A 276,715-nucleotide genomic window follows, 5' to 3' on the forward strand; every position below is an offset into this window, starting at 1 on the left:
ACACACATTTTGTGACTTCAGGGTAGGCTATGGAATAATGCATGTGTTATGGTTTAAAAAGCCTTGATACAGACCATCCAATGTTTCGACTCACTATTCTGCCCATATCACTGTTTCCTTTCTGGTCAGTATTACCTGTCATATCAAATTTATTTGCATAGGTCTTCACAATGAAGAAGAAAGTCCTAGACTGTAACTGCTGGGGGTGGGGGGACGACATCATATAGCTAGACAAGCATCCTTGACCAGTTGTTTTTAAACTTAGAGGCATTGTCAAAGAACTGCAATAGGAGCTCAGGGCACAGAACTTTCCTGCCACCCGCTCCCATTGGAGGCTGCCATGCCTCTAATATACCCAATATGATGTGTGGCTCTGCAGTAGTAGAGGGGGAATCAGCGGAAGATGGCAGTGGTGGGGAAACGAATGTTGATCTCAATCAACCATGCTTGATTATGCCTCTTTAATGTATGAACTTGTCTGGAGGATTGTAGCCTCAAGGGGCACTCCACAATCACCCAAAGGAAAGCGGTTTATGAGAGACTGCCATTAATGTGAAAACAACATAGAAGAGTAGAAACAAAAGCCTGGCTTTTGTGGCAATAATTAATTTGCTATACAGTCACCACAGAATAAATACAGGTGTACTTTGTCTTTAAGCATACCTTGTTCCTCACAGGTGCTTTGCCTTTCTTTCAATGCCAGAGCTGCATTTGTTGCTGGACTGTCAAACTAGTTCTCTGTTTTCTGTCTTTAAAATATGAGTAAATGTTTTCCAATTTATGCACTAATGAGAAAAAAAACTCCAGTAGGGCTAATTCTATTGTAAGCGCTACCTGTAAGAGAAGTCTCAGTGTTTAGAAAAAAGAATTAAACATTTCACGTGAATCCTAATTTTAATTTACTTTTGGAGTAAAAACAAGAATCAGATGTAGCTGTGATGCAGCAGAAGCAACTGTATACATATCAGAAGCCTGCTAAAGACACAATGCTGACTGTTTTCAGTTTCAAGGAACAGGGAGAGGTAATAAGTGGTTAGATGTTATTGTTCCCTAAGAAGCCAGTGAATACACGGATAGAATGAAACAAGCTATATATACGGCGTATTGTTGCTTGCATACTATACTGTGCTATCAGATCTGATGGCATATTTGAGGGTGGCATGCCTCTTTAGTAAGGCTTTAGTTCTAACTAGGTACAGGGCAAAGTGCATTACATGGTAATATCTTTGCAGAGATCCATGTTAATACAGCAGGAAGGGATGCTCGCGGCTTGGGCTGGGCTTGGTGTGGCATCCAGTGAGGGACCCCTAAGTTGCCACAAGCTCTGTGCTGCATGCTTGGACCCTTTTTAGAAAGTGTTTCCCAGGAGAGGCTGGCATGACTGGAGCCCTCCAAAGGTGGGAAACCCCCTGAGAAAGTGAACGGAGCCCTAAGAATGTGGGAGGATCCAGCAGAAGCTGGTGTAAGGTGGATAAATCCAGCTCCATCAGGGCAAGGTGGTGGGTTGATTTGGGTGGATTTATTTCTCATCTGCTTCTTCCTCTTCCCCAGAACTTATTCTTCCTTGCAGTGTGCTCAGCTGCTCCTCGTGTCTTCCTTGGCAATAGTCGGGGGGGGGGGGTAACCACCAGTCCCTATACAGCCTTCCTCCACCCTGCCTAACTCTGCATGCATAGGAAGGCAGCACAAAGGTGGTCTGCTCTGCCTTCTCACTGATGGTTGCAAACTGTGCCCCACCCCCTCTCCTCTATAAGGAAGGGGTGCCTGAAGAGCCTTATCACCTGTCAGAAAATACATTCATGTTTGTTCCCTGTTTTTGCTTTAAAATAATTCCCTAGAACTGACAGTCCTTTTTTTTAAGTGACACCAACAGATTTACTCCTAACTACATACAGTATGTGCGGGCTCTGACCTGGATGGCCCAAGCTACCCAATCTTGTCAGCTCTTGGAAGCTAAGTAGAGTTAGCTCTTAGTTAGTACTTGGATGGGAGATCACCAAAGAAGTCAAGGGTTGCTATGCAGAGGCAGGCAATGGCAAACCCCCTCTGATAGTGTCTTTTCTTGAAAACCCTATTGGGGCGCCATAAATCGACTGCAACTTGACAGCACTTTCAACCACCACATATGCGAGGACAGGTTCACTTGATCAAGGGTTATAATTTGCTTCTTTTGTATTCAATAGCTAAGGGCACCCAGAATATAGCAAGCTGAACCTACATTTGGGAGATGTGAAATGGAAGTTTTAGCTCAGTTATGAACTGAAGCAAGTAATCACATGTCACATCTTTAGTTCTTCATATGTAAAATGGGGACATGAACGTTCTACTTGATGTGATACACCAGCAGGGCTCTGAACACATGTAGGATTTCACGATTCCTTATGAAAAAAGCATAAAAGCAACAGAGACTTATATCTGTAGCTCAAGAACAGTCATGCCAGTCATTTAGAGATTTCCCTGGGTAAGGATTATGTGTGAATTCATGACTTCATTGAAATCACTGACCAAGCTACCAATGGCTTGAATATGAATATGAATTTTCAACCTAAGGCCAAAGTCTGATTTAGCTTCTTCTTCTTCTTTTGGTCTTCATATGGTTATTGTATTAAAGGCAAAGCAAATAGAAGTATATAATGTCAAAAAACTGTACAGAAAATGCAGAGAAATGTCTCATAAAAGCTGGCTAGCATTTAGTCAACAGGAATATCCATCAATAAGTCTAAACAGATAAAGATGGTTCATGAAAAGGAACACAAGTCATTCTAAAGTGAAAAGCGGAATGTCACATAATTAAATTAAATCACATGCAGAAATAGAATTAAATTTCCTGGACAGCCAAAAACAAATTTGTACTTTGAGACTTAATGACCAGACATTGTTTTTAGGGGTTACATTTTACTCAAGAGTTCAATTCATAGTATCTAAAAAAAAAGAGGCAAATATTAAAAGGGATTTAAACAGCCAAAATGGTTGGATCCACCAAAGGGAACTTATATGGATACCTATGGATGTGAATTGTTCCTGCTTCCCCCAGCCATGTACTGAGCCCTCTGAAAAGTTGGTGCTGGAGGTTGGAGGGCCCTGCATAGAAAAAAAGCCACATAGGCTATGAGAAGGGGGAACTGGGTGAAATAGCTCCAGGAGTGCTTCCATTGCTGCAAATGCATTGCTGGTGCAAGAAGCAAGTAGGAGCAATTTTTCACCATTAACACCTCTTCACTGCAGCCTGTGGGTCAGTTGGCTTTTTGTTCATCCATGCCCCATGACTTTCCTGCATCACCTTTTTGGAAGGGGCTGCTGTGGGAAGGGGAAGATCTCTGTTAGCAAGTGGGTTCCAGTTATTCCCCCACCCCATGCTTGTTATTTGGTCCAAAATGTATGTTTCACATTCTGCCGTGTGATCCTTCCAGAAGGAAAATATAAGGGCTTCAGAATCAGGCCTCCAGTTTCTGGCTGAAAGCTGTTCTCTAATAAAAACGGAAGAAAAACAAGTTTATGAGAATCTTTGAATCACACTCAACTATATTAGAAATCATTTTGTTGAAGCAGATTGAATTATAGATTGCTTTCTGCACTGCAAAATCACAATAATTGGAATAGATTTTGTGTTGACGAATAAAGGATGCAAACATTAGCTCATATCTTTTTACAAGAAAATGTAATAGTACTGGACATTTGGCAAAAATATGTTCGAGTTCAGTTCTCCTGCTAATTAATCTCATTGCAGGTGAGGTTTCTTTGTGTTAATGAGAACTGCATGTGCATGAAGAAGGAGGTGTCATGAAGGAAGAAGCCATAATGGAAGTTCCAAATGGTCTGGCTTGCTGCGTGTTAATTACAAAATCACATGAACAATGGGATAAAGGGAACCAATCCAAAGGAGAGGCTGAATTCAGCATGTTTCTTTTGAAACTGAGAGAGAGCTCGGGTGCATGGAAAAGATCAATCACACTTGGCTAAGGGTTTTCTGGCTTAGTACCCTTGTTTGTTAATTCATGGGGAAGTATTCACGTTGATGTTCCGAATTAAGAGATATCTGCAACTGGGATACCTACTGGTGGAAAAGCAAGTGGCAAATGACACAGCATTTGTAAAGTGATATCAGAAGCAAATATGCAATAACTGAATCTTCTAAATATAATGATATTTTAGCAATAATTAATAAAATGGTCATGTCTGTAATAAACAGATTGGAACTTTTAATGTAAAACTTTTCATGACCATTTGGCACTTTTTATTGCCACAAAAATAATTATATTGTATGACATATGATGCCTTATTTTTGTTTTGACTTTGGCAAACTTTCAATTTCTGGTCATTAAATCTTGCACAGTCATAATAGGAGTTTATCCAGACCTACATCAGTGAAGACTATGTAAATAAAAATAACTGGAGCTATGATTTAGTTCACAATACGGTGTAAAACTCTGTAGCTTATACTTTATGAGCTTTTAAACAGAAAGCAAGATAGGATGAGATGCTTTAAGAAGTTGCAAGTTGCAACGTAAGTCTGTACAAATCCTCCAGGCAGCGGACTGTGAAGGAAATGCCTGTGTTCCAGGAAACGTTGTCCACAGACTCTCAATAACTGTAGCTCTCCCCCTCCAAACCCAAATTATTTACAAATATATGCATTTTGCAGGCTCAAAGCACCTTATTCACACCCTTATAAACACATGCATTGACATTTCATCCTTTTGTGTGCAAATTCCAAAGTTCATTATAACTAAGAGGAAAAAAAGAGATTTTTAAAAAACAACAACCCATTCTACAGTCTTAAGTGAAAGGATAAAAAATTAGACATTGCAGAAGAAAAGCTCCTAACAGAGCTCTTTATTTTACTCAAGGTTCTTCTGTCATACTTTTCCTGATCCCCCTTTTTGTTACAAAAAGTAGCTTCCACTTTTAAACGAAGCAGTACTTAAACTAAACAACTCTTCATGCCATGCAAAAATAACATTTTATGTCCTTTTGAGGCTTGCCATATTTTACTTCATAGGCATCACTAATTGCAGTTATAAGAAATGAGTTTTTGTGGTTATTGCTCTCATAACTAGTCACATGCTGGTTTCCCGTGTGGGACAGTAACCAGTTTCTCCAGGATTTGTATGGATTTCTGGAGGGAACAAATGGTTTTCCATTTTGTGTCCTTCTTGGCTATTGTCTGCTTTTATTTCCCCCCCACCATGGTAAATGTCTTGAGTACAGTTGTGAGCCAAGCTTTTGGGAGACGAAGAGCTGATCAGAGGCTCTTCTGTTAAATGATTGTCATCTTTGTGTTTATCCCCAAAGCAGTTTGTCTTGATGTCCTCCGGCTTGTCATGTCTTATGCCAGGAATCTCCAAGAAGTCATCGTCTTCTCCAGTGTCTATTTCAGTGAAGCTTCTCCTCTCCTTGGAAGGGAAAGTAAAAAGCTTTTGTTTGGGAAATGGAGGGGATGATGTCCAGGAAGTTCCCTGGCCAAGAACTGGCACATCAGTGCCAAGCAAGGGTCTCTCTCCTTGAGGCGAATTTTCTTCTAAAAGAATGGTGCTGATATGCTGAGGAGTAGATTGTGCAAGGCTTGCTGCTGTTGTCACTGGCAATGGCCTTGCGGTGCTAGGTGGCGTTTGTGGGGCACCGCCTCTGCTTTCTTTAAAATTAACCTTAAGGGACCTTGATTTTAACGGATTGCTTCCTTTTAGAGAACTTTTTGGACTGTCCATAGCACTGTCAAAGTGGAAGGTACCTTGAAGCAGAGGTTGGGAGCCAGTGTTATCAGTGTTCATGGCAGTATCAATGGGGTATTCAAAAGTCATGTCCCTGGGGGCAAATATTTTATCTCCAGAGAGTGATAAAAGCTGAGAACTCTTTGCTCTTTGGTCTTCTAAATGGATAGATTCACTTGGGAGTGAGAACCGGAGCTGCAAATTAGAACCCAAGTATGGAGGGAGTGGAGACCGGTCTGTCTCAGTGAAATCAGTGGCACAGCTGGCAAAGCTGTCAATGCTAGAAATGCTTCTCATGTCAGTTATTACATGTCTGGGTCCTGATGCCAACTGTTCTCCTTGTCCAGTAACCTCTTCCATTTCTATTTCCTCCTCACAGAGTGAAGGTTTTACTGATGGATTTTGGTAACTGGCATTAAGATTAGGCTGTGATTGAGTTTTAGTAATTTCATTGTATAACATTTCAAGTTTCTGAGCACTCAAGTGTTGGGGACTGGAGGATACTGCAGTGTTGTTTAGCTTTTCATGGGAATCTTTCTGGCTCACTTCTTGGTATTTGTTCTCCAAGGACTTATTAGAACTTGTTTCAGAGATTGTCCTCCTGGCCCATTTCCACCGGCTTGGAGATAGGTGATTATCATCAGGGGTTTGCTTTGGGTTGGCTGCTTCCTCAGTCTTGCTGGAATCTACAGCTACATCTATCAGCTCCATGCTGCGAGCAAAGGCATCCTTTAGATTCATTGAGACAATGCTTCCATTTCTTTTTGCTCGCTCAAGTGCCTCTCTTCTTTTAATGGCTTTCTCCTGCCGTTTTTGTTCTTTATAAAACTCTGAGAAATTGTTTACTATGATAGGAATGGGCAGGGCTATTACTAGCACTCCAGCAATACAGCATAACCCTCCAACTATTTTACCAAGTAAAGTCTTGGGATAAATGTCACCATAACCTACTGTTGTCATAGTGATAGTGGCCCACCAAAATGATGCAGGAATACTTGTAAACTTTGTAGCATCTTCATCCTTCTCAGCAAAAAATACAAGACTGGAAAATATCATAATTCCCATTGCTAAAAATAATATCAACAAACCCAATTCATTGTAGCTTCTCCTGAGCGTAAATCCTAAAGACTGAAGGCCTGTAGAATGTCTGGCAAGTTTAAGGATCCTCAGTATCCTCATGATACGGAATATCTGAACCACACGGCGGACATTTTGGAACTGCAGCACACTTTTGTTGGATTCTGTGAGGAAAATAGTGACATAATATGGCAAAATGGCTAGCAAATCAATCACATTTAGTGGACCTTTGAAGAACTTCCACTTGTTCGGAGATGATAGGAATCGCAAAATGTATTCCATAGTAAACCAAGCTATACACACAGCTTCTACATGTGCTAGTTGAGGGTTGTCATTTAGCTGTCCAAATTCATCAGTTACTTGAAGCTCAGGTAGAGTGTTGAGTGACAATGCAATTGTGGACAGTACAATGAACAAAATGGATACAATGGCCAAAATCTGTAAAACAAAAACAAGCAAAACTGTGGTTAGCGAATCATAATAGCTACTTGAAATTCAACCATAGAAACAGCACAGTACTAGAGTTTCATATCATTATACTCAGTCTCATTAAATTGGGGCTGTACAGCCAGCACCCCAACAAGTTCATACCAGACTTTTTGAAGTACTGGTGCATGAAGCTTAACTTGGGCCCTGTAAGCGACCATGTCCTTCCCACTGTGATTCCCAAATTTTACTATGATCGATGTAAATACCCTCTATATACCAGTCTCGAACAGCAAGAACAGAGAGACATATTTAGGTGCTATTCTACATATCACTGTTAGCTATGATTCACAAAAGCTCACGATGGAATAAATGTCGTTAATCTTTAAGGTGCCACTGGACTCCTGTTTAATTATCCGATATTTAATATCTGTCTCTCTTTGGAGATTCCCTAGAACTCTATGGAAGATACCTTCCGTGAGGGCAAAGGTAGGGCTCTTCTTATGGAAGAGCACCTTTGGACCCAAACTATAGTTTTGAAGTCATTTCTGGTTATATTACAAGAAGCACAGGAATAGAAACTCAATATATTTTAGCATTTTATGCTTTAGCACTTAGTTCATTTATGTTAAAAGAAAATGGACAGCCTTAAGATAATTTGAGAAAATGCAACAGCAATGCTAAACAAGTTTACCAAAGTACAGCATTTGGAAATTTTTTTTTTCATAAAAAGGCTTTCATAGTATCTGTTTTCCATTAAAAAGACTAAAGTGAATTTGAAGTTCAATTTAGGCTCAATGAAGCAAAAAGAGGGAAAACCCATTTGTTGTTCTGAGAAATGATTCATTTAAAAGCATTTTCTTGTGGTCATGTTCTTCCAAAGATGTAGAAGTGCTAAAAAGTACAGTAACACACACATACACACACAGTGCACAAGAATAATTAAGAATTCTTTCTTGTTTTTTGAAAATCCCAGTCCCAGTACAACATAAGGGTCCCAGACAAGATGCCTCAGTTCTGATCTATAACATTACAAAGCTGCAGGTTTTTTTAAAAAACACAGATAAGTCATGATCATCCTTACAAATATGCTTCTGCTTCACTCAGTATTTTCCTTTATTCCCAGATAGGATAAGACAGGGATGGAGAAGTCAGACCTGCCTTTGACATATTTCATTCTTTGATGTAAAGTTTGCATTTGCAAATAGAAAATCTCCATCTTTTCTACCGTTAAACATACCTTCTGTGGCATTTTATACCCCCCTCCAGTTCCCTTTTCAAAATAACCTACCCTTCAGAACAGGAGCACGATCTCACGTTTTAAGAACGTTTGTTATGTTTCCCTTTTAAAATATCTGATTACCTAACCAGAGACAAAGGTGCTTCTGAGAAATAACCATGTATAGTCTGAAACAAGCCACCAACTCTACCTAAATAGGGCCCCTCATTTCAGAGTCCCTAAAATGTGATTTGAGATCCTCAAATTCAAAAAGCAGTTTGGGGATTTAGTGCATGAACTTTTCCAAGAACTCAGAACAAGGACTGACAGTAGTCTGTATTAGTCCTTCAATGCAAAATGTAACCACTACCAAATTTTAATCCAAAAAAGTTTGCCTTAAAAAAAAGAGATTTTAATTTGTAAGAAATAAAGATATTGAATACTTAAATATATATCTGCCTTCTGGATTCTGTATGTAATATCGGGGCATATTTAAGGGTCATCATTGTTTTGATGTTTTTGTACATATATTTCAGCTTGGTTTTAATTGTTTTCATTATATATTTGGTTTTAATAGTTTTTAAGGTGTGTTTTTATTATGTATATTTCTAATCTGTTAGCTGCTTTGGTGGCCCTGATGAGTGTAAATAAAATTAACAAATAAATAAATAAATATTTGTATGGAATGGTGCCCCTGAAAATACGTGCTCTTTAGCAAAGGCCTTATTGCTAGGTTGCACTCTCTTTGTTCTGGAGTTTGATGAGTCACAGGAGAACAGAATAGCACATGAGCTTTGAGGAAGATCCATGGCTTAGTGGTAGAGCAACTGCTTTGCATGCAGAAGGTCCCAGAGTTCAGTCCCTGGCATCTCCAGCTCAAAGGTTCAGGTGATGTGAAAGACATCAATATGAGCCCCCAGAGAGCTGCTGCCCATCTGAGTAGACAAGACATTGATGGACCAATGGTTTGGTTCAGTATGAGGCAGCTTCATGTGTGTTAATTAGAAAAGTTGGCCATCCATGCCCTCAGTCAAAGCACTCTCCAAACTGCTGCTAATGACAACCAGCTGCTTCAGCAAAGCCATATATATGCACACTTCACAAAGGCATTAGGCAGAAAGTGTAAGTGAGAAGGAAAACAGAATAGAATCTCATGGGAAACTGAAGTCCTTCTTATTAAACAGAGGGAAACTTCAGGACTGGGGTGAGGGAAGCACCCATTTCTTGTGTTCTGGAGTAGTTACTCTCATATCATGAAAATAACAAGTGGCAGGATTTTTCAAAGGGGAAACTTACTCTAAGATGAGGTTTGCGATTCAAATTAATGGTTACAGGAAAAAAAGTTCCAGTGTTCACCTGTCTGAGTTGGTGTGATGAGAAATTTGGAACATACAAGTCCTTACAGGTAAATGGACAGCCATTATTGAGGCAGTAGGGAAAGGAGGGGGAACTAGGCATTTGGTGACAGACAAGGAAATAGCTATGTCAGGTAGGCCAGATTCATCATATGCTCTTTTTGACAATTTTTAGAAGAATTGGAAAAGTGGGTAAAAATGTTTGCCCATTTTTAAGTTTATACTGATAGTTTTATATATAGCATGTATTCCAGGCCCTGTGCTTTTAACAAACTTATTGTGTACACGATAAATATAATTATTTTGTTACAGATTTTATAGTTTCCAGCTCAACCTTTGAGGCCCCCCATTTAATGTGAGGCTATGCTGATCCAGGAAACATTGTCCTCACTCTCAGTTGGCTTTGTAATGTGACCATGTAGCCAATAATTACTGGTTATATATGATGTCATCATGCTTGCTATGGGTTGGATTCTAAAGAGCTATAATCACAGAAAAATCATGGATGGACTTTTTGATCTCTTCCCATTCCCACTGCAGGTATCTACATCCTCACTAAAAAGCAATTTCTGAAGGTTCAGCTTTTCTGCCCTTTGTGCCGGGTGAAAAGATTTTTTCCCACTTCCTTCTTCTGGCTTCACCCCTGGACTCCATACCATTTCTGAGGGTCACCAACCTTCAGCAGCTGATTTTCAAGAGGCATTTAAAAATGGTTTTGAAGCAGCAGCTGATCAGGGAATAGGACACTGGGCACTTTCACACATGCTGAATAATGCACTTTCGATCCACTTTCAATGCACTTTAAAAATCATCTGCAAGTGGATTTTGCCATTTCACACAGTAAAATCCATCTGCAAAGTGCATTGAAAGTAGATTGAAAGCACGTTATTCAGCATGTGTGGAAGTGCCCAGTGTGCAGCAAGCAAAGTTGAGAAACATTTCAACCCCTTTGATAGCTCTGTTTTGGCCCCAAAACATTATCAGGCAAATGTTCAGCACATGCCTGCTGTAATCCAGATGTGGACATTCTTTCTATTCCTTAGTTTATGAACCCAAAGAAGCAGGGCCCCTCTACCCTCCCCCCAATGGGTATTCTGCAGTGTGATTTCAGCCGTTCATCATTCCACAAAATCTCCTTAAGTTTTTGCATTGTTTAGCCTAGCCTTCAGGTAGCAGAAATGCTCTGGTTTCCAGAGTAAAGAAACAGCAATTTGAAGAAAATGGTAGAACAGCATCAGGAACAGCAAACTCGATTAGCTAGATAAGTTCTTCAGCAGTTTCATCTCTATTATCTCCTCTTGGTTAGATGTAGAAAGGATATCATGTGATGATCTCAACCCAAGAGTTGAATGGATGGTAGACCAGTTTCTGTACATGAACCAAACAGTACTCACTACCTTGCATGTTTCAGAATGCAATCATTCACATTAACTCTTGGTTCAGGGATTATGCTGAAGCAAGTTTTCTTCTACCAGTTGGGCTTTAAACATCAGGACTGAGACACATACTACATGATGGCTATACTCCTTGTGGTAAGAGCTCATAAATATTGCACAAGGGGCCTGAGAACACGCTGTAAGGCTGCTGTTTTAGGAGATATCCATGTGGAAAGATCAACATGTATATTGTATCAATGTAAAAGGGAGAAAAAAGTCCCATAACTAGAAGGACTTGGAAGTCTCTGAGCAGACTACAGCACCATTGTTTCACCCTAACAGCCGAGGGCAGCAATGCATTGAGAGCAGCTCTGTTATTTCATAATAATGGAATTTGCCTAAAAGCAATAGCAAATAGCAAACACCACACCTATGGCTAGTACTCATTTCTGGCTAGTACTTTTTGCCATTTAAATAAAGCAACAAAATACAACTCTAGCAATTCCCTTCAATTGTTTTGTGCCAGGGGTATTATCAGCTATGCATCATTAATATTACAATGAAATATTAAATCAACCAATGTTTTTAATATTGTTGAAGAATCAGAAGCAGAAAATCAATAGCCGTGATCAACGGTAAACAAAGAAAAGTCAGAAACTAAAAGTCAGAAAAATCAAATTGAGTAACTGGGGAACTGAACTAAAGACTACTAAATACCATGGGGGAATATCCATTGATTTCAATTGGCTTTGAGATAGGATATGATGTTCAGCATCACATTGGTAATAGAAAATTAGCTAGGTATAAGTGTCACATGAATAGCTAAAAAGCATAAATCAACATAGGACAGATAAGAAATGTAAATTTTCTTTTGGATTGTTTGGAAAAAAAGTCTCAAAATCTAATCAGACTTTATCACAATTTTCATTAAATCACAGAAAATGTATCTAAGCAATTTGGAAGAAGAACTATGCCTAATGGAGGAGATGGGATTTCATCTTAATTGGTAGATTTCCTCTGGAACCTGCCTAACTTCAAAATATGAGAAAATATTAACAACTTTACAGATATTTATGTGGTCAGAATGGAATGGTTTTGCCAAGTTAAGCAAAGTTCAGTGTTGTTGTTGTTTTGCTTTATTGCTACTTTCGAAGAAGAAGAAGAGTTGGTTTTTATATGCCAACTTTCTCTACCGCTTAAGGAAGAATCAAGCCGGCTTACAATCATCTTTCCTTCTCCTCCCCACAACAGATACCCTGTGAGGTAGGTGGGGCTGAGAGAGCTCTAAGGGAACAGTGACTAGCCCAAGGTCACTCAGCTGGCTTCATGTGGAGGAGTGGGGAAACAAACCCAGTTCACCAGATTAGCCTCCGCCACTCATGCGGAGGAATGGGGAATCAAACCCGGTTCTCCAGATTAGAGTCCACAACTCCTAACCACCGCTCTTAACCACTACACCACACTGGAAACTTCTGCCTAAACGTATGCACCCCCCCAAGAATATTCATAGTATTTTATGGTGTTTTGAAAGTTGCTTACATTTAATCTACATTCTCATTCAAAATAAGAAACACAAACTGTCAGTTTGTTGAGCTGTCCACAAATGTGGTGCTGATCATGCTACCCAAGCATATGAATAATGGAATCTCCTAGTCATTGTGGGCATTTATATAATTTTTATCTCAAACCAAGCCAATTTATTTAAAAAAATAAGAAAAGAAGACTGGAAAATGTTGAGTCTCTTTGTGCTGTTAGATTGTTTAAAACATCGGAATAAGTAAAGCAGTCCTAACTAAGAGGAAGGCAGTTCATTTTTCTGTTGTTTGCTATACAGTTTGGTACCAAGATAATATAAATATAGACTTTTACATGTTCAACTTTTGCAATTAGAAGTAAATTAGCTTTAAGTGATCATTTGGTGAAATGGTAATAAACTAGAATAATTTATATTTCTTTGGTGAAATGGTAATAAGCTAGAATAATTTATATATCTTGATGGTAATCTTCTCTCACCCATTACTTTATTTGTACCCTGACCTTCTTTCAAGGAGCTCACAAATAGCTAAAAAACAGCAGCCGGTCCAAAAATTATCTAGCCACCTTCCCAGCTCAGCAGGGATTTAAATTTGGGACTTCCACATCTGGAAACAATTATTAGATTGTTACCACAATTCTTAATTGCATGAACTGGATGGAATTCTAGAGCTTGCCACTTGAAAGATCTAGTATATTGTGTAATATGGCTTAAATGTCACTGCAACATTAAATGCAACTGATCCAAACCAGCAATCTAGCCACTGCATCAACTGACTCTGGTTTGCATAAGTATTGTTAAAGAGGCCTCCGTTTTGCAGCTTGATTCCTCTTTTAATATCCATGTTCCTGTTTAGTTTAAATCATCATAAACTAGCATTAATTTCCATCACCTCTATGTATTGTTAGATTTGAAGTAACATGTTAGAATAACATTCAGATGACCATTGCTCATTATCTGTCAAGCAGATTTTCTTCTTCAGCTACGTTTTAAAGTATGGTAGCTAGAAACTTATTTTTCTGGTATACATTTTGCTAATCTTCTGCTTTCTCTGTCTGACAACACTCAGTCTGGCTTCAAATTCTCTATTCCATAGGGTCCATTCCAACTTTCAAGTGTCTGCAGCCTCAGGTCTGATGAACAATAATCCGAAACTGCAATTATTGCTGAGCTATGGTGGCAGCTTTTGACATTGATCTGGCTGTATACACAACTCTAAAAAGAAGCCCTGAGATAATTATTTACAATTTATTATATAGCACCATAAATGTCCTTGGTGTTCTGCAGAACAACATTTTAAAAACACTTATATAATAGGAAAGGTTGCAATAATTAAGGATGTTGCCAATACTGAATTTTCTTGGTTGTGTTTTAAAAATACTTCTGGCCAAGAAATGGCCAAAGACACTAACCTTTGCAATGTCACAGAAGTAAAAAAGAAAACATGAGTCTTGAAATATGAAGAACTACAAGCTTTCAATTATCTGCCTCTTATATTCACACCTAACATTAAATAAGGAACATTTTTTATCAATTTGGGCCACTTCCTTACTGTAACTGAGAGTTCTTTCAAGACCTCAGACAGTTTGAATTCTCCCTTGTATAAAAACTTCCTAGAAAATTAGCACGTTGGGGAGAAGTTGAGGCTAGAACCCTTATCCCTGACCTGCTAGTTTGCATCACAGGGCACATCTACAATGGAGGTGTGAAAACATACCCCCCACTATGGCTGCAGCAGCAAGTGGGGAAGGGGATCTCTCTTGCTGCTGCTTCCCCTGTCCTGGCTTCTTCCCCATTTCTCAAGCATGCTTGTGCAAAAGCACAGACATGATAGCATTTTTGGCAACCTCTCCCACCTCCAAGAATCTCCACTTTCTTCTTCCTTCCTATTTCCCTGCTAAGCTGTTCTTTTATATATTGGGCATCTTATGGCCTAGATTTTTTGTTTTCCATAAACATCACATTTTGCACACAGTGCTAGTACACATGAAGCTGCCTTATACTGAATCAGACCCTTGGTCCATCAAAGTCAGTATTGTCTACTCAGACCGGCAGCGGCTCTTGAGGGTCTCAGGTAGAGGTCTTTCATATCACCTACTTGCCTAGTCCCTTTTAACTGGAGATGTCGGGGAGTGAAGCTGGGACTTTCTGCATGCCAAGCAGAGGCTTTACCTCTGAGCCACATGTATAAATAAAGCATCTTGCAAATATCTGGAAAGTCATTTCTCCATTTGGATAAATGAAACAACATGTATGAGGCAATCTTGACATACTTTGTGCATACTTTACACATTACATCTACACGCTTCTCATTTTAAAGTCAAGACCTAATGTTACTCTTTTTGCAAATGATAACGTTATTGTTGTTTCAGCTGAACAAGTCTGGGCATTATAGACATGATTTAAATGCACTAGTGTTACTTTGTGTCTGTCAACAATAGGAATGTATTTTAGTAGACTAAAATAGAACTCATAGGCAGAATTCCCTAGACCTAATACCAACAAAGTTTCTACATTTTAACCAGTAGATGTCCCTGTTTTACCATCCAGGTAATCACAAGCCCGATTATGGTCTCCTTGCCATGACAAAACTGTAATAAGTGAATATATATTTAATGCATACTCAGCAAAAGTAGCATTTCCTGCTCAAACAACCAAGAGGAGCATATTCTTGTCTGTAACAGGTATCACTGCTGTTGCTGGGCAGAATATGTGAAAATGGATAAATTTCCACTTTTGCCTCCTTTAGAATTAATTATGAGAAGACTATGCCACTTGTTCCTTTTCAACAATACCATAATCTATCCTTTTTTCATGGTGCAAAAATCTTTGTCTGAGTTTTCTTCACCTCTTGACTATTCTTTACTGGCTCCCCCCTCCAAGTCAATTCAAAATGGCTCATTTTGTAGTGGATATGGTTGATTCTTCTATTACTCAGTGTAAACGTCTTCCCTCCTTCCCCTTCTTGCCCATGCCCTGTTACTTCTGTCCTTTGTACAGCATCAAAGGTGCTACTATTACTATTAATATATTTAATTAAAACATTTTATCTTTCTTAGAGTAGTGGATATGGTTTATTCTTCCTCCATTTTATCCCCACAACAACTCCACGAGGTAGATTAAATGACAGAGTATGATTTGGCCAACAGGTTACCCAGTGAACTTACATGGCTGAGCGGGGATTTGAACTCAGGTATTCTCTGCACCTAGTTTGACATTCTAACCACTACACCATATTGACGGTCTTTGAATAGTTATGCCAATGGTTAAATGAATACAGGACACTCTATATATCTATATCTCTAGTGTGGCCCCCATCTGTAGATACCTAAATTTGCGGATCAGGGTTATACTTACCCCAAACTGATAATTCTGCAAACTTTTTTTTTGCTTCCGGAGGTTTTTTACCTCTGCGATGGCTAGAAAGCCAGATGATGTGGTGCGGCTGCACCACTCCAGGCTGCCACAGATCCACCCCCCTTCAGGAATGGGCTGCCCATCCACTTCTTGGTCAGTGTTTACAACTGCAATCTTTGAGGTACATCCTAATGGAAGAAATTCATAGAATGGACTTTTCTTGTAGAGCTTCCTACACTCTCCAAAGCTATTTCTGAAGGTCCAGGAACCCTTGAAACACAACAGGATGTGGCACACGGAGGGAGGGCTGTGCAATAAGAAAGGGGGTTGGCAGAAATTTCACACCTGGTGTGCAATTGCTTGCTACAGTTGCAGAAGAGAGAAGAGGGGCTGATTTATGCTGATTTCAAGCCCCACGTGCTGCATCCTACTTTGTTTCTAATGGACAGTGTCCAGATCACGCGAAGTGATGGTATCGCTTTACTCTGCTCTGGTTAGACCTCAGCTAGAGTACTGTGTTCAGTTCTGGGCACCACAATTTAAGAAAGATGTAGACAAGCTGGAAGGTGTCCAGAGAAGGGCAACAAAGATGGTGAGGGGTCTGGAGACCAAGTCCTATGAGGAAAGGTTGAAGGAGCTGGGTATGTTTAGCCTGAAGAGGAGAAGACTGAGAGGGGACATGATAACCATGTTCAAGTACTTGAAGGGCTGTCATATAGAGGAGGATGCCGAGTTGTTGCTCAAGAAGGTAGACCAGAACCAACGGGTTGAAATTAAATCAAAAGAGTTTCTGTCTAGACATTAGGAAGAATTTTCTAACAGTTAGAGCGGTTCCTCAGTGGAACAGGCTTCCTCGGGAGGTGGTAAGCTCTCCTTCCCTGGAGGTTTTTAAGAACAGGTTAGATGGCCATCTGTCAGCAATGCTGATTCTGTGACCTTAGGCAGATAATGAGAGGGAGGGAATCGTGGCCATCTTCTGGTCACTAGGGGTGTGGAGGGGGGAGGTAGTTGAGAATTTCCTGCATTGTGCAGGGGGTTGGACTTGATGGCCCTGGTGGTCCCTTCCAACTCTATGATTCTATTCTATTCTATGATTGTCAGTTTTCAGGAAAAAATTTTCCAAGAGCACAGGGGAGTGAAAGGAAAGGGGAGAATGAACTTCCTCCATTCATGATTTGTAAGAGTCAATCCTTTGCGTCCCCCACTTAATCTCAAAAATATGTACACTTAAGAATGGAGAATTTTGTGATTTATAATTTTCTAGATCACAATTTGATACAATTCCGTAAAGCTTTAATTAACAGCATCAATTACACTGGAACTTTGAAAATAAAATTATTGGATAAAAACAAATGAACTTCCTAATGGCCATGTATAACAAAACGAGTCATCCAAATCCTTTTTGTTATTTCCTTATTGTGCTTTCAGGCAGCCTTCTCTAAAGACATGACTTCAGCATATCTTTTAGTTTTAGCTGCCAGAATCTGTCAGCTTATGAGAAAAGTTTGTAATCATTCAGACAGGGACCTTGAACTAGTATTTGTTGAATTTCTGTACCCAGAGGTTACACAAAGCTGGCTGCTTTATAATAAATGTTCTGTTGATTAAACTTTGCAGTTCATTATGTATACAGTCAGATGATGACAAAAGGATAAAACAGGAAAGCTTCTAAAAGAATCTTTTAAACATTCTTAGTCACTCTGAAGCACTGTAATTAAAATGTACTGAAGTAGAAAATATGATTAATACACAGAATGTTTAGCAATTTATTGCCTTTTTAAAGGCCAAACTAGGCCGACCCATCTGATTAAATAGGAATCTTCCCCACCTGTATATAAAGCCGGCAGTGGAAGGGTCTGATTGCAATAGCAAAAGGGGATCTCTGGCAGGAGTGCTAAATGTTCCAGCCTTTGCATGGCCTACCTTTGCACGTTCTCTTCTGCCCTGATACCAAAGTGATTAGGGACTAAGGGCAGGCAAACATTTGGCATAGTGTTGCCAACTCTGGGTTGAGAAATAACTGGAGTTTTAAGGGCGGAGCATGGGAAGGTGAGGTTTACATAAGGAAGGGACCTTGGGTAGAAAAGGTATGATGTTGTATAGTCTACCTTCCAAAGCAGCCATTTTCTCCAGGAGAAGTGGAATAAATGTTATAAATAAATAAGAAAAATAGAATTGTAGAGTTGGAAGGGACCACAAGGGACATCTAGTCAGACCCCCTGCACAATGCAGGAAATTCACAACTACCTCCCCCCACACCCCCAGTGACCCCTACTCCATGCCCAGAAAATGGCCAAGATGCCCTCCCTCTCATCATTTGCTTAAGGTCATAGAATCAGCATTGCTTACAGATGGCCATCTAGCCTCTGCTCAAAAACCTCCAGGGAAGGAGAGCTTACCACCTCCCGAGGAAGCCTGTTCCATTGAGGAACTGCTCTAACTGTTAGAAAATTCTTCCTAATGTCTAGACAGAAACTTTTTTGATTTAATTTCAACCTGTTGGTTCTGGTCTGACCTTCTTGAGCAACAGAAAACAACTCGGCACCCTCCTCTATATGACAGCCCTTCAAGTACTTGAAGATGGTTTTCATATCACCTCTCAGTCCTCTCCAGGCTAAACATACCCAATTCCTTCAACCTTTCCTCATAGGACTTGGTCTGCAGACCCCTCATCATCTTTGTTGCCCTCCTCTGGACACGTTCCAGCTTGTCTACATCCTTCTTAAATTGCGGTACTCAAAACTGAACACAATACTCTAGGTGAGGTCTAACCAGAGCAGAGTAAATCGATACCATCACTTCGCGTGATCTGGACACTATAATAAGCCATCTATTTAGTCTGGAGTCAGTTGTAGTTCCGGGAAATCTCCAGCCCCACCTGGAGGATAGCAACCCTAATTTGGCATAGGGCACGGGTCACAAAAGCGCGGCTCCCGAGCCGCATGCGGCTCTTTGAGCCCTTGAGTGCAGCTCTTTCCAGTCCCCCCCAGCTGGCCGATGGGGGTTTGAAGCGCTTCCCGCCCCTTCCACCTTCCATGAACTTCCAAGGGCCCTCCCGGGTTCCAGCCCCGCCCCTTTCCTCTCCGGTGGGTGGTCTGGTCGGGGGGCCATCTGGTGTCCATCTGGGCCTGTCTTCCCGCCGGCCGGCCTGAGAGCTACCTCCCCCTGGGGCCTCCTCTAGGCCGCCCCGCTTTGGCTCCCCTCTTCCTTGTTGTAAGGGCCGCCTGGTGCTGGAGCCGTTGGCGTCTGCGCATCGGCCCGCTGGGGCGTTGCCTTGCCCTGGGTCGCTCCTGGCCTCACCTCTCAGCCCCGGCATGCTGGCCAGGAGAATGCCTTTCCAGCCCGCCCTCCTGTCGGGGAGGGCTGTTGGGACCCCTGTTGCTCGCCCCTCCCTGCTCGCCCCGGCATCGCGGCTTGGCTCCGTCCACGCCGCGCTCCCGCTGCGCTGCGCCGCCTGTTCCCCGGGCTCGGAGGTAAGTGGGGCGCGGGGCCCTTCAGTGTCCGCCCGGGGCAGTCCTGGGTCAGGTCTTGAGGGAAGGTAGGAAGGAGCCCAGGAGGCGGCGAGGAGGAGGAGGTCTTGGATTTGCCACTCAGATGCACATTTTCCCCATCCAGATTCTCAAAACTCTGCATGGAGGTTATTGGCCATTGATGAATGGGAGGTTTTGACTTGGATTTGCTACTCAGATGCACATTTTCCCCATCCAGATTCTCAAAACTCTGCATGGAGGTTATTGGCCATTTATGAATGGGAGGTTTTGACTTGGATTTGCCACTCAGATGCACATTTTCCCCATCCAGATTCTCAAAACTCTGCATGGGGGGTTATTGGCCATTTATGAATGGGAGGTTTTGCCTTGGATTTGCCACTCAGATGCACAACTCAACAATAAGCCCCCCTGCAGAGTTTTGAGAATGCAGATGGGGAAAATGTACAGTGTTTGTCATGATTTAATTTTATGGATGCCTTCCTTACTTTTTTCCCTCCTCAGAGGCCATGTCTACCCACTGGCTTTCTTGTCGGTAGACCTGTACTCTGAGGAGGGGAAAAAGTCCCCCTCCAGAGGCCAGATCTACCAATTGGCTTCTATGGGCCTCCGGAGGCCAGGTCTACTGCCAAGAAAGCCAATGGGTAGACCTGGTCTCCCAATGGGACTCAGCCGGAAGCCAGGTCTACCAATAGGCTTTTATGGCTGTAGACCAGGCCTCCAGACGAGGACTCCGGACGGGGAGGGGGAAATGGCAGGGACTTACAATTTAATTTTTATCAATTAAAAAGATCATTATTAAGTATGATATCAAGTTTTATTCAGTGTACCTATAGTTTAATTAAGACTTAAAACTTTAATTAAAGTTTATTAAGTTAATAAACAGTGTACCTACCTATATAGTTTAAGTTTAAGAAATTTGGCTCTCAAAAGAAATCTCAATTGTTGTACTGTTGATATTTGGCTCTTTTGACTAATGAGTTTGCCGACCCCTGGACTAGATGACCCTGGTAGTTCCTTCCAACTTTATGATTCTATGATCCTATAACAGTTAGAAGGTTAACTTCCACAAAGAAAGCCAACCAGTTAGGCCTCCCTTATCCTTCCCCACAGCACCATCTTAGGCAGAGTTACATTCTTCTAAGTGCATTGAGATCTGTGGGGTGGAACTCTGCTTAGGATGGCTCTGTCACTCTAGCTTGTTGTGTATGAATTTGATTGGACCAAGAGACAAAGAACTGACATCTTTTCTCCCAGTTAGTGATGTGCTGGTAGCTATGTGCTTTTCCTTCTTGATTAGTGTTGGCGGAACTGAAAACTGAACTATGTTAGATCATTTCCGCTCAATTCAAACAGCAGCAGAAGCAAATATCTTTCTGATGTGGGTTTTTTAATGATTTGGAGACACTGGATTGGAGCCAGACTAAATCGGCAATTTTTACCACTTCCGTCTTCCCCCTGCAAACCACACTCATGCCATTCCTCAGGGTCCTTTACCTCCCCCCCCCCCAGAACAGCTCAGTGGACTGCAGTGGGAGGGAATAGGCAGGAAAATTCTGTTCTGCTCTTGAAAAAACAATTATTCTGGAACTAATCCATTGCACTTGACCCTGGGAAACATAAATTTCATATGCCTGGAGAAACCATTTCCTTTTCTGATGTTTTTCCTTTTCCTTTTAATCTGAAAAAAACTAGTGTCTGTTTTCCTAAATGTCTGTGTTAGAGACATAAGAATATTCAGGGAAAGAATATGGTATAGTTCTCTCAGGGGACTGCACAGAATTGTAAACCATAAATGGCTGAATGTTGGTGTCACAGTCTCTGACATCTTACAGCACATGAACTATGATATTGTGTTGTACATATGCAGAAATAATTCACTATAAAATTAAAACTACACATACAAACAAAAAACTAAACTGGAAATATTAAACCAGAGGCTTATGTTTCTGAAAAATGTTTCAGGGTCAGAGCTGACTGACTTGTTAGGCTTTTCCCAATTTCCTTCCCCAGCCATTTCACAAGAGATGTTCTCCACCCTCCACTCTACAAGGCTATTCAATGCTAACTAATGATGACATCATGCAATATAAGCAATAATTGTGTTTTTATGATTTAAACATGTAAACATGATACTATTGATTCATAAATGAATGTAATGAAAGTGTATTTTGCTGGAGATGAGAATGATGTTAACATTGAGTATATAGAGTGATCACAAAGCTCAAAACTGATTGTTTATAGTTTAGTAAAATAGACTGGAGGAAAGGAAGCCCATATTAGGTAATAAGAAAAAGGTTACTGAACAGTACAAAGGAAGGCTGTTGAGCAATAACATTTCTAAGAAACATTTCCAATACATGGAAATGTTTTAAGACAACTCCTTTTCAAGATGCTTGAAACAGTATAAATACAGGCACAGAAAGGCTAGATTTTCAGATCTCTCTCAGAGGGTCTCAAAGACGGTATTGGTATGTATGGCTTTGAATTTTATTCTAGATATTGTGAATTAGATACTTTGAACTAAATCAGACTTATTTGACTGTTATATTTTAAGAGTTGGATTTTAAAACTGAGTAGTATGTAAGACTTGCTTGCTTTACTGCATACATTGTAACTGAATACATTGTTACTGCATACATTGTAACAGTGTAAAGACTTTGTAACTTGCATTTTTACATACACATATTTACTAGAAGTACATCAATAAAAAGACTTGCTTTTTAAAAGTAGGTAAAGTCGTTGAGTCCTGCTTAGTAGGTGACTATCTGAATAAGACATTCTAAGAGTATAGTCACTCAAAGGCATGACCCGCTTCATTGGGGTTTAGCATTGTTATCTAATTGTCATCTTGCAATATATCTCAGTTGGACTTGCTTACGAGCTGATACTGAGATATTTGTATAGAGTTCTGGGCAATAAGAAAATCAGCACAGTGGGGAACAAGCTGAGTTGACATATGGCTCCCTGACATGCTAATTTTTATGTGGCACAATATGAAAACACAGCATCCCCCATTTGCAGGCTGAGGTGGTGCAACTCATGTTACCATCTCAGAATGTTATAGCCTTTATTTTTCGACACAGGTCAGTATCAGGAGAAATAACGAACACTCAAGGATCCTATACAATGGATTGAAGACTACTGCTTGCCAAGAGAGAAGCTATCTTAATGGAATTTTCCGGTTAGTTCCAGCTAAGTTCACTGTTCTCTGATTCTCAGTGGATGTTAGCCCCCCCCATACTGGTGGTTACTTGTCAAGGTTATCTTGTCAGGCCTGTTAATTAGCTCACATAGTTCAGCTGTGAATCTGTATGGAAGGGGGAACTCACCCTAGAACAGAGGTGTCAAACATAAGGCCAGAGGGCCTTGAAAGCTCTTATCTGGTCCACGAGCCAGCCGAGGCAGCTACCCCACCCACAATCTGGGCTGGTGAGGCATGGCCCGGCCTGACCAAGTGAAATTTATGTCATATCAGGCCCTTGTAACAATTGAGTTTGACAACCTTGCCTAGAACGTTCCATGGACACTACCCAGTGTTTGGTTGAGGAGGTCAGGAGGTTATGGGTGGTTTTTCCTAGAAGTATAGTTATAAACAAGAATCTTTACCCTTTACCTTTTCCTCCCTTACCCCTCCTTGCTGCCAAGAAGATATTTGTATTATGTGCTAGAACTCTATTTTTTAAGAATCAATTGCACAAATTGGACCTAAGTAAGTAAGGCAGTTAATCAGTTTTGTTAATTTTGTGTATTTATACTGCCACTGAACTATATGCCTTGTTTTTAATGCTTTTTCATGAATTTCTTCAATAAAGCCTTCTTTTTCTTTATGGTGTGTGTTTCTTGGGGAGTTACTGAGATCAAACCCAGGTAAAGCTTGGCTACATTACTGCACCAAGGCAGGGTCAGCCTTGACACTGCTGTAAAGTTAGATGTAAAGTCAGATATAGGCATGTGCCCTTCTAAGGGGAAATTTTCTTTTGCACTCCTACATGTTCCCCATACTTAATTAAAGGATTCTTTTCATTCAAATCCTTTACTAAAGACTGCAAGAAAACCAGGCGCAGACATTCTATTTTGAGGCAGCATCGCAGCTTCACACCCGGCCCCATAGATTTAAATAGAGATCCATTGATGCTCACCAGCAGCTGATCCTTCCAAACAACTGTGTGTCATAACCATTAAAGGACAGTGAACCACAGATCGAGAGGACTCTGAAAACCAACATGATTCACCTTACCAAAATTTAACATTCCCTCCATACATGCTACCCATGAATACTGTAACACTATTGTTCCAAGCAGCATATAATACAGTTTAAGAACTATCCCTTTTTAACCTTCTCAACCTGCTCTTTTATTTGGGGGTGGGGGGAGTGTTTCAGTTTAAGGCCCATTGAGTATTATTGCAATGTGATTGCTTTGGCCAATTGATCTTCTCCATTTCAGGCACATGATTTCATTACAAATAATTTGCCATTTACTACATGTGACAATATTTGTACACACAGGATGGCAAGAGGTTATATTAACTGATCAAGAGGTTATATTAACTGAGCCCTGCTAGATAAGATCAATGGCTCATCTAATCCAGCATCCTGCTCCCCACAGTGACCATCTGGATGCACAACAGGGGCACAAAGGCAAATCTTTTCCCTTTTATAGCTTCCTAGCAACTGGCATTCAGAGGAACACTGCCTCTGAATGTGGAGTCTCCATTTAGCCGTCATGGTTCATGGATATTGAATCTGTATCCATGAATCTGTCTGATCTATCTAGCCTAGTGGCCATCACTGCATCTTGTAGCAGGGAATTTCACAAGTTAGGTTGCTTTTGAATGGTGCTCTTTTCTCTGCATTCTACCTGCCATTTTTATTTTGATTATTTATTTAAATATATATACATCACCTTTCCTATAGGCTTAAGGCAAAACCATACATTAATTCCAAAATTAATTTATTCACTTAAACCTTCATGGTCCTGGTAAGGGAAAGAGTTTGGAAAATGCATCTCATTTTTAACTGAAGGCAAATAAGCAAATAATGCAAGTAATTTATCCAGTCCCAAAATATATAAATGAAATGAAGCATTAAAAAAATCAACAGAAGTAGTGACCCATGTTTTGAAAATAAATGGAACAGAATAAAACTAGTGATAGATTTACATAAGAGGAGAGACGATGCTTCTGCCTCATTTGAAAAGATGAATTAATTCATCAGACTTTGAGCTGCATCTATGCGAAGAAGGAAGAATGGCTCTTATGTGTTCTAATAGTGTTTCTGCCATATGTTTAACTTCATTTTCACATGTATGTCACACTAATGTCACCACTGCCATCAAAATTAATGACTAAGTGCAAAGATAAAAGTCCATTTGTAGTGGGATACCAGGATCCAGTGGAAACCTGCTTATACCTGAAAACAATTTGTAAACAGTATTCTCAACTAGGATTAGGGCTGTGCATATCGGTAAACCCAAATTAAAAATAAACCTGAAATTAGCCGTTTCTGCAATATTCGGATTTTGGGTCGACTGAATACCAAAACCTGGGAATCTGCCCAAAGCCGAATAGGCGATTCCCGAAAAGCCAAATAGATATTCAACCTTGAATCAGCTAATTGTCTTTGCTCATATGCATGGCTCTGTGCCTTCTCCCATTTTTCTATCTTTGGTTTTGTTAGGACCCCATAGTTGGGGCCCTTCAGAGGTAGGTGTTGTGTAATCGGAGCCAACTTGTTCAGACCAAAGTATCCATCACCCTTCAGTGGATTAATCTGGATAGCAGAAGGGTCATTTAAAAGATGGGGTTCACCCAGTCCTGTCTGGAAGGATATACCCTCCAACTAAAAGCACCAGCTTCAACAGCTGCTGATCCAGCTTCTGAAGAATACTCCTCTCCCGCGCAGATGAGCAATCTCCTTCAGAAGAGCCACCTTAGTTGAGACTTCGGCTGGCTCCGATATCACCCCCCCCCCATGAAAACCTGCTCTCAAACTGAAGGGCACTCTGAGTAGTGACTTCATTTCCCCGCACCATGACCATCTCTTGAAATCAGATTTTTGATTACTATAATAAAGGACTATTATTTTGGGTGCGGTGGAACACAGGCAGGATGGCGCTGCTGCACTCGTCTTGTTAGTGGCTTCCTAGAGGCACCTGGTTGGCCACTGTGTGAACAGACTGCTGGACTTGATGGGCCTTGGTCTGATACAGCAGGGCCTTTCTTATGTTCTTATGACTGTTCACAGGATGTCATTCATCAAACTTTGGTGTCCGTCGAAAGAGAGTCCCTTGCAGCTATGCTGCAAATTTGGTGATTCTACCTTGAAAAACGCCCCCCAGAGCCTTGAAAATAAATTCCATAGACTATAATGGACTCACATTTTTTCAGGAAACCCAGAAATAAAGCCGAATACCCATTTACAGGTATGGGTATTTGTCTTATTCTGGGTTTACCCCCCCCCCCAAAAAAATTGGGCCCAATAAACCTGAACCCGAAATTTACCAAAAATGTTTTGCACACCCCTTTCTGGGATACAGTTTTGTGTCTAGCAAGTGCTTCCCCCAATCAATCTGATTTGAAATCAGCTTTCTGTTGATAAGTATCTACAAAGGTTATATTGTGACTTGCTGAATTATGTGCAGTTTCCCTTCCCCACACATACAAATTGTTCAGCATCTTGTGTGCACTTTAGGTGTCTTAAGGATATTACTTTGTGATCCCGATAGCACTGCTTAAAAAAAAATCTCTTTCAGAAGGACATGCTTGCTAAAGAGAACCGGTACCTCCTGCATGCAAGCTAAGGGCAGAGGGTGAGGCCACTCAGTGGTGGAGAGGATTCCTCCATGGTTTTGATCCTTGGCTTATTCCTCAATATGATACACCTCTTGCTGCTTGACTTGTGTTTCCTGTCTCCAGCTCCTTTGGTCTTAGGGTTGCCAGCCATTGGCTGGAAACCAGTGGGAGAAAGAGGAGATACAGATGGGGGCACAAGGTCCCTCCTTGAGAATACCCGGAAGTGATGTCACATTGCTGATGTGACCTTGGCATGACACTCTAGGCTTTGGACAAACCTCCATGGTAAAAAAAAAATTCCCTGCTGGCCCTCAGTAGGCTGGTGGGCAACAGAGAAGATGACCAGTCTCCCTATTTCATCCACTGCTGATGGTCTTGCCTTTGATACTAGTAAGTACTGAAGTTTGTTATCGGGTGGCGTCCTCAAGAGAGAAAAAACACAAAAAGTCACATGCAATTACTGTGAACAAGTTCTTTAGATTTGACCTGTTTGCTAAGCTAGTCTTAGTACAGAAGTCACTACATTTTCTAAGCAAGCTACTTCTAAGTAATGAAACATATCCTTGGCTACTTTGTCCCCACTGACACGTTACCAAGTTTTATTCTGTGCTAGAAACAGAACATGGAATAGGAAGTTAAGCAGTATAGAGAACATCCTACTGCTACTACCTGTCAGTTGGCAACCCTAACCAGAAGTGACATCATCATCTGGTGTTTGGGGAAAAAACTCTATGGTAAAAATGGCTTCTACCATAAAGTTTTTACATGGTTGCAAACCTGGGTATGTCACTAAGTTTGCAATGAATAGGAATTCCCATACAATCCTGGCTCCTTGACAAGTGTCCCTGAAAGATGCACATACATGCTGGTTGTATTCAAATGTTTATATTGTTTGCTCCTAAACATGTAGTATGTGGTGGACCCTGAGACATTTTAAAATTATGTATTACCCATATTTATTAATAAGATTTGTCAGCATCCATGAAATCCTCCAATAAGGTCCATACTGAGCCTTTTGCCAGCTCTAAACAGATGCCAATTATCCAAAGTGATAGCACCAAGGGATTTTATCATTTGGTTTCTTAGCAGTAGACTTGCTGGATTAGAACACTGTCTAAAATGAATTACTGTACATTTCTAATCTTGCATTTTAGCTACTTATCACTGATGTGTAGGTTTGCCAGGTCCCTCTTTGCCACCGGTGGGAGGTTTCGGGGGGGGGGGAGCCTGAGGAGGGCAGGTTTGGGGAGGGGAGGGACTTCAATGCCATAGAGTCCAATTGTCAAAATGGCCATTTTCTCCAGGTAAACCAATCTCTATTGGCTGGAGATTGGTTGTAATAGCAGGAGACCTCCAGCTAGTACCTGGAGGTTGGCAGCCCTACTGATGTGTATAGGTTTGTTTATGTGTTCTTAAAAAAAAGCCTCAGAAAATAAGGCAATCACTGTAATATATTTTCAGACCTCTCAGTTGACTTTGAAGACAGTTTGCCTTCATTGCTAAACTGCAATTTCCCCATGATTCACAGAATGAAGGGTCTGGGTCAGATTTTATTTTTAAAAATTGAAATAGAAATTTGCAGAATGTCAATCTCTGCATTAGAGGAGAGATAAAAAAGCAGCAGATTGAGAGCCAGAGACCAATCAGAAGCGTTACAAACTATCTTCAGGAGAGAGAAAGCAAAGGAGTGTGAATAAGCAGGCAAAGATGCATAGAGGACTCACAATGTTGAGATAAAAAGAAACCTAGCTAGGGAACAAAAGGGGGCCAAAAGGTTTCCAGCAGTGTGCAGTACGAGAGCAGTAGAAAATGGGTAGAATAAAGAATAAGTAGCAGGCTTCAGTTGTAAAGCAAAGAAAACAAATCACCATGACAACTAAAGGCTGATTCTGACATTGTATTATCCACTCAGTTCCTCCCCCCTCCCATCATATGTCAGAAGCCAGATTCAAGCATCTGGAGCTGCTGTTATATTTTAAATGTACATGAGAGCATTTATTTCCAAATGCACTTAATCTACGGGTAGTGGAGACAGCAGAGTTTTAAAGGAGGGCTCCAGAGCTTTCTGATGTTGCCCTGCTAACCAGCAAGATGGAGAGATCACCTAATTCATGTGATTGAAATGCCGAAATGGAATATGTACTGTGGCACTGTTGTGGCTTTCATTTTCCATGAATTTGAAGCCACAACATATTATATTTACTCCAGAAATTCACAGAGGGGCATTAGAGCAGGGCTCCTCCACATAGCCTTCAATTGTCTTGCTTGATGTTCCTAGGGCAAGCTACAAACTGGAGGGGCTCATGATGCCAAACCTACACAATGGATCTTATTTCACTGCACAATGAAACCACTACAAATCTGCTCCATCACAATTTCCAGATACAAATGAAATCCCAGGTGTTGTAAATGAGTGTTGTTTGGTAAAAAGCACTTGGCAATTTTGAAAGGTAGGCCTCTGACATATCATTTGAGTGTGCCATGAAGAAGAAATATGTGCTAGGCTTTGTATTGTGCTGATCGATTGCTAGAGTAAATCAGCTTCCTTCAAACTGGTTGTCCTGTGATGATTTACACCAGCTCTGGATCTCTGTACAGCATGGGAAAATGTTTGGGCTTAGGCTGACATTTTCCTCCTCAGAGTTAGTATTCAGCTTCTGCTTCAGTACCTAAATGATCACTGCAAATAAGCAGCACTGCTAGCAGATAGACAGAAAGCGAGATCCCTAAATTATTTCCTATGAAATAAGCACTTTTTAGTCAGTCTTAATAAATGTATTGCGCTACAATTGCTTTGTTCCCCCCCCACCCCCAGTAGCCATCATGGCTACCTGAAATTTGGATCAAGAAAATATTAGCTAGCAGAAAAGGACTAGACTAGAAACTTCTAGATAGAATGAGAACTTTTTCATGTACTATACTAATATTTAGTGTTCCAGCAATTCTAACAACTGTTAATGTAAACTATTAGGACTGTGCTTTGTGGGGTATGTTCCTATTATGATACTTCAGGTCTTATCTTGTAAATGTGGTTTATTATAAACAGAAACGTAGAGCTGGAAGGGACCTCAAGGGTAATTCTGTCCAACTCCCTGCACAACGCAGGAATTTCACAACTACCCCCCCCCCCAACTCCCGCAGTGACCACTGGTCTATGCCCAGAGGAAGGCAAAAAATCTCCAGGATCCCTGGGCCAATCTGTCCTGGAGGAAAATTTCTTCCTGACTCCAAAGTGGAGATCAACATTTCCCTGGGCATACAGGAAAAGGCCATAAGAGCTGAGCACTGGCTCATCCCTTCCTGCCCTCCCTCTCACAATCTGCCTGAATTCATGGTGAGTCATAGAATCACCTCTGCTGTTGGATGACCACCTAGCCTCTGCTTAAAAACCTCCAAAGAAGGAGAGCCCACCACCTCCCCAGGAAGCCTGTTCCACTGAGGAACTGCTCTGTCAGGAAGTTCTTCTTAATGTTTAGCTTCAAACCGTTGGTTCTGGTCCAACCTTTTGGGACAACAGAAAACAACTCTGCTCCATCCTCTATATTACCTCTCAGTTATCTCCTCTCCAGGTTAAACATACAAGCTCCTTCAACCTTTCCTCATTGGACACGGTGTGTGTGTGTGTGTGTGTGTGTGTGTGTGTGTGAACTGCGGCAGCTGGGACGGCGCAGCTGAGAAGTCTCCTCAGAGGCTTCCCTGCCACCATGGAGGGGTGGGGGGAAAGCCTTTTTTTCCCAAAGTAAAAACAGGAAAAAAGGCTTTCCCCCTCATAGAGGAAAGCGGGCCTGTGCCACCTAAAAAGGTGGCGCAGGACCACCTACATCCCAGGAGGCGTTCCCAGGGTGAAAGAGGTTTGGAAACTGCCTAAAGGTAGCTCCGCCCCCCTGGAATGCTCCGGGAATGCCTCCTGGGATGCCAGAGCGGGGATTTGTGCTGAAAGAATGCCAATGGAAGGTCCTGCCAGTGCCCGAGCCCCACACTGCAGCATGGCATCTCGGGTCTGGCAGGGATGCCCTCCGTGGCGCCATAAGTGCCTGTTATCCTGGGATAACTGGGCACTTACACCGCTGCAGGGTCATGTCGGCTCCTAAGCCAACCCCCCCATTCAGGAATGCCCAGTTAGTCTCCAGACCCCTCACAATCTTCGTTGCCCTCTTCCTGGCAGGGGAAACACAAAGTGGCCTGAGCTCAGGTGTTCCCATTTGTTCTGCCACCCCAGGTTTTCCTCTCAGCAGGTGGGCTGAGCAACGGGGTTCTAGCGGGGGGGGGGAGTGGATCACACAATGTTTGGATCTATTGCCCCATGCCAAGTCAAATATCCACAGCTATAAATCAATCAAGCTGTGGCCTGTTTTACCCCACAAAGACATGTAGTTTCCATTGTATCGGTGCAGTTCGTAGCAACCCACTCACTGCTGGGGCTGCAAAGAATTCCTGCCCGAAGGAACAGTCAGGTATCTTAGTTCATACCTGTGCAACTGAAAAACAGTTATTAGTTAGCTGATTTCAACTTCTGCTGCTCTTGAGTTACTACTGTAGATGGAATGAAATCATCATTTTGTCACACAGCATGCTGAGCCACATTTTTTGTTTACTGCTTACTGATGTCATCCAATTTTGATTCAGAATGTTATTTCCTGGGAATAATCAGTAGCACCTGTGCTTTAGGACAGTTTGAACACATGAACACATGACGCTGCCTTATATTGAATCAGACCCTTGGTCCATCAAAGTCAGTATTGTCTACTCAGACTGGCAGCGGCTCTCCAGGGTCTCAGGCAGAGGTCTTTCACGTCACCTACTTGCCTGGTTCCTTTAACTGGAGATGCTGGGGATTGAACCTGGGACCTTCTGCATGGCATGCAGACGCTCTACCACTGAGGCACAGCCTCTCCCCACAGTTTGTGCGCAAAGCCCCAGATGAAGCAAGTTCTGCTGTTCATTTACAAAATCAAGAATCAAGACTGGATGGTCTCCTAATGGGATAACTAATGAAGGTAGCTAGCTCAATTCTAAAGTAAAGAAATACATCCTCTGATAAATTGCAGAGTACATCTTCACACTATTTATTCTTCAATGCAAAAGCTAGCTGAGGTACTCTGCTGCTGTCTTCTTTCACATGGGTAGCCATGTTTGTCTATAGCAGCAAAAATAAACAGAAGTCTTGTAGCATCAGTCTAACACTGGCTATGAAGTCCTTTTTTCATTTGTTGTGCCATACAAAAATATGCCAAACATCCATATTTGTTTCATCACTAATCATGGACTAATTGATAAATATTGTACTTAAAACTGGAAGGCAGCGCGTTCATATGGGCTGCTATGAGTCTTTGTTAAGCATTAAGTTAACTTTCCTGTTAATAAAGACTCCAAGTACTACACAAATGATAAACAGAAGTTTCTTCAATGCTACACCTGAGACAGTAGAAACATCACCCAAGTTCGGGCAAATCAAAATCAATACTCATACTTATTTATTTGATTCATTTAAACCCCACCTTTCTCCCCAATGGGGACCCAAAGCAGCTTACATCATTCTCCTCTCCACCATTTTATCATCACAACAACCTTGTGAGATAGGTTAGGCTGACAGTGGGTGACTGGCCAAAGGTCACTCAGCAAGTTTTCATAGCATGAGTGGGGATTTGAACCTGGGTCTTCCAGATACTAATCTGACAGTCTTAACCACTACACTACAATGGCTTTCTTAAACAATAGCTATCAAAACTGTTACAATTTGTATTCAGTTGTTTATTATTTGTGTTGGATAATAATAGAAATGTATGAGCACACGCACATCAACTATTTAGAAATGGTCAGACTTTATTTACATCCATATTAGTGTTTACTTGGATGGTCTAGGATCTGATGCATACTATTTCATTATATGATACCTTAATAAAGCCATAAACATTTATTTTTGTTCTAAAATGCACTAGAAGGTACATCCAATGGCTTGTCACCTAGCCCAAGGAAAGAATAAAATGCTAAGGGTGGATGCACAGCCCTGCTATGTATAGAAACCCTATTACAATTACCTTAAATGTCCTCCGTCCTCCTGTCTAGCAGCTCCCCCTCCCATGTCCATATCTGTCTTCCCTGGTAAATAACATGCTAAATTTTTCTATATATTGTAAACAGAAAGCAGAGGGAATATTTCTTGTTGCTTAGAAAAGAGTCTGATGTGCTTATAACCGCCCACAACCATTAATATTTTATGTGTTTTCTTTGTACTGTCCTTCTACCGGCCAGACTATGGTTAGTCAGAAAGAGCTTGCATTTGGAATACAGTGTTTTCCAAAAAATGACCAGGCATAATTATTGCTTTCATAAAGCACTTTAAGTCATAAATTTGTGGACTGCTAAAGGCATCAAAGGTCAGTTTGAATGGCAAAATTATTATATGTTCTGCAGCTGGTGGATTGTCATAATAACTAGCTGAGCAGCTAATTGCTTTTTAAACAATTCTTTACATACTTAACTTGTTTCCAAAATTACTTTCTTCCTTATTACTATTACTAGCAAATCCTTTTTTCATTTTTTTCTTAAAAAGCAATGGTTCATGCTTCAATAAGGTTCATTACAACAATAATTTCTGTACTCTAAATGCTGTCATTTTCTCCATAGTCTAGACATACAGAGAACAATCCTAAACAGGTCTGCTCAGAAAATGGCTGCTTTGGAAGGTGGATTTTATGGCATTATACTCTGTTGAGGTCCCTTCCCTTCCCTTCCCTTCCCTTCCCTTCCCTTCCCCTCCCCAAATCCCACCCTCCCCAGGATCTGCCCTCAGATTTCCAGGAATCTGCGAACTCAGTGCTGGCAACCCTAGGTTCCATCCACGTTTAAATACCAATCAGGATTTCAGAAGTTTGCAGTGCTGAGATTCCTCCCTTGGTTTATACTGGTGTGTACTGAAATTGTCATCTCATTCTTCACACCTGTATGACTATGTGGGATGGTGCGGTAACTTCAGTGCTGCAGAGTGAGATGACTGACAGGGCTGCTGAGAGCCCTCATGGTTCCCTGGATATAGATTCTACCACCCGTATCCAAACCAAGCACAATAAACAAACAAATCACATGATGCTACACTGTACCTCTTAAAACCAATCTCCAGAGACTATGCTATTTTTCTTTACTTCTACTTTCTTACTCAACTTGAGATTTTTGTGAGCCCGTTAGCACTAAGGCAAGTTACTGCTGGCTTGTGTATTTTCACAGGCAGAACAACTATTGCTTCTTTGACCAGGCATACTTTATTGTAACATTATTATCTTTAGGTAGCAAGTATAATTAATGAAATTCAGGCTGCAGTCCTATGCACACTTACCTGGGAGTAAGTGCCATTGAGCATGCATACCATTACCATATGTAACATTGTCTTCATCCTGCTTTTATAACTATGGTATTACACAGTGCTGACTCAGACTGGGGCTTCTACGTCAATCACATCCTGCCCTGCAGTATAATCTCCCCCTCTTTTCTGTTTTCTTGCTCCGCCTAATGTAGAATTCTCATATACTCAAAGCTTTGTTTTTAGGAATTAAATTACCACAACTTATTTACTTCAGTGGTCCAAGCTTGAAAAAGCCATCTAGTTGTTTAACAGCCTCACCATTTTGGAACTTGCAGGACTTGTGCTACTTTGCTGGGTATAGTTTGAAGCGGGCTCTCCTTTCCCTCCCTTCCACTACATACTAATCCATAAATCTATAGTGATGTCAGTTCTAAACCCCAACCTGAAATCCAACTGACAGGAGCAGAACCTATATATTTGATCAGCATCATCTAACATTCTCCAGTAGTTGTCCCGTGACAGTCAATGACACTCAAGGTATGGTTGCCAGATCCCTCTTTGCCACCAATGGGAGGTTTTTGGGGCGGAGCCTGAGGAGGGCGGGGTTTGGGGAGTGGAGGGACTTCAATGCCATAGAGTCCAATTGCCAAAGCGGCCATTTTCTCCAGGTGATCTGATCTCAATCGGCTGGAGATCAGTTGAATTAACAGGAGATCTCCTGCTACTACCTGGCAGTTGGCAATCCTAACTCAAGGCCAGAGACATACTTCCACCTATATTTAGCATAATGTTCCTAATTTTTATTTTCATATTTTAGGGGGAAAGAATGACCATCCATTCTGTCTGAAATCTTGTTACTGTGACTGGATGGAGCCCACAATGATTTATAATTGCAGTATGTCAGTTTAATCAGGCGATTAGAAGTCTAGTTATCCATTTCTCAAGGTACGAGTGCTAGATAATAGAAATAGGAAAGAACAGTGCGCACAATAAAAGATAGAAAATATAATGATGATGTAAAGTGATTAATTAATTAATTTCTTCTTCACTTCCACAATTCAGAACACAATTTTGGGCTAGTTACTGATGTACGGGAACTGATCTTTTCTACAAAGTTGTCTGAAGTTAGCAGAACACTCTTAGACATATTTACTTGGAAGACGGTCCCATTGACCATGTAAGTCAACTTTTATTTGTTTTGACACCCAAACACATGATATTTGTTTGTAATATCCACTTTAAAAAAGGTAAAGGTTTCCTGACCCATGGGGTGACATCACATCCCGACGTTTACTAGGCAGACTTTGTTTACAGGGGGTTTGTAGGGCTGTTGAAAAAAAAATCGGTAAAATTTGGATTCGGCAAAATTCGGCCCGTTTTTATTCGGGAAATGCCAAAGTCCGAACTCCCCCACTTCGGGTCCATGCAATTCGGCATGAGAACCAGAGTTCGGGGAAAAATTCGGCCGAATAAAGCCATTAAAAACACAATCGTGCCTTTTCATGGCTCCGGGGGGCATTTTTGGGGGTAGAGGTCCAAAACGTTCAGCGTAGCTTGAGGGGACCCTTCATGCAAGAACCCCCAAGTTTTGTAAAGATTGGGTCAGGGGGGGCTGAGATATGGGCCCCGAAAGGGGTCCCCCCTCCTTAATGTGCATCTCTGACAAAGGGGGTTTGCAATTAGCAGAGCTTGCCACCCACTCCCGAAGCTCCCAGCCCTGACAAACAGCTGAGCTGCGAGGAGCAAGGGCGGGGCAGGTGTGAAGAAGTTTGCAAACCATGCAAAGCAACAGGTTTGCAACCATGCAAACCATGCAAAGCAACACGTTTGCAACCGTGCAAAGCAACAGGTGACACCTGGGAGTTTGCAAACCATGGAAAGGGACAGAGGCACGCTAAAGGAGCAGGAGGGGTGGAATTTCCCCTTTTGCATTGGACTCAGGACCAGGCAAATGCATTCTTTAAGTCACAATTTGAAAACCAGTTTTGAGCAAGCATCAAAATAGACCTAACCAATCTTATGAATGAGGGAAAACCTGAGGACACACAACTGAAGCCCCCCCCCTCAAACCAGGGAGAGAGAGACTCAGGCACACACACTCCAGGCAGAACGGGCAAAAGCCCCCTTTGGCTTCCCCCCCACACCCACAGAAACTGCTCCCTCCCCACACACACACACAGACTCTGCTTTCCCCCCCACACACACACACAGGAGAAAAATTATAGAGAAAAGCCCCAAAACGGGTCTTACTGTGGATGTCTTCTGTTCCATCTTCTTCGCACCTGCCCCGCCCTTGCTACCTGCAGCTCAGCTGTTTTTCGGGGCTGGGAAATTTGGGTGTGGGCGGCAAGCTCTGCTAATTGCAAATCCCCATTATCAGAGTTGCACATTAAGGAGGGGGGACCCCTTTCGGGGCCCATATCTCAGCCCCCCAGACCCAATCTTCACAAAATGTGGGGGTTCTTTCAAGAAGGGTCCTCTGAAGCTATGCTGAAAGTTTGGGGGCTCTACCCCCAAAAATGCGCCCCCTGCAGCCACAGAATGGTGCGAATGTGTGCTGTAAATTGAATAAAAATGCATATTAAGGGGGGACCCCTTCCGGGGCCCATATTTCACCCCCCCAATCCAATCTTTACAAAATGTGGGGGTTCTTGCAAGAAGGGTCCTCTGAAGCTATGCTGAAAGTTTGGGGCGTCTACCCCCAAAAATGCGCCCCCTGCAACCACAGAATGGCTCGAATATGCACACGCAAGCCCCCAAGGGGGATCTCTCTCTCACACAAACAGATACTCTCTCTTTCTCTCCCCGCGCCGCGCAGCAGCTGGGCTCATGCACTCAATAGCGACTGATTGGCCAGAAGAAACCCAGCTTGGCCACCAATTGGCCGCGGGAGAATGCTGCTTACTAAATGACGGTTATGCTGCTGCGCTAAACCCTGAATTTGCCGAATTTATTCGCGGAACACCCCAAACTCGCTGAATTCGTCTCCCTGTTTTCCCACCTTTTTTGAGTTCAGTTCCATCTGAACTAAAAACCACCGAATCAGGGGAAATTCGGCTGTTTTTCGGTTCGGGACAAACCGAATCGACAGCCCTAGTGGTTTGCCAGTGCCTTCCCCAGTCATCTTCCCTTTACCCCCAGCAAGCTGGCTCCTCATTTTACCGACCTCGGAAGGATGGAAGGCTGAGTCAACCTTGAGCCGGCTACCTGAAACCAACTTCCATCAGGATTGAACTCAGGTCGTGAGCAGAGCTTGGACTGCAGTACAGCAGCTTACCACTCTGGGCCACGGGGCTCCTTACTCATATCCACTTACTCATTGTGAAAATATCACACTCCTATAGTATGAAGAAAGTAATCTTAAAGAGGTCTACTCAGAATCCTAGTCAAGTGTATTCATTGGGGCTTACTCCAAGGTCAGTGTTCTTAGGATAGAACTGTAAAGCCCTCTGCATATTTACTTGGGAACAAGGCTCATTTTAGTCATCTTGAAACTGATGTAAATATACTGAGCTAATTAGAATACCTTGGTACAGACCAGCTTTCTTAAAATGGGAGAACGTTTAGATACAAATAATTACTCTAGAATAAAACAGCCATTACTAGGAAGGGGCTTATTTCCTGTGTTCTAATTATGCAGCTCTACAAAGGTATGTGTGATGTTCTCTGAAAAGCTAATTATTGTAGTGAGTGAGTTTCACTTTCTGAATTACAAATGGCTTAATCCCCAGAGCAATATATGAACTGAAGTTAATGTAACAATGTTTTTTTCTGTGGGATAAATGTCTAGCATAGAATTATTAACTACTTAAGTCCTAAAAAGAGTAAAATGTCTCTTGCAGACATGTTCATAATGTTTCATACACATTTGGAAATGTGACACTTAAGTAATTTCACCTTGGAAGCTCCATCAACAGTCACTCTTTGTGGCTCAGCCACTTACAAATGCAATCATGCTGCAGGAGTATCTAAAACACATTCCTTCAAGAGGGACCCACAAAATCTGGTGGGGGGAGGGGAAACCATCCCATGGTGGTTCCTGTTCCCTCCCCTCTTGCTCTACCAAATTTCTTGGTTTTCTCCCCTTTCCCCCTCCTGAACCCTCCCCCTTCTGGTCTCTTTCCCCCTTCTCTAATTCCTAGTTTTTATTGTTTTATAGTTTTGCACAGCTTGTTAAAAATGCAGTGTCTGGGCATGTGTATGTGTCATGTTACTTTATATATACTTTATAGTTGTAATTTTTAACATTTTCCTGCAAATCTTACCCTCCCACCACAGGTTCACAGAAATAATCCAAACTCTGGGGTGCTGCCTTGTGGATTTTTGATTGCACAGGAAGGCTACTCATTTCTATTATATGTTATCAATATTATAGATGTTATAATCAGGGAGTTAATATTAATACTGCCACATTTACTCTCTTGGAAGCTGCTTCTGGGTCATTGCACAATATTTCCCATGTCAAGAAAGTACTATCACACATTAACACTCAGTGAAGTACTAATAATTGGTAACAATATTATGCATTCCAAAGCATTTTCTAAAATGTGACCATATTGGTAAATAGATTTGATATTTTAGCCATCAAATTAAGGGACATGGTTTGTATTCCATAATAGAAGCAGATTGGTAATGGTATAATTTAAATAGTTAACGGTACAAAGAGGATTAGAACTTATCTATATCTATAAAAAGGTTAGAACTAATCTACACTCTTCATATGCAATTAAAAACATGAAAATGAGACCAGGCATACTTTATAAATTAAAGAATTGTGAATAAAATGACAGGTTTATGCCCAGTGTAATGAAGCTTCAAAAGTCTTGGTAAGTCTTGAAATATTTACATATTGGGTCTTTCAAGCACAGCAATATAAATGAATTAATATGATTAATTTCAAACAAGCAAAGAACCATGGGTAGGTTGGCAATATAATTTTGATAATGGAAAATTTTGTATATAATATTGATAATGAAAAGTAGGTGGAAACAAAGGTAACTGTCCAACCATTTTCCTCCTGATGGTATTGTTCTGGCTAATGCTGTAAAAATAAATTCCTTTATTCAAGCCTTCTGATAGTATTAAACAATTAGAGGCCAGTTTGTGTAGAGGATAGTGATGGGCATGGTCCAGGGAGACCCAGGTGCATGTACACGCTTGGACTTCAGAGCTCACTCGGTGGGAGCAGGTCCATCAACATCTTTCAAACAAACTTACTTTGCAGGGTTGGTAAGGATAAAATGAAGAGAATGCCCATATATGCCTTTCTGAACTCCTCAATGTGGATACCAACGGATAATTGGATTAACTTTAACAGTCGAAATGTTACATTTTATTATTAATTATAGAATGTATAAGATGCATTTTAAAGAGTTCAAAGTCATGCGCAATGTACTTTTAGATAATTTTGTCTGTTTGATTAGATCCAGCTAGCTTTTCAGCTGGTGATAGCAGCAGCAAATGCAGCAGCAGCAGAAAAATGATGTGCAGTTGAGTCTCAGCCAATTCATGGCAAACCCAACTATGGAGTATTCAAGGAAGAAATGAGAAGAGATGGTTTGCTACTGCCTTCCTCCACATAGTAACTCTAGTCTTCTTTGGTGGTCTCCCATCCAAATACTGACTGTGGCCAACCCATCCCTGCTTAGCTCCCAGGCCGAACTGGACAGTTTGGGCTGCTATGACAAAAAAAGTCACCACTGAAAAAAACTATAATGGGGAATGTGGAACCTGGATGTACAAAAGCCGTGAAGGGCTGTAATAAGGAGTGGAATTGAGTCAGATTGAGTGAAAAGCTGGCTAGATCCAATACATTATGTTTGTTAGAAAGGGGTAGGATTCCAACCTGGAAAAGGAAACCGAAGGAATGGGATAATTAATCTACCCAAGGCATACGCTTCCTGCAGTCATGGCTGCCACAGAAAACTAAGAATTAAGCACAAACAGGAGTGAAATGATGGCTGGTCTACCAATCTTTCCATGGTTTCAAAATATTTACATTGGTATATTTGTCTAAAATATTGGCACAATCCTCTTAGTTCATGGTGTTTCACTGTGAGCTCTTGATATGTACTACCAAGTGTTTGGTAAATCATTGTAATAAGGTTCACAGTATGCTTTAGAAGGACCAGGCGGTCAAAGGTTAAAAGGCCTATATCAAGATTTATCACAGACAGGTCTGGGAGCATAGATGTGGTTAAAAATGTCATTTATATTTCTTACCAATACAGAAATCCTTCTAGATCAAAATAAATGATTCATTCTGGGCTCAAACTTACATTTTGTCACTTGGTATTTAAAGAGATTTATCCTGGCTTGACACTGCATCTCCTCTGTGCTTCACAATTTCCAGTGTAATAAATCTCTAAGTTCCTTTTAGGAAACAGATCATTAGAAAGGGCAGACAGATGGAAGTCAATGTGCAGTTTTGTAATATGTCCAGCATTACTTAAATTAGATAAATTCTGAAACCCAGCAGCCTTAAATCTCTCCTTTCTCTCATGAAATCCAGTAAGATTGGAAGAGATGCACAAATCAAATGCCAATACTGACAAAGCAGTACCCAGGGCAACACATATTGCTGAGACATGCAAAAGATGACTGAGTTACCCATAAACCTACAAAAATGAACTTTAGCATGCTTCCCAATGGTTAAAATGATTACTAAAACTCCACTGAGAAGATTCAGTGATAATATGTCATCTGAGGCCCTGACCTGGATGGCCCAGGCTAGCCTGATCTCATCAGATCTCAGAAGCTAAGCAGGGTCAGCCCTGGTTAGTATTTGGATGGGAGACCACCAAGGAAGTCCAAAGTTACTATACAGAGAAAGGCACTGGCAAACCACCTCTGATAGTCTCTTGCCATGAAAACCCCAAAAGGGGTCGCCATAAGTCGGCTGCGACTTGAAGGCACTTTACACACACACACATATCATCTGAGAGTCTTTAATGAGCTTGAATTCTGTGTCTGCGTTTAGACTTGCCATATTCCCTGGGCAGCTGGGTCTGACCTGGGAAGGAGGTCTCTCACCCGGCGATTGGTTGCCTCACCACATCCCAGATAATGATATCCTGGGCTAGGGTTCCCATCCTGCCCACTAATGACCAATAGCAGCCTCCCCCTTGCTTGGTTTCTCCTTCCCCTTGCTTTTTTTTTTTCCAGTGCTCATCCTTCCCTTTGCACGACTTTCCTTCACTCATGTCCTCCCACTTTCCACCTCCATCCAGCTTGTCTTCCCCTCCTTCCCCTGACTACTTCTTTCTTTTCTGGCTGCCCAACTGCACTTGCAAATAGACGAAGGATTCACCAGTAGCTATGGTACGTATTTAAATGTCTGGATTAAAAGAGAAAGCCACATTAGGACTTTGCACTTTTCCTGGTACTGGGCTTGTTATTCTGTAAAAAGGTAAGGTAAAGGTCCCCTGTGCAAGCACCAGGTCGTTCCTGACCCATGGGGTGATGTCACATCTTGACGTTTACTAGGCAGACTTTGTTTATGGGCTGGTTTGCCAGTGCCTTCCCCAGTCATCTTCCCTTTACCCCCAGCAAATGGGTCCTCATTTTACCAACCTCGGAAGGATGGAAGGCTGAGTCAATCTTGAGCTGGCTACCTGAAACCAACTTCCGTCGGGATCGAACTCTGGTCGTGAGTAGAGTTTAGACTGCAGTACTGCAGTTTACCACTCTGTGCCACAGGGCTCTTTGTTATTCTGTAGGCAGGTTAAAATGTTATTATCAGAGTGTTCAATCACCTGCCAGTTTGGCTCATGTTTTGTTTGCTGGTCACAATCAGGGAGCTGATCCTTCAGCTATGTCAGAATAAATTCAGAAGCATCCATTTATATGATCAGGTTGCTTTCCTACACTTCTAGACTGCTTTGTCATGACTGCTGCCCCTCTACCCCTCTGCTGCCACCTCTTCCAATTACCAAAAGGTGCCAATTACTAACAATAAAATGGAAAAGGAAACTCATTTGAGATATCTGAGCTGCAACTTAGAAGCTTGAGTTACTGCTTAGAAGCTTGTGTGTCTTTGGTTAGGGTTGCCAGCTCTGGGTTGGGAAATACCTGGAGATACCTCAGTAGAGTCTAATGCCATAGTGTCCATCCTCCAAACAAGTCATTTTCTCTAGGGGAAATGATCTTGGTTGTTTGGATATCAACTGTAATAGTGGGAGATCTCCAGGTGCCACCTGGAGGTTGGCATCCCTATCTTTGCTGTATGCCCATGATTGTGAAAATCAGTCCACGTGATTACTTCACAAACAGAAGCCATTGAGTGGGGACAGGGTGCGACTCAGTGGTACAGCATCTGCTTGGCATGCAGAAGGTCCCATGTTCAATCCCTGGCATCTCCAGTTAAAAGGATCAGGTGGTAGGTTATGGGAAAGACTTCTACCTGAGACCCTGGGGAGCTACTGATTTAGTATAAGGCAGCTTCATGTGACTGTGCATGGGTTAAAAGCAGGCAATTTTGGTCCATTTAAAGGATGCTTCTGACTGTACAGGAATAAAAAGGAAATGACCTACGAGCAATCCCATCCTTGAAAAGCAAATCACTTAATGATCCAGCCATGATCCCAAGGAATATGTTTCTCTATGGAGAAGGTTTTGTTTTTGGACTATGCAAGAAAAAAAGTGACTGCAAGTTGCAACTTGTTTGTTATAAGTGAAAGTGGTTGTATCCCCACCACTTTCCATGCACACAGGAAACCACACACAAGCTATTTCTTTTGATATAGTTTTAAAGACCAAATTCAATGAAATCTCTTGAACTATCTGTTGTACATTCTGCTGCTCCATATGCATATTGTTATTTCATTGTGCTCCTGCTTGTGCAAGTGGAACTGCGCTATGTTCATTTTCATGCATCACTGGATTCACTGGATTCAACCACTTCATTAGAGATGCTGTTTTGTCCGGTTAAATAGGAAACTGATGCTGTGTTCATTTGTTGATGTGTAACCTTTCCTCATCCTTTTAAAACAAATAACGTTTACAGAAGCAACTGTTTATTTAAGAAGAGGCTTCCCTAGTTGTATTTAAATAAATCTTTAAAATGCTCACTGTGCAAAAGTTAACGCTGAAATACCAAGCAATGTGGCTATGATCATATGCAGACTTACTTTCCTTCTCCACTAACTGCTATTTGCAATCTACTCAAGGGACTTCCAAGGCAGAAACAATTATAACCCTGATATGCTTGAGCCCTGATACTTTTCAATTAAGCCTTGAGAGGCAATAGGAGGGGCTTGGGCCAGTCATTTTATTTTTTAAAACAGAAAACTTCAAAGAAATTCCCACAACTCTCACTGAATGTACCTGTACATATACTGCTCTCTTGAACAGCTCATTCTAGAAATATACAGAAGCACCATGGAGAAATATACAGAATTACCATGGTTGTGTAATGATCTAACTTGGATTTTAACTAACTCTTAAAGTTCAATTCATTCTTATATCTTTCTGCTAATGTTATAATGAAAAAAATCCAAGAGTTATTTGGTCCCACAGAAAAAAAGAGTTCTTTATACATGAATGTAAGTATAACAGTATGTCTTATATAAAGTTTGGATTAATGTGATTTTCCTCCTTTCCTTTTTTTTTGGGGTGCAATGTTTAGAAGAAAAAAGCACTGGAGCACTGCCTATATTGCATAAATTCATTACTTTGTGATGGCATATTGTAAGTATGGTTAGAACAAACCAATTAGTTTCTACCTTCAGCATGAACACTTTATTCTCATTTGTATATCACCATCTCTTTCTTGCACATTTAATTACCTTCCTCTGTTTCTTCCCCAATGCCAAGACTGCTTTTTCAGCAGGTTTCTGCTGCATATGATTAATCTATGGACCTCATCTATTTATCTACAAAAAGGCAGTTTACATGAAGGTCAGGAAGGCCCCCACACTGGTGGTATTTCCCAACCTATAAAAACAGAATTGTTCAGGAGGGCATTTTTATAAAAGCAATAGAAGAAGAAGAGTTGTTTTTTATACCCCACATTTCTCCACCAAAAGGAGTCTCAAAACGGCTTACAATCACTTTCCCCTCACCCCACAACAGGCACCTTGTGAGGTGCATGAGGCTGAGAGTGTTCTGAGAGAACTATGACCGGCCCCAAGGTCACCCAGCAGGCTTCACGTGGAGGAGTGGGGAATCTATTCTGGTTCTCCAGACTAGAGTCTGCCGCTCATGTGGAGGAGCGGGGAATCAAACCCGGTTCTCCAGATTAGAGTCTGCCTCTCTTAACCACTACACCATGCTGGCTCTCAATAGGACTATAATATGATGCAATGGTTCAAATAAAGGGATTGGGACTATGAGCTACACTGCTGCATATGGCAAGTAATATCTGTTCGCTGCACGTATTATCAACCTGCACTTATTATCAGTGACTTAGAATGTCAGCAATGTATAGGACTCCCCGCCCACCCCCCCAGACTATATCCACTTGGCTAAGGAACTGATGTGGCACTGAACACTGGGTTGCTACTGACAAAAAGCAATCTCACACTGAATTCATACTCTTCACATAATGTGCAAGCATGTGAATGGTGTCTTAATTCCCCCCAAGTGCAACTTATATTGTGGAGTGGAAGTAGGAAAACCTATAATATGATGAATCATGGTATATATTTTCATAACTACATGCTATAGGAAGAGGGGGAACTCAGTCTGGGGTTGCCAGTTTGGGTGGCTGTCCTGTGTGCAAAGTCACATCTAATTAACCCGCATTCCAGTTGCTAGAAGAGAGATTTGAGGAACAATACATTCCTGCATAAATCTGTGACACACATTGATGTTTCGTTGGCATTGCCCTTGTGCTTGCTGCTGGAAACAAAATAGTTGCTCTATCTGTACATCTGTAAATAAAAGCATAAGATACATCCTATGTCTCTAGTTATTTTTTTATAGAAAGCTGAACTTGTAAAGGCTGACCTTCCTATTCCCGTCTGCTTGACTAAAATATTTATTGATTGATTTACAAAATGTATATCCTGACTTTCTGCCCTTACAAGGGCTACTAAGGTGGCTAGCAATTTAAAGCACACATGATAAAATACATTATAAAACCATTCAAATAAACCACTCTCCCAAACATACCTCATTAAAACAACTTTTAAAAGTAAAAAAAAAAAGTTAAAATACATATAAAAACAGTTAAAATGCATACAAAACATAAAACATTGGTTAGGAAGGAGGGATCATTGAGGGAATGCCAAATTTTGGATTCAGTGGGAGGGGCGAATCCTCCTTTGGAGGCAGTGGGTCTGTGCTGTCTCCAGCCACTGGCTCAGCCCTCCCTCTCAGGGATGGGCTGTTAGGCAACGAAAAAAGGAATGGATTAAAATATGTGGTAAGCAATGCAGATGATTTTCATTATCTTTTATAGGTTTTCTTTGAAGTGCAAGATCAAGGTAGCCACAGCCCTTTGGCTTCGTCTACATATGTCATCCGCAATAATCAAATAAGTTTTTGTAGAATTTCTTCAGAGGGATACTTGTCTCTGTTTATAAAAATCCAGGTTTTCAAAGGATATGAAAATCTGTTGCAAGCTGTTCACCACTGCTCAGCTGGTTGGTGGTGGGGAAATGGCGCCAGAATGGGTGGGGGGACAATGTCATCAGCATCCTGATGTGCCAATGTCACTCCCCATGGGCCCAAAAGTAATATCAGAGTCCTGGTGAGGATGAGGAATGGCCACAGCTGCTGGTCTGAGTCAGGGAAATGACAAGGAAATCTGCCACGTGGAAGCACCATTGCCGATGCACTTTATTGGTAGCTGCAGCAACAACAGGGAAACTGCATGAGTCTGCCCCCATGTGGAAAACAACTTTGTAAACAAATCATTGTAAAGATAATATCTCTGACAAAGGAAACCCCTCTCGCAAAGGCTGCCTTTAGCATCCTAGCACCTGAGGCAGGCACACTGTGAAATAATGTATTAAACTGGCAAGATTTTCTTGGAGCCAGTGCCATAACATTATGCAATGGATTCATTATGCATTGTCTCTATTGTTGCATGACAGATCAAAAGGATTTGAAAATAATTATGTTGCTAGAAAGTTTTTTTCCTATCTCCCCGCAACCATGATATTTTTTTACACAAAAGTAACATGGACCTAGCAACCCTGACCATCTGCCATAACTCAGAAATGTGTTGCAGGTTCCCTTATAATAAACAAAACAAAGTGCTAATCAGATGACTAAGCAGCCAGGATGTAAAATGTGGAAGAAACTAACCAACATACATTAAAGCTGGCCTTTGGACTGTCCCCAGTGGAAAGTCAGTATCTTCTCATTAGAGAATTATAATGATACTCAAAACTGATCCAAATGTCAATGTATTCAAGAAAGTAAGACTTCTCTTGGTGCTATGTGGCATAAATTGGGAAACCTGACTATATAGCATTATATGTCTCTGTACATTGATTTTGATGCATTCTCTGTAACTGCAAAACAGAGCTTGGATCGGTTCTTGTAGGTTATCCGGGCTGTGTGACCGTGGTCTTGGTATTTTCTTTCCTGACGGACCCAAAGCGGGGGAGTTCGGACTTCGGCATATCCCGAATCCAGACGGGCCAAATTTGGCCTAATCCGAACTATACCGAATTTTTTTTTCCAACAGCCCTATACCTGGATACAAATAGAAATATATGAATTCTGGTATCCTGGGTGGCTTATAAAAATTCAAACACTGAGTTGGATCCAGCCAGCTTTTTTCACTCAGTCTCATCCATTTCCATTCTTACTGCAGCCCCCATCCCACATGTCTTTTGTATATTCAAGCCCTTTAATTCCCAGTATAGTCTTTACAGATAAAGGAGACATCTCCTTCCTTTATTCATCTGCAGCAAAGCAGGTTGGATTTCAACCCACTAAAGGTTTATACAATTAATAAATCCAGAAACAACTAAAGTTGCTGCTGCTGGTTCGGCTTTTTAAATATTTTATTTGGGTTACATTTTTTTTTTTAGTTAACTTTACTTGGCTGGGGTGAGGTGGGATTTGTTTTTGTTTTTTAATCATATAAATCACCTCATGCATATTACCTCGGAGAGGTGGAACACAAATATCTGAAATAAACTATAAAATACAACCCCATGTATAGTACAACCAACCTCTAGTAAAATCAGAAATAAACACATTAACGCGCCCCCCCCCCATTAATTCTCAAATAAAACCTTAAAACATTAGTAAAACCCAAAGGAAGAATCATTCTTATTGTAATCCTTATACAGGTCCTTATGGTACTATTATGCCTGTATTACAGATATGGGACTGAGTGTCTTGCCTAAGGCCATTTTATGAGTCTGTAGCAGAGATGAGATTTGACCCAAGTTCCAGATCACAGTTGTGACTCTTTGCCACTGTGTTACAGTACATTCGCACCAAGCTGCATGTCATATGGCTGTCATGTTTCTCAGTTCAGCAACTGACCTATATCACATCACCCTGCCATTCCCTCATCCTAATTTAATTTTAAGGGCTGCAGTGTCACTCATTTTGGAGCGGTGGACTCTGATCTTGAGAACTGGGTTTGATTCCCAACTCCTCCACATGAGCGGCGAAGGCTGAATTTGTTCCCCCACCCCTACACACGAAGCCAGCTGGGTGACCTTGGGCAAGTTACAGCTCTGTTAGAGCTCTCTCAGCCCCACCTACCTCACACGGTGTCTGCTGTGGGGAAAGGAGGGGAAGGGAAGGTGATTGTAAGCTGGTTTGAGTCTCCCTTAAGTGGTAGAGAAAGTTGGCATATAAAAACCAACTCTTATTCTTCTTTCTGCTCTTACAAAAAGCATACTCTATATCTTAAGTGGCCCTGCAATTTTTCATGATGAAACAATAGTGAAAGGGTTGCTTGGTATTGCTTGTAGAGATGCTAGCAAAGCCTGAGCCTGCCTTTGCCTAGAGAGATTCATGCAAGAGCTTATTGTTCTAGGTTTATTATTCTAGCTGACCTGTTACAGCTTCCAGGTTTGATCCCCAGCCACAAAAACCAGTTCCAAAGCTAGGCTGCAGAGTACACAGAGTACATACAAAGCTGTAGTTGAATTCACACCTTGCTGGGAAAGACCTCATTGAACACAGATGGAAACATATTTCTGAGGAGGCATGCAGAAGAGGTCTAATTAAACAGTACTGCTGACTACATTACTACACATTACATTTGATTTTACAGTTTCAAGTGTTTCTGAAAACAGATGCTTAGTTCCAGACAAGCTAACAGGTTTAAATATGTCTGCAACTGATTTCTACATCAGCAAACGTTGTCTAAAAATATACCAGAAAGTCAGGATTTTTTCATCAGGATTCTCACACAGATGTCTCTCCATGTAGTTCCAAATCAAGCATTAAAATAGTACCAATTTTTTAAACTCAGAAGGTTATTATTAGAATTAAATTAATCATTTTTAAGGCTGACGGAATATTATACTAATGTAGCTGTTACAATTCCAGGAGAAATATAATCTGGCCTAGGGCATTTGCCTGAGTTAAACTGGGAAATAAATGAGTTTTATAAATGCATAGCCCCATAGCCTGAACTACCAATATTCTAATATAATAAAAAAGAGTCAGCAAATTGATGAGCCTTTACTCTAAATTCCTGGATGATCTCACCCAGCTGTTTCATGTAAACAATGAATAGCATGGGGCACCTTTCTCCACTCCATCAGAACTACTCAAACACAGTTCCTCCTACATCCAAACCACATTGGTGGTCTAAAAGCATACAATGGTCAAAAGTGCTGAAAGATTCCAGTGCAGGTCTTCCATCAGAATGAGCGAGGCAGTTTCAGGATCAAACCATGGCTAAAATAGGGATTGAAATGGATCTCTAGCTAACCAGGATCATCCAATAGTGCCTGAAGTTTAACAGCTAACATCAAATGGACTACTTTGCAGGGCATTAGCAATTGGTCAATGTTCATTACAATTATCTGTCTCCAGCGTTGGTTTGTTTAGGAATGGCCACACACAAAAATGTCCTTCAGTGTGGCCCAAGATAACTTTTTCTCACAATGAGGCATTTCCTACCACCTAGTCACAACCTATCATTTTCCCCAAGGAAGGCTAGAAATGAGCTGATAGGATCCTCCTCAAGTACTTGGCACTTTGGTTCTCAGATGGCAAAATCTGAAATGAATCCAAGCATATTCTGGGATTTATCAACACACCTACCAAATTAAAATTCCCAGGATTCTTTAGAAAAGTCATGAAAGTAATTGTAAAACCAATACAGTATATGTTTGAAGAGCAGGTACGTTCAAATGAGCTGTAGAGTAAAAAACTGAGTAAAAAGGTTATTCACACAAATGTCAGTTACTGTATTGTAAAATCAAAGAAACCTAGCAAATCTTCAAAAGAACAACACAACTGTACTGTGCAATGTATAAGTTCCAGAGTTCATTTCTGAAGGGTTTTTTCCCCCTGTTACGCTGTAATCACAAGCTTAACTTTTATTCCCTTCGACGTTCACTCAGACATCCATGATTACACCATTTGTTCTGTTTAAGCTCCTGGCTTTTGGAAATTGTGATGTTTTTGCATGTTCTATAGGCTGTCATATTCCAAGTATCAGAACTTTTGAAGTTAGGCTGTAATGCTGGAAATGTAGAGCAGACCAGTTCCAAAAAGTCGTTTCTCTTTAGCCAGAAATTGCTGAGCTATGCCATTATACTTCAGTTATAAGATGACTTCAGAGACACAACTGGAATCAGAATATATATAACTTAATTTAGTAACATTCTGACCCTAGAGTTCAACCTGAAGAAAAACAACATGTCTACAATTATAGCATGAAAAGTATCACTGTTGGGTCCTTTAAAGTTATGATGCTGTTGGAAAATCAGGAGCCAACGGATGATAAAATGTTACTATTCTATTCATCTTGTGCAAATGACAATTATGTTGCATGTTCCTCTTTCCATTCTCAGTATTCATCATGATTCTTCCTACCAGACAAAACTGGTTTGGGAAAAATACTTCTGAAGCAGGAAGGAAATTTCCTTGTCACCTTCTTTCGGCTACAGGAATCACTGTGATATCTACACAGCAACTTTACCAAGAAGCCCCTAATTTCTACACTCTCTAATGTTATACCTATACCAGGTGGTTATTTCCTGAGTCTCTCAGGGCATTCCCGGAATCATGGGATATTTTGTTGCATCGTGAATGTTCTATGAGCAGGGCAGCCAAGACATGGGATGGGGGAAGGGAATTCCCTGGGCCTTGCTTTGTCCTAGAGCCTGGGAACACATAACGAGAAAATACCATTTATTTTTGTGTTGCTCATCTCCTTTGTGACTTTGATCGCTTTCAGCCTTCCTCAGGACATGAGTAAAATGGGACTCCATACAATCAAACCACTCACCTTTTTCCACTGTTAATATTATAGTATTAGTTCCTAGGAGTTACCTGAATAAAGCATTTAAAAAATATTAATCTAAACAAAGTTCAAGGCACATGTTAGTAAGTTATTGAAGACAGCTGATGAAAAGTTGCAGTTTAGATATTGCCTGTGAAATGGTAAAGAACAGCCTGACTATTCGAAGTTAAATTAGTTATTTTTAGAACAGTGTGGTGTAGTGGTTAGAGTGTTGGACTACAGACCAAGGTCTGAATCCCCACTCTGCCATGGAATCTTGCTGGGTGACCTTGGACCAGTCCAACACTCTCAGCCTAACCTATCCCACAGAGAGCAGAGAATGATAGAAGCTGCTTTGGGTCACCACTGGGGAGAATGGCAGGGTATGAATTAAGTCAATAAAATAAAATATGATTGGGTTGGTTTGGGTCTAAGTGGTAGAAATTATAGGCAGAGAGAATGTCCTGGGGCCATTGTCTCTAATAAACCAGAGCCTATCTTTAACAGATTTTAAAAAATGCCAGCAATTTGCTTTATCCGGGGGGCAGGGGGGAATCCTTCACAGAGAAAGCCATTTGAACACGACTTAACTCTGACTCTTCCACCGTCCTTGGAACATCTGGCCTCTAAGCAGATTAATCCAGTGCTTTGCTCTCTCCTCTTTTAAACAGCTTAAAGGTTGCTGTTTAAATAGCACAGTGTGCAATATATTGTTCTGTGTTTCCAAATTTTTCAAATACTGGCATTAAACGAAGAGCCCACTCCAAGTGCTACTTTTGGAGACACCAAGGTTTTGACAGTCAACTGCTCTAGGGCAGAGCTTTCGTCTCTTGATTCGTAGATCTGAATGGCAGCTTTCTCAAAGTTGTCACATCTGATCTAGCTTACATGATTCAACTAGACATATAACTTCCACCCTTTCTACTTCCTAGAAATGTAATTTACAGCATAAGGGGAAGCCAGTTGTTAATGCCAAATGGAAGGAAGATTGGGAGGTGGAGGGAACAACAACATAAAATACCAGAAGGTACAAAAGAAAAATAGTTTCCCTGAAGATTTTCAGGAGAATGAAATTTTGCACACAAAAAGAAGTAATTTTCTATTAAATGTTTACATTTAGAGCACGTCAATGGGATATAGTCATAGCTAATTTTCTCTAAACTGTACCACCTACAGATTCAGCAGTGCATTACCAGGGTCAAGATATTACCCTAGGAGGTAAACAATGGAATTAAATTATTTACTAGTTGTGCATTAGAAATATTACAACTGTTGACCAAAGTTCAGGATATTTTCAGCTATGGATCTGGGATAGGCCAAAATGGCCTGTGATCACTGCTTTTTTTTGTTTTGTTAAAAAACACATAAAAAACCAAGGTACCAGTATTCATTGCACTGATTTCCACCAATTCCCCTATTCAGGATTTCGGAGAGCTCACACAAAAGGTGCTGGTACTCAGTACCAGTGAGTAAAGGTAAAGGTAAAGGTCCCCTGTGCAAGCACCGGGTCATTCCTGACCCATGGGGAGACGTCACATCCCGACGTTTTCTAGGCAGACTTTGTTTGTGGGGTGGTTTGCCGTTGCCTTCCCCAGTCATCTTCCCTTTACCCCCAGCAAGCTGGGTACTCATTTGACCGACCTCGGAAGGATGGAAGGCTGAGTCAACCTTGAGCCGGCTACCTGAAACCGACTTCCGTCGGGATCGAACTCAGGTCGTGAGCAGAGCTTTTGACTGCAGTACTGCAGCTTAACACTCTGCGCCACAGGGCTCCAGTGAGTACTGCCACAAAAAGCCCTGCCCATGACTATATATGAAGCTGTCTACTCAAGAGGCAGTTACTGATTCTCACTGCCAGAAGCAACTCTTCTTACCTCAAGCATGCCATTATGTGGTTTTCATAGGGCACAGGAAGGTGCAGCTACAGAGGGGCTGAACAGACCCCATGTACCCACAATGCATTCTGCATAGTTCTTTGGATATTAAAGAATGATTACATCCCATTTGTAAAAACAGAGCATGAGGCTCATCACTTTTAATGGGGTCCAATTGTCTCTTGATGACTTGGTTACGAGCCTGGGATGATTCTGGATCCAGCTTTATTGTTGGAGAAGCCAGCTGATACAGCTGCAAAAAAAAAAAGGTGTTCTACCAACTCAACCTTGTTCAGAAGATGGCCCCCACCTTGACTTGGCTGACATAGCCACGTGCATCCATCCTATGGTTACCTCAATAATTATGTCTCAATAATATGAAACTATCAGCTCATTCCTGAGCCTTGCGGTGGCCAGGGACAACATTGCCAAGATGCCACTGTGGCACCTCCAAAGAGGTTCCTCGGCTGCCACAAGGCTTCAAAAAGCCTTTTTTACATTGAGAAAAAGAAAATGGGTCTTTCCCCCCATAGAAAACAGTAATGCAGCGCCAAGTTTTACAATGTTGCTGGAGGGGGCATTCTCAGGCTGGAGGGGCTTTGGAAGTTGACTACCGTCAGCTCCGCCCCCGGAAATGCCCCGGGAATCCCCCCCACACACACCAGTGCCACATTTAGGTCCTGGTGGAGATACTGTGGTATCAGAGGGGTGGCGTGCAGCTCCGTGGTGCCCAGGCCCCAACGGAACTGCCCCCTGCCACCAGCGTAAGTGCCTCTTATTCCGTGATAAGAGACCGTTTAAGCTGGTAATGGGGTCACGCCGCCTCCAGATCACTTTCAGCCCCCCACCTCAGGAATGCACTGTAAGAAGGTTAAAATACTTTTTATTGACATGCAATTCTATGAGTTAATAATGTATGAGTGCAAATGTGTACTTACATACACAGTTTTCGTCAGTTCCCTTACCAAGACAGTAAAATTTGATCAGTCACTTAGATTTTTAGAAACTGTTCGTTTTCCTAAAATGCCCTTTATTATTTCAGCAGCAGATTATACATACAATTGATCTCCAGCCAACAGACATCGGTTCCCCTAGAGAAAATTGCTTCTTTTGATAGGGGTGCCAACCTCCAGGTACTAGCTGGAGATCTCCTGCTATTACAACTGATCTCCAGCCAACAGAGATCAGGTCACCTAGAGAAAATGGCCAGTTTGGCAATTGGGACTCAATGGCACTGAAGTCCCTCCCCAAACCCCACCCTTCTCAGGCTCCGCCCCCAAACCTCCCGCCGGTGGCTAAGAGGGACCTGGCAACCTTATCTCTGGAGGGTGGGTGGTATGACATTGTACCCTGATGAGGCCCCTCCCACTACCCTTCCCCAACCCAGAGCTGGCAACTCTATCTTAGCCAGAGGGCAACATGGGCCGCTACCATAGGCCCCCCACTTGGGGCCCCCATTGCCTATACACCCTACAGAGAGAAAAAGAAGAAGAGCTGACTCCTATCGTTTGCGTCTGGGGGTAGGGCAGCTGGCTTCTGGCTTCTGGCAGCAGCAGTGGCTTCTATTGACCTCACATAGGATGAGAGCCTCCCCTTGCTCCAACAAGCAGGGAAAGAAGTGGGGTAGCATTGATCCTTGGGCCCCATTTCCCCCCGGGGCCCCATAATCGCTGCCCCTGAGATGAATTGCTTCTTTTGTCTCACATAGGAGGGAATGCCTCTTCTAAGGATATACCTGCTATGACACACAGATGTATCATTTTAAAACAAAGGAAGTAAGTTTTTGCTTCAGAACTGTTATTTTTACTTATATGTGAACTGATGAAAATTTAACTGAATAAGTCAATACTAATACTATTAACACAGCACAAACCTATGTAGAGTTACCCCAGTCTAAGCCCATTGAAACAAACTGGTTTAGACTGGAATCATTTTACATAGGATTGTACTGTAATTTTTTAATTGGGTGATGCAGTTTGCTGTGGATGGCAGGCAATGGTAGAAAGATAGGAGTATTCCCAATAAATAGATAGTCATTATTAAAGTATTATCATGCAGCTGAGGTTGTAGCTTACAATGATATTAAGTAATTCTGCTAATTAATTTGCATGAATACACAGTTAATTTAGGGCAATCACTGTATGTTGATTAAACAGCTAAAACATATTGGGATTAACAACCGTAATGAATAAATTAACTGAAATAAGATGATGCAAAAATAAAACCTATGTTACAGGGCTGTGATTCCTGAACAAATAGGCCCACGGTAATTAAGATGAACCCTTGGCCTTTATTCTACTCAGCAAACAATGGTGTTGCCATAATATTTAAAATAAACACATATTTGGGCTCATACAGAGCTATCAGACTACAGATATTAAGAAAGAATATGCAGAATTACTGCCCCATGGGTTTAATGAAAAAATATGAAGGAATGTGACATGATAGCGAAAATCTGATGGGATCAGTTTTGTATATATAATTAATATCTGAGTTACTCTACATCGATACTAAACACCCTCTCTAGTTACTGCAGAATTAATACACTTGAAAAACATGTCAATATATTGAAATCCCATGGACAAGTGAGAAATGCAGGAACAGAAGTATGCTTTTGATTAAATTTTAAAATGAAAGGTTTTCTTCTAGTGATAAATATCACATACACCACACAAAACTCTTAATGCCAAAAAAGTCTCTGGGACAAAATACCCAGAGTAATTGTATAATACTGCATTTTAGACTCTTGATGAATCAGTTTTGGAAATACTGTGGCTCTTTGCAGTAACAGACTTTTTTTGGTTTGGTTCTTGTAGGTTATCCGGGCTGTGTAACCGTGGTCTTGGAATTTTCTTTCCTGACGTTTCGCCAGCAACTGTGGCAGGCATCTTCAGAGTAGTAACACTGAAGGACAGTGTCTCTCAGTGTCAAGGGTGTAGGAAGAGTAATATATAGTCAGAAAGGGGTTGGGTTTGAGCTGAGTATTGTCCTGCAAAAGTATTGTCCTGTAAGTATCAAGATAATGTGCTTATGAGGGTATGGTATGTTAATATGGAACCATTGTATCCTGAAGTGATCTGTTAATGTGTGTAATCCAAAACTAATCTGTATGGCTATTGTTGAATGTTGTCTTTGTCTGGAGGTTTTTCAGGGCAGGAAGCCAAGCCTTATTCATTCTTAAACTCTCCTCTTTTCTGTTAAAGTTGTGCTGATGTTTATGAATTTCAATGGCTTCTCTGTGCAATCTGACAAAATAGTTGGTAGAATTGTCCAGTCTTTCAGTGTCTTGGAATAAGACCCTGTGTCCTGTTTGTGTCAGTCCATGTTCAGCCACTGCTGATTTCTCAGGTTGGCCAAGTCTGCAGTATCTTTCATGTTCTTTTATCCTTGTTTGTATGCTGCGTTTTGTGGTCCCGATGTAAACTTCTCCACAGCTGCAAGGTAGGTTATGTTTTTTCAAAAGTTTCTCCATCCTATCAGTGACTTGCAAGACGGATCTGTGAATTTAATAAATGGCAAGAATACCCATAGGAAAGGTATTCTTGCCATTTATTAAAGGAGTCACTGATAGGATGGAGAAACTTTTGAAAAAACATAACCTACAAACAGTGTTTAAACCCACCAAGAAAATACAACAAATGCTACGATCAGCAAAAGACAAAAGAGACCCCCTCACCTCTGCAGGAGTATATCGTATACCTTGCAGCTGTGGAGAAGTTTACATCGGGACCACAAAACGCAGCATACAAACAAGGATAAAAGAACATGAAAGATACTGCAGACTTGGCCAACCTGAGAAATCAGCAGTGGCTGAACATGGACTGACACAAACAGGACACAGGGTCTTATTCCAAGACACTGAAAGACTGGACAATTCTACCAACTATTTTGTCAGATTGCACAGAGAAGCCATTGAAATTCATAAACATCAGCACAACTTTAACAGAAAAGAGGAGAGTTTAAGAATGAATAAGGCTTGGCTTCCTGCCCTGAAAAACCTCCAGACAAAGACAACATTCAACAATAGCCATACAGATTAGTTTTGGATTACACACATTAACAGATCACTTCAGGATACAATGGTTCCATATTAACATACCATACCCTCATAAGCACATTATCTTGATACTTACAGGACAATACTTTTGCAGGACAATACTCAGCTCAAACCCAACCCCTTTCTGACTATATATTACTCTTCCTACACCCTTGACACTGAGAGACACTGTCCTTCAGTGTTACTACTCTGAAGATGCCTGCCACAGTTGCTGGCGAAACGTCAGGAAAGAAAATTCCAAGACCACGGTTACACAGCCCGGATAACCTACAAGAACCAATGAACTCTGACCGTGAAAGCCTTCGACAATATTTTTTTGGTTTGTTTGGCATACCCCCAATAACTGTTATTTGCCCCCTCCCTGGTTTTGGTGTTGTATGTTTATGTGTTTTTATTGAATTATTTTATATATTATTTTAAATGTTGTTTTAATGTTCAAATATTTTAATGTTTTCATGTGCTGTGCTTTGGGGACCCTAATTGGGTGGGAAGGTGGCATTAAAATGTTTTAAATAAATAAATTACTGGGGGGGGGGAATGATCTATAAACATACAATTCAAAGTAGTTAGGATCTAAAAATCTATGATTTACTATGTAACTTGCACTGATGCATAGCTTTAAATCTTTCTGATTCCATTACATATATATGCAATTCCCTGATTTAAGGAAGGAAAAAACCCCTTACTTTATGTTTCAAATATCATCAAATATCATCATCATAACAATATGTTTTCAGCCCGGACCCCAGTATAATGTCCTCCCACCATGCTTTGGCCTGTCTCTTGCTTTTAATTTTTACACATTTTCTAAGACAAAGGGAGCTTGGGTCTCAACATGTATTTATAATGTATCAGAACTTTAAACAATCAGTCAACATGGTCCCAAACCACACCCTTATGATCTGTGCTTTTATGACATCCGTTATCACCTCAATTATTTTTCAGAACTGACATGGACAACCGTAGCCTCTGGGAAACAGAAAGATATAGAAGGTTTAACTGAATTGTAATTTTGAAGAAGTGAGGTGGATAAAGTGCATTTATATGCTCCTGGTACCCCAATACCAGGCTTATCTTTACTGGTTTGTCCTGGAAAAGCCTAGCAATCATATTCCATGTTGACGGGGCGGGGGGGATTCAAAGCTTGTCATTCTGACAACTTGCCAATCCACATAAATAACCCATGACAACATTTCCCCAGAGTTGAGTGGGAAAAAATACATTTCTGTAAATAGAACCGAGCTTATTGTCAGCTCTTCATCTTGCTGTGTCCATTAGCTCTTTTCGGAAGCTGCTTTCGGATACTTTGCTACAAAAAAATTACTTGTTTTTCAACCTTGGAATGCAGTTCTCTGTAAATCTCTCTTTAAAATCTTGGCAATGGGCATAACATGAATTTGCAGATAGCTATAGAAAAATATGCTTAGAACAATGAACAGATCAAGGAGATGAAGTAAGAGAAAATGAATAACCAAGGCTATTTTCTGCCTGAGGTTACAGTATCCTTGAGAGTGAAGGTCGTGGTGGTTGGAGAGATGAGGAAAGGAAGCAGGCTGTGGCTTTTGAAAAAATGAAGACAAAGTGATTGTGGAGGTAAACAGGAAAATTCTGGCAAAAAATACTTCACAACCAGTTTTAGAACAGAGAAATTTATGGTTATTCAGGACTTCAGTTTATGCTATGTATGGAAACTAGCCTTTAGGATAAATAAATTCCTTGGGCCGGCAAATCTGCTTCACCTGGTACCATTATTCTCAGCATCCAGTAGTGTAACGGATGGGAAAAAAGGTGGTAGAATAAAATAATACAGGAACTAACCCTCAAATGCTAAAGGCATATATAGGAGGTGTCTAGTAGTCCAAGTCTCAGCTTTAGCATAACCTGAAGTGACACCTTTCTGCATTTATGTATAAAAGGAGCTGTGCATCTTATTGGGTCACAATTTTCATATCAGTAAAATGTCTCTGCCATTTTAACTGGAGTTATTGCTGATCTGCTGTCTGTTAAAAGAGAATCTTACCTTGATTCAACAAATGCCTCTGTTATCAAAACCTAAGGAGATTTAAATATGCTCAATTAATCCCCCAGGATGAATAGGAAAAACAAGGAGTTTAGGCAGGCCCAAATGGTAAAATGTCAAAGGCTGCTTAATCCTTTATTCTCCATTTTTGAGTTAAAAACCCAGCTTCCCAAATTGCCTTTTCAGTCAGAAGCAGAAATGGGAGCAATGTAAGGAGAGTGAACTGGGAAAGGACTGGAGGGGAAAGCATTTAGTAGTCCCTCTCCGGCACATCTTCTATGCACGCTCTCAGCCTGGCCAGGTTATTTTAGAGGACAGTGGGGAAATAATCATGGTATTTTGTATAATGCATAGTTTAAACTTCAAGCTGCATTTTTTATTCTCTGATCTCTCAGTGTGCTGAAGGACACTCTACATGACAATTCCAGTAAACCTTGAGGGTACTTGATATCCCTAAATATGAATATATCTCAGAAGCTCATAATTTTTTTTTTTTTTTACTCTGAATGTGCTAGGTAATCACTAGAAACTACTAGCAAGGAAGCTGGAAGAGAACTGCATTGGATTAATTCCAAAAGTATTTAAAATCTCAATCCTTCAGACAAAGATGATCAGTCTCTTAGGAAACAGTAGGACAGTTGGTTTCCTTGGTGACTAGTCCAATATATACCCTCTCCTGTGAAACAGCTGTTTGTGTTATTATTGGGAATGTTGGCCAGATTCTGCCTTTGCCTGGAAACAAATGCGGAAATTAAAAATGCTACATGCTATTTTTGGAGAGATAAAACTTATCCCAAGATGATGGTTTCTGCTAATGGTGCTTTTTCCCCCCTCAGAGAAGTATTCGTTAAAGCTTTGTTGGCTGCAGATAGTGATAAGTGTTTGCATCCTATGCCAAAGAAATATTTGTGTTACAAAATGGAACATGCATCATTGTAACCAGAAGACTGGGGAGTTCTTTGTGATGTGCAAATTTGTCTCTTAAAAAGTTAAAATATCCATTTATAATTTTTAAAAAATACCCATTTGCCACCATTTTCCTTTTAAGAGCTGAAGGTTCAGGGGATACTGAAGAGATAAATATCTCTATAATACAAGCCAGCTGGAGCTAAGCATTATACAATATGCCCACAGTGAGGAAACTAGAACATTATTTCTTCCCAAGTAGTATTTTAGGCAGAAATCAATACAAAGACTTCTGTATCAAATTGATTTTGTTAGTGTGCATTTCTTGCAGAGTACTTAAAATATTTTTCCAATATATGTTGTGAGAAAGCTACTTTGGTATAGTGCATGGAGTATTTGATTTACACCAAGGAGACCTAGAATCAAGTCCCTGCTTAGCAATGAAAATCACTGGGTGATTTTGGGCCTATCAATGTCTTTCAGAATAACCTATACCACAGGGATGCTTTTAGGGGAAGAAATCAAGTTATACCAAGGGAACGTGCAAATTTGATAAATAAAGTAAGTGCTGCTGCTACTATTAGCATATAATAAGTATCACAGAGCAGTCTTAAGCAGAACTATACCTTCTAAGCTGACTGAAGTCTATGGCATACAAGGGTGTATTCTGCTTAGTATGGCTAGGGGAGCACAGAACAGAATGCTTGTATACTCTTACAGTGCATTCCTAAGGACAGTTACTCCAGTCTAAGCCCATTCATTTCAATGGGCTTAGACTGGAGTAACTCTCCTTAGGAATGCACTGTTAGTTTTATACACTGCCATTTATCTGGCTTTATCTGGTAAAATTTGTTATGTGGCCCAATTGACTGGAAAAATGCCTGAATATTTCAATATAGGAAATAAGATTCCCAGTAAAAACAAATGGGGTCCTTTTTAAATAGATAGTACCAATGGAACAACACTTTAAGCAGAACAGCAACTGACTCCTCCTTGCTTTGACTCCTACCTTGGATACTGAAGTCTAATCTGGAGAACCGGGTTTGATTTCCCACTCCTCCAAATGAGCAGCAGCAGACTCTAATCTGGTGAATCAGGTTGGTTTCCCCACTCCTACACATGAAGCCAGCTGAGTAACCTTGCACTAGTCACAGTTCTCTTAGAGCTCTCTCAGCCCCACCTACCTCACAGGGTGTCTATTGTAGGAAGGGAAAGGGAAGGTGATTGTAAGCTGGGCTGTGTCCGCACTTACCATTTGCAGCTCCGATTTCTGCGGGGTTTCCTTGCATGTTCCCACTTCATCTCACCTGAAGGATTCCCAGGGCATCTCCAGAGCGCAATTTCTCCGCGGTAAGAGGATCCGCTGATAAGGTGAGTTAAAAAAATAAAACGTCCTCCACACTCGGTGCCTTAAAGTGGGAACATGCAATGCGTCCTCAATCCTGCTGCCAGCCAACCCCTGCACTCCCCCCGCCTCCCTTACTAAAGCTGAACCAATCGCTGTCCTTGCTTGGAGCGCAGACTGGGCATGCCTGGAAGCTTGCCGGTCTGGGGATTTTCAAGTGCAGCGGGGAAAGGAGGCGCGGTGGGAACAGGAATTTAAAGGCGGTCTGTATTCTTGTGTATTGGATGCGTGTGATTTGCGAGGTAAGTTGCTGGTGCGTAAACAGGCCTGGTTTGGTAACTTTCCAACAGCTTTCAAAGGGCTGTTGGGGACATTTAACCATGCATGGGAATAGTTCCTTAGAGCTGAGAAGATAATGGTGTGGTCCTTCTCCATTCTTTACAACAATGTGGAAAGGACTGCATCACCATGGTGAACACAGGGATGCCACTGCCATTTTATGCCTGGGATTTTCTTATTTTAAAAAATGCTGTGGGGCTCGATTCTTCAAACAGGGAGACTCAGGCAGTATTCCATCATCTGGGAAGAAATGGAAACAGCATGGGGGAGGGCAAGAGCCCCAGCAGCAGTGGAGGTAAGGAATGGAGCTTGCTGGGTCAGTCAACCTCTGGGAGGAAGCCAATAAAGGGCAGAGGAGAATGCTCAACCTGGCGCCCTCCATGTTCCTTCACCTGATGGGGGCAACAGTGACCTACAATCCCACAAATGATTAAAACCAATCCAAAGCACATCCCTTAATACCTACTTCTACCTCCAAATATCTCAAGAAGACAGCATGGTCCACTGTATCAAAGGCTGCAGATTAATTTTGAAAATATGATTATGAAGAAAATTGTGCTCATTGATTTTTAACTCAGCTTGTATCCAGATTGCTTCTGTTATTTATTCTATACTTGCTAGTTTCAGAACAAAACATCTGTTCATTTTGTTTTTCTTAATGTGGATCATCATTCTGGGGTTAGTAATTCATTCTTTGAATGCTTGCTTAGGTTTTCTGGAGGTTTCTTTGTACTAGAGTAAATAATATAAATGATAATTACGCCATATTCAGTACGCTTGATGTCCAATAATTATTATGAAATGCAATGCAATCCATTATTATGCAATGCAATGCAATTCAAATTACTTTTATTAGTGAACTAAGCATTCAGATGAATATAAATTCTGATCACCTCATGCAAGTTGCTTGTTTCCACTCACACACACACCCCAACCGTATAATACATTTCTTCTTCAGGTATTTGAAGAAGTGAGCTGTGACTCACGAAAGCTCATACCCTGACACAAAATTGTGTTAGTCTTTAATGTGCTACTGGACTCTTGCTCTTTTCTACTGCTACAGACAAACACGGCTACCCATCATGACATTTCTTAGTGTAATATGACAAAATGTAGGTTAGAAAGTGTAAGGCCTTAGAAAGTGTAAATCAACAGAGATACAATAGTGTCTGTAGAGCTATATTCACTACTCTAATCCGCTGGAGAAGTGACCAACTAGGTTTGCAACAATTTACAGCAACTGTCAAAGTCGAGTAGAACATGACATCTATTGGCACCTTGCAGGTGGGCAATCCAAACCGATTAAAAGCATATGCTATCAAATATGTGTTTTTCCAACATCAGTAGAAGCCTAAAGACTCATTCTGCTATGGAACTAGGAACAAGATTATCTTTATGACTTTCCATGACAGTTAATTAAATGTGTGATTCTTGAAAATATGAATAAGCAAACTTACAAAACATCTGCATGTAAAATAATTTGATGTTATATTTGAATCCCCACTCTTTGAAACTGGGAAATGAGTTCAGGTGTCTTGGCTAAATTCCAGCTTGGTTAATTACAGTTTGCATCTGGGATGTTCTACTTCCAGGAGTGCATGCATACAACAATTTTGTATAGTGGCACCATACACTGTATAATGCATACTCGCTTTTAGATTAGGACAGCTGGAGTTTAGAGAGAACAATAATTTGTTATTAATGTGCTCCAGATTTCACAGATGTGCACAGTGTGTGACTTCCATAGAATACAGTGGCATCCTGCTTGAAGCAAGTGCAACAATTCTGCTCTGCAATCCTGTGTATTAATTGCAGTTCTGTAAAAAACAGTTATTACAATATATACATTTATTTACTTCATCTATAGTAGGGCTGTTGAAAAAAAATTAGGTAAAATTCAGATTCTGCAAAATTCGGCCCATTTTAATTCGGGAAATGCCGAAGTCTGAACTCCCACGATTCGGATCTGTGGAATTTGGCGGCAAGTTCCGAGTTCGGGGAAAAATTCGGCCGAATAAAGCCATTAAAAATGCATTTACGCCTTTCCGCGGCTCCAGTTGGGCCGTACCATTACTCCGGCCGGGGGAATAAAGACATTAAAAGGGATGTACTAAAAGGAATGACAAGTCAGCCCATTGGAAACAATGGGACAGGCTGCCCAGCCCATTGAAGATAATGGGAGAGGGGAATGTCGGTTGACTTGCATTGACTCCACTGAAATACATTACAGGGGACGCACTAAAACGAATGACAGGCTAGCCCATTCGAAACAACAGGAGTGGCTGCACAGCCCATTAGAAACAATAGCAGCCAGCCGAGAGAGACTCACTGACCCACAGTTAACTCCAGACGAAGTTGGCAACCGATGAAAACAGGAGAAAGCACAGTCCCACACAGAGCAATCAAACCTACCCCACTTTGGCTCCCCCCCACCACACACACAGTAGAAGCCAGTCCGTGGCTTCTAAGAGCCGATGTAACTACGCCAAAAGTGCATCTAACAACGCTCAAAACGTAAGTAAACAGCATAACTAGCCTGGGATGCACTAAAACGAATGCCAGGCTAGCCCATTAGAAACAACAGAAGCGCTTCTGCTTTGGTCTGGCTAAAAGATTGGATGATGTTAAAAAATACTCGATTATTGGATTTGGAAGGTTTTAACAATAGATTTGGGTGGCATGGCTATTTGTGGTATGATAAACTTAAGGTACACATGGTTTTTCCCCATCATATTATTAGATCATCATTGATTAAAATATGGTTAAGATATAAACATTTGTTGGAGACTAAGACACCGTTGTGGATTTCATCACAGGAAATGTTAACCTTACGACCACTAAGACCATCCCAATTTATTATATATCAGGACCTTTTAAAATGGCAAGATAGGCAATATGTCTTGAAGGATTTTGAGGATGTCAAAGAACACTTAACCTGGTTCCAATATTATCAAATAAAATCTGTATACTTACAAGATATGAAATAGGATTTCATAAAGATAAATCAACTTTTCAACAGGGTTTATTGGACACTTCAGACCACTTAATTTCAAGGATGTACAAACTCCTGTTGGTATTGTATACGGAACAAGAAACAATTAAACCTACAATGATAACATGGGCTCAGACACTTGGTCATAATATCCCTATGAACTGCTGGGAAAGACTCTGGTCGAGCGATATGAAAAAGGTCCTCTCTCAGTCGTTAAAGGAGAATATCTACAAGATGATTTATAGATGGTATCTTACTCCAAAAAAACTGTCTAAAATGTATGGTACAATGTTGCCAGTTTGTTGGAAATGCCAGGAGAAAATTGGTTCATTCCACCATGTTTGGTGGCTTTGTGACAAAGCTAAGAACTACTGGAATATGATTTATAATGAACTAAGATTAATATTACAACAAAATATCCCTAAATTACCTGAGATGATGTTGCTAAGTATTATACCTGACTATATTTTAACACAGAGAACTTTTTTGTTCTATGCTACCACGGCTGCAAGGTTAGTTTATGCAGCTAAATGGAAGACATCTGAGATTCCGGAGAAAAAGGATTGGATCCTGAAAATGTTTGAACTGGCGGAGATGGCGAAATTGACTGCGTTGATAAATCAGGATGAAAACGAAGAATTTTTGAGGGAGAGCTGGATTGTATATTGTGATAATGAACTGAAAATGAAAAATGTAAAAGGCTATGACTTATTCTAATTCAACTGCTAAATAGCAAAAACCTCATTTTTAGAGGGAGAAGAAAATTAAGTAATTAAATTAAGCTGAAGTAAAATTTTGTATAATGAACTATGATGAATTAGATACTAATCGTAAAGAGGATATCTGGGACTGTAATAGATGGAGGAGGGTGATGGGGAAGTAAGAAAATAGAATTTAGGTGATCTATATAATATAGATATACTGTAGATACAGAGAGAATTATGTTAACAATGTTAATGAAATGTATGTGATAGAACTAAGAAAAACAAAAAATTATAAATATAAATATAAATATAAATAAATGGGCTGTGCAGCCGCTTCTGTTGTTTCTTATATATATATATATATATATATATATATATATATATATATATATATATATATATATATATATATATATATATATATATATATATATATATATAGAAACAACAGAAGCGGCTGCACAGCCCATTGGAAACAACAGCAGTCAGTCGAGAGAGACTCACTGACCCACAGTTAACTCCAAACAAAGTTGGCAACCGATGAAAACAGGAGAAAGCACAGTCCCACACAGAGGCAATCAAACCCACCCCACTTTGGCTTCCCCCCTCAAACACACACACACAGAATCTGCTTCCCCTCCCCCCACACAGGAAAAAGGTTATAGATAAAAGCCCCCAAATGGGTCAAACCGTGGATGTCTTCTGTCCTAGCAGAAGCAGGGCAGCAGCAGCTGCTCAGGATATCTCACGACTCTCTGGCCATTTATGCACAGGAGGTTTTGCCTTGGATTTGCCGCTCTGTAGAGATGCACATTGAGGATCGCCTGATCCCATTCATCCCAATGGGCAGTTGTGGGGGGGGGCATATCTCGGGACCCTCAGATCCAATCTTCACAAAACTTGAGGATTCTTGCAAGAAGGGTCCCCTCAAACTACCCTGAAAGTGTGGGACCTCTACCCCCCAAAATGCCCCCCGGAGCCGTGGAATGCCGCCAATGTGCTTTAAGTGGCTTTATTCCTGTGGGCGATTTTTTTGGGGGGTGACCCCTTCCAGGCCCCATATCTTGGGACCCTCAGATCCAATCTTCACAAAACTTGAGGATTCTTATAAGAAGGGTCCCCTCAAGCTACCCTGAAGTTTTGGGACCTCTACCCCCAAAAATGCCCCCCCTAGCCGCGGAATGCCGCCAATGTGCTTTAAGTGGCTTTATTCCTGTGGGCGATTTTTGGGGGGACCCCTTCTGGGCACCATATCTTGGGACCCCCTGACCCAATCTTTACAAAACTTGGCGGTTCATGCAAGAAGGGTCCCCTCAAGCTACCCTGAAAGTTTGGGACCTCTACCCCCAAAAATGCCCCCCGTAGCCACGGAATGCCGCCAATGTGCTTTAAGTGGCTTTATTCCTGTGGGCGATTAGGGGGGCGACCCCTTCTGGGGCCCATATCTTGGGACCCCCTGACCCAGTATTTACAAAACTTGGGGGTTCTTCAGAGAATGGTCCCCTCAAGCTACCCTGAAATTTTGGGACCTCTACCCCCAAAAATGCCCCCCGGAGCCATGGAATGCCGCCAATGTGCACACGCACCCCCCCAAGGGGATCTCTCTCACACACAAACAGACACTCTCTCTTTCTCTCCCTGGGATGCGCAGCAGCTGAGCTCATACACTCAACCACGACTGATTGGCCAGAAGAAGACCCAGCTTGGCCACTGATTGGCTGCGGGAGAATGCTGCTAGTTGCTTACTAACTGACGGTTATGCTGCTGATTCAGAGACCCCGAATTTGCTTAATTTATTCGGTGATCGCCCCGAACTCGCGTTTTCCCGCCTTTTTTGAATTCGGTACCATCCGAACTGAAAACCGCAGAATCGGGGGAAATTCGGCTGTTTATTTGGTTCAGACGAACTGAATCGACAGCCCTAATCTATAGCCCACCTTCCTTGCTGAGACTCAAGGCACAATATGAAACAACGCTTACAGTGCTGGTATCATATCACAAGCAGCTGCACTGCATTAGAAGCAGTATTCCTGAACTTGTGTGCTAATTAAAGGTGGGCTTTTGGATATACCCAACTGAATGTGAAATTAGCTGTTTTGGGTCTAATTAGGAAGATTCAAAACGACCCAAACAATTCCCGAAATTTTGGGAGACATGGTAATTTATTTCCTGGAATTTGGAGAGTGTTTTGAGGAGGTACAGGGGTAGGGAGGGACATAGGGAGAGAAAAGAAGCATGCCCTGGCTCTCAGCTGTTATGTGGTACACGGTCCCTATAAACTTTAAAGGGCCATTATTTTCTTTATGAAAACCAGGTCTACCACTAGCCCTCCCCAGATGTTCAGTGGCACATGTGCCTTTTAAAATTTGGTGTTCAAAGGCCAAGTCTTCTTATAGAAAATAATTTCTGTTTAAAGGACCCATGCATCATCCAATAGCTGTTTGCCAGGGCACACTTCCTCTGTCTCCTTCCCCACTCCTACCGCCTCATGTGTGTGTGTTTATGTGTAGTAATGGCACCAAAAACAATGGTTCAGAAATTCTGGAATAGGAAAAATGTATCTACAATGGCATCCTGAACTGGTAACAGTCCCAAACTGGGATAAGAAAAAAGCATACCCTCCTTGAAATACCAAAATGAAATATGAAAATTTCCAAAGTGAACAACCCTAGCACTCATTTGCCAGACCACTAGCCAATAAGGTTAAATTATGCAAGCACCATCTTGCCTCTCTTTATACTTGTGATTACCCCCTTTTGAAAACCTGGATAATGGTTCCTCAGTGTTTTACTGGAACATTTGGAAAGTGAAAAAAACAAGCATACAAGTTCTTACTTCTAGAAGGGTGACTACTTGAAAAAGTTTTTATAACTGAAAAGCACTCCTTTTGTGGTTTGGATATAGTGACAAACTTTCAGCAACTATCCATTCACAAGGGAAGAAAGAGAAAGAAGAGTCAGTGTGTAAACCCAGGCATTCCTCCAGCAAAATGCTTCCTAAAAGTATGGTATGATAACTAGGGAAGTGGGCAGGCTGTGCTTCTACCCACCCACATGGCACTAATTAATTAGTTTTAAATCAGTCTTTATTGGGAAAGACCTCTCAGCCAATTTTTAGCAAGTTTACTCTGTACACTAAATAATAAGCACCTTTAATTGTGCTCAGATTTTCAGTGGGTAAATATTTGCAGGAAAACAAAATTATTTTCTTATGTCTGAAAGAAGTGCCAGCCAACCCATTTCTCTTGGTATATCACCTATAATTTTTTCATATTTAGGTAAATGATTATGACCTAGGGTTGCCAGGTCCCTTTTCATCACCAGCAGGAGGTTTTTGGGGTGGAACCTGAGGAGGGCGGGGTTTGGGGAGGGGAGAGACTTCAATGCCATAGATTACAATTGTCAAAGCGGCCATTTTCTCCAGGTGAACTGATCTCTATCAGCTGGAGATCAGTTGTAATAGCAGGAGATTTCCAGCTAGTACCTGGAGGTTGGCAACCTTATTATGACCACAACAATAAGCATATTTCCAAGGGACTAAGTACCTTTTGAGTTATACCTGCTTCAGATTTCTCCCTAGGTAGCAGTCATGGTTCAGGTGTAAACAGAGAATGTTATTATGTGAATGTTCCTGGGAGATGCTTGACACCAGATATAACAACAAAGTATGGTGGAAGTGTTTGCAGTTCAGTCCAAAACAGAGCTACACCCTTCTTCAGACTGTTGAGGTTGATGAGCTTAGAAGGGTGTAACTCTGGTTCAAATTGCACTGTTAATTATTAAGCCATGTGTGAATGATAGCAAGTGCATGGAAACCCAAGGATCCATAAGGCTTATTCACATAATGACAAATAGGGGTGTAAGGCAAGAGTAGATACAAGGAACAAGCCATGTTCTTGCCTGTTGCCAGCAAATATGAGTTCGATTGCACCTTAACATGACTCATAGGCACTGGTCTGAAGTGATAAAGAATAATAGGATACAAAGAGAATAGGATACATCTGAATCAAATCCTTATCTAGAGCTTGATAAACTTACCGCATCGTAATAAAGTAATGGATTCAAGAATGATAACCTTACCTGTCCCAACCCAATTTCTGTTTTCACCTTTCCATCACACTTTTTGTTTGTTTTATCTGGATGAGTTTGAGTGGTAAAGGGCCGCTTTACTACTCAAACTAAGAGGTAAAGGCCCCTTGCGAGGCGACACTTCCGGTTCTAAACCAGAAGTGACGCGCGTGTGTCTGCACGCGCACGCATGCTTTTGGAAGAGAGGAGGGACCTGGCAACCCTGGGCTCGCTACCCTCCTTGCCCCTGGATCTACAAGTAACCTTCCACAATACTGGACCTAGTGCTTTGCAAACCAGCAATTCCAGCTAAACCTTGGATGGTTTCAGATGATCTGTACCAGTATTACACAATCATATCTAGTGTAACGTGAGCTGTAGTTACTGCTGCACCGATGTATCCACCTGGATCTAAAAAAATGGTAGGCCAAGGGCACCATGACAGGTTTAAATATTTACAGGATAATTATCACTATAAAAAGATACTAAGGAGTTTTTTTATAAGCATTCCTGCAGTGATGGGATATCAACTGATAAATGACTTTCCTCTCAAATTACTCAAGACACTTGAAGCGGCTGCAGCAAATCTCCTAACCACACAACTTCTAAGCTTAAAGCAAGAATCAATCACTTCTAAAGGCAGAGAATTGTTGGATACACTTTGGAAAAAGACAAAAGCAGAGATATTGACTGTTCTGGTTTCACTGCGGAAATTACGATATAACCATGATCAAATAAGTGCAGACACTTTTAAATAATCAGCACTGGAAAAACAAAAGGATAGGATACCTGCTTCTGTTTATACAACTGCTTTTCTGATTTCAAGAAGGTAAGGCTATTTGCCGCACATTGTAACTGGGACTGAATCTCTTAGTAGTGTGATATGTGGGTGGATGTAAATGTTAATTTCATTTATTTCTATATATTCTGGAACTCAGCGTGGCATACAACTCATTAAATTCATACAACAACCAGCAAAAATAGGTTAGGTTGAGAGAGGTTACTATTTCTAAAGCGATGCAGTAATTAGCTAATCATTTCCAAACGTACAGATATTCAGAGATACTATCAAGGCAAATGAGTTCTGCCACTGCACCAGCTCCACCATACTTCATTTTCTGAATATACAGGCTCTCTTTTGCTTTATACTTTAAGAAATGCAATCCTGGATATCCAGTATATGTTACCGAAGGTTCCCAGCAAAAGTTCCACTTGAAACAAAATTGTAAACCGATGAATTTGCTTCACTTCTTTTCCATGCACAGAACAAAACTGCCACATAGGCCAGATGCAGTTGTAAACTTCCAGCTAACTGTGGTTACCAATTCAAGAACTACCCTCAGGAACACACTCACTCTCCCTTTACTAGCTTTCCTTTCTGGAGCAACTTCTTCCTCTTCCTCTTAACTGGTGTTAAGCAATTTGCTGGCTCATATGCCACAGTTACGGCTAACAGGGCTTTTGCTTTCTAGTTTCTGAAATCATGGTTTGCATAGGGTCTGAGATCCTTGGTTCAAGGAAGCCCCTGATTTGTCTTAATCACAGTGTATGTTGATGCTGACAAAACTTGGTGGATTTAGGCCAGAATTTCAATGTGATGTTGTCAAGTAATGAGAGCTTACCCAAGTGATCTGTGCACTCTCAGTGTCTCATGTAAACCAGAATACTATGAGCTACTAGATGATATTGCATTCCTCAGGACATTCACACACACCCCGAAAAATGGCAGGGGCAGGCCCCCCTCCTTCCCCAATGCTGTAGTGGTCCCAACCAGAATTGGACCCCTGCAACACAGTTTAGAAGAGTTAGCAGCTGTGAACTCTCTGCTACAAAGTGGCAGCCGTCCCTGGCCCATATCATCTAGTTTGGGGCAATGCAACTATATGTACAACACTGGCATACCAACACAATGGCAGCCTGAGCTATGGATCTCTGCATTGCTAAATGTACATATGAACCACTTAAGAGCCTGATGTGTGAAAATGTGTTTATCCAAATTCTTCTTATCCACAAGCACCACATTTGAATGAAATGCTTACTGCCAAAGTGTGGATTTATGTTTGGAAACAGGACTGAAGAAAGAGGAATAAGAGATCAATGTGCAACTCAATGAATATATAATAAAATACACTTATTTGTGCCGTTGGTAAGCGTTATCATTTCCCACTTATGGCTGCAATTACATTCTTATCCTGGGTCTTTTTGATCTAACTCGCCCTCTTTTTAATGCCTTTTTCAAAATTGCATCCCTCATAGACTTGGCTAATGAAGAGAGGATCTGAACAAAGCTGTTGATGTATAAATAAGAGCTTTGAAAAATAAAGCATCAAATAATATAGAACTAAAAACTGCATTCCATTCACCATTTCCCCATGAACATTTTTCAGTTTTCTGGCTCCTTTATGAACAGTAACGTTAAAAACAGCCAAACCTAGATACGATACATAATGCTCATTATGTGAAGAGAAATGCTACGAGTCTAAAGCTCAATCCAAGTTATTTTGCACATGTCCCATAATGAACCATCCTGTTGGCAGTCCTAATCATTTCAAAGGGGCTTGTGCAGGAGAACTTCCCAGTTTCTTGTGCCCCTTAATATATTACTTTTTCACTTTACAGAAAATTTTACATCAATTAACTATGGTGTTGTTGTTGTTGTTGGAAAGAGCTATCAGGTCACAGCCGACTTATGGCAACCCCATATGGTTTTCAAGGCAAGAGACAAACAGGGGTGCTTTACCATTGCCTGCCTCTCCGTAGCAACCCTGGACTACCTTGGTGATCTCCCATCCAAATACCAACCAGGGCCAACCCTTCTTAGTTTCTGAGATCTGGCAAGATCAGGCCATCCTGGGCCATCCAGGTTGGGGCAATTGACCTTGACCACGATATAATTGTTAGATAGTTGTGAAATGGAAGGAGAGATTCTAAAGATGGCTATGAAATTAATCCGTAAGTTATTCTTAAAGTGGACTAACAGCTACATGTCAGCATGGTAGGAGGAGGCATAAGGCCTTCTTCATACCTTCAAATACACGAAAATACATAGAAGAAATTGGGATTCTCCCCTCCCTCCCTTGTTCCTGTCCTAGCCTACATGTTCAGTGGAAAGCGTGGCAAGAAAAGGCAGCACCATGCATGGAGCAAAAAACAAGAGACAATTGGTGCAGCAGGAGACCCTGACACATTTTGAATATGCTTCATCAGGGGGGATTTGTAAAATGTTACTGTCTTAACACTTCCCACAGCAACAGTGTCTGAGCATAGTTCAGACTATGATATTTTACAGAATCTCCTGATGAAGCATATGCAAAATGTGCAGTGGTCTCAGAGGGAATTAAAAATAATTCTCCCACTGCACCAATTGTTTCTTGTTTTCTGCTCAGTGTCAAGTGTGAGTAGACTTCCAACTTGTGTTCAAAAATCCTGCTTAGTGCAGGGTTTCTCATTGCATGGTAGTGTATGAATGCAGAGCTCTATTCAGATATTCACTGAACTTACACAAGTCAGAGGACAGAACAGCATTCTACTCTTTGTGTGTCCAGCCTCCTTGTAGCATTGTTTCGGGGAAGGGAATTTCTTTTTTGAAATTCAGTTTTATAGATCTAGCCATTGATCCCTTTTAAAGGAAGGATTTATCTTTCATTTCTTTTTATTTCTCTTTGTCTAGCAATCAATGCACCCTTTTGTAACTTCAGTCCAGCCAATAGAGATCAGATCACCTGGAGAAAATGGCCGCTTTGGCAATTGGACTCTATGGCAATGAAGTCCCTCCTCTCCCCAAACCCCACCCTCCTCACGCTCTGCCCCAAAAAACTCCCGCCAGTGGCGAAGAGGGACCTAAGCAACCCTACTTTGTATGTTTACTCAGAATGCGTCCTGTGCATAGGATGGGGGCAACAAATGTGACGTGACTCATTTAAACCCTGCTGAAGAGAGGTTTAAATGTTTATAATCAATTACACAATGCTAGGCTGCTGCAAGTTTAATATTTTAGGCCTGCACCAAGAAAAGCCAATGGCCATGAAATGATAGAATGAATCATTAAAATCTCCATTCCCCTTAGTATACAACACTACTAGCATTATCATAAGAATAACATCAGGACATTAAAAAAAATAACAGGAAAGCCCAAATTCTGTCAGTATTGCAATGTTTACTCTTAAGCCTTTGTAGTCTCCTGCTGTCTAGCTTTATTAATGGCTTTTGCCATTCAAATCACTGTAATGTTTCAGTGGTCATAGATTACACCTCATTTTCTTTGAATGCTGTTTTGTCTCATGCCTCTCATCTTTTGAATAGAACGTATCTAAGCAAAGTCCTACAAGGCAACATTTCTGTTGATCAGCAGAATGCCAGGAGCTAATGCTCTGTACTGCTTAGGAACAGTAAAGGAAACATTAAGAATATGTAGGTAAAAATGTGCTTGTCTTTTCCTCCTTACAATTGCATTTAATTAACACTGACTCAACAAGCAGCTTTGTAAGGTGAGATAGTGTAACCACACATGCGTATTATACAAAGGTGTCAACAACATTGGATGAAATTAACAGGTTTTTTAAAGATATTTACTGTATATCAGGACCTTACTTTTAACCACTGTTCAAATCTTACTTATAAAACCAACTGGTAAAGTTACAGAATATTTTTCTACATCCGAATAGCTCTTTTCAGACTATGACAATGAAAGGGGAAGGGCTGTGGCTCAGTGGTAGAGTATCTGCTTGACACGCAGAAGGTGCCAGGTTCAATCCCCAGCATATCCAGTTAAAAGGATCAGGTAACAGGTGATGTGAAAGACCTCTACCTGGGACCCTGGAGAGCTGCTGCCAGTCTGAGTAGACAATACTGACCTTGATGGACCAAGGGTCTGATTCAGTATAAGGCTTCATATGTTCATATGTGCAAAGACAGAATGCAAAAGAGTAGGAAAATATGTCTGGGATAACATCTGCTATCCTAACATCTATTTGTTCTTCCAAACCTGTCCATATGCTGTCTATATGCTGCTGTCTATATGCTGCTGTGTGTGCAGATTCTGATAAACACGTGCCGGTTAGGGATGGAACCAGTGAGCATGATCTTGGTCCTCCCTTCTCTATTTGTTCATTTTTCCTTGGCTATACTCAGAAAAGGAATAATATGTGCTAGTTTTAGACCAAGTATTCAAAATGTAGCATACTGCCTACTTTTTTTTTTTTTAAACATACTGGCTTGTGACCCACTTCTCTACTCAGCCAAATTTGAAGCCTTTCCCAGTTAATGCCAAGATAGTGGTATACAAACCTTGTCATTAAATGGCCTCAAGATGGTGAAGTGACTATAATTTTGACCATGAATCACGGAACTACTCAGAGGAATTTAGCAACCAAAAACAAAAGCCCATAGCTGCCCACTGTAGACTGAATTGCTTTCAGATAAATAAAGCTTGTCCTTCGGTTTACAGATAGTAATCAACATCTATCCAGCTGTTCGTGCATAAGCATTAAAAATGTACTTTGTACAGTAGGAAGTGTCTAATCTCATTCCAGCAGGGACTGTTACCTGGACCAACTGTCTGACACCTAGGGAGACACAGTCACTTCCTTGATTTCAGCATTTAACCCTTTTCATATACTGAAAACTCTTTACAGAGAAAGCAAATTGTGTGCAACCTGTATGTATTCCGTAAGGAACACAGTTCCCAAAGTACACCATAAAGCTTTAGTCTATCTCCCTTTTTAAAAACAGATACTGTTAATCTGTCTAATGCACCTTTGAGAAAACAGTCCAGGCAGTCTCTGTCTAGTCTTGACAACTTCCATCAAAAATTCCGCCACCTTTAATGTGACTTCAGGGATGGAGCAGTCTCTATCTGTATTTCTCTTACCTGCTCTCTATTCCAGTGCCTCTTTGTGCAATATTAGTTCATTTCTTTTAATACTGGCATTTCAGGTAATGTTCTTAATTTACCTACTGAGCTTGAAACTGCAAGATGGAAAGTATCTCTCCGGGTATGTCTCTGTAGGGTAGCAACAGTCGCTTTGGGCTACAAATGCTAAAAATAACTTCCTCTATGCAGCAACTCAGGTATGAAAGATTCAGACCATTCATAATAACTGCAATTAAAAGCACCTAATGGAATGGAAATTCTCCCTCTGTCACACTGCCTATTTCAATTTTTATGACAAAGACTCCAGAGCCATTTTTAAAACACACAATATACATTTTTAAAGATTTGTCTTGGTCACCACTGTTTGAATGATTTAGACTATCAGTTAGTCAAGGCTAAGCAGTGTCAGAATTTGAGTGAATATTTCAAGTCAGTACAGTCTCTGGCCATCTTATTCTGAAATTTTCAACCTTTGTTTGCAAGCTAATTTTTAAAACCTTTGTGCGATAGCAATTCTAGGTAATGGAATGGGTATCACAAAGAGCCTGTTGTTCCACAGTTCAGACAGGCCATAGACAGCAGCAACATGAAGGTTTGTGCATATATTCTTTAAAATTCGGGAGACTATTCCACCAGGCAGGGGTCAGGTCTTCAGCTCGATAGATGGAACTGACCTCCCTTCTAAATGGGGGGAAGGGCTCAACAGTAAGATGGGGAAAAGGACTAGGGAGGCCAGTATTTTTAGGGAGAACGGTTGCTGGCCTCAACCATAGGCCCAGTGGAATAGCTCTGTCTTACAGGCCCTGCAGAATTCTTGGAGGTCTCACAGGGCCCTGATCTCATTTGGGAGACTATTCCATCAGGCAGGGGTCAGGGCAGAGAACGCCCTGGCCCTGGTCGAGGCCAGCTAGACATTCCTTGGGCCAGGAACCACCAGTAAGTTGTTATTTTGAAATCCTAAGTTTCTCTGGGGAACATACCAGGAGAGGTAGTCCTGAAGATACGAAGGTCTATGAATTTCTGTAGAGAAAATTAATGAATGTATCATCAATTAATGAAAATTAATGAATGTATCATCCAAGTAAGGATCACTTGGTTATGGATCTATGCCCTGAGAAGGTAATGGTCATTCTGGTTAGACTATGTTAGACACTGTAAGTCATCACCAGTGATGGAACAGGCACTGGTCAATAGGTACCATTAATATAACACCCACACAACCAAAGTACATCTGGGAGTTTGAACAGTAGCACAGGAAAATCTTATTTTATGAGACAAAACATATTGCTATTTGAGTGCTGGGAAAATGTAATTTTCTTGCAACAGATGTGCACTTCTGGAGCAGCTAATTAATATCTGTGCAACATACAACAAAACAAAACGACTGTCCTTCAGTGCTGTTTTCCCATGCAATTCTTTATTTTCTCAGCAGTTTTCTGTATATATCATCCACTAATATTTAATATACTCAGAAATTATCAGGAATGCTTCAGCCTGTTAATTAGTCATATAAAGCATATGCTGCCAAAATGTTTAGATGTAGAAGTGAAAGTGACTAAGAATGAAACATGGGACACAGCTAATGCATTGTACAGGGTTAGTTCCCCTACATTTAGCCTGTGGGATATAATTTCTCAAGCTCTGATTATCTTAATTTTTGCAAACCAGTATTTTGTGTTTAAACATTTGATCTTGTACAATGTCCAATGTGAACAAAGTATATACAGATATGTCACATATATATTATTACAGTCGTTTAGGACATTTTGTGTGTGCGTGTTAAGTGCCATCAAGTAGTTTCCAACTCATGGTGACCCTATGAATCAATGTCCTCCTTAACAGTGTCCTATCCTTAACAGCCTTGCTCAGATCTTGCAAATTGAGGGCCGTGGCATTTTAAGTGATGTTATCTACGTATGACAGGATTTTTTTTAAAAAAGGTAACTCACCTATCATCCTCCTTTGCTTCATCAGAGTCTCTTCCAAGCTGCACATTTTGCTAGGGCAGCTTCCTCCCTCTCTGGCAGCCAAGAAAACTTTAAATGTTTCAATCCCTCCTGAGAACCTACATGGGGAGGGGCTGTGGCTCAGTAATAGAGCATCTGCTTGGCATGCAGAAGGTCCCAGGTTCAATCCCCGGCATCTCCAGTTAAAGGGACTACTAGGCAGATAGGTGATGCGAAAGACCCCTGGAATTTTATGTGATCTCCAGATGATAGAGCTCAGTTTGTCTAGAGAAAATGGTTGCTTTGGAGGGTGGACTCTATAGAATTATATCCTGATGAGGTCCCTCCCCTGCCCTCTCCAAGTGTCTCCCCCCAAATCTCCAGGAATTTTCATTGTGGTGTGTGTGTGTGTATATATATATATATACACACACACACACACAAACCCCACCTAAAAGTACATAATAAAGAATATCAAGTTGGCTCAAAATGTATAAAATATAATAGGTTTGCATATACCACCTTAACTGATTTTTACCAATTTACCCTTTATTTAAACATTAGAGAGTATCAAATTAACAGTATTTTAAAAGTTTGTTACATACATGATTAAGACAAATACTTGCTGCATGTATTTTCCTATGGCATTATCAGCTAAGTGGGTGAAGGTCAGAGCTGAGAAATCCCAGGTGAAATCTCATCTCAAATACAGGCAGCTCCACATTTTCAGAGTTCTTACACTCAAATCAAAATACATCATTCACACTTTACATACTAGCTACATGAAACACCAGTGTGAGCACCTGCAGAGTGTTGGGCTGGGATCTGGGAGACTCAGGTTCAAATCCTCACTCTGCCAAGGAAGACCTTGGACCAGTCACACTCTCTCAGCCTCATTTACCTCACAGAGTTGTGAGGATAAAATGGAGGAAAGAGCTATTTCAAGTGACAGAAATGCAGTCCATCAAAATCTTGACAAGAATATGACAACAAATATGAAAAATAAAACAATGGCACACAGATTGGAAATGCTCAATCTACATTCGAATTCCGAAAAAGGAGACGTCAAAGACTGCAGCAACTATCAGGCCATCGTATTAATTTCTCATGTGAGTAAAGTGATGCCGAACAACTTACAACCACATCTGCCATGGCATCTTCAATCATCCGAACAGGGCCTTTTTTGCAGGTGCCACCCTGCAAACGGGCAGGATCAACCACTTCCTGTACATGTGCATTCTCCGTTGTAGCCCCTACCTTATGGAATGCCCTCATTGACAAAGTCAGGAAGGCTCACACTATCCTGCCATTCCACAACCTATGCAAAACTGAATTATTTAGGGGGAACTTTTACATAGGTAATTGGGCTCTACTACAATGAAATGGTTCTGAAAGATGCTTTAATAAAGGGATAGGGACTTTGAACTATGCTACTGTGTATAGGATATACTATCCGTTACTATATGTATGATGCTCTACGTAATTTTTGCATTGTTGAACATGTCATGTTAATACTTATGCTTTGCTCCAGTTCTATTTCAGATTTCTGCTTGGTTTCAGATTTCTGCAGTCCTAATCCTATTTGATTGCTTATTGGATGTCCCAATCCTGTTAACTGCATTACACTATGTAATCTGCCTTGACTTTCAGTGAGAAAGGCAGACTATAAATAACATAAATAAAAATTAACTAATTAACCCATCTACACAGAACAGCATTTTTATAGCAGTAACAAAAGGGAAAACTTTAACGTATCTGAATGGACACTTTAATGTGAAGCCTGCAAACCTGTGTGGCCACTGGGTGAACAGACTGCTGGACTTGATGGGCCTTGGTCTGATCCAGCAGGGCCTTTCTTATGTTCTTATAACCTTTCCTTTAATAACCTACTTTTCTCCCTTACAATTCAGTAGTAATGAACTGGTGGAGTATAGCTCAGTGTTTGGGATCAAATCCCTGAGGGCATGCAGAACCGCCTGCTGAGCATTCTTAAATGTCATTAAATACACATTCAGCTATCATTGTAGTCAAAGCCACATAACAGAACACAGTGTGCAAAGCAGTTCAACTACTGCCAATTTATTTTTCCTGATGACTCCAAAGAATACTACAGAAATGTGTAGCTCAATGTATTGCTGCAATGCAAATACATCTGCACACACCAGCCAATACTTGTGCCCCAATAAAAGAAGAGGGGACAGTCCAAAAAGTGCTAGCAGAGAAAATAGCTCCAGATAATTCAAGGAAATGAGCCAAACTACAAGGAAACGAACTACAAGGGAAATATATAAAAATCCACACACTTGGCCACCTTGGGTTGGAATATATTCGAGGAAATAAACCACACCAAACAGTACAGACTCCTGACCCCTCTCCAAAGTGCTTCGGTGGGCTACATTAGGAGCTGGGAGGAAGGAATGTTTCATTCTATGAACAGAGCTGTCCAGAGATGACACCAGACTGGGAACAGCCCTGCCCCCACACTTGTGCAGGGAAAACCACTCCTCCCACCTACAATGATGCTGTGGTCTGCCACAGCTTCCCTTGAGGACCAGGAATAGGAGATGAGGGAACTTCAGTAGGATTTGGCCACCCCATCAACCCCAGAGTCCCAGTGGCTTCAGGAGCAGTCTGCCTGGGCATCCGTGGCAGCACCTGACTTGCAGCAAGCACTGCAGCTGCTGGGGCTTGGGAAGCCATCTGAGGCACTTAAGAGGTCTCTGGTGGTGTGGCATGGTGCAGTAACACACCAAACTGCCCCTTACCTGTGGGATTTCATCCAGGTTGCCCAGGAGAGAGGAGGCAGGGAGAATGGGAGGAGGCTCCAGTGTCTGGAGCCCAGCCCAGGGTTGGGATTGGTTGGGAACAGTGGGAGTAGGGGCATGATGCAAGGCTGACTGAGCCTGGAAGCCCAGTAATCCCCTCCAATAAGCCACCCTACCTGGCTGCTGGGGAGGAACTGGAGATGGGGAAAGACACAAGGAGCCTGGGTGGGAGTTGGAGGGGGAGCGAGACAGGCAGTGTCCTACACTGGGGTTTGGCCCAGACACTGATGGGGTGGGATCTGAGTCGGTATGATTGACGGTTGGGAAGGGGTGGAGTTAAGAGGGCTTAAAAGAGGGTGAGGGGACTCTTGAGGATGGCTAAGGAGCAGGCTCAGCTCATGGCTGGAAGAGAGAAAAAAGGTGAAGGACCCAGGAAACCTAGGGAGTCTGAGACCTGGGGAGTCCCATCTTGAAGATATCTATTAAACTCCCACCCAAGTACTAACTATGGCTGACGCTGCTTAGCAGCCAAGCTCTAATGAGCTCAGACTAAGCTAATTCAGGATGCTCAGGAGAACCCAGGAGAAATTTTACAGAAAAAGAGAGACTGTTCATAGCAAAAAGGGGGTAACCCAAAAGATATACAAGATATTCTAGGGATATCTGTGTATGTGTGAACACTGCAAAATTTTAGGCAGCACATTGGGTTATGATTCCTCCATTAGAGAGTAGAATATGATCCATTCTATTCTTATACACTTTCATGAACCAGGATGTTGCTGTTTGATTTCTGATAAGTCAAGTAATGCAATGTCTGCATTTTATGAGCTTCTCCTTTTTATGATTTTAGTTCCTTTTTAATTATTTAGATCTTCAAGTAGAAGAAATAATCTCTTGTGCATTTTATTATTTTTGTACACTGTGGGAGCAATCCTAACCAGATCTATTTGGAATTATGTCCAGTGTTCTTCAATTATGCTTGTTCCTTGGATTCTACTATTGCAGCCTGTGTCGCCTAACTTTTTATTCTCCTGTTTAACACTTTGTATTTATGGGATATTTAACAAGTAGTTTTACATATTTTTTACAAACACATTTTTCAATTTATTATTTAGTTTGGGACAGTTTATCACCTTAGTATATCATAAGAGTTATATTAACATGGGGGTAGAGATCTGGGGTTTGCTAAACAGAGTTAGTAGATCCACATCAGCCAGAGAACACAAATGCCAGCTGGGAAAAAGTACAAAATTATTCTGCCTTGATGGGGAAAACAATTACTGACTTACATGCATAGGGAAAGTAATGGCAGGGCAAAATGGTTATAGGGCATTTATGTAACCTATACTTCTACTTTACTGGAAATAGTCTCTTTTTAGCAAGTTGCTTTTGATGAGAGAACTATAGTGTGAAGTACTGTAAATATTAACAGACTTGGCAGAGGTCATTTAAAGTAATTGCTAAAGTATTATGAAGAATCAATATTTCAGTAGCACACAGTACTTGTCATTGATCTAAGGGAACAACCTACATTATCTTCAACTTGATCTTTTTCCAGCCAAGCTTTGAGTATTCTATAAAGCAGCTGGAGAGACTTTAAAAAAAAAGTTGAATAAGCCCAGTCATAAATATATGATTTTAAATAATAATTTTTCCACTTCAATATAATGTTATACCGTAACGTCAGATTCCCTAATTATCAGAACAAAGACTTCAGTGCAGACTTCAGTCTGGTCCCAAATGGCATATTCACCCTCCACCATTGTGGTAATAATATTTGTGCTACAATATTATTTGTCTCCTGAATATAGAAAACCTTTAATTAACTAGCACAACTGTTAGTCCTGCTACTGACCAGAAATGACATCACCCAACTGATAATGAATCAGTGGAACTCAACAAGGCATGAGTAGTTTTCTTCTTGATTTATGGCTCATGAGAACTTCTCTCTCTCTCTCTCTCTCTCTCTCTCTCTGTTTTAAGAACATGGCAATAACTTACGCAAGATGATGAGGGAAGAGGGAACATTATTTCTCTTTTCCACACTCATGAGAAGGGGAGCTAGCACCAGAAGAAGATATTCTGCCAAGGCCTTAGTTCAGTCCCCTTTAACACTGTTAAACACTGTGATTTATGCAGTGTAGTAAGTCATGTTTAGAAAGCAAGGGATGTTAGAGGGGACAACTGGAACATCTCAGAGAAAGACCTCATAAAGCTGGCTTGATTACCTGTGTGGCCCAAGTTAAGCTCTCTTCTCACTCTTCATACTTGGGTTCTGAGCTCCAGGGCTGAGCTGTATTGCTGCTAGACAAGTGAGGAATGTAAGAACTTTGTTCATGTGTGTGCGTGTATGTTTGCTAGAAACAATGGGTTTCTATGCTTTTTTTATATGATCTGTGGAACTGTGATGTCAGAAATTGGACCTCTAATATATGCAGTAATTAGGGAGAAATGGTGAGTGGACGCAAGAGCTACTTCTGGATTATTTCCCTGACTATATCTCTGTGTGAAAAAAATGCCTGTTTTATACAGATACAACATTAAATTCTTGCTAGCATATTTTCCGAACTATGAAAAGAATGATTGAAAAATAGTCTTTATTTAGAAGCCATGGCGACTAGTTTAAGTGATAAAAATGCTGTGGTACCTTAATAAATCCTCTGAAATTCTATAACCAGCTTCATAAACTCAGGACCTTTTTTGTGTAAGCATCCATCATAATGTATGGTTATGCTAAAGAAATATTCCAGTCATGCTGGCCTAGCCTTCTAATATTTTTCATTTCATTTTACTTTTCTTTTAATATTCAAATTCTACCCTGCTGTATACGTGCTTATTATTTTTTCCTGCCCCCCCCCCCCAGTTTTGTAGAAACATCTCCCCAGTCCTACCTGGCCCAGTTGTGCACATTTTTTGATCTGCATGCTGAGGGCCAGGTTCAGACTTAGGTGAGGACAAGAAACCCATTAAACCTATTTTTCCTAGAACAGCAATTTTCACAGCCTTGTTAAATGTATTTTGATCATATAGTATGGCACTCTTTCAGCTCAAAGATGCATAATCAGGTTTTTGCAGTCGAGAATTACCCCATTAGCTATAATGGCCCTAAAACTAGCAGGTATTCTACATGTCTGTAGGAAAAGGTAGCATGCCAAATTATTCTACTGATATAGGTATCGATATCTATAGTCCACAAACCACTAGGGTAATGCAATAAAACTCATTTAGTTACACTAACTTCAGTGAAACTAAACTGAATTAAATCACAGTAGTCTGGTATAGTGAATTGGGTATGTGGCAAAGCAAACCAGATTAACAACTGACTATACCAACTAGGAATTTCCAGAACCTCAATACTCAACCAAATTAATCCACATTGTAGCTCCAGTGCTATGAAGAAGAAGAAGAAGGTTGGGTTTTATACTTAATTTTTCTCTACCTTTAAGGAGTGTCAAAGTGGCTTACAATTGCCTTCCTCTCCCCAGAACAGACACCTTGTGAGGTAGATGGGGCTGAGAGAGTTTGGAGAGAACTGTGACTAGCCCACTGTCATCCAGCAAGCTTCATGTGTAGGAGTGGGGAAACAAACCTGGTTCACCAGATTAGAGTCTGCTGCTCATGCAGGAGTGGGGAATCAAACCCGGTTCTCCAGATTAGAGTCTACTGCTCTTAACCACTACACCAGTGGTTCCCAACCTGTGGGTCACAACCCCCAAGGGGGTAGCGAAGTGTTTTCTGGGGGGTCGTCGCTGGTCGCTTTTTCCTTCCTGCCCGCCTTCCAGCAGCTGGGCGCGACCTCCTGAGGGCGGGGGGGGGGGCCTGCCGGCCTCCCGCTCGCCTCCTGGCTCCCCTCCTCCTCCTCCGCCGCCTCTCCTTCCCCGGGTCCAAGGCCCCAGCGCCTCCACCACCACTTAGCTCAGCCTCGGCAGCCTGGTGACGGCAGCCCCTCCTCCTCCTCCTCTTCCACACAGCCAAGCAAGCAGTTCCTTCCCCGCCCTCCTCTTCCTTCCCCAGTCTGCCCCTTCCCTTCCTGCCCCTGGGATCGCAGGAGGGAGGAGGCGGGGATGGGACACGACTTCTTCCCCCCCTTCTTCCTCCTCCTTTCCTTCCCCAGCTCCTGGGAGGATAGAGTCTTGTTTGGGGGGCTTCCTAGAGGCACCTGGTTTGGCCCCTGTGTGAACAGACGGCTGGACTCGATGGGCCTTGGTCTGATCCAGCCGGACCTTTTCTTATGTTCTTAGGATCTCCTGCGGCAGCAACCTTGCTTTGCCTCCCCTTCCCGGGGGGGGGGGGGGAGAAACAACAAGGCCGGGAGGTTGAAGAAAACAAAACAGGTGATAATGGGGAGGGAGACTAAAAGGCGACTGCAGCGTGGTCGCTATTCTGGCCTTCCGGTGTGCCTTTCTTTTGGGTGGCCTGAAAAGTTTGAGAAAAAATGTAAATATTCAGAAGACTATCTAAAATTTGGCTTTACCACCTTGATCAGCAATGGCATAGAGAAGCCACAATGCGTTTTGTGCAATGTTGTTCTCAGTGCTGAATCTATGAAACCTTCAGAACTCCGTCAGAGACAAAACGCTCAGCCACGAATTTTGAAGCTGGTTACCCAGATGCAAGCACAACCATCGCATTAAATATTAATTAATTATTTAATGAAATTAGTTAATTAAATATTATATTGGAATGATAGTCTGAAAATCTATTTTTAATGTGTTTTCTTTATCCTATTGAAAATGTCATTTTATGGCTTTAAGCAAATGTGGCAGGGGTCGCAGATTACTTGGCAGTTGTAAAAGGGGGTCACGACTCGAAAAAGGTTGGGAACCACTGCACTACACTGTGCTGGCTCTAAATCTAAAAAAGGAATCTAAAAAAGGAAGAAAAACAATCACTATTGTTAAAGTATTCACCATTTCACTACTAATATTCTGGTTTAAAGTGCACTTAATTACCGGTAGCTAAACAAATAAGTGAAACTGACCAGAAAAAACTGTAGGATATAAAATAACAATGCTGCAGTTTAATTAGAAAATGAGGGCTGGCAGGCAAAAGCAAATAAGCATGACTAAACTAAACAATGTACGATTGAGAATTGTGTTGTAGCAATCTTCTGAAAGATGTCCAAGCAGGAAGAAAGATCTAGTCAAAAGAGGTTACTGCTGCATCAGAACTACCCAAACATACATCACTTCCACCGACAGAAAGCATGGAAGATTGATCCACTTCCTTAAAGAGGCAGTGATGTCGAAATTTCAACACAGCTACTTCAAAATGCATCACTTTGTTGCTTTGTTTCCACAGGAGTCCTTTGAGAATTCAGCAGGAAAGGAGAGTGAAAGAATCACAGCAAGGTCTAAAATCTTGCTCTGAGACATATTCAGGATTAAATTTAAAAAAATGCATGAGCAGTATATTTCTTTCAGGAATATTTTTTGTGATAGCTTCTAACATAATTATACTTTATACTAACAAATGCACCAGACCTTCCTGGGACAGTCTCATGTGTCAGAATCCAGTGGGATGTGCTGCCTTTTTACCCTAAATGGCACCTATACTTATTTCCTGTCAAAGCACTTTAAAATCAGAGACAAGATATCAGTCATATAACCTTAGAAGTTTATCATTATATCCAAAATATTTAAACCAATGTAGAAACAGGTTCAAGATTTGGGATTTTATATTGGGCAGGCAGACATTTATTTCTATTATGCCTGGGGCTTATGCCTGTTGTATAAGGGTTAAACTACAGTATTCCATTAATCTGTGAAGATAAAATATATTTTAAAAATCCTGCCTTGCTAAATTATGTCCTTGACAAAATAATGTATTTCTAAAAACATAATGCAAACAATACAGCTTTCTTCACAGACTCTAATTCCAAGCATTACTTCTTCATATACCTATATGGATTTGCCAAAAGAGAGTGACATTAATAATGAATATGTCCATTGTGAAACGGTTTACATAATAGTCCTTTCTCTGTCCTTTGGGTATCTTTGAAGGTGGCACACCCTTAGCATATGCTACAAAGAACTGAACTTATGCTAATAAGATTATATGCAACTCTGGAGCAGCAATCTTGCAGGAGGCTTCTAGTTCCTTAGCCTGGGATAGCCTCTTCCAATAATCTCCAGCTTTTTAGCCATAGTATTTCACTTCACAAGCAGCCTATATCAAGCAGCCTGTGCCTTTTAGCTTTCCAGAAGCCAATAACCTACTAGAGTAGTTTTTCCTGCATCCTCTCGGCATCTTGAAGATGACTACAGGTATTCCTGCATCACACTCTTTCAGTAACCAAGGTATGCTGTGACTGGAAGGCAAACATCTCTCAAAGCCCTCTTGTATTTATCTGCAGTCCAATCAAAGTTGAACTGAAGTCAAAGGGTGTTGTTAACCATCTTGAGCAGGATTATTGAAAAGTGGCACGTCCATTTTCTAAATAATAAATAAATAAATGTTGTCACATCAGAACCTAGGAGATCTTTTGGTCAAGAATCTGACATCTGTGATAAAAAACACAAGAAAGATTTTTAAACCAAACTTGAATTCTAGCCAGTGTAAGAAATCCACCCAAACTGTAGACAAAGGAAATGTTTAAATATCTCCACTGTTTAAAGGATCACAGGTAGTGGGCAAAGACCTTTGTTGAGACATTGGAGAGCTGAGATTTATTGTCTAATAATCATATTTGGTATATTACAGCTTCAAATGTGCCTTCCTCTTAGGGTTGCCAGGCCCCTTTTCCCCACCGGCGGGAGATTTCTGGGGCGGAGCCTGGGGAGGGTGCGGTTTGGGGAGGGGAGGGACTTCAATGCCATAGAGTTCAATTGCCAAAGAGGTCATTTTTCTCCAGGTGATCTGATCTCTATCGGCTGGAGAACAGTTGAATTAGCAGCAGATCTCCTGCTACTACCTGGCAGTTGGCAACCCTCTGCTTCTTTCCCGCCCCATCTTTCTCCCTTCTTACACTACTTATCAACTGCTTTGTGCTACTATATCAGGGCTACAGTTGTCAATTCTAGGCTGGGAAATTGCTGGAGATTTGGGGCAGAGTTTTGGGAGGGGAAGGAATTCAGTAGGGATGAGATGCCATAGAGTCTACTGCTAAGGACCATTTATTTTATTTACATTTATTTTACTTCTTTTATACCCTTTCTCCCCAATGGGGACCCAAAGCTGCTTACATTATTCTCCCACATACTTCCTAGTCTGACACGATATTGACTTAAATCTGTGACTAAGAAAGCAATCCTAAGCAGGTCTCCTTAGAATCCTCCTCAGAATCCTCCTATTCAATAGGGCTCACTCTCAGGAAAGTGTTCTTAGGATTGCACTATAAAGCTATGACAAGCTGCAGAAACATCTACCACACTAGAATTCACAAAGACATTCTAAAAATAGTTTATCGTTAGGGTTTCCAGGTCCTTCTTTGCCACTGGTGGGAGGTTTTTGGGGCAGAGGAGAGTGGGGTTTGGGGAGGGGAGGGACTTCAATGCCATAGAGTCCAATTCCCAAAGCGGCCATTTTCTCCAGGGGAACTGATCTCTATCGGCTGGAGATCAGTTGTAATAGCGGGAATGTCCAGCCACCACCTGGAGGTAGGAAACCTAATTATAATTAACCAACTTCATTCTGTTTACTTTACTTTCACATTGGACATGGTATTTAGGCTGCGTAAGAAGAAAGGTGATACCTGTGAAAAGGAGATGACAGGTCCTTTTGAATCACTCTATCCATGAGACTGAAGGATGAAACTGGACCGTAAGTTTCACCAAAAGCTATTGAAGTGAGATTTATTTCATTCATTTCAAATGTAGGTCTCTTTTCTGCTAAGGGCAAGCTCGCAACAGTCAGAGACTTGCTAATGATATCAGAATTTGAGAAGAGGGAATATACTTTCTCTCCACTCTCCCCCGTAACAATCTTGTTCTATTACAAATTAAATATAGTGTTCTCTATTCTAAGAGTCTAACTAAAAATGATACACCAGATATAATCTGCTTTACATTAATTTATCATAAATGTTTTTGAGGTCCCCCCCACCAATTTTAAAAAACTCCAGAACAGCCACTTCAGTCACACTCTAACCTTTTATTGTAATGAGTAATTAAACAAATTACTCATTACTAACTTAAGCTACGTTGCTTACATATAGGGCCATCCTAAACAGGACTACTCATAATCCTACTCAGGGCTATTCAAAGTGGCTTTATTCCCAGGAAAGTTTTGAGAATGCATTGTTAATGACCAACTTTAGCTAGATAAGGGCTATTACTTTAATGGTTATATGAGCCAGTATTGTTGTGGTGGTGAATGCTGACCATCTTTAAACTGTGACAGTCACAGTGATACACAGACATCTTTAGTTCTGTTAACCGGAGCAACATAACCCAGCATGACAGGGCCTCAATATTATAGCTGTCTGAGAGAGGTGGCTGCCTTCTCATATACAGGAACTTAGTTGGGTTTAGATTTTGTCCAGCTTATTTTCCCACATATTTTGAAATAGTTCTCTTTCCCCAGGATGTCTTTAGCCATATTCCTGCCCTACCATTACTTCCAGACAATCCTCTCAAACAAAGGTCAGCCTCAGCAAGCTGGAATGAAAGAATAAAAGTGAGACTTTTTTATTGATACGGGTAATCTCATTGACCTTCCATGTTTACTCATGAGAAAGTAACTAAGAAGGTGCCCTTTTGCTTGCTTGAATCAGGGTTCTAATTCAGTGGTGTTTAATGGCAGACGATAACAATGAATAGATACATCAACTTAAAATATAGATTAGCTCCCACAAAATTAAAGGCAAAAAAATAAAATAAAATCCCCTTTCTCATTACTATAGTACTGTCCTTTTACAGCTTTATCACCGAACAAGCAAGTTGCAATAGTATCCTTAGGAGAACACATGCTGGGAGATGACCTTATTTCACAGTGACAACAATAATTCTCCTTAGACAGCTTCCTCATCACCCCTTGTAACAAATGGTAGGTCAAGCTTGAAACTTGCTAAATGCAGCATTAGGAGAAGAAAGAGGAAATACAATGGCATGATATGCTTTTTAGCTATTGCAATAGCCCATATACTATCAATGGTGTCACAAGATTCAAATCCTCAGACAAATCTATTAGAAGAAAATGAAGGTCAGACAGAAGACTGGATTAGGAGTAATCTACGCACTATACAGAAAAAAATATTCCATGCCTGTCTGATCTACATGTCAGACTCCTTCCCCTCCCTTTTCTCTAAGTGGCCCATATCCCACATGTTTTCTTCCTAGCTGCCCAAGTTTTCAATTTTTAAACATTTTTTCCTCAATGAGGTTGATGAGCGAAGCTCTCATGGGATGTGATAAATAAGGGAAGCACAGCCATATATTCACATGCTCATTTGGGCTGAGCAAAGGGAAGTTTTATGGGCAGTGCTACATAATTTTGTTTTCTATGGCCTTTTAAGCATAGGTTTGATCTCCCTAGTTGGACCTGGGTTCATTGCACATTAATGTAACCCGATTTGGGGAAAACTGTATGCATTGGCTTGAATGATCAGGGACGAAACAGTGTGCTAATCAAGCCATGAATACAGAAAAGCAGTCTCCCAAGCTCAAATCAAGTCCCACCCCTTTAAATACTGCTCTGCAATTGGCTTACTTTGCAGTGCTAACCATGAGAGAAGATTTCCTTCCCCCGAAACCCAACCGCCACATAAAAAAGCATTTTAAGAACAAAAAACAAAAAAACAGAGCAATCTGAAAGAAGGTGGTGGTGGTGGTGGTGGTGGTGAGAAATGCAAGCCTCATTTTTAGAAAGCCTGTCTTTTTCTCAGAAAGAGCTCCAAGGTAGCAGGAAGCACTTGAATCCCCACCTCTTTACACACTGCTTCGTGATTAGCTGTGAGAGAAGTCAATCTTCTGTGTTTTCCCCTGTTTAGTCATCTGCACACTGCTTTGAGCAGGCCTGAGCTCAGGGGAGAGGGAAATGTCGGATTAACAGAGGAACTGGCAGACCTGGATTGGTTTTGCATCGAAACAGTGTTGAACTACCAAAGAATGAGATATTGTGCATACTGAATGGGATATTGTGCATACTGAAAAGTTAGATCCTGCCTGAAACAGGGAATAAAGGAGGTTACAGTGACCATGCATAAATGACCTATGAAAGAAGGAACACAGCACAGGTTTTTTGTGTTTATTTTATTTACAAATAAATATGCAAAGCCTATCAGAAAGAAGCAGACTCTCAAAAGCAGCAGCACAACTCAACTTAGTATTGAATTTCGAGAGAGAGAGAGAGAGAGAGAGAGAGAGATATGTGCTGCCTCACTAAGGGTTTTCCCAGTGAATTCAATCTCTATCTGTTCAAACCACCAGCCTCCTGTCTCAGTTGAAAGGCTATCAGCTTTCCATGCTCTGATAGCATCACGTTCCAAAAACTAAAAGGAGACTCTGTTATCAGAAACCCTCTCCTATCATTTGCTCTCACAGATGAAACATAAGCCAATCTTCCAGTGCTATAAAACCATTATCAGTCTACAAAGCGCTGGTTTGCCAAATGGTAACAACTTACTAAGTTGTTAAGCAATAATGCATACCAGAAATGGGAAGCAAAATAGCCACATTCTGCACACAAGATTCACATGTGGCAATAGTAATAAATAATAATGTATTCACACAATACTTTTATAGTAAAATTCAAGTGTGATGTAAAAATTAACTTAAGCACAGCCTATAAATCTAATAATCCAAATGCAGAAGAAATGTAGAAGAAACTCAGTGGTAACACCAACATAAAATCAAAACCCATTTAGCCAACGCTAGAGGCAAGTTTTAATTAAATGATGACAACAGTATAACTGATGTTGTAAGACGGCCTTCTTGGGTAGGGAATTCCAAAGGTTTGCCACTGAAAGCAACTTCCAAAAAGGGCGCAAAAAGCAAAACCATGTTAGTTAGCCAATGCCACTCATGTAAAGGATGCATCTGATTGCACAGGTGCAAACAGTGAGCAATTCCATACTTATCGTTACACCAAATCACTCACTTTAATGACCTCACCATGATCCTGGAGGATATGTGCCTCTTGTCCAGTAATGCAGGTGATGTACTTCTGTGTAGCTTGACACAGTGCTATGTCTGAGACAAACATTGTCAGGGAACATCAAAATGATCCAATCAGGAACTCACTTTGCTTGTAATCCAGGGAGCTGGTACAAGGTAAGTTTGCCAGGTGAGCATATTCATCACAAAGTTTTCAGCATGCTGAATTATAACCATTCTATATAGGATGGTTCACAGAATAATGTTGTCTATTTAGTGCAATTTACTACTGTTTCCTCTTTGGGACAAATGGAGATATGGTTCTGCTGCAGTTATAGTATACCTCAGGGAAAATAATGTGATAATACAATTGGAAGGAAGGTGCTGGAGACCAGAAAACTATTCAGATGTACTTATTTCTTGTTAAATGCTTTTTAGACATAGCACAAAGCACCTAAATTAGGCAAATCCTTTTCTTACTATAGAAGAATGCAAGTCTCCATGAAACAAACAAAATAGGCTCTTGTGTTCGGTATCTACTATCATCCAAAATTAGCTGGTTACCATTATTTGGGGAATAAGTAGGTGATGATTTGCATGTTTTTTTTTGAAAAGGGGTCGCCAATATTTATCAGCATTTACAGAAATGCCTGTTGGGTTTCCAAAGAGAATCAGTTTCATTGCACTAGGTATTGACTCTTCCACATGTCTTGGCACTAACATTACAGACCTACTGTGGCTGGAAGTAAGAATAGCAAAATAAAATGCTGTGTAGAAGAGCTGTAAATATGAGAATGTGCTCATACATTTCCATACATTATGTAAAGAGTCACAATGGAATCCTAATTTCTCTTTCTCAGAAGGTTAAGGGCAAGCCTATACCTCAAGAAGATGACTTAAAATTGCTCCCTGTGTCAGCTGTTACCACATGGTGAGCCATTTACACAATAGTTCATTGGGGGGCTTCTTTCAAGGAGATCAGGGTGGCATATGTGGTTCTCCCTCATTTTATCCTCACAACAACTCTGCGGTTTAGATTAAGCAAACAGTGTTACTGGCCCAAAATTTCCTAGAGTCTGAGTGAGGATTTAGTCCAACACCCTACCACTGTACCAGTTTCTCAAGCCAATCTGCAAGGTGAATGAGGTACATAGATTGTTCTGCCCATGATGACAAATCTAACAAGAAATTATTTTAAAGGGCAGTCAGAATGCCTAATCTACCTGTGTGCCATTCTTGTTGAAATAGTCAAAGAATTCTGTTTTGTTCAAATGCCGAAATACCCAACCTCAGATTTTAAATTGGGGTTTTTTCTAATACAGCACATAGCAAGAAAAATATTTTGTATTAGAGAACTGCTTTTTTATTATAGTGAAAGGCTTTGTTATTTTATATAAGCAAGGGATTTCTCTACTTAGAAATGAACTTATATTTTCCAGAGTACACAAACAGTCACTTTTAGCTCTACCAGATTTTCCTAAGGGCTTATTCCCTTGCGAAGTTTCTTTTCTGTTGGCTAGAATAGGCCATGACATTCAGAGTACAACACACTCTTTTTTAGCATCTTATTGTCCTCTGGTAGCTCATCCATCTCTGGCGGAGACTCCCTGCTCTTTGGAATTGTAGTCTCTCTCTAAACTGGTTCAGCTCCTCGTAGTGTCTAGCCATAATTTCTTTCACCTCAGCAGACAGGGATTGCCTATCTGTTTGCTTAGCAAAGGGTGAGTCAGGAGTGTGAAGCAAGGCAAGGAGGAAGCAAGATTTACAACAGGAATTCGTAAGTATCACTACCAAGACTAATACATCTCCAAAGAAGTCTCTCTCTCTGGGTGTCAAAGCATTCATCTAATCGTTGCATGTGTGGGTGTTTTTTGGGGGGCATGTCATCTTTAAAAATTATACCCAAATAGAATTCCTTGTAAATTTTTAGTTTATCTTCTTTTGGTGGTTGCTTTCTTAGGCAGCATGGATTTTTTATTGTATGTGGTATTCATATTTATATTGCTAAATATCTATTGTAACATACCCCAGGGATCTATATTAGAATGGAAGGGAAGAATAGAAATTGTTTTAATAAGTACCAAAATGCCTTCATTCAAAATAACATGGAGAGGTGATACACTTAAATTCTAAGGAAGATGAACTTGTCATATTTATAGTTTGTCTACTAATAGTAATGGGTAAAATTCAACCCCTCAGCATTTTCACTGGTGAAGGGAGGGAAATATTGGTGTTTCTTCATAGATTTTCACCGAACTTTCCATGTTAAGGGGTATACATATGACTGTTGGTGTTGAAGGGGCACATGAATATGAATTTAGCAAAATATCATAAATGTTCAAAAACGAGGGTACTACTCAGACATAGTTATCCTGTACATCTTTAGAAAAAACCTTCTCTTGACACAGCTTAGAGAGTACAGGAAGCAATTCAATTACTGAAGAAGTCATTTGACCTTCAGACCACAACATTCTAACAAACATAAATTTTAGAGAGTCTAGTTTAGAGCAGGGTTAGGCAACTTTTTTCAATCCAAGTGCTCCAAACCTTCAAAGTCTGCCTGTGAAGCTGTTGATTTGCCAACAAGCAAATGGGGGTGGGGGGAAGCTTCTCTTCAGCCAGACACACAGAGAGCAAGGCAAGCCCCGGTGGCATTGCCAGCTTCTCAGGGAGTTACCTTGGTCTCTTGGGCAGAGAACTGGCTCAGTGTGCTGAGCAAAGGTCTGGCATTCCACTGGTCAGCACAAATGCCAGGAAAGTCTTACTCCTGGTCTAGAATTCTTATTCTGAAAGAAGACCAGGCTTTGATATTTGAGATTAATCTGAACAAATGTATTGCCCATTCCTAGCAACATACAGTTCTTACAATTGGCAAGTAGAAGTAAAGAGGAATAATGTTATTCATCATGTGTCTTACTAAGAACTTAATGCATTTTAAATGTAAATAAAGGTCTGAAAATGGCAGATAACAGGAAAAAGATCCTACAGAAAAAATAACAAAATTTACAATATCCCTAAAGAAGTTGTGATGATATTATGGATCATATTTGACAGCACTGGAATCATTCATGGTTCTAAATATTTCTCATTTCAAATGATAAACATATCCTCGATAGTGCCTAAGAGACAAAAAATCAGTATGATAATGCTGGTTGTAGTCAAACTGCAATAGCATTTAGCCTGAAATCACGAAACTTATATGTACTTATGTACAAAAGAGGCTACTACAGCAGAATTAAGGCCACTAGAATCAAATTCAGAACATTCATTCAGAGACTGGGCTCCCAGATATCAAAGTGTGAACTAAGACTTGCTTCAAGGGAAAATCTGGCCTAGTTTTTCACAAACTAATGCAACATCAAATAGATGCAGGATTCTGTTGAAACATAATACTTTAAATCAGTCTGGATTGAGTGTACTGGTAGAGGAGACAAATCAGAAACCTCTGGAGTAATTTGTTTTGAATCTTCTGTCTTCCTTTAAATCTCCTTAAGACTCCCTTAGAATGTATGTTTTTCCATGAGATTAAAGTGAGTGCTCAAGGATATTCTAACTGCAAAGGGCTTTACCCCCGATATGTAAAAAAGAACCTTCTTATATTTTGGTTTCAGCTTTAGTTCTTAAAAGCTATTTTAGATAATAATGTAGTTAGTTTTTATTTCACTACCTTTCCAAATAAGCCACAATATTTTTAAAAAATTAATTACTGTTAACATTTCAGAATCCATCTGTAATTAATGTATTAGATTGTTGAGAAATAAGTTCTGACTAAAGTAAACAAACCATAAACAGGATTACAGTATAACTGCCTGCTAATTATATGAGTGGCAAAGAATATATGCTACAGAACATAATCTACTTGCTCTTAAAGCCTGAGAGAAGAACAGAACAGTGACAATTTTTAAATTGCTGTGCAAGACAACACCCTTAAGGATTAGGTCAGATGTGTATCATTCTGTGCTGCTCCATCATCAAGCAATTATGTGGATCAGCAATCACAGCTTAATCACTGGAGACAGAAATGTCATATAATTTGGTATCAGCTGAATAGCAGTGGTGGAGAACTTGTACTGAATCTGACAGCTCATGCTGCAGAGCTCACTGTAAGATCTATGAAGCAGCGGTGATGATGGCAAAGCAAGGTTACTTCTCTACTATTACAGCACCAGCTAGTTCACATTCATCCCAATTGTTCAAGGTAGCTCAGCATTTGGTGCTGCCTAAATCTGAGCCTCTAATGTCTCAGGAGCAAAGAATTAGCTGTGATACTTTTGCCAAGTTTTTGCTGTTGAAATATCGAGACTACATTCTGATCTGGATGTCAGTTAAAACACAGGTATTAACCTTGTAATCCTGAAGGGGGGCGGAGCCGCATAGGAACCGGTGTGACCCCTATGGAGGCGTCCATGCCACTTGCACTGTACAAAGTGGCACGGATGCCGGTGCAGGGCAATTTATGCCGGCTCCAGGTAGCGACGTGGATGCACGAGTCTTGTATGCCAGCGCTGGCTCCCCGGCAGCGTTTTCCTGGTGTAAGTGCCCATGCTGCCATCGGGGGGGGGGGGGCATTCCAGGGCCAGAGCTTCCTTTAAGCAGCTTCCAAAGCCTTTTCACCATTTTTCAGGCACCAAGTTATGCCTGCAAAATAGCTGGCGTAGCCCTGTGAAACTCAATGGGAGAGTTTCACAAGGGTATTGGGAAAAGGCATTTTTAATTCTTTTTTTTTCCCAGACAGGAAGCCTCTCAGGAGGCAGCGCAGCTGTGCCGTCCCCAGCCATCAACTAACTACCCATCAACTAACTACCCCAGCCATCAACTACATGGAGAAGGTGCAGAAAAGAGCAACCAAAATGATTAGGGGACTAAGGCAACTGTCCTATGGGGAGCAGTTAGGACGCTTAGGGCTGTTTAGCATGGAAAGAAGGCGGCTAAGGGGAGACATGATAGAGGTCTATAAAATTATGCATGGTTTGGAGAGAGTGGACAGGGAGTTTTTCTCCCTCTCCCATAATACTATAACACGGGGTCATCTGCTAAAGCTGGAGGGCGAGAGATTCAAAACAGATAAAAAGAAGTATTTTTTCACACAACGCATAGTTAAATTGTGGAACTCCCTGCCCCAGGATGTGGTGATGGCTGCCAGCTTGGAGGGCTTTAAGAGGGGAGTGGACATATTCATGGAGGAGAGGGGTATTCATGGCCATTAGTTAGAATGGATACTAGTCATACTGCATACCTATTCTCTCTAGTATCAGAGGAGCATGCCTATTATTTTGGGTGCGGTGGAACACAGGCAGGATGGTGCTGCTGCAGTTGTCTTGTTTGTGGCTTCCTAGAGGCACCTGGTTGGCCACTGTGAACAGACTGCTGGACTTGATGGGTCTTGGTCTGATCCAGCAGGGCCTTTCTTATGTTCTTATGTTCTTACCCCCCCCCCCCTTAGGATTGGGCTTTCCCTCAAGACACCTTCCCTCTGCCACTAATACATCACCTGGGCTACTTATTTATCATTTTGACCCAGTTTCCTAGGATCTGTGAAGGCCGCTACTTGTACCCTGGATCCTTACCCATGCTGGCTGCTAAATTCCACATCAACAAACCCTTAACACCCACTTTGGTGGCAGGAGAGGGCACTTAGCACTACTGGGTGAGCACATTGCACCAATACCCAACAGGGAGAGCACAGTCCACACTCTGTGGCTGACCTCTCTCAGTTCTGAAGCCAAACAGGTATCCCATCTCCTCTGCTGGGACCCAAAGGGGCGGCCGTGCACTGACAGGTAAGCAGGGGACCGTTCCCCCAACCTCCTAACTCCCTTGCCCACATCCATGGCCAGGAGCCACCTCAGTAATGCTGCCTCTTGTACCCAAGCACGGCAGCCAGTAGGGGAAATAGGAGCCCCAGACTTCCCCATCACTCCCTCGCAGAAGGGGTTTGGTATGTAAGGACTGCCCCAGAACCGCTGCCAGAGGAGAGATCCTGAGCTTTCGGCTCTGCACCGGACTCGCAGCTCAGGCAGTTGTTGGGCTTCCCCCAGACAAGGGAGCATGGGGCCCCCATGCTGAGTGGAATGGGTAACCACACAATCCTTGAAGTCATTGCCTTGCAGGAGCAGACTCCCATGGAACGGAGGCTATGGTGGACTCATCACCACTGTCAGGTCCTCAGGGTCTTGCAACTTCATCCCTTTAAGGGGGGTGGGTGTGTATGCTGCTGACAGTGAGTAAGCCTCCTTGGCCCTGCCCCTCTCTACCCTGGTTTGTGATTGGTGCTTGGCTTGGCCCCCGTTCCTAGTGACCCCTGATTGGTTCTGGCTACAGAGCCCCACTGCCTCACAACACCTCAGTGGAACGCAGCAGCTCAGTTGCTCGGGATGCTCATGTGGTTGCGCCCAAAGAAAGCCAAAAAAACTCACTATTGTCCTGCCTCCCACTATGTAACTAAACCCTACAGAGACTGAACTAGTGGCGCCATTGTTGCCCTGTGGCTGGCCTTGGCAGCAGAGAAGCACCTCAGGACTGCTCTGATACATCTGTAAAAAAAATTTAAAATGATTTTTGTGTGTGAAAAAGGCAAGGGCTTACATGTTCTTAGCCTGTTCTGCTGCAAAGATCCTCTAACCTACTGTTTATGCAAAAAGTTATCTGAAGGAAAACAAACTTGCTATAACTTGATTAATCGTTTACCACTGCCACTTTCGAAAAGGCTAAATGAATATTTTGAGGTTTGCTCTTCTCTTAAGAGTGCATCGAGAGGGTTATAGTAAAGATGGTAATGTGAAGTTGCCCTTTCCGAAACAAACTAATGACTTTTGGTAGCATACAAAAATAGGTAGGTACTGGTAATATATTCTGAATTTCATGAGCTCTGACTTTGAGGAATATCTCTACAGCTGGTTCACCATTTCATTTCACGTCTATAGGGAAAAAGCAAACTTTTCATAAAACACATTATGGTTTACAATAGAAAGTGATAATAAGAAGTTTAGATTGTTTTAATTAGCTGACATTATTTTATTTAGATTTCATAAAAATGCACTGATGACCCGCAGCTATGTTAAAGCATCATATGCAGATCTATATTAACATCTCAAATAATGTTGGTTTCACAACAGTAACAACAACAACAACAACAACACCTTATCCATGGATGCCTTCTACTCAAATTTTATGCATTCTGAGAAAGCCAGAATTAAAATCTTGAAATACCAGTTTGCATTTTAAAAGTAAGATTCTGTTTCTCACATTTGCTGACTGAAACTAATGTGATGGAATCAATGCTGAAGAATCAGAATAAAAGAGACAGGTTGCAAAGTTGCCCTCTTTCATATTGCATTCCAATTCTCATGATTTATAAGCCAATTTTTAAGTCTGACATAAAGCTTCATTTCATAAAGACAAAAGGCAGTTCTGACACAATAATTTCACATAGTAGTTAGTATGCGATAAAACTGCCTCCAATGATGGGTACTAAAATCATGTAATCTAAAAATCTATCTATCATGTAATCTAAAAATCCACAATGTCTAGGGTTGCCAGGTGCCCAGTGATGGCGGGCAAACCCCCAGCAATTCGCCCCTCTGCCCATCAACCACCTGAGGTTTGGCGGGCAAACGCCCCACTTTACCACTCAAACTAAGAGGAAAAGGCCCTTTGCAAGGCGCCGCTTCCATTTGTAAACCGGAAATGCTGCGCACACACATCAGAAGTGCTACGCATGCGCAATCGTACCCACAGCCTTATAGCCTCCCGCCGGAGCAGAGGAGGGACCTTGTAAGCCTAACGATGTCTGACTTTTAAATTCCATATCCTCAAGCAACATATCAGGCTATATGTTGTCATTTGCTCTATAAAGACAATGAAATGGTACCAAACAGTCTGACTTCCTCTGGTGAATTAGATCCATAAAGTTTAATTAAAATGTTTGCCTTTCATTTAAAACTACCAATTTAACAGAAATGAAAAACCATGATACTTCTAGGAAAAAGTCTTTCTGGTACTAGCTGTGAATATAACCAGAAACTAGTTCTGGTACAACATTGATACAGATGTAAATGTTTGGAAGAAGGAATTTTCTCTTGAAGCTTTCTTTGTTAAATAATATAAACAAATGTTATAGTTGAATTTATTTGAGAGACAAGTTCAGGTTATGTTTATCTTGTCCCCTGGGCTTCTGAATGAACACAGCTTGAATCTGAATATATAACATCTCTATGTCCACTCAGTTAGCTTAAATGAATGGTCTTCCAAATCCACAGTTCTGTGGAAATAAGCTTTCTTTGTCTCTGAATTTTGGATTCAGTGATCTGATGCTTGCTTTCAAATAATAAAATATTATTAACTAATTTACAACATATACTGGTGGATTTTCCTTTTGAGGATAGGGAATATTTCAAATTACCATAACAAGCAGCACAGATTCTGATTTTGTTTTCTTCAGGGCTCTTAATTTAATTATAAAATCTGAGCCCTGCTCAACTCCTCTCTTCCATACTGCCACAAATATAATTATGTTCTGACTTGTTCTGCTAATACACCATCAGGGATGAAGGGGAAGGAAGTATTTGTTGGAAGCAAGTACACATTCTGAATTCTCATAAAAGAATAAAAATAAATGAAAAATGCAATAGAGGGTATTACTAGATAAACCAAATTCATAATCCAGAAGTTCCTTCAAATATAAAATATCAACTCAGAAAAGACAGTTGTAAATGTAATAGAGAATAGGAGAACCGAGGGATCGAGAGGCTCATGAGTCTTGCTATTATTTTTGATCCCATTTTCTAAGTTACAGAATATTTTAAATTTATTCTGCCATTTTTATCATTATATAGGAGACACTGCATTTGATTTAGAACCCCCACCTGTCTTTTGTGAAATGTGATTGTGATAAAAAAAAAAAAAAAAGGAAAAGAGGAAAGCAAACGCATTTGTGTGATTTTGGAGTTGGCCTAGAAAACCCGACTAAATCCTCTGACACATGAAGGTCAGTGAATTTCTCTGTGTCACCTGAAGAACGGAGGTGAGTCATATGTATTTTCATCTGGCCTTCACTTGATCTACTTATATGAAAAATGGTAATGCTACTGAGCAGGGCCAGTCCAAGGTATTTTGCTGCCTCATGCAAATTTAATCCATTTTTAGTTCTAGCACTGCCACTGACTTCATCCAAGATAGGTCTGTGAGGCACTGCCAAGAAGCTTGGCTCAGACTCATCTGGTGGTGGGATGGGTCCAGAAGCCAATACCTTTCACCTACATGGTGACTTGGGGGTAGGGCTGCCAACCTTCAGGTAGTGGTAGGAGATCTCCTGCTATTACGACCGATTTCCAGCCGATATAGTTCTGTTCACCTGGAGAAAATGGCCGCTTTGGCATTTGAACTCTATGGCATTTAAGTCCCTCCCCTCCCCAAACCCCGCCCTCCTCAGGCTTCACCCCAAAAAACCTCCCGCCAGTGGCAGAGAGGGACCTGGCAACCCTATTTGGGGGAAGGTTTTTTGCTGTCACTAACCAAGTGTATGAGCACCTGTATTGTTTCCCCAGAAAAGAAAAGCAATTTTTCAGTAGGAAAAAGGCAGTGAAGGAAATTGTTTAAAAGCCTCTCACCACACCCCAGCAGCTGCATTTGATAAACTCTTTTAAACTCATAATGGAACGAAATGTAATGTATACTTCCACTCCTGAAAAATGTAATTGGAGTCTCAGATTAGAGAAAAATAACTAATGCTTATTATGGAGGATTATAGAAGTCAAGTAACCAACTTTCTGTCCCTGGTCTATTTAGATCTTAGGTGTCTGTGTAAACCAGGATAAAAAGCACTTTAGATTATTCAATTAATCTATCTAGCCAGTACATTGCCATTTTCCATTTTATCCTCCCAGCGACCCGGTGAGGTCACTAAGGCAAAGAGTGTGGGACTGACTTGAGGTCATCCAGTGAGCTTTTACAGTAGTTTGAACATCTGAAGTTGAGTCACCCAGATTCTAGTCCAACCATTACACTAGCTCTCGTATTACGTAAACTTGATAACACTTCTTACCACTCATTAACGAAGGCATAACTCAATTTTAGTTCCACGGAGTTCCCTTTTTTGCAGCCGAGATATGGAAATGCTTTCACAAAATCAAATATTTCTGTTCAACCCTCATGGCCAAATTATAATTCTTATCAGCCAAAAGTCTGGCTAGAAATGAAATTGAAAGAAGATGAAAATAATAGTTTATGTGAATGGTATGCAAAGTGACACAAATTTACACACAAGCTTCAAGAGGAGTTTCCTGGCTGGAGGAAAAACTTGAGAAATACAGCCCATTTCTGAAGATTGGGCTGAAAGTGTAGAGGAGGTAGCATGACCCCACCACCAGTGTAAGTGCCCTCTTATCATGGAATAAGAGGCACTTACGCTGGCAGCAGGGGCAGTTCTGTCGGCGCCTGGGCGCTGCGGAGCTGCATGGTGCCGCCACTTCTCCGGGACCTAAATCCCAAAAGAGAAATGCGGCTCCTGTGTGTGTGCGGGGGGGCATTCCTGGGGCAGAGTTCACCTGTCCAGAGGGAAAGGCCAACGGTGGGAGCATGCTGGAGGTGGGGAAGGAAAACAGGGGAGATGCGACTCCTTCTTCTTCCTCTGGATGGGTGAGCAGGGTGGCCTCCAGCCAGCACATGTATGCCGGCCTGGCCGCTTGTCCCTGCCCCTCCCGTGCCCTATCAATGATCAGCTGTTTGTCGGGGCGGGGTGCTTCTTCCGCTGGCTATCGGGCTAGCTTCTGGCCCAGGTGTTCCTTGACCGCTGCGTCCAGAGGGAAAGGCTGACAATGGGAGCATGCTGGCAGTGGGGAAGGAAAGCAGGGGAGACGTGACTCCTTTTACCCACATCACAAAATTTTGGACTATGAAAGTTTAGGAGCTCAGCCAAAATGTAGGAGCTCCTTTGTACACCAGTAGAAATGCTAGGATGTTATTGAGACGAGAGGAGAATTTGAAAGTGCAGTTTGTTCATATACAAACAAGTCCCAGTTTGTTCAATGGAACTTTGGCCTGATTAAAATCTGTCTCTTCACTTGCACAGCATCTTATTTAAATTTGATTTCTTCTCATGCAGAGCAGCTATGCGGCCTCAGACATTGTCCCTTTAAATAAAGCCTTTCTTGAGAGTCAGTGGGTACAGGACTGAAGCCCTAGTGATAATATACTGTAGTTATAAGAGTACTGAGGCTGGGCAGGATGACATTCAAGACATAAGCATAAGAGGTTTATTTCCTTAATACAGGACACAGCAACTCATATTTAGCCATTTTATTCTTAGCTGGAACAAATATCCTATTGGGGAGAACTACACTGATTTGCTTTTGTCATATAGCTGAACCAGACTGTGTACCTGACCGATTACATGAGATCAGTGCAATAAGATGGTGGGCAAAGGATAGCAGCACACACAGTATAAAAAGACCTTCAGACAGAAGCCAGGGTCAGGGAAACAGATATACATTACTTTCCTAAGTTACATTTAGTTACATACATGTTTACAGCCCATTCCTGAGCTGGCGGCGTGAGGGAAGGCGGGGAAGAGGTGCAGCCACACCTCCTCCTAAGCCGTTTTGCGCACACCGCAAGAATGAAAAGGCTTTTTTTGTTTTCAACGGGGCGAAAAGCCCCACTGAAAACAGTGAGGCTGCGCCTGCTAAAAAGCAGGTGCAGCACCACCATTCCCGCTGCTGGTGTAATAAGCCAAATGGGGATAGGAAGCCACCTAACTGGCAGCTCCTCCCCCGGGAACGCCCCCCTGCGCCAGCGTGGCTATTTTATGCCGTTGCCTGCACCACGGAGAGGCCGCGCTGGTGGAGGGGCGAGGTGCGGCTCTGCAGTGCTCAGGTGCCGGCGGAAATGCCTTCGCCAGCAGAGTAAGTCTTAATCCGTGTTTAGATGCACTTATGCTGGTGGCGAGGTCACGCTGCCTCCTAAGGAGATTCGGCGAAAATCTCAGGAATGCACTGTTAGTAACATAATCTTCTTAAAGGAACATGTTTCTGATGGAATTGGTAAATCAGTGTTTGGAACTTGTAAAGGAAAACAAAAACTGGGGATGGATCCAAAGGAGCTGTTCCACATACAGAAACTATCTTCTACTTTCTCTATTACACCTCGTGGCAGAATGTGGTATTAAATAAGTGAAACTAAAGCCAAAAAGTTTCCTCCCACTGTTGCAAGAGTTTGTACCATGTATTTCATAAGAATTCTAGGAGAAACTGCTTATCATATCAGTGGCACACCCTAGAGAACTGGGCAACCAGCTCTGCATGCCATGAGCACCATAGACTATGTGAAATATTTTGTTTTTGTCACAGTCTACCACCCCCAACCCTAATGTCATACTTTAAAGTAACAGGAAACTCCAAAGGTCAAGTCTGAGAATCTTAGCCTAATAACAGTGAATTGCAATAACAGCAGTAGACTGAACAATGTCTAATGTGAAATTTTATACTCAAGTTTCTTAAGAAATTATTGAATAAATATTATCAATCAGAATCAAGCGATTAACTGTAGTGTGCCTTCCATTGCAGATCTGTTCAAGAGTTACACACGTTATTTACGAGAACTTATTAATTTGGGAGAACATCTACCACTTTGTACACAAACAAACTAACTGTGAGCAGATTGTTATTTCCTCACATTTGTTCAATATTTGAAATTATCCTTTCATGTAATTCCTAATTGCCAGCAGATCGTTATGAAGCTTTGCTATATTAGAGGGATTTTTAATTGGACAATTACATCTGTTCTAAAATACACGGCAGGATGCATTGATTAAATATAGGGACAGCTTCTAAGAATTCAGCTTCAGCGCTCATCAAAAGTTTGTTTTTCTTTTAGATTAAATGAATCTGTTATATCTGTCTTTTCACCTTGAAGACAAATCAAGTCTGGAAAATATTTATAGAAGACAAATGCTGAATTTATATTGTCTTTGGTACATAAGATGACAAATACAGTAGGATCAGAAAATGTTTTTCTCCATTTAACCAGGGTTAGATCATGTTTGGATTATGTTCTCCAATCTTCATTCCAGTCCAGCTGAGCATAAATCTACTTTTTCAGCTTTCACAGATTGCAGGAGTAGGCAGACAAGAAAATGAACTAACTGGAACAGTCATCTGCATACACCCTCTGTGTCCCAACATTGGCTACATTACAGAGGAGCTCTTTGGAATACAAAGGAGAACTAAATATCTGCAGACCACTTGCTCACCATTGTAGTACCCTGAAGTGTGTGTGTATGTGTGTGTGTGTGTGCTGACACAGAGCAAACAGGAGCAGTAGGGGGTTATCTCAGGCTGGGAAAATGGAATGGAGAAAAGGGTTTAAAGTCTCACACCACAATCCTGATCTCAGTTGTGGTCTTTCACAACCTGCTTTTTAATAAGAAGAAGCCACTTGGGAGCTTTCTCACATAACTCCCAACATTTTGACTTGTTTGGCCCTAAGTTGCATATTACATCCCTTATAAAGTCATTCCATTGATACCAATCAGTTACCAGGTTCAATTCATGGTAATGGTTATCACATACAAAGCTCTGCATAGTCTTGGATCCTCATATCTACACCACCACCTCTCTTGCTATGCTGTACTGTGAGAGCTATGTTCATGATCTGAGCAATGCCTTCTGATGGTGCCACCTGGAAATGGGTAAGATCAATAGCTGCCTGAACATGTGCATACTCTGTTGTAGTTCCCATCTTGTCGAATGGCCTGCTTGACAAGGTCATTCCATTTTGTCATTCTGCAAACTATGCAAAACACAATTGTTCAGGAGGGCATTTTTATAAAGTGATTAGAGCTATACTATAATAAAATGGTTCAAGAGAGAGCTTTTATAAAGGGAATTAGATTGTAGTCTATTACACTGTTTATTGTATGTATTGTCTAGCTCTCACAACACTGTCTTTGACTTTTGTAATTCCATTTTCTGTATTGTTTGTGATACATCATGTGAAAGCCAGTGTGGTGTAGTGGTTAAGAGTGGTGGTTTGGAGTGGTGGACTCTGATCTTGAGAACTGGGCTTGATTCCCCACTCCTGCACATGAGTGGTGGAGGCTAATCTGGTGAACTGGATTTGTTTCCCCACTCCTACACACGAAGCCAGCTGGGTGACCTTGGGCAAATCACAGCTCAGTTAGAGCTCTCTCAGCCCCACCTACCTCACAGGGTGTCTGTTGATTACCTTAAGTGGTAGAGAAAGTCGGCATATAAAAACCAACTCTTCTTCTTCTTCTGATTGCATTATTTTACACTGTATAATATGTCTTGAGTCTCAGTGAGAAAGACAGACTATAAATAATGTAAATAAATAAATTAAGCTTCTTTGTTTTTGATTAGTGGAGCACAATCTTGAAGGGGAAGTAGATCCACAAGCCGCACCACCTCTTCAGAGGCTCCCCAGCCACCACGGGGGGGGGGGAGGGGGGAAAGCATTTTTTTAATTAAAAAAGGGGGAAAAGGGGAAATACCCCATTGAAAGTGAGGCTGTGTACCAAAAAAGGTGGCACCCCAGACGCCAGCACGTTTGCCCCCATGCCAGCGTAGATGCCACCTTATTCTGTGATAAGGTGGCACCTATGCTGGTGCGGGTGGCTCTAAAGGAGCTTTGTCCCCCCTTCAGGAATGGGCTGCCCATGATTAATTTCAGCTGGATGGGGCTTACATCTTCAAATTTCACAGTAGTGAAAGTCTCCCTTTGGCTGAGGAATAGAAAAATTAGTCATATGACTGATGTAGACTTACTAAGTTTTAAATCTTGCAAGGAAGGGAAGAGTAAACAATCACATTACTAGTTTGAAATGCATAAGATTATCAAGCAAGGGTTTGGTATGCACAGTAGTTCACAATCAATTGATCACACATTTGTTTTATTTCTCCATTAGTGAGTCGTATTATTGTATTAACCAAGAAATTCCATGTACTCAGAAAATATTTAGTCTCTTCAAGCAAATCTGAAACACACAGGTGAAAGAGGGAACCTGCAGAGTATATGCCACCAGCACTGGAGAACAAAACTCTAGAACCTTAAAATGTTTAAAGTAATCTTTTTAATGTGTTGACCAAGTTCTGCAGTAAGCCAGCCATAAAAATGGCAGAATACAACAATCATGTAAGTGCTGGCTGAGAAACAGCAGAGGCATTTTTTTTCAGCTGATGCTTTCCAGGTGGCCATCACTTGTTACAGAAATTGACTGGGTATTTATTTAAAGAAGAACAATGGGATCTGTTCTCTGCACCTAGGAACTGAGAACTGAAATGTTACAACTGAATGAGCCCAGAAAATGCTCGGTTATACTTGTAAACAGTGTCCATCTCTTTGCTTAACATCTTTATTTTCCTATCCAGCAAAGTCAACAGAAGATAGTGCTTTTTTTTTTTTTTGCTTCCCTAATGTCTCATCTGAAGTAAATGCATTTATAAGGCATTAGAGGTCAAGCTGACAGATGGAGGTTAGGGTAGAGACACGGTTCCCAGGCCCTCACCTGGCATGAGGGATTCCCTCCTCTGGGACTCCTGCCCCTGCCACCAATCTGCTGGCTGGTGGGGAGACTTACTGGCAGGGCAGCAAAGGGAAGGCTCGGCTGGTGTTGCCAGCGATGTGGTAATGTCAGTTCTGGTGTGCACCAGAAGTAGTGTCATCACATTGCTAGCAACGCAAGACATTCTGGTATTTAGGCAAAAATATTATGGTAAAATTTACTTCTACCACAGAGTGTTTGCACAAATACCAGAGCATTCCCACATCACTGGCAACATGATGATGTCACTTCCAGTGCATGCCCGAAGTGATGTCACTGCATTGCGGGCATAGGCCTCTCTTCACTGCAGGTAAGTCCCTATCTCGTATCCCCTGCTGGTTGCCAAGAGTACCTGGCAGCCATAGGTAGAGACCACAGTGGTTAAATTTCATACCATGATACCAGCCATAACATCATTTAAAATCCAGACCTTCACACCCTACATCCCCTTTGGTAATTTTACTTACAAAAATCTGCAAAATGATTTCCTTCCATATAGCAACTGAAGAAATGAGCTCTGACTTCTCATGGTGGAATAAATGTTGTTAGTCTTTAAGATGCCACTGGACTTCTGTTTTATGTTGCTGTAATAGAGTGGCACAGCTATCCCTCTGGAACTTTAAATATTCCCCAGACACACTTTGTGAGGATTTGTCAGGGTCTTCCCTGATATGTGGGTGTACCACCCAATTTGGCTGTAATTGACTCTATTATTTCAGACATTGTAAATATAAAGACTGCAAGATACTTCCTATTGCTCGCAGCCTGCAAGGGAACTTTGTGTCTCATATGGTTTTGAATGGATTATGGCTGGCTTCTGTATTGTAGTGAAAGAACAAAGAGAGTATAAAATGGAATAAATAGTGCCTCCCAGAGAATGTGCTGTAACCTAACTCAGGCAATAAAATTAAGCTACGTGCCTTCATGCAGCTCACAGAGGATATGTGCTAGAACAGGTCCTAACATTAAGGTTTGGGGAATCTGTTTTCCAAGCTCCTATCTTCTTAAAAATTTGTAACATCCAGCCTGATGAAGAGTTCTGGTGAGCTTGAAAGGATGCACAGGGTTTTGTGCCACTTTGGTTGTCCTAATAAAAGATAATACACGCTTGGTTTTGGATATGGGTCTATCACCATCATGTTTAATAGCTGCAATAGTAAGTGAGATGAATAGACATAGAAAATGAAGACACACGCAGAGAGGGAAAAGAGGGTAAATATTACCTTGTACCTGGATGGCCCAGGCTAGCCTGATCTCGTCAGATCTCAGAAGCTAAGCAGGGTCATCCCTGGTTAATATTTGGATGGGAGACCACCAAGGAAGTCCAGGGTTGCTGTGCAGAGGAAGGCACTGGCAAACCACCTCTGTTAGTCTCTTGCCATGAAAACCCCAAAAGGGGGTCGCCATAAGTCGGCTGCGACTTGAAGGCACTTTACACACACAGCGGAGCCATAACTCATTAATATTGCACCTAAGGCAGAAAATAAAATTGTGCCTCCTATACTTTCATAGTAGTTATTTTGGTAAAAAGGTAAATGCATCAATAACAAGCGTAATAATAACACAATGTTTATTTTAGTCATTATATAGGGTTTCTGCGTCCCTCAGCTTTGCGCACTGAACTTTGCCCTTGTTACAGCTCTGCCTTGTAGTAAATACTTTACATCATTTTGGTCCTAACAAGGTAATAATCGCTTTTCATTTGAAAGCTCATCATAATAAAATATGTAATTTTATTCTGTTGTGAGTCACGGCCCTCTTTGTTGAACTGAATAGAAAGAGAATTCCAGTCAAGCAACGGGGACCTGTAAGTACAGTTGAGAATGTATTTAAAAAACCAGTCAAAGTACTCCCTTGGTCAGCATCCCTGATCGAAACCAGCATCCTACTCCATGCTGAAATCCTGAACTTATAACCATTAGCATTTCATCATTCTTTTAATATAAATAGCCATACTTCCTTCAATTATACATAATTAAAGACTTCCACATCAGTGAGTAGTTCCTTAATGAATATTTTTACTCAACATTGCTCAAAACATTCTGTTGAATAAAGTAATATGTTTGCCAAATGTATTTCGATGATGCATAAGGATTAACAGGTTATTTGAAAGATGATCATTTGCTTACTTAAAATATGTCAGTCACATGAACAGCAATTCTTACATAAAAAGTTTTTCTAGAGAAAAAATTGTGCTCTGGCATGGTTTAAATTAACACTACATTTTAGTATATTTCTAGAACTCATAACATCTCTTTCCTAAATCAGCTTTGGATCAGGTATGAGAGGAAGTTTGATATTTATGCTTGAATGAATGACATGCTGCCTTTACGATTTAACAGTAGTGACAGCACAAGAAATAAAATCTGGAGGGTGAAGTAGACTCTGAGGGGGCAAATTCTGCCTTGACTATTAAACTTTCTCCAGTAGAAACATCTGTTCCATATACATGTTTTGATACTAAATGTATTTACTTAGAAGTAAGTTACACTGATTCTAACAAGATTTACACTGACTTGTATGTTGTCTTAATTACAATTCTATTTTGTAATAGTTGCAGTCTCACTTTGCTGCTAATAATGTTATTTTTTCCTGCATGCAATGGAAACCTCCAGATCTAACAGGTAGAAGACTTGTACAGGTTGAGAGGTTTTCATTTGACAGCTTCATGACGGAAATTAAAGTTTTTTTTAGCATAAAGATAACAGAGATGGAAAACTACAGATGATGAATTTAAGACTGGTTGTGCTATAAGGTGCAGGATCTTTGGCAGGGAAAGGGTAGCAACTACATGAAGCTGTAGCCTTGTGTAATAGTTCAGTAAAACAATTTAAAGCAATCAAATCCACTGCAGAACACTCCTATGAGGACTGCTGATAAATGACATGCAAACCTCAGGTGAAGCAGCAATGCTAAGATTAAGAAGAGAAGAAAGAAGATGGAATAGACAGTGATAGTGACAGTCAAATATGCATTGTGAAATCCACCTCTATGAAAGACCACATCTTTTTACTATGGCTTCTGCTTGCAATAACCACCTCGTTAAAAAGCTGTACATTTTCCTCGACAATTTTCTGTGTGCAAGTCTTCAAAGTCCTTGGATGAGAGAGTTGGAGATTACTGAAAACAAGCTTCTGGAACAGGACACGGAAGCAAAGAAGGGAATTTTGAACTGCAGCTGCAAGGAGGGCATTTTCTTGTGTGTAAAGTGCTGTCAAGTTGCAGCCCACTTATGGCAACCCCAGCAAGGGGCTTTCAAGGCAAATGAGAAGCAGAGGTGGTTTGCCATGGCCTTCCTCTGCAGAATCTTCCTTGGGGGTCTACCTTCCAAGTAGCTTCTGAGATCTGATGAGATTGGACTATACCATGCTGCCTTCCTTCCCCTGGGCACCTTCTTAGAGGGTATTATTTACCTTTGTTGCAGCTGAATGGTTTTTGTTCCCTTCTTTTCCCTATTGCTTCAGACTCATCAATGCTTAATGACCTCTTCCTCTTCAGAAAGAATTTCCCAAGATGCTTCGGAGGACTTAGTCCCTTCTCGCTCAATCCAGGCAATACCTGTAGGAAGTAATTTTTACTAACTGAACTGAGGAAGAATTTATTTGTTTAAATATTTGTACCATGCTTATCTCCCCAAAGGGACCCAAAGAGGGACATTATATACATAAACCAATGAACAGCAATACAACAGCAAACTACATCTTGAGCTGGTCCTGGACTAGGGTTGCCAACCTCCAGATACTAGCTGGAGATCTCCTGCTATTACAACTGATCTCCAGCCGATAGAGATCAATTCACCTGGAGAAAATGGCCACTTTGGCAATTGGACTCTATGGCATTAAAGTCCCCTCCCCAAACCCCACCCTCCTCAGGCTCCGCCCCAAAAATCTCCTGCCAGTAGTGAAGAGGGACCTGGCAGCCTATCCTGGACTCGCATGCTAGCTCCTCTGAAAGCCTGGGCTAAGAGCCAAAGGGCCAAGACCACTTTGGCTCTTGCCCTTCAGCTCACTCCCAAAGGCTTGTGCCATGCCCAAAATTTATAAGTATCAGCACAAGAAAGGGGAAAAAACAATTAATTAGCAAGATGGTACAGCTGGTAAAGGTGTTCTCCACTCTTGCCCTTCCTGCTTGCTACGCAAAATATAGTAAGTATTCTATGGCTGCACTCAGACTTTCATGACCCCCTGTAGTCCACTCAGTGATTGGGAAGAGCCAAGGTCAGTGTCTAAGGAGGACCAGAGGGACTAGGAAGGGCCCGGCACTGCACTGTTGCATTGCAAGCACTGGGTCATTACTGGCCCATGAGATGATGTTACATCACAAGGTTTACTAGGCAGACTATGTTACGGGGTGGTTTGCCATTGTCTTCCTCAATCGTCTACACTTTACCCCCAGCAAGCTGGGTACTCCTTTTACCAACTTTGGAAGGGTGAGTCGACCTTAAGTCGGCTTCCATCAGAGGGGCTGTGGCTTAGTGGAAGAACTTCTGCTTGGCATGCAGAAGGTCCCAGGTTCAATCCCCGGCATCTCCATTTAAAGGGACTAGGCAAGTAGGTGATGCGAAAAGCCTCAGCCTGAGACCCTGGAGAGCTGCTGCCGGTCTGAGTAGACAATACTGACTTTGATGGACCAAGGGTCTGATTCAGTAGAAGGCAGCTTCATGAGTTCATGTGTTCAGAATTGAACTCAGTTTGTGAGCAGAGCTTTGATTACAGTACTACTTTGTGCCACAGGGCTCAACCCCTTTATCATAGATGGTCATTATTTGTTCCTATACTTTCTCCCAGTTGACTATAGGCAAAGATAGGCAATATATTGAGCTGTAGAGAAAACAAGGTAAAAACATAAAAACTGTAACCCTCTCCCAAACTTTCAATACTTAGAGTAATAATCAAGAGATCAGAAACTCACTAATTGTTCTGTGACCTTTGCTAAGGGTAATACAATACACCCACAACAAGCTTAAAACATCACTTTGTTTCACTGGACTCTGGTCCTATGAAAATAGTGTTAGCAATTAGAATAATGCCAAGACTACACTGTCAGAGATTTTAGCTTTTCCCACACTCCCTTATGCATCTGTGTAGTTTGGTTATGTCATATCTCTTGAATGCGATATCAAATAGTTCTTGTATGGCCTATCAAATCTAATTATGACTGTGCTGAGCTACTATCAACAACTGTAGAGAAAAAGGCTATCTAATTTGGCATCTACATTCATTTTATCATGCAGCTGAGAATCCTGTTATGAACAGACACAATTTCTCTAACATGAAAGTAAGAAGAAATTTGAAACTATGCAATTTGAAACTACATGACAGAATTCTTGTAGCCAGTGAAAGTCTCTGTATATGTACGTGACCTAATATGTGAATACATTCCCTTCGTTTACGCCACAAGAATTTCAACCTGCTTGTTATTCAAAAGATTGTATTATATCACCAACAGATGTTAGTACTATAAGGAATGTTCACATTATATAGTTTATCATTAGTATAAAAAAATCTTTCTTACTTGACTTCTTCACTGCGCTAAGGATGGCTACCATAATTATGCTTTCTAATGTTCTTGTAGGTTATCCAAGCTTTGTGACCGTGGTCTTGGTATTTTCTTTCCTGACGTTTCGCCAGCAGCTGTGGCCGGCATCTTCAGAGGAGTAACACTGAAGGACAGTGTCTCTCAGTGTTACTCCTCTGAAGATGCTGGCCACAGCTGCTGGCGAAACGTCAGGAAAGAAAATACCAAGACCACGGTCACACAGCCCGGATAACCTACAAGAACCGATGAACTCTGACCGTGAAAGCCTTTGACAATATGCTTTCTAATGTCTGTCAGGCAATTCTCAGCAAAGCTACACCTTTATACATCCGCTTTCAGTGAACTTGCAAGGGAGTAACTCTGCTTAGGATAGCATATTAATGATGCAGTTTTATGTATAAAAGCAGCTGCAGCGGGGGGTGGGGACCTCTTATACCTATCCCAGATGATGCAGCTAACGCACCAGATAATTTTTTCCTCCTAGTGCATGGGAAATTAATTAGGTTTGCAACCACAGTTAACAATCTGTTAAATTATTTGCATGCCTGGTTTCAGGCATAGCAAAATGAAAAAAATATTCCAAAAGAGTAAATAATTATTTTGGCTTTTATTGAAAAGGCGACTAATGATATTTACTTTATTTTGCATTCATGTTGATATAAATGTAAACTCCACTGAATTATTAAGCGGGCTTCAATTATGTGGACTGTGTTGGTCACTGCGAGTTTGCATGAGACCCTTGGGGAACCATCAGACCTAAAAAAAGTTAATGAGCAACACCACTGTGATCTACATTTCCCCCCTTCAGACTGAGATTTTCTACTTGCTTGCATAAACATGTAACAGCCCATTCCTGAGCTGACGGCGTGCGGAGTTGGTGGGGAAGAGGCGCAGCGGCGCCTCTTCCTAAGCCAACTCGCGCACACCGCAGGAAAGAAAAAAGCCTTTCAAGGCTTTTTTTTGTTTTCAACGGGGCTAAAAGCAACGCCAATCTCGGCGGAGGTGGCCAGGGCCGAAACGGAAGGCCCACCCATGGAACCCCCCCTGTGCCAGCGCAGCCTCTGTATGCCGTGGCCTGTGCCACAGAGAGGCTGCACCGGCGGAGGGGTGAGGCGCGGTCCTGCAGCACTCGGCCGGTGGCTGGATTGGCCTCCCCACCAGCGGCGGGGTCCCACCGCCTCCTAAGAGGTTTTGCCTCCCCAGGAATGGACTGTAAGTCACATAAATGGTAACAATGCTTGCATTATGCTTGGGGTGGTGCAATGAGCAGGGTGCCAATGCAAATATACCACAGGGATTCAACTCTCTCCCAACCATTGGTGGTATTGGAGGTGACAGTAGGGTTGCCAACTAGGCAGGAGAAAAATGTCTTTCCTCTTTAACAGAGGCATAATGTGTGGAAACAGGCAGTTTAAACTTTTCATGGCATGGAGCACACCAAGTAGGTGAAGACTCTTGTTCCGTGTTGTGAATGATGTTAAAGGTATTGTGCTATTATTTAGTTACATTAGTGCAATGTTTTTCACACCCTAAAGAATGCAGTAAACTGGTGAAAGGGAGTGTGTGAATGCCAGAGAATAGTAATATGACTTACTGTTAGGGCTGCCAACCTTGAAGTGGGGCCTGGACTAGGGCTGTTGAAAAAAAAATTCAGTAAAATTTGGATTCGGCAAAATTCGGCCTGTTTTGATTCGGGAAATCCTCAAGTCTGAACTCCCCCAATTCGGATCCGTAAAATTCGGTGCGAGATTCGGAGTTCGGGAAAAAATCTGGCCGTTTAAAGCCATTAAAAACACATTCGCGCCTTTCCGCGGCTCCGGGGGGGGGGCATGTTTGAAGATAAGGGTCCCAAACTTTCAGCGTAGCTTGAGGGGACCCTTCTTGCAAGAACCCCCATTTTGTGACGATTGGGGCAGGGGGTTTCGAGTTATGGGGTCCAGAAGTCTCCCCCCCATCTGCCCATTGCAATAAAGCCATTACAAACACATTCGTGGCTTTCCGCTGCTCCGGGGGGGGGCTTTTCGGAGGTAGAGGTCCCAAACTTTCACTGTAGCTTGAGGGGACCCTTCTTGCAAGAACCCCCAAGTTTTGTGAAGATTGGGTCACAGGGTCCGAAATTATGGGGCCCGGAAGGGGTCCCCCATCCTTAATGTGCATCTTTATTCCATTCCCTCATTGGAATAAAGCCATAAAGGTCCCCCCCTCTCAAACCAGTACGGCTTGGCCCCAAACGGGAAAAAAACCAAGGAGGAGGAGGTGCGGGTGCCGAGCGGCGCTGGGGAGGGACTCACGCAAGCTGCACCGTCGTACTCAACCCCAGGCTAGAGGCAAAAAACAAAAGCGGAGCACAGCACACACTCCCGCAGAGGCGAGCGGGCACCCCCCCAGGCAGAATGGGCGAAAGCCCCCCCTCAAACCAGTATGGCTCGGCTCAACCCCAAACGGGAAAAAAAACAAGGAGGAGGCGTGGGTGCCGAGCAGAGAGAGACTTGCTAGCCACCACACAGACTCAACTTTAAACTTTAAAACTTTAAAAGCAGAACGCACACTCCCGCAGAGGCGAGAGAGCACACACCCCTCGGCAGAACGGGTGAAAACCCCCTTTGGCTTCCCCCCACCCACAGAAACTGCTCCCCCCCACACGCACAGACTCTGCTTCCCTCCACACACTCACACACAGGAGAAAAGTTATAGAGAAAACCCCCCAAAACCAAACTGTGTGGATGTCTTCCAGCAGGAGCACAGAGGAGAAGTAAATCCAATCCTATTCCGGTAAGCACCAGCAGCTTGGCCCAGTCAGGAATCGGATCTCTCAGCAGCACCGCCACCAAACTGGAAGGCAATGAATACAGTCGGGACGGGAGGGGAGGGACGTGAGTTTTTAGACTCTTCTCCTGGCCATTTCAAAAGTGGGAATCCCTGCTCTGATTGGCCAGAAGAAGATTCAGCTTGGCCACCATTGGCCATGTGAGAATGCTGCTTATTAACTGACGGTTATGCTGCTAATTCTGAGCCCCCGAATTTGCCGAATTTATTCAGCGCACCCCAAACTCGCTGAATTCGGCTCGTTGTTTTCCCTCCTTTTTTAAAATTCGGTTCCATTTGAACTGAAAACCGCCGAATCAAGGGAAATTCGGCTGTTTTTCGGTTCGGGAAGAACTGAATCGACAGCCCTAGCCTGGACATCTCCCAGAATTACAACTTTTCTTCAGACTACAGAGATCAGTTCTCCAGGAAAAAATGGCTGTTTTGGAGCGTGGACTCTCCCCAGGTTCTACCACCAAATCTCCAGGAATTTCCTGACTCAGAGTTGGCAATCCTACTGACTGTCCTTCCATTCCCAACTGTGTTACTGCCACAGAGCCGAACAGTTCTGCAGATGTGGGGAGCAAGTCTAGTAGCTTATGGTAGGTTTGGGCATGCCACACAGCAGTATGTGTTCTGCAGCTTGGAGGTGGAACTCAGTGCAAAACTTGGTGCAAAAAGGCATTTCATGGCCTTTTAATCTTGCTGCTTACCATTTCTTCTCCATACTACATGTATATGTGTGTGGTGTTTGGCAACAGAGGATTCGTATTATGCCTCTAAATAAGTAAGCTCTAGCCCACAAATTCTTATTGTGGAACACAAATATGTGAGTCTAAGGTTCCAAAAGACATTTTTTTGCAACTAAAATGGTTATCCATCTGGAATTTGTGACCTGGTTAGTTGGCAGTTTTAACACGAGGTACAAGGAAACCTGTCCCTCTGGAAGGGAAAACTGGAAACCTTTCCATGGCTACTACTCATGTATGTAGAAGCAGTTTGTACAACCCTGGAGTCCTTAGATCCTAGCCACTGACTTGGTTCAGATGTAGCACAAGACTGTATTGTTTTGTCTATATTAAACCTGCAATGAATTTACTGATAAACCCTGGTTTACCTTTACAAATGTTGGTTTCATTGCCTTTGTTCTATCCCAAACATCTCTGTAACCAGGGAATCAGTGATATCAATGCCAGGAAATAAACCAGGATATCCACATTTGTATGTTATGAGAACCCATAGTTAAGACTTACTATGCATAACGAACCAACTTCAAGTTATAGTTTCAAATTCTGGTTTGATGGATCCTAAGTAATCATAGTTAGTGGAGTCCTCTGTGTTCAGGCAACCATACTAACTATAGTTTAATTAAACCATGGAGGCATTTGTACTTGTTCTTACCTTTCTTCAGTCTCTAAAGAAGTGTCCTCTTCTGATGAAATGTACATTGAAGGCCTCTTACACTGTTTTTTTTTCCCAGACTGAAATTGATTAGGTCTTGCTAGCCCAAGGTTTTCCATCCACTAATACAAAACAGAATTAGGCCAATATAATGTGATGTCAGTAGACCATATAAATAAGAGTTTAGGCTTGATTCACCCTGACCTGGATGGCCCAGGCTAGCCCAATCTCATCAGAGCTTGGAAGCTAAGCAGGGTTGGCTCAGGTCAGTACTTGGATACGAGACCACCAAGGAAGTCAAGGGTTGCCACACAGAGGCAGGCAATGGCAAAACACCTCTGAATGTCTCTTGCTTTAAAAGCCCTATGGGATCACAATAAGTCAGGTGCAACTTGATGCACTTTCCATCACCAGGCTCAATTCTGTGACATCCTTTTCACTTGGCATTTGCACAGCAGCTTTTTGAGAGTCTTCTGCATTCCCGGTTTCATTTAAAACAACACTTACATACTGAAAATAGTGACAGTCCTAAAAATAGATCCCAGTATGAAAGAGCACAGCCATGTTTGCTACAGGCTTTGTATACAAACATTTGCATTCATTATAATAATGCTAGCTTTGTGCAACATTAATGAATAGAGCAGAACAAAAAAAAATCTCGGTTGCTAGAAACCATACTGGAGTGGGAGGGGAAACTTCAGAAGCCAGATCCTTGTAGCCAGGAATTTAAGTAGTGAGTATACAATTCCATTTATCTTGATAGAAAACTCCCAACAGGTATGAGGGGAATAGCCCATTTCCTGTGATGGAAGCAAAACTAAAGGATTATGCTTAATTAGATGATAAAATGATACTTGCCCAATGGCTCTCTGGCTTCCATACTACATAATGGAAACTGTGCTCAAAATAGTTTTCTAATTTCAGTACAGATTAAAGGTAACCAAGCTACTTTACTTGCCGATAATTTATCTAATACCTCTGAGCCCTGCTGGCACATTTACTACAATGAGTCTGACCAGGAAACACCGGCTGTTCTGCAAGAGTTAGTGAACTACGAATAAATCTCTTGAGAGTAGGAGGTGCAATAGTGTTGTCAATTTCTTAAAAATTCTATTTTTATTGTTTAGCTGCCATGCGAAGAAAGAAAGAAAGAAAGAAAGAAAGAAAGAAAGAAAGAAAGAAAGAAAGAAAGAAAGAAAACCACTACATTCCTACAGAGTGCATTTTTTCATAAAAGTGCATTTTGTTTTTGTGTAAAACTTGCTCAGGGTAAAATTGCTTTCATTCTTAAAATGGCTGAGGCTGCCTGCTTATTGTTCCACAGGAAACATATTCACAAGTGTACCTAAATAGGATGCATAAATCCTTTTATTGTCCTATGTGAAGTCACTATAGGCTTTTCTATCCTCATGCAGTTATTGATACAAGACCCATAAGCATTAGTAAGAAACAGTCTTCTAAAAGTCATTGATGGAAAAAGTAAGGGAAAACAGTTAACAGGGAAGAGCTCACAGGAGCTACAAAGATAGAAGGTACAGAAATAATCCTGTCTGAAAATTGCAATGAATGGGGGGGGGGGGAGTTCCCAGATCTGCAAAATTGAATCAGTATGGTAATCAGTAAAACTGAACCACATTTAAACCAGCACAATAATGCACAATCACTGGATGCTGTTTGTATTACACATAAGCAGCCATCTCAGGTCAGCAAATTGCCATGTCTATGTGTGCTGAAAATTTCACCATGAATGTGATTGCTAGACAAACATGGAACTCCCTTAACTACACGCAGGCTCCCTGGTAAAGTCTGTCTCAAGCACAGCACCATGCCAAAAAGCTTTGTGCCTGCACAGTAGCCAATTGGTCATTGCAGCATGCAGCTGGTTCTCACCAGCCCACGTAGTAAGTCATTTGATTTAATGATGACTCACATAAAGCATGGAACCACTTGCTGTTCATCCACTCTTTTTAGTTGTACTGTTGGATCCATGTTTTAAATGACCGGATAGATTACTTTTTTATTTTTATTTTTGCTTTTTGTACTTGCACTCAGCAATTCAAGAACTGATTGCAAGAATTAATACCAAGATTTATGAACAGACAACGAAGGCACACAGGGCCATTTAAGTAGTCAGTTTCATTTTTTAAAATCTCAAACTGAATGCTCCCTTCCTTTTACTATAGGCCCTTTTAATTGCTGGAGGCATGCCAGGGGCAGGACAGGGACAGCAAGGAAGTCTAATAATGCAATAGTCCTAATCCTGCAAATGTATACATCTGAACAGCTCCAACTATTGGCTCCCTGCTCTCAACAGGAAGGGGTGTTTAAAATATGACAGCTGTGTAGCAGCAAGCAGGTGCTGAATTGCCTGTGTTTCTCCCCTAAAACTGCTTTCTCCCAGCAGTAGTTACCTCCACGCTTGTTACTCTTCTGGAGGAAAAGAAGCTGGTTACAGTACTACATGTCAAAAAATGCTGATAGGAAAGGGATTCAGCATCTCTCCTGTCCACATCAGTATGACTCTGCTAATTCCATTTTAGCTCAGACTACCTCCTATTATCTATCTAGCTCCTTCGAAAGACACTGAAAAGAAAAAAGGCACTACACGCTGATCTGACTTACACTGAAATCAGTAACAGCAATAATAACAATGGCTTCTTTGGTATTATGAGCCTTCAAAGAAAAATGAAATTGTATTTGGTGGCATTCTTCTACAATAATTGAAACTACCTGGGAAATTCTCTTTACAAAAAAAAATAAAATTTTTTTTTTCTTTTCCATTTGGTACTTTCCACCATGCCCTGACCTGGATGGCCCAGGCTAGCCTGATCTCATCAAATATTGGCTGCAAAGCAGAGTTGGCCCTAGTTAGTGTTTAGATGGGAGACCACCAAGGAAGTCTAGGGTCATTGCACATAGGCAGACAATGGCAAACCACTTGTGAACGTCTCTTGCCTTGAAAACCCCCCAGGCTTGCCATAGGTCAGCTGTGACTTGATGGCACTCTCCACCACCACAATTCCCACCATGCCAAACCACCTCTGCTTCTCACTTGCCTTAAAAGCCTCTTTGATTGGGTTGCCATAAGTCGGCTGCAACTTGACAGCACTTTACACACACTTCCCACCATACTGAGAAGCAATCATGTGAAACATAATATCTTGCTTATTTTCCCAACCTGACTGTGGACTACAGTGCCAAAAAGCAAGTACTGCCTATATGGATCCCTGGAGAATATCTAGAGAGGTCTACGTTCAACTGTACCAGTAGTCAATTTCAACTTGCTCCTTTAACCAGAACATATACAGTCAGTGAACAATATCTTTCAGTGAGTTCTGGAACTGTACATGCCCCAGTGGTATATCATCCTAGAAGAGGCAATTAGTACTCTTAGAAGATACTCAGAAAGGGCACTTGCACCCAAAAAGCCTTAATTATAACAGACAATAGTGAGACATCAGTTTTTCAAACCAGGGCAAGTATAAGAACAATCTGTGGAAAGGCAGAGACAAATATACTCAATGGGATTTATTTACAGAGCAATACATTTGTGTCTGAACTTTTGTTTGTACACTGTTTGTTCTGGGAGCTCTTACTCATACTTGATATAAAAATATTTTCAAATTCAGAATGGTTTGTCATGAATTGGTTACTTATCACTAAAATAGCCCTCAGGTAGTCATGAAGATGAAAAGTAAAACCATCCCTAAGTACTGATTTCAGCATGCCATTGTGGTGTAGTGAATAAGAGTGTCAGACTAGTATGTGGGAGACCCAGGGTCAAATCTCCACTCATGCCATGCAAGCTTGCAAGCTTGCTGGGTGATCTTGGACCAGTCACACTCTCTCACCATAATCTACCTCACAGAGTTGTTGTTGAGGAGAAAATGGAAGAGAGGAGATTGATGTAAGCCACTCAGGGTCCCCATTGGAGAGAAAGACAGGTTATAAATGAATTAATTAAATAAATATTAATGACATCTCCAACTTTTGACATAACCTCAGCTTTGTTTGGCTATTTTGAAACAACATAGCTAGTATCCCACCAAAATCCCAAATCTGTTCCACTCCATTAGAGTGAAATGGCCATTCTACTCTATTGTCTGTCATTCCAAGGATTCCTTCTTTCTGGCAAACTGCCACATTTACCCCCCAAAAAAACAACAGCAACAGCAACAATTAATTATCTGAAGGGTGTTGACTAGTGTGAGGAAGTAGTATTTGCATAGTCACTTGGGGAAGCCCAAGCAGATAATAAGAAAGCAAAAACAAATAGGACATTGCTCAATGAAGAACACTTAAGAGAGATGCCCACACTCGCAGTCTACCTTGAATAAGTGAGGCATAGGATGAATGAGACACATTCTTTTCATATCATGGTTCTTCTCACTTTGTATCGCATACTTCTTTTACCACAGACATGTCTATTTTGGCTGGAAAAGTGTCAGAAGAACTATTTTTTACAAAGGAGGGACTGTTCTTGGAGCCTGCCTTTCTCCTGCTAGGGCACCACAGTCAGAAATGTGACTAACAGCAAACAAGACATTTCTAAGCCAAGAGCAGGCAGAACCTTCATTCATGATGAACAGCATTTTTATTTTCAAGTGTAAAATGTTCCTTTATCTGGCCTAGACCCGGAGTTCTTACTATTCACCCTATCATTATAGACCTGGCAGAATCAACAGTAATTATGTACTTAAGGATGTGATATTTAGTAGAATGCGCTATGGAAGCCAGCCCGCCTGCTGATATAAAAGTTTTCACAGGAAATAGGCTTGTGAATTATTTGTAACAGAGTTGCTAACGAGTAACCTGCACAATCTGTTTCTGTGAATGAGCAGAGCTACTGGGTATAGTTAGGGTTGCTAACCTCAAGGTACTAGCTGGAGATCTGATATTACAACTGATCTACAGAGATCAGTTCACCTGGAGAAAATGGCCACTTTGGCAATTGGACTCTATGGCATTTAAATCCCTCCCCTCCCCAAACCTCGCCCTTCTCAGGCTCTGCCCAAAAAATCTCCAGGTATTTCCCAACCTGGAGCTGGCAACCCTAAGTATAGTACATGTATTGTTTTATTCCCAACCCCCTCCATATTCTGAAGGTTTTAATGACTGCCACTTGCTTGGATTCAATCAGCTCTTAATTCTGGATTTGATCCAGTTGTCCTGCCAAAATCTTGCCATTAGATTTTAAATTGGTTTGGAAATTTATAATCATTAGGAACAGCAGTAAGCCAAACCACCATCACAAGGGAGGTTGGACACAGACCGATGTTTAAATCGGTGGCTCGATTGATCCCTTCTGACGAAATTTCTCAAAAATGACAGATTAGTTAAAAAGTAATTGAAGGAGGGGTCAAAGGAGAGAAGTAAATTGCACACTCCAGGAAGTTATAGAACGCCAAAATGCATTATTTAGTAATCTGAAGTCTTGGCCAAATGAGAAAAACAAGAGCAAAAACCCAGGTAAAACAATTGTAAGCTCATGATATGGAGAGAAAAGATGAAATTTGAGGAACATATTTATAAACTAATCTGCTTAAAAACCTCCAGGGAAGGAGCACTGCAGTAGAACAGGTAGATTTGAGTCCAGTATCTGATGAAGGGAACTTTGACTCTCAAAAGCTTATACCCTGAAGACCGTAGAGGTCTGTAAGGTGCTACTGGACTTGAATCTAGGTAATTTGTTAAAAAGTGTCTCAAAAACTGAGGGGAAAGTACCATTACATTCACTTGCGAACTACAGCACTCTTTCTGCAAATGTGATTCCCCTCCCCTGTCTTATATTTTTTGGAACCACAGTGGAATGTTAAAGCAAACATTTGGCAGTACTGCCCATTAGGAATTTGACCTGAGCTAGCACCATGGAGTACTTCCTATTACACAGGGAGAAATGGTTCAGTTTATCTGCACTCCAGCCAGACTATCGGTCTGTCTGAGGTAGGGTTGCCAGGTTGAGTTTCATAACTGGCAGGAGGGTAGGGGGTGGGACATGGGGGTAGTGTTGTCGGCATGATGACATCACTTCCGTGGAAACCCTGGAAGTAACATCAGGTAGTGCTAAGAATTACTGGAAACTCTCCATAGAGTTTCCAGAAATCCCTAGAACTAACTAACATCACTTCCTGGTTTTCCCTGGTGATGTCGCACCAGTGATACTGTTGATTTTTTAAAAAAATTCTCCCCTGCTGCCGCCTCTGTATCAGCTACCCAAAACCCTGATTTTTCTGGTATCTGGTGTGCATATACTGAAGATGACAATCTGTACATTGCCCTGTCAGACAACACAGTGACTGACGGCACATATCAGGAACTCCATGTAGTTGCCACCTTTCCAGTATGCATGAGCATAACATCTGAAAAGGGAGTGTACAGTGTAGTATTTAACACAGAGAGTGGATTCACAACCAGGCTGCTTTCCAAAGTCCAGAAGTTGTTGCTCAAATCCATTGTTCTGGGTTTTTAGCAACCTCCATGGAAAACAATGCATTAAGAATGTGCAACTGGGTTTCCTGGTGAACATTCTTCCTAGTTGTGATTTGACAAGAAGCCCATCATTCTTTTGTGGGGATGTGAACAAATGTGGCTTATAGTTCAAATACAAATGTCATATAGCCTGAATGTCATATGGTTGGCATTTCAGTCAAAAAATGCCATATAACCCGAATGTCTTTCGGTATTCGTTGCAATATTAATCTCAGAGGAACAAAAAAGAAACAAATATTGTTATTATTTTTACCCTCACCAGCCCTCAAAGGTGTGTGCAAAGATAAGCTCTGAAAGCTTACAACCCCCCCTTACCTGTTTTGTCTTTCATTCAGTCTTAATTACTTCTGTTTTGCTGATCATTGATATTATTCACTCACAAAGAAGCAAAGACATTGACATAATTGCTAACAGATGATATTGCACTAAAGACTGTCATAACCTAGACAATGTAAGTCAGAACAATATGATCTAGCTATGATAAACATATTAGCACCGGCATCTCTGCTCAGAAGAAATAACAACAAAATATTGAAAGGGTCAAGCACGGGAATGAAAGCAAACACGTGCTATGAACAGATGTCTTGCTAAGTAGTTCATTCTGTCTGAACATGACTGTAGATCAAGAGACTATGAAGTGGGGGAAGGACTGGCATGGATTAAAAATGTAGCAAAAAAAAAGCCTAAAGTTTGCTAATTCCAGGATCTGTCACATCTCTCCATCTGCACAAAACTGTGTGGGCGTTTTAAAAAGGGAAGAAGGGAGCTAGGGTGTAAAGGAGATTCAAGGAAAAGGTGTGTGTGTGTGTGTGTGTGCAAGCATTTTAAACTAGGCTACACAGAGCACTTTTGCCTGCACGATCAAAGAAGATGCATTTTTAATGGAAGAGCCCCAAATAATACATTAAAAGGACTTGCAATGATAATGTGTAATGAAAAGGAGATCATTTTTAAGATTGTTAAAAATAGTACTTTAAAATACACCACAAAACAAAAGCTTCAGTAAACTAATTCTTTGAGCTGAAAAAAACAACCACAAGAACTTTCTGCAATGGAATGGAAAACAAACTAGGTTTTAGGTTGTAAATTGCAGGCCTCCCTTCCTGCACGAGCAAGAGTGCCTTCTGCTCCTACAAGGCCTCCTTTAGAGCAAACTCCAAGAAAATCACAATACACGTAAGGCTCAGGAATAAAAAAAACCTGATTTGTACATGCACTCTAAGTGTGCAATCCTAAGGAGGAGGAAAGCTCTTTAGGAGCTGGTGTGACTCCGTGCTGGCATCAAGTGCCCCTTTAACCCGGGATAAGGGGCACTTATGTCATCCTGGGGGCAAACACGCTGGTGTCGGGGAGCCGAGGAGGTGTGCCAGCCCCCGCTGCCAGCACAGCCATTCCGGCAGGGAATTCCCAGTATGGAAAGCTGCGCTGGCATGGAGGAGGGGTTGTTCCCAGGGGTGGGGCTGCCTTTATGCAGCTTCCTAAACCCTTTCACTCCAGGAAGCCCCCTTCGTGTCATATATATATATCGAACTAACTGTAATAAGTATAAAATTTGTTTTTTTAATGTATAATACCGATCAAAGAAAATAAGGCCTATTGCAGACGGAAGTGAATTTTTTCCCTCCTCCCGTTTTTCCCTTCTGTACCCTATATAAATATAATAAAAGCATTAAAAATAAAAAAAATCATATCTGAGAAAGGCCCTACACTGAATTGTTTGTTGCTTTTTCCATGGATAGAATGTGTTTGATACTAAAGGTAACCATTTGCTACCTCATTGCTGTTATGGCCCGTTTGGGATTCCTTCCCTGCAAGATCAAAATGAAAGAGGTGAAAACCTGGCCATTTGCAGACTAGCTTTCAGAACCTAAGGCTTTGGGTTTTGGATCTGGCAACTGATCCTGTCTTCTTGTTGTTGCATATTAACATGTTAGCATTTTTTATTACCTTTAATTTTGATGTTGAAGCATTATATTTCACAATTGTTATAAAGCCTTTTATGTCAACTGTTTTGATAGTATCTCTCTTGAAAAAGTTGGCATATAAATACTGTAACCAAGTAAAATAGTCTACAGCCTGCAGCCTTGAAATCTTTGGTGAAAGCACTTGCTATTCCCAGTGGCCTCATCTTGTCTGTGGCCATTATTTGAAATACAAGAAGCCACTGCAATGAGCTTTCTGATTTGGTCACAATCTACTACAGTACTACTTACTGTGATGCCAAACTGCTGAAACTAGCACAGCTTGCTAGACCAACAGGGTTAGTTCCAGGAGGCTTTGAGTTGCAACAGGATCTCACACACAGGTACACTTGTCACCAGCAATTGCTACTGAATGTTACACAGCAGCCCAGCTGGAAAGAATACTAAAAATCAGTTTAGGTGCTTTAAGGGTACGAAGCTAGTGAGGATGTTATTGCACTTTAAAGAAATACAACAAATGGTTCCCTGTCCTTTTGCATCTACACTTGCTAACATCCACCTTGGATGAACTATCCTTGAAAGCTGTGTAGAACACTAAAAGCAACACCATGCCTGGCAACTTGTGGGAGCTTGAGGTGGGGGGACACACACATGGGGGCACACATCATCACATGCACCATTTCATCACTTCCACATAGTATATGAGAGACATATACTAACCAGTATTACAACTAGAACCAATCTGACCAGATGTTTGAGTAACTGGTAATAGATTTTACAACCTATACACATGCCTGGTTGGGTTTGAACTGTTTGTATATGTATTTCTTTCTTTATTTCTGTAAATGTGTGCAGGCTTAACATGTGTTTTAATTAACCACTGATGAAGGCCCAATAGGCCGAAACACGTTTGGTATGTGGTTACAGAGATCAACCCTAGGAAATGCCATTGTGCTATTTTAATGTTTTAAAATATTTTTAATCTTTAATGCTGTTAGCTAACACTTTGGCTAAGATCCAAAGTACTTTTCAGGTCATCCTTCCAGTAGAAGTCTCCACAAAATGCCCCAGTAGTAGTCCCCACAAATTACCTCTGAAAGATTGGGGCCCTCCAGCTGCATGAAAGGCTAACAATGGAAGGAAAATTCCTTGCTAGATACTGTTACCAGGGGCTCCCTTCCTAGATGTGTGCTGCCTACTCTGACTTTATCTTCGCTAAATTTGCTTTGGCAGCCATTTTAGGAGCTAGCAATGCCATGCTTTGGAGAAAGTGTGCTAATGAGAAAGGCTGTGCTAATGAGTGGCCAAAACTTTGGGTGGAAGACTGATTCACTTATGGGACATCTGCATGCCTACCCATCACCAGAGGGGCTTGCACAGGCAGGATGGTGCTGCTGCAGTCGTCTTGTTTGTGGGCTTCCTAGAGGCACCTGGTTGGCCACTGTGTGAACAGACTGCTGGACTTGATGGGCATTGGTCTGATCCAGCACAGCCTTTCTTATGTTCTAACCACATAGATCTATCAATTTAATTTAATCAGTAAGGGCAAGTCTTCCTGACCACAAAATCTAATTACTATCAAGAAGCCAGGTCAGCTTGATTTCTTTTACTGACCATGCCTGAATATCTCCCCCAACCTGACTCAGGCATGGGTGAAACCTCCACCCTGTCTGGATGCAAGGAATCCCTCCCTTTAACTCAGAGCCAGGAAATCCACAGCTTCGCAATCTGGACTCATCCTGATTTCCTGGACTTTACAATTATTTCTTTGATATTCTTTTGTGCTGGCTCTTATAATTATCACTGTTCTGCCAGCCACAATTTTGCAGTCTCACCCCTCTGCTGGCTCAGAGGCTCCACTCTTTTCTTTAGGAACCAACAAACCTTATTACTTCCTTGGGACCTTTGGAAGCTCTACCTAAAGGTTCTTCACACTGAATCTCTGAATCAGCAGTAGGTTTGCCAGGTACCCCCTGGTAAATGGTGGGTGGTCTTACCAACCACAAATTGAGGCCTAGACTTCAATGCCATTGGTATGTTGATGTAACTTCTGGAGGTGATATCATCACATTGCTGATGATGTGGGAGATGCTCTGATATTTTGGCCAAAACTCTGTGTCAGAAGCTGTTTTGCCCGGATCCCAGAGTGTCTCCCACATTGTTGGCGACATGATGACATCACTTCCGGATGTAACGTCAATGCACCAATAGCCTCAAATCCTAGGCCTCATTTTGTGCCTAGTAAGACCCTGCCAGCTAGTTGGATGACACTGGGGGGAAAAGGCCCAAAGTGGGGGAATCCCCTGCCCTCAGTCTGGCAACTTAGCTTACGGTAATTCCCCTAAATTGGTTACAGTTCTGGGTGAGTGTCCTGAACTCAAGTTAGAGAATCCACACATGTCTAAAAATACATGTGAAAGGGAACACAAGTGGTAACAATACACATGAAAGTGCTTGGTATATCCATGTCGACATCCTCAGGAAATTCAGGCCTATAAGCCTTTGCAAGTAATCTCTACTGTTGTTATTTTAGGGACATATATCTGGCCCTTATTTCTGTAGTATTCATGTACATTCCTGTTTTAATATATTTTTAGATTTTCAGTAAAATGCCTATCCAAAGGATTTTCCCTGGACAGCCTTTTTACAATATCTGCCAGGATTACCAGGAAAAATTGCTTTATACATCTCTTCTATTTTAATGTGGATAAGCATTTTTGGCTGCTGCTTTTACACTGCCACTCACTTATCCTGTTTTTGAGCCAGTGCCTATACTGACTAGGCTGTCAATACTGCTTAAGTAATGGAGTAGTAGGTATTCCATGCTGTGTGTAGGATTTCACATAGATCTGAATGTGTGTAGGCCTTATTCCAGAGATTCTACATCTTTAAAAAAAGATAAATAGTTCCATTTCATTATTTCCTTAGCTGTATTATTGCCTTGTCTTACTACTTGATATATGGCCTGTATCCTTATCTATTCTTTAGAATCAGCTTGCGTTCCTGTTCAGTCAGTAGAATATTGGGGTGGGGAAAAAAACCTTCACAATGACTAACACAGAAATATCTAGAACCTATATGTGAATTCTAGGAAACCCTCCTATTGTAGAAATGTTGGTTCAAGAAAACTGCCACATGTTATAGTTAAAAAACTGAGGAGCTAAAAATGACAATAGAAATAAAATTAGAGTTGGGGGGGGGTTCTGCTCTTGAATTTAATGGCTCTGACGGCACTTAAACACACACATCAGCATTTTAACTGTGGCTTTTCTGTATGATAAATGTATTTTTGCCTTGCAAATCATTTTGTGCCTTTACAAAAATATGCTCAGAAAAAATTGTGTGTGTCTTTCAGAGATACAATAAAGTGTTTTGAAAAGGAATGGCTGTTTACAAGAAGTTACTTTCCCCAGCTTTAAACACAATTATATATAGATGTTGGCCTCCAGATTCTCAGTCTGTGTTCAGTTCAGGTGTACACAAGAAGATCATCTGACAGAAGGGAAGATACATTCTCAACACACCACCACCTTCCGTGCTCCACAGATTCAGGAGGGGAGGGGTCCTCAAAATAAAATGGTTAAGAAAGAAACCATGCATACAATGGGGTCAAGATTAAAAATATGGTACACAACTTTGAGATGTAACAGTCAAGGACACTGAGCTTGCAGATTAAATGGACAGTAGATTTCTCAAAATGTAATCCAAACAGATCTAAGAAAGTCTATAAATTCTGAGAATGGAAAAAATGGCATCACAATTATAGTGCTGGAATCCAATAACAAAGGAATACAGATATTCCTACAGTGGTTGATACCAGTTCATCTTTAAGATTCTTTTTTATCCTCACTTGTTTAAAGTCCTAGCATTTTCCCCAGGCAACAATAATAGGAGCAATATTAACTATTGCACATAGTGCTTTTGCAGAGTAATATAAGTAAAAGAGTACCTGCCCTGATGAATTTTTACAATGTGAGATATAACAGTGAAAGGGAAGGAAAAAACAAAAATAATTTAATTAAGATATGAGCCTGCAGTTACGCATATTTAAGGTTCATTATAGTTTATCAGTGAAGACTTAAAGATTAAGCCAAATGCTTCAGAGGAAAGGTGGGCTTTGAAAAAGGATGTGATAGAAGGGAGATAGCCAGCATCTATAGCAAGTTCTAACAGGGAGTTTGAGGTACTAGGAAATTTAGTAGAATCGCTTAAGAGAGTGTCTGTGTGGGGAGGTATATGTGGAAGGTAGAGTTGGAAAGTGAAAATTATGAGCATAGATATAAGAAGAAATAAAAGCAATGTAGTCCCAATATCAACAAATGAGATATGAATCCATTAGAGCTGAGACAAAAGTTTTATAAAATTGTGTGCTCCCTTTTTAGCAACACTGTGAAAAGGGGCAAAAGTATTCACACATCTAGAGCCTCGATTGTGTGATGTCAGTGCATACTCAAATGGTATTGATGGTGACCTCTTGTGATGCTATTATGTTCATTACAGTATACTGCTTAGCCGAGATCAATTCTCAGACACCAATAAAAGTGACTTACAGTAGTGGTGGTGATAGTTCAGGAGACATTTTCAATGACTGTGAAAGAGAAATTGGTGCACTCTAATTTAAAAATGCCAGCCAATTATTTCAGCTTTTGCATGTGCAGAACAGAATCTGAATCTGAAGGAGGAACCAAGCGATTAGACATCACATAAATTCTCCACTTACTACTGGGGATAGCACAAACCATTGTTTACTCAGAGTATGTTCATCATCTAACTGGTAATTAATGGGGTTAGATAAAATCTCCTACTTCTCAAGAGAAATTTCAACTTTTAAAACAAGAACACTGAAGTGATTTGCAATAAATTTATACTGAATTCTCACACATTCCTTGAATATGGGCTATTAACATGGTCATTTGTAATGAGATCTAAATTTAAATTAAGCTCTTGTTCTTGATAAGCTAGGGTTGTTAGGTCCCCCTATGGCCACCAGGAAGGGATGGGGAGGTAGGGTTGCCAGATCCAGGTTGGGAAACTCCTGGAGATTTGGTGATGGAGCCTAGGGGGGACAGGGACCTCAGTAGGGCACAATGTCAGAGTCTACCCTCTAAAGCAAAGCTTCTTAAACTGTGGGTCATGACCCCATATGGGGTCGGATAACTAAATGGGAAGAGTCATGAAAAATTTGGCAACATTATAAATTTATGATTTATTATCAGTAGATGTTTGATTTGTACCCCTGTTTGATTTGTATACCTATATACCCGGGGTCATGTAAAAATTTATTGGGCGAAAAGGGGTTGTGAGTGGAAAAAGTTTAAGAAGCCCTGCTCTAAAGCATCCTTTTTTCCCAGGGGTACTGATCTCTGTAGTCTGGAGATGAACTGTAATTCTGGGGGATACTCAGGTCCCACCTGGAATCTGGCATCCCTATGATCAGCCGAAATGGTTTCAGATCTCAGGGTTGAAGCTAGGTTTTGACTTTTTTAATGTGCTGCACTGTGGCACAAAAGAAAAGAGAATAGCCTCCAGTGCCCTGAAGGGTAATATCTAAGACAGGACAAACCAATGCTGTTTAAGATCAATGGGTCTCCATTATATTCTTTAATTTCTTTCGCCTAGAAAGTGAACAGTATTCAGCTATGCATAAGGCACAGCAGTCAGCTCTATGTATATGTAAAGCATGGTACTTGGGATTATAAACTGGGGAGCAGTCCCCCTCCTTAATATCCAAACAACCAAACACGTATACAAAACATTTCCACAGCCCTAATCTGCACTGTAACAGAAGGGCAAAGTATTTTCCAGAGGCTTTCCATGATATTATTTCTTATATCCCCTAATAATAAGACAGCAATATTGCTGAGGGTCACATTGTACTATGAAATTTTACAGCATGAAAAGTTGTATTAGATACGATTTATTTACTTCATTTATACTCTGCCTTTCTCCCCAATGAAAAGAAAAACTTCCAGACTGTTCACTATAATTTTTTTCTGTTCTGTACAATTATTTTATGGTAAAAACACCTTGTGTTCTAACTCCCTAGATTTCATCACTCTTTTTCCTTCAGTCTTAGCAAGTATGCTGACTAATTTTATTACGCTTTCACCCACACTGAATAATGCTCTTCAGTCCACTTTCAATGCACTTTAGTAATTGTTGAAGGCTTTCACGGTCAGAGTTCATTGGTTCTTGTTGGTTATCCGGGTTGTGTGACCGTGGTCTTGGTATTTTCTTTTCTGACGTTTCGCCAGCAGCTGTGGCAGGCATCTTCAGAGGAGTAACATTGAAGGACAGTGTCTCAGTGTTACTCCTCTGAAGATGCCTGCCACAGCTGCTGGCGAAATGTCAGGAAAGAAAATACCAAGACCACGGTCTCACAGCCCGGATAACCTACAAGAACCACTTTAGTAATTGTTTGCAGGTGGATTTTGCCATTTCACACAGTAAAATCCAGTTGCAAAGTGGATTGAAAGTGCATTATACAGCATGTCTTAAAGTGTGTCATTGCCCAACTGTCAGTTCTTAACTCCCAACTCCTGTTTCGCATCCCCAAAGATTCTAAACTGTTCTGTTAAACTGGGACCATCCATTCAACTAAATGTATCCCAGAACTTTCCCAAGCACTTTTATTATAAATCCAGGAAACAAAAACTTAGTATGCATCTTCAATATACATAATAAAAACCTATAACACATCTAAGCTAAAGTAATTTTGTCACAATGCAAAGATTACCCTGGTCACAAAATAAGAAACTGGGGGACTAATTAATTGGTCAGTCTGCTCTAGCCCCCTTCTCCAGAGAGTATGCCTTTTTTCTTTACTGTTTACATATTTTCCTTTCAAGTTGTGTCATGCCATTTCATTTCATGTTGCTTTTGCTTATATAGACATAAAATTGTCAGCATAAGCACAAAAGTCAACCAGGATGGGTGGTTGACCCAAGAAGGCAACCTGATTCCTTAAGGAGGAGGAAGAGGAAGAAGAAGAGTTGGTTTTTATATGCCGACTTTCTGTACCACTTAAGGAAGAATCAAACCAGCTTACAAGCACCTTCCCTTCCCCTTCCCACAACAGACACCCTGTGAGGTAGGTGGGGGCTGAGAGAGCTCTAAGAGAGCTGTGACTAGCCCAAGGTCACCCAGCTGGCTTCATATGTAGGACTGGGGAAACCAACCCGGTTCACCAGATTAGCATCCACCGCTCATGTGGAGAAGTGGCAAATCAAACCCAGTTCTTTACATCATTCACAGGTTCAACCTAAGATCACTGGCTGTCATGTTCAGAGCATATACCTATATCATCTTCATTATGACACAGGATTTAAACAGATTAAGCATTTGTAAATAGAGGGGGGAGGGAGAGAAATCTCCTATGCAGAGAGAAAACTCCTCTGCAAATCAGCCAAGGCAGCTGGGTTTTTGGTGATTAAGCTAGACTGGAAATCTGAACATCTCATTTGCATAAATAAGACAAACTATCTCAGTTTGCCAAGAATGAAGGATTCTCAAATCTGATTGCAACAAGATTTTCTAAATTAAGTATATATTTTCAAGTTTGATCTCTGAAAGAAAATTTGGACCAATGAACAACAAGAATAAATGGTTAACAGAGTCCACCCTCCAAAGCAGCCATTTCCTCCAGGGGAATTGATTTTTGTAGTGTGCAGGAATACATACAGGTTGGCTTGTATAAGAACATAAGACGATCCCTGCTGGATCACACCAGTGGTCCATCTAGTCCAGCATCCTGACTCACACAGTGGCCAACCAGTTCCTCTGGAGGTCCAACAACAGGGCATAGAAGCTGAGGTCTCCCCTGATGCTGCCTCCTAGCACTTGGACTCAGAGCTCTGAAGGTGGAGCTTCCCTTTAGTCACCGTGGCTAGTAGCCACTGATAGAACTATCCTCAATGAAACTATCTAATCCCCTTTTAAAGCTGTCTATGCCTGTGGCCATCACTTCATCCTCTGGCGGTGAATTCCACATTTTAATCACTCTCTGTGTAAGGAAGTATCTCATTTTGTCTGTCCTAAATCTTCTGCACATCAGCTTCATTGAATGCCCTTGGATTCTAGTATTTTGGAAGAGAGAGAAAAAGTTCTATTTGTCAACTCTCTCCATCCCATGCATAATTTTATAAACTTCTATCATGTCCCCCCTTAGTCATCTCATTTCTAAACTGAAAAGTCTCAGACTCTTCAGACTTTCCTCATAGGGAAGGTGCTCCAACCACCTAGTAATCTTGTTTGCCCTCTTCTGTACTTTTTCCAGCTCTGCGATTTTTTTTTTAAATACAGTGATCAGAACTGCATATAGTTTTCCAAATGAGGCCGCAACATGGATCTGTACTGGGCACTATAACATTGGCTGTTTTATTTTCAACCCCTTCCCTTAATAATCCCCAGCATAGAGTTTGCCTTTTTCACCACTGCAGCACATTGGCTCGACAGTTTCATTGACCTATCTACTATGACCTCAAGATCTTCTTCCCTCTTAGACTCAGCAAGTTAGCATATTAGCATATACTTGAAGTTGAGATTTTTTTTGTTCCAATATGCATCACCTTAGACTTAGCAACATTGAACTTCATTTGCCACATTGTTGCCCACTCACCCAATTTGTAGTGAGCCTCCTGAAGCTCTTCACAGTCATCCTTAGTTTTCACCATACTCCATAATTTTGTGTCATCTGCAAATTGGCCACTACACTACTAATCCCTAGCTCCAGATCATCTATAAACAAATTAAAAAGTACCAGCCTCAATACCGATCCTTGTAAGGACCCATTGCTTACTTCCCTCCATAGTGAGAACTTTTATTCCTATTCTTTGCTTCCTGTCATTTAATCAATATTTAATCCAAAAGACAACACGTTTTCCTCTTTCCTTTGTGTTCTCTTTTTCTTTCATGTTGTGTATATTACATGGTAGGTTTTATTTTGAATTGTAAACCACCTTGAATACAACAATAGAAAGGTAGTATCAAATTTATCAATAGGAGCTCTTGCAGGCTATTTGATGCAGAAAAACATCTCACATGAAAGCGTTAAACTGACCCCCCCACCTATTAATTAGCACTAAAAAGGATCTGGCGATCCCTTCATACAAAGAGAACCAAAAAAATACACAGGGGAGGCATGAAATAGATAAAAGAACTAGTCATAAGTGATGGGAGAATTTTTAGTTCTCCCCGGGTTCTTGAATTGGAATTTCCCTGCCTGCTCTACTCACCAAAAGCAATGGCCAGAGAAGGCGATAGGGAAACACAGGCCATGTATCAGAAAACTCTTACATACTACACAAACATACTACATCCCCTTAAAACTCTTTCATACTATGTCAAAAGAAACTCTTTCATGCTCAGCAAACTCTTACACTCTCCCCTCTTACATTCTACCCTCTTACACTCTACACTCTTACACTCTACACAAACGTTATGATGGTAAACCAGACAGATTTATTAAGCTTACAAGAAATATAAGGCAAAGGAAACAACAATACATAACTGAATATATATGACAACAGTTAACAAGCTTACATACATTGGACATACAAACAGTTAGCAGAGATCTCTGGATAATTCCAAGAAGGAGACGGATGGCAATCAGGCCCTGGTCTCTTTCTTAGAAGGACCCCGAACTGGAATCTTGGAAGACGTTTTATAGGCTAAACTGAGAGAGAGGGGGTTTAAAACAGCCCCTCCTTGTGAATTTTCCCGAAGATGAGCTTTTCACAAATTATGGTTTTATCTTGCTTGGTTTTTCCTGTTCCTGAATAAGTTACTTCGTTTAAAAGAGTCTCTGTCAATTGTCTGCTTGTGAAGCCTGTGTGCCTAGTAAATTTCCTCAATCTAACAGATAGCTTGTTACCGGTCTAAATGTCCTTTTTCCCCTTAAAACATAATTGCAAGCAACTAGTGTGCTTTGTTTTATTCAGCTCCTACTAAATGCCACCTCTGGTGCCCTTTAAGGCAGAGATCAGGCTTCTAGGCTATATAGAAATGGTTCTTTCTTAACACAAACAAAAAGATGGTTTAATACTAAAGAATTTCTCACCACAATAAGAACACCAAGAACACATTTTAGCGTGGAATGTATAATTTATTAACTTTACTAATATGGGAAGGAAAACAGAAGATAGTTGCTTTTAAAGTGAATACACAGCATAGCCTAAGTAAATAGGCTTTACAGTCAAATTGCAGATATGAGAAATGTAACTAACAATTTAAGTCAAAACAGTATCTAGCTTTTGTGATTATACATCTTGGTGTTGCTGTTATTTGGACTGTCAAAAACATGTGGAGAAGGCTGCAGTCTTAAAAGTCATTGGCCATTTATGCATGGCTGTTTCCTTGCGGTAACCCTGCTGACTACTTTGGGGCTTTGCCTTGATTATGCATGCATTTTCTGACCATCAGAGGTCGCCTTGCTCTCCCTTCACGTTTCCGCACATTTTGACTGTGTTTTCTGGATCTGTGTTTAGCCAGCATTCAGAAAACCTGGGCAAAATGCACGAAAATGTGCTGGGAGAGCGAGGCGACCTCTGATGGTCGGAAAGTGCATGCATAATCAAGACAAAGCCCCGAAGTAGTCAGTGGTGTTACCGCAAACAAACAGTCATGCATTCAAGGAATTGTGAAACCGGCCTGCCAGGTTTTATATCATCATGACCACTGAAATGACTGCACCAGTAACTTTTTTCTAGGCTGGCTTCTTTAACATTGCTCTCCCAACGGACAAACATAATCTTTGTGTGTGCCTAAGCCTCTGCAGACAGATTGGACAATCTTTTGCTCCTTTGTCAATATCCAGCCTCAGGTTTCATGACCCAGGGCATAGTGACTACTTCAGGACATCCCGCACATGGCATCAGACATCTTGATGACACCAGCTCCTGCGCATTGATGTTTAATGATCTCTTGTATTATTTTTGGTTGTTGACTTTCTAAACCCATCAAAGCAGATTACAGCCACTTATAGTGTTCATGTCTTCTGAGTCCTCTGCTCAGCTTAATTTAGCAAGGAAAAGCATCTTATCTGCCAGATCAGCCACCTCTATGGCTTCTGTTCCCTCAAAGAATATGTTTTGATCCTACTTTTAGACTACTGGAAAGAAGAACTCTTTTTTTTTTTTTTTTTGGTCCTTTACAACTATGATAGGCTACTTTACTTATAAAGTCACCAGGGCCGACCCTGCTTAGCTTCTGAGAAAGGAGAAGATTGGGCTAGCCTGGGCCATCCAGGTCAGCACAGTTTAAATGTTGGGTTATTTTTTTATTATTAACCAGACCCACAGCATAATAATTGTTAATTGATAATTGAACTTGGTGGGCTAAACTCGGCACTGGAACAGAGTGCTCTTATTAGTTGGTTTCCCAATCTTCAACTGAACATGGGCCATGCTATACAGCACTGTATTTTTCCTATTAGATACAAATTTCAAAGGGTGTCAATACCTGTTAAAGCAAGAAAGGTTTGAAGGTGTTTAACCAATATGTTGATATTTTGCCACTACTCCTCAACCTACCTAGGCGTACATATTCAGTGTTAAATGTACCAACTGTTAGTAACCCCAGCTGTTTCCCAGAATTTATCTTTGACACAGCTGTGTTAGAGAGAAATAATCTGTATCCAGCCATTAATCCAGAGAGAGGAGAAGCGATAGCTAAAGGAAATGAGAGCTCCTTTCTGCACTGCTTGGTGTCATTGGTTCCTTGGGTTAGCAAAACGTTTGCCTGAGATATACTTGCCCTGTTGCTTTGTTTTGTCCTTGCAGAAAAAGGACACATTTTCTGCAGCAAAATTTACTCCTGCTCAACTAAAACCAGACAGCCCATGCTTACACTTAGAGTTTATGTCATTATCCCAGGAACAGTTTAGGAATATCAACCTATAATCTCCCCATATGCAGGGAATGACTATGGACTGCAGTGAATAAATGCAACTGCTGCAGAAATTCTTTTTTTCAGCTTTGAGATTATTTTTGTGATGAACTAAAACAACAAGATTTTATGAGCAAAAGGAGAGAAGAGAAAAACTCTAGCAACAAAGCACACCACGTGCATTTTTAATATGTAATTATCTTGTTCTGCTTTTTACCCAATCCGCAGTCATAGGGCTTTCCTGATAATTCTATATTAGCTGTAGTCCTGATTCAACACCAGCACAGCAGTATCTTGTCCCTATGCAGGCTGGGTAGAGGTTAGCATGGCTGCAGGCATGACACTGATGCTGATGGGAGATTGCCTGTTTACTCCCTGTATTTTTAAATGATTGTATTAACTCCAGTGTTCTTGCACAGCCCAGAAGTATATTTTTAAAAGGGCTTTTGGGGTGGGAAAAGAATATAATTGACAAAATGGTAGAGGATTGCTTTGGGTTGCCAACCTCCAGCTGAGGCCTGAAATTCTCTCAGAATTACAACTGATCTCCAGACTATAAATTCCCCTGGAGAGAATGGTTGCTTCGAAGGGCAGTCTCTAAGTTGTTAATACTCCGCTGAGGTCTCTCCCCTCCTCAAAACTTGTCTTTCCCAGGCTCCACCCCCAAATCTCCAGGAATTTGCCCACATGAAGCTGACAATCCTATGATTGCCATGTGTGTGAAGGAAGTTAATGCTCATCACCTTTTTCATTTAAAAAGGTGTTAGGATGCTACATGACAGCGTATGGTGAAGCACCTTTGGAGAAAAAAACTGCAGATGCTCACACATAAGTGCGTGCACATGACCCCCCCTGCACTCACTTTCCACTATGTGGCACCAGTGTTAATAGGCATGGAATAGAGTAGTGGTATGTGATGGGCAGGCAATGCATTTTCATGAGGAAAATGCTGGAATTTATATGCCAGAAAATGCAGCATTGCCACAGCCACGGCATTAGCTGGTTGAACAGTATCTGGATCCTCTGACAAAAATATATTTACCAGTCGTCTAGAAAGGTCCTTGAAATGATATTAATTTAAAGACCAAATAGTATTGCCTAAGTGCAAAGTCACTATGTGCATTTATAGTGTACATGGGTGAAGGGATGAGGTGGCAGTAGCCAGACTTACTTTACAGATGGCCGATACTTAATAGATAACAAAGCGCTGGTAGATGTAATGACTTTTTATGGATTTTCTGATTTTTTTTATTAAAAAAAAAGCTTTGAAAGCTCCACAGTGTTGACATATGGGTCTAGCTGGAATCTTTTCCAAAGCTAGATTGCAGGCAGTCTGTGGAATCTGTTAGTGACAGACTGCACATTTTGACCATAAGGCAACAGTGACTAGAAACAGAACAAACTCACAGCAATCATTTAAGGAGCTGTCAAATCCCAGCCATTGCCATGTTTGTAAGCATCACTGGTAGCTCTGTCTTCAGTGCATCTCTACTCAATAAAAACAGCTTCACTATCCCCCCCCACCCGTGGTTATAATATGCTCTGAATTAATCTGACCAAAAGATGCGAGCCTCCTCAAATCCAGTGCATTTTTCTGTATGCTTCCTTACTCCCCATTGTTTTTCACAAAAAGTATGCCATTTCTAGCGATATATATGCAGCTGATGTTCTACAAATGAGTGCTGAACCACAGAAAAATACAGCAGAAAACATATTACTGGACAGAAGATGCCCATTTCCATGTAACATGCACCTCATTCAATATTTTAAAATTTTGTTGTTGCAGGTCCCTTCTTGATGACAGTATTGGGGATTATGTTCTGAGGTTGCTAGGCAACCCTAATATACTTGCTCTGCTCCCTTGCTAGAGTGGCTGTCTGGAATGGGGATCAAGTCTTCAGGGGATGAAGGCAGGGACAGCTGCCTGTTTCCACTTGTGGACTTCAGTAGTCCCAGCACCTGGGCCACACAATCCATCTCTACTAAGGATAAACTGGCTTTGTGCCTGTTCACACTGCCTGTGATTTGACTGTTACCAGTGCTGTACTGGTCTTCATTGAGTGAACTGGGATGTATGTCTTACTATGTTATCTCAGGCACTGGTTAACCATAAGATCCAATGAAAAAGAAATGCAAAGATGGGTGTCATATACATACTGGTGACAGCCTCTTTATGACTTTCCCTAGGGGTTTTGTGTAGATATTGAATAGCATAGGAGATAGAATGGAACCTTGTCCATGGCCAGCCCCCTTAACTACTTTGAACATAGGGTTGCCAGGTCTTCCCTAGCCACTGCTGGGGGAGGGTGGGGTAGGGTTGCCAACCTCCAGGTACTAGCTGGAGATCTCCTGCTATTACAACTGATCTCCAGCCAACTGAGAAATGGCTGCTTTGGCAATTGGACTCTATGGCATTGAAGTCCCTCCCCTCCCCAAACTTTGCCCTCCTCAGGCTCCGCCCCAAAAACCTCCCGCTGGTGGCGAAGAGGGACCTGGCAACCCTAGGGTGGGGTGAGGTGGGATCTTACCAGGCTCAAATGAGGCCTAGGTTTCGACATCACCTGTGTGATGATGTCACTTCCAGAAGTGACATCATCACATCGCTGATGACATGGGAGGTGCTCTGTTATTTGGGCAAAAACTCTAGTAGAAGCTGTTTTTATCTAGTAGAAGCTGTTTTGCCCAAATACCACAGCGCCCCTGTCGTTGCCTGTGTGATGACGTCTCTTCTGGAAGTGATGTCATCACACCGGTGACAGAGGCCTAGGCCTCTTTTAAAGCCTAGTAAGACCCCTGCCAGCAAGGGATCCAGAGTCTGGCAACCGTATTTGAGCATCCAAGAAGGCTAAGGGTCAATGACTCTCATCAATGACAATCCTCATGTGGCATGAATTGTTCAGTAAATTGGTTGCTGCAGCCAATCAGGACCCATCCTTGTATCTCCTATGGCCTAGCATTGAGGTAGTCTTTAACTACTCAAAAGCCTTTACTGACCAATGGTAGCAGAAAAGTTGGATTTCTTTGGCTCCCTCACTACCTAACTCTTTTGGAATAATCACATAAGCTGTTCCTAAATCCATATTTAGGGCAGAGAATCCACATTTTTCAGCACATTTAGGCCATTTTATTGGATCAGGTGATCTGGGGACAAGGATCCAAATGGCCAGCCTAGAGATCAAGCACCCAAATGTACAGCCATTCATACAGGCAATGGGGCCCTCTGGTTTAGAGGCCTTGGGGATGAGGAATGCAGATATCCTTCTTTGGGAAAGAGGAGGGGTTCTTGCATTTCTCAGGTCCCCTCCCATCTATTGGTCCACATCTTCTACAACAGATACCAAAATGAAGGAACAGCCCTTCAGCTATTATGGTACCAAGTGCATCCACATGTGCTAAACTCACTATGAAAACAGGCCAGGCAATTTTATCATCTATTCAGATTTGTTAGACAGCATATTGTCGAAGGCTTTCACGGTCAGAGTTCATTGGTTCTTGTAGGTTATCCGGGCTGTGTAACCGTGGTTCGGTCTTTTCTTTCCTGATGTTTCGCCAGCAGCTGTGGCAGGCATCTTCAGAGGAGTAACACTGAAGGACAGTGTCTCTCAGTGTCAAGTGTGTAGGAAGAGTAATATATAGTCAGAAAGAGGTTGGGTTGAGCTGAATCATTGTCCTGCAAAAAGTATCAAAGGTAATGTGCTAATCATTGTCCTGTAAGTATCAAGATAATGTGCTAATGAGGGTGTGGTATGTTAATATGGAACCATTGTATCCTGAAGTGATCTGTTAATGTGTGAAATCCAAAGCTAATATGCATGGCTATTGTGGACTGTAGTCTTTGTTAATCTGGAGGTTTTCAGGACAGGAAGCCAATAGAGATCAGTTCACCTGGAGAAAATGGCCGCTTTGGCAATTGAACTCTATGGCATTGAAGTCCCTCCCCTCCCCAAACGCTGCCTTCCTCAGGCTCTGCCCCAAATAACTCCCACCAGTGGCAAAGAGGGGCCTGGCAACCCTAGGCACAGCCCTATTTCACAGATATTTTCAATTCAAAACAAGCCTATTTTAAAACCTATTGTTTAAACCTCTTACATTCCCACTTGAAATATTAGCCAGGGATTTTGATTGTCATGCAGTACAGTTAAAAATGCTTACATATAATATACTCTTTCATCTTGAATTTGTTCTTTATGGTTGTCAACCTCAATCCAGTAATGTATCTTATGAGGGATACAGGAGTGATGGAAATAAAAAGTTAATTGCCTTTCCAATGAATCTGCTTTTCTGTTTAAACACCCCCCCCCCCCAAAAATGGCAGCTGTCCAAAAATACAAAAACTACTTTGTTATGTGACAAGGAAGATTTCCCTGCGAGGTCCTCCTGGATTATTTTGTTTTTTGAAAAGTAAATAATTCTGCAACGTGTTAACTTTTCAGTATTTCAACTGCTATCCATAGTTTTTTTGTAAGAGTTAATGCAATCAAAATGTATCCTTTAAAAAATCCCTGGCTAATATTTCAAGTGGGAATGTAAGAGGTTAAAACAACAGGTTTTAAAATAGGCTTGTTTTGAATTGAAAATATCTGTGAAACATCTTTGAAAGGCAAACATCTGGGGTTAAGGTCACGATATATGGCCTTTGCCTTCTTACAAAAGTGTTTCATGACCCTAAAAGCATCCAATAAGCAGATCTTCTCTGAAGTCACAGAAACAAAATCACTAAAAAAGCACGACCAAAAAGTTATCATCACCTTAGTAAAACAAAAAAATCTTGTGCAAAGCCCTGACAGAGGCACCAGCACTCACTAGCTGTCTCAGAAAAATGCAGAATTCTTTTGGCAGCATTGCTAGACATTGGCCCAGCTGTGCTTCCTCACTGGCCCAGGTAACAAGCTGTTACAGTGATTTTGCAGGGGCACCGATGACTTCTTGACATTTCCTGTGAGAGCCTTCTACAACTCCACTTCTACTAATTAGCTTCATCTCCTAGCTGTCTGGGCTAGTGATAACCACTTCAGATATGTGAACGGCAAAGAACATGTGTGGGGAAATGCACTTAGGGTGACTGGCTGTAAGGAATGATGAGGCAAACTTCAAATCAACTGGATAAATAATGCTAGTGTCACTACAGCTGAGGATCAGCTACACAAAATTGTCTCAGAAGAAAATGCTGTTTTATTTTGGCTCCAGTTGAAGAGTCCCCTTACAATTTGTGAATGAGGAAAAGAACAATAGATGATACAACAAATTCAGCCTGAGATTCCATTCTTGTTTTTACAACGGCCAAAATAATAAGAGGTCATTGAAGGCCTACTACTATTCAAGGCTTTTCAAGGGAGGACTCACTGAGGCCTTCCCTGGCTACTGTTGCCAGCTCCAGGTTGGGAGATTCCTGGAGATTTTGTGATGGAGTCTGAGGAGGGCAGGGTTTGGGGAGGGGTGAGGTCTCAACCAAATATAGAGTTCACCTTCCAAAACAGCCATTTTCTCCAGGGGAACTGATCTCTGTCATTTGGAGTTCAGTTGTAATTCTGGGGGATCTCTTGGTCCCACCTGGAGGTTGGCAACCTAAGCCTGGAAACAACTTCTGGTGACTTGATACTACCTGACTTACAGTACTCAAATAGGCCTGGCTGCTTGCTACTATTCAACAGCAGCTACCCTATGAAAGTGCTGCATAGTGGTTAGAACTTCAGAGTAGAGTCTGGGAGACCCAGGTTTGAATCCCCATCTTGCTGAGAAATCTCACGGCATGATTTTGGACCAGTCACATATTTTCAGCCTAACCTACCTCACAAAGTCGTTGAACATATAAAAAGGAGGAGAGGATGCTATTGTAAACTGCTTTGGTCCCCACTGTGGAGAAAGACTATAGTTTTCCAAGGTGGAGGCTGGGGGGTGGGGAGGACATAGAAAACTTAAGACAGAGGGACAGATAAAGGTAGGTTGGCTGTTGGGTGGGAATAAGATAGGGTTGCCAACTCCAGATTGGGAAATTCTTGGAGCTTTGAGGGGTCAAGTCTGGGGTGGGTGGGCTTTGAGGAAGGGAGGAACCTCAAAAAGGTATACCGTATATACCCATGTATAAGCCGACCCGCGTATAAGCCAAGGTGCCTAATTTCTCCCCAAAAATGGGGAAAAATTAGGCACCCGCGTATAAGCCGAGGATCGGCTTATAACCCCCCCCCCCCGCAGGCTTACTTGACAGGGTTCTCCAGCGGTGAGGGTCCGGCAGCGGCGCGGCCCGGGGGGGCCTGGGCAGCCTTCCTGCAGCTGCAGGAGGCTGCCCCAGGCTGCTCCCGGCGGGAGGAAGCGGCGGCGAGGCCCAGGGGGACCCGGAGCAGCCTTCCTGCGGCTGCAGGAGGCTGCCCAAGGCCCCTCCCGGACGGGAAAAATGGCGGCGGGGGCCGGGGCAGCCTTCCTGCGGTTGCAGGAGGCTGCCCAAGGCCCCTCCCGGCGGCAGGAAGCGGCACGGGCTGGCGGCGGCGGTGACGGCAATAAGTTTCCCCCCTCCCTCCTCCCTCCCTCCCCCCGTATTGACCCGCGTATAAGCCGAGGCCAGCTTTTTCAGCCCATTTTTGGGGCTGAAAAACTCGGCTTATACGCGAGTATATACGGTAATACCATAAACTGCACCCTGCAAAGCAGCCATTGCCTCCAGGGGAACAAGCACTGCCAACCTCCAGGTGAGGACTGGCGAACACCCAGAATTACAACTGATCTCTACATGACAGATAGGGTTGCCAACTGCCAGGTAGTAGCAGGAGATCTCCTGCTAATTCAACTGATAGAGATCAGATCACCTGGAGATAAATGGCCACTTTAGCAATTGAACACTATGGCATTGAAGTCCCTCCCCTCCCCAAACCCCGCCCTCTTCAGGCTCCGCCCCCAAAAATATCCCACCGGTTGAGAAGAGGGATCTGGCAACCCTAATGACAGAGATCAGTTCCCCTGGAGAAAATGGTTGTTTTGGAAGGTGGGCTCTATGGCACTGTGTCCTGCTGAGGTTGCATTCCTCCCCAAACCTCACCCTCCCACGGATCTATTCCCAAATCTCCAGGAATTTTCCAACCTGGAGCTGGCAACGCTAAGGAGAACTGATCTCTGTAGTTGGGAGATCTGTTGTGATTATGGGAGAGCCACTGTCGCCACTGCTGTTGTGTGAGGGTGGGGGGGAGGAAGCAGGTGTGCAGCTGGGAGTGCCACTGCCACCGCTGCTACTGTAGAAGGGGGAGAGGAAGCAGGTGGGATGCCAGGATGGTGATGGGGTGCAGAAAGAGAGAGAAAGTGACAGGCATGGACGAGAGAGAGATTAAGAAAGGACAGGAGGGAGAACAGCTGAGAGACTGTGAGAGGTAGGAGAAGAGAGGAAGCAAAGGTGGGGTGAACGGGATAGCTGCTCCCTCAAGTTTCTTGTGGGTCCCCACTTAAAGCCACTTTTCAACACACTAACAGGAAGAGTAAGGTTTTTGAGGCAAAGAAGGATATGAGCACTACTGTTCTCAATTTGATGCAGAGCTCATTAAACGCCCTAGCTCAAGATCTTACCCAAGTTGTAAAGTAACACAAGGAACAGAGGCCCTTGACCACATGCAGAAATTGCAGGCATTTCTAACAGCTGGGTAATTAACTAAATACCAGTCCAAACCAGATTAAGTGTTGCTGGTTCCAGATAAGAGACTTTCAGGAGGCCTCATTTTTCAGAAGTCCTGCAAACAAAATTATTGAAAATATGTGCAGAGAGACTCCAGTTTACCATGAACAGTACAATTCTATGCACGCTTAGTCAGAAGCCCTTTGACATTTAATAGGATCTACTCTAAAGCAATTGTGTATTGGAGTACAGACTGAAGAAGGCTTGGTTTTCTTTGGGCAAATATAGGGGAGAGGAGGCACGTACAGGGCTAAATTAAACCAAGGCAAAACTGACTTGACTGTCTGGTAATGACCATAAGGAGGCAGGAAGAAAGGCAGCCTAAATTGGTGGGTCACTGCTGATAACACCAGTGAATTAAGTATCTGGGAATTACTTGTTACAGTGCTATAAGCTAATAAGTGGTTAAAATAGTACATTTACATGAAAAGGGCATGGATGGATTTAATAAATTGGATTTAATTTAGTAGTACTGCTATATCACCAAGGAAGCAAATGGATAACACTTTTTTTTTCATTCTCCAGGATTATATTATCCCCTGCTGGTTTTAGTGTATGTTAACCATTTTTTAAAGTACCTTTCAGTATATTAGTAAATCATTTTTTTGTGTGTATAAATACACTGGGATGCAAATGTAGGATATGCGTGTGGGTTTGTGTGTGTGTGTAAGTATGTAGCCACCCTGTGAACAATGAGGAGGCAGAGATTTTGAAAACAAGAGTCATGCAACACGATAACATCACTTCTGGTTTTGGATCCAAAAGCGATGTCATGGTGCCAGTGGCCCTGTAGGGAAACTCTTAAAAGTGTTATGCGACACCATGACATCATTTCCGGGTCTGAAACTGGAAGTGATGCCATGGTGTTGCACAACACCAGTTTCCCCATACCTTTTAGACCCTGAGGGAGGGAGGTCTGGCAGCCCTAATATACAGGTAATATACAGGTAAACAGGGTGAGGGGTTACTTGTATTGGGTGAGAGAAGAGAAATTCATTTGTAAAAGTTCACAGCGTGGATGGAATAAGTAGATTCAAGGGCAGTTTGCTGCTTGGGTTCTGAGACCAAATTTGTTCTCTTCTGCCTGGAGGAAAAGAATTCCTCCCTGTCCTTCTGAAGTGATGGCAGGGAAGGTGGAATTTGGCTTAGTCTCGCTTCAGACCAGAGGTGATAGTCTGGAGAAAGAGATTTACCCTGCTGATTTCATGCCCGTCCTCACCTACTTTTAAAAATTAATATTGTATATTTCTTATTTAAATTTTTAGTTGGATGTAAGCCATGTTGGGCACTAAATGGTTCTGGGTATGGGTATAAAAGTATCATCACTAGGCATCAGGAAAGCAATCTTGCTCTTCGGTATTAAAACAAATAGTAGTTAAAGACAGGAACTATAATCCCCTAGTTCTACTCATACAAGTAAAAATCACCCCGTCTCACCTAAAAGAAAATTAGTACAAGCCCCCACCCCAAGTTCATGAACAGAATTTCTTGTATTTAAACAATCTAAAACATGCCTGCATTAGGGATTTCCCTCAGAAGGTTGTTCCCAGCTTTTGGCAGCCATCTGGAAGAAGACTGAATACACGGGCTTTCTAATGGTTGCCATAGCTGCATTGCTCAGCAAGTTTATCTTCACTATTTTATTACCTATTATCTCGACCTGACATCAGACAGCATTTATCATGCTAGATGTATATAGAAGTGACTTCAACAGCATCCACAGTGCTGGCTAAAAACCTCTTAACAGGCAGATTAATAAATCAACAGTGCTATCCTAAGAACACTGTCCTGGGAGTAAGCTTCACTGAATAGACCTGAGTAGTATTCTGAGCAGATCTGCTTAAGATGGCACTGTAATTTATTTATACATGTGCCATACTAAAATATTATTTCTAGTAACACACCCAGGCCTGCAACATGATTCATTAAATAATAGAAACACACTGATGTTTTTGATCAGCCCTGGTTAGTACTTGGATGGGAGACCACTAAGGAAGTCCAGGGTTGCTATGCAGAAGAAGGCAATGGCAAACACCTTTGTTAGTCTCTTGCCTTGAAAATCCTATGGGGTTGCCATAAATCACCTGCAACTTGACAGCACATTACACACACACACACACACACACACACACACAGCGTTTATAACACAAGCATACAAAGTACAAAAACCACTCAAAACAACACACACCTTAAAATAAGAACAATAATCCCATTTAAATACCACTGCAGCATGGTCCCTTCATAAACCATCTCATTCAGAATTATTCTTAGTGTTGTGAGATACTCCAGGGCTGCATTCATACAGATAATGGGATTTGCCCATGATGAGAATGAGCCTGGTTTGTTCTTGACGCTGTGCACACCCTCCCTCTGCTTCTTGTGTGCAGAATCAAGATGAAAGACTTCCTGGGTTATTCTGCTGTCTGACTTCAGGTGCTTCAGCTGAGTTTTTTTCCCTTGTCTACAAACCATGATTCTAAACCACAGTTTAATCCCAATTTGTGGTCCAGAAACAAACCCAGATTTGGGTTTCACAATAAATTGTGGTTAGATTGAAGACATATTAAACCAGAAAGTATTGAATCTTGGCCCATACAGCACAGAGCAGAGTGGGAGTGCGCAAGCCTCAAAATGAGCCAGCTGTGTTCTCATCATCAACAAAATCCGGTATTGCAGAAATGTTCATTGACTGTTCAAAAAGAACTCACAGAAAGACATTTTCAAATGAAAACAGCATGGAAGAAAAAGAAAATACTGGGTCTCATGTTAATCCCATTACAGCAAAATTCACAATCCATCTCTACATAAGCCAGACCTTTAGTATCTACTGTCTAGTTTACAGTCATACTTGTTTTTCAAAACAACTAATCCTTTTTGCTGGCATGATATCTAACAATGCACTGAGTAAATGTGAAAGGTACAAATAATAGATCTATAAACCCTCTCACAAAGTAAATGGCCTAGTCAATGCCATGTTACCAAAACCTACACATGCAGATAAATATGCACCTGGGGGATCAGGTCTCCTGCTATAACAGGATGCCTCTCACCCTGAATCCCCAGGTGCATGCTGCTGCTCAGCAGTGTGGCAGGAGGAAAATGGGGAAGGTGAAAATAGACATTACAGTGTCTGTGGTAAAACCACAGATTTGGGGAGGACGGATGCTTACTCTGCTTGCTGAATATAGATAATTTCTGCTCTACTGCATCTAAAGGAATGGGCGTTAAGGAAGTAATTTCTCAAAGATTTATAGTTGTACTTTAGGGGGTTGTTTTTAGGAGATTTATTTATCATTTATTCTGTCAGATATCTTTACTTGGTTCATAGCACATCCTTAAAAATACACATGAATAAAAAACCATTGAAAATTGGGAAATCCGGGGCCCCAGCTCACAGCACCATTGAGCACACTGCAGTTTAATTCTGTGTTAATATGCGTATAATCAGATTACATCATGTGTTTATCTGGATGATGGTGGGATAATATGAGATGAGCCTGTTGAATATTCATTCTGTGCTTTGCATTTGAAGGATATATCACCATCTAAAGGTGAGTCTTGATGAAGATCATTAAGCCCTGACTCTAAAGCTGAACTACTAACATGCTTTGAAGAAACTATTATGAGGGTAAATGAATGAAGGAGTAAGCAAAATTGCGCAATCAAAAGGACATCGTTTTCTTGAAGAAACTTGGCAGTAAAGCTTAATGACAACTTGTTTACAACTCACAGGAGTATTCTCATTCACAAATGGAATGTGCTTGAGACATCAGCATTTTTAAAGAGCGATTATTCTGCTGCAGCTATTGGATACAAATTAAATGTTGGCACAAGAGACATTTCTTGTCACAACAAACCCCAGCCAGCTGCCACCTTCCTTTCTTCTTCATCCTTTTTTTGCACCCATATCTTTTTGCAAGTGAACAAAATATCTCCTTGTGATTGGATAGAAGATAATCATTATCATTATTTTAAGAATCTTCATATGAGTCATTGTTGCAAGGATTAAATATGAGCTTTTCCATTTCCCTCAAAAGCACCAGTTGTCTGATGCTAGCCTGCATTTATAGCATAGCTAATGCCAGTGTACATTTAGGCTGTGAGGAGAACCATTTTATGAGAACTCATTTAGCTGTTCCTAATCCATTATGCGAGACACTTAAAAGAAAATTTTGTGGTTCAGAAAAAAAACCCTAACCCAACAATTGTAGGTTGCATTTGAGCAGTGCTTTCAAAATGTACCCTGAACCATGTAATCTTCACTTGCACACTTGTGTATGCTAAATCAGAGAATCATTTGTGGAGTTTGTTGCCCACCCCCAAATAGCAGCTAGGATGATCAGAATTTAAAAGTATTTTATCTTATATTTAAAACTCAGCTTAGCTTGGAAGCAGCAGCTAAACTCTTACTTTGCTGATCTGAAGCGGTGCCAACTTTGCTCATCTGCAAACCAGATATTTTATTGTACTTTCATATGAGTTCTCCTCTCATTTGCAGGCTGAACCTATTAGGGGGAAATCCATAGAAAATAAGAAACATATACAAGGAAAACTGACAAGACATTGTTTTATAATAATATATTTTGAATCTTTGTCAGGTCATGAACATGTGGCCAGTACTCTTGGGCTTCTTTAATGAAGCAGCAGCACGTGATTCTGAATGGACTGTGTTGAGATTCTGATCTGCAATTTCATAACCTTAGAGAACAGAAGCACATTACACAACATAAATGTGATTATAAAATTGCAACTAGGGCTGTCAATTCGGTTCGTCCTGAACCGAAAAACAGCTGAATTTTCCCCGATTCGGCGGTTTCTAGTTTGGATGGAACTGAATTCATAAAAGGCGGGAAAACAATGAGCCGAATTTGGCGAGTTCAGGGCAATTGCTGAATAAATTCGGCAAATTCGGGGGCTCCGAATCAGCAGTATAACCATAAAGGCATTAAAAACACATCCGTGCCTTTCTGCAGCTCTTGGGGGGGCATGTTTGGAGGTAGAGGTCCCAAACTTTCAGCATAGCTTGAGGTCACCCTTCTTGCAAGAACCCCCAGGTTTGGTGATGATTGGGGCAGGGGGTCCCGGGTTATGGGGCCTGGAAGAGGTCCCCCCCAAAAAATCTCCCACAGGAATAAAGGCATTAAAAACACATTTGCACCTTTCCGTGGCTCTGGGGAGAGAATTTTTGGAGGTAGAGGCCCCAAACTTTCAGCGTAGCTTGAGGTGACCCTTCTTGCAAGAACCCCCAAGTTTGGTGACGATTGGGGCAGGAGGTCCCGAGTTACGATTGGGGCAGGGGGTCCCGAGTTATGGAGCCCGGAAGGGGTCCCACCCACAGGAATAAAGGCATTAAAACACATTTGCACCTTTCTGCGGCTCTGGGGGGGCATTTTTGGAGGTAGAGGCCCCAAACTTTCAGAGCAGCTTGAGGTGACCCTTCTTGCAAGAACCCCCAAGATTGGTGATGATTGGGGCAGGGGGTCCCGATTTATGGGGCCCCCCAACCCACCCATTGGAATGAATGGGAGCAGGCAATCCTTAATGTGCATCTAGAGAGCAGCAAATCCAAGGCAAAACCTCCCGTGCCAGAAACTATGTGTGTGTGAGTCTGCTAGAATCATATTGGATAGGATTACTCTTGAGTCCTCCCAGTCCCTGCTCTTGATAGAAGAGAAGAAGACATCCACAGTAAGACCCATTTGGGGGCTTTTTTCTATAATTCTCTATAATTTTTTCCTGTGTGTGTGTATGTGAGGGGGAGATTCTCTCTCTCTCTCTCTCTCTCTCTCTCTCTCTCTCTCTCTCTCTCTCTTCTCTCTCTCTCTCTCTCTCTCTCTGTGTGTGTGTGTGTGTGAGGGGGGAAGCCAAAGGGGGGTGGGTTTACCTGTTCTGTTGGGGGTGGGTGGGCTTGATTGCCTCTGTGTGGGACTGTGCTTTCTACTGTTTTTACTGGTTGCCAACTTCGTGTGGGTCAGTGAGTTTCTCTCTGGCTGATTCCTATTGTTTCCAATGGGCTGTGCAGCCGCTCCTGTTGTTTCGAATGGGCTAGCCTGTCATTCGTTTTAGTACATCCCCTGTAATGTATTTCAGTGGAGTCAATGCAAGTCAACTGACATTCCCCTGTCCCATTATCTTCAATGGGCTGGGCAGCCTCTCCCATTGCTTCCAATGGGCTGACTTGTCATTCGTTTTAATGGCTTTATTCCAATGGGCAGATGGGGGGACCCCTTCCGGGCTCCATAGCTCAGGGCCCCCTGACCCAATCTTCACAAAACTTGGGGGTTCTTGCAAGAAGGGTCACCTCAAGGTACACTGAGATTTTGGGACCTCTATCTCCAAACATGCCCCCCCCGAGCCACGGAAAGGCACGAATGTGTTTTTAATGCTTTTATTCCTGTGGGCGATTTTGGGGGGGACCCCTTACGGGCCCCATATCTTGGGACCCCCTGGCCCAATCTTTACAAAACTTGGGGGTTCTTGCAAGAAGGGTCTCCTCAAGGTACGCTGAGAGTTTGGGACCTCTACCTCAAAACAAGGCGCGAATGTGTTTTTAATGGTTTTATTCGGCCGAATTTTCCCCCGAACTCAGGACTTGGCGCCGAATTCCATTGATCCGAATCGGGGGAGTTCGGACTTCAGCATTTCCCGAATCAAAACGGATCAAATTTTGCCAAATCCGAATTTTACCGAATTTTTTTTCAACAGCCCTATTTGCATCTGAAGAAACAATGGGACACATACTCTATGGCTCTCTGTTCTGAACAGCTACGTGAAGGGTCTTGGATAGGATTGCCAGGCTAAGCTTGACAAGCAGTGGGAGAGTTGGGAACAGGGAAATAGGGGGTGGGTGACATTGGCTATGCCAATGTGTCACTTCTGGGGAAGATCCGGAAGTGACATAGAGTAGCTCTAGGTATAGCTCCAGATAAACTCATAGAGTTTCCAGCAATTCCTAGAGCTACCCTGGGTCACGGTTTCCTCCCAGAAGTGATGTTGCAACATAGCCAACATCATTTTAAAAAAAATTATCCTGCTGTCACTCTGGGTAGGCAAACAAGGCTGCCAGTGGGAGGCCTCCCACCATAGCAGGAGGTCTGGCAGTCCTAAACTTGGAGGATTAAAAATGCTATTTGCTAAGCATAATGTAAGAGAAGCAAACTGCTGCTATTTATTTGTTATTTTACTTCATTTATATTCTGCCTTCTCCCCGTTTTATCCTCACAACAAACCCTGTGATGTAGGTTAGGCTAAGAGTGCATGATTGGGCCAAGGTCCCCCAGCAAGCTTCTATTGCAGAGTGGGGATTCGAATGTGGGTCTTCCAGATCCTAGTCTGGCACTTTATCCATACCATAAAGAGTTTAGCGTTCTTAAAGTTTAACTTGATATAAAAATATGCTACTATTCCTACTTTTTGTATATGAGATGGTTTCTGACCAAATAATAAAATTTATTTTGTATACTATATATTTTTCTAATTTCAGTGATTTTAATTTTAAATATATTATTTATTAAACTACAACACCAAAGAAGCAGAAAAGAATAAAAAATATACCAAATAAGTACATTGTCAAAGGCTTTAGCCATTACATACTATCCAATTGAAAAGAGCAAGAGTTCACTAGCACCTTCAAGACTAACAAATTTTCTAACAGGTGCCACGGGAAGTACAAGTGCTAGGGCACCCATGGACACCATGTTGCAGAACCCTGATTATCAGACTAGGATCTGGGACACCCAGGTTAAAATCCCCATTCTATGACGATAAAATGTAGGAGAGGAGAACAATATAAGCTGCTTTGGTTCACAGCTGGAGAAAAACCTAGGGAGTTAATGAAGTAAGTAAGTAAATATTTTCTGTCAAAGTAACAGCAACTCTATCTCTCCTGCTAAACTGCATGGTCTTATTATTCATTCAGCTACTAGAAATGTGTTCAACTGAATCTGTGTAATCTGTGTAAACATGTGTTCAACTGAATCTGTGTAATCTGTCAGTTGTTGAAGAATTGTGCTTTGTCTACAATGAACTGTATATCTATTTGCGTGTGTGCTCTATTATGTGCTAGTAAAGATTTACCAATTGTAAATGGCAAAAATTAGTTGGTAGTCGGGGAAGACATTTAAAAAAAGGTAAAGGTTTCCTGTGCAAAGGTTTCATGGGTCATTCCTCACCCATGGGGTGACGTCACATCCTGACGTTTACTAGGCAGACTTTGTTTATGGGGTGGTTTGCCAATGTCTTCCCTAGTCATCTTCCCTTTACCCCTAGCAAGCTGGGTACTCATTTTACCGACCTCGGGAGGATGGAAGGCTGAGTCAACCTTGAGCTGGCTACCTGAAACCAACTTGCATTGGGATCGAACTCAGGTTGTGAGCAGAGCTTGGACTGCAGGACTGCAGCTTACCACTCTACGCCACAAGGGGGGGAGACATACCAGAGATTAATTTCTTCCTCTGGAAGGTCAATAAAGCAGGGCAATATAAAGAAACTTATAAGGTTCCCCTTTCCTTGCTATTTTGGAAGGATTGTCACCGGGGGACAAATGGACCTGGCACAGTATATTGGGGCATAGATCAACTGAGATAAAAGTAAGTCAACAGGTGTACAAAGGGACCTTCTTTTTTCTACATCCTTATTTTTTCTACTATTTTTTCAAAAATCTATTCACTCCATTCAATTTATTAGAGTACAGTAAATTTCCTGAACAGGAACTGTGTTTTGATATATCACCCTTAAACTCATGAAACAGGGCATCTGTTGTAAGGAGGGGAAGGGAAGGTGATTGAAAGCTGGTTTGATTCTTCCTTAAGTGGTAGAGAAAGTTGGCATATAAAAACCAACTCTTCTTCTTCCTTATCTGAGAAAATGGTTAAACAATGAATGCAAAATATTTGATACCACTGAACATAACTACCTATCCCTTCTGCTGAAAAACTATATCATTCCCTCCCCAGCCAGGCATCAACCAAAGCCTATAGTTGTCATAGTCTTGTTAGTAGGAAGTCTTGCCAGGCTGCCTTTCAAAATGTGCCTTGGTTTGGATGTGCAAGAGAATGTCTTGAGCCCAAGCTTCAATATCATCTGTAACCTTCCCTAGTAAAGCAATAAAAGACAAGAACCACTTTTTGCAGCCTGACATTTCCCAACAGATAAGTCCTGAGATATACTTAAGCAAACCATAGAGCCTGTATAATCAGGGAGAACTCCTATTATTGCCCTTATGTGGTCATAGACATCTCATCATGTTTCTTCAATGTGTGTTGTGCATGCTATTAGCTTTGCAAGGGAAAACATTTCCTTCCCTCCATCCACTTCTTTTTCTTTTGTAATAAGTCAGTACCTCTGAATAAGAATTTATTAATATGTAAATTGCTGCATTCAAATTGATTGTCATGGGGACTTCTAGGGAGCAACTACACACAGAGACAGACATATATTTAGAAAGTCAAAGACTTTCCCCTCTATTATGATTCATAACCTAATTCACAAATATGTGTAAGGTTAGCAGGCTTGTAGATTTTCTAGTAATTTCTTTTTTTCCCCCAGGAAGAAATTGATGGATATAAATAAAAAGAGATAGTAGGAAGAATGATGACTCCCTGCAACAGAATCTCCTTCAGGCAGCATTTTGCCTTTCAGCTTGATTTAACTCCCTGAAGACTTTGATGCCTGAACAGTACACTTTCAGATGCAGAATCTCTTTCCGGTAAAAGCCCTGAGGGAGGATACATCTCTAAAAAGGCTGGCAACAAAAACAAACAAACAAACAAACAAACAAACAAATACACGTCTTTGCCCTGTTTGTTCCCAATTCACTTTTCCTATGGCTTCAGACGGAAAGTTTATTGGAGTTAAAATCATTGTGATAGTCAAGCTACGGTTTATTTGAAAACACTTTGGCTACATATAGTACCGTTATTCTAATATTGCCAAATAGTAGTAGATATATGATCAGGAGAACGTTGTATCAGTGGTCTCCTTCAAGACCAATTTTCTGTTTTCAATTTCATACCCCATCAAACAAACTGTTGATGTTGAACTAAAGGCAAAAGCAGATAAGAGGGAAAGGAAAATGTTGATCCATCCAAACCTGTCTCTCTTTAAAGAGCTGTGCATGTCTATAGGCAAATGTGGGAGGGATATTTAAAGCTTCTTATCCTTTCTACAGTTGTCATTAATACCAGCAACAAATATAATGGGAATTAGTGTGTCATGACCTTACTGCTATATTTAAGGCCATTCCACTTATATACAAAACAGTCCCTTCCGCTTATATACAAAAAATGAGCATTAAGCAGCTTATTCGAACATTATGAGAATATTTTAGTACATTTTGTCATCAGAGTATCCATGCAAGAGAGATGAAATCAGTTCCATTAATTATTAAAGTGTCCATTGTTTTCAAAGTTTTTCAAATGGTAAATTATGGAACATGTTATAAGTGGGAATTCTACACAGCCTTCACAGAGGGCTATGGTCTGAACATATATGACAAAAGAAAAAAAAGGGAAATACCCAAAATAACCAAAGATGGTTAAGACAGTATAAATATGGGTACAATATCTATAGGTTAAAAGCATAAATACAAAAAATTGACCCTATTGACTAATACACTAGTATTGGCTCCAGACATCACTTCATCTTTTGACCAGGAGAGAAAGGTACCTAACTGAATTATTATCAATGATATGAGTAACTGACCATGGCAGCAAAGCACTAAGTATGGCCTTTGACTTATATTTCTACCTTTGGTCTCAGATAATTATTATTATTACATTTCATCTTGCTCTAGTTTTGAGATTATTAATGTACTATTTTATTGTCTGGGGCCTTTTTGTATGATTAACATTATTTGATCACTGAGGAAGGCCAACAGGCCAAAATATGTCTGGTTAGGGTCAATAATGGTCCTTTTTATTTATGTACACTTGTGAGGCTACTATTTTGGCCAAGACATTTTTTAAAGAAATATTGTGTGTGCATAGGTATATATATAATTCCTGTATTTGTTTATATTTATGCTTTTAACCTATAGATATTGTGTCCATATTTGGTTTTTAATTCTGAGCATATATGATTCTTAACAGATTACTAATGTAGACCTAGCCCAATGAAGCTGCAAGAGAGAAGGGTAAATGAAAACTTTCTAAGGTGAAATATGACAAAATAATTGACTAATTCAAAAGGCAGATAATGAGGTAGTAAGTATTGAGATGATAAGATGTGGTTCACAGACAGTTGGACTAGGATCTGAAATCTCTAGTATATCACAGATTTACTATGTATTTTAAGAGGAGAAGAAACAGATGCAAGTTTACACTATTCATCAGTAGGACTATGTTTAGATCACATGAGTTTGGCATTATAATAGAACCAGTGGTCTCAGTGAGGAAGGATCATTGGTACTGGAAATATCAATGGGATCTGGGCAATCTATATGATTCAGAAGTTCATAAGTTATTGATGTGGCATAGAGCCAAATACAGAAGAATACTAGAATGCCCAACAAACAGGGTAAATGGGTACTACAGATGCAAATGAGATTCAATGGAAGAAAGCAGAGTGAAGAATGCTAGAGCAACAACACCCCTAACTTCACCAATGCAATCTGAACTAGCAGAGATTAACCAGGGGAAGAGATCTTGGGATCATGATGGACAGTGCTGAAAAGGTTACCTCAGTATGAAGTAGCAGAGAAAAAGGAAAATTCAATGTTAGGGATTATTAGGAAGGGGATTAAAAACAAAATTGCCAGTTTCATAAGATTAGACTATGTGGGTCCTACAAACATTCCATTAAACTTTCCTGGGGACAGAAATGACCGCTGGGGAGAGGGTAACACAAGAAACATAGACAGTCCTTGCATCCATTTATTATATTTATTATAACCCAGATTCCCCCGCCCCCTGTTCTCATAATAATGGGACTTGGGTTCTTCGATAGGCATTAGGTTTAGAACCACTCAGCGAAGGGATCTTTCCCATCTCACCTCCCAGAAGATCACCCAAAAAGCTGCTCCTAAGCATCAGGGACGTTTAGGAACAGTGAGGGATGTAACACGGGAGCCTGCGTCTCAAGGGAGAAAAAACAAACAAACAATGTAGACCCTCTGGGCAACCCAAAATGCCTTTTGCTACTGCAAGAACAAACCAACTGTAAGGAAGCCACTGCACAGAAGGTGGCAATAACCTCCAGAGTAGATGCCTTTTAAAATGGTTTGACAACTTCATGGACATTACAATCTATTTATGGCTATTGCTAGGCTCCATCCACACAGAGATGTCTCCTCTCTCTTGGCTGCAGCTTTTATAGGCTGCGGAGCATCCACATAATGTCATCCTCTAATTGTCCACTCTCCAGGCTTTCCCTGTCCTAGGCATATTTTTGTTCAAACCTGGTTTGGTGCAAAAAGTCTTCTGGTGGCATGGAGTGGAGCAAATACAGAGAAAAGGGTGGCTGGTGGAGGAAAGATCTATAAAATTCTTCTGTGGATGCTCTATTGTTAGTGTCAGTACATCTGACTTTGCAGCAGTGATATCAAGGAAAAAGAGGATCTTCATCACACAGTTGCAAACTTAGTCATGCAGTAGCAGTTCTCTGGATGGTGGCCATATATATGGCCAAGCCAATCTTAGTACAAGGGCTGGATGCTAGCCTAATTCAGATTTCTTTGTAATTATATGCCCATCATTGACTTTTCCATTTAATACTGAGTCATCATAAACCAAGCTATCATTGATAGCAAGTGAGTTGCCATGGTTACCATGTTGGGATCTGAGTGACCCAGGTTCAAATCCCCACCCTGCAATGGAGCTTACTGGGTGGCTTTGGGCCAGTCACAAACTCTCAGCCTAATCTATCTCACAGGTTTGTTTTGAGGATACAATGGAGAAGAGAATAATATAAGGCACTTTGAGGCCCCATTGAGGAGAAAAAAGGGGTATAAATGGCATAAATGAATAAGTAAATAAATTGTTTTCCAGCAGAACAAGATATGTCACATGAAACATATAGCAGTTTTCTACTAAGTCAATCAAGGCAATTATTGTCTACTCAGACTGGCAGAGGCTCTCCACCTCTGGTAGAGGTCTTTACAGTACCTGCTATCTGACCCCTTAACTAGAGATGCCAGAGATAGAACTCCTGCATGCAAAGCGTATACTCTATCACTTATTTATTTGTCATCATTAAAGCAAAGCTGATTGATTAGTCTAATAAATTCAGTTAGGAAAAGATGACATTACAATGCTCTACAAAAGAGATGTCTTTTTTCAAAATGAAAAGGCTAATCTGTTGCAAATGAAAAGGCTAATCTGTTGCTCCTGTGCATCAGCTATATCTGTAATAACACAAGTCAGGATATAGGGACAGACATCCAAAGGAATGAAAGATCAACATATTCCCAGCTAATCATCTGTGTCCACAACAGATCATTACTATTCACCTTTGCTCTTACATTTTTGGTGGCTGCTATTATCAGATAAAACAGCTTGCTACAAGGTCAAACAGTAAGCCTCTATAACACAAATTTAAGTGAGAATTTTAAAGGATCACTTCCTTCCTTCATTGATAGTATCTTTAAAATTCTCTGAAAATTCTTACGTGTACAATATTGCAATAAACAAAGTTCATTTGAAGTGAACTGCAAGGAATGACAGCTCTCTTCCAGAGGAGCCTTCTGGATTTGACTGTCAACATCCGGAACTGTATTATTGTTACTTGGCTGCCCTTGGGAGAGTTCTGGCATGTCCTATACCTCTGCTATTTTAAGCTCTGTCAAGCCTTTGTGGTTGCATCAATTGAGAGACAATGAAAGATAAGTGAAAACACAGAATTCATGGTGGCAGTGTCCTCCTGCGGTGAAATTCATCACCACTGGGTGGGGGGGGGAGTTACTTCTAAGGTACATTTTGTGAAGAACTTTCCCTTGGTTAAGCTGGTATTTTGTTTTCCTCATACAGAAAAGAACAGAATATCTTAGATAATCTACACAGGTTTTAGGTGAGTAGAGCCAGTGTTAGTACAACAAAGAGCAAAGCCACTCTTGACACATGTTGCATAAAAAGTAAATTCATGTTGCATAAAGGTATTTGTTTCAGTGGAGTCAGGAGAAAAATTCTCATTAATAGAGATGTGCATTCAAGTAAAACAGAGCTGAAAATATACCTGAAAAATACAATATCCATATTTATATATATATATTCAACATCCTAAATATATTTGGGGATTTTCCGGGATACTGGAAAAATGGTCCCAAAAAATCCTGGAAATATTCAGGGTTAACTTGAAAGATCGGGAGTCAGCGTCTGCAGACTCCTGTGACTGTTTTTTCTTCCCCCACTATTTTTCATTTGTTTCTGTTTCTCCTGCAGGTTTCTATGTCTTGCCAGGCTGCTTCTGTCAGTTTCAAGTCTGTTTGTCCGTTTCAAGAGTTCCCCCAGCCCTTTCCCAGAGTTCCTTTGCTTGGGTTTGTTCTCCTATGATTCTCTGATTTGACATTACTTCTGTTGGGCTTGAATTGCCTCAGAGGCACTGGGTTCTTCTGGGCATCTGTACATTGTCTTTGGTTCTGCTGGGTTTGTAAAAGTGACCTCGTTGAGTTTCCACTGCAGAGATTGTCTGGTTTGATTTTGGTTATGTTTGGCTTGGTACATTGGCTTGTGCTTCTACTGGGATTACTAGGTTCTGCTGTTGGGCTTGTTGTTGGTTCTTCCATGAGAGGCATTTAACCAGTAATTTGCTGCTTGCAGGCATGGCTTTTGCCCTGGAAGCAGCTTGGAGTCCCCCCACCCCACAATAGGAAATCATCGAGGACAGCTGGGGACACCCTGTTCAGGGGCCCATAGAACTGAACCCCTTGGTCCAATCTACTTGAAATTTGGTGGTTATTTAAAGGTCATTCACCAGCACACACACCCCAATGACCCGTAAAATTTCCCCATGGGGAATAATAGACCTGAAAAATTTGGAAACCTGAAAAAAACCAAATCCAAATAACATACTGGTTTTAGGGTCCAATAAACCCAAATCTGAAAAATACAGATTTTTTTCTTTTGCACACATGTACTCATTAACTGCAGTTTCATGCTTGACCTTCATTACAGCCAGAAATCAGATCAGCCACACTTTTTTCAATATTTGAAGATGTTCAGATCTGATATACTGCCTTTGTCATGTAACTACAGCATTACATTTATCTGTTTTCAATAACCAACTTCCACTTCAGCAAAGATGTTATTCAATGAGTTTTGATGCTGTACGCTAAGAAATCACATCAGTTAGGCCCCATTACCCATCTGTTGCTGTTGCTTTAGGTTTTATCGTAAGCTAATTACAGAAAAATTTGGATATCAGAAAAGCTACCTTACACTAGGCAAGCAGAAGCTGGGGCCAGTATTCCTCAGAAACAAAATGTATCTTGATTATTAGGGTTGCCAACTCTGGTTTGGAAAAATTACGGGGTTTGGGAGTGGTGTCTAAATAAGTCAAAGTATGAGGAAGGAAGGGAGCTCAGTGGGGATATGATGCTATAGAGCAAGAGTCCTGACCATTTTGAGCCTGCAGGAATCTTTGGAATTCTGATAGAGTGGTGGGTGCAACCACAAAATGGGTGCCACAGGAAGTGGAGTCAATATTTGGTTAATCTGAAATATTTCCCGGAATTTTCAGGACCCATTTGCTGGTATCATGGAAAATCCTGGATACCATTTGATAAGGTATTTTTTTGGATATATATTGAGACTGGATATATCCAAATGCACATCCCTATACCCAACCAAGAAACAGATTGCATCCCCAATGAAACAGATCTTTCTGATAAGATATCCTTGTCTCCAATAGCCGTGTTTTTTCTAGTCTTTAATATACCACAGGAATGTGGAATAGCAAGAGATACATTCAGTAACAAAAACAGACCCGTGGAAAAAGACCTACAATTCACAAACGTGATTTATTTGTTTATATAAGCAACATGGAGCCCCGTGGTGCAGGGTGGTAAGCTGCAGTACTGCAGTCCAAGCTCTGCTCATGAGTTCGATCCCAACGGAAGTCGGTTTCAGGTAACCAGCTCAAGGTTCACTCAGACTTCCATCCTTCCGAGGTCGGTAAAATGAGTACCCAGCTTGCTGGGGTAAAGGGAAGATGACTGGGGAAGGCACTGGCAAACCACGCCATAAACAAAGTCTGCCTCGCAAATGTCGGGATGTGACGTCACCCCACAGGTCAGGAATGACCCGGTGCTTGCACAGGGGACCTTTACCTTTTTTTTTTTTAATAAACAACATACACAAACCTGTCCACATAATCTTCAGGGATTTACCTCCCTAAGTGTCATATTACATCATTTTACAGATGAGACAGAGATCAGCCTGCCAACTCAGCACACAGGGATATCAAATAGATTTGCTATGTTTCTAGGAAGTGGACTTCATTCATATGCTCAATGTACAGATTTTCATTTTTGACCAATCTAGCACCGCTCATATTCATCTGTATAATCAATTATTTCAGTGCATTGGACCCTTAAATTAACATCAGAGATTAATGACCGTGCACTAATTGTTGAGAATAATGTGCTATAAAATGTGCATCAGTTTTAACACATATAAGTAACCTGCTGTGGGACAAGCAGCATAAATTCACATTTATCTAACTAGGTGACATGTTACAGACTCACTTGTGATGCATTTTATCCATTGAAAAACCTAGATAGGTCTCCTTTTGCAGCTTCCATGAGACGGTTAGAATCTAACAAATCCCTGTCTTCGTTGTTGTCCCTTATGGTGTTTTTTCTTAGGAACCATAACACAGACTGAAACAATTACTGCAATGTTTTCCAAAGGCAGAACATGCCTGAAAACAATGGAAACTATCACAGCCATCAATAAGCACATTCTGTTTCCATCTTAGTTTAGAAAGGAAAGATCCTGAGCCAGGTTTGGTGAAGGGAGAACTATTTAACCATACTTACTAGAGGAAATTGATTTTGTTAAATGAGGTGCCCTGGCTTGGAAGTCAAATCCCATTATATTTGCTGGAACAGATAGTCATGATTTATTAAAATACTTATATTCCACTTTCCCCCCAAAAATGGCTCAAGGCAGCTGATCATATGAATGATGGGCAAAGACAAAAAAAACCCATTCAGTCACTTAAAGATCAGTACAATTATAAAATGTAATCCAATATAAAAAAATAGCCAGAGAGGACCAGTCTAAAAGCAGCTCAAAATCAGTCCAAAATAAACCTCTCAACTACAAATTCAATTTAAAAATAGTTGAGTTTTGGACAATGGGCATATACAGAATTAAGTATAGCAAATAGGGTCAGGCAAATCAAGGAAAGGGAGGAGAAATCTAATAAGGAGCAGGAGAAGAATGGGAGGGAAAAAATATTGGCAAGCAGAAAGTGAAGGGTAAGTGGCTTATGTAAACAGTGGAAAGTGAAAGGAAGAACAAATAAGTTATTTAGGAATGGAAAAGCAATATAGTTTCTACCATCAAGACAGCACACCAGGAAGGGATGGCTGGCAAGAATTTGCTGACTAAGTTATTTGTTCAATGTTACAGAATCTGTTAAAAGTGGACATGCAAAGCAATTTCATGAATGGATCAGTAAAACTGTACTGATTTTATAAGGCAGCAAGCTACAGAAATCAAAACCAATCAAGATGTGTGCTATGGTTCAATCTAGAAAACACTAAAATGCACATTTCTTTTGCAACTCCTAGCAGATCTGATTGACACACATGACAAATTTTCATCACAAAACCATAAACTACTAATAGGTCAATCCACAATTGAATTAAGTTAAAAAGACAAACATCAGCTTAAGCTAAATATTCCCATTCATATGTGTTACAGATCAGGTCACATAATGCATGGGCAGGACAAATGCAAAGGAAGCTATAGAATGCAATAGATTCCCTCTGTGTATTGCATAGAGTGAACTTTCACTAGGTTCACTAAATTCACTAACAGCGCATTCCTGACTGGAATGCCTGTGCTGGGCTTAGGAGGCAACGCAATGGTGTTGCCTCTGCCCGGCACAAAAAAACTGTGCAACCCTCAAAAAAACCGTGCAACCTAAAAGGTGGCGTATCTCGGGGAGGGGGAAAGGGGGCATTCCCGAGCTGAAACGGCTCAGGAGGCCGCCTAATGGCAGCCCTTCCCCCTGGCTGGTGCTGTAATGCCCCAGGAACGCTTCCTGGGATGCTGTTACACCCCAGGAACGTCTCCTGGGTCACTGCCACAGCCTTTGATGGCGTATGGACGCAGGCGGCAGGCTCTGTTGGTGTTTAGGCCTGGCGCTGCCATGGCAGCGGCTGGAGACCAGTGTCCGGGACACTGGCGCTGGGGCCACAAACGCCGACGTGTGCATCCCAGATGCTGGCGCTGTGGGCCCTTGCGCCGGCATGGACCTTCGCAGGCCTCCTGAAGACTTTGGTGCAGACCGCCGGTGTGGCTCAGGAATGGGTTGTTAGTTAAGCACTTAGAGTGCAATCCTGAAGGGCGGCTGATCTGTGGTGGCTGGGAGCAGCGGAGCTGCGCCACATCCTCAGACCCTTCCCAGATGCCACAGAGACAAAAAGAGAGTTTTTTTTTAAAAAAAAAATACTAAAAAAGGGGAAAATGCCTCATTGAACAAAGCAAGGCTGCGCCACCAAAAAAGATGGCACAGCCCGCTGCAGCTCAAGAGGGCGCTCCCAGGGTGAACAGGGTTTGGAAGTTATCCAAAGGCAGTTCTGCCCCCAGAAATGACCCCCATACAAGCACACTGGTGCTGGCTTTCCTTTCCAGGAAAGCCCTTCTTGAATGGCTGTGCTGGTGGAGGCTCCTGGACGCCGGCGTGTTTGCCCACGCACCAGCATAGATGCCAGTGCGGGGTCATGCCGGCTCCTAAGGAACTTCGGCCCCCCTTCAGGAATGGGCTGTGCATTTACCAATTAGCTATTAAACACTTCTCTATAATTCATGGAAATGTTAATAAATAGATCCAAATAACGTTTATAATGATTATCACACCCAACCATTTTAAAATGGGCTGATTACACTTGGATGTTTTTGGAGAGTAGGGAGGCTTTGCACATCTATAATGGGATGTAGATGTCATTTATTTCCTGGTCAAAGTTTCCAGGAAAACAGAGTCTGACATTGAAATATATACATGGACACCATATTGTCTTCAGGAACTGCTACAGATTCATAGTAGAACTATTCATGCCTAATTATAATTTGACCCAAAGATTAGAAGTGTAAATATTTTAAATCCAGCATGATTGATTATCCTATGACAAACCTGCACAATTTGTGACTCACCAAGCCACATGCAGCTTGCTGAACCTTTTGCTGTCTGGCCAAGGTTACAAAAATAAGTCAAAGATGGAATTATCCAGCACTTTGAAGTCCACCAAAAGTGTACGGTGGCTTGCCATTTGGAAAAAGATTATGCACAATGATATCTATTAACGTTATCCAGTTTAGTGAAAGTGGGGTGTCTCTGTTGCTTTATTCGCAATGCACTGCTAATCCAATGGAGTCCTCTTTCATAGCTCATGACAGGAAAGATCCCTTTCCTCTCTGAATTTGATGAATGGAGATATTCGCTTTGCAGCTGTTGGAAGCCGCTGATAGATTGCCTGAGTTTGGCTCATTGTCCCTGGTGTTCACTAACTGTCTGAGTTATGAGGAACTGTCAACAACTTACAGGTTACTTTCAGTGGGTATTTGTTTTATTCGAATGTCAGATTTCAGCAACATTGTTGGAAGGCAGTAGCCGGTTGTTCTAGATGTGACTCAGATATAAGCCTTATTTATAATTCACGGAGGCATTAAAATTCTACAAAGGTAAAACAGTTCAAATACTGGGCTTATTTTTTATCATTACACCAGCTAAAAATAATGCAGAATCATTTGCTACATGGTAACTATTGAGAAAACACCAAAGGTTAACAATAATTTAATAATTGACTCACTGAACCACATGCACAACCTTTTAAAACAAAATCAATTTGTATCTGCAGCTATATTGCATTTCTTAATATATTATCTGTGGGCAAACCTCATATGTATTTCCTGATAGTAGAAATACTTTTGCCATTCCTTTTCATGATTAAGGATAAAAAACATTGAACTTGGCTTTAGATTCAAGGTAGCAGAGTAGAGATACTATTGCTATATATGAATTAAAACAATGAAAATTGTTGTTTGAAGAGGCGCACTACCACCCAAGGTTTCAAAGTTTGTTCCTTTGCTCCCTAGGTCTTCAGTCGAAGGACTTCAGTCTCAGAGTGTCATCCAAAACTAGCAGGCTGTTTTCCAAAGTGTTTCTCCCCAGCAGTCTTATTTCTGAAATTTAAACTACTCACTGTAAATCACAAGTTCCTTCTATATTGTATTATTCTCTTTTTCTTTCTGTGGGAAATTCTGAAGGGGGGCATCAAGACAGCTAAACTTATTAAATATATTTTGAATTATTATGGGGAAAAGGACAAGAATTTATGTATGCTTTCTCATGGGAAAGAAAAACATCTTTTTGAAATATGAACCTGCCTGTTTGCTTATGTAACCCCTTTTTGTCCCAATGGCCAGGTTCCATAGTCTAAGGCAGTGGTTCCCAAACTTTTCAGGCCACCCCCCACTTGGTTCCACAAACTCAACCCCAGCGCCCCCTACCCTATCCAACAACACAGTTGAAGGGGCCCACATCTGGCCCCTTTCCTTCAAAGTTTTGTATTAAGTTAGTTTTTAAGTACTGGGACTGCAGGTCAATATAAGTTTCACCCTACATTATGTTTGAATATCACATATTCTAATAGCAGCAGGAATCTCAATGCCCTTCCCCAAAACATTACTATCTTGAAATTCTCAACCCTTTATGATCTAAATGTGGCATGATTTAAACATAAAGTTCGTAACATTATACAAAGAAATGAAGTCATATTTCTCCTTCTGTTTGAACCTGCAAAATCATTGACATTATGGAATTTTTCACTCATGAGGAAAACATAACTTATGATGATGATGTAAAATATTAATGGTTTCTTAATAATCTGTTTCAGAAAGCATACGTTTTATCTAGGCCATTACTTCTCTAGCTTTCAGTATTTGAAATTATCTGCTCTGATGGTACTGCTTTGCAGTGTATCTGTACTCTGATAATTACACTCTTTGGTCCAGATTACACAGAATGATTATTGGGAAGGGCTAAATGATCCTGCCTTTGTGCAAATAATTTAAATGGTTATTTATATCTCTATGTATCTGTCAGCAATCCTATGCAAAGTTGCTCCAGTCTAAGACCACTGGTTTCAGTAGATTAACTGCGCAATCCTAAACAGGGGGGGTAGTTTCCAAAGTGCCCAGGGATGGCGCAACTGCTCTGCCTCCTCAGCAGCTTTCTGGCACAAAAAAGTAAGGCAAAAAAGTAATTTTAACAAAACCCTGTGAAATTCCTCCGTAGGGTTTCATGGGGCTATGCCTGCCTTTTTTCAGGTGTAACTCGACTCTGGCTAAAGGGACCATTCCTGGGCCAAAAGGGCTTTGGGAGCTGACTAAAGCCAGCTTCGCCCTAGGTGTGCTCCCTTTGACACCGGCATGAGCTCTTGTACCAGGAAAACACTGCTGGTGAGGCTATGCCAGTTCCTGCGGCTCATGCTGCCGCGCTGCTCCCCACACCAGAATTAGTGCCAGTTTAGCTGGTGCAAGAGGCACTAATGCTGGCACTGGGGTCACGCCAGCTCCTAAACTGGTCCCCTCCCCCGGTTAGGATTGGGCTGCCCGTCTGGGGCACATTTGCATAGGACTGCACTGTAAGGTCGTTCACAGAAGATATCTTTATCACATGTTCAATTGGACTGACCTCTGCCGATATGGCAGATACCATGGTGAATATGCCATGTACAAGGATACAGACAGTATTAAATCCCATGATCATGGCAGCATTTTTTTCCAGTCACTATGATGATAGCAACATTTTTGTGAACCAACCACATGCAACAAACATGAGGCCCTAAATTTAGAACAGAAACACATTCTGCTTATAGGAAGATCCCAGTTAGGGATACAGTAATTTTAATCTGGTCATACTGCATATTTGACCTCAATTTGCAAGATCTGAGCAAGGCTGTTAAGGACAGGACACTTTGGAGGACATTGATTCATAGGGTCACCATGAGTTGGAAACGAATCAGCCCAGCTTCACCCCACCAGGCACAGTGAGCAATGTACCCAGCTGTATCCCACAACAAGGTACCTGGCCAAGCTGTGTGGCATGGGGATGGTGGTTGGGCAGAATCATTCTCCCTCCCACCTTGCTTTGGGGGATCAGGGCCAGGAGTGCAGGGGTTGAGGTCAGAGTGAACTGAGGTACAGCCCTTTTCCAGGGCTATATTTTCCTCACAGCTTGCCCCTGAGGATGTGCATGTTTTTATGTATGTATACAAAAAGTTCCTATATACCGACACCTTCTTTCCCCTGTATTGCCAATTACAGGTTGGAAAATTCCTGCATATTTGGGTGTGGTGCCTAGGGAGGGTGGGGAGTGACTTCAGGGTGCTAGTCCAAAGCAGTAGTGTAGTCTTCAAAGCAGCCATTTTCTCCACATTTGAATACTTTGGAGATCAATTCTAATTGCAGGAGATCTCCAGGCTCTACCTGGAAGTTAGCAACAATAATATTGACTGATGTAAAACATGCAGCATTTCTGTATAGCAATTATTTCACTTGGAGCAATTATTTCCTTCACAGAGAATGTCACTACCCTTGTAAAACAGAAGGCAGGTCAGCTATATATGAACAATGGTAACTTTGGAATCAGTGAGCCAAGTTATAGAGAGCTTTTGATTTAGCCTTGTTCTATAAAGATTCAGTCTTATCAGCTCAATGACATGGCCCCATCTCCTCCAGACTGGTCTCTTGGATCTGGAGCTCAGCTAGTTAGTAACATTCTGCTGCAGGGGTTTTGGATCAGCAAAAAGCAGTAATTTTAGTTCTGTTTGTATAGGCAGAGCAACCATAGCCAGGATAATTCACCATGAAGCTTAAACCATTGCTTCTAAATAATAAACTAGGGATCAGATGCAAGAAGATTATTGCACAGTTGAACCGGGGTAGTACAGGAGCTTGAGCTCCCATTCAAAAATGTTTTAAGTAGGAACTATCATGTAAATTAATAAATACCGTATTTTTTCACTCCATAGGATGCACCTGACCATAACACGCACCTAGTTTTTAGAGGAGGAAAACAAGAAAAAATCTTGTTTTCCTCCTCTAAAAACTTGTCTTATGGAGTGAATGCCGGCTGGGCGCGTGCGCGTCAGGACGGCGTGAGCCAGCGTTCCCCGCCCCGACGGCCAGCTGGGAGGCGGGCGGGGCTGCACAGAGCCGGCTGGGCGCATGCGAGTCGGGATGGCGCAAGCCGGTGGGGCGCGTCGGGACGGCGCAAGCCGGTGGGGTGCGTCGGGACGGCGCAAGTTGGCGGCCCTAGCCGGCTCCCGGGGTGGCCCGGCTCTGCTGGGAGGGACCTCCCGCAGCCCAGCTGGCTGGCGGCTTTAAAGCTGGCTCCCGGGGCGGCACGGCTCTGCGCCCTGCTGCTGCTGCGCTGGAGCCCGGCCGCACATCTTGCTGCAATGCCAGAGCCAGGCCGCCCTGGGAGCCGGCTTTAAAGCCGCCAGCCAGCTGGGCGGCGGGAGGCCCCTCCTGCCCCCCAGCTAACTAGTGGCGTCCTACCTGGCTCCCGGGGCCCTGCGCCCCACTGCCGCTGTGCTGGGCGGCTGGGAGGGACCTCATACCGGTACATTCGCTCCATAACAAGCACAGACATTTCCCCTCACTTTTGAGGAGGAAAAAAGTGTGTGTTATGGAGCAAAAATACGGTACATTCATAAAATAGGCCTTGAAAGTATGTACTTGAACCAGGGGAAGGAAGGAAGGAAGGAAGGAAGGAAGGAAGGAAGGAAGGAAGGAAGGAAGGAAGGAAGGAAGGAAGGAAGGAAGGAAGGAAGGAAGGAAGGAAGGAAGGAAGGAAGGAAACATCTGCATCAGGATTATCCCATTAAAGCCTGTAGAACTTCTCCTACATAAGATGGTAGTCAAGTATGTACCCTAACAGTGGCTTCCGACATTACATTTGGGATTGAGAAGTAGGTTCAGCTTGTGCAGTAGCAGTAACTTGTGCTTTTTAGTTTACTTTTTTTCCTGAAATTGCCAAAATAAGAGCACATGAGTTATTCCCCCCTCCCAGAGACTTAGATCTCCTGTCTCTCACCATTGAAGCCCCTTTTCTAGATGTTATAGTGGGTGGGGGGAGGAGAGAAGGCACAAAATTGAGTAATGCATCCTTCACACTGTGTAATGCCATCAGCTATAGCCATATATCGAAATGATTAGTTTTTGTTGATTTCCAAACATGAAACCATCAAGAATGTATTAAAACTTGATACACACCATGTAGCTACTAACTGAAACCAGTCTGCCTGCTTGGCATATTTAATTTTTTAAAATGTGTTTCACAAACAGCACCATATATACAAATATTAAGAGAGCGAGCGAGAGCAAAGCTTTCAAAAATCAGCCTTCTCTAGATAGTTATCAGAGCTAAAACGTGTGACCTGACCAGATGCCTTTCCCAAATTGCATGGAAACCCAGTTGACAAAATTGTTATGAGGAACTATCTAGGCAAGGCTGTTATTGATTTTAATTTTTTTTAAGTTTCTGACAAATCACAATGTCAGCCTGATACTAAACTCACTCATACTAACTCATACTAACAGTAGGGATTTTATTATTAACCACAGTGATAAAGCTGAAGCTTAAGTAGACAACTTCGGCCAAGATAGAGTGGGATATAAATCCAAAATAAATAAATATAAATAAAACTTATGAAAAGCACATCTTCTGTTCACACACCATTTCTCAATCAATCAATCAATCAATGTGTAAGAGCAAAGCAAATAGAAAATGTGTGTGTTTCAAACCTGAGCATTAGCCAAACTGACTGTGCTTTCAATGGGCTTAGGCTAGAATTACAACATTCATCAATATTATCAGGATACAAAGTCTTTGCACCAAAGGGTACTTCCAAAGAGTCTTGGTGTTAGGAGACAGCTTAATGCACAGCACAGGCTTCCTCAAAGTGCATGAGACTCTGACTAAATAGTCTGGATTGGGACCTGCACTTCCCCCCCCCCGAGGAAAATTCAAAAGACAACGTATAAAACCTGCAATCTCAAAAATAAATGCTTTCAATTTAATTTTAGCATGATGTACAAGCAACGGAAACCTACACTATAAATATTTTGTTTTATCCTTTCATCCTACCTTTGCAGCCACAGAGGAGTTGGGTTTCTCCAGCAAGTCCCAGAGTTTTTTCCTTTTATCTGGGCAGCAGGTATTATCAAATTCTTCCCCTTCTCTTTCTCTCAGAGTCTCTGCCTCTCGCCTTAATTCTTCATTCATTTGTTCTTTCTTCTGATGGTATCTTGCTTGGCAACAAGATTCTAAATAAATTTCATCAATCCCCCAGTAATCTAGCTCCTGGCCAAAAGAGAGGGCACACATTTCCTCCATCATGTGTAGCTTCCCTGTCCTGTAGAAATTCAAAATGGAAGTGAAAGCACCAGGGTGTCGATCAAAGAAGTATTCATTGTCACTGAGTTCATAGTCATCACATACTTCTAGTAAGGATTCATGAGTATTGCAGTCTCTGAGCTTCCCTAATCGTGTCCGTGGAAGTCTATCTAAAGTCCTCCATAGAACTTCATGGTTGAGTCCACCTACATTGATTTTGACTCTCCTCGAACATGATTTGCTCCTGATTATCTCCACTGGTTCTGGTGGCAGGGACTGAGTTGAACTAGAAGACTCTTTGTTTATCACTGGAGGAGCCTTTTCGGCCATCCTGAAAAGGACACAGCAACAAAGCCAGAGTTTTAAAGAAAATGAACTTGAGTAAGAATCAGGTAGGGTCCTCTTCAGAAAGTTTCCTCCATTTCTGAAGCTGAAAGATAGAAAAATCAACAGTTCAGGATAATGTAAGGCAAGACAGCATTATGGTAAATGCAGAATGTTTCAACAGTATAAAGAAGGCTCCATTTATGTTCCACTTTTCTTCAGTCACAGAACTCAAGACAGCAACCATGCTGTTGCCAGGAAGTACCCCATCCAGCACTGACCAGCTCTAAACCTACTAAGCTTCTGTAAGGATGCTGTACCACTTGCCTTCCAAACAGATCCTGTGACCACAATAGGATAAAGCAAACCATTGCATCTTTGCTCATGGATGTTATTTTATGATAGCCCTGTAATGGTATACTAGCCCCAGTAATGACTTACAGGGTTTTTAAAATAAACATGAAAACTCTCAGATTCGTAGTTCAGGGAATGCTGCTGGCAGCCACACTTAAGCTAGGTAGGTGAGTAAATAAGGTCACTTGGATATGTTCATTTGACTAGAACATGTAGCCCTAGGTTGATATCACTATTTTTTTCATAGTAGAATAGTTAAATAAATTACTGCAGAAACAACATCTACAGTAACCAGCATCTTTAGGGTTGAAAGCTTATCACAAACCCCTTGACTGAAGAACTAGTTCTCAAGCCTTTGTTAAGTACAGATTTACAGGCTCACACCCATTTGCCTCCTTCCTTTCTCCCATCCTTTTTTTTTTTTTTTGGCTTTTCTTTAACTGAACATTCAGAACATTCCACAGATAAGTCAGAATATTCCACCCTTAATAGGTCATTGGTGGGTCTTTTTTAAAATTTAGAATCCCACCCCCCGAATACCTGGCAAGTCCCTTCAATATGCAGAAATCCCTTCCTGGCATGTCTGGGCCTCCATTTGAAATAGGCACTCAGCCATGAACTTTACTATTAGTGGGAATGATTTAATAATAATGTTTCTGTTCCTTTGATAAGCCTTTTCTCCTTCATCACGTGAAGAAACAAATTTCATCCCTCTGAGGCACTCTCAAGGATTGCCTTCAATTAATCAATAATAACTGCAAGGAAATAAAAGGAAAATGCTTTAATCACATTTATCTAATATTTCTCTCCAGAAGAATAGATAAATTCATTAAATTTCTGTGGGCAGATGGAGAAATAAAAGGGTATTGTAAAACTCATTTATCTTCTTAGTAGTGTATGATCAAATACACATATAATTAGCAGCTACATAATAATTGCAAAGGCATAGGCCACAAAGATTTTATTTTTCATACTTTGTACTCAGCATTATAAGTAAAATTCCTTCCTAGCCTTTTATGGCCAACAGAAAGAGAAAGCACACCAAAGCATGTAGGCATACAGAAAATTTAATCCTATAATATTTATTTTTTCCTCTCTCATACATGAAAGACATTTGGCAACATAACTAGTGAAGATAAATGTCACAGAAACCCAAAGCTACCATGCTGTTCATTTCTATTCTCTTTTTCTTTGAAACATCTTCTATTAAAAGCCTTTTTTTTCTCCTGAAGAATTAAATCATGTTTCATGGAAATGTCATAATATACATATGCTGTAGACATATCACCTCGGACCCAGTACTTTCCAACAGATCCCATTCTTCCATTCCAGTGGGAGCTGACTAATCACATGAATATGTGATAAGTTAAGTGTGATGCTTTTTCTTCCAAGGTAAATGTGAGACTGAAACTGGGCCAAAGATGAGGTCAGTACAATAAGACCTGTGACTGAATGGCCTACTCAGACCAAAGCAGGGACCTGTGTAATTTCAACAGATTCCCACACAATTCCACATTTCAGTTTTTTTTACAACTCTGAAATAGCAAAACGACATACTTAAGTAGAGCCTGAAAGTGTAAAGAGAGGTATTCTGGTATGAATTTTCATAGTCACAAATATGTAGACCCATGCTGTCCAGCCAGCAGGAACTCAAAGGTATCAGCAGGCATAGGTAAAGGTAATAGGTAGCTAATGAAGGAAGTAGTCCGGCTGAAGGTTCAAAGTAAACACTAGAGTTGCCAGCCTCCAGGTACCAGCTGGAGCTCTTCCGCTATTACAACTGATCTCCATCCGACAGAGATCAGTTCACCTGGAGAAAATGGTCGCTTTGGCAATTTGAATCTATGGCATTGAAGTCCCTTCCCTCCCCAAACCATGCGCTCCTCAGGCTCCGCCCCAAAAGCTTCCGGCCGATGGCGAAGAGCGACCTGGCAACCCTAGTAAACACGCAGTGAGGTAGTAGGGTTGGAGAGATCAATCTCTTAGGTAAGATTAATTATTGGCTATAGGTCAGTTCACTTTGTTTAGACAGGGAGAAAAAGATCTCTACAAGATTTCCATACCAAGTGTTTCTGAGGAGCAGACTTGCAGAATTCAGATTATCACCAAAGCACAACCCTCAAACAGATCACAAAGATCACAGCTCACTGGGCTGGGAAGCATTTTAAGCTTCTTCCTATTCTAATTTATCTGAGTGTTAGATCCAAAGATTCACTTTGGTCAGGAGAAGGCACTTCCACTTGTTTAATTATTTATTTACTTCATTTGTACTCCACCTTTCTCTGCAATTGGGAACCAAAGCAGCTTACATTGTTCTTCTCTTCTCCATTTTAAACTCACAAAAACCCTGTGAGGTAAATCAGGCTGGGAATACGTAACTAGCCCAATGTCACCCAGCAAGCTTCCAAGGCAGAGTGGAGATTTGTACCTCAGTTGCCTAGATCCTAGTATGACATGCTAACCACCATTCCAGCTGACTTTTGAAAAAGAGGGGTGGGGCTGATCCATGATTCCTTCAGATTTATAACTCAAGATATATTACTCTTATGCATTTCATCCCACACCGTTTGTGGGGTTTCCTATTGTATATTAATATATTTCCCTATATATTTCCCTCTGCTATAACCTGATGCAACATAACACAAATGCATACTTAAAAACAGCCAAGTAGAATCCATATTGCCAGCGCAGGGCAATATCAGAGGAGAACTTGCTATTAACCATTTTGACAAAATACAACAAAACAACACAACACTCTGAACTAGAAGAAGAAATTTTTTTTGTGGAGGTAAACGGCCACAACTTATTTATTCCAATAACAGCTGTAAGCATTTGCATAGCATTTTGGCAGTATCCCCCACATCTGCCCACAATGCGGACTGATGTAACATACTCCAGCGGTCCCACTGGAGTCACCAGGGATGGCTTTAACCAGAAAATACCAGGGCGGGAGTAGGATTGCCAACCTCCAGGTGCTAGCTGGAGATCTCCTGCTATTACAACTGATCTCCAGCCGATAGAGATCAGTTCACCTAGAAAAAGTGGCCACTTTGGTAATTGGACTCTATGGCATTGAAGTCCCTCCCCTCCCCAAACCCTGTCCTCCTCAGCTCTGCCCAAAAAAACCTCCTGCCGGTTGTGAAGAGGGACCTGGCAACCCTAGGCGTGAGCCACTAGGTAAATCCCACGACCACCTAGGGAGAGGCCTTCCACAGTAAATTAACATAAAACAATAATGACAATGACTAGTTTGGTCTATATTTCATTACCAGAAACATCAAAATACTATCATATTGCTCAATCTTCTTGTTACAGGTCTTAGAACACATGATGATGTCTTACATTGAGTTATATCTTTGGTCTATTAAGGTCACTATTGTCTATTCTGACTGGCAGCTGCTCTCCAGGTTCTTAGGTTGAGGTCTTTCACATCGCTTCCTACCTGATCCCTTTAAATGGAGATGTCAGGGATTGAACCTGAGCTCTACCACTGAGCCATGGTCGTCCCTGCCATCAACACACACATTCTTTTGTAATAATTCTTTTGTTTATGTGCCCAAGTGCAGAAATATACTGTCTGAAAACACACTCACTACCTTATGCGTAAGTTTTTTTTCCTGAGTTTTTGTCTTATTTCTTATGTTCATAGAGACTACTATGGCATTTTTGTGTTTTTAGTTTATTTGATGTGCTATAATCTAATTTCAGATGCTGTCACAGCAATGAGTCAAATTTTGTAAAGCTGCAGAATGATCTTTGTTGCCTGGCTAACTGGTTCTCTGTCACAGCTCATCAGTATTACTTGTCTCTTCTTTTGACAACTGTGGGCTACCATGTCAAAAAAATCAGTTCTAATGTACTCCCTCCTCAGCATATGAAACATCCTTCCGTCTTTTTAAATCTAGTTTCTAATCTTACGGGCTTTCACTGTTTTAGGTCTATGTTTTGAAATATCATTAAGGGTTGTAAATTGTAAGCTCCTTAGGACAAAGGCCTGCACTGATTTTGGATATGGTAGTCTGCAAAGTGCCATATACATTGTGCTGGTGATGTACTACATATGAATAAACGAATAAAATGTACTACATATACTGGTGATGTACTACATATGAATAAAAGACTGTGTGGTTAATTTAGCAATATGCTTTCAAGATCTGGAGAGCTCTCCTCGCCCAAATATCTTGTTTAAAAAAGGGTTTAGCAGTTTTAGTGACAGAAGCCCTGGTGCTTGTAACAGCTGTGTGGCAGACAAGAACTCAACAGGGTAGGGGCTGTGGCTCAGTGGTATAGCATCTGCTTGGCATGCAGAAGGTCCCAGGTTCAATCCCCAGCATCTCCAGTTAAAGGGACCAGGTAAGTAGGTGATGTGAAAGACCTCCGCCTGAGACCCTGGAGAGCCGCTGCCGGTCAGAATAGACAATAGTCTGATTCAGTATAAGGCAGCTTCATGTGTTCATGTGCTAGTCTGAAGATAATAGCACCAAAGCTGTACTTGCTTCCAGGATGAAAAACAGAAACTTTAGCAATAAAGCAATGTGCATATTTAGATAAGGCAACTTTTTTAAGTTTTCGAAACCAAATTTTACATATGTGAATATATAAAATACATTATTGCAACCCTTAATGCAGCAAGTTACTGCTGCTGATACACTGGATGTGCTCACTGCTGTTGCTGCTACAAGCCTCTTATGTTGAGGTTACACAACTGATGATAAAATATATCTTTACCACACAGTACAGAGGCATAATTTTAAAAAATCTGAGGACCTAACATGAATGAATTTCTAGCTCTTCTATAACACTTTATGGGCACAAAATAGAGCAAGACACACTTAAATTGCACTGAAACCAATGAGACTAGCGGGGTAGCCCTATAATTCCAGTATAGTTGATTGCTGCTACACTATGACTAATGTAGTTGCTTCTTATACTGAACCAGCAGTAAATGGAAATCCACCACAATCTGTAGAAACAAACATCAATATAGGATTACTAAAATATAGGAACACGTTCACAGCATCCTTGGTCATCCCACTGTCAGTCATTAATCAGGAAATTGCAGAACCATGCTCCCACAATACAAGGAAAGTATTGGTCAACACACAGTAGTGGAATGCCACCACAATATGACCCAACGCAGTATACACCCTCCACATTCAATATACACAGCCAGAAAGAGACCACAGCTTCTGTTCCTGTAGGCACCACCATGAGGCCATGAGCAGAAACTGATACTTATAGCCACAAACTCCAGGGCTCCCTACACACAGAAATGAGGATTCTGAAATACTCTGCCAGTAAACGCTCTTTTCCCAGGCAAACAGGCTGGGACAGGGAGGGAAGGAAGAAATGATATTCCAACCACAGTATCCTAGCTCAGAAGATGAGACAGACTTTCAAGAGAAAGGCTCAAGTCAAATGTGGCATGCGGCAGTCACACAAGCTCTCAGTAGAATGCTCCTAATAACACATATTGGTACCAACCCAATGCAGCTGGAGAAAAACACCCTTTTTATAAGGGAGATGGCCAAAAGGAAGAGCAGAACCTATTAAAGGATGCTCAGAGAAATTGCCTGCTAGCTTTCTTGGAAAGAATGCTCCTATGGGAAATAGTGAGTATTCAAGTCCTTTCATGTGGAAATATCAGCGATAACTACACAGCAAAGCTTGCTTACCTTTTGGGTGAACTGCCAGCAACACAGGGGAAGACCACAGGACTAAAAACTTGCTCTACCTCACTCATAGACAGACACATAATGGGGTCACTGTAGTTTCTCAGCGGTCATATCTGGGATGTACTCCCTTCCCCAGGCAACGATGGACAGCACCCAAAGTGTACAGCCATATAAAGGGACAACATGTAAAATAGCTCATGTTCAGAAGTTAAGAAGTATGTGTTCAATCTTTAGAAGGAGAAAGGACTGGAAAAAGACATCATCATATCTCAGGCAGTGCAAAGATACAGCTAATAAATTGCATTAGTGCAAGGACCATTGGGAGATAAACTGACTGGTTCAGCCTTGCTCTAAACTTTGCATAATTCATTCATCTCATCTCAGCAAAATCTACACAATGTTCTTTTGAGTGATTGCCTGTGCTGGCCAGTTTGTTTTCTTGATATCAGCCTCTACTGCACACATCAGCAGCAACGCTGCTTGGTTTATTAACACAGTGGGAGAAGTGTAGGAAACTTATTTCTTAGGACTCCATACAGAGTGTTAAGGTCCTGATGGGTAGTTAGGTAGGAAAACCAACAGGCTCACTTCCAATGTATATGCCCCCATCAAGTAAACATCTACATTGAGTAACAAGGTGCAAAGACGCAATTGACAAAGTCTCAACTTTTATTTAATAAGATCCCTTCTATGAGTTTTGCTACCAACACACAGAAATGGGGTTGCCACTCTTTTTTTCTTCTTCAGGGTCCCTGTGCATGGCAGACAGCATGGTAATGTGGATTTTCCTTTCATTGCATCTCCATACTAGATATTGCTATGTGCCATGCATCCTGGAAAGCACTGTAGAGCATCAAGATGGCAACTACAGAAAGGCATCACTGGATTCCAACTTCTCCCTATGGCTGCAGTTGCATTCTTCACTGGTAGTCTACATGGGATGGAGATAGGACACATTCCTAAGTATTAGAGAATCACCATATTGCCTGAAATGAAAACAAAGATTTGGGAGGGTGATGAGTAAAAGTACAGAAGCTGGGAAACATAGTACCTGCAATTAGCAGCTCATTGGCTGAGTGAATGAGAACAGATACACATCATTTCATCCCACAACCCTGGTCCTTACTCTCCCACTAGTACTTCGTATAGATTCTATGCTTGTTGGGTGGGGGGAGATTGTAGTCATCTGGACAATACTCACCTCTCCCATGTAGGGAGCTGCACTGAAATTTTGTCTGTAGATTATTTTTGTACAGTTTTTGTACCTGGGCTTTGATCCTGCAAGAAAGAATGAAACATGACAGTCTGACCATCAGGTAGGTTTCCACCAACAATTGTAATTGTGTTTTCCATTGCCTACATTGGCACATGGTGGGAGTTTTAACTGTATTTGGTGTTTGTGAGAAACAGACCTCCCTTGTCTGCAACCTGAAAATGTACCTTGTGTTGCCTGTATGTTATACACCCACAACTTATAAAGTAAGGAAGGACTGTCAATCCAATCCAATCCACAGTTCTTCCATATTGCAAAGGTAAAGATGAAGAACTCACAAATGTTTGAGCACCCCTTGCGTCAGGTATGGAAGGTCTTTAGGACTCCCACTTTGAGGTATGAACTCCTAACTTACCTCTGTGGGATGCCTTGTCCTTGTAAACCCAGTGGCAATAGTGGAGTTGTTTGCATCCAAATCCTGAGGTACATCACCTGTGAGGGCTCTAGGAAGACAAGTATTAGCAATTATGCCTTTCCTACTTTCTTATGAACTTTGGTATATTGTTGTCCATTCAAAGTGCTTTTTTACCCATCCGTCTTCTATGGACATGCCAAAAGAGGCCTATGCTATATGGCTACATGAGATCCATGGATATTGTCCTGCGACCGGCCCGCTCCCGGGCGTCGCAGACTTGGGCCCCACCCCACCGCTCACCGGGAGCCCGGGAGGGCCGGGAGGCGACCCGGTCCCCGGCATCGAAAGCTCGGCCCCCACCCCGCCGCTCACCTGGAGTCCGGGGGGGCTGGGGGATGCGCGCGGCGTCCCGGAGCGGGGAGGGGACGGCGAGGACGGCGGGAGAGAGCGGCCGAAAGGGGGGGCGCGCGGCGGAGAGACCGGGCGGGACGAGGCTGGAGGCCCTGCGCCCCGGGGGCCGGCTGGATGGGTCGGCCCCTCACGAGTCCTTTCTTCTTCCCCCGCAGGCCCAGGGACGCTCGGAGGATCCCGGAAAAGGTTGGGAGCATCGCCTCTGCTAGCGGACGGCAGGGCCCCAGCCCGCAGCGAATGGCTGGGGGGTGGGACGCCCAGGGACGCGCCTGGCGACACTCGGACTCACGGACGGGCGAGGGTGGGGCGAGGGCGGGGTTGCCGGAGCCGGATCCCGTAGGCGGGGCCCTGGAAGGAAGGGAAACCCCGGCCTATATAGGCTCGGGAGGGCGGAGCTGCGTAGAGGGGAAGAAGGGCTTAAAAGGGAGCTGGGGAGTGGAGGCCGGGGAGGATGGCTGACTAGGAGGGGCGAATTGTCTGTGGCCCTAAACCTGGCGGACTCAGAAGGGGAAGTGAGCTCAAACTCCCCGGCTGAGTGGTCTGAGGCCGAAGAAGCTCCCCAAGCTCGACTAGAAGGGGGAGACCTCGTACGCGGCGCCGCGCTCCCTCGCCTGGGGCACGACAGATATGTCTTACCTAGTTATTTGGGTGTGTCATGATTGACAGCAAAGTTAGCCAGAATTGAAGCCTCCATTGTGGCTATAGGGAAGGCAGGGAAGAGGTAGGAGGCAGTTTTCTGGGTCTTTCTACTGAAAACATATCAACTTCCATACATCTTCTTTACTATAACATAATGTCACCTCAAGAGGTGGGAACAAAGCCTAAAAAAGCATGGGATGCATCCTAAGCTTTGCTCCTCCCTTTGCTGTGCTGACTCCTCACCCTTGGGGCTGTCAATGCTTTATCAGCACAAGGGCTCAACCTGGTACCAGGGTATCACTATAGCAGCATAATTTGTTTCTGTTGGGGTAGTGTTGCACTTCAACAGGACTGACTGATATATTTACACAATATACATGTCATCCTTCAGACTCATGGTGGCTTGCAAAGTTTAAAATATATAAAATACAACATTTTCCTTAAAAGCACCATAAAATTAATAGCTTACAAACTTGGAGACCTAAAACCCAGGAATACCATACATCTTTTTTCAAAGATCATTATTTGTTTTTGTATTCTACTGGCAAATCTACTCCAATATAGTAAACAAATGTGGAGGGTGAATACTGCGTTGGGTCATATTGTGGTGGCACTCCACAAAACCAACAAAAAAAGGGGTCGCCATAAGTCAGCTGCGACTTGACGGCACTTTACACACACACACAAGATAACTTTATTGGTAACTAAAATTTCCAAGAACTCAGCTTCGTAGATCAAAATAAATCAAGTCAGGTAAACTCTTCTGAAAGCTTTGCAAGACTACAAATTCATTCAAAATTCAACTAATATATAAAAAGCTCCTGGACAAACCCACTTGAAAGCACTATAAGACCTTAGCTTACTTCATTTGTACCCCCTTTTTCTCCCCAGTGGGGACGCAAAGTGGTTTACAACTTTCTCTCCTCAATTTTATCTTCACAACAACGGCATGAAGTAGGTAGGCTGATAATATGTGACTAGCTCAAGATCACCCAGAGAGCTTCCATGGTAGAGTGGGATTCAAACCCAGGTTTCCCAGATCCTAGTCCTATACCACACTTGATTTCCTTTGAGCTCCTTAGCAACTTCAATTTAGCAACATTGTTAAGCAAAGCAATTTATAGTACAGAGCAGAATAATTATTCAATCCATATTTAAAACATGGAGCTAATGCTGTTGCTTGGCAATGATACTTAGTAATATAATCTGAGTGAATGAAACTATTAAAATATACAGTATTTATTTACATTAGTCAAAGGTTAAGTAAAGGGAAGAGCTGAAGTGAAGCAGGTAAGAGGAATTGTAGCAGTGTATACTTGAGGTAGGGTTGCCAGGTCCCTCTTCGCCACTGGCAGGAAGTTTTGAGGGTAGAGCCTGAAGGGGGCAAGGTTTGGGGAGGGACTTCAGTGCCATAGAGTCCAATTGCCAAAGCCGCCATTTTCTCCAGGTGAACTGATCTCTATTGGCTGGAGACAAGTTGTAATAGCAGGAGATCTCCAGCTAGTACCTGGAGATTGGCAACCCTAACTTGAAGGAAGATATGGTGGAAGTGGCTTGGGGGGGTTGGTAATAATACCATCATCCCCTTTTTTAGAAGCTCTAACAAACACTTCACTGGATCACATAGATTTTGCATTTAGGATTTCCACTGTTTTTTCACTAGGAAGCCTCAAAATCCTTAGACATATGCCTGACAGTTAGACATTCAACAGGTGCCGCCCTTTCAAGCATCAAGATTCTTAAACTCATTACAACTCTGTGAGTGGAGAGAGTGTCAGGCCCAATGTAAACCAGTGACCTTCATGGCTAAATGGGGATTTGTAGCCACATCCAAGTCTAACATTTTAACCACTACACCACACTTCCACTTGCACACCAGTGGGTCATAGTCCCCCATCTGCAGTGCTCTTTTGACCCAAGGAATGCTGGAGAATGGCACATGTACAAGTGCCTTCGGTTGGTGCAGGGCATCTTTCAGTTCTGGCTTGGAGTATAGTGAGTTCTGGTGTCCTTGGAATAAATAAGGAAATACTGTAAAGCATTTAGGGCATGGCACACTTTTAAGTCCAACTGATTTTAGTGGGAGACATTTAAAATATGACTAATGAGTTTGACTTTGCTGGATCATGCTGTTTAGGTTAAAAATGTTGTGTGAATTATTATTAGTAATAACAAGGCAGTTAATAAAATTATTAAAATGTCATTAAAACCTTGGTTGGTCTATAGAAAATGTGGGAAGTAAAGCTGAAACTTTACAGACCAAATGCTGCCAACAGCCAGATTCTATATATCACCATTTCTGTCGCTAGTCTCTTTCATGCCAGACTGGATGGTGTGTGTATGTGCAATGGAGTTTGGCGTTCTCTCTCTCTAAAAAACAAACAAACCCCTATCTGGTTCTTGTAGGTTATCCGGGCTGTGTAACCGTGGTCTTGGAATTTTCTTTCCTGACATTTCGCCAGCAGCTGTGGCAGGCATCTTCAGATGCCTGAAGATGCCTGCCACAGCTGCTGGCGAAACGTCAGGAAAGAAAATTCCAAGACCACAGTTACACAGCCCGGATAACCTACAAGAACCAATGAACTCTGACTGTGAAAGCCTTCGACAATATTTTAAACCCCTATCTGCTCATTCAAAATCAGTGCATCAAGGAGATCTTGCTTTGCCCCCAACGTTCTTATTTTCCATACTGAAAGTTGTAATGTGGGGAACAAAGACTACTCAAATAGGGCTGTTGAAAAAATTTTTTGGATTCGACAAAATTTGGCCCGTTTTGATTCAGGAAATGCCGAAGTCCGAACTCCCCCAATTCGGATCCATGGAATTCGGCACTAAGTTTGGAGTTCGGAAAACAATTCGGCCGAATAAAGCCATTAAAAACAAATTTGCGCCTTTCTGCGACTCCGGGGGGCATTTTTGGAGGTAGAGTTCCCAAACTTTCCGTGTAGCTTGAAGGGACCCTTCTTGCAAGAACCCCCAAGTTTTGTGAAGATTGGGTTAGGGCCCCTCGAGATATGGGGCCAGGAAGGGGTCCCCCCAATCTGCCCTTTGCAATAAAGCCATTACAAACACATTCACAACTTTCTGCAGCTCCGGGGGGGCATTTTTGGAGGTAGAGGTCCCAAACTTTCCGTGTAGCTTGAGGGGACCCTTCTTGCAAGAACCCCCAAGTTTTGTTAAGATTGGGTCAGGGGTCCCCAAGATATGGGGCCCGGAAGGGGTCCCCCCATCTGCCCATTGGAATAAAGCCATTGAAAGGGATGTACTAAAAGGAATGACAAGTCAGCCCATTGGAAGCAATGGGAGAGGCTGCCCAGCCCATTGAAGATAATGGGAGAGGGGAATGTCGGTTGACTTGCATTGACTCCACTGAAATACATTACAGGGGATGTACTAAAATGAATGACAGGCTAGCCCATTCAAAACAACAGGAGCGGCTGCACAACCCATTGGAAACAATAGGAACCAGCCAGAGAGAGACTCACTGACCCACAGTTAACTCCACACAAAGTTGGCAACTGGTGAAAACAGTAGAAAGCACAGTCCCACACAGAGGCAATCAAGACCACCCCCCAGCAGAACAGGTAAACCCACCCCCCTTTGGCTTCCCCCCCTCTCTCTCACACACACAGAATCCCCCCACATACACACACACAGAAAAAATTATAGAGAATTACAGAGAAAAGCCCCCAAATGGGTCTTACTGTGGATATCTTCTTCTCTTCCATCAGGGCAGGGACTGGGAGTCAGGACTCAGGGGTAATCCAATACAATTCTAGCAGACTCACACACACACACTCTGGCCATTTTATGCATGGGAGATTTTGCCTTGGATTTGCCGCTGTTTAGATGCACATTAAGGATTGCCTGCTCCCATTCATTCCAATGGGTGGATGGGGGGGACCCCATAACTCGGGATTAATTGCCTTTTAGTCAGACCCCCGAGCCGGGGTAACAGTACGGCCCAACTGCCGAGGCAACCAGACCCCCGGGCCGGGGTAATGGTATGGCCCAACACTGTACTTTATTCCAATGGGCAGATGGGGTGAACCCCTTCCAGGCCCCATAACTTGGGGGGCCCTGACCCAATCTTCACATAACTTGGGGGTTCTTGAAAGAAGGGTCCCCTCAAGCTCCACTGAAAGTTTGAGACCTCTACCTCCAAACATGCCCCCCCAGAGCCACAGAAAGGCACGAATGTACACACGCACCCCCCCACGGGGATCTCTCTCACACAGACACTCTCTCTTTCTCTCCCCGGGCCGCGCAGCAGCTGGGCTCACACACTCAACTGCGACTGATTGGCCAGAAGAAGACCCGGCTTGGCCACCATTGGCTGCGGGAGAATGCTGCTAGTTGCTTACTAACTGACGATTATGCTGCTGATTCGGAGCCCCCGAATTTGCCAAATTTATTCAGCAATTGCTTGAAGTCGCTGAATTCGGCTGTCGTTTTCCCGCCTTTTTTAATTCGGTTCCATCCGAACTGAAAACCGCCAAATCGGGGGAAATTCGGCTGTTTTTCGGTTCGGGATGAACCGAATCGACAGCCCTATACTCAAACACTAAATTTACCACTGCTGTTTGAAGTGGTACAGACCACTATGCCAATATATCACACTAGGGCTACTGGCTGTGTAGATTTGTTCTTGCCCTGCAATAATTATTACAATCTGAATGTCAGTACGGAAAAAAGGAAATACTTCTTTACTCAACAAGTGATTAAAATATGGAATTAGCTGCCAGAAGATGTAGTAGGGTTGCCAACCTCCAGGTATTAGCTGGAGATCTCCTGCAATTACAAAGCCCCTCCCCTCCCCAAACCCCACCCTCCTCAGGCTCCACCCCAATAAACTCCAGGTATTTCCCAACCTGGACCTGGCAACCGTAGGATGTAGTAATGGCACCAGGCATAGATGGCTTTAAAACTGAATCTTCATGGAGTCTATCAGTGGCTTCTAGGCATGATGACTTCAGGGAACCTCAATATTCAGAGGCAACAAACCTCTGAATACCAGGGACAGGAGGCAACATCAGGAGAAGGCCTCAACCATTTTGTCCTGTTGTTGGCCCTCCAGTATAATTGGTTGGCTGCTGTGTGAGACGGGATGCTGGATTAGATGGACCATGGGTTTGATCCAGCAGGGCACTTCTTATGTTATTAATAGTATTCTTTATTAACAGTATTTCTCTAAGTCTTTACTTGCTGACTTTCAAAAAGCAATTCTGATGAAAGATTCTGGACTACATATATTCTAAACTTTCATCACTACTATGAAGCAGGGCAGATTATGAAATATGGAGTTAAAATTCCCTCTGAATAATTTTATTTTAAGGAAGTTTTGAAGTGCTTCTTTATGTACATACAAGAGAGACCTGACTAAACCCTTTGAAACTAATATGCTCAAAAACAACTGTATTTAAATGGACTCTTCATAAACCGTGAATTCAACTGAATTCCTTAGAGTTTTCATTTCCCAGTTAGCTACAGCTCTCCAAATGTACCTAGCCTCCAAAGGTACAACAGTTTGGAAGTACCTGTCAAGTGTAATAGCTGGAACTGAGAAAGTGGGGTTTGTTTACAGGTGAGTTTTGTTAGTTCCTTGGCTCTTAAATGTGGGATGTGATTAAAGTTCCAGAAGCTTAAAATATTGGAGTTATCACCTACCTATATTCTATTTCTACCCACAATGTATGTGGTCATAAAATACCAAAAGGCATTTTCAATGTGACTCCTGTTTCAAAACCACAAAAAAGTGGTGGATGGTAGATGTGCATTATCGCTAAACATCAATGTTAAATCATCTCAATATATATGAGGTAATTAAGCAAGTCTGTTATGAATATCATATCGGAAAAAGTTTCAAGTACACCTACTAATCAGCCCAACTTTAAATATTTATATCCTCAGTTTCTATAAGGAAATGTTTTACTGTGTTCTTAGGCCACATGGGGTGCAATAAACGTACACGTACACATGTATTTATCTAGTAGTAAATAGTTAATAGCTACACAGACTGTTTGGTTTTTAGCAACAAATACAACATGTTTAATACTATCACATCACTAATTCAAACACATACTAAAAGAAAAAGTCATCAAGAAAGAAAATGTGTTTCCTTTGATCATTTCAACAAGAAGTGGGAGAACAAGAAATGGTTACAGTCCCTTTGTGAAGTATTGGTCGATCTATCCTATACAAGGTTGTTTTTTTAGTTGCATCTTTCAGGAGCTGTATCATATGCAGTCACATTTAAATTGAGATGCATTCTTCCAGTGAAGGAAATTAAAGCAGAATATACCACTGCTCCATCTGAAAAGTTTGCACAATATTATTGCTGTGGAGTTGCATGAATACATGCTCAGTGTGCTGCACATTAAAGATATTAAAGTAACAGGCCAAAGGACAACAAACTCCTTAGCATACATACGAGCTCCCAACAAGAGTGCTCCCTTTAAAATCAGACTCTGCTTCCATGCTTTTGAGTGCCAAGCCACAAGATGTCAATTAAACTTGTAAAAACAGTGCAAACATAAATAAATGCACGTGTAGGCAGAATCCAGCCAAAAGAGGTGTAAAATGGGTAACCTAATGGAGAGATGCTCAGAAGTAGAAATACCATATTGAAAACCATTTCTCTCCTGATCTGAATGTGAAAATGTCAGACACAAGGGCAGTTTCATTCATATAATAATAAGGGTAACTGAATTGGGAAACACCGTTGTTGTGAAACATTTAATAAAGTAGCTGAAAACATACAGGCAGAAAAACAACAACAGGGGATTAGTTTAAGAAAAGCAGGAAGGGGCTTTGCTTTAACAGTTTTAAGTTGCATCTCATTTTTTCTGATAAAATATTTTCTAGAAATTTCAGTTTTAAAGAAAACCCACAGAGTTATAACCACATCGACCATCACTATCAGGCCCTCGCTCTCTCAGCTGTCTCTCAGTGATCAAGCCAAGTGCAGTGGCCACAGGAGTGGGCCATGTTTGGAGCAGAAGTTTTGGACTGACTTTCCTTGTTGACTTGTGCAAAGCAGCGCAGCAGGATCTGGACAAACTTGAGTAGCAAACTTGTAGCAGCAAAGTTCCCTTGAGTATCCCTTGAGCAAGTCTTACTCTTCCCTCGCCTGCCAAGCATTGTTGCTGTTTGCCTTCTTTTAAATTGACCCTGGCAAGCTGTTCAGCATTACAGGATAGGATTATTGACTGAGATCTTTTTCTCTTAGTGGTAAGAGCTTGACGGCTGTGAGTCTGTTTGCACAGCAGCAGCACTACTGCCACTTGATAACTCTAATGCTGCCTTTAGAAAGCAGGAGCGGGGAATTCAGCAACAACCAATATTTGCTCATCTTATCACAAATGTAGCATCTGGAGTTTGGATAAGTTAAAATGCCCCAAGTAACTGTAAATACACAGTTTATTTTTACCTTAACCATTATGTAACTTGGTTTGAATGAAGTCCAAGAGGTGCTATAAATATGGCCAGGACGTACATAAGCTATACACATGGACTTGCTTGTACCCAGCATTTAAATATATCAGTTGGCTTGACGTCTTGGGAACGTTTATATAAAAGATGCTCCAGGAACAGGTGTCAACACAAGCATGTGCATAACTTCTAAAAACTACACCAACTCTAGATGCACGCAGATCTTGTGCGTTTGAATGTAAATATAAGACTTGTAATGCCAATACATTCCTTTAAAAACGTGCACTCAACGGGGGTGGGGTGGGGGATCAGTCAGCGGTTCAAGCTTTTGCCTGCTTAGACGGCTACAATCAAGGCAGGGGTGGAAGAAAGCCCCGTGTTTCCAACCACATTTCTCCGTTGGCCGTGATGGACTGTAATGCTCCGTTTTCGACAGCTCCGGCGGCATCATGCATTCGCCCGACACAGCTTGCCGGAGCGAGCACGTTCCATTATCAAGCACCCCGCTCGGTGGCCAGCAGTCGTTCCGGAGGCTGGGCGGTTATTCCCAAAAAGCCAGTCTCTCCCGCACCTTCCGCGAGCAAGCGCGCAGCCCGCACGCCCCCTCGCTCGCGAAGCACCTCCGCGGGCGCACCCCTGCCCCGGGGAGCCCACTGGGAGCCGAACCGGCCCCCAACCCAGAAGCAACGGGGATGCCTTTCTTCGCGCGCGCGCGCGTGTTTCCAGGGCTCCACCACGGCACAGTCCAAAGGCGCCCCCCCCCGTCTCCCCCGCTCTCTTCACTTACCTTGCTGGGACAGACGGCGTTCACCATAAACCCAGGCGCGGGAAGCCCCCAGGCTCCGGAACCCCCCGCCGCCTTTCAGGGGCCGCGCGCTCCGGCTGCCTTCGCGGTCGGCGCGCGGCGGGGTCGTGTTCGGGTCGCCCGCCCGCTCGCTGGCGCGCGCCGCTCCGGCCCCTGGCGGGTTCCCCCTCCCCCCCGCTTTCTCTCTCTCTCCCCCCCCCTCCCCAGTTCCCCGCTCCCGGATTCCTGACTGGGAAATCACCATCTCCTCTGGGAGGGAGGAGGGGGGAGAGGCGGGAGAGGCGGCGGCGGCGGCCGGGGGAGGCAAAGCGAGGGGGGAGCCATCCTCTCGCAGGCAGCCCGTCCAGTCAGGCGGCGCGGCGGAGCGCTCGAGGCTTAGCCCACAGAGGCGGGCGAGGCGCCGCTCCGCCGTAATCTCCCCGCGCTCGCATGTGATGTGGCGGCGCTGGTGGCTCCCCCGAGGGAGGGTCGGGGTGTGCACGCGCCTCTCTCTCTCTCTCTCTCTCTCTCTCTGTGTGCGTGTATCTGCGGAGGGATGCCTGGGGGAAAGCGGCCAGCGGCAGCCTCCACACGGCGTGGAGCGCGCGCGGGGAGGGGGTGTGCCTGCGTACCCCCAAGCGCTGGAACTCTCCGCGCGCATGCCCGAGCCCTGCTGGCCTCCAGGGGCCAATATCTCTGATTGCCACGCTAAGGTTTTGCATTGGATTTGTTACTCTCGAGATGCACATTTTCCCCGTCTGAATTCTCTAAACTCTGCATGGCGGCTTATTGTTGAGTTTTGAGAATAGGGATGGGGGGGGGGGGGAAAGGGCATCTAAAGAGTGGCAAATCCAATGCAAAACCTTCCATGGATAAATGGCCTTATGGAAGGTTTTGCATTGGATAAGCCGCCATGCAGAGTTTTGAGAATTCAGATGGGGGAAATGTGCATCTAGAGAATGACAAATCCAATGCAAAACCTTCCATGAATAAATGACCATATGATCCTTACCCCAAGTGGGAAGTGATGCCTCTTGCCCTTCGTGGGAAATCAGAATGATTTGGCGTTTTTTGAGATCTTACCCGTTATGGGAGAATGTTTGGATGAATGTACGAGAGGACGTTGAGGATCTGGTGAAGGTCTGTTCGTTGTGAACTCGAAACGATCGTCTCCTCGTTGGGAACCTCGTTGAAATACCGCTTCTCCTACAATTGAGAGAGACTCTGTGAACGTTAGCTGTGTCATTTTGACACTTTTTCCACTTTGCACAGTCACGTTGTTTGTCTTAGCTTGTGTGTTTCAGCTTTGTAGTGTATATAGTGTGTCTAGCTGTATTGTTATGTCATTTTGATAGCGTATAAAGTTTTTTGCAGTTTGGGCGAAACGCATGGTCGCTTGAGCCTCCTTTCTTCCCTGTTCCAGCCAGGATTCAGCCAGGATCGAACGCACATTCGTGCGTTCGATCCTGGCTGCATCCTGGCTGGAACAGGGAAGAAAGGAGGCTCAAGCGACCGTGCGTTTTCGCCCTTTGTATACACTTCACTCCTGTACTGAGTTCCTCAACCTCCAGGTGGCGGCTGGAGATCCCCCGCTATTACAACTGGCCTCCCGCCAATAGGGATCAGTTCCCCTGGAGACAGCGGCTGCTTTGGCGGTTGGGCTCGATGGCAATGAAGTCCCTCCCCGCCCCAAACCCCGCCCTCCTCAGGCTCCGCCCCCAAAACCTCCCGCCGGTGGCGAAGAGGGACCTGGCAACCCTAACAGACACCCTGTGAGGTAGGTGGGGCTGAGAGAGCTCTTAATAGAACTGCCACTGGCCCAAGGTCACCCAGCTGGCTTCATGTGGAGGAGTGGGGAAACCAACCTGGTTCACCACATCAGAGGCCACCGCTCCAAACCACCGCTCTTAACCACTACACCATGCTGGTGTACACCATGTACACAACCACAAAAAAAACAGGCACAAGATTTGAGGCGGCTTTTCTTGGGTGGGGCAAGAAGGTTGTGGACTTTGACCACGGGTTAGCTTCAGCCACCTCGCATTGCGGAAATAAGTACAAGTGAACCCTTTATCAACAAGACCTTAGTCCCAGGGTGTGGACTGTCGTGGAGCATGTGTAGAAGGATTTCCCCTCACTGTTTAGTAATGAGAACCTGGATAGGTGCATATATGGTCAGAGAACACACCACAGTCCAGATTCACTGTGAAACGATGTTTGCCAAGGTTGGTTCCTGGGGCTTGTCTTCAGTGCCAAGGCCATTGTAATAATAAAGAACACTCTTGAGCTTGTGCAGAGCGCCTGCCTCTAAACATGGAAGTGCCTTCCTCTAAACAAAACTGGTATACCCAGATATGAGACTGCGGGCAAAGGTTTCCAAGCATCCTTGCAACATTAATTTTAGAAAATGAACAGAGCTGAGAGTGGCACACAAACTGCTCACAGATCAGAGACACATGAACAGCCTCTCTTTGGCTGTAATATTATCCCGGCATATTGAGGAATTAACCTACTAAAGCTGAACTGAGTTATTTTTAAGTAAGCATGCATAGGATTGGGCTTCAAATCTCCTAATACTGGCCATGCACACTTTTAAAACACTAAAAGGCAGAGGGAAGACTCCTAAGCAGGTCTCCTCAGAAGCATGCCCCGTTTTATTCAGTGGAGCTTTCTCCCAAGAAAGTATTCTTAGGATTGCAGCCTAACAGTCGCATCCTAAACAGAGTTACGCTTCAGGATGAAACTCTGCTTTGGATGACATTGATACAGTGTGAAAACACTAGAATGTGTGAAATGTGCATAGGGATTTTTCATACATATAATAATACAAGCTAACCTCTCATAGAGGGTACTTAGGCGACTCCATTGTCTGCAGACAGAGGTCCATTATTTGCTTCCTTTCATGCACATATGTGCACACATGAACATAACACATCAATTACCACTTACAGCTCAGTCTTCTCAGAAATGAATTGCAATGATCTTCTCATGGTTTCCTTTCTAGTAATGGATTAAACCTTAGCTTGTTTCCAGAATTCACTAGGGGAATATACTTCACATATACTAATAAAATCTATGACTTTTGGAATTGCTTTACAGTGTATCTAGAACATATTCAGCCTGTTTGCCCCTCTCATTAGATTCTCCTGAAAAACTGCAAAATTCCACATTATGTCACATTATTATTATTATTTTTGGATCTTCACTTAGGGCATCCAAACAGAGAGGACTCGTTCTAGGAAAGCCCCATATGAACACAGGCAATTTATTATTATAAAATGCAAACTGAAAGGTGCAGAGCAGGTATGTGTTGTTAAAGCAGAAAAAGGTGTGTGTATCAGAGAGATGTGGTGTTGGAGGAGAGTGTTACGGATACCGTGGACTGCCAAAAAAACAAATCAGTGGGTTATAGATCAAATCAAGCGTGAACTGACCCTAAAAGCTAAAATGACTAAACTGAGGCTATCGTATTTTGGTCACGTTATGAGAAGGCAGGAGTCACTAGAAAAGACAGCCATGCTAGGAAAAGTTGAGGGCAGCAGGAAAAGAGGAAGACCCAACAAGAGACGGATGGAGTCACTAAAGGAAGCCACAGCGCTCAATTTTCAAGACCAGAGCAAGGCTGTTAAAATAGGACATTTTGGAGGACATTGATTCATAGGGTCGCTATGAGTCGGAGGCGACTTGACGGCACTTGACACACACACATCAGAGAGAGGTGCAAGACGACATGAGCCTGTAGGTGTGTTTTTGGCAACACAGTTTCAGGTTTTATTTCCATTCTCTTTTCAACCAGTGTTTGATACTGTTTATTACATATAATGCTGTTGTATATTTAATAATTTTAGAAAATACATCTGATTATACGACCCTTTCTCTGATTTGATTAGCTGATCTTTGTGAGTCTCCATATTTATATATCTAAGAGCCAACTGTGGGCCAATCTGTGGATATCGAAATCCTCTGATTGGGCCCACACTGATAGTAAACAGATGGTTCTGCAAACTTGGGGGAACCCCAGGTTTGCCAAAACATCTGAAAGAAAAGTAGTACATGGGGGATTAATCCCCCCCCAAATACCTCCTCTTTCATGGAGGCAGGTCAGCATTTAGGAGGTGGTGAACATGCTGGGGGGGGGGTGCGGGGAATGAGCTGCTGCCAATTCCCCCATGACAGAAAAGCTGCTGGGGGGTGAGGAAGCTGCCACCTAGGGTTGCCAACCCCCAGGTACTAGCTGGAGATCTCCTGCTATTACAACTGATCTCCAGCCGATAGAGATCAATTCACCTGGAGAAAATGGCCGCTTTGGCAAATGGGCTCTATGGCATTGAAGTCCCTCCCCTCCCCAAACCCCCACCCTTTTCAGGCTCCACCCCAAAAACCTCCTGCTGGTTTCGAAGAGGGACCTGGCAACCCTACTGCCACCACTGTAGCAGTGAAGATGGCAGGGCAGCTAGAGAGCTGCCAAGCAAGTTGCCAAGGCAGCAGAGAGGCTGGGCGAGCTGCCTACCAAGGTGGTGGAAAGGCTGTGTGTGTGTGCGTGTGATGAGATGCTGCTAAGGCGGCAAAGTTGCTGGGGTGGCTAGGCGAGCTGCTGCCACTGTGACAGCAAAGGGACCAGGTGAGTAGCCAGGTGAGCTGCTGATGCAATGAAGAGTCTGAGGAATAGGGCTGTCGATTCGGTTTGGCCTGAACTGAAAAACAGCCGAATTTCCCCTGATTCGGTGGTTTTTAGTTCGGGACAAACCGAACTCAAAAATGGCGGGAAACCGGGGAGCCGAATTCATTGAGTTCGGGAGTTCACTAATAAATCCGGCAAATTTGGGGCCGTCAGTAAGCAGCATTCTCCTCCCCCAGCCAATCGGTGGCCAAGCTGGGTCTTCTTCTGGCCAATCAGTCAGGATTGAGTACTGGAGGAATCAGCTGATGCGCGGCCGGGCCAGGGAGAGAGAGAGAGTGAGAGAAATCCTTGTGTGTGTGTGTGGGGTGTGTGTGTGTGTGCTTGTGCACATTCGCTCCTTTCCGTGGCTGCAGGGGGTGCATTTTTTGGGGTAAAGACCCCAAACTTTCAGTGGAGATTCAGACAAGCCTTCTTAAGAGACCCCCCAAGTTTTGTAAACATTGGGTCAGGGGGTCCCGAGATATGGGCTCCACCCTTTTCTCTTTCCATGGCTGCAGGGGGTGCATTTTTAGGGGTACAGACCCCAAACTTTCAGCGGAGCTTTAGACAAGCCTTCTTAAGAGACCCCCCAAGTTTTGTAGACTTTGGGTCAGGGGGTCCCGAGATATGGGCTCCACCCCGTTTCCCTCCCCCCTTTTCCATTTCCGTGGCTGCAGGGGGCGCTTTTTTGGGGGTGCAGCCCCAAACCTTCAGGATATCTTCAGACAAGCCTTCTTAAGAGACCCGCCAAGTTTTGTAAAGATGGGTTCAGTGGGGGCAGAAATATGGGCTCCCCCTTTTCTCTTTCAGTGGCTGCAGGGGGCGCATTTTTGGGGGTACAGACCCCAACCTTTCAGCGGAGCTTCAGACAAGCCTTCTTAAGAGACCCCCCAAGTTTTGGAAACATTGGGTCAGGGCCCCCCGAGATATGGGCTTTCCCCTTTTCCCTTTTCCCTATTGGGATGAATGGGATCCTGTATGCATCTCCAGAGCAAAACGTCCTGTGCTTAAATGGAATCGTCTTGGATTACCCAGTCCTCCTCCCAGCCCCTCCTAATGGAACAGAAGACAGCCACAGTAAGACCCCTTTGGGGGCTTTAATCTATACTTTTTCTCCTGTGTGTGTGTGTGGGGGGGAAAGCAGAGTCTGTGTGTGTGTGGGGAGGGAGCAGTTTCTGTGGGTGGGGGGAAGCCAAAGGGGGCTTTTGCCCATTCTGCCTGGAAGGGGGTGCCCCCTCGAGTCTCTCTCTCCCTGGTTTGAGGGGGGGGGGCTTCAGTGTGTCCTCAGGTTTTCCCTCATTCATAAGATCGGTTAGGTCTGTTTTGATACTTGCTCAAAACTAGTTTTCAAATGGTGATTTAAAGAATGCATTTGCCTGTCCCAGTCCGATGTAAAGGGGGCAATTCCACCCCCTCCTGCTCCTTATGCATAGCTAGCTGCCTCTGTCCCTTTCCATGCTTTGCACGGTTGCAAAGGTGTTGCTTTGCAGGGTTGTGTTGCAGTTGTGTTGCTTTGCAAACTTCTTAGCACCTGCCCCGCCCTTTGCATGTTTGCAAAGGTGTTGCTTTGCAGTTGTGTTGCTTTGCAGTGTTGCTTTGCAGTTGTGTTGCTTTGCAAACTACTTAGCACCTGCCCCGCCCTTGCTCTCATCAGCTGTTTGTCGGGGCTGGGAGCTTTGTGCCTGGGTGGCAAGCTCTGCTCAGAGATGCACATTAAGGGTGGGGGGGCCCCTTTCGGGGCCCATATCTCAGCCCCCCTGACCCAATCTTTACAAAACTTGGGGGGGGGGTCTGGCAAGAAGGGTCCTTTGAAGCTCCGCCGAAAGTTTGGGACCTCTACCCCCAAAAATCCCCCCCCGAGCCGCAGAAAGGTGCGGTTGTGTTTTTAATGGCTTTATTCGGCCGAATTTTTTCCCCAAACTTTGAATTCCCGCCGAATTGCACGGACCCGAAGTGGGGGAGTTCGGACTTCGGCATATCCCGAATCTAAATGGGACGAATTCAGCCGAATCCGAACTATACTGAATTTTTTTTAATTCAACAGCCCTACTGAGGAAGCCACTGGCTCAGGCAGAGAAGATTCCAGGGACTAGGTGAGGGGAAAACAGTGAACCTGATGGGGACTGAGTGTGCCACCAATTCTGCTGGGGCGGCAACGTTGCTGTGGGGGGGAGGCGAGCCACCACCAACCCAGCAGTGAACAATCAGGATGTCCAGGTAATGACAATGAAAAAAGGGAGAGTGATGGGGTGAGGGAAGCAGAAAGAGAGAAGGAGTGACAGTAGACATAGGGGAAAGAGAGGGTATAAATGAAGTAAATAATAAAGAAAGATGAAGACTGTAGGGAAGATAAAAGAAAGGTTGGTAGGTGAATGGGAAGGAAGCAGAGAAAAGGGAAAGGAAATGGGGGAATTCCAGGAAGAGAGAAAAAGGAAATAGCATGGGGAAGGCAATATAGTGGGGAATGAAGTCACCCCTGCCTCTGTTCCTGCCATTGTGTGCTGGCCCCACCCTCAGCCTACACACATTTGCATATGTCTCTGGTCCTGATTACAGGAATGAAGCTGGCATAGGTACAATGATTACATGCACAGGATGCTGTGTCCACAAGAGGTGAAAGTGTGTAGGCAAGTAGAGTGCATGCAGAAATCAGCATGGGGAGGAGGCAGTATGCTTGGTCGAGGTCCCCTCTACATGTGTTGCCCATGTACCTAAATATGTCATATAAACAAGTGCCTTCTTATTCCTCTGTCCCTTGAATCCCCAAACTACTGTTTTTAAACAGACACATGCCTACACAGAGATATTTGCCCACTCCCTCAGCTGGGAGAGGGTTATCAGCTTCTCTAAGCTCTAATGAATTTCCAAACAAGACAACAATGTAGAGACTATCTCCAGACAATTGGTTTCCACTGAAGAAAAAGTTGCAGCCATTAATGTTCTTTTGTCCAAGGCCCTGACTACCCATCATGTACCACTTCAGCCAATCCCATAATGATAGATAGACCTATTCAAAGCACTCAGAGAGCAGTCTCTCAAGGTTACATTAGGATGGTGTGCAAGGACATAAAAGTAGGGGAAGCGGGGAGAAAACTCTGGTCATTCCAGAGTAACTCGCATTGCATTTGGTCAAATGCAATAAGCTATTATTTGGTATGAATTGTTTATGCAGGAGAAGACTAACACAGAATAGCAAATAATGTGAGATTCTCAAATGTACTCATGCAAATGTACTCATGCAAATTCATTCATCCCCCCTTGGGTTTAATGCAAATATACCCTGTAAGAATTCAACTTAATTCCCCCCCCCCATCCAGCTACCATGGTATTTTAATCTATTGTACCACTCACTCATGGGACTCTTCCTGCCAAATTTAGGCAGATAGAATAAAGGGTCTCTGTTTTTCAGGGAATTAAAGGCAAAATATAGTTTTTGGCTGAAAAAATCTTTTTTCCCCATCCTAATTTGAATGAGTTTTTCCAGGATCACAGAAATGATCTAATCTATCATATTTTGGACAGACACAAGTTTTATACACAACCAAAAGTCTGGCTTGCAAACCTTGCAAAGGCAAAGATTTGCCCCCCCCCCCCGCAAGAAGGCAAGGAGGAATACAGAGAAGGCACAGAAAAATGTCTGGCTTCCTAAGAAAGACAGGCAGCCATGGCAGAGCAGGCATAGAAGCTTTGCCTTTTAAGGCTCCAGGAAGGAGGCTGCATTTCTCTTAAATTGTCTCTCTGGTCACCCACCCTTTTCAAATCAAAATGCTCAGCTGTCTCTAAAATACCACTATTTAGTTGCATCAAGTAAGGTACTCCAGTCCTCACCTTCTGCACTGATGCCAACTGGAGGCAACCCAATCCCCAGCACCCCAATCACTCCTCTTACCCCTTTGCGTCTAACTGCATACTTTACTGTTCCCACTTATCTGGGCACTCACATGTCCCAGATCACTGTTGGAAGTGAAGGACTTAGTGCTATCTCTTAGCCTCAGACTTCAGATGGGGACTATAGAGAGTCAGAGAAATAGATAGTTCCGGACTCCGAATAGCCTTCTTCCTTCCAGCTGATACCTTCTCTCCGCTCTCTTCTTCATCTTGGCACTCTTCATCATCTTGGCATCTCTGTCCATCCTAGCTAGTTAAGACTGGATTAGAATCCTATCTCTAGCCTGCCTAGAATGGAGTTCCTTACAAGAAAGGACTCATATTAGTTTTGCAAAGATAAAAAGGCTCCATGTGTTTCTCAGCAGCACACACAAACCAGACAGAATCTGCTGTGTTATATGCCTTGAGCATTCTACTAACCTAATATTTCCTCACTCACAACCTGTTGCATTTCCCCAGTTTTCTCAGGAAAAAAGCTCATCTGTTGCAAGATGTGATGTTGCAACAATCTGTCAGTATATTAGCCACTGACTCCTTTTTGTCTCCTTCCCAGACTGGACTCAGACTGAACTCTCTAAACCAGACGGATAAGCCCCAGAATAATGAATATTAACAAATGGCACTCACTTTTTCTATTCGTTTTTGTTAATAACAACAATAACCAAAGGGCTGTTTATGTTTCTTTCTGAATGCACATCTCTACTACATACTTAGACACAGCTGCTTTCTGTTTTTTGTAAAGTCATTGTGTGTTTGTCAGTGGTTTGGTGAATTATTTCAGACTGGCCGTGTGGTTTTCTGCTACTTTTCCTTTCCTGGTTCTATTAATGGAAAGTTACAAGACAGAAGTGCAAGCAAAGTACGGATCAAGGAAGGACAAATGCTGGACAAGATGCTGTTTTCAAACGAACCACAACCTTCAGGATTTGGGCTGTTTTTAGAAAATGAAATTGATTCTTGTTCCTTTGTTCTGCTCCAGAGGGTCTGAAGTTTTCTTAGCCAGGGCAAAACTGGATGAACATGTAGAAAGTGCTGTGAAGGCAGAAATTGTTCGCATAAATTAGAGATCACAAATAGAAAACCCCTTTGAACCGAACAAACATCGATAAAATGACAAAGGCAGTTCATTTTCCCAAGCTCACTCAATTCAAATCTAGAAATGGTTCAGTATGGAATCCTAGATGAGAAGCAGCCAGACTCTTATTCGTTATTTCTTAAACCAGAAAAAAATCCTTCAACAGATCAGTCTTAAGGGTGTTTATGCACTGACGTATTGTACTCATCATTATAGTAATTAAAAATAAATATGCCTGAATGAAAGGCTTACCAGAGTCTGAAATGCAGGTAGTGGATAACTATGACCTACACTTAACTTTGAAAGATCATCTTACTAACTTTCCTCTCTCCTATTGTATCACTCCCATCTTGTTCCATCTATGCTGGTTATAAAGATAAAGGTAAAGGTCACCTGTGCAAGCACTGGGTCATTCTTGACCCATGGGGTGATGTCACATCCTGACATTTTCTAGGCAGACTTTGTTTACGGGGTGGTTTGCAAGTGCTTTCCACAGTCATCTTCCCGTTACCCCCAGCAAGCTGGGTACTCATTTTACCAACCTCGGAAGGAAGGAAGGCTGAGTAAACCTTGAGATGGCTACCTGAAATCAACTTCCATCGGGGTCGAACTCAGGTTGTGAGCAGAGCTTTGGACTGAATTACTGCAGCTTACCACTCTGCGCCACAGGGCTCCTAGACAGTTTACGGGGCTCCACTGGTTATACTGGCTCCCAATTTGGTTCTAGGCCCAAATCAAGGTGCTGGTACTGACCTTTAAAGCCCTATATGACTATATGGGCTTGGAGCCAGAATACCTTAATGACTGACCACCTTCTCCCATATGAACCAGCTAATCCCCTTTGGTCATCTTCAGAAGAGTTGCTTTGGGTGTCCTCTTCATCTGAGGCTAGACAAATGGCAACCCAAGAAAATGCCTTCTCCGTTGGGGAACTTAAACTTTGGAACTCCCTCCCTAGAAAAATTAATCTGTTTCCCTCTATAATTATCTTCTGCTAGTGGCTGAAGGCTTTTTGTTTCCTTTGGTGTACACCCAGTAAACTTTGTGTTTGTTCCTATGTATATATGTCATTATTGTATTGATAAATATTTATACTTACATGTTAAATGCTGTTTTAATGTTTTTGATGTTTTAATGCCTTGATATCCACTGCCTTGGGGATCCTGTTTGGGTGGAAAGGCGGCATATAAATGTTTAAATAAGTTTACAGAGGTGCAAATCACAGAGAAGATACCAATTTTACAGTAGTATGGCTTTTCTCTTGCTAAGCTATCTAGGAAGGATAGGGGAGAAAGATTATACTTTTCTGTGTTCTGTAAACAAGTTTGCTTAGTGCGATCCGCACAGAGCTGGGTGCCTTGCATCCTAATTCTGGGACTATAGGAACTGAATGCTATATTATTGCAATGGAAAGATTTTTTTTTAAGTTAGTTTAATTAAAAGTTAACATATTATGTTTTACAGACCTTGTGAGCTACCTTGAGCATGAGAGAGGTGAGATAAAAATGTCCTAAATGTAGAAATGGCTTCTCTTTTGGGGGGAAGCCTCTGAAAACTACAGGGCTTACACTGGGATGGTGCTAGAGAAGGTGAAGCAAGGAGGGCAGGTGAACAGCATGGTCTATTTTAGTAGGTTATGTATTGAAGGGAAACCTGAAGTCTATTGCAAACCTCTGAACCATGATACAGGTGAAGAGCGTCTCTGTTTTTGTAGCTCGATCCCTGACATGTTGCCATTACAAGTAATAGAATCTGACACTGTAAGACATAAACTAATGGCAATACTGTTGTTATTACTGCCAGTCAGCCTTGCCCATAATGCAAAATTGCACCATCTAGTCAAGGCTGAAGAAGCACTTAGCATCTGTTGGAGTTAGCATTTAATATATAATGGGTACAGAAGTGTTTTTACTGTTTCTCATATGTACCAGGTACTAATAAACACTATTAAATATGATTAGATTAGATTTTCTGCTTCTTACCATATACAATCATATCCATTGAATGCTGCAATGACATCTCTGGGTCTAAGCATTACTGTGCTGCTTTGCTTCCTGAATAATTTGGACACCTGGACTCAGCTGGGTGCTGCTAAAAGTCAAGAAGAGCTTACTTTGTTATTCTTACATAACCTTAACCTCAGATCTTTCAGCAGTATATCAAATCTCTACAGGGATGTTGTGTACCAAATTCAAGAAGAAGAAGAATATACTGTAAGAAAACTGGGTATGCCTTACTAAAGGGCAGTGACTTGTTTGAAACAAATAATTACAGATAATGTTATAAGGAGGTGAAAATATATTTCACATCACGATATTCTTATATCTGTCTCGAGCAGAAGGTCAATTACTAATCCAATCACCTTTTACTCATGAAAAACCTAAACATCCTTCCGTATGCATCGCTGAAACTCACCAAACACAAACTCAATAATATTTGAATAAACATAGCTATTAATCCACCAGTATGATTATGACAAGAAATTTTTATTTTTGGATTGTCAGCTCCAAATATGTACACTTCTGGGTCACTTTGCATTGAAAATATGCTCTCAAGATTGTTAAAGTCACTATACCTCCTCTAAATTCCTGATATAGGATATCGTTTCTTATACAGCCATGTGTTCAGAGGTAGCTGACAGGAGTTACCCAAGGGATTTTTTTTAATTTTCAAAAGAATAAAGGAGTGAACATAAAAGAAAAGGGATGGGGGAAAATAGAGGATTACAATAATGCATCAAAAAGATTACTTCTACTGTTCAATTATATAGAAGAAAAAGTATATACACTGGGTGGGAATATATCTTTTATCCTAATTTAACCTCTAATGTTCTAAAATGTGATACATTTGTTCTCTATTTCTATATATTATACTAGACAAAAATACCTTTAAAATACAATTTAATATTATCCATATTGAACTCCTCATAACATATGCTGTTTTTACCTAAGCATAATAAAGCCTCCAGTTTTGAAACAATTCTTCTCTAGGTCTTTTGTTTACTAGATTAGTTAGTTTCACCATGACAGCATATTCTGCCAATTTGTTCTTCCATTCTATGTTGAGACCTTCATCTGATTTCCATTTCATGGCTAGTACCATTCTGTCAGCTGTGACCGCATATCTATACAATTCCTCAGAAGTCTTTTCCAGTGTTGTTCCAGTAGCATGTACTTAGGATCCAAAGCAAACTTAATTTTTAACATTGTTTGCATTTCTCTGTGAACTTGAATCCAGTATTTCTTCACAATCTTACAAGACCACAAGATATGAAAGAAGATTCCTTCAGTCTCTTTACATTTCCAGCAATATATGCTGTTCTCCTTATTTATCTTTTGAATGTCTTTAGGTGTAATATACCAGCGGAAGACTATTTTATACCAATTTTCTCTAAGAGCTCGACAAGCTGTGAACTTGATTGCCTTTGACCATAACATCTCCTATTGTTGCAAAGGGATCTTTTCCCCAAAATTTTGCATCCATTTTATCATACATGGTTTAACTTGGTCTAACTCGGTGTTATATTTAAGTAAGAGTTTGTAAATCCTTCCTAGCAAATGATCACTGTTATTTTGCATTCATGAGTTCAAATTCTGTCATTTCTCTTGGCGCACCCAAGAAAAGACTTTTTTCAGTCTAGAAACAAGTTGACAATGTGTAAGTCACCTTATGTTTTTATTTTCTTCCTTAATCCTTTGCCAAGTTTTAACTTCTTCTTGTGCATTAATCATGCCTTATAAGAAATATAATCTTTTTGCTTTCTTTGTGATCTGTCATAGTATGCTTCAATCGGAGACATTAATAGGTATGGTGATTTCTGAACTTTTTAAAAAGGTAATATTCCAGGGCAGGGGTTATACAACATTTGGTATTATGACCTTTAATGCATATCATGATTTCAGAATTATTTTTATCTATTTGTTGAGATCCAGACAGACAGAATTGCCTCACCTTTTTAGTCGCCCCAAATGGCATCTCTTCTTTCAAGGGCAGAAGTGCCTTCTGCAAGTAAAAAAGGAAGTTTGGATACATGCCACAGGCATTACCAACTTTTTGTTCCAGATGCTGCACTGGAAGCATATTAGTTAATCTTATTGTATTAATCTTGAGTAACCGTAACCTCAGATCTTTCAGCAGTAGATCAAATCTCTGCTGGGGTGTTGTGTGCCATTTCATACCCAACAACCCAGAGGGACAGGATCCATTGGTATAACCCACATTAACTGGCATTAGGGTTGCCAACCTCCAGGTACTAGCTGGAGATCTCCTGCTATTACAACTGATCTCCAGCTGATAGAGATTCATTCACCTGGAAAAAATGGCTGCTTTGGCAATTGGACTCTATGGCATTGAAGTCCCTCCCCTCCCCAAACCCTGCCCTCCTCAGGCTCCATCCCAAAAACCTCCCACTGGTGGTGAAGAGGAACCAGGCAACCCTAACTGGCATGATAGGGATTTGAATATTTAGGAACTGTTTCTATTTTGCAAGTTGAAATGTTTGTGAAGTATTTAAACATTATTATTAGAAGTATATGGCTGTGAAACTAAATAAATAATAAATGCAAAGGATATACATTTTAGTCTTGCTGCAGAGTACATCTGTTCTACTTTTGATTGAGCAAATAAATCTGCTTCCTCGTTACTCAACCAGTTGTATAATCATTTGCATTAATAGGTTTAAAATAGTTCTGAGCTGGAATAATACCATTTTGCATTTATGCAAACAGAGAATGTAAACGTAGAATCACTGATTTCCTACACTATATTCTGCTTGTGGACTAATCATAAACTGATCTGATTTATTTCACATGTATTATAACATGCATTTCTATCTAGAAATACCTTTTCATGCTATTTTATATTTGCTCTGACAGCCTTGACAAGAACATTTAAGGCCACTTGAGGCAGCAGCAGCAATACTGGAGATGGTGGTGGTTTCTCTGCAAGAATAGCTAACGATGGAAAGGGACACATTTGAATTCTTTTGGATTCTTGGAACAGCTCAGTAGATGATTGGCAGCCAGAGGAGACTAGTGAATAGGACATAAGATGAATCAGTGCACGGTCAAGGATCCCTGATCTATACTTCCCCCCTCCAAGAGAAACAGAATACAGGGGAGAATCTCTGTAATTCTCTCCTGAATTAAAATAAAAAACAAAACCCTTTTGGAAATGGCAGTCTTGAAGAAGTGATTATTCATCTACTGAACATTTTTCCATCCATGAAGGAGGGAGATATCTTGCATGCAAAAACTACTTTGGCTTGATATACCAGTACAAATGCACAGTTGCTTTCTAGACAAATACTTAGGAACCTCAAATCCTCTTCTAGGAGATTTGTTGCTCTTAGTGGTATTACTTGGATGCAGTCTTATAGCGCAGGATCTTCAGAAAGCTTTCTGAGAAACAACACTGTAAATTTTGCAGTCTGCGATTACTTGCTTTTCTGTTTTGTTTTAAAGACAATTCCAGTGATTGATGTTTTTCATATCTGAGTATTCTGCTTTGATTTTCCTATTAAGAACTAAAACTGTCACCTTCAAAATTGCTGCTGTTTCTACAATGAGTTCTACTTGCAGTATATAACTATGTTAACATTATTTGGCCATTGTAGGGATGCTAAACTCCAGGTGGGGCCTGGAGTTCTTCCAAAATTATAATTGATCTCCAGACTACGGAGATAGTTCCCTTGGAGTAAATGGTAGCTCCAGCAGGCAGACTCTATGGTATATCTTAGATTCTAGGTTAAATCCCTCCTTAAACTCCCCCCTTCACCCCCAAATCTCTAGGAATTTCCTAGGCCTGATTTGGCAACCCAGTTGAGCAGAGGCCACTCTGGAATTGCACTTACCACATACTTTTCAAATTAACAATTTTCTATCCAGCGTTGAGCTCAGGAAAAAATAGTCCTTTCAGTTTGCAGCATCAATTGGAGCGAATGTGATACCGGTTAAAACTTGAAATTAGAACTTTGAAGACCCAGGTTCAAATCTTCACTTTGGTATGAAGCCCATTGGGTAATCTTGGCCTAACAATCCCTTCTCATACTAACCTACCTCACAGAGTTAAACTATGAAAATTACAAAAATCAGTTGATTTTTCTGGGTTTGTTTTATGCCCCATATATATGTGACAATGTCCTAAATGGAAAAAGTTGAACATCCACTTCTCTAGGCATTTGGGGAAGAATTTCACTACAGATGTTAACAGAAACAAACTAAAATGTATTGACCTTAAATCTATATTGGAAGGATACCAAATGTAACTGGAAAAGTTAAAGTTTACCACCATAACTTATGGGAAAATAGTAAGATTCTGGTTGCAATTGCAGCAACATACTCAGTTATATTTGGGATTGTTTGGTCACTCTAGAAATACTGCTAACTTTACAAAATTAGCCAAAATATAGATCCTTTAAGATTCTTTCTAAAGTTAGCATCGTTTCCTGCATATTGACTTTTGGTTTGCAGTAAGCAGGTAGCTAACTGGCCTTGAGAGGTCATTCCTAATGAAAGGGGTTCCTGATTACTAGCTCAGAAAGTTGAAAGGCCATCCATTCCTCATCTGTAATAGGTTTCCTGAGAAATCATACCTGATGAAATCTCATCTATATGCAAAGGATAGAGATAGGATGGCTTACCTAAATACCTTGTCCCATTACCCAGCTGGTTTTATAGTTTTCTCGATATTGAGCATCACCCTTATTTGATCTGCTTTTGTTGTCTGAACCTCACCGCATTGTTTGGAACCTTCATAAAATGTGCCAACTGAAACTGGTCATAGCATGGCATCGGTAGCCTAACCATTGTTCAACGTAGTAGTCATATTACCTCTTGTACTGAGTTAGGCCTCACCTAGAGCACTGTCTAATTTTGTCAACTGAAAGCATTTCCATTCATGTTGCTGAAGTTATGGATTCAGATTTATTATTAATACAACATAAGCCAGTAAAACACGTGTCATTTATACAAAAGCTGAATTTACAGATATGACAATGTTACATTTCTGGCCACTGATTTTGTAGGTATCCATTACAGCTTTTCTTTTCTGATGGCTTTTCTGGTGGGGATCCCTCATCTAAACTGTAGAAGCAGCTACATGACATGGTTGGAGTGGCTATGCTGCCTTCCCTGTGTGTTGGCCCGTCAAAGTGTAATATATGTTTTTGTTATTTGCCACCTAGTGGATGAGTAGTAGATACTTTTTGTTTGTTAATCAGTCAGAGAAGCCTACTCCTGGGGAAGGAGGGTAGGGTTGTCATGTCCCTCTTCGCTGGTGGAAGGTTTTTGGGGTGGAGCCTGAAGAGGACAGGGTTTGGGGAGGGGAGGGAGTTCAGTGCCATAGAGTCCACTTGCCAAAGCAGCCATTTTCTCCAGGTGAACTGATCTCTATCGGCTGGAGAACAGTTGTAATAGCAGGAGATCTCCAGCCACCACCTGGAGATTGGCAACCCTAAAGGAAAGGATAATGCAAACCTGTTCCATGATGGATGCCTGGTTGAGGTTTTGCATGCTACAGCTCAAATAAAGGAGATTTATACTCTTGACTTGCTGATGTGGACTCCAAACTAGGGCTGTTAAAAAAAAAAATCGGTTCGATTCGGATTCAGCTGAATTTGGCCCATTTTTATTCGGGAAGTGTCGAATTCCGAACTTTCCCTATTCAGATTCAGGGAATTCGGCTTGAAATTCGGCTTTCGCAAATAAATCTGGCCATTTAAAGCCATTAAAAACACATTCGCGCCTTTCCGCGGCTCTGGGGAAGGCATTTGTGGAGGTAGAGGTCCCAAACTTTGAGGGTAGCTTGGAGGGACCCTACTTGCACGAACCCCCAAGTTTGGTGAAGATTGGGTCAGGGGTTCCCAAGTTATGGGGTCTGGAAGGGGTCCCCCATCTGCCCATTGGAATGAACGGAGCTGGCAATCCTTAATGTGCATCTAGAGAGTGGCAAATCCAAGGCAAAACCTCCCATTGTTTCTCGTTGGCTATTTATGCATGGGAGGTTTTGCTTTGTATTTGCTGCACTTTAGATGAATGCACATTTTCCCCATCTGAATTCTCAAATCTCTGCAGGGGGGCTTATTGTTGAGATTTGGAAATTTGGCTGGGGGAAATGTGCATCTAGACAGTGGCAAATCCAAGGCAAAACCTCCCATTGTTTCTCGTTGGCTATTTATGCACCGGAGGTTTTGCTTTGGATTTCCCGCTTTCTAGATGCACATTTCCCCCAGCCAAATTCTCAAAACTCTGCAGGGGGGGCTTATTGTTGAGATTTGACAATTTGGATGGGGAAAATGTGCATCTAGAGAGTGGCAAATCCAAGGCAAAACCTCCCATTGTTGTGGACTGATAAAAGGCGGTGTTGTTTACAATTCGCTCTGCTTTACCTTGGGAGCAAAGCCCCACCTTGGCTCTTACTTCCGAGTAAGCAGGCCAGAGGATCAGACTTTCCACTACATTTTGCTTCCTCCTGACACCGCTTCCTCAGCCCCAGGGGCACCCAAAAACAAGCCATTCCCTCCCCCCATTGCGCAAAAGAAGGCAAAAGCTCGGATTCTACAGACACTGCCCACAAAGACAATCAACCCCCCCCAAGCAGAACAGCCCCCCCCGTGACAAGAAGATGCAAATTCCAAACGAAGGAGAACAACGGGGCAGCCAGAGAGAGACTCACCAACCCACACTGACCTCCAGGCGAAGGTGGCAACCAGTGAAAACAGCAAAAAACACATTAGCACAGAGGCAATCAACCCCCCAGCAGAATAGCTCCCCCCCTTGGCTGCCCCCCCACACACAGAATCTCCCCCCACACACACACACAGGAAAAAAGTTATAGAGAAAAGCCCCAAAATAGGTTAAACTGTGGGTGTCTTCTCTTCCAGCAGAAGCAGGGGATTTCCATCCAGGATAGGGTCATCAACTCTGGCTTGGGCAATTCCTGGAGATCTGGTGGTGGTGCCTGGGGATGATGTAGATTACGGAGGAGAAGGAACTCAGTGAGGGATATGATGCCGTAGAATCCACCCTCTGAAGCTGCCATTTCCCCCAGGAAAACTGATCTCTTATACTCTGGAAATCAATTGGAATTCTGCAAGAACTCCAGGTTCTGCCTGGGGGTTGGCAACTCTAATCCAGAATGAATCGGGACTTGGGCCTGGCAGGCTTTCTGAGGTATAGGGTTGCCAGGTCTCCCCTCTCCTCTGGTGGGAGATTTTGGGGGTGGGGATTGCACATGTGCGGCCATGAGAAAAGTGATCCTGTCACTTCTGGTTTACTTCCGGAAGCACTGCAGCACAACGGGGTGATTTACGATTCGAACCCCCATTTAAGTGGTAAATCATCCCATCATGCTGCAGTTTTTTTTTTAAATAATTTTATTGGTTTTTATAATACAAATTTTCCATGATAGTAAACAACAATAAAAGCAATATGAAATTCAAATTTCTAACTCTATGTTGTTAAAGTTTCTTGAATTCATAACAAAAAAAAACAAATTAGAGGAAAATTTATGACTTCCCCATCTCCTCTCTCCGCCTCTTAATAAAGTATTCATCCCATCGTAATTAGTCTGATCTTAACTATCATAAATTCATTTAACTTTCATAAAACATCTTCTATTAATATAAATGATTATAACTCTTAATATTAATTGTGTCCTTTAGATCAGATTAATAAGTATTCCTCCATTTTCCCCAGTTTTAATTCATATTCACAATATTTCATCCAATCCTCCCATTCCCCTAAAAATCGAACATTGTCTTTTTCATTTAAAATGGCTGTAAGTTTTGTCATTTCCACCAATTCAAACATTTTCCCAATCCAGTCTTTTTTCTCGGGAATTTCTGCCCCTTTCCATTTTGCTGCATAAAGCAGTCTCGCAGCTGTTGTAGCATAGATCAAAAAAGTTCTTTGTATTAGCAAGTCGTCAGGTATCATACTTAATAGCATCATTTCTGGTGTTTTGGGTATATTTTTTTGTACTATTAATCTCAGTTCATTGTAAATCATATCCCAAAAATCTTTAGCTTTATCACAAGTACACCACATATGATAAAAGGAACAAATTTCCTTATTACATTTCCAACACTTAGGGGATGTCACTTTATATATCTTTGCAATCTTCTTGGGTGTTAAATGCCATCTATACATCATTTTATAAATATTTTCTCGAATTGATTGCGCATTTATTCCTTTCAAATCTTTTGACCATAGTCTTTCCCATTTGTTTAAAGCAATATCATGTCCCATGTTTTGAGCCCAGTCGATCATAGTTGGTTTAATTGTCTCCTGCTCACAATATATTGTTAAAAGTAGATTGTACATTTTCGAGATCAATTTCAAATTATTATCTAATAACATCTTATGGAAAGGGGACTTTTCTTTAGAAAATCAATTTTTCATATCTTGTACAAAAACTGATTTAATCTGACAGTATTGCAACCATTGTAGATCCTCTTTGAAAAATTGGAATTCTTTTATTAAACATTTTTCCCCTCCCATTTAATTAATTCCTGGTAAATTATAAATTTGTCCAGTTTAAGTGGACGTAGTGTTAACATTTCTTGCGGTGAAATCCACATCGGCGTTACTGGTTCCAAAATATGTTTATATTTCATCCAAATACGCAATAAAGAGGACCTGATTATATGATTCCTGAATGATGCTTGTATCTTAATTTTATCATACCATAAATAGCCATGCCATCCACTAATATTATTAAAGCCTTCAAGCTCCAGTAAACGTGTATTTGATAAGGTTATCCAGTCTTTTAGCCATGTTAAGGCTACCGCTTCAGCGTAAAGTTGAAAGTTTGGTAATGCTAAACCTCCTCTAACTTTAAGGTCCACCAAATATTTATAAGCAATCCTCGGTTTTTTCCCTTGCCAGATGAAGTTTAAAATGTCCTTCCTCCAAGTATCAAAGTATTTAACATGTGATATTATAGGCAAATTTTGGAATAAGAAGAGCATCCTTGGTAACACATTCATTTGGATTGTTGAAATACGTCCCAGTAGTGACAACTTTTTATTTGACCAAATAATCATATCAGTTTTTATTTTACCACATAGTTTAAAGTAGTTGTTGGTTAACAATTCTTTGTTCTTCGCTGAGATCCAGATTCCCAGATATTTAACCTTGTTGGCCTTCTCCCAACCTGTAAACGAAATAAATTCCTGTTGCTCTATTTCTGATAAATTCTTGAATATTGTCTTTGTTTTTTCTTGATTAACTTTAAATCCCGATATTTCCCCAAAGTCGTCCAGTGTCTTTTGTAGTATCTTCATTGATTGTGTTGGGTTTTCCAGAATTAACAGGAGGTCATCCGCGAATGCTCTCAGTTTAAATTCATGTTTTTTAATTTTTAAACCGCGAATGTCCTCCATGCTCCTTAGTTTACAACATAATGTTTCCAACACCAACAAAAATAATAACGGAGACAAAGGACAACCTTGTCTAGTTCCTTTCTTAATTTGACAATTTTCCGACATTGATTCATTCACCAAAATTTTCGCTTGTTGGGATGTATAAATGGCCGATATACCTTTCAAAAAACGGTCTCCAAAATTTAATTTTTCCAATGTTTTTTCCATAAAGTCCCATGAGACCATATCAAAGGCTTTTTCCGCATCCAAAAATACAAAGGCGGCTGATCGTTGAATATTCTGATCATAATATTCTAATGAGTCCAATAAAATTCTTATATTGTCTTTAATTTGCCTTCCTGGAACAAAGCCCGCCTGATCTTCATGTATAAGGTCTTTAATAAATTTTCTTATCCTATTCGATAAGACCGAGGCATAAATCTTATAGTCCACATTTAGCAACGAAATAGGTCTATAGTTTGATGTTTTTTCTGGATCTCTTCCTTCCTTGGATATCAACGATATGTATGCATGCGACCAGGTTTCTGGGGCTACTCCCTTATCCAAAATTGTATTGCAAAGTAATACAAAAAAGTCTGCTAAGTTGTCACTAAATGTTCTATAAAATAGTGCAGTAATTCCATCTGGTCCAGGTGTCTTATCCGGTTTTTGTTTCATTATTGCTTCTTGTATTTCTTCCCTTGTAATTGGAGCATCTATCCATTCTCGTTGGTCTATTGAAAGAATATTCATCTGTATTGAACTTAAAAACTTATCTATTTTCTGTTTTGAAATATTTTCTTTCTGATACAGCTTAGTGTAAAATGAAACAAATTCTTTTTGTATATCTGTAGTTGAATGAACTGGTCCTTTAACAGTTTGAATTTTTGTTATAATCTTCTTCTGAAATGAGTCTTTCAGTTGTGTTGCTAAAAATTTCCCAGGTTTATTAGCATGTTCAAAATATTTTTGTTTGGCAAATTTTAAGTTTTTGTTCATTTCCTCCATTATAACCAAATTTAATTGATGTTTAGATACAGAAATCTTCATTTGTATTTCGTTTTTCTCATCTTCTTGTAACGCCATAACAAGTTTTTGTTCCAAATTTTGTAAATCCCAAAGTATATTATTGGTAAATTGTAGTTGAGTTTTCCTCCATGCTGCATGTTTCTGTATCATAAATCCTCTTAGAACTGCTTTAAACACATCCCACACTATATTCAGCGTAGTTTCTCCATTAAGATTAACTTCAAAAAAGTCTTTAATCAGATCATATAATTCTTTTTGAATCTTCTTTTCCTTTAAAAGTTTATCATTCAATCGCCATCTAAATGCTTGTTTATTGTTCCACTCAAATGTAACCGGATTGTGATCAGAAAAAGTTCTTGGTAAAATATGTATTTTGCGTAGTTGCGTAAAAATTGATTTACTAGACCAAATCATGTCTATTCTGGAGTGTGAGTCATGTCTCGCTGAATAAAAGGTGTATTCTTTGGCTGTAGTATTCATTGTTCTCCAGATGTCTTGTAATCCCAATTCTGTAGCCATGGTGAAGAAAGTTTTGGGTAAGCATCCTTCATTTTCGTCTTTTGCTTTTGATTTTTTATCCAAAATTGGGAGAATAATGCCATTTAAGTCACCCATCAATAAAATCTGGTCATTGGCATACTGAGAGATCAGTTCATGCAATTGTCCATAAAATTTTGTTTTTCCTTCATTGGGAGCATATATTCCTACCACAATCGTCTTTTGCCCCAATATTTTGGTTTTTATAATTACAATTCTCCCTTCATTGTCTTTATATAGTAGTTCAGGACTAAGGCTAGAATGAGCATATATTACTACTCCCTTAGTTTTTGTTTTAGCCGATGCCACAAATGCTTGTCCAAGCATTTGCCTATCCAAATATTTTTTGTGTTTTTTTGCTATATGAGTCTCTTGTAAACAAATTAGGGAGTATTTGTATTTCTGTAGATATTTGAAAATTCTAGCCCTTTTAGTTTTTTCATTCAAACCATTCACATTCCAAGAAATTACTTTTGCCATGGTACAATGATTATTGAAGCAAAATATACAGTCTATAATTTAGTTCCTCCTGCTGCTCCCTGTGATTCTTCTTCTTCTTGTTGTTCTTCTTCCTCTTCCTTTTGATCCCCAGTTAATCCTTTAAGATCTGATTTATATTTCCTCAGAAATTTTCCCACATCTGCTGTAGATGTAATTGTCATTTTCATTTCTTTGTAGGTAAAAGCCAAGCCTTGTGGCATAATCCAGCGATATTTGATACCATTAGCTTTCAAAACAGACACAAATTAATTATTCCTCTGTGAGAGTAGATGTCTTGGTATGTCCTTTAATAAAATTAGAGGAATGTCTCCTGCTGACACCGGATTGTCATAGTGCACCTTCATGATCTTATCCTTAATCCTCGCGTCATAGAACACTATCATCAGGTCTCTTGGCTTAGATCTTTTCATTCTAGCAGGTAATGGTATTCTGTATACTCTGTTAATAGCTTGGTTCAATTCTTGTTCGTCCATCTGAAACAGATAAGCCAGGTTTGGAACTACAGTTTCTTTGTTATCTCCCATCATATCTGGAAGATTGCGTAGACGAAGGTTGGTCTCTCTCACTCTCATCTCCATCATGGCTATTTGATCTTTTACAGCAGACTGATTTAATTGTATTGTTTCAATCTGTTTTTCTTGGCTTGCTAATTTTTTCTTTGTATCCTTATGCTCTTCCATCACTTTCTTTATTGATGAATCCATTGCTTGCATATCTGACTGCATGGTACTCATTTGAATTTTTACTTCTTTAAGATCTCCTGTTACTCCATCCAATTTGTGGTTAATAGCTTGAGATTCTTGACCTAGATTTGTCATCATAGAAGTTAACTGTGCCATCTGTGTAGACATCTGTGTAGACATCTGTTCAAGCTGCTTGTTTGTTGCCTCTGTTTGTTTGGCTAACATATCCTGTAATTTCTTATCCATAGCTGTAACTTGTGCTGAGTCCTTCAGTTTAGTATAGGCAGGGCTATGCAGTGAGCCAGAACGGGGTCGGGTTCCAGACATTTACATTGGAATAAGTTTGGTAAAAGTCATGTCCTCAGACAGGGCCCTCCAGATGGTAATTAATAGAAGGTAGTTCAATGATCAGCTTAGTAATTTTTTCGGGTTGAAAAGATCCAAATTTGGCTTTAAAATAGCTTAATAAAGTTTTGAAATACCAGCGAGTTTTAATGGACGCTCTAGGTCGGATCTACCAGGAAGTATTCCGGAAGTTGAATTTGCCAGGGACCTTCTACCGCCTCATCTCGATGGTTGTTTCCTTCAGGAGTTGTTTCTGTGTTACTCAAGTGCGACGCGTATCCGGTCCTCCAGCTTGCTTCCTGTTGTTGTGACTCAGATGATAGAGAGGGTGGTATAGAGGGTCTTCCGGTCTGATGAATCCCTTGCTGCTAACGTGGCAGGAAATTCTTTTTCACCAGAGAATCAGGAAGAAATTCGCCCTCCCCTTCCCTCAGAGTTGCTTCTCATTGGTAGAGATTTTAGTCCGTCATCTAAGCGTCCTTCCAACTCTTTGTTTTGGTTTAAGTTGATCTATTTGATAAGGCTCCTGCCGCTAATCCTGATGGAATTTACAAATCAAACTTTCCCGATTAGAATAAGGGAGGAGCAGAGGTACTGGGAATATCTTCATCTACCCCCCAGTTATTCGAAAATGCCAGTAAAAGACGAAGGGTTCTTTGTACTCACTTAGGCATCGAGAGGTGAGGTTCTTTTCTTAAATAGTCCTTATGTTGGTGTTAAGATGGTGGAGGGTAGAGCCTTATGCCAAAGTTGCGTTGTGGCGATTCCTTTCCCTATTTGCCCTCACAGGACCGGCGTCCAGAGCTCTGGGGGGCTTATAAAGCTCCCTCAGAGTCTTTGGGAGGTCACACTGCGTTTGCGGGCTGCAGGGAGTTCCTGCTGTCCGACCCACTTGCAAGGGTCGGATTGGGGTGCATATATCACCCCTAAATTAGCGCAAACTTGGATTTCCCCCAGGACAACCTGAGGGAACGTCTTGCTCGTCCCAGCGCACCACCGGAAGCCTCATGCTGCAGTTTTTTTGGAAGTAAACCGGAAGTGAAGGGATCGTGTTGCTTGTAGCCACACGTGCAAGCGATCCTTGTTTTCAACCAGCAGGTGGATCCCAAGCCAACTGGCAACCCCACTGAGGTATAACGGGCATGTGAGAGGTTAGAGAATTATTTGCAAAGCTGTCTAGGCATTACTTATGAATGATCTTGATGTTGTGAATTTGGCTAGCTATGAATAAGTGGTCAGGAAGTTTTAAAAATAATGCAATTTTTTAAAATGACTAAACCTTCAGTGATGGGATCAGAGACAGAAAGAGATGGACATCTGACAAGTTCTAGCTGGTGCTGATTGGAAAAAATGTGGGGAGGACAGCCTGGAGAGGTTGCACACTTTGCTGCCTTGGGTGTCTGCTTCCTGTTTTGCAAAATCGTCCTGCTTTCAACAAGTTCTGCTTGTATATTTAAAAATAAAGCAAACAGTATAAAGACCCCTTACATCATTGATGTTCTTTCTTGCCCAAAGAGCACTAATACTGCAGCATCAGCTCTGGAATTTATATTACTAAGGGAAGTGGAAGAACATAACATTATTTTAAGGAGTGCACACAGGGATGAGTTCATCCTTCTTGGTTCAGAGAAATGCCAGATCTCTGGGGTCTTTATGAGATGATTGGCAGTGCTGTTTCTGTTAATCCTCTATGGAAGCCTTTGCTGTACGGGAAGGCTTCAACATTTTCCTGAGTGTCTTGACCTAGCTTCTTTTCTAAACTGGATTTAAAAACAAAACAAAACACATTTTAGTCATGCTGGTCTCTAGATCTGAGAAGGGAATACTCCCCCCCTGATCAATCTCCCCTACTGTGTCCTCTGTTAGCTTCCTAATCTTCAAGTGCCATCTTTCAAACAGCATTTCTTCAAGCTAAGATAGCAAGCAGTACACATAGAACTTTTAGTGAGGCTTTTTGGATTATGCAGGCGATTTGGAAAACATTTATAGAACATTGTGACGTTCACAGGAAGTTTGATCTGCCTTCTGAGCTTTCTTAATTTTATCCGGGGTGAGGGGTGGGGACAAATGCTGAAAAACAAAATCCTGATGAAGGGCTAAAATATGGGATTTTGGGGGGGGCGTTACTATAACTTTTTTTGTGGGCACTTGTTTTGAACAAAACTACGGTCAAACCAAATATGACACTGTCATCATGGCTGACACTGCTGCAATTGTAAAGGCACTTTAAAATGCTAAAGAACTGTGTGTCTCCCCCCCCCCCCCATGCTTTTCAAGTGCCCAAACAGCCATGGGGAGGATTATTTAAGGGGCAGGGCTGTGGCTCAGTGGCAGAGCATCTGCTTGGCATGCAGAAAGTCCCAGGTTCAATCCCCGGCATCTCCAGTTAAAGGGACTAGGCAGGTAGGTGATGTGAAAGACCTCTCTGCCTGAGACCCTGGAGAGCCGCTGCCAGTCTGAGTAGACAATACTGATTTTGATGGACCAATGGTCTGATTCAGTATAAGGCAGCTTCATGTGTTCATTGTTTTGTAGGCTTTAAAAACCCCATTTTAATTTCTTTAGATTTCAGATTTTTCTTCAGACCTGGGACTTGCTTCAGGTTTGTAAAAACAAACAAACAAACAAACAAACCCTGTCTGACATTGGCCTCATTGTGTGGCTATTTCATTCCCACTCTAGGATTTGGTTCAGAATTAGATATAATAATAAATGATGGAACTAGAGTTCCCGTTTAAGGTGGATATTATTGTCAGTGATTTATTTTCTCCATTGGTTAAAATTAAGTATGTTCCTTGCTACTTTTTTATTGTTTTTTTGGTAAAGCATGGTGTTGCCCTGGCCTGATGGCCTAGGCTAGCCCAATCTCATCAGATCTTGAAAAATAAGCAAGGTTGTTTCCTGTTAGTAATTTGATGGGAGACTGCCAAGGAAGTCCAGGGTTGATACACAGAGGCAGGCAATGGCAAACCACTTCTCAACATCTCTTGCCTTGAAACCCCATGGGGTCTCCATAAGTCGGTCGTGACTTGACAGTACTTTTCATCACCAAAACACAATGTCACCTGGTGGCACAATTCATCATGAAGGTCTCCCGTATATTTCTATTGATATTCATCAGCACACGTGTACTTTCCTTTCACTGAGGCGAGGTGCAAGAAACCCTGATTTAGATGTATTATTTATTTAGACTATTTATATGGTACCTATTTGGAAACCTGGACAAGTATTGTGTCCATCTTATCTTCAGCACTGGAGATGAGTTTTGTCAAAATAGTTTAGGCTTGAAAGATGTTGTTGCAGGCATTACAACTATTTCAGGCCAGTTTTTCCCCCTTACTGGAGTTTAAATAAGGCAATTACAATAAACTTTGATCACAAAAATGGTATTGGGGGGGAGAGTAAGGAGGCGATCCTAAGCAGGTCTAATCAGAAGTAAGTCCTATGTTCTTAAATGGCATTTACACCCAGAAAAGATTTTTAGGATTACAACTTCACAGCTCTGGTTCTTATCATTTTCTTCTTGTTTTTAGAGACAATTTGCAAGTGAGGTGATCTGGTCACAGACAGACCCCCAAACATTATCTGCAGCTTGGCCATGAAAATCTGTGCCCTGAAATTATGTTTGTTTCTATATTGTATGAGTAGAAGATGGTGTACATGTAGAAATGCTTGAATTTTGGATTTAATATGTAAAGCGAACCACTGAAGACAATGGTACTCACTCTGTGGCTCACAGAGAGCTGCATTTTCAATTGCCATCAACCAAAATTAACCATGTTTATTTTCATCCCTGGCATGAGACCTACAGCTCAAGGAGGCTCACAATCATTACTCCAATAGTTAATCTTGCTTTTTCATTTGTATATTTGAGGCTCAGGCTGCTTTTTTCATTAGTACCTGAAAGTTGGCAACCCTACTCAATGGGCAAGGGCTTTGCTCACTTTCCTGGAATGGGGGCAGGTGCTACATTGGTAAAGGGTGCTCAGAATAGCCATGTGTGGCTCCCAAGCCACTGAGCGAATATCTCTGGTTTAGGGGTAGAATAGAGCAACAGTCCAGTAGCACCTTAAAAACTAACAAAATTTCTGGCAGGGTATGAACTTTCCTGAGTCACAGCTCACTTTTTTAAATTTTCTGTAAAACAAGTATACAATGACGTGAAAAGGCAAGTCAAAGAACCATTTAAATTCATACCCTTTAGAGATTTATTACAAACCTGTTTGCTAGATGTTAAAACTACAATATCTTGCTTCATCCCACCAGAAATACAAATCATGAAATGGACACTCATATTTTGAAGAACATTAGTCATAGCATCTACATCTGGTACTACATTCTCAGTTCTATGCTAGAGTAAAGTACAAAGCGTACTCTGGGACAGTTCATGTTCTATACAAAGAGCTAACATTTAAAGTCCACAGGGAACGGTGGGCCAGTCAAGAACCTAAGATTCCTTGGCCTTTGCCATGGTGAAGTTCCAATCTGAATTAATCATTTAGATTTTTTCTCTCTCCAGCAGCTGCATGAATGAAATTGCAGGTCTTAAATGTCATCCTGTGTATTGTGCAACAAACTAAAAGGCCCAGATTTGGGCTAACTTTTATTGAGACAAACGCCTTTCGCATTGTGTACATTTTTACATTTCCTCGGTTTGGCTACTACGTTGAATAAGAAATGCCACCTCCAATTGTTTTTCAAGCAGGCTATGTTTCCCTATAATGCTCTTATATACACCTGCTCCTTCTTTTCATGGTTGTCATCACTGAGAATAGCTTTCCTATTATAACATGTACATGCTTTGATACTGACTGCAGCATTTGGAAAGCTCAACAAGAGGCCGTGAAATCTGAAAGGAAATGGTAAGAATAGTTTCATCAGCATTCAAGCCTAGGATGGAAGCAGTATCTTATATCAATGAGATTGTAACAAGACTATCATCAAGACCTCCAATTGCAGGGCTGGTCTTTCAGACCAGTGACTATATATGAGAGCATCTAATTAAGAGATCGCTCAAGCTGGTTTTAAGATTAACAAAGATAATCCCCTTCGTGAAAACACTGGATCAGCTCCTAGTTTACCAGGTGGAAAGACAAAAAGCTTTTCTGGTGAAACGATAATGTCTGTAACAGCCTCTGCTGAGCTACTGTGTGAAAAACATTGTCCACAATGTACTGGCCCTAGAAAAAGATCCAACCATAGAGCAGTCTCTCTCACTGAGATGCTAATTTAAACCAACCCATAAATTCAGGCTGCTAGCACGCTGCTTTCTAAGCACACCGAGAGTCAGCACATATGCTATTATTCAATGTGATGAGTTATTGATGTGAATGCAGTGGTTTATCACAGAGATAAGATGGTTTTCTGTGTGCCACTGTTTGTCTCCTTGGCTTCTCCGCTTTTGTTTTCTGCTCTGACATTAAGAAAAATCAGCTGATTCATATTGTGAACTGAACTTTATTTATTTACAATATTTACATCCTGCCTTTCTGCCACCTCAGGCCCACCAAGGCAGCCTACTTTCCTTTCTAAGTGGGGATGCCATATTTCCTATTGAATAACGAATGGATGGAATCAGAAATTAATGGAATCAGATTTCCTCATTGCCAAGATAAATTTCTATATCCCTGTTGCCCATTGTCTGCATATATTTTAATGTGTATGGCTTGTTAGTGTCAGAAACATATACATTAATAAAAACAGCCATATATAAGTTCAAAAACGTTTACTTAGTTATAACAACTAAGACCTTTCCTTCAATCAATAGTGATTCCTTACAAGTTTTCCCTTACACCTATATGCACATTACCATTCTCACAATCATAGCTTATAAAGAGGGATTATTTATTTATTTAGGGGCGTTGAAGTTCAGATAAAGGTGGCAGTGATCTTGAAATTCCACTCTAGCTATACAGAATATTAGTTTGGCAGAGTTTGCAGCAGTACTGCTCTGGGGTGGGTATCAGCTGCCTCCTCATTTCTGTCCAGAATTAATCCAATTTACTGGTGTATTATTTTTTTCAGTGTCCACCAGATATTAGAAAATAATTTGGTAAATACAGATGATTTGGGGGGGGTGGCATTCTCATTGCACCATCCAAACTATGTCTGACACAGAATGTGATGGGGGATGGAGTTCTTAATATTTAAACACTAAAAATTAAAATTATTAAGGCAGTTACAAAAATCTTAGAAACTAACCCCTTAGTAAATGTTATTGTTTAGTTAATGGAGATGTATATTGTGCCACATTATTTTTTCCTGCAATGCTACATACATTCAGGTACAACCACATTATATTCTTATCCCTAATCTGCATGTTAACAATGCAGTATAAAATATGTTACAATGTTTATCTTGTTTATGATTTATATGAAGATCTGGCTTTTTCCTCTTTCTAAAAATTGGCAGAATCAGTTTTCTCACAATATTTAGTTTCTGGAATCAAGAAATATTACTTAACCTTCTCTTAGTCATTGATATTAACATACCAGTCAAAAGTCATAGTAAATATTAGACAGCAAAACAAACTAGAAATGGGAATGTACGTGCTCTTTCCATGTTGGAAATGTCATTATTGGAAAACATTCATTTTAAAAAATATATATATGCTAGTTTCTCTCATAGGATTGGGGGTCAGAATCAGTTAGTAAGGGGCAAAAATCCTGGTTCAGCCTTTGGTACATATTTGTATCTGTTCATATATATGACAATAATAACAAAAACAATGAACTTGGTCTGTATGAACCTAAAACTGGCATTGACGCACATGTGTTTATTTCAGCTGGGATCTCCATGGCAATAACATGTAGCTTAGCCGTTTGTATTGAAATGCAATGCCAGGCTTCCATATATTAACTTTGGATACAAACACTTAATCCTCCCCCCAAATATTCTAATCATATTCAAATCCATAACAATTGCTAATATTTATCACATTTTAAATTTTCTCTGAGGAGCTCAAGGAATTCTGTGATAGAACAGTGGATGGATTGCCAAGGCCTTAAGAGCTATGTGTGTGTGTGTATATATATATATGTGTGTGTGTGTGTGTGTGTATATATATATATATATACACACACACACACAATGCATATAATGTATACATATACAACATTTTCAAGGATATAAAGAAATAAAATAATGGGCTTTTGGCCCAGGCCAGGCCCCCAAGGTTTCTGGTCAACAGTAAACTTACCACTCCATGATTTGATCCTGGTCAGAGGAAACACAGTGAAGATGTGGTTGGCTTTTTCCATGATGGTAGCTGAATTTTGGGATAATTCTGTCCAAATAATTTTTTTAGATGACAGTGTCAGACTAGGATCTGGGAGATCCAGGTTTGAATTCCCACTCTGTCATAGAAGCTTGTTGGGTGACCTTGGGCCAGGCACACACTCTTAGCTAACACAGGCTTGTTGTGAGGATAAAATGGAGAAGAGAATGATGTAAGCCTCTTTGGTTCTCCATTGGAGGGAAAGGCAGGTTATAAATGAAATAAATACATAAACATGAGTTGAAACCAGAAGTCCTCGTTTTCATATAGTACAATTAAGCACAATATCACCAGTTACACACACCAGTTTCAGAATGTATAGTATATATAACCAACACAGCTGGAGGAACTTCAGATGTACTCCAAATTGACTCTGGCATGCAACAGTGTAGGCCAGGCCTGAGAATAAAGCATGATTCATAGTTTGTTATCTCCCTTTCACTTTTTTTTTAAAATATGCCTTTTGCTATGGAAAGACAGTTGTGTCTGATTAGCTGTAATGTCACATCAATAAGATAGAACACCAAAACCTATCCAGTTATAGGATATATTTTTGTTGGCAAATGACTTTAATAAATGAAAATCTGATGCACCACCAACCCGTCTTCTGATTGCTGGCCATAACAGCCATATTTGAATCCATGGTTGTTTTAAAAACCAAACTTAGGATACACTATGCACTGATGCCTAAAGTAAATGCCTAGCAATTCATGTTGCCTGGCAACCAAGGGAATGGTATGGTGGAGAACAAGCTGAGAAGTGAGTCTACAGCATGGTATCACTGCCTAACCAACTAGCACTTCCACTGAACTTGTTCTCTAACACAAACATTGCCCCCAGGCCATTGCCCCAGTTTGGGGCTGAGGGGAGAAATCATAAGGAACCTTTTTATTATGTAAATGTGATGAAGAAAGAACACTTTAGCCTAAGGGAAGTTAATACCGCTTGAGAGAGGGGGTGGTCATCCCTGTCTTGAAACAGGCTGTGGAGGCCTCAGGCTTGAACCAGGATGTAGACCCAGGGGGTCTAAATAACTATGGCCATGTATGCATGGAAGAGTTTGCCTTGGACTTGCCACTCCCTAGATGCACATTTTCCCCATCCAAATCCTCAAAAATCTGCATGGGGGCTTATTTTTTAGTTTTGAGAATTCAGATGGGAAAGATGCGCATCTAGAGAGCGGCAAATTCCAGGCAAAACCTCTTGCGAAATGCATTGTGCATTGTGCCTGGGACATTTGAATGGTCATTCATAAATCAATACATGCTCGTATTCCCTCCCCTCCCCTTTGGAAAGCACTCAGTCCCTTTTAGGGGGAGGAGGGTGCTGCAGATATGGAGCCTCAATCCCTGGCCATGCCCCTTCCCGCTCTTAAGCTATGATGTGCATAGGACTAGGCCCACGGGCCTGCTGGTCCCTGATTGGTTCTGCCTGCTCTGTCCATCACAGCTCAGCCATCACAACAAAACACCTGGTTGAGATGCTATGGCATGGTTTCTGGGGACTAGAGTTGCCAGGTCCCTCTTTGAAACCGGTGGGAGGTTTTTGGGGCAGAGCCTGAAGAGGGCGGGATTTGGGGAGGGGAGGAACTTCAATGCCATTGAGTCAAATTGCCAAAGTGGCCATTTTCTCCTGGTGAACTGATTTATCGGCGGGAGATCAGTTGTAATAACAGGAGATCTCCAGCTACTACCTGGAGGTTGGCAACCCTACCGGGGATGCTGATACAGTTGTGGCCTCATGGTTTTTCTCCTGCTGGTCAGTCACTAACCAAACTCTTCAGGGAGCAGACTGGCAGCACCATGGTTACAGTGGCAACCAGAGGAGGCAGCACAGGCAGCCCTGAAGATTGCACTGCACAACTAGTATAATTTCAAATTGTTTTAATTTGAAACGATCCACTTCTCTCAGTTTGCTCATACTGATTGTTTATACAGTTGAAATAAATGTGGCTTTATGGAACTTTTTCTTTTTTGTACTAAGCCTGGAAATACTTTTATGTTAGAACAGGTTCCTCTAAGTTTCAGCTGTGAATAATCAGACCACTACAGTCTACTATCCTGGCTTATGCTGGCCAATTAACTTCAAAGAAAGGTGGAGAATGAGCACTCCAACTGTGATATACCTGGTTATTACTAATTTCCTGCACTAGAAAAGAACAAATAAGCTGTTTTGTAAATGGGAAGAATTTGCTTTCCAATTGTGTTACTGTGTGTGTCTAAATAGAAAGAATTGCAGAGAAAAGAAAGGAGTTTTTTGTTATTGCAGTTGTTACTCTATTGCAGTTTTATAGATTGCTCCTGGTTATTCTGTAAAATAGTTTTGCTAAACTATGAGAATTGAAATTAATCATGTTTATTTTAATTGTACATTTCCTCATATAATAAAATATCCTAGGAATATTCCTCTGGGATTCCTAATTTCACAGGATGAAAACTGGCTGTCAACATGCAAAGTGTTGGAAGGATGTATTGCCAAATACATTTCTGTATGCAGAGGGCCATTATATCCTCCCACCTGCTGCAGCCTGAATCTGGAGGAATCTAATTACATTAATAATTACTATTATGAAGTCTGTCCAAATGCAGTCAGATTTTTTAATCTCTTCTCTAACTGCAGCAAAATCAATAAATATTAAAATTGGAAGTAATGTTTATGCTTAATATATTTTGAGCTTTGAACTATAAACCCTGATATGTATCTCTTTCCTTTTCCAGCTCAGAAAGTAGCCATAGTGTGGAAGCTCGGTGATAATAATTGACATTGCCTAGTTTGTGCTTAATGTATTTAAGAAACCTTTGCCATTCACAGAATTTTATCATCTGATTTATTGAGATCCTGGACACTTGGCTGAATGCTTTGGGGCAAAAGGTGGTGGAACAGAAACTAAAGGACAAATTTGGCACAGATTCAACTGTATTTTTAGGTATGAATAGCGCAGTATGATGCCTTTTCCTGCCTCTCAATGATGAAATGACACTATCGCTGAGTACAAGATTTGTAATAAAAGATAAAACATCCAGAGGAATTTTGCCCTTAGATTTCAACTTCAGTTTTGCATTCCTTTCATGTCTGTTTGTGATTCTGATATGTTTTCCATAATTCTAGATTATTTGTGTCTTAATTGATCATTTCCAACAATATGTCATGTGGGAATTCTTGTGAAGAAATTACAAATAGTAGTAATATGGAAGGGTCACATCTTTATCTTCAAAATATGGTACAAATATTAACTATTTAAACTTTAAAAGGACTAGAAAAGAGCAAGAGTCCAGTAGCACCTTAAAGACTAACAATTTCTGGCAGGGTATGAGGTTTCGTGAGCCACAGCTCACTTCACAGCTGACGTTGCTGGGCCCAGTGATGGTGTTGCTAGCAACGTCAACCATACTATCTCAGGTTCCTACTCCTGTTCATCTTTTAATGTGATTTATGCCATCACATTCCAGCAATGCCCTTCCACCAACAGGCCAGTCCCTGCGACAAAGATGAAATGGACATAAGTCTGACATCAGAAACCACAACATTCAGAAACCAGTGGGGGGAACATTTTAACCTTCCAGGACGTTCAGTTGCTGAATTAAGAGTAGCAGCTCTCTTACAAAGGGATTTCAAAGGGAGATTAGAAAGAGGGACTGCTGAATTACAACTAATAATGACGCTCAAGGCAATGCATTCTCCTGGACTGAATAGAGGTCTGGGATTCCTGTCTCATTACCGATGCTAAATTCTCAACACCTACTACTCCTCTGCATATCACACCTAATCCAATCACGCCTGCAAATGTCATTTACTGCTTTTGACATTTACATTGCCATTGTGTGTCTAATTCTCTCTTCTCTACTTAAGGATAGATTCTAGCTGTATCTGAAGAAGTGAGCTGTGGCTCATGAAAACTCATACCCTGCCAGAAATTTTGTTAGTTTTTAAGGTGCCACTGGACTCTTGCTCTTTTCTACTGCTATTGACAGACTAACCCCACTACCTATTGTGATCCATCTCTTTAAAAGGACTGTGTGAGTTAATTACCAAATGATTATATCCATTAGGGATCTCAATAATACAGTTGGGTGCACTTTTGATGTACTGTGTTTTCAATCCCCATTGGAAGGTTAATAATCCTTTATACCATTACAGATAACTATGCATTTCCAAAAAATCTGCAAGTATAATGAATAGAAGTGCTCATTGGAAATATATATCTGATCTTGGAGTCTGTGTTATGAACTTGTAAGTATAGACTAGTACCCATAGTCTGGAACTGAAATTTCTTTTTGTCATGCCATACCATGTTTAGAATTAGGGAATAGAAAGAGGTAAAAAAGATGTTAAAGAAGGGCCCAAATGAGGAGCAGCAGTTTTGCAGCGGAAGTGGTAAGTGGTCAGAAGATTCCTGTATCTGTTGCCAAGCAGCAGGAGAGAGGCTTCCCTGTGAATATCCTCAGAGTCATCCTTGGAGACCCTGCTTCACTTGTCCCCACCATCTGAAGCTAGATGGCTGGCAATCCAAGAAAGAGCCTTCTCTGCTGTGGCACCAAAACTTTGGAACTTTCTCCACAGGGAGATTTGTCTGTCTCCCTCTATTGGTGTCTTCTGCCAGCAAGTGAAGACTTTTTTGTTTTGTCTGGCATGCCCCCCCAATAACAGTTATTGACCCTCTTGTAGTGGCCTTTGTTGATGAGTTTTTAATTCAATTTTATAATTTAAAATGTATCTCTAGTTGTTTAAATGTTTTAATGCTTCTTATGTTTGCTGCCTTGTGAACCACGATTGGGTGGAAAGGTGGTATAAAAATGTTTAAAGTAAATAAATAAATACATAGGAAAATGATGGTGTAAATGTGTGGGTGTTTTCCTCCTCTTCAGGTGCATTCATTAGTCAGCCAATACACATCACAAAAGCTTTTAAGGAGATTTAACATATGTAGCCAGCCTAAATTTATGAAGAGATTTTGTTAAAAGAGATTCCTTTAGAGTGACTATCAAACAGAACGGTCAATATTCATTGACACTTTTTCTAATGTCCAACACATTTACATGGATAATTGACTATTTAATATCTGACTATCTGAGGCCCTGACCTGGATGGCCCAGGCTAGCCTGATCTCGTCAGAACTCAGAAGCTAAGCAGGGTCAGCCCTGGTTAGTATTTGGATGGGAAACCACCAAGGAATATCAGGGTTGCTACGCGGAGGAAGGCCCTGGCAAACCACCTCTGTTAGTCTCTTGCCATGAAAACCCCAAAAGGAGTCGCCATAAGTCGACTGCGGCTTGAAGGCACTTTACACACACACACACACACACACACACACACACACAATAAATTAATATTGAAGTTGTTATCCAATCACTTCTCTAAGATTATTAAATTACAATTCAATACCCAGGTACAATTGACTGACCTTTTCTGATATGAGCATTCCCATTAGTCAATTCCATTTTCTTCAAAAGATTCTTAACCTAAAAGACTTTTTGCCCTTTCCATTTTGTTTGATTAAATTGTATTATATTGTGTGATCCAGCTTGAGTCTCAGTGAGAAAGGTGGGCTATGAATAAAGTAAATATTCATAAATAAATTTCCAGAATCTGGTACATTTTGGAATAGCATGTCTCTCAATTCAGGGTAAACTAGTACTACAAGGAGTTGTTTCTTTGGAAAGTATGCAAACATTTCCAGAGTATTTCTGTATTTAATCCTTTAGACTCAATTTTTAGTACTCCTGGTTTCTTACCACAATTTCAAGAGGACCAGTACCTTACAGAAGTACCATAAATTATTGGAAACTTGGGATGATCAGTGTAGTAGTCAGGTTTGCAGATTATACCAAATTATTCAGAATAGTGAAAACCAAAGTGAATTGTGAAAAACTACGGAAAGATCTACCTAAACTGGATGAGTGTACATTGGAACAAAAATTCATAACTTTGAACATATGATGACAGGGTCTAAGCTGGCTGAGACTGACACAGATGTTGTTGTTGCTGTGGAAAACTTGATGAAAACATTGATTTAGCATGTAGCAGCTGTGAAAAAGGAAAATGCCGTTAGGAAAGAGACAATATTGTAATGTCCTTGTGTCAAGCTGTGGTGCAGCCTTGCTTAAATACTGTGTGCAGGTCTGGTCACCAAATCTCAAAAAGGATATTGCAGAGCTGGAACAAGTACAAAAGAGGGCAACCAGGATGCTTAAGGGATTGGAGCACCTTTTTTATGAGGAAAGGCTGGATAGTCTGAGACTTTTCAGTTAAGAAAAAAGACAGCTAAGGGGGGGAATGATATAGGTTTATAAAATTATGCATGAGGTAACGAAAGGGGGGTATAGAGAACCCTTATAAAAACCAGCTCATCTTCTTCTTTCTCCCTTTGCTATAGTACTAGAACTTGGGGATACCTGATTAAATTGAAGGGAAATTTGCTTCTTTGTTCAGCAAGTAGTTAAATTGTGAAAGTCACCGCCAGTGGATATAGTGATAGCTATGAACACATAAGGCTTTCAAAGGGGTTAGACAGATTAATTGAGGAGAGGTCCATCAATGGCTACTAACATGGTGAGTAAAGGGACCTTCCATAAGCAGAGGCAGTAAATGTCTGAATACCGGTGGTAGGAGGCAACATTAAGGGAAAGCCTGGGACTCCATGCCCTGTTGCTGGCTCTCCAGGGTACCTGGTTGGCCACTGTCAGTGCAATCCTTAAGAGGGGTCCCGAGCTTGCTTAGGAACCGACATGACACCCCATGGCAGTGTAAGTGCCCAGTTTCTTAGGATAATGGGCACATATGTTGCTGCAGAGGGCATCCCTGCTGGCCCCAGGATCCCATGCCGCAGCACGGGGATTGGGTGCTGGCAGGGCCTTCCGCTGGCATTCTCCTGGTGCAAATCCCTGTGGCAGCATCCTGGGAGGCATTCCTGGGGTGTTCCAGGGGGCAGAACCCCTTTCACCCTGGGAACGCTTCCCGGGATGCCTGCGGATTTGCACCACCCTTTTAGGTGGCACAGGCCCGCTTTCCCCTATGAAGAAAAAAAGGCTTTCCCCCTGTTTTTATTTTGGAAAAAAGGCTTTCCCCCCCCCCCCCATGGCGGCTGGGAAGCCTCTGAGGAGACTTCTCAGCTGCAACGTCCCTGCTGCCATGGTTCGCCCCCACCTCAGGAATGGGATCTGTGTGAAACGGTACGCTGGATTAGATGCACCACGGGTCTGACCCAGCAGTCTCTAATTATGTTCATGTTTGTATCATGGCCAGAGTTGTCCTGCATAAAGTTATACATGTTGATGTGAAAAGCTTCTTTGGATCTACAAAAGTGCTTCACTGTAGCCCTAGCCTTGTTAAAAACACCTTCTGAGAAGTCTTCCCATATATCTATTTCTCAAAGCACATAATAAAATGAATTCAATTTTTAAAGGCACATAATAGTCTTTAAGAGCACCTTGCAATCGCCTGGTTCTTGTTTCATGGGACAAGAAGGCTGCCAAATACCTTTACAATAAAAGCTATTTGAATAGAGCAATTTACTATAAACCTTTCCATTTTAAGCAGCAAGAAAAGGACAAACAGTACAAGGACGATTCCTCTTTCTCTCTCAAAGGACCAACGCTGTTAGCATCAGAATCAACTGGGCCCTGATGAACTGGGACCTCTGAAAGGTAGGTAATGGTTTTGTGTTTCATCTGCCACCAAGAAGACTGAAACCTAAAAAAAGGAGATGCATTTCATGCAGAACACTATCACCACAGTTCAGATTATTCTGACCATGGGCATCAGGTCATACCAGAGAGCCAGTGCTGTGTTGCAGCGTACCCACATCTGCTGTTCTTCCTTAGCCTCAATTTATAATAAAGGGAAGTCACTAGTCTATTCTTTTCCACTGCTAGATTTTTGGCCAGCTTGTTGGTTCTATATACTTGCCAGTACTCGGTCTGAATACCTGACAGCTGGCCGGTGGGTGGGAAAGAGAGAAGGAAGGAAGAAAAGAGGAGACTTTCAGGAAAATAGTGGGGGAAGCAATAGTGGGGGAAGGGAAGATGAAATGCTCCTCTCCCCCTTGAGCCCTTGCAGGCGTTCCTCTTGTATACTTCTAACAGGCTATCCTTCTAAGCAATACCAGCCAAATGATATCATACCTTCCATTTTTTTCCATAGCTTGTGAATACAAGCATTAACTATATGGGGGTGGTGGTGGTGGAATTAAAAGTTAGGTTGGAATATTTTCATTGTTGAGACTGTCCAGCAGCTGTCAGGATTTTCCAGCAGCTCACCACTTTTTACAATGCATACTGCATTTTTAAAAAAAGAAAATGCTCTTTTGGTCAAACTAAGCCCTGTTTTATGGCATTATTAATTCACAAGATGATTCCATTTTCCTGACAAAAGCTCTTACTCATCACACTATAAAGGATATTTTACAAAAATATTTTGGTGCTGTGTTGCCAGTGGCAAAACTGTCTTTTAAAAAGAGATTTTAATTGAAGGGTCATAAAACTCTCATTTGAGCTCTGCCTGCCTATAAAAAGTGTGATAGGACTTTAAAAACAACAACAACCTTTTTGGTTTAAGAGAAGAGTTGATGTATCATATAAGCAATAAAGACATTCTGTACCATCACAAATTGTTCTTGCTTCCTTGCACGGATCCATACTGCCTTCCATCTTTCAGCACTGGCCATCTCTTTTCCACATTGGGGGAAACACTGAAGATGGGGAAGTGTGCTACATCAATATTTAATAAAGCATACTTTAGTAAATTCGAAGTGTTTAAGTCTATTAGTCAGCCAGAACTTATGCCACAGAATCCAATCCTATGCATTCATGTATTATCAGACCACTAGACCTGTAGATGCTCTAGTTATAAATTCTGAACGTTTAATACTTTCATTTTAAAACAGAGCAAATCACTTGCAAAGTCCAGAGTTATGCTTGTGAATTCATAAATGAAGGAAACTTCCTCATTTCTCTTGCTCTCATCATCTCATTAAAATGCGGGCATGTACTAATATTTATATTCCTTATCAAATCAAGGCAATTTATTGCCTATCAATTAGCTGAGAAGAAGGGTTACACATTTCAGAGTGATCAGATACAAAATGCCTGTGTTATACCAGCTAGATATTAATCCCCCCCATACCCGAATCTGAAAAAAATAATTAGTACACATATTTCTGGTTTCCATTTTGAAGACCAACTTATTTAGGTCTCCCATGTTCTCACTCTTACTATGGTGGTATTCAAGTAGAAAATGGAAGTCATGACTGTAGTTTAAAAAGGAAACAATCTACATTTTGTGAGGTAGGTGGGGCTGAGAAAGCTCTAAGAAAGCTGAGACTAGTCCAAGGTCACCCAGCTGGCTTCATGTGTAGGAGTGGGGAAACCAACCTGGTTCACCAGATTAGCATCTGCCGCTCATGTGGAAGAGTGGGAATCAAACCCGGTTCTCCAGATTAGAGTCCACCACTCCAAACCACCATTGTTAACCACTAGGCCATCCTGGCTCTCAAGCCTGGTAAGACCCTCGCTGGCCAGCTGGATGATGCTAGGGGGAGGGGGCCCAAAGCAAAGGATCCCCTGGTGGAAATCTGGCAACCCTATCCTAGAGTGACAGGATATCCTCAATGAGCTTCTGTTCTCCAGACTCCACCCTCCTCAAGCATCACACCCAAATTCTTATGACTTTTCCAGATGGGAGCTGGCAACCTTATTCTCATTGACAGTGTAATGCTACTTCAACTAATTCCAGTCTATGGCCATTGATTTAAATGGATTTAGACTGGATAATTCCATATAGAATTTCACTACAAAGCATACAGCGATCTGCAAAGAAATCCAAAAGAAATATCTGACTTTTTCAAGCAATTTAGGCTTCCTAAAAATCAAAGTAAATTATTTACTAGCAAAAATAGCCCAGGAGCCAAAAATAATTTCAAATCCAGCCACATTTTTATCTACTGAAATTTGAGGCCATAACTACTAAATTTTGAAATTTGTAAAATTCTGAACAAAAGAGGTTATCCATACCAAATATCTGGGAAAGCTATAAAAATTTGAGGCCACAGTCTTTTTTTTTTTTTTTAAACAGAATTCCTGGCATTCCTGCTTGGGCTGAAACTGCAATTATTTTCCCCAGCCATACTAATGACATTTGATAGAAGTATTTGTGTATAAAAGCTTTTACAATGGTATATAATGTATAAGTATTATAAAAGAGCCCTCAAAATGGACGAAATGACCATACAAAATCAAGGAGAAATAAAAAGGCCATATTTGTATGTTCATACAAATGTCATATCACTTTACTTTAATGATATTTTTCACATGGCCAATTTGGCCCTGAAAAATGTCACACTGAGATCATAATAAGAAAAAAGAAAAACTAACTATCTAACTAGCCCATAAAGAAATCAATTTTTTTAATCTTAATTGTCTGGGAAAGAAATTTGGCAACTGCCAATGTAATATTAAACAAATGTCATATTGATAGGAAAAATAATTCTGATTTTACAAGTAGAATTTTTGTGCTTTGTTAACAGTAATATATTAAAGCACTGTCATGCTTTAGCTGTTTAACAGACTTCGAGCAGAAAACCGCAGTCCTTTCCTCTTCATATTGGCAGTCTTTCATGGCTTAGCTCTGTTTTAAAAAGTATTGGTGAACTGTTAAATCCTGTGTCTGCCATGTAAGGTCTAGTTTGGCCTTTAGATTTGTCTGTAATTAAAAATGTTGCCTAAAATATATTTTAAAAGAACCCTTTAGATAGAAGTATATTTATTCTGTGATGCTGATTTTTGTCCCAATGAGTTCAACAAAACAGCATCAAATCCATGACTGGCTTAATTTATTTGTGGACAGGCTATTAAAGTACTGTTTCTCTAGTTATTCTATCTAGTGCTCAGCTTTTCCAATGGACACATTATTTTCTTTATAAATATTCCTATTATACTTCCTTTGAGACAGAGAAGTTCAGCTACTTTGCCATTTTTTTAAGTTGTAAAGAAAAACAAATCAGTTTATTATTATTTTTAATCCCTCATATGCTTTTAGGATGACTGAGTCCAAAGGAATATAAAAATAAACCCCCTCTACCATTTTGTGCCACTTCAGAATATATGTATTATTTTACAGTAATGGGGTTGGGTTCTCTGTGTTCTGGCAACTGGACCTCCAGTATGTACTTATGGTCTTTAAACACAAAGAAGATTCCAGGCAAATCTCAAGGAAAACAGAATTCTACTGAAATTGCATCACAACTGAGAAGGTTTTAACCCTGATCACTACAAACCTTGTTTCATAAGGCCTCTCCAGGAAAAAGATGGGAGAAGATGGACTATAGGAGGAGATGGATTATCAGTAGGGTTGCCAACCTCCAGGTGATGGCCGGAGATCTCCTGGTATTACAACTGATCTCCAGGAGACAGTGATTAGTTCGCCAGGAGAAAATGGCCGCTCTGTGGCATTATACCTCATTAAAGTCCCTCCCCTCCCCAAATCCCACCCTCTTCAGGCTCCACCCCCCAAATCTCCAGGTATTTCTCAATCCAGAGCTGGCAACCCTATCAGATACCCTGGGTGCAGATGGTATAGCTATTAAATGTCAAAACCAGAAACAATTTTGTTGTTTAGACACTGTAAAGTGCATAGTACAAGTCTAACTTGGATGTTATCAGACCATGAAGAACTGTAGCCGTATCTTGCCTTTAACATCTCCATTTGTTCAGGATAAGTATTGTTCTATCTAAAATCAAATTATTCTGAGTGAAATATTTAATCTATTTGAAACTTGTAGGCTGTATCTTTTAAAATTAAAGAGGAGATAACTAGTTGTTTCTAGGGATAGAACACCTGCTGGTTCAGCTCACATCCTGTTCACCAATGGTGAGCAAGCAGCCATGTAATCGATGGGCTGTTCATAACCCTTTGGCATTTAAATTGCAGGAACAGATGACTTACAGCCATCAAAAACCAACTCTCAGCTGTAAGGAGCTTCTGATCTCCTGCTGGGAAATTTTGCTCTGTACCCAGCTAAAGTTTTTAAGGTGGCGGGAATCTAGAACCAATTCCCAGCTGATTGTGGAGATCTGGTAGGAGTTGGGTTTTTCTAAACTCCTACTATTGAAATTTGGCTGCACCCTAGACTTGGTTGAGATGCAGCAAATTTAGGAGATGTAGTGGTGAAAAGCCCAGTTGATTTCCCTTCTCCCCATCCCAAGTGGTCACCTTGGGCTGTACAGAAAAGGAGGTGTGTGTGTGGAGGAGTGTGGGTAGGGGAAGAAACAGACTTTTCTCCACTGTAAGTTGTCATAATTGGCTGCAGAGAAAATACGAGAAACAATTTCTTTCCTCTCTCTTGCACTGGGGAGATCAGAAGCATTACTTCTCACTTCCCCCCACACATCTTGAAGGGTGGTGAGATGAGGAACTATATCATTCTACCCTCCTTTTATTCACATCCTGATATAAGGAGGATGTAAGAATGTTCAGAAAAAAGGTCTGAAACAATTTACAAAATGTAAAACATAGCATTTGCTGGACTCATTCAGTTATTACATTTCAGCTGACAGAGAGCAGTTATCAGTCAAGCTTTTAAAACTCTTGAGGTGAATCTTTGGCTTTTCCACAACTTTTCAGGAATCCTATAGTATGTGAGCTTCTCTTAGAAACCCCAAACCTTTAGCCAGCTTTCCCTAGAAGCTAGACACAGAGACAAGTACAGTCTCCTCCTAATGCATTCATTAAATTAGCCTGCTTTCTCTAGGGCCATTTATGCACGGATGAATTTGCTACTCCCTCAAAGCTCTTTTTTTTAAATCCGCCTTTTAAAACACTTATTCATGCCACCGAATCAAATGAGAAAGTCCGATGTTGATTGTGGCCGCGAATTATGCAATGGTATCCCAATGTGCAGAACTTTGCTCCAATAGGGCTGGGTTATCTCAATGGTGTTCCTCCCACAGCCATTTACCCACCTCTTTCCCCGCCCTCTGTCATCCCACACATGCACACAGTGCGGCGGCCACCCTAAAAAAAGATGGTTTTTCTTTGGTGGAGATCTCACTGACTATGTTGTCCTTTTTTTTTTTAATTTCTCCCCGATAAAATAGCGATATATCGATAAATTGGTACCTCCTTCATGGGAGGTCTTGCCTTGGATTTGCCGCTCTCTGGATGCACATCTTCCCCACCCGAATTCTCAAAACTGAAAAACAAGAGGTGGAAAAATATGCATCTACAGAGCAGCAAATTCAAGTCAAAACCTCCCATGCAGAAGCAGAGCAAAGTTTTCGTGCCAGCCCTAAGCAGAGGCTGCAAGAATTCCAGCTGCACAAAGAGAAGCAGGGTGTGCGTTGTGTGCCTTCTGCACAGGGTAAAAGGACTGGGAGGATCACCCCCCCACCCCCGCCGCCACCTTCACCTCAGAGCTGCAGCCTGTTCACTGAAACCTCCTGAATCCTTGCAGACTTCCCCCCCCCCAATGGCCCTGCTCCCCCTAAGAGAGAGGAGTTTTTCCTTCAGGGAGCAAAATTTCAGAAGCTTTTCCCAGAGCATGCAGAGAATTCCAGAGCTTTTCACCTGCAAGCCCCTCCCTCAAAGGCAAAATGTGGGCCCAGTATCCCAACCTCTAAAGAAAAGGAACAAAAGCTATTGATAGAGAAGTCTAGCACTTTATCGCAAGAGTTAGAAAAAAAAATTTCCCGCATGGGAGGGCATGCCTTGGATTTGCCGCTCTCTAGATGCACATTTTTCCCAAAGGAATGTTGAACACTCAAAAACAAGCACCCCTGCCTGCTTAGAAAATTCACGATAAAATATGCATTTATAAAGCAGCTAATTTGAGTCAAACCTCAGATGTCATGAAGAGGAACATGGGAGGTCTTGCCATGGATTTGCCGCTCTCTTGATGCACATTTTACCCAAAGAATGTTCAGAAGTCAAAAACAAGCGCCCCTACTTGCTTTGAGAACTCAAAGGGGGGGAGATGCATCTACAGATAGAAGGGGGGGGGGTTATGAGACTGCGGAAAAAAAGTTGCCGGGATCTGAGAAAGAGTGAAGCAGGAGAAGAATATGCTGCATGGCAGTGGCAAGATAGCGAAATTGCGATATATCGATAAAGGAAATGAAATAATTTATAAAAAATAACGGCGAGTTGTTTGCATTCACGCTACACTCTGCGTGCGAAAAATGAACAGGGAAATGGCTTCCTCCCTCAACGGTGGGTTCAGAAAGAGGATGGGGTCGGGAAGAGCAGGTAGGCGGTACAAAGGTGGGGGAAGACCTGGGTGGGCTTTTTAAACTACAATTCCACATGCATTAAATTTAAATGAATTCTTTGGTGGTATGATCTCATTCCAACATAGTTTAAATTCATACACATACATCTAGTGCAGAAAGCTGGTTTTGTTCAGAAGGTTTGTGCCTAATGGGAGACTTTTTTTTTACACAGTGGATATACATACCGCACTTCCACAGAAGAACCACCGCTGCTGTCTTTGAGTTCAATAAGCAAGCTGCAAAGAAAAAAAAATACAAGGAAAGCCATAAAATATATCACAACTAAAAGGCCATTTATTCTACTACCTGTGGGGCTGTGCACTCCAATATTGATTTGGTAAATCTTAAGAAATTTTATCGCTGTCCTTAATTTATTATGGATAGCTTGTGTTCCAATAGATACATTACCAGACAGGAAGCCCCATTTGCCCTTTAGATCTAAGTAAATTGGTGGTGGGATTGAGGAGTCAATCAACAATACAGGATAAATATAGTTGGAAAGGACAAAGATAATGAAAACCTGACAGATAATAAATTTCTGCTCCAGTATTGTAGTTGATAAACTATTTGATGTTGCCTTCCAACTGAATAATTGCTATATAGAAAGTTTTATGTTTTATTGGATTATGTTTTCCTGTGCCTTAATCTGGTGTTTATAAGCATCTGTATTTTAGATAATAATCTTTTTCTCTCTCTTGTACTGAATGTATTATTGTGGAGTGACCTATAGAATTTAGTGATCAATAAGATTCTTTGTGGTGTAATGGTTAGAGTGTTGGTCTAGGACATGGAAGATCAAACCCCGCTTGCCATAATCTTTACTGCACAGTCTTGGGCCAGTCATTCTCTCTTAGACTAACCTACCTCACAGGGTTGCTGTGAAGTCAAAGTGAGGTAGAAAAAATTAAGTTCCCCACTCTGTTGCAACTCTGAATTGAATTTTAACTTGTCAACTAATCTTCCTTCTCCCAATCGAGATCCCAAATGTCATGACAAACCTCATGTTTGTGCACTTTTAGCTTTCCTACCGCTCCACATGAACTTTTTTTTGCTGAGCACCTGCTTGCCATCTCACCTTCCAGAAACTTCTTTCCCCCCATAATAATGGCACGCTGTGACTGCATGCCTTTGCATACTGAAGAACATCTGTTGACATCCGCTAACAACTTCTGCTTGCCTCCCTTTTTATCATTCACTGTTACCTGAAAGAATTTCTCTGATAATGAGAAGTGTGGCTTGCTAATTACAGCCTATTGAATTCTATGAAAACGTGAACATAAAACACCTTTCTGCATCAGAAAATGTTTTTATATTTGATTTGTAATTTTCTGTTAAAAAAACTTTTACAAAGCTGATTACACATGGCAAGCCTTTTGATCATTCAAAACATGCTTCAATGGCTTCTCATCATTCCATATAGGGAGCCTCTGATAATGGAAAATTGACCAAGGCCATACCAAGTCCTACTGAAGAGTGATTTGAGAAAGATGGATTAATATTTGCTGCTGGATTCTCCTTTTAAATCTTGATCATCATTTCTGATAAGAAATAATACAAGTTTCCTATCTTGTTGTATCTAACTACAGCCATATTCTGCCAAATAACTCCCAAATATCCTGCTTGCTCCTATGCTTTTAACTGCAGGTTGCTATGCAAGAATGAGCGGGTGAAGATCTTCACACCATGGAGATATGCATATGCATTCTTGCCCGCTAATGACTGTGGATCAAGTTGTTATTAAACATGCAGGAGCTGGTCACATGTTACCCTAGGATAGCAATCCTAAGCAAATATACTCCGAATTCCATTCAAGCCTAATCAAAGGAGCTTCCTCACAGGAAAGTGTTCTTAGGATTGCACTGTAAACTTCACCGCCTGTGTGAGAACACCCTACATTTATTTCAATAAACATGGCATGTGCTACAGATTTACAAACAGTTCCACGTAGCTTAGCGGCATTTCCTCACTTTCAACTAAAATGTGTCAATTCATTCCACATTCACTGTTGCTTAAGCTTTGCTACTCACCAGCACCCAGAAATGCTTGGTAAAAATAGAAGTGTTGGAGCTAGGATGTTAATTGACATGCTCTTTCCTCTAGGACTTTAATAATACAGTGTAACTGCTACTCAGCAATTGGATGCAATTTGGAAGAAGAAAAAAGAACAATAACAAACACAATAACACCCACAAGCCTCCAACCAAGATGTGAACGCAATATCTAGGGTGACCAGATGTCAAAGACGACTGACTTATGTGCATTTAGGATGAAACTGTAGACATACTTATTGCAGTCTCATCGAACTCAGTGGCAGAGTTAATTCTAACATACATTTTGTGCAACAGAAAAAAAAACATTTTTGCAGTAGACGTTCAGTTTTTGTGTGGTTGGACATATGTGATTTAATAAAGAACTAACTGCATCTTAAAATAAATAGATTAGAAAAGAAAAAAGAAAAAAGAAATAGAAAAATAATGTGAACACTGCCTCTGTGTCATCTCCTCTTACATTCTTTTTGGAAGAAGAAAAAAAGTTGGTTTTTATATGCCGACTTTGTCTACCACTTAAGTAAGAATCAAACTGGCTTACAATCACCTTCCCTTCCCCTCCCCACAACAGACACCCTGTGAGATAGGTGGGGCTGAGAGAGCTCTAAGAGTGGGGTGACTAGCCCAAGGTCACCCAGCTGGCTTCATGTCTCGGAGTGGGGAAACCAACACAGTTCACCAGATTTGTGTCCTCCACTCATGTGGAGGAATGGGGAATCAAATGGGGAATCAAACCTGGTTTTCCAGATTAGAGCCCACAGTTCCAAACCACTGCTCTTAACCACTACACCACACTGGCTTTTCACGCTGGTAAGGAAAAAATCCTAATGTTTGTGTTAGAAGATGAAAGGGATTTGTGTAGGTAGGGCTGCTGTCACTCAGCTGGTAATTGCTGGGAGAATGGGGAGAATAGACATGCAGCAACAGTGTTATGCAATGACATTTCTGGCTTAAAAACGTAGAGATCAGGAGGATTCCTGGATTGCATGAAATGTCACTTCCATTTTTTCAGCCATTTGCATTGTTTTCTGTGTGATGCCCCCTCCATTTCCCCTACCCCCACACTGGGGGCAGGGGGACACGGAGTGCCAGTGGGGGAAGGGGGTAAATTATACCCTTAGGTTGGTTGGTTCTTGCTTATCTTCTCAACATGGCTCAGTGGTTCTTGCTTTGGTGTAAACGACATAAACTATGTCATAGAGAATTTTGGCAGAATCTGTTAACATTATTTCTTCTACACAGTTGAGAACAATACAAGCACCTGGTCTTACATAATAACATCTAAGGATTCATTTATTTTGGAATATCCTTTGAAGAAAGGCTTAGAAGTAGGACAAAACCAATCAGTTTGGACCTGATCTACTTTCATCAAATATAAACATGAGTCTTCCACTTTCATTCTGAAACCTTCCAATACAGACATATTGTTGGATATCAGCTAAGATAGTCAGTCTAGTTGAAGGAGATAGGCAATCCCTTTCAATATTCACTTTCTATCCTATCACCTGGGAGACAAGATGAAAATACTGCTTGCTTCAAAAGATATGGGTATGTATGTGAGAGAGAGAGAGAGAATAAAAAGAAATTGAGATCTACAGAGGACTGGAAGAGGCTTTCTGCCATGGAAATCCCTCTCAGTGCATTTTTACTGTTAAAACTAAAGGTAGGTTTACGATTTTGCATTTCTATAGGACAAACCATGGGAGTGAGGAAACAATATGGTAAATATTTCCATAGCCTTTTAAGTGAGGAAACAATATGGAGTGAGGAAACAGCATGGTAGAACATTTCCATAGCACTTCAAAAGTTATTATTTGAAGCTTCTCTGAATGGTACCCTGGAAAAGCTAACATGTGATAAGTTCAATGCATCAAATGACCCAGGGTAAACAAATAGAATTTTCATAACAGATCTCATGCTTTCGCTGTATTTGGAGCAATGGATATTGTCCCGAATCAGACAGCTGGCTATGGCAGGAGACAAGAGATGTGGTCAGTGGATACAGTCCAAGGTCAAGCACAGGTAATTCCAAGTCCAAAGTGTCAAAGCAGGAGAGGGCAAATCCAAAAGGGATGGTCAGGTCTGATCTAGAAGAGTCGGGTTTGCAGAGTATAGCACTGCAACAAAGGCAGGCACACAAGCAACACATTGCTCCCACAGAAGGCTCTCTTCACTGGCTGGGGCACATAAGACAACTGTTGTTAATTAGGTTGTTTCGGCATTCTTAACCTGGTGTAATTAATCTGCCTCAATGCTGCTGTTGGGGATTGACCTCTGCTGAGCCTGCAATCTTGCACTTCTTCGTCTCTCCTCAATTTCACATTTTAAACGCCTCCTTCGCTGCTGTAGAAGCTCCAATGACCACAAAGGTGAGGCTGCTGGTTGGTGGGTTTCAGGCACGGCTTGAGTTCCTGAGCTGGAGGGCTGAGGGCATGATGGTACCACAGCTTTGGCTTGTTACAACTTCTGCCTGAGAGTTCTACTCTGTCATCAGCCCTGTACTGGGACTGACCTCCTCCTCATCTGAGGAGGTGTCAGCAGGCTGACTCATGACAGATATATTGGCTCACCTGAAGCACTGCTACATTCCACCTAGGATTTAGGATTCCCTATTAAAATTATATAAGCTAGTGACAAGCACTATGTTCACCAGCAGTTTAATTACACATTGTAATTAATTCCACAGTTTAATTACACATTGAGTAAAATAAGTATATGCAGAAGGTCCTAAATTCAATCCCTGGTCTTTACAATTATCGGCCCAAGCCCATTCTCTGCTGGAAGAGCTGCTGCCAGTCAAAAGCAGATAACAATGAGCTAGATGGCCAACTGTCTGGCTCAGTATAAGGTCATAAAGGTATTTACATCCAAGTAAGCATGCACAGGGCTACCCAGAGCCCCTGGATTTTGTTCTCCTAGTCTCCCCTCATTGGTGGCTCTGACCACGCACAGTACTACAACCTAAATCAAGGGGCTCAAACTCCAACCCCAGCCAATGGGAACCTCACCTTCCAGTAGGGTTGCCAGCTTCTTGCTGGGGACAGTTTCTGCTCAACTGGGAGGCAGGAGTATATGCCAGGGCAAAATGGGGGGGGGGATTACTGGTGTCCCTGGCACAATGACATTTTTTCCTGTGTAACCCAGATGTGATGTTATCATGCTATGTGACACTCTAGCATTCACCCCAAACTGTATGGTTTAACCATAAAATCTTAGGTGAATGCTAGAGCATCACCCCCCAGCATAATGATGTCACTTTTGGGTCACACTGGGATGTGATTTCATTGGGCTGGGGATGCTGGCGTCCCCCGCACAATCCAGAAGTATACACCTCCCATATCTCCTACCTTCCAGACTGTGTTTTTCTGAGCAAGCCAATCAATGCACGGCAGCCTTTAAAAAATTGCTATCTCTCATCCTCAGCTCTCACACAGAAATAACCATAGATAGTGAAGAGGAATGACATAATGCCACATATCATTAACCTAGGGTTGCCAACTTCCAGGTAGTAGCTGGAGATCTCCTGCTATTACAACTGATCTCCAGCCGATAGAGATCAGTTCACCTTGAGAAAATGGCCACTTTGGCAATTGGACTCTATGGCATTGAAGTCCCTTCCCTCCTCAAACCCTGCCCTCCTCAGGCTCCGCCCCCCAAATCTCTTGCCTGTGGCGAAGAGGGACCTGGCAACCCTATATAAACCAGTTACAGTTTTATATAAGTAAATGAACCTCATCCGTTATTATAACCAATGAGGTTCATTTAGTTGTACAATATTTGTAAAATGCACATCCAAATGCCAAATATCTCAGTGACCCCTGACAGAGAGCAAGTAGAATCCAATTTCTCTTGGGGAAAATGCTGGGAAGTCAAATGTCCCAAAGGTAAACAGTCTTTTGTTCTTGTTTTGGTTTTGTGGGGAATATGATTGAAATGAACATATTTCACCTGTGCTGCAATTATGTTGATATTTTGCTATGCAGATATTCCACAGCTCTTTCTATTGAAAAGGTGGCAAAAGTGTGAAAACATCACTGCTAGTTACCCCTGACTGTATAATCCTGCCATATTTTTGTATTAACTTCAATCTGAAGAGTTGTTAATATGCAGTTCTGTTAGATGAATTATACAGTTTCTAAAAGAAGGCGATTAGGGAATTAAGGATTTAAAAATTTAACATATCCGGCTACAACATAGGGCAAAGCTAGACAATGAGTAATGAGCTTCCATGTGAATAAAGCACAGCTTGGATGGGGGAAGGGGAAGCCTACATCGAGCACAGAATTTTGTGAGAAAATGAGATCTACTGGAAACCAAACCTTTAGCATTGATACATCTCCCACTTTCTAATCTACATCTTTTCATAGCATAACCTATTCCATAATACTAGAACATGGGGACACCCCATTAAGTTGATTTTCAAAAGGTTCAAAACAGAAAAAAATAAATGTTTTACTCAACTAGTAATTAAACTGTGGAATTCACTACCAGTGGACATAGGGATAGCCATGCACACAGATGCCTTTAACAGGGGATTAGACAGAGTCAAGGAAGATAAGTTCATCCATACTACTAGCCATAGAGAGTAAAGGGAGCTTCCATGGACAGAAGCAGCAAAATTCTGAAACCCAATGCCAGGAGGCAGCATCAGGGGAAGGCCTTCTTCTCTATACCCTGTTCATTGGCCCTCCGAGGCAACTATTTGGCTGCTACATGAAACAGGAAGCTGGTGTACATGGACTACATGTCTAATTGAACAATGCTCTTCTAATATTCTTATTTTATGTTTAAATGTACAGAAAATCACAATAACAATGGGAACCAGACCTTTGTTGTCAATGTAAGGGGTGCTTGGCTTTCCATAGGGCTGGAATATTTGAAGTATCTAGCAGAGATGGGCACAGATAGGCTAGATGATCCTACAGTCTTAGTCTGCTCAGGTGGCTGGTATGCCTGGGCTAATACTGGCATAATTTAGTTTCAATCCATTGCACTCCCTGCAGTGCAGTCAACAACACAATACTACTAGAAAAATGAAAACAAAATGGAGCAATAACAGCAGCCATTTTGAGCTCTGAGGACTCAGTACGCTCAAAGGAATACTATAAATCCTCAAAAGCAGTCAATCTCTACCAACTCTGCCATCACCCACTAATCACAATACTCATCATTGACGACCCCATGAACCAACAGGCAACGTTTAGACCCACTTGTGCCCCAGGATGCCTTCATTTTGCTGTGTGTCCCATTTTACCAGTCCTATCACGACTGCGAGTATCTGTTGGTTCCTTCCATGCCACATAGCCTAACTGGTGTAAGCATGAAAGGAAAGTCAGGACCTCTGCCTCCCCTTTTTAGTGGGAAAACAATATACTCTCACAGCCTTGGTGGGACATTGTGGTGGAAAAATCCATTGCCCTTCCCTTCTGGCCTGTATACATTGTGAGGAGATCTGAGGTGTATATGTAGGAGTAGTGGTGGTAACAATCCTGAAATGAGATTTTGTGGGCAATCTGGTGCTGGCCAGCAAGCATAACCATGAAGAGAATCAAGATGATAAGTATATATACATTCAGTGTGGTATAGTGGTTAGGAGCGGTGGAGTGGTGGAGTCTGATCTGGAGAATTGGGTTTGATTCCCCACTTCTCCACATGAGCAATGGAGGCTAATCTGGTGAACTGGATTTGTTTCCCCACTCCTACACACGAAGCCAGCTGGGTGGCCTTGGGCAAGTTACAGCTCTGTTAGAGCTCTCTAACCTACCGCACAGGGTGTATGTTGTGGGGAGGGGAAGGGAAGGCGATTATAAGCCGGTTTGAGTCTCCCTTAAGTGGTAGAGAAAGTCGGCATATAAAAACCAACTCTTCTTCTTCTTTGGAGCAAGTTCCATTGAATTCTAATTGACTAACTTCTGAGTAAGATGTTTGTGTGTAAAGTGCCGTCAAGTTGCAGCTGACTTATGATGACCCCTTATGGGGTTTTCAAGGCAAAAGATTAACAGAGGTGGCTTGCCAGTGCCTTCCACTGCACAACAACACTGGCATTGCTCGGTGGTCTTCCATCCAAATACTAACCAGTGCTAACCCTGCTTAGCTTCTGACATCTGACAAGATCAGGCTATCTCATGCTGCCTTCCCTCCTTTTAAGTAAGATACAGAATTGCAAATTACCAATCTCACAGGCAGTTCTGCCCTTGCTATTAGTAGAGTGAAGCAGTTATCTGGAGCAGCAATTGTTTTCTTGCCCTCTTAAAACATACCAAATGGTAGACTGTTAAATGTGTGTGTATTGTGTCATCAAGTCACAGCTGACTTCTGATGACCCCAACAAGGGGTTTTCAAGGCAAGTGAGAAGCAGAGGAAGTTTGCCATTGCCTTCCTCTGCAGAGTTTTCCTTGGAGGTCTCCCTTCCAAGGTCTTGCCTTCCTCTGCAGAGTTTTCCTTGGAGGTCTCCCTTCCAAGTTCTGACCTTGCTTAACTTCCAAGATATCACAAGATCGGTCTATATCATGCTGCCTTCCCTCTTGACTATTCAGTATACTACATATAAAATGGATGGGTCACCACTGATCACAGGAGAATGATTCAAATGAAACAGAATGTTATAAAAATACATTATCTGTTTATAGATAACAATATGTTTTCTCTCTTAAAGATAGATTACTTAATATCAGTATATGGAACAATTGTGAAATTGCTATCATTGTTTGATTCAATAGGACATAGTTCCTTGTAAGCGAAATAGCAGAAATATACTGTTGCCCAAGAGAGGTTTCACATGCATGAGCAATCCCAGGGCAAGGGATTTAATCTGTTTTCACACAAGTGCAAATTGTTGATGAGTCTTTGAGCGGCCCAGAATAGTCTCATTGATTAGAGTGGATCAGAGTTCCCATGGGAACTAGACTGTTTCTTCTTGGAACAGTCTTCATTTTCCATAGCCTGATCTTAATTCCCTGGCTTTATTATCAAAACATGGCCCTTTTGTGCAGTTCAGACATTGTAGAATTTGAGAATCAGTGGAGTACAAAAACAGACTTTCTGATTGTGGGGTATCAAAACAACCATATAACACAAAAATGTTACACTAGGTCTTTTTTACAAAAAAGTGATGGAATCTGGAATACCAACATTCTAGGACTAAACACTAGTTTAGTTTAGTTTAAAAAGGTAAAGGTCCCCTGTGCAAGCACCGGGTCATTCCTGACCCATGGGGTGATGTCACATCCCAACGTTTCCTGGGCAGACTTTGTTTATGGGGTGGTTTGCCAGTGCCTTCCCCAGTCATCTTCCCTTTACCCCCAGCAAGCTGGGTACTCATTTTACCGACCTCGGAAGGATGGAAGGGTGAGTCAACCTTGAGCCGGCTACCTGAAACCAACTTCCGTTGGGATCGAACTCAGGTCGTGAGCAGTGCTTGGACTGCAGTACTGCAGCTTACCACTCTACGCCACGGGGCTCTTTTAGTTTAGTTTAGTTTAGTTTGTTATTATTTAGTTTATTATTATGTATTATTATTATGTTTTCACCTTCAAGGAAGCTGCCATTTTGGTTTTCTGCCTCAGTCACCAAAATATCTGTCTCTGGAAGTTGCCACACCTTATGCTATTTCTGCCTTAGTAATTATTCAGGCAAACAGGAATCACTTTTTTGTTCACAAAATGCTGGAATTTACCTGAACATGCCTCGCATGGAACAAATCTTCACTCCATACCAACCAATAATTAATTGTTAGTATTATGGGAAGCAATTAATTCCAACTCATTAAATATATAAACTATTCTGCAAATACATAAGAACAAAATCTATATTTTGTCACTATGTGTCAAATGACCATCTGCTGAATAATGGATTCGGTTGGTTCTTAATTCTGTCTCCATCACAGGCCAAATACTGTTGCTTACCGTAGAACAATTTTTACTGATTATGAGTCTTCAACCTGTTAACTAACCTCATATTTCTTTTGGTTTTGGACCGCAGTCCATAGACTGGCACCATGGAATGTCAAGTTTTTAGGTAGACTAGAGCTAATACGTTTGGTGTTATAGTAAAGAAGACATTTAGAAAGGTGTAACTATGCTTAGGAGTGCACTGATTAACCTTTAAAATAAATAAAAACCTTTTCTATGGGGAGGGAGAGTGGATTCAAGTGCATTGGCCCCACCCACCTTCTCTGGGCAATCGCCAAGTTGACTTCATGATGTGACCATGTGGAAGAAATGCCTATGTACATACCCCTCCCAGTCATTATCAATGTTTGGAAAGCAGTGTTGCTGATCATGAGGAGGGGGGGTACACAAAGGCACTTCCTCTGGGCTTTTGCACCATGTACATGACTTGTACATGGTTGCCAACCTTCAGGTACTAGCTGGAGATCTTCTGCTATTACAGCTGCTCTCCAGCCAATAGAGATCAGTTCAGCTGGAGAAAATGGCCACTTTGGTATTGGACTCTATAGCATTGAAGTCCCTCTCCTCCCCAAACCCCTCCTCAGGCTCTGCCGCAAAAACCTCCTGCTGGTGGCGAAGAGGGTCCTGGCAACCCTACACTTGGCAAATGCACAGAGGTGGGGGAGAGATCCAGTACACTTGTTCCTGCTCTTCGTCCCCACACAGTGAGTCTATATGAGGACATGTTGGTTTTGACCTTTAAAGCTTTACATGGCTTGGGACCAGGATATCCAAAGGACCATCTTCTCTCCTCACTGTCGACCTTTAGGAGGCAGCTGAAGATGATTTTATTCAGGATGGCATTTGATTAATTTTAGTTCTATAGTGTTTTACTGCCATTTATACTGTAGGCCGCCTTGAGTTCCTGTAAGGTAGAAAGGTGGCTAATTAATGTTTAGATAGATAGATAGATAGATAGATAGATAGATAGATAGATAGATAAATAGGTAGGTAGGTAGGTAGGTAGGTAGGTAGGTAATCTGTCCAGAGCTAGTGACTATGGATGTATACACTGAATGTGCATCCCTGAGCATTTTTCTTACTGAATTGGTATGTATTTCCTTTTGCACCCTCTCCCCAAACACTTAATACTGTCATTTCCATTTGTTCTAGAATCCCACTTGTTTATAAAGCATTTAGGACTATTTATAGTTAATGTTCAACTATCCTAGGCCACTTACATTAAATGTTATGTTGAAAAGGGTGTATAGGGCACATGAGGAGAAATCTCTCTGGTCTTACACACAAGCTAAAAAGTTCCCCTGAATGAACCTTAGTTCTTTCAGAACAGCTGGTTATCAAAAACGTTTCTCATGGTGGCAATGCTAATTCATTATAGCCTGCAGGTTTAGCAATCAGGAGGCAGACTGACATTTGGACTGTAGGATTCCGGATACCAACATAAACATCAGAAGGATCAGAACAGCCCGTGAGCTATGTCAGACATCGGAAACACAAATCTGCTGTGAAGCAGTTCCAGGAACTTGCTGTTTTTATGAATGGCAGGCCCAACTGTTCAATTAAGTATAGATTATCTAGTACCAGTATTCTTGTGTAAAAAAAAAAAAGAGGCCTGTCTTCCTGCTCTTGCATTCACACAGCCAATGGGATTGACATAGATCATCTGTAATTCAGCATCTGCCATTTGTACAGATCTTATTATGCTAAGAATAATCACTATCACATTCCCCTGTTATTTTTAGCTTGTTTTGGCTACTGGGAGTCTGAAGCCAACACCCTCCAAGTACTTATTTTGACGTAGTCCCCCAGATGCCAATAGGATTACTAAAGTAAGTGGCAAGGGAATAATGTCCTATGATTGTTGCATAAATATCTTGTCACACTTCATCAAATGATCAAACAGTCAGTCCTTGAGCATTTAGAAAGGATGGATCTGATCACTAAGAGCCAGCACGGGTTTCTCAAGAATAAGTCATGCCAGACTAATCTTATCTCCTTTTTTGAGAAAGTTACTACCTTGCTGGATCAGGGGAATGCTGTAGACATAGTTTATCTAGATTTCAGTAAGGCTTTTGATAAGGTTTCACATAGTATTCCAGTTGACAAATTGGGAACATGGGGTTTAGATCCTATTATTGTTAGGTGGATCTGCAACTGGTTGACAGATCGTACCCAAAGAGTGCTTGTTAATGGTTCCTCATCCACTTGGAGAGAAGTGACTAGTGGAGTTCCTCAGGGATCTGTGCTGGGCCCTGTGTTGTTCAACATCTTTATAAATGATTTGGATGAAGGAATAGAGGGATGCTAATTAAATTTGCAGATGATATTAAATTGGGAGGGGTAGCAAATATGGTAGAAGACAGAGCCAAGATGCAGGATGATCTTGACAGGCTGGAGAAGTGGGTTAGAACTAATAAAATGCATTTCAACAAAGACAAATGTAAAGTTCTGCATTTATGTGGGAAAAATCAAATGCATAATTATAGGATGGAGGAGACTTGTCTAAGCAGTAGTGTGTGTGAAAAGGATCTTGGGGTCTTAGTAGACCAAATACTGAACATGAGTCATCAGTGTGATGAGGTAGCTAAAAAGGCAAATGCAGTCTTGGGCTGCATCAACAGAAGTATAGTGTCCAGATCACGTGAAGTGATGGTATCGCTTTACTCCGCTCTGGTTAGACCTCAACTAGAGTACTGTGTTCAGTTTTGGGCACTACAGTTTAAAAAAGATGTAGACAAGCTGGAACGTGTCCAGAGGAGGGCAACAAAGATGGTGAGGGGTCTGGAGACCAAGTCCTATGAGGAAAGGTTGAAGGAGCTGGGTATGTTTAGCCTGAAGAGGAGAAGACTGAGAGGGGATATGATAACCATATTCAAGTACTTGAGGGGCTGTCATATTGAGGATGGTGCCGAGTTGTTTTCTGTTGCCCAAGAAGGTCGGATCAGAACCAATAGGTTGAAATTAAATCAAAAGAGTTTCCGTCTAGACATTAGGAAGAATTTTCTAACAGTTAGAGCGGTTCCTCAGTGGAACAGGCTTCCTCGGGAGGTGGTAAGCTCTCCTTCCCTGGAGGTTTTTAAGAAGAGGTTAGATGGCCATCTGTCAGCAATGCTGATTCTGTGACCTTAGGCAGATGATGAGGGAGGGCATCTTGGCCATCTTCTGGTGTGTCGGGGGGGAGGTAGTTGTGAATTTCCTGCATTGTGCAGAGGGTTGGACTTAATGACCCTGGTGGTCCCTTCCAACTCTATGATTCTAGGATTCAGTTGCGGTGATCCAGTTTATGAGTTACCTTGTGGGCAAGGTACATGATGAAAAACATACTACAAAGAGGCAGGAAGCCAGCAAATTTAAGATGTGCCTTTAAGATGTGACAGTAGATGTACTGGATATGATACTGTGGATATTGAATGAACTGGGCTGATCCCCACTCTACCATTGTTAAATGGTCTGGTCTTAGGGTTGCCAACCTCCAGGTGGTGTCTGGAGATTTCCTGCTATTACAATTGATCTCCAGCCGATTGAGATCTGTTCTCCTGGAGAAAATGGCCACTTGGTAATTGGACTCTATGGCACTGAAGTCCCTCCCCTCTCCAAACCCTGCCCTCCTTAGGCTCTGCCCCCAAAATCTCTAGGTATTTCCCAACCTGGAGCTGGCAACCCTACCTGGTCTCTTTGCCTAACTTATCTCACAGGGTTATTTTGAGAATAATAGGAGTGAGGACTATGTATACTACCCTGACCTTCTTGTAGAAAGAACAGGATAGACATCTACAATGAAAAAGAAACTCGCTTGTTAACAATATAAAACAATTAGCATAAAAGAACATGACATATCATAATGAAATAGCACATAAAATTTAATTTATACAAAAAGGTGCAGTAAAAAGTTTAAGACAAGATCTAAAAACCTCAGTCTTAATACCTATTACCAGCAGAAAAGAGCAACCCTACCTTTGCAGTTTACAAATGCTCAAATTTGGCCTTATGCCAGAAAAAACAAATACATATATGGCTAAATCTGAGGATACTTAAATCCAGAGAATGGACCAATGAATAGATAAGACAGATCTTTTTTGAAAAAGCCCCAAGTTTTCAGAAAAGTCTGAAATCTAAAAAAGGTTTGTTTTTGGTTTTTTAAAAACCCAAATAATAAAAGCCATACCTGTAGCTTTAAGAAATGAATGCGCTCAGCTGTTGCTAGGCAACCACATCAGTATTGCCAGTATTCAGGCCTTGCCAGTGAAATACAGGAGGAGGAGTCAAGGTGCTTTCCAAGACTGTTTTGGCCATCGAGGCAGACTGATCATGGCCAGGTCCACCAGCAACCACCAGGCAACTGGCTACCACATGACCTTCATGGCTTGCTACAGTTCAATAGCAGCCACCTCATGAAACCCAATGTTATAGAGTGGTTCGAATTTCAGGCTAGGATCTGAGAGACTCAGGTTTGAATCCCCACACTTCCATAGAAGCTTATTTGGTGACCTTGGGCCAGTCACACACTCTCAGCCTAACCTATCTCACAAGGTTGTTGTGAGGATAAAAAGGAGAAAAGAATAGTGTAAGCCACTTTGGGTCCCCATTGTGGAGAAAGATGGAGTATGAATGAAATAAATAAATAATAAATTTATATTAATTTATATGAAGATGTAAGGGCAAGTAAAAGGTAGGTTGGATGATGGGTGGAAAAGAGAAAAGGAAGCAGGGAAAGGTGTTGATATGGGGGTTGCCAGGAGGAGGGAAAGAGGAAATATTATAGGGAAGAAGATGCAGGAAAAAATGAGGTGCCTCCTGCAAGTCCTTGCAGGTTCCTCACCACGTACCGTATTTTTCGCTCCATAGGACGCACCTGACCATAAGACGCACCTAGTTTTTAGAGGAGGAAAACAAGAAAAAATCTTGTTTTCCTCCTCTAAAAACTTGTCTTATGGAGTGAATGCCGGCTGGGAGCGTGTACGTCGGGACGGCGCGAGCCGGTGTTCCCCGCCCCGACGGCCAGCTGGGAGGCGGGCGGGGCCGCACAGAGCCGGCTGGGTGCGTGCGCGTCAGGACGGCACAAGCTGGCGCATGCGCCCAGCCGGCTCTGTGCAGCCCTGCCCGCCTCCCAGCTGGCCGTCGGGGTGGGGAACGCCGGCTCGCGTCGCCCGGACATGCACGCGCCCAGCCGGCTCTGTGTGCCCCGCCCGCCTCCCAGCTGGCCGTCGGGGTGGGGAATGCCGGCTCGCGCCGTCCCGATGCGCACGCAGCCAGCTGGCTCTGTGCGCCCTGCCTGCCTCCCAGCTGGCCGTCGGGGCAGGGAACACTGGCTCGCGCCGTCCCGACGCGCATGTGCCCAGCGGGCATTCACTCCATAAGACGCACAGACATTTCCCCTCACTTTTGAGGAGGAAAAAAGTGTGTCTTATGGAGCGAAAAATACGGTAACTGGATGGGTTTGGTTTAACATTTTTATGGGATTTATATATGTATCTATTAATGTGGTTTTGTAATTTTGTATGAACATAATAAAAACTAAGAAAAGCATTTACCAGATGGACTGGAAGCTACTTGCTTCCTTTCCCACAGAAGGCTGAAATACTCTGTTAGAAGTAGAGAGGAGGTTGCAATAACTCTGCCTGTAATAGAATAGGAGAATGCTTTCAAAGGGTATTTCACAGCAATGCTGGTGTGTGGGAAGCCACTTTGAGTTTAGTTTCCAGAGAAAAGAGGGATACAAATATTTTAACTAACTAAATAAAATAAATCTGGAGTTAACTCTGGGGGCCATTCACCCCACCAACAGAAGTTAGAACCATCTGCCTGAAAAGGAGCTATCGCTGGTTATTTATGTCATGTGTAATTTGTCTGTTTATATGTTTGTGACTTTTTTCTTTTGCTTTGGTTTAGTTTTTCAGCTTCTCTTTATACTCTTTCTGCAACCATGTCCGATGGTTGCTGGTAAAAGTAGTGGTAGGGGCCTAGATGTCCTGTACCATGTATTTTTGTTTGTTTACAATTTGTGTTTAGACCTAAGGAATTTTTTTACATATATAGGTACATGGTAACCCAGTTTACTGTAGTACTCATAGAAAAATAAGATTTATGCATGTACTTAGGTTGAATCTACACTGCAGACTTAAAATGATGCAAAAGCAGTGAAAATGTTCACTGGAGCCATTTTGAGAGAAAATTAAAATTAGTCACAGTTCTCTCCAAACTCTCTCATCCCCACCAACCTCATAAGATGTCTATTGTGGGGAGGGGAAGGGAAAGTAGTTGTAAGCCGGTTTGATTCTTCCTTAAGTGGTAGAGAAATTTGGCATATAAAAACCAACTCTTCTTCTTTGTCCTTTTTGTACTGGATCTGCAGCAGTAATAACATTCTCTGCAGTCTTGCTGGGGCCTTTCCAATTAGCTGGTAAAAATAGCCTCTAATGGCTTATGGGGAGATTGGACACAAAATACATACTGGTGAAACTTGGACATTGTAAAGACAATTGCCAGAAGCTTTTTTCTATTTGTGTATAATTTTGTTCTGTCTTAGACAGGGGTCAGGATGTACATGATAATGGTTTCTGCATTGTTATTTTTTATGACTACCTCCCTGGGTCGGGAGTGGGAAATTTGTGCACCTGCTCCCTTCCTTGGGTGTGGTAGCCATTTCTCAGGCTCCCTCTTCAGAGTCGAACCCTGATTCTCCATTACCCATTATCACCATGGTAGGCACAGAAAGTACCATCAAAAGTTGATAGGGCAGACATTTGAATGTGTCGTCGCCGCTGGCCTGCTTTGAACACTCTTATTTTTTCTATTTGTGTATAATTTCGTTCTGCCTTAGACAGGGGTCAGGATGTATATTATCTTGGTTCCCTTTCTGGAACAAATATACCCCAAGCCCATCTTTGGATGCATCAACCTCGACCTCTAATTATTCCGGAGGATTCAAATATTGTAACATTGGTGCTGTTGTGATGGCCTACTTCAGTTTATCAAGAGCTGTTTGATGTTTGGGGCCCCATTTCCAAATGATATAATTGAGCCAAAGAACCCTGAAAGGTGATGTTAGACTGGATTCATTGGGTATATATTGGGCCAGATATTAAATAGTGCTTAGAATCCTTATAAGCTTTTTTATCTTCAGGGGAAGGTAACTTGACAATTTCTTCTACTTTTGCTGTCTTTGAGTTTCAAGTGTACACTATTTTCTGCCAGTAATGTGGTGTCATCTGTATATCTCAAATTGTTAATTCTTAAAATCAACCATATGTTTCATGATGCACACAGTTAAAAGCTTTGCTGAAACACAAGCTGATTTTATTCTGAAATTCTCTCACATACTTCAGTAACCAACATAAATTTGCAAAATGATTTCTAGTAGGGCTGTTGATTCGGTTCGGCCCGAACCAAAAAACAGCCGAATTTCTCTGAATTCAGCGGTTTTTCAGTTCGGACGAACCGAACTCAAAAAGTGGGGGGAACCGGGGAGCCGAATTGGCCGAGTTCGGGGTGTTCCCGAATAAATTCGGCCGATTCGGCCCCTTTCCCCCACCCCACGCGCCTTCAGGGAGCTTCCCTGGAGGCGCGCGGCGGGTCTTTAAACAGATATGTGCCTCCTGGCCGGGAGGCACAGATCTGTTTGAAGCCCCCCCCAGCCCTGCTGGGAGTCCCGGCAGGGCTGGAAGGGTGTGTGTGTGGGGGGGTCTGGTCTTGCCAGCCCCCCGCCAGCCCTGCCGGGAGTCCCGCCCGGGAGGCACAGATCTGTTTGAAGCCCCCCCCAGCTCTGCCGGGAGTCCCGGCAGGGCTGGAAGGGGGTGTGGGGGGGGGTCTGGTCTTGCCAGCCCCCCGCCAGCCCTGCCAGGAGTCCCGGCAGGGCTGGGGGGGGCTTTAAATAGATCTGCGCCTCCCAGCTGGGAGGTGCAGATATGTTTAAAGGGCCCCCGCGCGCCTCCAGGGAATCCCCCTGAAGACGCGCGGGAGCCGAATTTCCCTCCAAACTCCGGATCCCCCCGAATATCCAGGGATACGAAGCGGGGGAGTTCGGACTTCGGCACGGTCCGAATTAAAACGGGCCAAATTCAGCCGAATCCGAACTATACCGGATTTTTTTTTTCAACAGCCCTAATTTCTAGTGCCTCTTCCTTTTCTGAATCCTGTTTGAACATCTGGCATTTCTTGCTCCATATATGGTAACAGTCTTTACCATTTTCCATCAGCTTACTTTCTGGCTATCCAACCTAGTGAATTAAACAGGTTGTAAGTTTGGTGGGCTGGGAACTGGTTCTATGTTCTAATATGAGATACCAAGCACACAAGACTTTGTATTTACTTTGTGACACTAATGCTAGATCCTAAAGCGTGTATTTCCAACACTTTAAATATGAGCTTCATTATTTATTATGTTCACCTTCAGCATTACTGCCCCAAAATTCTTCTCTGATGTGTATATTTGAGCCAGAGATGAATCCTCCTGTCTTTCACCTTCAATTATTCCCTTTCCATACACATATTACTCACTGCTTATGCTGAGTTAGGCAGTGGAGGCAGTTAGTCTGTTGGCCAGCCAATGGGCAGAAGGAAAGAAGAGTGCTTCAACTCCCACCAGCACCTCAAACACTATTTTGGCACTGCACAACTCGTGCATCCTGGAAATGTAATGCAATCATGTGTAATGCCAGATACCTAACTACATTTCCCAGCACACCCCAAATGCTGCCTGAACACTGCCTTAGATGATGCAGGAGAGGAGAGAAGGCAAGGAGAATCATCTTTCCTCAATCCACTGGACAGCCAACTCATTCCACTGCTGGCTGTGCAACAACAGAAAGTAAGTTGGGTTGGGTAAAGGAGAAGAAAGAAAGGGCTTCAGGAGTCTTGATAAGGTCCAGATGACATCAGGAACATTGTGGGATTTCAGATTCCTACCCAAGCACTCAGAATTGGAACAGGAAAAACCAAGATATTTGCCAGTATACTGGCTCAATTTCAAAGTGAGTCTGAGGATGAATGAGAAGCCTGCCCAACATGACATTTGGTGGGATAATATTATACTTTTATAGAATGCTACTTTAATATACTTTCTGAGACCCATCTAACTGTAACAGTGCCACATTTGCCAGACAGTATCAGATTTTCATGACCACAGATCATGTACAAACCATGCATACTTTGATTAATAATGGGACATCTTAGATATGAGGAGCCAAGGCCACTGAAGGCTTTAAAGGTAAAATCTACTCTGAATTGTGCGTAGTTCAGATGAGGCCAACATGGTTCTGATAGGTATACAGTTTTCCTTCCCTAAGATACAATAATTGTTGTCAATATTCTTTGAAACCTGCAGCTTGTATAAATGTCATTCTTTTTTATTAAGAGAGCTGGCTAATTAAAACTTACCAGTATTACTATACAATGATTTATGGCCTGCTAAGGTTTAGACTCGCTTGCTGAGTTTAGATGTCAAAAATTATTTTCATCATAAAATAGTCTTGTCTATGAGACTTTTGTTTTTATTTGAACTGCTTTGTTGCCATCAAGTGGTTTATAATAGCATTTCATCACAAGCAAGAAATCACTTTGAAAACCAAAGTGAATTACCATATCAAGCACAGTTTTTTAAATAAAAGGAAATTAGCACATATATTGGAGCCTGTTCTTTATTTGGGGCTTTGTTCTGCAAAGCAAGATAAGAATAATTAGTAGATAACAGAGAAAGTCATTACATGCCAGATGTTTGCCAGCTGTCAAATGAGGTAATACTGCTTTTGACTTTCTTTTAATGACTTCTCCACAATGTTTCAGTAATATAAACTTATGTGTTCAATTGGCCTCAATAAAATAAGTTTATATTACTGAAACATTGTGGAGAAGTCATTAAAATCTTGAATCTACTGAACACAGCAAGGGTTGCTCACTCCCTTGGATAGAAGTTCTAAATGCCCCTCTATGCATTCCCTGCCACCAGGGTGAAACACTGTGCATTCTAAGTGTGCAAGTCAGTGACCTTAGAGAGTAGGGTTGCCAACCTCCAGGTATTATCTGGAGATCTACTATTACAACTGATCTCCAGCTGATAGAGATCAGTTCACTGGAGAAAATGGCCACTTTGGCAAATGGACTCTATGGCATTGAAGTCCCTCCCCTCCCCAAACCCTGCCCTCCTCAGACTCCGCCCCAAAAATCTCCAGGTATTTTCCAACCTGGAGCTGGCAACCCTATCAGAAACAAAGAGTCCCAAGGTGTGTGCCCTTTTATTTGGGGTGTCCTGACTCAGCTTTATGTATTGCTGGGAGAAGGGGATTTTGATAGGTGCAGGGGTGGGGGCTTGGCCACCACTGGAGAGGAGAGTCATTGGCTGCAGTCACAGTCAGCATACTGTGCTATGCCAGGGCTTGTGGGCATGTCTGTGCCTGTGTGTTTGTGTGTGTGTGTGTGTGTGTGGGGGGGCTTTTGCCTTTTCCATTGCATTGGTGTCTATGGGCTATGCTGTGGTTTTGTAGGCATAACTTTACACCAATTTGGTGGGGGTGTTTTCAGTACAGCAAAGCTGCTTTTGAATGCTTGACATAATCACTGAGGAGAGTTTACAAATCATTGGATTTGTTGATGTCTCTGTCTGAATTGGCCACCACATATAAAATTAGATATCAGACTATATGCAGGCTGGCTCCTTTCCTCACACTCAGTGGTTTAACTGGACAAACAATGCCTTGAAGCACATTTACCCCACATCAATTCACAACTGTGGTAGAATATCATGTGAACAAAAACTCATCGAACTTCAGAGCACATAGCTACAGATTCTTTTCTATCTAAATTGACAACATGGTGTTCCATCAGAACTGTGGTTGTTTCATTGTTCCAATGGGAACGCAAAAAAGACCAACATTTACAAATGGGAAATTTCAGTTTGTGACCATTATGGACAAATATTTATTTGTGGGCACAACATTATCTTGGTCGATATTGAAAAGTAAGCTAATTCAGTGTTACAAAGTTAATGTAGGTTTGAGGTCGGGTTGCCAACTGCCAGGTAGTAGCAGGAGATCTCCTGCTAATTCAACTGATCTCCAGCCGATAGAGATCAGATCACCTGGAGAAAAATGGCCGCTCTGGCAATTGAACTCTATAGCATTGAAGTCCCTCCCCTCCCCAAACCACGCCCTCCTTAGGCTCCGCCCTTAAAATCTCCTGCCGGTGGCGAAGAGGGACCTGGCAACCCTAGGAGATTTGTCTAGTTTATATCTAATATGCCAAAATGAATGCCACTCTCATCTGTAATAACATCCATTCTCTAACACAAGCAAACGATCAATGCAGGTCAGTGAGAAACTGAGCACGTAGCATTTCCAGTTAGTGGAAAAGAAAAATTCAAAAGATTTCTATTGTATCTTTTTCTCAATCTTGGAAAAAATATGTTAATTGTTAATAAGTGAAACTGAAATGGAAACTTATAATAAATAGAAGCGGATGGTGAGTTCTCCCTCCATAAAACAAACATTTCATTTCATGTCCGGATAGTTTTATCAGCCTTCAAATATTCTTACAGGCAGATGGAGACTTTCTTGAGAGATAATCTGATGATCTCTGTTCTGGCTGTTCCTCCTGTAAATACAGCTGATCATCTGATGAGTCTGCTGTTCCATACTCTATTTAACCATCTGCTGGAGTTTAAAACTTGGCAACAAATTATCGGTATGAAATGTATTTTCCATCTTTTTCTTCAACCATATCGTATGAATTGAATTCTCTGGGGCATAAGAAAAGATTTCACATTTAGTACAGACAGAAATTGTTTTAGTGTGTTCATGCTATTCAGATTTTTTAAAAAAAATTGCAATCAGTATTTACCAGGATTGCTTAAATGACCAAGTTGGTACCAGTGGGTTGGATCCCACAGATCTCTGCTGCTGGTAGGAGAGCACTATCTTGTGCTGCTACTGGAATAGATCCATGAGATCCAGCCCCATGCCATGTTTTAGTTTTCAGTTCTTGCTGCCTACTTGACCTCTATTTAGACCTCACAATCAACTGTTGGTTGTTTAAACTAGACCTCCTTACACAACTATTGGTTAGACTATCAGATGTAGGAACAGATCACAGTTTGTCCATAAACACTAGTTAGTCTGCTGCTTGCCTTCTCTTCCCTTCTAAACAGAATCCCTATTTGCTAGTCTGCACTTTCACACATTACTATCAATTGATTGCAATCAATAGGAGGCAAACAAGCATAGCGCACAATCGAGATTTCTGGTTTGCTCTTAACTAAGCCCAAACAGTCGCCACCCCTCTCTCTTTCTGTCTAACCACTCGCTGCATTCCTGTGAAACTGCATTGTACATTAGTAACATAATTTCTTAACAGTCGAGTGACTCTGATTTTGTCATGGATTGTTGATGGCTTTTCTATTGCAATGTTCATTCATAAAATGCACAATTAAGTTACAGAACTCAACCCTACAAAACATGAGGATTACTATTAGATTAGATGCTTTAATAATGAATGAGAAAAGAATCCTGTCTAATGATAGCTAAGTAGAGGCTTTCCGTTTGGACCAGTACACACTAGAATATTAGATGCTGGGTACAAACAATGGGGAACGGCTTCATGTTCTGCTCTGTCACGCTTCACTATCAGATATCAGCAGTATTAACCTGCTTATGTTCCTCTCCTAAAGCTTTGGCACTTCTGTGGCACTACTTATTCAAAACAGGCTTTCTCAGCAATATTGTAGAAATACTGCCATCCAATGGTTGCTATATAATGTTGTTTTGACAAATTCAGAAGGAAACAGGAAATCATCAAGCATTTTAATTATTAAGATGGGAAAAACATTTTCCACATTACTACTTTAGTACATTTTGAATGGATAAGCACACACATTTCAGGTCTTAATCTGAATAATTTTTCCCCACTCTTGGACGTTGACGTTCCAGTCTAGCAAAGTTTAGAAACAAAAACATTTCTTGCTTGAAATGCATTTTATTTCTTACATGCATTGCTCCAACTTAATGAGGATATTTAAACTTTATTAACAATCACAGTATCTTCAATGAATACAATTAGTGCATCATTTGCAATCTGATCAGTGTATACTCCATCCCTTTATTTAAAGAAGAGGTTGAAATAAAGGGACCTAGAGAATATACCAACTACAAAACACCATGAACTACTATTTGTATATGGCTTCTAATCTCATCTGATGAGATTTATGTACAGTTTTATGGATAGTTCACCAAAATTAAGGAACCCCGTGGCACAGAGTGGTAAACTGCAGTACTGCAGTCAAAAGCTTTGCTCACGACTTGAGTTCGATCCTAACGGAAGTTGGTTTCAAGTAGCCGGCTCAAGGTTGACTCAGCCTTCTATCCTTCCGAGGTCAGTAAAATGAGTACCCAGCTTGCTGGGGGTAAGGGGAAGATGACTGGGGAAGGCACTAGCAAACCACCCCATAAACAAAGTCTGCCTAGGAAATATCGGGATGTGATGTCACCCCATGGGTCAGGAATGACCCGGTGCTTGCACAGGGGACCTTTACCTTTTTTTTTTTACACCAAAATTAAGGTACATTCATTATATTATTCTTACCCACCACCACACCTAGTAAATGTAATGTAGTAGTGAGCCAGTAAGGGTTAAAGTTCACATCCAATCCGAGATTGGATCTTACAACATTTTCTGAAGAACACTTTCTGTTCTTTACTAACTCTTGAAGTTATTCCTGGGCAGGGAGCCAAAGCTGAGAGACTGTAGCTTTTCTACAGTTATAGTTCATAGTGAAGAGGATAATTTAGTTTCTTGTTCATATCAAATTCTTTTTGCCAAACTGCTGTACTAGCACTTGACTAAATTTTACTTTTTTAACTTCATTTATATCTCACCTTTCTTTTCAATGGGGGACCCAGAGCAGTTTACATCATTTTCCTCTCCTCCATTTTATCCTCACAACAACCCTGTAGGATATGTTAGGCTGAGAGCATATGACTGGGCCAAGGTCACTCAGCAAGCTTCCATGACAAAGTAGGGAATTGAACCTGGGTCTCCCATATCTCCCACAATCATGTTAGCTCTATGACTGCATTTGCTAATCCTGTAGTGATCACTCTCCTGTAGTGATCCTGGCTGTTAGAATATAAGGAGTTAAAAATCGGGCTTTCAGTACCTGCAGGTTAGGTCAGTCTACCCAGTAACTGCCTCCTTGTTGAATTTGGGCAACAGTCCTAACAATCATGCTTCTAGATCCAGCAAATAGTCTTCTGTGGTTGAACCACTCCAAACATTTTGAGAGTTGCTAATTTGTCTGAACTCTTCATTCTTAAAGTTCTATTTTCCTGATGTGAATGTTGTTTACTAGTGTACTTGGTAATCACTTAATATTAAGTGTTCAGTAATGTTTACTTGCTAAATCTGCTATTCTCTGTCATTCCCATTTAAAGCAATTTCAAAAAGTAAAGTGAATATTTGAACTCTGAAATGGCCTTCTACTTCATAAGCATTCCACTAGCAATAAAAAACATTACAAATGTGAACACTTAGATTTCAAAATCTAAAACGAACCTGGCTCCGTGCTTCTGTCCTCAGAGGAATGGGCTTCTGAAAAAGGCACTGCTCAAATATCTTACCACAATTAGGCTTCTTTGACCCCCTCAGCAATTGAAAACTACATTAGAAAATGATTGGCTCTACACCAGAGGGGAGGGGAATTCGAAGCACAGATTGTTGTATAAGTGAATAGCAAAGCTTCATTTTAGTCTAAATCATTGTTCAAACTTTGGTAAATTTCACCCCCAATATTCAAGCAAATGAAAGAGAAAAATGTCCAAAGCTACCGGTATATAGTTTTGACAAATTGAAATGGGTTTGACATCTAGCAATCTCAACAAATACTTTGGTTTCAGAAGGTTCTAACTCTGTCATCCTAAGCAGTTTTTTTTTTGCCATCAAGTCACAGCTGATTTGTGGCGTCCCCATAGGTTTTCAAGGCAAAAGACTATGGATGTGGTTTGCCATTGCCTACATCCACATCACACCCTGGTATTCCTTGGAGGCCTCCCATTCAGATAATAGCCAGGGTTAGGGCAGAGAATGTGTGATGGGCCCAAGGTCACCCAGCAACCTTCCATGGCACGAGTGGGGATTTGAACCTAGGTTTCCCAGGTCCTAGTCCAACACCTTAACCACTACACTATGCTGGCTCATCTTAAGCAGAGTTACACTTTTATGAGTTTTGCTCACTGCTAGGATTGCAACCACATTGTATCACAGAGCTTCAGGCTCAATGAGCCATTCCTGTTCACTAAGCCCTGAATTTCACCTGTTAGGACAATTCATTGCAGTACTAGACCAATGAGGTTCAGGGCTCAGTATGCTAGAAGTTACTAATTTCATCCTTGGGCTCCATAGTGGCAGAGATGGATTCATTTGTCTCATCCCCCTGTAATTCCTTAGAGCCTCCAACTTGTCTCCATGTGTATTTGGAGATGGGAAATGAATTTCTGAATGTCCACATGATAATACACATTTTGTTGCCTATTTCTACTTGTGGGCATCTTCTCTTTCACTCATCTTACCGTTAAGTCAGATGTCTAAAGTAAGCATGTCAGCTAGTTCTGTAAATGAGATAACACACATTTTGCCATTTAGAGCTTTTTGTGTTCTGTCACTGTCCATTAGCATACCACCCCTGGTGCTTGTATAAATACTTTGTTCTTCGTGTAAACTAAGTAGGTTGTTAAAGTACTGAATATAAAGGCTAATGTGTATACAGGCTAGTAACGGGCCTAAATTAGGTATGTATACATCCTAGTGATAATTTCCACATTCAAAGGCCAGTTGAATCTAATGTGGAATATAATTACTTTGAAAAGGGGACTGCAGCGGAAAGGCAGACTCTTGGACTAATTAAACATATCTGAGTACTTCTGTGTTCTACCACAGCATGTCTTGTTATGAATTGTGTACTCAGTTCTGCATTTCAACAAGGCAAACCAGACAAACACAACAGAGTCTCAACAACTGTGTTTATAAAATATATAAAAAGGAAGGCCTTAATTTATATGACTTCATACTTAAAATGACATTTTAGAAAATTCTAAATAAAAACACGGTGAATTCCTGCACTGTTTGTTTATACAGTCTGTGCTTGTCTTTAGATCCAGAGTAACTTACCAATGTTTTTACAAATGGCCAGCAGAAGGCCAGTTCAGCTAGTGGATGGGGGAAAGTGTTGCCTGTTTCCCTTTCCCATGTTCAACACTTTGGGCAGTGTTGTGTGCTGTGGTGGGAAGTGGGATAGTTCTATAAGCAGATTCCTGTTCATGGTTTGTTGGATCCAATCCAAAATTTCTATGTCAAAAGTAGCAACCAAGAATGCAGAAAACATGAAAAATCCTTTGTTGTCCAACTCACTCACATATCTGTGTTTCTTAATCCTAGATATCCCTGCCTCTCCAAAGTAATCCTCCTTGGTTGTACACCTCTTTCACTAGGCATATTTACTATTTTTACAGGAAAAAGTTGAGCTGTTCTAAATATCCCATTTCCCTGTAACTTATCTGTACTTAATTGTACTTGTAGAAACATTTCCACATAGTGACACAGTGATGTGGCAGAAAATTAGGCATGCTGCAAACTTTATCATGAACATAATCAATTACTTTGCTTGACTTCCACAATTATTTGCAATGCAAGATCCTGACTAGGTGGTTTCAGTTGTCATTGTTGAAGTTTGTATCAGACTTTGTGTTTCCACAGTAACTGCTTATTATATAGGGTTGGCTCATTACAACTTTGGTTGTCACATTTCCATTTGTCAGTTTCTGAAGTGTTTACAGCAGTTGCCATTTAAAAAAACCTGAAATTGGCACTGTTACATAATTACACTATTTCTACGATAGGTAATATTGCTAGTGCCATGGTTAATAATGCTAGTAGTCTCAAACTGAATAAAAATTATGGAAATATACTTCCATCAATGGCGCCAACATGGTATAGTGGTTAAGAGCAGCGGTTTATAATCTGGAGAACCGGACTCGATTCCCCACTCCTCTACATGAAGCCTGCTGGGTGACCTTGAGCCAGTCACAGTTCTCTCAGAACTCTCCCAGCCCATGCAGAAGCAGGCAATGACATACCACCTTTGAACATCTCTTGCCTTGAAACCCCTATGGGGTTGCCATAAATCAGCTGTAACTTGATGGCACGCGTGCATGCACACACACACACACACACACACACACACACACAGACTTCCATCAGTAAACAGAAGAAGTAGAATTCAAGATCATAACAAGGCAAGGTCTTACCTTCACCTACAAACAGATCAAACATGCTATCAACTCACCTGAAGATGCCATTTTTTTTAAACAAGAAATAATGAACTGACAGAACCTACTAAAGAAATGCAAAAGGAAGAACAGACAGCTCAGGGAGCAAGGGGTGAAGACTGTCACAGACAAGAGACCATCTCAAGAAAGCCCATAGATGACAACAAGAAATCCAGACAGAAGAAAAAGTTTTAAAAGAAGGGCTAAGATAGCCGGAACAATTTTAATTCGATTTTTATAAGGGGAATGGGGGGGGGGAGTAGAGGTATTACAATATTAAATTAGTTTTTTTTCCCTTAGGGGTTTAAGCTTTCTAAGATCTAATCCATTATAATATGACAGAGATGAGTAATTGGAGCACAGTATATTAATATATTTTGTGTTGTCTGTTTTTTCTCTTTCTAATGGCTTATTCTTTTTTCCCTGCTTATTGTTATTGTTATCTTGTTATTAATTATGGAAAGGTACTATATAAGGGGGAACTATAACATTAAAATAACAATATATCAGGATTAGAAAATATTAATACAAAGGAGATACCAGATTAATGTTGGGAGAGAGGAAGTCGGTGGGGAAGTTCACCACATTTAATTAGATTTAATGTTGAAGACTTACACCTAAATATTTGTTAATGCTTTGTTGGTTTAAAGAGTAGTATATAGGTTGTATTGTCAAATGAGATGTGTGGTAATTATTGAAAAATAACAAAAATTATATTAAAAAAAGATCATAACAAGGCACATAATGTGCATCCATACAACATTGGATATTATGCTATCACTTGGCTATAGCAATCATTATCAACTGGATTTTCCTGTATGGTCAAGAGGTGCACGATTGTTACAGTGTAACAATAGTACTAAACCCAATGATGTGTGGATGCAGCTACAAAGACACTTAAATAATAAGTCTCAATTCAAAAGGAGTATTTTCTTACATGCCTTTTAAACTTGGATGCTGTGGTGGTGATAGTGGGGATCTTGCTGCTGCAAAAAATGCACTGAAATGATGCAAGAAAACAGTGTTATTTGAAACAGACACATCTGAATTTTCTGTGACATATCTGAGGCTCAGTCATCTCCCTGCTTGCAACCAGAAAGTGGGAAAGGAGCCACACCAGCAGAATACCCACAAAAAACCTCTCTGCAGTCTCAGTTTGACATCATGCCCTCATCTTATGTGCATGACTCACTGGCTGGCTGGGTACATTGAAAAAGCAATTGTGCACTTCTCCAGTGAATATCACACTTTGGCAATAAGGTAACATATTGATTTAAACTGAAGTATCTTATGAGGAACATACAGAAGATCATAGCAATTCCACCATTAAAAATCCATCCTAAGTGCAGCATACTGAAATTACAACTGAGAGCAGTAACCCTCCAGTCATTATCTATATACTACCGGTATTTCCCAAGAGTGGCCCCCATCTGTTGATATGTAAATCCACAGATCAGGGCCACGCTTGCACTAAACAGATGTTTCTGCAAACTTGGGGGACCCTCTAGGTTTGCAGAAAAATCTGATATTTTAAAAAACGGGGTTACATCCCCCCCAAAAATAAAAATCACCTACTTCAGGTGGTGCAGCCCAGAAGTGGTGCTGGGCTTGGCAAGAAAGTGGGGAGGGGAAGATGGGATTTCCCCACACACACTAGGTGAGCCAGCTAGCCTGTTGTCTGCCTGCTGGAATGTAGGTAGGGAGAGCAGCAAGTATGGGGCGTGAGAGGAGTGCCAAAGGTGGAGTGTAGATGAGGAGAGCTGCTCAGATGGGGGTGAGTGGAGTACAGAGGGTGGCAGGTTGGTAGGGAGAGCAGCAAGAATGGGGGTGAGTGGAGTGCCAAGGGTAGGGGCAGGTGGGGAGAGAAGCAAGGGTAGGGCAGATTGATGGAGAAAAGGTAGGGGGAAAATAGATGGGGGAAGGTTGACAGATAAGGAGAAGGGGAGAAATAGCTGGGTAGGTTGACTGAGAAAGGATGGGGGTGCAAAAGGTAGAGAAGGGAAGCTAGATAAGGGGATTGGGAATAAGGGGCAAATAGGGGGTTGGTTGGCAGAGAAGGGGAGGGGAAGATTGATGGAGAAGTGGTGAGGGGGCAAAAGAGATGGGGTAGGGTGACAAATAAGGAGAGGTGGAGAAAGAGGGGGAAGATTGTTAGAGAAGGGGGAAGAGGGAAGGAAGCAAAGGGGGAGGGGAAGGAATGCACACTCTCTGCAAGTTTCTCCTGGGTCCCCACTTGTAAATATGAATATCTAACAGAGCTTGTCATTTGCACTCTAATAGCAACTTAGTGGAATATATTCAGTTTCTGTCTTTAAGTTTTTCTTCTAGGTCCTGATCCAGCACAGGCTTAGCCAATCTAAAGCTGCACTATTCCATTCATGCAGCAGTTAAATTTTTCACACTGTCCTTGCGACTTTTAGGACCTCAACTAGTTGAGAAAACAAAGATGTTAAAATATGTGTACATTTAAACTGCATATACAGACTAGACACTGAATTCCTATCCCGTGCACAGTCATGATAGTCATATCCCAATTTTGCAGCACTAACTCCATATCACTTATTTGAAATTATCTCACATGAATGTGTGGATACATTAAAACAAAAGGGGATTGAGAATGATGTGAAAATCCAATAGTTTCAAAATTACATGGTGTGTGACTGACCTCTGCTACCAGGTAAAACCTTTCAGCCAACCAAAGACATCTGTAATCAGTTCAGGGATAGACTGTTCACCTTTCAGCCCTGAACCATTATGGATAGGGTTGCCAGGTCCCTGGTGGGAGGTTTTTGGGACAGAGCCTGAGGAGGGCGGGGTTTGGGAAGGAAGGGACTTCAATGCCATAGAGTCCAATTGCCAAAGCAGCCATTTTCTCCAGGTGAACTAATCTCTATCGGCTGGAGATCAGTTGTAATAGCAGGAGATCTCCAGCTACAACCTGTTTTATATATCTCTTTCAGACGTTGATTCCCCATGGGTTAAATACAGAGATGGATTTGTCCTGCTTCTTATGAAATGATGTTGCTTTTCATTGATTCTAGTAATTTAAAAATTAAAACCTCATGCTTGATTTGGATCTAATGGAAAATCGTAGACATACATTTTTATTATCATTTTATAATGTTTTCTTTTTAAGAGATGTGATTGCCCCTTTAAGAAGACGGGAGCTTATGACTCATTCTTTACAGCTGTGCTTTGAATCAGGGTTATAGAGAGAGAAGCCTAACATGTTTCTACAGAAGATTTTCTTGCTTTGGAAACACGGGACCCTTATTCAGGGCTTTTGTGAAGGATTTCTGAGACTTACAAGGTCTGTTTTAATTTTTGTATTTATATTTTGTAACATTGATAACTTGATATTATATTGTATGAAGATTGTCTACAACTTATAAGAATTATTGGTATATGCTATCTATAATTTCAGGCTGATGAAGCCGTAGTCGGTGAAACGCAAATTAATACCTGGGAATTGCGTCCCTTTCTTGCGGTTCTGAACTTATTGTATGTGGGTCCTACCAGATAAGAGAAGCTTTCCGCTTTATGAAATCTCAGCTGTTCAGCGAAATGGAAGAAAACTTTTTGTTTGGAAAGACTATCTGAGCCTGTTTGCAGGCGGATCTCTCTGGACAATTTAGTTGTTTAAGGGCGAAAACGCATGGTCACTTTATCCTCCTTTAATCCCTGTTTCAGCTAGGATTCAGTCTGGATCAAATGCATGCGTTTCACTTAATGTGCGTTCGATCCTGGCTAAAACAGGGATTAAAGGATGATAAAGCGACCATGCGTTTTCGACCTAGGTTTTCTGCCTGATTCCGTGTGGGATCATTATTGGCTATATTTAGCCTTCTGTATATATTGTACATACTATTCAGTACCACCTTGTATGTTGTTCACTTGTTGCATGTCCTTAGATAGTGTATTAGTTGGATGTTAGATAATATTCTCTTTATGTGCTCTATAAAATTGCATTTGTTATAACCTTGTCTAGTGCTGTGCTTTGTTTTGATACTTCCATTACAGCACTGGGTGATTCATTGTTTTTGTATTACAACCTGGAGGTTGGCAACCCTAATTATGGAGACTCCATTGATTCTATAGATTAACACACATGGCCCTAAGAACAAGATAACCTCCCTCCAATAACCTCTGAAATGAAGGGGGAAGAAGCCTTAACCCCACACGGGTGAGGGCACTCTAAGAAAACCCTGTGCTGCATCTGCAGAGTTTCATGGGTGTGGTATAGGTTTATCTCACTGATATGCCAGTATCAATTATCTGTCATCCCAATCTACAAAGCACAGGCTTTAAGTAATCCCTACATTAAAACATGACAGCTCTCTCTCTCAACCTAATTATTTGTTTTGGGTTATTTATGATTATTATTGTAAATACACATCTGGAACTCTGTAGGGCAAAACTAGGGCCAACACAGCTGGCAGGGAATGGTTCTCCCAGCTGCTGTTCCTTTACTCAAAACCCTCCTGAGGTTGCTGCTTCAGGGCTTGATTACATGCATCTATACACAACATCTAACGTGCCCCACAAATGCCTGCCTGAGCCAACATTTCAGCAGTTTCACAGTCTCCCACACAACCTCAGAAAAACACAGCACTTGCCCACAAAGAAGCACTGTCTTTTCCATATGACTGTCTCTTGCCCAAGGCCATGCAATGGGTGAGGCAAGTGTATAGCATCTTTGTTTGATTCACAGCCATGTAAAGATATAAAGAGCTTAACTGTTCTACTAAAACTACTGTATGGTCCATCTTTTAGTAGTATCAGGCTTCTTAACGTGTAACTTACAAATTCTCATTTGTCTTTATTACAAGATTACAATTCAGTCCATGATATTTTCTAGTATATTCTTCAAGGAAAGGATAATATACCAGCATACTACGGATGCATAACAGCACAGCAATACTGTATTTTGTTTACAGGAAGAAAGGATTGCCAGGTCAAAATACAGGAAAGTATCTTTCTAATCTATGGAGCTTTTCCAAATATTTGACATTCCCTTAGGAAAAGAAAAGCTTGCTATTCAAATTCAAATTTATATATTATATGATCATTAATGTAGTCACTATATAATGTAGTCACTAATGTAATGACTACTGGAGAATTACACAACTTTAAGGTTGACAATGAGGAAATTGAAATTGTTCAAGACTTTCTATTCCTTGGCTCCACCATCAACCAAAAGGGAGACTGCAGCCAAGAAATCAGAAGGAGATTGAGACTGGGGGAAGGACAGCCATGAAGGAGCTAGACAATATTTTGAAGTGTAAGGATGTGTCACTGGCCACCAAGACTAGATTAATTCATGCCATCGTATTCCCTATTACTATGTATGGGTGTGAAAGCTGGACAGTGAAGAAAGCTGATAGGAAGAAAATAGATTCCTTTGAAATGTGGTGTTGGAGGAGAGTGTTACGGATTCCGTGGACTGCCAAAAAAACAAATCAGTGGGTAATAGATCAAATCAAGCCTGAAATGACCCTAGAAGCTAAAATGACTAAACTGAGGCTATCGTATTTTGGTCACGTCATGAGATGACAGGAATCACTGGAAAAGACAGTCATGCTAGGAAAAGTTGAGGGCAGCAGGAAAAGAGGAAGACCCAACAAGAGATGGATTGACTCAATAAAGGAAGCCACAGCCTTCAGTTTGCAAGATCTGAGCAAGGCTGTCAATGATAGGACATTTTGGAGGACTTTCATTCATAGGGTTGCCATGAGTCAGAAGCGACTTGACGGCACTTAACGCACACACACAATGTAGTCACAGATACGATAATAATCTGGCTAAACATCACTGTGTTTTCCAGCACACTGTTTTCAACTGTGTTTCTTAGTGCCAGTAAGTGAGCATAAATTACCCTGTGAGAAATGCCGCATGGTATGTTTTGTTTTATTTTTAATTGCCCTTGGTGTTTTTTGCAAATGTATAGCCTGCTTCCATCCTGTTCAATCTAAGCTCTCATAGTAGGCAATTAGTTCAAATCCCATTGGTGGGATCTGGCCCAGACTTGCAGGAGCAATTCACCTTGGCGGAGATGAGTCTTACATAACTGGCAGCTGCAGCAGCAGCCAGGCCAGGAGGCTCCCGGAACAAAAGCAGGGTGAGGCTGCAGACTCTGGGTTGGGAAGCCAGATGAGGCCTGTCACATAATCAAAGGCTGCCTAGGAAAGGGAGAAACCTGAGAGGCGGCTGCAGTGGAGACAGGGCTACAGGACACTTCTGGTTGGATGAAGGGGAGCAGCAGGCAAGGGGAATTGGGATTGGAAGAGTGGCCTATTTAAGGAGCATCTGCAGCAGGCCACAGAGGATGAAGCATCCCTGCTCAGGCAGCATGGAAGGGCAGAGGATATGGAAAGGAGAAGAAATAAGGTGGTGCAACTCCCCCCCTCTCCAATCTGAGGCCTTGCAGATCCTCCACTGCAGGGAAGGTCACAGTGCAGCAAGGACATCACATCTTGGACCAGGGGGAGTGGCATACCAAGGTTCTAAACATTACTGTTACCCGAATTGCTCTTTAAATGGGGAAATTAGCTGAGCAATCGGAAACGTTAATATTTATAAAGCGGAATGCAACCTATGTATACCAAAGCCAGTATTCTGTGACCTTTAGAATAACGACAGAGACAATGGAATCCGAATTAAGAGAGTTTATGTTTTCAAGCATTCAGTGGTGCAACACAAACATACAGAGAATCTAAGAATTCAAAAGGTTGGAGAGTATAGATGGATGCCAATTTGGCAGGAGATCGTTGGTGGGGCAATACTTCACCTTTCCTGTAGAGGAGTTGTTCCAAGTTCCAGTAGACTAAGACAGAAGAAAATACAGAGCGGGCGAAAGCAAAGAGTTCCTGGGGACTCGGCCAGTGAGGCGGGAGGGAGTGTGGTCCGGCTGTGCAACCTATACCATCAGAGTAGCGGCAAAGATGCCAGGGAAAGACCTAAGGTAACATTATGGCTGTGGGCGACCCCAGTTATACTGTTTCTCTGGGGGCGGAATGATTGGATTACCCCTTCGAGGTTCTCAGGTGACAAAAGGTTACAAAAGATTTAATATTTGGCTACCGGGGTGTGGAGATTGGAATTTTGAAATCTATTCTAATTCCAGTGGCTTGTGCAACCCGGGAGGAACCGGAAGATTCTTGCTGATGGGCTTAATGATCCTAAACAAAAGGCGCGATCTTGCTAACATCCAGAGATCGCGATCTCGCATAGCTGGGAGAACGAGTCATCGTTATCTTAATGTCTCTGAATGGCTTAGCTTAAGCAGTCCGATGATGCAAGAAGGGGGGGATGCAGATGCAGGCTACATGCTTGTGCGCTTTCTCTAACATGGCTTCTGCTGGAACGGAGCTGCACAGGAACATGGCATCTCTCAGGTTTGCTGGAGGTTTGCTCTGGCCTCGGTTGCTCAGCTGCCGGCTGCTCGGAACACACAGGAGCGGTCGTGTCAGTTTTGCTGGCACGCACACAAGCCTTCCCTGTAGCGTTTAGTGCAGGCACATGGCTGGAACAGGGCGCACACGTAGACTGTTTGAGGGTGCCATGACCAGTCCGGGAGATAGGCGACCTGTTTGCTTACATTACACAATAGTAGCCATATAAAGGTAAAGGTCCCCTGTACAAGCACCAAGTCATTCCTGACCCATGGGGTGACGTCACAGCGGGGTGGTTTGCCAGTGCCTTCCCCAGTCATCTTCCCTTTACCCCCAGCAAGCTGGGTACTCATTTTACCACCCTCGGAAGGATGGAAGGCTGAGTCAACCTTGAACCGGCTCCCTGAAACCAACTTCCGTCGGGATCGAACTCAGGTCGTGAGCAGAGCTTGGACTGCAGTACTGCAGCTTACCACTCTGCGCTACGGGGCTCACTTGTAGCCATATACTGATCTTATATTCTAATTGCGAAGTTGGCCACATCTTTGGATACTTAAGTCTGGTGACTAAAGCTGTGAATGGGCAAGACTGATCTTTCTACATACCTGAATAGGGCCCCAGGTTTGCAGAAAAATGTGAAATAAAAAATACATTGGGGGATTTTTAAAAACCCCAAAATGAAAAGCAATGGATTCCCTCAGTGGCTGTTGCTAGGCAACCACAGCATTCCAGGCTTCAGTTTCTGTGAATAAAAGGCAGGGGGAGGGGACAGGGCCCTTTCCAGGCCTATTTGGGCATTTGAAGGAGGACTAACTGGGGCCAGGCCTGGTTAGGGTTGCCTGCTCAAGGTTGGGGAATTCCTGGAGGTTTTGTGGTGAAGTCTGAGGAGGACAAGGTTTAGGGAGGGAAGAGGCCTCAGCAGGGAGTAAGGTCATAGAGTCCACCCTCCAAAGCAGCCATTTCCTCCAGGAGGACAAATCTTTGTCATCTGGAGTTTGTGTAATTCTGGGGGATCTCCAGGTTCCACCTGTAGGTTGACAATTCCAGGTCTTGCAGCAACCTCTGGGTGACTTGATACCATCTGACTTACATGACTCAATTAGGCCTGGCTGCTTGCTACTGTTCAACAGCAGCCACCCTATGAAAGCCAATGGGGTATAGTGGTTAGAGCTTCAGCACAGGGGCTGCGAGACCCAGGTTCGAATACCCATCTTCCTAAGAAAACTCACTGTGTGATTTTGGACCAGTCACATACTATCAGCCTAACCTATCTCACAGGGTTGTGTGGATAAAAAGGAGGAGCGAAGATTAATGGTCCCCACTATAGAGAAAGACTGCAGTTTTCCAAGGTAGAGGCTGCGAGGGTGGGGTGGGGGGGGAGATGGAAAACTTAGGACAGAGGGGCAGATACAAGTAGATTTACTTTTGGGTGGGAAAGGTAGGGATGCCAGCTCTGGGTTGAGAATTAGCTGGAGATTTTAGGGGTGGAGCCTGAAGAGGGGGAGGTTTGGCAAGGGGGAGGACTTCAATGGAGCATAATGCCATAGAGTCCACCTTCCAAAGCAGCCATTTTCTCCAGGTGAACAGATTGCTATTGCCTGGTGATAAATTGTAATAGCAGGAGATCTCCAGCCACCACCTGGAGGTTGGAGCAACCCAAAACAGCACTATAACACTATAAAGCAAATAAGTGAATTTTATAAAGTGCAAAGTGAATAAATATATACAGCATATACAAAGGGAGTACAAACAGATACAAAATTTACAATAACAATCCAATAAACATGACTTATCAAGAGGATGCCAAAGATCCTGATTCAACAGGTAAGTTCAAGTAATCAACCAATTAAGGTATCATTTGATATTAGAATTTTTTTGAATCTTTCAAATTCTTTTTAGGTTGCAGTTATTGGAACAAAGCCACAGGAAAAAAGATGTCAGACGTGTTGTCTAGATCGGGACCACGTTTCGCATATGGCTTCTTCGGTGACCTGTATCAATAATAAATAATGTATAAGTGCCTTAGTAGGTGTTGTCTCATAGGGACCGCAAAGATTTGTATCCAGGTCTCCAAAAGGACAGAATGGGAAGGAGATAGGGTTGCCAACGCCAGGTTTAGAAGTTCTTGGAGATTTGAGGGCTGGAGCCTGGGGAGGATGGAGTTTGAGGAGGGGAGGGACCTCAGAAAGCTATAATGCCATAGATAGCCATTTCTTTCAGGGGAACTAGGGTGCCAACCTCCAGAAAGGGGCTGGAGATCATCTGGAATTACAACTGATCTCCAGATGAAAGCGATCAGTTCCCTTGCAGAAAATGGCTGCTTTGCAGGATGGAATCTATGGCATTATACCCTGCTGAGGATGTTTCCCTCCCCAAAACGTACCCTCCCAAGACTCCGCCCCCAAATCTGCAGGAATTTCCCACACTGGAGCTGGCAACCCTAAGGGGAAACTGATCTCTGTAGTTGGGAAATCCATTGTGATTCTGGGAGAGCCGCTGCTGTAGGGAGGGGGAGGAAGCAGGTGGGCTGCTGAGAGGGTGATGGGGGCAGAAATAGGGAGAAAGAGTGATGGAGTGGAGGGCAAAAAGAGAAAGTGATAGGCATGGAGGGGAGAGAGAGTAAGAAAAAGGGTGGCAGGAGGGAGAAAGAGTGAGAGACTGAAAGACCCAGGGGAAGAAGGGAGGAAGCAAAGGTAGGCGGAATGGAATAGCTACTCCTGCATGTTTCTTGCGGGTCCCCACTTGTAACAAAGTGTGCTATATTATTTATAGCATTCTGTATTTCTGTGAATATCTCCTTAGGTTCGAAGTTCTTTCAAATATTTGTTTTCAATATCAAAAACTGAATTGTAGCCACATAAATAATTATGGACAAATTTCAGCATGAAAAATGATTGCATTTATAATGGATTTATAATGGAAGTGCAGACGCTACTCTGCCCATGCCTGGGCAAGCTGTGCTGCTAGAATATTTATTATGCCCATTCTGTAGTTATGCCACTGGCAGCTTCATTTTTAAAAGAAAGTGTGCTTTTCTAGACAGTATAATATGTGAGGTACCTATAATTTCAAAGCACCATAGTTCGCTAGGCTCGCTTTACCCAAACAGATAGTTCTGGAACAATAATGGAAACTTCATGAACAATAACAAACCATGAGAAATACGTTGGTCTGCAAATGAAAGTATCTCTTTCTGCTAATGAAAACTGTCAATTATTTTGAGCTTTATTCTTTCCTTTCCCCTTTTAAGGTATTGTCAGGGATTGGGGACCTCATCTCTGACCCCTTAAGTATGAGCAACCGGCATTAAGGGTATGATTACAATGAGCCTCTGTACCTCCACAGATGGCTAGATTTGTCAAAGCAATGTTATTGGTTTTGCAAGATGCCCTACACGAATAATCCTTGGTGCTAAACATTTAAACTCCATTTTTGTGCACATTATTTACTGCATTTTCGTCCCACCACTCCAAGGAATTCATGGCTGCCTACATGGTTCTTCCCTCCTCCATTTTATCCTCACAATAATCCTTTAAGGTTGGTTAGAGAAAGAATGGGGGTCACTCAGTAAGCTTCATAGCATGCAGGGATTTAAACCCTGGTCTTTCCAGTCCCTGGTCCACCAAAAAGACAAATAAGTGGGTTCTAGATCAAATCAAGCCTAAATTCTCCCTAGAAGCTAAAATGACGAAACTAAGGATATCATACTTTGGTCACATTATGAGAAGACCAGGCCTATTGGAAAAAACAATAATGCTAGGAAAAGTTGAAGGCAGCAGGAAAAGAGGCACACCCAACATGAGATTGACTCAATCAAGGAAGCCACGGCCCTCAGTTTGCAAGATTCGAGCAAGGCTGCTAACAATAGGGCATTTTGGAAGTCATTAATTCATAGGGTCACCATAAATTGGAAGCAATTTAACTGCACTTAACACACACACACACTCTCCTCAGTCCTAGTCCAACAATCTAATATTCACCACACTGTTTGGATTATACATGTATTAAGAATATGTTTCAATAATTTCAAGGTACTGTGATACATCACTTTTGTACAGCTGAACACTACACGCCACACAACTAGGGTTGCCAAGTCCCTCTTCGTCACCGATGGGAGGTTTCTGAGGCGGAGCCTGAAAAGGGTGGGGCTTGGGGAGGAGAGGGACTTCAATGCCATAGAGTCAAATTGCCAAAGTGGTCATTTTCTCCAGGTGAACTGATCTCTATTGGCTGGAGATCAGTTGTAATAGCAGGAGATCGCTATCTACTACCAGGAGGTTGGCAACCCTACACACAACACATATAAAGAACCTATCTGTCCTTGTGCACAATCCCACATAATGTCATTTTTTTCTTCAGTGCTTTGTGTACCTCTAGCTTTAATAGCAATGGTGTCTTGAGATTGTCTGGTTTTGTCAGTTTAAACTCATCCCTTCTATTTTATGCTTTGCTAAACTCAAATTAATGAGGGGAGACTTCAGAATAAACCATTTTTATTCCTTATGCAAGACAACTGGCTGTTCTAAAATCAAAAATTTAGAACAAAATCCATATACTACCTTTTATTAGGACCAACCAAAAGACACGTAACTGTGTGAGCTTTCAAGTTTTTTTGAACTCTCATTTGGCTGGGTGTTATACAAAATGGAGAGGTTTGGGAGAAGGAAATCCCAGGACATGATAAGAGCTAAAACCTACATTGTATGTTGGATGCAGAGCAGATTCAAAGGTACTGGTTTCAAGTTACCCTTAGTTTTTCTCTGAACAAGAGAAAACAAATGTTTATTTACTCCATAGGAGAAACACAAGTCCAACAAATGTCTTTAATATTCCTCTAAACCAGTGAGGCTCATAATCTCTTTTTGAAAGAGAGCATCAAAATCACTTGGTAGTCATTGTATTAACTCAGAAGATAAACTTAAGGGATTGCCATAAGTCAGCTGTGACTTGATGGCACACACACGCATACAAGATTCATTAAAACATTACCACTGTATTGTCATAAGCTCCGGCTCACCCCCACCTCCACCGCTCACATGTTACTATAGGTTAAGCCCATAAGGTAGAACCAAGCATAACAACAATGTTCCAGAGTCGCAGCAATATTGTATTCAGTGTTTCACATGTTCCATGTTTCTCATTGTGATGATCCACTGTCTTTCACTGTATTATGCTCATATTATTCTATTTTTAAAACATCTATTTTCCATATATGCTTAGAGTCTCTACAAATTTTGTGATGAATTTTAACTATCTGGCCAAAAAAACAAGTGCACCAGCGAATTAATTTAACTTAATGAAATAATGTTGTTCCATTTAAAAGCAAAAGTACAGCAAGAGGAAATTTTTTAATTCGGAATAATATATATATAAATTACCACTATGCTATAGCGCAACACATACCTTTCACATTCGATTTCTATTCATGCACTATTTTTTTAAAAAATCAGGAAAATCAATCTAACTGTGCAGACTGTATTCCTGTACACTGCTGTTTAGATTATCCATTACAAGCAATTAGTTCACTAAAAAGGTCAACAGATGCCCTTCTGTGACCATCTAACAAAGCCAAAGCTGTATTACATTAGGCACTTGTGATTAAGTTATAAAGGCAGCCAATCATGAAACTGGCTTTATCAGATGTTAAAACAAAATAGGCTCCAGGAGAACATTCCGAAAATGTGTGCTCCTCCTACATTGTTCATTGGCCAGCCATTTCTTACATAAATGCCTCGTATAAGGAGTGATATGAAGCATGAGACAACTACTGGCAGCACTTCTTCCTAAACGTTATAAAGGAGGAGCAGCTAAGTATCCAGATAGCTGTGTCTTGGAGTTCGTCACACAGAACTGTGATCTTCATCTCTGAAAACTTCTTTGCAAGGTAATGAAATTATTGCTTTTCTACTGAAACAGTGAAATTATCCATTGTTCATGTTTTTGAGGTATGTTTCTTCAGATGTAGACCAACAAATGAAGAATATTGTCAGCATGTTTATAGATTTATTTAGTGCTATTCTTCAAAAATCATTCCATTCCCCCCAACTGACAGCATCATGTCCACCAAGCTTTTAAAATTTCAGAGTATTTTGACAATGTGGGGCCATATGTAAAGTCTGTCTTACTCCTGAATGTAGCTCAACCATCAACTTTTATCATGCCCTTTTTTGCTCTCATTGCTCCATTTACTACCTGCTACTAGCCCAATTTGTTTCTTTCCACTGTGGTGATCCCTACACTGGCAAAGGCTGTGAAATCTCTACACATTAAGCGTTTACATCTCTTCTCAGAAGGTATTTCTTCAGCAGAGGTGTTTTGAAATACACAGATTCATTCTGTGCTATATGCCACCAACTAACTTTCTTCTATTCTTTTTTTCCCCTATCCTCTGCTTAAACTTTGTCTCCTTCTTCCATCCCTGTTCTTTTTTCCAAGTTACTATTGTCCTTTCTGTATGGGAACTATGCCACTTGGCATAGTTGGTTGAAGCTCAATACACATCAGTTAACAGTAAGTTAAATGTAACATACTTTAATTGTGGAAGTATACCAATCAACTTTCTTTTCTCAGAAAAGTAAGTTTGTTATACAACATTCCCTTTTATAATTATTGTACAATTACTAAATAGTTTCCTCATACAAACAGTGGACAGGCAGAAGGCTACTGCTGACTCAGTATGAAAGGTAGACCTTCCTAATTATAATAGGTTAGACCTAAAGAACAGCGAGAGGAGCTTCACTCATGAAAAAGATCTTCCCTACTTCCTTTTCCGAAGCCCCCTATGCCACCTATAGACTGCTCTATAGGGTTGGGAAGATGTCAGGAATATGGAGGTGGGAGTACTGGGACTGTTGCTCACATGGGAATTCTGTGGAAATGGCAAACTCTTTTACATGAACTATATAGTTTCTGTTCTCATAAGGGCACCACTGAACAAAGACTATTGTTGTCGAGATATACCGAATAGTATATTAAGGGCAAAGCAATATGAAAAGTAAAACTGGTTCATGCAGAGTCCTAGGTATTGACTTCAGTGGTAGCATTCTCATTCCAGTCACTCAAGAGAAGTTCAAATTAGTTAAATGGAACATAAGGCTGGATTATAGTACTTTTAGTACTTTTGGGAAATCATTCTGAGAACATTTTCCTATACAGATAAGCAATTAAAAAGAAATAGCAATGTTGAAATATGTGAGAATAATTTATTACATATGCATGCACACTGTCCAGAGTTTTTGTATCCATTAAGCAGCAGATACTGTGGTTAGTCTGTCATTGATTTTTCTGGGATTCAGCACAATTAACTACAACCTGATAACATGGTGCATCCTATATTAATTATGACTATCAATATGTTCCATCCCGGGCAGCCATAAATATATTTTCAGACAGTTTTGACCAAGTAGGAGAAAAATCCTGAAAAAACTTGAATCTGTTTTCATATCTGATCATTCAGTATATTGGGTTCTATCTGAAATTTCAACTTCATGTGTCTGTATTTCCGCTTTGGGAAATGTTATACACATTAACTCCAAATAATTTAAACATCAGCATTATACAGTTGCTGTAACAGGACTCAAGTACTTGAACACATAAACCCGCCTTATACTAACCCTGTTTAAAAAAGAAAAAGAAAGTAACAGCTAATGGATGTTCACTTTACAAATGAAAGCAGGGACCAGTACCTGGATAAACATAGGGTTTAAATTACACATAGAGTTGAATATGCATTGAACATAAGGATTACTCAACACATGTATGGGGAAAAATCAAGTACATAGACAGCATGAACATTCAATGTAACCTGGGGCCTACTTAGGGTTGCCATCCTCCAGGTGGTGGCTGGAGATCTCCCTGTGGCCTTACATATATGAACATATGAAGTTGCCTTATACTGAATCAGACCCTTGGTCCATCAAAGTCAGTACTGTCTGACTGGCAGCGGCTCTCCAGGGTATCAGACAGATGTCTTTCACATCACCTACTTGCCTAGCCCCTTTAACTGGAAATGCTGGGGATTGAACCTGGGGCCTTCTGCATGTCAAGCAGATGCTCTACCACTGAGCCACAGCCCCTCAAACAGTCAAACACTCAAACTTGAATTCCTAACCAGGAAAATTGCAAATGAGAATGCCGTTGCAGTTTTTTTTTTTTTTTAAACCCACTGATTTTGATGCAAAGGTTCTGGGCATGTGTATACTTCTCCCACTCAAAGAAATGGCGATTTCAAGATTTGAACAGTGGCTGGATTACTGTATATGAGTTTCATTTATTAAACAATCATATTTTCCCTAAAGGTTTACACTGTGGTTACCTTTGGTGACTCTTCCTTATCTTAATGGGCCCATTGTTTTACCATTAGCAGCCTGGATCTGGAAGAAAGTGTATAAAAGTGTTTCTAGTACACTCGGGGGAAACAATGCTTTCTATTTTTCCTCCTTATTTGAATTAGTTTCTTATGTGAATACATTATTGAGAAATATGAAACTGCGGCCAGTAGGTTTATAATTCTATTTGATTCCCTCTAGGAACCATATTTTTTTACTTTTTTTTTTCATTTTCTTGGCATTTCCCCTAAAATTGCTTTACGTTTCTGAACTGACAGTTTAAATAGAGGATGAAAATGCTTTCTGCCCAGAAGAAACTAACAAAAGACAAATATTCTGTAGTGATGTTCTTTCTTTGGGGGATAAAAGGCAATTAGAAAAGCAGTCCATTGAATAAGGCTGTAATAATATTTTGCATGTTGGAGCAAAAGGCATATTATATAGTATTCACAAATACCACTAGTAAAAAAAACAACTACTTCAATAGCATGCACTGATGTTCAATGCAAACCATTTTGTTCAGTAGAATGTACAGGATTTTTAAAACTCCTGACCTATCCTGAAAGCTTGGGATAGTTAGGTAACAAATTAAATAGCCTCTTTACATTTAAATATCTTATTAAAAGGTAAAGGTCCCCTGAGGAAGCACCGGGTCATTCCTGACCCATGGAGTGACGTCATATCCTGACGTTTACTAGGCAGCCAGTGTTTACGGGGTGGTTTTCCAGTGCCTTCCCCAGTCATCTCCCCTTTACGCCCAGCAAGCTGGGTACTCATTTGACCGACCTCGGAAGGATGGAAGGCTGAGTCAACCTTGAGCCGGCTCTCTGAAACCAACTTCTGTTGGGATTGAACTCAGGTCGTGAGCAGAGCTTTTGACCGCAGTACTGCAGTTTACCACTCTGCGCCACAGGGCTCTTATTAATCAAGTTAATTTACATGATATCACCACTCCTACCCAAAGTCCTACAGCCTGGTCTGTATGGGGACATACATGGGACAAGATAAATTTCATGCCATGACTTTTGACTCTCTCCCTTTGTCACACTCCAACCCATCCTTTTTGTGTACAAAAGTCAGCGGATGTTCTCAAAACATCCCATCCACGTTTACACTTGCAGTGGTGCGAGCTTTTGTATAAATAGGGTTGCCAGCTCCAGGTTGGGAAATACTTAGAGATTTTGGGGGTGGAGCCTGTGGAGGGCAGGGTTTGGGGAGGGGTGGGACTTCAATGGGGTATACACCATAGAGTCCACCTTCCAAAGGGGCCATTTTCTCCACGTGAACTGATCTCTGTTGCCTGGAAATCAGTTGTAATAGTGGGAGATCTCCAGCCACCACCTGGAGGCTGGCAACCCTATGTATAAACAATCTCACCAGAACAGGGCTGTCTCTTGAGTGGGCATCTGCATCAAAAGCACATATGCAGATATCTGGTCTCAATCTGAACTATGTCAGGGTTCATAACGGAAATATCTTAAGATCCACACAGGCTAGGAAGGCATGGATGCCCCAGGTGGCGTCAAAGGGCCATGGCAGGGAAATCTTGCTAAAGTGCAATGGATCTGGGAGGGGCCGTGGCTCAGTGGTAGAGCATCTGCTTGGCACGCAGAAGGTCCCAGGTTCAATCCCCGGCATCTAGGGGACTAGGCAGGTAGGTGATGTGAAAGACCCCTGGCTAAGACCCCGGAGAGCCGCTGCCAGTCTGAGCAGGCAATGCTGACTTTGATGGACCAAGGGCCTGATTCAGCATAAGGCAGCTTCATGGGTTCATTCCCAGTGGGTAGCCGTGTTAGTCTGTCTGCAGTAGTAGAAAAGGGCAAGAGGCCAGGAGCACCTTAAAGACTAACAACTGTGGCTCACGAAAGCTCACACCCTACCATAAAATATTTTTGTTAGTCTTTAAGGTGCTCCTGGCCTCTTGCCCTTTTCTACTACTGCAGACAGACTAACTACTGCAGACAGATTCATACCCTACCAGAAAATATTTTTGTTAGTCTTTGTTAGTGAGATTCATACCCTACCAGAAAATATTTTTGTTAGTCTTTAAGGTGCTACTGGGCTCTTGCCCTTTTCTTCTGCTGCAGACAGACTAACTACTGCAGACAGACTAAAGCTCATACCCTACC

At 41.6% G+C, this 276,715-nt stretch overlaps 1 protein-coding gene across 1 annotated transcript; it reads right to left on the bottom strand.

Annotated features, from left to right (window-relative positions):
* Positions 1-4,841: 4,841 nt before the first annotated feature.
* On the bottom strand, positions 4,842-169,105 carry KCNB2 (potassium voltage-gated channel subfamily B member 2). The gene is made up of 2 exons (XM_056854545.1): positions 168,499-169,105; positions 4,842-7,223 (listed from the first exon to the last, which is right to left on the bottom strand). The coding sequence occupies exons 1-2, from the start codon at positions 169,075-169,077 to the stop codon at positions 5,058-5,060; spliced, it is 2,745 nt and encodes a 914-aa protein (XP_056710523.1). The 5' UTR covers positions 169,078-169,105; the 3' UTR covers positions 4,842-5,057.
* Positions 169,106-276,715: the final 107,610 nt, after the last annotated feature.

The sequence above is a fragment of the Euleptes europaea genome, chromosome 8, assembly GCF_029931775.1.
Source record: "Euleptes europaea isolate rEulEur1 chromosome 8, rEulEur1.hap1, whole genome shotgun sequence".
In the NCBI taxonomy this organism is placed as follows: Eukaryota; Metazoa; Chordata; class Lepidosauria; order Squamata; family Sphaerodactylidae; genus Euleptes; species Euleptes europaea.

Coding starts and splice junctions, on each gene's coding strand:
- KCNB2 (XM_056854545.1), bottom strand. CDS start 169,077: ATGGCCGAAAAGGCTCCTCCAGTGATAAACAAAGAGTCTTCTAGTTCA. Junction 7,224..168,498: donor ACTCCTCTGTGGCTGCAAAG/GTAGGATGAAAG, acceptor TTTGTTTTACAG/ATTTTGGCCATTGTATCCAT.